The sequence below is a fragment of the Mya arenaria genome, chromosome 2, assembly GCF_026914265.1.
Source record: "Mya arenaria isolate MELC-2E11 chromosome 2, ASM2691426v1".
NCBI lineage: Eukaryota > Metazoa > Mollusca > Bivalvia > Myida > Myidae > Mya > Mya arenaria.
The window spans coordinates 49,459,581-49,747,938 of NC_069123.1; the positions used below are offsets into that span (position 1 = coordinate 49,459,581).

A 288,358-nucleotide genomic window follows, 5' to 3' on the forward strand; every position below is an offset into this window, starting at 1 on the left:
GTGATTCTAGTCTTTGAGGTATGGACCTGGAAATTGCGCGCGACACATCCTTTTAATGTAGAGATGATTTGTATAAAGTTATTTGAAAATCACTTTATTAGTAACAAAGATGTGGCCCGGACACAGAATTGCTAACCCCCCCCCCCATGGTGATTCTAGTGTTTGAGGTATGGACCTGGAAATTGCGCGCGACACATCCTTTTAATGTAATGATGCTTTGTATAAAGTTATTTGAAAATGACTTTATTAGTGACCAAGTTGTGGCCCGGACACGGATTTGCTAACGCACCCCCATGGTGATTCTAGTCTTTGAGGTATGGACCTGGAAATTGCGCGCGACACATCCTTTTAATGTAGTGATGATTTGTATAAAGTTATTTGAAAATGACTTTATTAGTGACCAAGTTATGGCCCGGACACGGAATTGCTAACGGAGGGACAGACAGACAGACGGACGGACAGACGATGGAGGCCATAACATAATACGACCCTTCGGGCGTATAAAAAGAAAGTTTTCATCCAAGTTCGATATATTTAATAACACCAGCCCCAACGACATTGCTGTGTACAGTTAAATCTATTTTTGGATGCATGCAAATACACAACATAAATCAAATTAACTGAATACACATAGAAAGTGGTTGATAATAATTAGTTCCTGGAAAAAGTGACATACATATCTATAAATAGAATGACACTTCCCCATTGATTGTTTCACTGTTTTTCATCAAATATGAATTCCCATAATCGATGCTAACATTTAACTTATTGTTCACATTTTGGTGAATTTGAAAAGAAGCTCTTCACGCATATCAAAAACCCCTACACTCGTAATGTCAAACTCGAGAACCTTGAATGACGGCGAACTGTTCATATGTTCTCGGATGTCTTTCATCTCACTGGCAGGTTCCACCGTGCAACCCAACATGCCGCATGTAATGGTGTGTGGTATGTTCTTCATCGTCTCTATCAGACTCCGCACACTGGCAGGTTCCACCGTGCAGGCCCGCATGTAGCATGTAATGGTGTGTGGTATGCTCTTCATCGCCCATATCAGACTCCGCATCGCCCCCGCTGTCATTGTCACACGCAGAAGTGTAATATCGGTGATGGAGGCTGGAGGGAGGAGGAGGTGGAGCTCACCTAGATCTGTATACTCTATCTCAAGGCTTTGTAACTGAGGGAGACTTGGTAGTGTACCACCAAGTAACTGGACATTCTTAACGTTCCATAACTTAACACGTTGTAGTTTACTCCGCCTTTGATTGTGTTTAAATAATCTAAATATGAACATTTCAACATTCGATGATGCATCATATAAGTCACATGTTGTAATATTTGTTGGATCAACCTGCACACCTGTTGTTTTGTATCCCGCTATATGCAGATATTCCAGCCTGTGACACTGGGACAGGTCATACTGCCCATAACGGCCACACAGTCCCACTGCTTTGAGGGAGTCGGAGGAGGATGTGATCACCTCCTGCAGCTCTTCCCCATTAATTTGATCATTGTATTCATCGATGTATAGTGACTGAATACGTTCCTTGTTTATCATCATCAGCTTTTTTAACACTACGACATCCTCGTCACTATCAATCCTGAAGTGTGCGAGATAGAGCGGTATGTCACCATAGTTGTTCGCCCTGGCTTCACGGTGCCCGGAGAGAATCAGGTCCTGAAGTAGTTCAACCTCTCTACTGTCGATTGGTAGTTGGTATGGTGGTATAGAACTATTGATCCATGAAGACATTTGTACACCGAGCTCGGGCTTCATTCCACATATGAAAATAAATGTCTGAGAAACATCTCCCAAGATATTTTCCTTATTATCTTGTTCGTACTTGCTTGATAGCTGACTGTAGTCGTTTTCATTTAAACATAAATGAAGAGCCGCTAAAAACTCTTGAAGTGTTTTATGAAAGAATGAAAAGTGAGATGATCTCTTGATCAATGAGTTGGATTTCTTCTCCGTGAGTAAGCCTGACTTCAATGCAAATTCAACCTGCTCCCTGCTTAACAAAGCGTTGACTGTTTTGTTGCTGAATACAACAGACGAATCTCTGCACTCCGAATACAAAGTTGTGTATGCCAACTCTGCCAGCGCAAGATAAACCATGGGATTTCGCATGAAGCATTCATGTTCCTTTAATACAGACGGCAGTTCAATTTCCGGAATGTTATGCCCGCTTTGCATATAACTAAGTCTACATGATAGCATGTTTATCATGCCAGCATAAATGTCACATTTTGAATCGGTTAACGATTTGCCCTCGAACCACAGGCACACGAGCTGGGTGATACTGATAGGTGCTGACAATAATCCTTCAAGATCCTTCTCTGACGCCATTTTCATGAAAGCTTCTGGTGTCCGTTCATCCTCAGAATCCTCATTAAGAATGTTGATGATATTTTCCACGAGTTGCCTCGTGTCTGCTGCTCCTTCTATTTCAAGATATTTGTCGATCTTTGAATCCTGCACTCTAAACTGTGACATTCGCCAGGGACGCGTTGTCGTGAGGAGTGTGGCCTTGTTGGCCGAATTTCGGAAAGGAATGACTTTTTCCTCAGTGTTGCAGGTACAGTTTACGTTTTCCGGATGGGTCCATTCGTCGAGGCCGTCAGCTATGATTAAACATGTTTCACTTTCCAGCACCGTCTGTAATAGCCGGTAACCATCATCGGCATCCTTCTCGTGGTAGATTTTACGTATAAGTTGATCCTTGATCATTTCTGCTAGATCACACGTTTTACCTGAATCTCGTAGGGTGACATGAAACAAAAATGCAAACTCTTTGAAGAATTCTGGGTCGGCAAAGCTTGTTTTAATACCGACGTTTTCCTCCGCTGGTAAATATTGGTGAGTCCAATCCAGGGCACACATTACGGAGAATGTGGATTTGCCATTGCCCGGTTCTCCAACAAGGAAAACATTTCTGAGCAACTGAATTTCTTTTTTGAAAACATCTGAAAATTTTGCAATTTTTTGACCGCTTTCTTTGTCGTCAATTTTGCCGATTTTTCGATGATCTTTCTCCACAATTTTCGGTGCCACGTAAAATTTCCCGAGTTTGGCGTTCTTTTCTCCGAGAATGGGAGATATCGGCATGTCGGCCAACGTGGTTCGGTAATGGTTTGCCAAACGTAGTCGTAATCCTGAAGTAAATGTAAAGATATATCATTAAAAACATAAAAATAAGAACATATACGTTTGCATTATCACAAAACACTTGGTGAGAAAACAGGAATCAGTTTTGTGACAAGACGCTCGGTACAAAAGATAAAAAATAAGCAATATCACAAGACCCTTGATGCAGACGATTAGTAATATCAACAGACGCTTGTAAAGAAGATTAGAAGCAGAATTATCAAAAGTCGTCTGTTGCAAAAAATAAGTAGCAGCCTTTAACAAGAGGCCCGGGACCAAAGATAAGAAGCAGCATTATCACAAGATGCTTGTTACAGAAGATAAGTAGCAGCCTTTACCAAGACATTTGGTCCAGAAGATAAGTAACAGCATTATTACAAGAAGCTTGGTACATAAAGATCAGAGGCAGAATTATTACAAGACGCTTGTTACAGAAGATAAGAAGCAGCATTATCACAAGACGCTTGGTACAGACAATAAAAAGCAGCATTGTCACAAGACGCTCAGTTCAGCAGATAAGAAGTAGCATTATCACAAGGCGCTTAGTACAGAAGATAAGTAGCAGCAATATCACAAGACGCTTGTTGCAGAATATACGTAGCAGCATTATCATAAGACGATTAGAAGCAACATTATAAGTATATATCACAAGTTTCCGGTACGGATAGAAAAGTCCGACCCGGGGGCAAGCGCGTAAACTGGTAACGAGGCTTGCCGAGTCACCGGCCACGCAACGTGCCCGAGGGTCGGATTTTCCTATTCGGACCGGAAAAACATGATTGATATATTTTCTTGCACATCTAAAATTATCAAATTGTGGTAAAGTTGATATAAAAAACGCACTTATGTACATTTTACGAACCAGCGCGTGCGACATCGTTTACTGACGTCATAAACCGCAATTATTTTAGTTTAGTTTTAACATATTTAGTTTACAACGATTGTGAAACAAGTTATTACAACATTATATTAATCACTCTCGTTGGCACGATATTACGCGAGAGTGTGGTCTTGTGTTTTGGGGGAAACCGAAGAACCCAGAGGAAACCCACTTGTCCGGCTTGGTGACCACAAACCAAACTCACATGCGCCCAAGCCGGGAATCGAACCCGGGTCGCTTAGGTGAGAAGCGAGTGCGCTAACCGGACAACCAATTATTTTAAATAAATATTGATGTCAAATAGTTACTCTGAAAAACGCGTTTTTTTATGATTATTTATTTCCAATTTTAATCAAAAGTCTTGCATACTTATATATTTGATTGCGCTTTACTGAAATGGTTAAATATACTTTTCATAAACAAATCAATAAAAGAAATAAAAAATGACACGTGGATGCGCGTGACTCATCTAACATAGGGGGTGTAAGACGGGGTTTTCCAGCACTGGTGACATAACCGGAAACACACGTCCGGTATGCAAAAATATCATAAGACGCTTGGTACAGGTGATAAGAAGCAGAAATATCACAAGACGCTTGGTAAGAAGAAAGGCAGCAATAGTGTAATGATTGTATAAGTTAAAAGTTGTATGAGTTCTTACAAGTATCTATCATGTGTTTCGGTACGGATAGAAAAATCCGACCCGAGGGCACGCGCGTAAGCCGGTAACGAGGCTTTCCGAGTTACCGGTCACGCAGCGTGCACGAGGGTCGGATTTTTCGATTCGTACCGGAAAAACATGATTGATGTTATTTCTTGCATACTTGAATTAGTGGAAAAATTGACGTAGAAAACATACTTTAGTACATTTCAGCAAAAAGCGCGTGCGACGTTGTGTACTGACTTCATAAAGCGCAGTCATTTTAAATCACTATCGACGTCAAATAGTTCCTTAAAAATCGCGCTTTTACGATTATTTCTTTTCAATTTTAATTAAAAGTATTGTATACTTATATTTATGATTCCGCTTTATTGAAATTGCATACTATACTTTTCATAAACCATACAATAAAAGAAATAAAAACACACGTCCGGATAGAGAAACCCCCCGACTCGATGGCGCCTGCGTTGCCAGGTAACGAGGCTTGCCGAATTACCGGCTGCGCAGCGTGCCCGAGAGTCGGATTTTTCGATCTGGAACCAAGGAACCGACACATATGATAGACATTTTTCTAGCATACCTTGAATTACAATATTTTGTGAAAATATACACGGAAAAGCGCATGTTTGTACATTTTACCAAAAAGGGCGTGCCATGATGTTTACTCACGGCATGACGCGCAGTAAGTTTTATTCACGGCATACGTCAAGAAGTTTCTGAGTATCACGTCTTTTAAGGGTTACTTTTTGTTTTGAAGGTATATTAAAGTTAATATTTATCGCACTCATCTATTGAAATCTCATAATTATAGTTACATAAAGTGTATAATAAAAGAAATAGAAAGTATTACGTCACAGCGCGTGACTCGTCTGGCATGGCAGGGGAGCCAGATGGAATTTACTTGCATACCAGACGTGTGTTTCCGGTCATGTGACCAGTGGTGGAAAAAACCTGTCTTACACACCCCATGTAAGAGGAGTCACGCGCAACATCGCGCCACTTCTTATTTCTTTTCTTGTATGGAATATGAAAAGTAAATTATGCCATTTCAATAAAGCGCAATTAAATATACAAGTATTCAAGCGCTTTGGTGAAATGCACAAAAGTGCGTTTTCTACGTCAATTTTTCCACAAATTGATAATTTAAGATATGCAAAAAAAATATTAATCATGTGTTTCCGGTCCGGATCGAAAATTCCGACCCTCGGGCACGCTGCGTGTCCGATAACTCGGAAAGCCTCGTTACCGGCTTACGCGCGTGCCCTCGGGTCGGATTTTTCTATCCGTACCGGAAACACATGATACTTAAATTCCAGCACGGCTGACGTCACCGGAAATGCCTATCCGGTGTGCTAGAAATGCAGAGTTTCAACACTATCTTATCTTTCTTAACGAAAGTTAGTGGGCGGAAACCATTTTTCTTTCTTAGAAACAGTGACCTACACCCTACTTCTCATAAGCAACCCCAAGCTAGCTCTTTACATAAACCACCCTACACACAGTTCCATATCCATATACGTCAATTTGATCAAAAGCATCGCTTACCTTCCTTCAATATCTCCCCTTCGTTCTCAGCACTGATCTTGAAATCGTCTGTTTGCAGCTGTCAACAAAACAGATCAAGACATCCAATAATTCAAAGGTTATTTTACAAAATAATATATTAATAATAATATAATATAAACTATAAACTTATATTATAAAGACAAAATGTTAACGGAAAACAGTTTTACTACATCAGAAAGTGTATGTACGTTGTCATAAAGGTGACATGTGTAAATAAAACTATTTTTTATCTCGTGATCACGACTTGTGTCATGGGTCTGTCGGGGGTCGTGACCCATCGGTACGCAACCTTGGTTTGGCCTCGCTTCTAATAAGGTCAAATAGGGACTCCCACCTACACTTAAGTCTGTTGGTCTGATTAGATGCAAGGTCAAATAGGGTCCCCGACCATCACTTAATTCCGGTGATCTCCTAGTAATTAGGTACATGGTCAATTAGGGATTCCCACCTATACTAAAGTCATGTGATCTAATTAGATACATGGTCAAATAGGGACCCCACCTAAACTTAAGTCCAGTGATCTAATTACCATTTACGTGCAAGGTCAAATACGGACCCCACCTACATTAAAGTCTGGTGATCTAATCAGGTGCAAGGTCAAATACGGACCCCCGTCTACACTAAAGTCCGGTGATCTAATCAGGTGCAAAGTCAATTACGGATCCCCACCTACACTAAAGTCCGGTGATCTAATCAGGTGCAAAGTCAATTACGGACCCCCACCTACACTAAAGTCCCGTGATCTAATCAGGTGCAAAGTCAATTACGGACCCCCACCTACACTAAAGTCCCGTGATCTAATTAGGTGCAAGGTCAAATACGGACCCGCACCTACACTAAAGTCAGTTAATCTAATTAGGTGCACAGTCAAATAGGGACCCCCATCTTCACTGAAGTCAAGTCCGGTGATCTAATTAGGTGCAAGGTCAAGTAGGGGCCCTCACGTACACGAAAGTCCGGTGATCTAATAAGTTGCAAGGCCATATAGGGACGCCCACTTACACTAAAGTCCGGTGATCTAATTAAGTGCAAGGTAAAATAAGGACCCGCACCTACACTAAAGTCCGGTGATCTAATTAGGTGCAATGTCAAATAGGTACGCCCACTTACACTAAAGTCCGTTGATCTAATTAAGTGCAAGGTAAAATAGGGACCCGCACCTACTTTCAGTGTTTACCTGTCGCAATGTCCTGTGAAGGAAAAAATGTTTTCACTTTGTCTGTAGGTGGATCAAATAGGGCCCTGACCTACACTAAAAGTTGTTGATCTAATTAAGTGGAAGGTCAAATAGGGACCCGCACCTTCACTAAAGTCCGGTGATATCTAATTAGGTGGATCAAATAGGGCTCCGACCTAAACTAAAGTCTGTTGATCTAATTAAGTGGAAGGTCAAATAGGGACCCCACCTTCACTAAAGTCCAGTGATCTAATTAAGTGGAAGGTCAAATAGGGACCCCCCCCCCGCCTACAGAAAAGTCCGTTGATACAATTAAGTGCAAGGTCTAATAGAGGCCCCCACCTACACTAAAGTCCGTTGATCTGATAAGGTGCAAGGTCAAGTAGGGTCTAAAGTCCGGTGACGAGGTCAAACCATACTATTCTAAATTGTTTTCAATAAACGCATACCTGATCCGCACAAAAGGTAGTCCACTCGATATAATTCCCAATCGCTCCTCTTACACAAGAGTACAGAAATATCTTTGCACGAGTTTATCGAATCTGATATAAAACAAGAGCTGTCACAGAGACAGCGCGCTCGACTATTCCGCCGCTTTTCAGTGTAAGGATTGAAAAGTTTTGGCGAAACATGCATGGATCACTGTTAGATTAGATTTCAATGCAATACATGATGTGCGGAGATATTAACATAAATGTGGTTACATGCAAAATTTTAACCAGAATTTTAAGCGTAATAATAAAGGGCCATTATTTGCAAAACACAAGTATCTAACTTGTTTATTCAATTAGGTTAGGTGGTTGTCTACCATTGTATAAAGTCTCAATGCAATACATTAAGTAGTTGCTGAGATATTATCCTATGTGTGCTAACAAGACTTTAACCAGAATTTCTAAGAAGCATAATAAAGGGGCAAAAATTATATAATATGAAAGATAGAGTTATCTTACTTGATTAAATAAGAAGGTTAAATGGTTGGGAGCCTGTGTGTAATGTTTCAATGCAATTCTGAATTCATGATGTATTTGCTGCAGCATTGACTTAAAAGTGGTTACATGCAAAACCTTTACCAGAATTTCTATGTTGAATAAAAAAGGGGCCATTAATTGAATTTAATGCAAACTAAAGTTATCTTACTTGGTTACTAGTATTTAAGTAGATTGGATGGTTGAGTACCATTTTATAAAGTCTCAATGCAATTCATCCAGTAGTTGCTGAGATATTAACCTGGTTAATGTGTGCTTACATGCAAAACCTTAACCAGTATTTCTGAGTATAATAATTAAGGGCAATTATTTGCATTAAATTCAAACTAGAGTTATCTAACTTTGTAAATTAAGTAGGTTGGATGGTTGATTACCATTGTATCAAGTCTCAATGCAATACCTCGAGCAGTTGCTGAGATATTAACCGTCTCAATGCAATACCTCAAGTAGTTGCTGAGATATTAACCTATGTGAGCTTGCACGCAAAACCTTAACCAGAATTTCTAAGTCAAATAATAAAGGCCTATTATTGGCATTAAATGCAAAGTAGAGTTATCAAACTAGGTTGATTAAGTAGGTTGGATGGTTGAGTACCATTGTATAAAGTCTCAATGCAATACCTGAAGTAGTTGCTGAGATATTAACCTATGTGTGCTTGCACGCAAAACCTTAACCAAGGGGTGACGCCGACGCTTGGGTGAGTAGTATAGCTCTCCTTATTCTTCGAATAGTGGAGCTAAAAAGGACACTTGCAATCATACCTTTTTTCAGCTGTTTCACGGCCTCGCACCTTCGAGTCGGTATGATAGTTTCGTTATGTCCTCTAGGATATAAGTTCATACCTGGTGAAGCACTTCTACGGTTTTTTGAGCTTAGGGTATGCTAGTTTAATTGTGTCCCATAACATAATAAGTCAATTCCGGGTGCACACATGCGCAGAAGTTGGCAGTCAAGTCGTCTGCGAAGTTTCACCATGCATAATAAAATTATTTTTAATACTCATACCTGAACTACACAAAAAATAGTACACACGTTATAATTTAAAAGTACTCTTCCAGCAAATTACTATGTATTTCTACACGTGTCGACGAATTTAATACAAACTAGAACTGTAAGCCATAGGCTAACGAATACCCCCCACCCCTCCATGTCTAGGTTGTTTGCCCTGGAGTTAGGCCGGACAAAGCTAATTTTGCCTACATGGGGAGATAACTCCAGTCAGGGTCATGTGACCTGTACCAAATTCACAGAGGCGAAAGTTTACAACATGGCCATTAATTTCTGAAAGTTTGATAAAGATTTGTTGAATAATAACAAAGATGAATCCCGGACAGGGCTTATTTTGCCTACTTTAACACATCAAGGGGAGATAACTCCAGTCAGGGTCATGTGACCTGTACCAAATTCACAGAGGCGAAAGTTTACAACATGGCCATTAATTTCTGAAAGTTTGATACAGATTTGTTGAATAATAACAAAGATGAATCCCGGACAGGGCTTATTTTGCCTACTTTAACACATCAAGGGGAGATAACTCCAGTCAGGGTCATGTGACCTGTACCAATTTCACAGAGGCGCAAGTTTACATCATGGCCATTAATTTCTGAAAGTTTGAAAAAGATTTGTTGAATAATAACAAAGATGAATCCCGGACAGGGCTTATTTTGCCTACTTTAACACATCAAGGGGAGATAACTCTGGTCAGGGTCATGTGACCCGTACCAATTTCACAGAGGCGCAAGTTTACATCATGGCCATTAATATCTGAAAGTTTGAAAAAGATTTGTTCAATAACGACAAAGATGAATCCCGGACAAAAAAAAAAACGGACGGACAGACGGACAGACAGACAGACAGACGGACAGACGGACAACCCGATTCCAGTATACCCCCCCCAAACTTTGTTTTGGGGGGTATAAAAAGTAAACGTTATCTTATACCCTTTCTCATACCTGTTCTGTGGCGTGTTGTGCCTTACATCGGTATGCTGGTTCAGCTGTGTCATCTATCGCATACAGTCAAACCTGTTTAATCTGTTCCACGGCATGTCGTATGGGCCGGTATGCTAGTTCAGTTTTGTCATCTATCTTGTAAAGTCATACCTGTTTAAACTATTCCACGGAGTGTGGTGCTATGGGCCGGTATGCTAGTTCAGTTGTGGTTTTTATCATGTAAAAGCATACCTATTTAATCTGTTTCATGGGATATTGTGCCTTGAGTCGGAATACTAGTTCAGTTGTGTCATCTATCATGGAAAACCATACCTTTTTATTCTGTTCCACGGCATGTCGTACCTAGGGCCGGTATGCTAGTTCAGTTGTGTCATCTATCATGGAAAGCCATACCTTTTTATTCTGTTCCACGGCATGTCGTACCTAGGGCCGGTATGCTAGTTCAGTTGTGTCATCTATCATGGAAAGCCATACCTTTTTATTTTGTTTCATGGCATGTCGTACCTAGGGCCGGTATGCTAGTTCAGTTGTGTCATCTATCATGGAAAGCCATACCTTTTTATTCTGTTCCACCGCGTGTCGTACCTAGGACCGGTATGCTAGTTCAGTTGTGTCATCTATCATGGAAAGCCATACCTTTTTATTCTGTTCCACGGCGTGTCGTACCTAGGGCCAGTATGCTAGTTCAGTTGTGTCATCTATCTTGTAAAGTCATACCTGTTTAATCTGTTTCGCGGCTTGTTGTGCCTGGGGTCGGTATGCTAGTTCAATTTTGCCATCTCTCTTGTAAAGTCATACCTGTATAATCTGTTTAGTCCGCTATCATGTAAATTTGTACCTTCTTAAGCTGTTCCACAGCGTGTTGTGCCTCCGGTCTGTTTGCAAGTTCAGTCTTATCCTCCAGCAGGGTGCGTAGCTTGAAAACAAAGTCCACTAGTTCTGTGTTCTTGACCCTCTGGTCATGGGAATGGCGTACGCGTCGACCAATGTCCCGAACCTTAAATGTAATGTTTGAAATAAGTTTTGACTAACATAGCTTGTAGTTGTGGTGAAGATGGCACAATTGAAATGCATACTATCATGCAATATGTAGTAACTATATATTCACTTTAAGACTTCTTGGTTGTTTGGATTAGAGTAACGAATGTACAAAATAATCAGAGCAACTTCAAGTGAATACTGAAACATTCTACACTTATTATGAACATTCTTAAAAGCTGAACTCTCACAGATTGACTATTTGGGCCACGGTTTTGTCTGGGAAATAGCCAATGTTTGCGTTATTTTCTGGAAACCAGTGATATAAGACAGGGCTCATCCTACCAGGCGACTTAGGCGATTAAGTCGCCCTGCCCACGGCGACTTCGCTATTTTCTAAGATCAAAGCGAAGTCAACTTCGCCAACTTTTTCAAAGCTCAAAAAGTCGATATCGCTAAGAACTAACGCTTGTCAAATCAGAGCGACTCCGCCTCCCGCCTGTCAGCTCGATTGACAAACAGCCAATCGTGTTAAACCTAGTAAAATAAAATAAATATGTTCCATTGACTTCGGCCAATGAGAACGCTTGTTTTATTCAATCGAGGCACACGTTTGCACTATTGACTTTGTGTACATGCGCTTACGTCATCGATGTAATAAAATTGTAAGGGATTAATATTTACACTTGCCGATGTTTGTAAAAGTGTCAATTAGGATTTATACTTTATAACAAAAGCGGTTTAAATGATGTGCACTGATGACAAATGAACTTAATTGGGTGTGATTACCGCGAAGTTAGCGAGAAGGGCAAGTGCGAATCACAGTTCCAGGTTTGTTTTTTATTTCAGAAATGCTTCCATTATTAGTTTTTCTTCGAACGGTTCACATCAATATTCTGTATATATGAGATATTTTGCATTCCGTTTAATAGTAATCATGCTTTCTACGTGGCTTCTGCGGGATTCCCCAGGCCTGAAACGTAAAGCTGACGATGTTGATAGTGATGGCATGATCGACAGTTCAAATAAGAAATCATTCAAAAAGTCAAATTATCAAAATAATTTCAGTTGGTACAAACAAGATGCAGATAAAATATGGCACTGCGAAGTTTGTATGGGTGCTAAGTTGGACAACGCCTACGCCCGTGGACATGACCAACCAGCAAAAACAACCAATCATCAGAGACATGGCTTGTGTAAGTATTTATTAAAACAACAGATGCATTGCTTAGTCCGCAGATAAATCAATTCAAAGTGGTATTCATTTTAAGGTGTCTGGTTTTATATATTTTAAAACATGTTGTAATACATGCCCAAAATATTTTGACAGCTGAAAATGATGAGATACTGTGAAATATTTTTGAAGAAATATTTTGTGTATTTTCAGCAATTCAGCACAAGGCCGCCTTGGAGTTCTGTGTTCCCAGGAACCCATGAAGAAAATCATACTGGCCAAACTGTCCAAGGATGACGAGCTTGCGGTCAAGCTCCTTAAGACTGCCTACCACCTCGCCAATCGGGAGCTCCTCAAGGAGGAATTTCAGTACCACCTCCAGCTTGCCGGGGCCATAGGTGCTGATCTCAGCCATCTCATGAATGGGCCCTCACCCTCTTACACATCAAACAAGAGTGTAACTGAGTTACAAGATGCCATCAGTGATATCATACTTGAGGACAAAATTAAGTGCATTAAGAACTCTGGAGTATTTTCATTGGTGCTTGATGAAAGTACTGACAATAGCAATCGAAAGAGACTGATTGTGTATGCACAGTCTATCAGTGATAACGGATTAGATTATACTTTCATTGCAAACAAGCAAATTTCATCTGGCAGTGCGAATGCAATTAACATTGTTAAATTGGTTGTTGAAGAACTCTGTTCCAAAGGCATCGACATCAAGAACATGGTTGGAATTAGCACTGATGGTGCAAGTGTGATGATGGGGGAAAAAGGGTGGTGTCGTTAAACTTCTGAGAGACTATTCACCAGTCCTTGTAGGTGTCCACTGTGCTGCCCATAGAGTTGCTCTCGCCACCAGTCAGACTGCGAAACTCATCCCAGAGATGAATGACTTCTCAAGGACGGTCACCAATGTCTTCAGGTACTTTCACAACTCTGCCCTGCGCTCGAACCGTCTCCGAGACATACGACAGTACTGAACCTCCCCCAGTTGAAGTTTGCTGAAGTCCACTCGGTTCGCTGGCTGAGTCTTGAGGCAGCTGTGAGGGCAATCTACAGGACCTACCCTGCTCTAGTCATGTGCCTAGAGGCTGATGCCACTACAGAACCTGCAGCGAAAGGCCTTCTTCATGAGGTGTCTCAGTTCAGATTCATCGCACTTACTCATCTACTAATGGATGTCCTTCCATTCCTAACCAGACTGTCATTGAAATTTCAATCAAAGTCCCTAGACTTCGGCACTTTGAACACTGAAGTCTGCTGACAAATGATCTGATCTGGTTTTTTTTCATATTTTTTTGTTCGAAAATTGATGTTTTATGGCTAAAAATGTTCGTAACGCTTTTAGAAAAAATGAGGTTTTTTTGCTGTTTTTTTAGTGAGTTATCTTATATGACTGAACTAAATGTATTGATGCTCAAATAAGCTGATTCTGGGACAAAAAAATAACTAAAAGTCAAAACTGTCAATCTGTGAGAGTGCAGCTTTAAAAAGTCATCGAAATCGCATAATATGATTATAGTATGATTAATATGTTTACCTCTGTTAACAAATTTGCCTGTGTTGCAATGTTAAATGACAGCTTGTTCTGGAAATCCTTGCAATTCATCATGACGCTGATCACACCATTAAAGTCACTGTCTTTGATGGAGGACACGGTCTTGTAGCCATCAGGAGGAAGAAAACACTTGGCTATCTCCCAGGGAATGGTGCTCCATTTGTCTGCGTTCGTGTTCTTCCATGATGGTCCCAAAAACCTGTGATGTTGAACTATTTCATCACGGACGCCTTCACAAATCCCATTTGGACAAGGAACATACTGTTTTGAAGGGCCGTTATGAAATTTGCAGTTTTTTTTTACTTGTGCATATCTTAGGAGTGGAGCACTTCAACACGTTCTCTGTGAAACATTGTACACATGTGGTCCCGCCTGGAAGACCCTTGGATGTTCTAACGTTGTTATAGATGTCCTGGTGAACGCATGTCAGCACCTCCTCCACAAAAATTTGTAAACCCTCCTTGGTGATGTTGAGGGCGAGGGCGGCCTTTACACAGTTCTGGGCCTCCTTTTCCCTCAACGAATCCCGATAAGAGGCCATTGTTTTGCCATTACACTGTATTCAATACCTGGTAAAAGAAACAAGTCACTGAGTATTAGGTACATTACAATAGTCCCCTTCAGATTCTTATACAATTTGATATTACTAGCATAAATAAGAGCTGGACTCTCACAAATTTACTGTTTTGGCAACTTATTCATTATTGTCTTTGAATGAGCCAATTTATTGCGTAAATATCTGCAAACAAGCGATATAAGACTGCTGACAAAAGATCAGATCGCAGACATTCATATTTCCGTTGAAAATTGAGGTTTGATGACTAAAAGAGTTACTAACGGTTTAAAAAAACCCGCATAAAACATCATTTTAACTAAACTATGGAAATCTGCGATCTGATTTTGTCAGCAGTCTTATATCACTGGTTTGGTCCGTGTATATACTGTTTGTTCGTTTTTTTACAATTGAAAGTAAAAAACGAAAAAGGAGTATTCAAATCCTTTTTCGTTTTTCTAATGATTGAAGAGAAAACCAAAATTGATAGGTTTTTCCTTTTCCGTTTTTTTAATTATAATCACGGAATACAAAACAAGGAAACTATTTATTTATACAGTTTTCTGGTTTTTCGTTTTACAAAGTGTAAAACGAAAAACGAAAATTGAAAAACAAGCTATCCTTAATATACCGTTTTTTCGTATTTCGTTTTTTTAAGATTGAAAGTAAAAAAAGAAAAAGGAACATTCAAATCATTTTCGTTTTTCTAATGACTGAATAGAAAACCAAAATTCATAGGCTTTTTCTTTTCCATTAATTCAATTTGACTAACGGAAATCAAGACAAGAAATTGATTCAGTAATTCCGTTTTTCGATTTTTGTTTTACATTTTAGCACAAAACGAAAAACGAGTGGCACTGCAATTTCCTGTTTCACACGAACTTGATGACGTCACCATATATGTTAATGCCTCCTAAATGACATAAGGGGGTATGAGTGACCCCTTTGATGAATCTGAAGAAAAAAATATATATTTTAGGTTATTTTAGGTAAAATGTCACTAAATTTTGTAAAGGTCAAAATTCAGCTCATTCCATCCAGATCACTATGGATATTTACAGATGCCTTTCAAGAATTCAATGTGAAGTTAACACAGATTTATTTCTGAGATAAGTATTTTTATCAAATATATTGTAATATTTTGTACCTAAACTTTTAAAAAGTTGTCAAAACGTTCCATTTGCGAGAGTGCAGATTTAAAAAAATGTTGAAATAACAGCCACATTTCTCACAACGTAAATTAAAAATATTATTGGCCTGCATAATATCCCTATTTCTCTCTATCCGCATATAACATTACATGAATAAAGTTTTAATACTTCATTTTACAGGGCAAAGATCCAGGTAAGAGATTGGTATATTCACTGCCATAGAAGCCAAAATATCATTTTTTTTTCAATTATTTTTATTCAAGATTTTGGAACAATATAAACATATACAAATATACATATACATACACAGACAGTCAATATAAAGAATTTAAATAGTTCAGTCAATATAAATTAACATGTTGACATAATCTATAACAACTAAGTAAGAAGTATATATATTTATATAGTTTATATCGAGCAAAGTTTATTCATCAATATAAAGTATGTTTTTCCTATTCTTGAATTTTTAAGTTTTTTGTAGAGAACAAAGAGAGAGGAGATAGGGGGAGCCAATAAATAATAAAGAAAAAAATACTATAAGGGAGATAATTCTATAATTTAGTTGATAGTGTACTTTCATAAGTGAGTTGTTAGATCACAAGCAGATATATTTTTAAAAGGGTACTCTAAGGGAGATAATTTTATTGTTTAGTTGGAAGTGTAATTTCATAAGTAAGGTGTTTGATCACATGCAGATATATTAACACAGTTGCAAAAATTCATTCCATTTTGCTTCAAATACATCTAGTTTGTCTTTTTGTGTTGCGATTATTTTTTCTATTAAGATGCGCCTCAACAAATAGTTTTTAAATAAAATATCATAGGTGCTATAAAAGCAGGGTTTATAATCCTTTGATGTCATTTTTGCTGTTATAATACGACCCTATTCAAGTGATGTAAATTTATTCTATTTGTTGTCATATCAACCACATTTCGTCTGGAGCTTTCGACATATCAAGTTTTTAAACACTTTTTAGTTATGTAAAAATCGCGTTTCAGTAGCATTTTCACTATTTATGTTGCCATGGTAACCACAATTTTGTCAAACAATGAATAAAATGATGTGCATGATACATGTATTCGGACGGACATCTCCTAGGCCTAAAAAAAAAATTGTTTGGTTAGGGTTACATCCTTTTCAAAAATAGGTAGGGTAGGTAGGCTTTTTATATTATTTTTTTATTAGGCTTTATATAAGAATGTCATTTTCATCATTGGAGAATGGTGTTAAAGTTATCTTCTATATAAGCAATTAAGGTTTTAAACTACATATTGAAAAGCAAAAAAAAAAAAGATTTTTTTTTTTTTTTTAGTTTTTCAAAAACGTTAGGGTCGGCGCCTATTCCGTAGGTAGGGTCGGGTAACCCGAACCAAATGTATTTTTTTTTAGGCCCTACGATGAAATCGTTACGAGGTTAAAATTATTACATAATATAAAGCATAAATTATTTAAGTAATAACCTTTGTAATGGTTCACAGTTATTAATATGGTGTTTACCAAAATGATCAATTTAATGAGATGCAGTCGCATAGCTTTTTATTTTATTTTTTTATTACACACTAACAACCCTTAAACCAGCTTAGTTTTCGTTACTATATTTTGTCTACTGGTCCAGCCCCTATAACCGCTGACTGATAATTTTCTTAAATAAATGTACTGCAGATTTTAAACATACTGTCATCCAATTGGGCAGAAATATAATTTCGAACGCCAATTTGTTTCTCAATATAAAAGTATGCAAAACGTTCTCATCTTTTTTGCTGATAAAACATCCAGCTGTCACCCTGTATATTAAATCGATACTGATCCGTGGTCTAGTGGTAACACACTTGACTGTCAACCCAGGGGTCGCAGGTTCGACTCCCATGCACGCACGTCTACAGCCTATAGTATCAGGTATCACCAGATACAGTAAATGAAATCATAAAACTATGTTTCACACACACACACATTCACTTTTTATTTTGTCACGGTAACATATCGTTACAACAGTCAGACATGTAATAACATAAATATACAGGCAATTGGGTAAACCTTCACTATATTTCAGTATGTGTGTAGATGCAATGTGCATTGTTATAATACATTACCATTCATTGTATTATTTATAGTTATCCTTCTTACCTGATATATTTCATTAAATTTATAACAGAAAAAAAATACATCAGGTTTTGTTCTATAATTATGTTTCTTTTGCATTATGTTCTGATTATCATGTGTCAAGTCCCTTCATATCGGAGGAAATAAAGAATCTCTCCCTCTACTTTTTGTCTAACTTGTTAAAACAATTAATGCGATGGTGTTAGAAACAAAAAGAAGTAGCAAGGGGTGGGTCCATGATTCGACGTTAGATGGGGTTTAACTCAGGGACGTACCCTTTGTACTTGCGCCTCTCCCCCAAGAAAATAAATGTATTTAGTTTAAAGTGTTGTTGTTGTTGTTTGGAGGGGGGGTCATGCCCCTAGGAAATAAAAAAAAATATTGTCTGAAATGGTGCATTTTGGGCGAATTTCATAACATTGCATCTCTTATATTGAAAAAAGCCCTCCCCCCTGAATCCGCTAGTCAAAGCGTATTAAATGTATGTAGGTTTCCCCTTAAATTCTGCAAAAAGTAAAAACGTTCATTATTATAAAGATCATAATGTGAATTTGAAAGCAAACCAAAGAATCTTAAAAACATCTTGGTGAGAAACAGAGGGATAATTAACCTATAATTAATAAAGCAGAAAATGGAAAAAAAAATATGTTGACTAAACAATAATGGATTACTTCATCTACTAAAATTGTCAAAATTTCAAAGGGTCGTAGCAGGGGTCGACACTAACCATTTTTCCAAGGGATCCCGAAGGGACACCAACATTTGAAATCAGGTGTCCCTTCCTGAAATTAGGAGTCCCTTCCACTTTTTACATTTTTTCATTGTTGAGCCTGTTTTAATATTAAATTCAACATCCTTTTACTTTTCAATTTGTAATGCAAGTATAAACCACCATAATTATTATACATGTTTTCAGCAGCATGTAATGACAGGTTAGTAGCACTGAATGGCAGTGAGGTATATTTTGGTCTCTAAGTTGGTAGATTGGGTTCAAAAGCGGGAGAATGTCTAAGTCCCTTTTGTTTTCAGTCAAAAACAGAGATGGATACAATGTAAACAAAAACTTGATGTTGTTACTATTTTTAGATTTTTGGAAAATACGCATAAAATACATCATGGTTCAGGGTCTTGTCAAATGTCGGTGCTTTTCATTAAGAAACTGTAGGAATATTACATCTGGCTTGTGAAAACTACAATCAATATTTAGTAGAGCTGTTGATAAATCAATCAGACTGCCCAACAGTCGTAGTGCATACTGGAAGAGCAGACGACCAAAAATTGTGTATACATGTTAATTTTCGCGCCAAAAAGTCATAAAATTTTATAAACTTATTGAATTAATGAATAAAACCCTGCAAATTTTATTTCTATTATTATTTAACAAGGCATAAAATATAAGTCTTTAACATTAACAAAGAATATTGATAAGTTGAATGCCAATTATCAAAGAATGCTGAATGTAGGATGCAGTTCTTTTGTGTCGTAAATGTTACTGTAAATACTCAAAGGTCGCATCATATTATATAAAAGGTATCATCAGAGTTGGCATCTTTTTGGGCGGTTGTGACACATAAGCAAAACAATTCCACATAAGTATTTTACCAATAATAAATCTCTGTCAGCTCTGACCTTGTTTAAAATGTAAACAACAAAACGGAAGCGTTAACCTGCATGCGCCTGTGAAATGACCTGTTTATTTATAGATTCATGACGTAACTATAGTCAAATAGTCAGCTATACTTTCGCTTTGATGAGTCCGATAATGATAATTAATAATATTGTTTTGACATGTGCTTTCAAGAAATTTAGGGAGCCCGAATTTAGGTAATAAATTAATTAAATGCTACTTATTTATTGATATTTAGCGTTTATCAGTCAGAAATTTAAGTGTCCCGACGGAATACCGGACTTCGAAGTTCAGGTGTCCCTCCTGAAAAACTGGTGTCCTCGGGATCCCGGGACCCCGTTAGTGTCGAACACTGGTCGTAGCTCTTACAAAATTTATTAAGTAAGAATAATAAAACTTGTAAAAAACACATTGATACCATGAAAAAGATTGAAGTTGATAACTTGAATGATTGTTCAAATTAATAAAATAAATCTTGTTAAAAGGGTCTGAAGAGAAGACTTTCAAAGATTTCCATTGAGACCTGAAAGTAGGATTATTTATTATTAGTTCCAGATTTAGACTTAATATTTATAATAGTGAAGAGTATCCCGCCCAGGTTGCCATTTCTTTAATGAGCCAGCAAGGGATGAACTAGTTTAAAAGCAAACATGTGATAGCTAAGTAAGATTTATGTGATTTTTATTTATATCGGGCTAGATGATTTTCAAAGTTTACAATATATACACATCGTGAAAGTATCCCAGTCCCCTGGTGGACAGTTTTTACGAATCAACAAGGGGTGAAGGAATTTGATACAGGGTCACATAAGGAACATTTCTGTGTAATTATATTGAAATTCGGCCAGCGGTTTCTAAGAAGATTTTCCAATCAATTCCTTTCGGTTGTCATGGCAACCGGAGATTTGCATGGAAGCCCTTTTATTGAAGGAAACAGGAAGAGGACGGACAACGGACGGAAGACCAATAGCTCACATTTGGCATATATGATATGTGTTAACATGTAATTAGTCCAGTATGCAATATCATCAGAAAGTATTTTGCTTATTCTAAGCCTTATATTATATAAATGCCCTTAAATTATCAAACTATTAGTTTCCCCTCTTTAATCAGTATGTATATATAAATCTATAAGTAACTGTTTATTTAGAGGTCTTGATGAAAAAAAAGACGTTCAAGCCTTGAGCAGTTAAGTATAAAAGCAGTTAACAGCTAACGGGATCATGAAAATATACGTAAAATGAAACATGAATTTCAACAATAAAACTAAATAGATATATATGGTTTTGCATTTCCTCATGTCTCTGATTACACCTATCATGTGATGCTAATCTAAAAAGAGTTGAATTTAAAAAAAAACACCTCACATTTACGGCCGCTATCCCAGTAAAGAAATACGTAACACAGCAAGTTACAATTTCAAGCGCATGTGCGTCAATCGTAACAACTCGGCGATTTCCGGCAAGCTTCGGGGTACACCTTTTGGATACTGGCCGAGATGTTCCGATTGACTTGGGCTTATCTAGCTGCAGGCACTGTAGGTCAGAGACCACTTAGGCCAGAGTTTTTTATCTTTAGATTTACGGGAGATTTTTCAAAAAGTTGGGCAAGGAGGAGGAAATAAAAATAAAAGTAAAATGCATAAAATGTCCCAAAGGAGAAATAAATAAAAATAAAACGGATTTTTCTCCGATTTTTTAAAAAAAATTTCAATCTTTTTATATCATGAAGACAAATCACACCTTACTTGTGTCATCTATTTCATAGGCTGAAAAAAGGGTGATAGATCACCATAAAGTTTCAAAAGCATAATTAAAAGATCCCTTTAATGACTGAAAATATTGACCTCAACACTGTGAGTTCAGGCGCTCATTGAAATTAATTGTATATATTTGTTCGAATGCATCTATGCATATGAGGTGCATATATTATCAACCCATGGATTTTATGAAACATGTCAGTGTAATAAAGAAGTTTAAATGGCCAATTCTAACCTTTTGCCCACAATATAAGCATATCCTTTCCATTGTGAAGTAATCAAACATTGAACACCGTTTCAGACACGGTATAATAAGGATGTCGTGATGTGATTTTTATATAGAAAATATAACCAAAAAAAAGTAGAAGCCCTGATGGAAATTCCTCTTCACTTCAAAGTTTGACAGGGCTTACTGATACACGGACAGTCAAAATCTACATTTTATGTACTTCACCAAAGAAAATTCGGGAGCATTAAGATAAATTTTACAAGTGTTATATGTTTAAAAAAAACCCAGGTCTAAGAACTGATTTTAGAATCAGTCCTGAAAAATATCCTTCTAATTCCAGCTATGCCCGTTGGCAATAAGCAACGGATAAGTTTGACTTCTTGCACTGACTGCCAGATATCTTATGTTCAGATTTTGTTCTGTTTTATCGGAAACACACACTATGTTATTATTACATCATTTTCAGTATTCTATAACGATTTAAATTCTAAATCATTATTAAACTAATTAACAACTACGAATATCACGATACCTTGTGTTTTTCTCTTCAAATATGTGATCGTGAAGCAGTGTGTTCAATGCTCCCCAGAGTCAAATTCAGACAAAAATATCCATTTTGACTATGATGAACACGATATCATTTTGCAGTTTGTGTTTGTCAGAAGCTATACATTTTTTGGGCTGTAATCCAATTCATCCTTGTTAATATACGACGTGCGCCAACGACTTTTAATAGACAATACAACCCACGAATTTCTGCCTCCTTATTTTGACCGGAAGTTTCGCAATCATTCCACGAAACGCGAACAACATACTGAATCTACAAAAAAATCACAATAAACACGCTCTCAGTTCACCACGGTTTGATTTAAATAATGAAACATAAACAACGGAACGTTTTTGTAGTAAAACATTTCTATATAGCTGCAGAAATTGTGAGAAATAAGGGGTATGACAAAAAAATACTTTCACTTTTGACAGAACGTTGTTATGGTAACGGGTACCTGTTCTGTTTACCCGCGTATTTCCGACTGGTTTACGTGGTTTGTGCAGTAAAAAGACCGATAATGAATGACAATTGGTACACCAGTTGGTTCTGAGATATGGGTTATAGAACACTAATTTTATTTTTTTCTTAACATTGGAGCAACGTTCGTCGGAAAAAATAAAAATAACACTAATGAATTTTATTATTATTTGGGTTTTGCAATATTTAGGTACGGCGCTCCCGTAAATCTAAAGATATAAAAACTCGGGCCTTAATAAATTATCAATATAGTCAATTGTCTAATTTACACACGAAATGACACGGATTTTTATTCCCCCCCCCCCCCCCAGCAGCATAGAATTTATAAAGTGTATCTTGGCATGAGGCAAATGAGTGTACCATTATAGTAATGAATTGGTGTTAAAACGTTTTGTTTTCATACAAAAAAGAAAAAAAATACATATTGTGTAAAGTGCACCTCTGTCCTAAGCGTATCCTGTTAGGTTGATGTTCCATGATAGACTGTCAAAGCTATATTAATGTCAGATGTTTTCAAACGAAAACTGAGTTAGAATCGATTTTGTGTAAATTTTAACTTAAGTCATATTTGGAGCCAAACTCGGATAAAGGAAGAAATTATGACTCTAACTCAAACATCATGAAAATAGATTATGTAAAAAGGAATTCGTCAAATGTCAATGACGTAATTTTGTTTTACCTGCAAACATGACGTCAATTACGGCTATATTCAGGAATATACCTGTTATGGAAAGAACAGACTTGAAAGGGTTACACCTACTTTTCTGTTAGTGTTGCCATGACACCAGGTAAAAATGTGTGAACACCTTTGTTCATTCTTTCCTTGGCAGAAAAACATGAAATAACAAACACCTTTTAATTATTTTTGTAAAAAGGGCAAACACGATCATTTTGAGTAATGAAAAGAAACATGTTTCTACCATAATAATATGATGATAACACTTGATTTACAATGTCATAACTTTGGATTTTCTCAGTGATTGTGTCATTTTCAATAAGAACTAAACCTAAGTCGAAAAATAAATACGGTATACGGAATCAGTAACTAGCCAACCCCCATTATTTAGGCCTAAACAAAAAAAAGGTTTGTTTCTGGTTACCCGACCGACTCAATTTATTTGCCACCGACTCAAAATATTTTATTGCAAAAAAAATCACTTGCCAAAAAAATCCGGTATCCGCAAAAAAATTGTCCGAAATTTATGCCATTTGCTAAATTTCACATCTAGATATTTTTTCAGCTCCAACCGGTGCATTAGTTCTTTTTTCCTGACAACAAAATGCCCCTTGAGTTGACCGGAATGGTGACGAAATTAACATGCCTGATTGCAGTAAATGTATACCCTTGCACTCCTTGTGCATTGGGATTCAAACAAATAAAGTGTGTAGAACAAGGACAACCTGTAAAATACCTTTTCGATGAGTTACATGGCAGAAAAGAAGATGTTGAAGTTGACTGCCAGAAAAAAAAAAAAAAAAAAACCCTACCTACCGACCCAATATTTGTTGGGCATGTAACCAGAAACAAACCATTTTTTTAGGCCTTATTTGATGTCACTTAGGGTTAATACAGAAGTGTGTCCTTTCATGATTTCAGAATTCAGCAGGTCGACTGCCCAGGTTGATTTTTAATCTATCACAAGCCATCAACTGACCACTAGCGGACCCAAGGAAAGGGGGGGGGGGCACCCGGCGCCCGCCCCAAAGTCGTACAAGTTTACTTTTTATTTCAGTACAGTCCTGAGAAAAAAACCTAATGAAATACGCCCAGAATGCACCTTTTGGAATAGTGGCATAGAAGTTGTTAAATTTTTCATGGGGGAGCACCCCCCCCCCTCACACCCACGCCAACAATTTGAACATTGAGCATGTTTTTCTTAGCTGTCACATTTCGATGAAATTGGAGTTGTTTCACTTTACTCTATTTAGACAAATCGAGATTTTCTGACTTTGTAAAAGTGCCGTAATTCATAGTTATTTATGCTAGATAGTTGGTATGAGTGACCCCTTTGATGAATCTGAAGAAAAAAATATATATTTTAGGTAAAATGGCACCAAATTTTGTAGTCAAAATTCAGCACATTCCCTCCAAATCACTGTGGTCTTTTCATGTCTTGAATGTCACAATTCAATTTAATAATCATGATAACGTAATTATAGAACGACTGTTTGTACTTAGATAAACAAATACCTCGTATCCCTTATGTCAGCATTAATTTAGGTACAGTTGTTGATTTTCAAGTTAATTCAATGTTGCCGCTTCCTTTAAAATGTCAACAGACACACTACCAGGTAAATAAAAAACGCCACCCTAATAGGCCTTATCCAAAACTAGGTAGTCTCCCTTGATGAGTTATCGTTATTGAGTTTTAATTATTTATCTGTCCAATCAGATCAATGAATTGTGACTATGTAAGGGTTACTGCAACGCGTTCAGTAAAAATGTTTGCGGCGAACATTTCCTGTTTGGTTTTTCCCGCTTAACGTGTATCATGCACTACGTTGCAACAGAGATACAAAACAAAACGTTTGCGAGCCTTACTGAACTCGGTCGGTGGAATTACCGAAATCCTGGTAAATACCGAAATCCCCTTTCATTTTCATAGGTATATATCGTTTTCTTGTATACGCCCGGATTCAATACTTTATTGTGTTCGAATGTTATATGCCGTAATTGTTGGAGGATGGAGAAGGGTGGAGAAGTCGGAGTGGGTCGTGGTGACTAAAAACCCGGGACCCCCTTTCATTTACATAAGTTCATACAAAAGAAGAGTATACGAGGAGGTAATTGTTGGAGGATGGAGAGGGGTGGAGAAGTCGGAGGAGGGGTGGGGGTTGTGGTGACTAAAACCCGGGACCCCCTTTCATCAACATAAGTTCATACAAAAGAAGAGTATACGAGGAGGTAATTGTTGGAGGTTGGAGAAGCCGGAGGAGGTGTGAGGGTGGGGGTCGTGGTGACTTAAACCCGGGACCCCCTTTCATTTACATAAGTTCATACAAAAGAAGAGTATGCGAGGAAGTTCTAACGCCGTTGCTTCAAATCTGCATTGTGTTTATGGCTTGTATGCCGTACGTAGTTGTTCGTGGTTGGAGAGGGCAGTGGGAGTCAAATGAGGTGGTGGGGGCGAAAACCCGGAACCCCCTTATATTTTCAAAAGTACATACAATAGAGTATGCGACTTGGTTTGTATGCCGGGATGATCTAATTCATTGTGTTCATCGCTTGTATGCCACACGTAGTATGTGGAGGGGGGGGGGGGGGGTAGTTAAACCCGGCACCCTTTTTATGTTCATAAGTAATGCGAGGTTTTGTACGCCAGGATTGATTAATTTATTGCGTCATCGCCTGTATGCCGTAGTTGGTTGTAGTTTGAGAGGGGAAGGAGAGTCGGTGGAGGGGGGTTGGGGTGACTTGAACGTAATCAAAATCAACAAAGTATAATAACATGCTTTGTTCATTCAATTTCTTTTATGAAAATTGTACTGTATTGAACGGCACCGCACGGTACTGCACAGCAAGACACTCAAATGTGAGATCTGATAAGACAGCAGACGGTAATAAAGATAAAGAGCAATACACAGAAGTTGTGTTCTTTACACGGGCTGGAGTTATTTTGTTTTCGTAGATATTGATATTTAATGTTTTAACTTCAAACTAGTAGTTCAATATCACATAATTTTTTTTATTGAGTTTCTTATTTTAGTATGTCGTACATTGATTGTTTAATAGCTGTCTTATTTTTTTTATTGATATTGCTCGTAATTAGTTATCAGTTTATATCGTTGAAAGCGCCTTTGAACGTGTATATAAAAATGGTGCTATATAAGTTAGTCAATAAAAATAACAATTGTGTATTGTGAACAAGTTGTGTGTCGAAAAAGGTGAATAATTGGTATCAAGCGGGAGTTGATTATACAATTGTCCTTATGTGTATCATAACGATTTGTATGTGTCTCAACAGTTTTGTGGGATCGCTTGCTATGTTTCATTGCACAATCTCGTGAAGAAAGAAATGCAAATAATACAATTTCACTTAAATACCATCACTGCACGTAAATACGAATCATCAACATCATTTTAGCATTGGTCATATTAGAAAAGTGTACTTAATGAATAAACGCATAAGATTTTATATCCTAAAGCATACCATTTAAATACATACATGCAATACTCGTCTCAATATCGATATGGACATGTCATTGTGAGATATTGGTCCATGTCTGTAATGACACCCCGCTGTGACAGATTCTTATCGTGCGGTCAGTATTTGGAAACATGCTGTCACTGATGACTATAATACGATGTGTATTGAACCCCAATGGCGTTCTGGTTCAAAACGGAATGCTCCTGTGAACCAGAAATTAAACCTTGTATTTACACAAAACCTAATGAAAGCGCTTGTTGATAGATCAAAGCTAGAACCGTGTAATGAGTGTTTGTAGCAAAATTAACACCTTAGCATGGCTTGAGCACAATTGTCAGATTGTCAAAAGTGCTGTTTTAAACTTGTAAGGTTTAAGTTTCCAGGCCCTAATTTCTCGAAACTTCTTAAGATCCATAGGCTTAAGATGCTTATTTCAATTAGACAAAATACATGCTGATAGAGATTTTTTTTACATATGAAATATTGTTTATTGTGGTAATCGTAATGATAATTCTTATTTTGATTATTAAAGCAATTAAAAAAGTATATAAAACGCAAAATATTGAAAGACAAAAATAGTGGGTTTAGCTTAATCCAGTTATAAGAGACTTAAGAAGTTTCGAGCAATTGGGGCCAGGACCCCTTTGTAATTTGAATGACGGTAGATCAATCGCATGTGCATTTTATTAGCTGGACTATTCGAGGAATAAGGAGGTCTACTACTCGCCCAGGCGCAGGCGACGGCGCCTGGTTATATTTTTAGGACAAGTTTGGATTTTCACTCATAAGTACAATACCCTTTTTCAATTGACTTAATACTTCACACAATTGTTCACGGCCATCACATAATGAGGTTAGATAACTCCACATTTTCCTTTACACAAATCATCTTGTACATATATTTTATTTATTTTGTTTTATACACTGAATGTTCAGGATTTCATATGTGTATTTAACTGCAATTATTATACATACATTTGCCACAACTCTTGCGCGTTTGTGAGTGCTACATTTCTGCCGAAGAGAGCCATTACATAGCTCACTTGGACTTAAAACATTGCATTCCTGTATGAGTACTAACCCATTTAAATTCTGGTGTGCTTTTATGTGAATAGTTCTAAAACGGGATATTGAGGTTTATAGAAAAATGTTAGTGAGCTAGATAGGTCCATAAAACAAACAACGTACAGTTCACGAGTACTGTCATAGTGGCAAGACGGTAATTAATTAATTCGAACTTATCACTTACCGGTCATTCCCGTAAATGTTTTGGCAACCAAACTGTTTTCGCAGAATAGGATGTTTATTTTAAAATAAAGTATCGATTTCTTTCGGGATTAATTGATGAATATTTTTAACACTGCGTAAACAGTCCGTCTTAAAACAATACGAAATGAAAACCAATAAGGGAGGGAGGTTATTTTCACAATACACATTTATTATTTTTATTGGTTAACTTTATATAGCACCCTTTCGATACACACGTTCAAAGGCGCTTTACAACGAAATAAACAGATAACTTATTACAGGCAATATCAATAAAAAATAAGACACATTTAAAACAATCAATATACGACATACTAAAATACATTATATGAAATTGAAAGGACTTCCCGGGATTTAGCACCCCCCCCCCCCTCCTCGTCCGACTTCCACACCCCTCTCCACCCACCAACAACTTTGGCATACAGGTCACGACCAAAATGAAGTAACAAATATCGGCGTACACACCCTCGCATACTCTTTTGTATGTAAGGTACGAGCCCTACCCTCCTTTACCTCTACACTTTGAAATGAGGTATGTGAAAGTAGTATTTGAGACTTCTTAGATGACGTAGTACCACTTTTCGATACAGGATTAATTGCTACGTTAACAGATGACTAATACCATTTTAACATGGCCGCTTTGTATTGCCTATTGAAAATATCATTATCGGATAAAGATCTCTGTTGTTGGCGGTATGCTTTAGGCTTGTAAAATAGTTTGAGTTATAAAGCAATAACTTTTTTGCGTAGTGCAAAGTAATACCAACACACTAATTAATTTAAAATGCATATATTCAAAGACAGAAATAACAAAGAATAACGCATATTGAACTAGTCGTTAAAACATTAACATATATGAAATTGAAAGGACTTCCCGGGATTTAGCTACCTCCCCCCCTCCTCGTCCGACTTACACACCTCTCTCCACCCACCAACAACTTTGGCATACAGGTCACGACCAAAATAAAGTATTAAATATCGGCGTACATACCCTCGCATACTCTTTTGTATGTAAGGTACGAGCCCTACCCTTCTTTACCTCTACACCTTGAAATGAGGTATGTGAAAGTAGTATTTGAGACTTCTTCATAGCCACCCCCAATTCCCCACTTCCCCACGCATCTCAAACCACCGACAACTACGGCACACAAACCACCTCACAGACTCTATTGTATGTAAAGTATGATCCCTACCATCCATTACTTCCACACTTTGAAATGAAGTATCGGAAAGTAGTATTTGAGACTTTTTCGTAGCCACCACCCCCTCCTCTGACTCCCCCACCACTCTCCAACCAACCTCAACCACGACATACAACCCACTTCAACACAATACAGTTTTAAACCATACTGCATACTCTTTTGTATGTATTTAGAAATATTAATGGGGTTCCCGGGTTTCAATCACTCCCTGCCCCACCCCAAACTACTCCGACTCCCCCACCCCTCTCTAACCACCAAAAAATACAGCATACAACCCACCAAAACAGAATGCAGTTTTGAAGCCCCGGCGTACGAACCTCCTCGCATACTCTTCTTTTGTATGAACTTATGTAAATGAAAGGGGGTCCCGGGTTTTAGTCACAACGACCCCCACCCCACCCCTCCTCTGACTTTTCCACTCCATCCGGGCGTATAAAAGAAAACGATATATACCTATGAAAATAAAAGGGGATTTCGGTATTTACTAGGGGTTCGGGATTTCGGTAATTCCACCGACCCTACTGAACTGGACTTACCGAAATACGATTATTTACCGAAAGACGGATAAAATTACCGAAATACGCATAAAAGTTACCGAAAGACGCCTTCTAATGCATTTATTTTTAAATAATCTTGTATTTATAATGATTATACGCATTGAAGCCAAAAATTATAAAAACAAATATTTAGAAATAATGACTTTATTGACAAAAGAATTTCCCTTTTTTAGTCAAATAGAGTTATCTCCCGTCGTCAACCGAAATACGATTTATGGATATGGTCATTCGGAACTCCTCGGCCATTTTTTCAAAAACAACCTCGGATGTATTTGGACGGTTTACATACTCAAAAAGTGGTACGTTTAAGTCCGCTGCAAGTAGATCGCGTAGTAATTTTATTTAGCATTTAAACTTTGTGACTTAACTCTTGGAATTCTTAATTATGTTTGCAATAATTCAATTCAATGGCAATCAATTTAAACTTAGATCAATAAATACAACTCTGAAACACTACATTTAATTAATGATATAATTCAAAATTTTACGAACTATTTCAACTGATGTACCTGCATACATCCGTGGTTGTTTTCGATAAAATGGCCGAGGAGCTCCGAATGGGGTATGGTTAAACTGGAGTAAACATGATAGAAAGTTACCGAAAGACGCCTGCTATTGTATTTATTTTTAATATTCATATATATTTGATGATTTTACACATTGTAGCCAAAAAATTTAAATATAATATCTAGAAATAATGAGTTTATTGACAAAAGAATTTCCTTTATTTAGCCAATAAGAGTATTCTCTTGTTCTCAACCGAAATACGATTTATGGATATGTTTAAGGTGAAGTAAAAACATGACAAATATATACAGTTAACTTAATACTAAATTTTTATTTTAGTTTTCATCATTTCTCTACATACATGACATATACATTTGATTAACATCGAACATGGAAGGCTGCATAAAACATAAGTCATAAACATAATAAAATTACATGAAATATTGAACGCTGCAAATACAAAATAAAATGATTAACTTACAATATGTATTTAAATCATTGACAAAGACATATACATATTAATGACAAAAGCTATGGTAAATGTACATTGCAATCAGCAGTGCTAATGAATTGAAAATTCACCTTGTGTTACAAACAAATGTGTCAGACATACAAACAATAAAATTGAGATTGAGTTATAAGAATATATTAATAACTACCTTTGAATGCACCATGCGTATATATGACCATGAAGAAAAGAAAGTTGTTGCTACCTAAGTTCATATGTGCATGGCAAAAATGTTGCCCGAATTGAATTATGTTTCATTATTATGTGCAATAATTATTGTTAACTATGTAGATATCTTCATCGTTCAAATCAAACAGTTAAAATTAAAATACTTTATTTTTAATGGTTGAGCATGGTGCATTAGAAATAATAGCCTGCATTTCCAGTGTCTGCAATGGATTTGGATTAGTCTGAGTCTTCTGACGTACGTGGGCGTCTGTCTGTCTGTCTGTCTGTCTGTCTGTCTTAATGCTGGTTGTGCGGACATTAACCGGGCGTTGGCGTTGTCCCGGTTTCCGGCCGTTGGTCCTTGGTAAAACCACAGAGGACAGACCGTCAGTGGATGTTACTACGGACCGATCTTTGGGGACATGCCTACGGAATTTTTGGTATTGAATGTCGCGCTGGGCCAATGACATCGACATCCAAGCAGTTTTTGATTTATGGAATTGGGAGTGGGTTTCGGCAAGGCGGAATTCACCTGTCCCTTCAATGGCAGACCTTAACTCTTTGTATTGACCTTCAACTAGCTCATTGGACAGGTGAATAAACTTTGTGAATGGTTGTGACCTCCAATCCACAGTTTGTTTTAGGACATTTTTCATGGACTCGCAATTGTTGTTTGTCCAGTTTGAGGGAATTGCCTCGTTCCTTACAGGGTCGTTAACCTTATCCTTAATACATGATTTGAGGCGTTTCCGTCAACAGACATCATCGTCCACATGACGGAAAATTGGGGTTGTGAGTTTTTAACACCACGACCAAGGACCAAGCGTGTGTATGCTTCCGGGTATTCACTGTCAAGTATTGGCGGGTAATAGGACTTGATGGGGACTTGCAATGCGGCACTCAAAGCATATATATGGGCCATCTCTGCATAATCTCCCAATGCAACGGACTGTCGGACTAACTCCGTGTAAGGGCTTGTCACAATTCTAACATCATTGAGGAATTTGCTCTTTGAATTCTTAACATCATAATATTGTTTATTTTGAATAATTTCAATGGCAGCCATCAGTCGAAGTAACACATGATTGTTCTCTGACCCAGTCAACGTTATAGATGCAGCTCTATACAGGCAGTTGCCATCGCCAACAGTTTTTATGGGCTTGTATTTGGTCAAAATAATTGGACTGATATGTGTGAGTAAGTCACAAGAACTATTATCAATGCTTGCCGTTGTGTGACTTATAAGCGCATCAAGTTGTATCGCTACATCGTAGGTATCGAGCAGCATACGCTCAGGTTTGCCCTGGTTTGTAAGACTTAATGACTTTCCGGACATGGCATGTTGGAGTCTGTAAGTGCACAATTGTACCATTTTTACTACTTAAAACGTTCTTGGTATCGATATTGAAAGTATGTCTGTTAAATGCTATTAGGTAAATTATTAACTTTGGAATAATTCCGTAACATAACCCGCAGGTAAATAATACGTAATAAATATTTAAATGTCAAAACATCTTGTTTCACCAAACCACATATACGGTTCACGAACAAACATACTATCAATACCGGTAACATAGTTCTACAATTAACATTTACATCATATGATAAAATTTTCTTTCTAATAGCATATCAAAAAGGATATATCATTGCAATCACAAAATGAATGAGTAGACACTCTATATTACTGTGTAAAATGTAATAAATAATGTTCGTAACGGATATTCCCAAATTATTTCGTGTTAAAACACTATTCATATTTCGGCCTTGATATGTTTCTATTAGGAATAAGATATGTCTACTCCTTCAATATAACAGGTACTTACCTTGCAAGTGCAGCTCCGGCATCATATGATAATCCACTATATGCACACGATTTACAAACAAATTTGAGGTTTTTGGCACTCCAAGACGTAAGGTCTTGCTCGGACAATTCAGAGCATTTAGCATGAACCGAATTAGAACAATGTATGCATTGATCACTACTTCAGTCAACAGCACATATAGCACAAGGAAACTCATCCATCATTAATGATTTCAGAGTGTAAAGTTCTATTAATTTGGACTTCTTTAATACTTACAGCAATAACTTACCTTTTTACTCGCGATTGTTATTTATGAATCTTCAAATGAGGCCGTCAATTTGTGTGAAAATCACCCGCAATGATAAATGTACACGTACTGCGGTCCTTTAATGCGTAATTATTATGGTATTTACTCAACACGTGTCACATTCGGAGCTCCTCGGCCATTTTTTCAAAAACAACCTCGGATGTATGCCGGTACATCTGTTGAAGTAGTCCGTATTTTTTTTAATAAAAGCATTAATTAAATGTAATGTTTAAGAGTTGTATTCATTGCTCTCAGTTTAAATTGATTGCCAGTGAAGTGTATTATTGCAAACATAATTACGATTCCCAAGAGTTAAGTCATAAATTTTAACTACTAAATAAGATTACTACGCGATCTATTTGCAGCGGACTTAAACGTACCACTTTTTAAGTATGTAAACCGTCCATATACATCCGAGGTTGTTTTTGAAAAAAAATAATGGCCGAGGAGTTCCGAATGCACGTGTCACAGAGCCGAAAAGGGTTTACCCAAATTAACACACTCCCAGTTATACCAAACTGTCCCCAAAAAAACGTGCCGCTACTTTGTGGGGTGTCATATACCGGGTGATAATTATGTTGTTTTAAACATCGCCTGATTTTGTGTATTTGGTGTGGTCTGGTTAATATTGTCCATAAGTAAGCTAATTTACCTGAATATGAGAACTTCGCTGTTTAAAAACTTCTTTTTCAATTTTCATAATACAATATTATAATTTGAAAGCCCTAAACTATACTGTTGATCTAAGTTGTTTAAAAGAAAATGATTTTAGCGACATTTTCGACCTATTTCAAAGGCAATGTTTCAAATATATTCCAAAATACTTTCAAATGCTGTTTATTGATCTAACATTTCCATAAGAATATAAATGCTATTATTTGAATCCAAATTCATAATCATTTCCATAATACAACAACTAATAAGTTAATTTTACCTGCGTTAAATCGTCTTTCGGTTGGCGAAGGGAGACAACTATTTCACTGACATATTGTCTTTATTCAATTGACCAATAAGTAAATATTTTCATTATCTTTTTCATTTTTATGAGTGTGTTTTAGTTATATGAATATTATGAGATCATCATTAATTGGAATAATTGTTTATTTTGGAAGCTTTTATCTGTCTTTCGGTTGGCGAGTTGGCACGCGGAATTCGATCTCGAACACTGAAATTTCAACTGCCTATTACATCATTATATTTTAATATTTTTCTCTAAAATTTGGTTTGGTTATATATTTGTATAAAATTAATATAAAAACAATAAAATAAATGCATTAGATGGCGTCTTTCGGTAACTTTCATGCGTTTTTCGGTAATTTTATCCGTCTTTCGGTAAATAATCGTATTTCGGTAAGTCCATTAACCGACTATATAATAAATACATGAGTTCACAGTCGCCAAATTTGATTCTAAGACGAAAATTGAGTTCACGTGCGAACGTTCTACGGGCGGACATGTCTATGCATACACCAGAGTACTCAGGCGTACCTATGCACACACCAGAACACCCGGACATATCTGTGCATGCTCCAAAACGCCCGGACATACCTATGCACACTCCAGAACGCCCGGACGTACCTATGCATACTCCAAAACGCCCGGACATACCTATGCACACTCCAGAACGCCCGGACATACCTATATGCACACTCGAAAACACCCGGACATACCTGTGCATACTCCAAAACGCAAGGGCGTACCTATGCACTCTCCAGAACGCCAAGGCGTATGTATACTCCAGATCGAGTGCCTTGACGTACCTATGCATACTCCAGAACGCCCGGGTGTACCTATGCATTCACCATCTAGTGCCCGGGCGTACCTATTCATACTCAAGAACGCCAGAGCTTACCTATGCACACTCCAGAACGCCCGGATGTAACTATGCATACTCCAAAACGCAAGGGCGTACCTATGCTTTCTCCAGGGTACCCGGACATACCTATGTATACTTCCGAGTGCCCGGGCGTACCTATGCATACTCCAGAAAACCCGGGCGTACCTATGCATACACAAGAAGGCCAGGGCGTACCTATGCATACAACAGAGTGCCCGGGCGTACATCTGCATATCCTGAACGCCTGTGCATACCAGTGCATACTCAAAAGCACCTATGCACACTCCAGAACACCCGAGCGTACCTATGCATACTCCAGAACAACCGGGCGTACCTATGCATACTCCAGAACAACCGTGCGTACCTATGCATACACCAGATGCCTTGGTATACCTATGCATACTCCGGAACAACCGGGCGTACCTATGCATACTCCAGAACAACCGGGCGTACCAATGCACACTCCAGAACAACCGGGCGTACCTATGCACACTCGAGAACATCCCAGCGTACCTATGCGTATTCCGGAACACCCGAGCGTACCTATGCATACTCCAGAACACCCGGGCGTACTTATGCATACCCCAGGGTTCCCGGGCGTACCTATCTATACTACATAGTGCCCGGGCGAACCTAGGCATACTCCAGAACACACGGGCGTACCTATGCATACTCCAGAACACCCGGGCGTACCTATACAAGCTCCAGAGTGCCCGGATGTACCTATGCACACGCCAGAACGCCCAGGCGTACATACTAAAGAGTGCCCGGATATACCTATGCATACACTCGAACGCCCGTTCGTATCTATGCATACTCCAGAGTACCGGGGTGTACCTATGCATTGGCCAGAACGCCCGGGCGTAATTATGAATACTCCAGAGTACCTGGGTGTACCTATGCAATGGCCAGAACAACCGGGCGTACTTATGCATAATCCAGAACGCCCGGACGTACCTATGCATACTCCAGGGTACCCGGGCGTACCTATGTATACTCCAGAGTGCCCGAGCGTACCTATCCATACTCAAAAACACCCGGGCGTACCTATACATACTTCAGAGTGTCCGGGCGTGCCTATACATACACTTCAGAGTACCCGGGCGTACCTATACATACGGTAGAGTGCCCGGGCGTACCTATAATACTTTAGAGTGCCCGGGCGTACCTATACATACTTCAGAGTGGCCGGGCTCTGGAGTATGCTTAGGTACGCCTGGGCGATCTGGAGTATGGATATGTACGCCCGGGTACTCCAAATCGATCAGATCTTCCAAAACGATATGGTTATAAGTCAGGAGAATTTAACACCATGATTCTGACTAGAACAGTCCCAAGACCTTAGCCTCATTGATCATATTTAGAATACAACCTACATGTTAAGCCAGTGAAATTGCAGATAGACAATCGTTAAGTACTAAACTTAATCATTAAGAATTTCACCTTTCGAGCGTGTTTAAAGGTCCGACACTCCCTGTGTCAGACTTTGCGTTGTCAATGTATCAGCCAATGAGGCCGTATTCTAATTCAGTTAGATGACCTGAAGTAATAACTTAATGAATACGAATGGGTGGATTGAGCGTACCTTATGTCATCTAACTATTACAGAGCCTTGTGCTTAATTACAACTGCTTTGTTACTTTCGGAAGATCACGTTGTATAAAAGCAAGGCTGTGATTTTGCAATTCCATAAAGCGCGTTACCACACTGTCAACATAGTTTAAATAACCTAAACACTTTACAAAACCTGGCCTAGTTTTCGTCAGAAAAATATAAGGGTTATTTAAAATTTTCTAAACAGTAGTACCAATTAAGTTTTGTTTTCGAGTTTTGCATTGTCATTGAAAGAACAAAAAAGAAACTATAAACTTACTTTAATATGCAGTTTTTCGCTTATTCCAGCAGTCCACACATTTAAGCACCGTTTGTCTAACTGCCAGCCAGCTATGGTAGCCTCCGCAGATCAGAGACACCCGGGCATGTTAAATAGTAAGCGGTAGATTGCATGGCTCGTTGAACAACCTCGTTTCCAAAGACGATCTTGTGTGCAAACAGGCGACGTTTGTCCTTGACACAGACGAAGATCACGTTCTGTTATAATGTTTGTAACAATGCAGACACAAATTCTTAAATAAACAGTAACACAGCTAAATCACAAATGCGTTGATATCAACAGTTTTGATAATGTAATCGATATTCTGTGTCCGCTTACATCTCAATCAAAAGTTAAGTTTTTTGGTAGGCTACGGTGGCATAGAGGTGACATCCGTAGCACTCAATTTACTAACTTGTGGCCACAATTTACTATGTTGTGGTCACAATATAAACAAAGTGTTGCGGATGTCATCTCTGTGTCACCATAGAAATGTACTATATGCGATTTCTACGTCACTTTGTACAAAAAATAGATATAATTTAAGGTAAGCAAGAAAAAAACGTTTCTGAGTCGGCTGGAAAAATCCGAGCCTCGAATACACTGCGTGGCCGGTACGCGTTTACGGTCAAAATTTTCCATTTAAAGTGGAAATCAAGTTTAGGTAAGTAAGTAAGTGGCTCATGGGAATTTGAGGCAAGGCAGGAATATAACTTTAAAACATATAAATATATCATGATAATAGTCAGATCGCGTGCAAGCTTAAAAAGGTGTGCAAAATATGATATAAACCAAACAAGGCTTGATTTTATCTTCATTTTGCCATTTTGTTAAGCTGATAGCTGTTAAATTTAGACAAACAAAACTCGGTATTTTGTTTTACTATAACATATCCTTATCTATAAAACAGGATTGTCTGAAAGATTGCTCAATTGAATATGTTTTTCGTTGGTTTGCATTTAAACATCCCATTGTGTCGTCTATTCACATAATGATTTAGCAAAGCAACCACATTATCTATAATTAACATTCCATGAAAGCCTTCACAAAGAGGTATAGTCTTATTGTTTAAGTGCATATTAAGGTCTTCCTGAAGTCTCACATGAACATTTAAAGAATCGAAAATATCAGAAAATGCAATGCATATCTAACTTGAATCTAAACCACTTTTTAACTTATTCAGTAAAGCACATGTGTTAAAACAAAATCTGAACTTTTTAATTATTCTAACATCCATTTTTGTCGAGCGGTGCGGTGACCGAGACAGAGTTGTCAAAATAGCGCGGTTCCGTGTATATGCGTGTGCCATGCGTCAGTTCGGTAAGCGAGACATAGTTGTCACAATGCCAGTGCCATGTATATGTGTGTGCGGTGAGCGAGACAAAGTTTCATAATGGCGGTTCCGTGTATATGCGTGTGCCATACGTCATTGCGGTAAGCGATTCATAGTTGTCACAATGGCGGTTCTGTGTATATGCGTGTGCCGTGCATTTGTGTGATAAGCGAGACATAGTTGTCACAATGTCGGTTCCATGTATATGCGTGTGCCGTGTGTCAGTGCGGTGAGAAAGACATAGTTGTCACAATGTCGGTTTCGTGTATATGCGTGTGCCGTGCGGCAGTGGGGTGAGCGAGACATAGTTTACACAATGTCGGTTCCGGGTATATGTGTGTTCCGCGCGTCAGTGCGGTAAGCGAGACATGATTGCCACAATGTCGGTTCCGTGTAAATGTGTATTCCGCGCGTCAGTGCGGTTAGCGAGCATGGCTGACACAATGCCGGTTTCATGTTTATGCGTGTGCCGTGCGTCCTGCCGGTTCCGTGTATATGCGTGTGCCGTGCATCAGTGCAGTGAGAGAGACATAGTTGTCACAATGGCGGTTCCATGTATATGCGTGTGCCGTGTGTCAGTGCGGTAAGAGAGACATAGTTGTCACAATGTCGGTTTCGTGTATATGCGTGTGCCGTGTGGCAGTGGGGTGAGCGAGACATAGTTGTCACAATGCCGGTTCCGTGTATATGCGTGTGCCATGCGTCAGTGCGGTGAGCGAGACATAGATGTAACAATGTCGGTACCGGGTAAATGTGTGTTCCGTGCATCAGTGCGGTCCACGAGACATAGTTGTCACAATGTCGGTTCCATGTATATGTGTGTTCCGTGCATCAGTGCAGAAAACGAGAAGTAGTTGTCACAATGGCGGTTCCGTATATATGTGTGTGCCGTGAGCGAGACATAGTTGTCACAATGGCGGCTCCGAGTATATGCGTGTGCGGTGAGCGAGACATAATTGTCAATATAGCGGTTCCGTGTTTATGTGTGTGCTGTGAGCGAGACATAATTGTCACAATGGCGGTTCCATGTATATGTGTCAGCCGTGCGCCAGTGCGGTAAGCGAGACATAGTTGTCAAAATGGCGGTTTCGTGTATAAGCGTGTGCGGTAAGATAGACAATAGTTGTCATTATGGCGGTTCCATGTATATGTGTGCGGTTATCGAGACATTGTTGTCACAATGGCGGTTCCGTGTATATGTGTGTGCGGTAAGCGAGACATAGTTGTCACATTGGCGGTTCCGTGTATATGTGTGTGTGGTAAGCGAGACATAGTTGTCACAATGGCGGTTCCATGTATATGTGTGAGCGGTAAGCGAGACATAGTTGTCACAATGGCGGTTCCGTGTATATGTGTGAGCGGTAAGCGAGACATAGTTGTCACATTGGCGGTTCCATATATATGTGTGTGTGCGGTAAGCGAGACATAGTTGTCATAATGACGGCTCCGTGTATATGTGTGTGCTGTAAGCGAGACATAGTTGTAACAATGGCAGTTCCATGTATATGTGTGTACGGTAAGCGAGACATATTTGTCACAATGGCGGTTCCATGTGTATGTGTGTGCGGTAAGCGAGACATAGTTGTCACATTGGCGGTTCCATATATATGTGTGTGCGGTAAGCGAGACATAGTTGTCACATTGGCGCTTCCATTTATAAGTGTATGCTGTTAGCGAGACATAGTTGTCATAATGGCGGCTCCGTATATATGTGTGCCGTGAGCGAGACATAGTTGTCACATTGGCGGCTCCGAGTATATGCGTGTGCGGTGAGCGAGACATAAATGTCAATAAAGCGGTTCCGTGTTTATGTGTGTGCAGTGAGCGAGACATAGTTGTCACAATGGCGGTTACATGTAAATGCGTGTGCCGTGCGTCAGTGCGGCGAGAGAGACATAGTTGTCACAATGCCGGTTCCGTGTATATGGGTGTACCGTGCGTCAGTGCGGTGAGCGATAGGTAGTTGTCACAATGCCGGTTCCGTGTATATGGGTGTACCGTGCGTCAGTGCGGTGAGCGAGACATATATGTTACAATGCCGGTTCCGTGTATATGTGTGTACCGTGCGTCAGTGCGGTGAGCGAGACATAGTTGTTACAATGGCTGTTCCGTGTATACGCGTGTGCCATGCGTCAGTGCGGTAGGGAGACATAGTTGTCACAATGCCGGTTCCGTGTATATGAGTATACCGTGCGTCAGTGTTGTGGGAGAGACATAGTTGTCACAATGCCGGTTCCGTGTATATGCGTGTAGCGTGCGTCAGTGCGAGACATAGTTGTCACAATGAAACATAACTTGAACAATTTTAGAGGGGTGCGCGTGCCCACGTGAAAAGCCTCTAGTTCACGACCAGGTTATTAACCAAATGCGATAGCTGGATCTATGACTGACGTATCTTCGCGTATATATGCACTTAAGACCAAAGTCTGCACATGATTTTCAAGTCCAAAATACTAAAATCATTAAAATTGAAGTAGTAGGGGTGTACGCTTCTTAATACCATACAAATGTACTTTAAAATTGTCACGATTTGATCAATATTTTAACTGTTCGAAATAAACTTTAAAAGAGTAAACGATACAAGTCAGATAAAAATAAGTTTGATGCTGGATAATTTTATTTACATGCTGATTCAATTTATGTACAGTTTGGTGACTAGAGGTACCTTTTTCGAATATCGCTTTATGATGCAGCTGAATAGATTCAAGACATTCATGTGTTAACATTACTGTGTAAACGTTCCGAGACAAACATTAAAGAAGTTGTCAAAACGTTCAATCTGTGAGAGTGCAGCTTTATCAACTCTCTTGTGTATATACCTATGACCTGAAACATAGTTACTGTGCATTATGACTTGTATACTTAGAGCACATGCAGCATCTTAAAATACATGACTTTGTGTATTGAGATGCAAACGTACAAACTATTTTATAATTTGTCATCAGTGTTGTTATTGCCAACTAAGATCGTAAATCATTTGTGATAACTTGTTTGTTCGATGACTTATTTATTTCTTTATATAATATTGAAATGTAGTCAGGGTCAGTTTTCAACGTTGAAAAATGACACATGGGTCCGTTTTTACGGAGTCAAAATCAATGTTACATTGGAATCCAAGTCAACAAAATATGACAATGACAAAGATTTAACAAAGAGCATGCGCTTGTTAACACCCTATCGCTAACAGATATTATAACGTTTCTTTCCTGTTTTTCAAGTAACAGAACAATAACTATTCACATCTAAATATGGGTGGAATGTTTTACTGCATAGCCGTATACCGCCGGCTTTGCCAAAGGTAAAAAATAGTTTTAGGTACAATTTCATCGAGGTGCGCACATACACACTTTCGAGAAAACCGTGTTCAAAAAGAAAGGTTTTCGAGGGAAATAACTTCTATCTCATTCTTCTCGTGATAATTTATTCTTACAAGCAATGACGATACATTAAAATCTCCTAGTTGAGGGCAAACTGCCCTGGTTTTCTTGTTTACAAGTTTCCAGAAATATGGCATGTACAATAATATCATATTGTATTGTCGCATTTAGAGAAGCGTGAAAAATCCCCGGCCTAATGTACAATTTCCCTGGTTTTCTTAAAAAAAAATCCCCTGGGGAGGTCTTCAAAATACGTTTTAAAAACTAAAAATAGTACAACGAAAGATCGTTTAACAAAAACAAGTGTTCATCACAATTATACCTATATAGTATCGTGAAACGTAACGTCAAAAAGTCATGACAACTCGAAAAAACATATACCAGCTATTAACTATAAAATAGCTGTTGTTATCGAGAATAATCAACCCGTTTTCATCACCTTTATGTTTACATTAGCAATACACATTTAATCATTCAACAGATCCGCTTGAGGGCGCCTTACAGTATTACGTAATCAAAAGATTCCCGCGCCCGCCATTTCGTTAAAGCATTTCATTGGTTAAAACTTAAAAAGAGATTCAGCGCATGCGCTAAATCGAGCGCGCAACCCCACCGATTCACTTTCGTTCAGGCAGTCGAACCGAAAGGTCAGTTTTTAAGAGCTAGGTTTGCTATTTAAGAAAAAATCCCTCCCACCCACCCAATTGCCGTGCCTTTTGCTTCTTAGCTCTTGATTAGTTTAAAGTTATGTTCATAAATAGCGGCATGTGTGCATTTGTCTGCGCCCGTTTTGCATATCTGTTTTCAGCAGAGCTACAACATCCATGGTCGTATAAAGCCACCACGACGAATTTGAAAAGTCGCTGACCACTACGCAAACACAGGTGCATATTCTTCACGCGTGGGACCAAAACTCTCATCGGATGGACAACTCGTGAATTTACCAGCGGCGTGGCTCCTATTAAAATCGTGATATTTTGTGTTTGTCATGTATATAATGCTTTATGAGTTGTGATTAGCGTTCGGCAGCACTTAAATTATGATATTTATTAAGCTATTGGAATTATATAAATACAGACAGTATACTTAAAGTTAAAATGCTAATTTGTGAGTTCCGGCCATAGTACACCTTGACGGAATTCACGTTCAAATACTTAAGTTTATTTCATAATCAAACTCGTAAAGCCCAGTGGGGGCTATTCAAAACTGCTGCTTTGCCCTTTGGGGCGGTCGCCAGTAATACGCCAAGTTGGCAGGTGACCAGATTGCTTCGTTCGCTGTTCATGCTTGTGAATTCGTGCTTGTGTAAATAACATGGAGCCTCGCCATTAAATCCAAACTTTAAATGTAAATAAAACAAAATAAAATTTTGACAAGTTATTTGCTCTGTTGTTTTATATAGCAAAAACGTATGGTTATGATTGAAATTAGAGTAAGAGAAGCTAAGCGCTTCAATCGTTCTTGTAAGTTGAGGATTTATCGATAACACATGGATGATATATATTTTTATTGTATTTTCTGAAGACTTTGAAATTGCATGACTTATGTTAATCAGCAGAAATGTGTGCGTAGTTCAGGTTATTTTAATCAATGTATACAGAACTTTCACTAGTCTACATAGTACATCTTTTGAGTAAAAAATTCTGTCCAAAAATGAAGAAGACATGTACATGTAACATAAATATGCATTGACAAAATCTCAAATATCATATGCTACCCATTCAGCCATTTATATGCTACATATAGAAAATAGTCCCTAGAACCGAATGAAAATTGTCGAATTATATAAACATGGATAGCCTCATATAGAAAATAGTCCCTAGAACCGAATGAAAATTGTCGAATTATATGAACATGGATAGCCTCATATAGAAAATAGTCCCTAGAACCGAATGAAAATTGTCGAATTATATAAACATGGATAGCCTCATATAGAAAATAGTCCCTAGAACCGAATGAAAATTGTCGAATTATATAAACATGGATAGCCACATATAGAAATTAGTCCCTAGAACCGAATGAAAATTATCCAAATTATATAAACATGGATAGCCTCATATAGAAATTAGTCCCTATAGTCCAGAATGAAAATTATCCAAATTATATAAACATGGATAGCCACATATAGAAATTAGTCCCTATAGTCCCGAATGAAAATTATCCAAATTATATAAACATGGATAGCCTCATATAGAAATTAGTCCCTATAGTCCAGAATGAAAATTATCCAAATTATATAAACATGGATAGCCACATATAGAAAATAATCCCTAGAACCGAATGAAAATTGTCAATTTTATGAATATGGATAGCCGCATAGAAATTAGCCCCTCGTCCAGAATGAATGGTTTAAGCCATAAAACATTAATTTTTGAACGGAAATATGAAAATCTATGATCAACTATTTTGTCAAATCTTATATCATTGGTTTGTAAATATTTACGCAAAAAGTTGCTCTTTCCAAGACCAAAAATAAAAAAGTTGTAAAAATGGTATATCTGTGAGAGTGCAGCTTTAAGAGACAACTTAGTAATGGAAATTGTTCATAAATGTTTGTAATGAATCCCGAAACAATGACCAGTCGAAACGGGAGGGCTGCTAATTTAATAGGATATTCATCGGAAATCTTTTTCCGACCAGCTCGTTCAATGGTCAGGGGCGTCTCCAGGAATTGACGTTAGAGGGGGCGTAACTTAGGGGCGTTTGCATGTGGGTTTGGGGTTACTAAATCAAGAAAATTTTAACAATTTCTAGTTGGAAATGATGCATGTATGGGCGTATTTTATTATTTTCTTCTCCTCTTATATTGACATAAAAAGTAAACTTGGACGATTTTAGAGGGGGTGCGCGCCGGCTACGCCCCCTCTCATCCCGCTAGTGAATGGTGACTTAATATTTGATATATTATGGTTAAAAAGAACTTCCAGTTGAATCAAATAGAAACTGTAAATGCTAAATACAAATTTTGTGATTGTTAAATTTGTCTGTAAAGGCTTGAAACAGTAAGCTCATGATTAAAGAACATTGTTCATTGGGTTACTTGTTTTAATTGTGACCCATGGATATAAATGATTTCAAATTGGGGGTCAAATTTCGGCATAGTGATAAACATTAATTAGAGAAAAAAATACTTCCTAAAGTATCATATTGGCATCAAAAACAATAGGGGTCATCTACTTGTCAATATCAACAAACTACCAAGTTTGAGGACACTATACTTAACCATTCATCAGTTATTGATTGGACATGTTTTTGTCACAGGCAAAGGGCCATAACTCTACTATACATAAATATATAGATTTTGACGCGTTTGACATGCATCATTCCCATTGCTGTATATTACCTTATGGAAAGTGATACCCACCAGTATTAAGATATGGCTCATGGTGGAAATTTTCCTTAAAGAAATAGCCATTATCAAGTTCCAAATGGCCATAAATCTGCTATACATTAGTGGAATGTAAAAGCTCTTAACACATAATTTACCTTATCAAATATACATTCATTCAAAGTTTCAACAAATTTTTACTATCAAGTACTAAGATATGGCTCGGGACAAAAAAACAAGTGTTATAGACGAACGAACAGGGGGGAGGAGGGACGGACAGACAACACTGAAAGAATATCCATCTGCCTTTGGTGGGGATAGAATAACTGATAGAAACTTACATTGTATTGTTAAAATAAATTCCAACTTTCCAATTGTATTTGTACTGTTCACTCTTGTATTAAGTTCTAATACTGTTTCATGTTACATTGTATCATACTATGTTTATAAACATTTAGTAAAACTGAGGGTTATGGAAGATACTGGTGTCTCTGTTCATACTTTATGCTATTCTATGCCTGTCCATGTCAGTGGAAAACCTACGATGATTTTAGAAAAGAATAAACACCGGAATTGATCTAGAAATATTTACTGAACATCCAAAACGAACATTCACAAACTTTGACACAATGTTATAATTAAGCACTCATGTTACCAAATCTCTTAAAATAATTATATTGAATGATGTTTGTGTACATATGACAAGGTTTTTGTATTATTATGGCCTAAGGCTCAAATATTCTAGATTTGGGTGCAACAATATCTCATCAATGCAATAAACCTCCATTTAATGAATTGTTGACTGATTTATGTTTTGTCTCTTTGAAACTCAATCTCAATTTTATGGAAATTCACTATAACTGTAGCAACAATGCAGCATGCAGTTGACAGAATTGTGGAAAACTGTACACAAATTTTAAAGCTACATTAGCTTTTGATGAATACAACAAGTATGACATAATGTTGTGGTTACTGAGCAAATATCCAAAATTTCCTGTCAGTTTTATACTTGCACGTGTATTTACATACAAAGTGACACACTAATCCTGGAAGGACCTAAGTTGTATTATCATTATATGATTATATAGATTCTGAGACAAAAAAAGGAAAAAGGTCAAAACTGTCAATTTGTGAGAGTGCAGCTTTAATGGTCACATTAATACCCATGGCTATATATAACAGTGTGTGCACAGTGGTCAGTCAAACAAATAGGTGGCTGTTGTGCTATTTATTTCACACCTGTTAATCAAGTCATCAGACTAAATTCATATGAATAATAAAGTTACTTTTTTGCATATTATTGCTTGCTAGGTACAGATCAAACTGAGTCCAGATTTTTATTAACTAATGTGAATAAGTATGTATAAAAAGTTCTTCCACAGTATGTATCTTTTAAATATTTATAATTCATTATTGTCTTAAAAATGATTACTTGTTTGCCTCACCAGATTTTTAAGAATCCTTTCCCCCCTCTAACAAATATTGGACTGATCCATATCATAAATATGTCAAATACATCTTCACTTCATGCAAACATATGTTTAAAGTTCAAAGACAGTATCTTAAAAACTTAAGTCTAAGTAGTTTGGTTTGCGTCACAAACTTTTTGCACTTTTGCGCAGATCACCTGCAAAACCGACCGACTTGATGACTGTTTATGGTATCATATCGTGGTGAAACTCCAATCACTTCAGTTTATCGTCATTGCTGCTTTTTTCCTCTGTTATTCTAACAAAGGTTTTTTGTGTTCATAAAAAAGTTTTGTTCTTGTTTTTCAATACTGCTCTATTCTGCTGAATCCCTGCAGGGAGTGAGTCTTGTCCATATCCAGGAAATCATCCATGCGTTCTTTACCTTAAAACACAAAAATGATTTAAAACAAGAAAGGCATCACTTATGTCATAATTTCTTGCAATGATTTACCATAACTGTTCTATCCTATTAAAGAGGCTGTACTCCGTATGATGAAATAGCGAAATAAAAAAATGAAAATTGTCAAAAACTGACATAAACTTGGTATCGGTGTGTACAATGCATTGAAACTTGATAACTTAAGTACCACATTGTTTACAATTAATTTGTTTTTACAGTTTTTTTATTATTTTCCCATTCCCTACGCGTGATTGGCTAGTCGATGTTATACAAGATACAAGAATCTTTATTTAAAGTCGGGTATGTGTTAACAAGAAACATTAGCTCAATGAGCTATTTTCCAAAATGAATAACAAATACAAATACAAATAGGAAAATAGGATTAGAGCATCGTGAACAGTGATAACACCAACAAGTTTTCCTGGCTGTGCAGCCAGTCCACACGCGCACGGTTCCACTAGTTGATATACCACTGTAAAATGGTTAGTTGTTTCAACAGTATAGCTTAAGGGGTAATCATATACATTGAAGAAGCAAAATTGTAAGTAGCAAAATACACAAGGGAATAGCAGCTTTGTACATTGACCTGTAGTTTGTAAAACAAAACAAAAAACAACTTATACTTAATCTAACATGATAGGAAAAATACTTTGCAAGTATTGCTTCAAGGAGGTATGATATGTATCATGCATACATGCCATATCCCCCGGAGGGGGGAAAAATCCCCAGGAATTTCTACCCATCCCCCGGTCTCCCGGAGGGAGATGAAAATCCCCCGGAATTAATAAAAAGTGTGTTTAAAATTACGCAAATTTATCACAGGGTTTAATTATATATGCCTGTTTACAGTTATAATGCCCTCCTGTCCTGAAGCTTAATTGGATTATCAACTGATGGTGTGTTTTAACAACACCTATTGGGTGACACTTAATAAATCAGCAGGGCACATTTCATGCATTGTTTTGATTGAAACTGACAGAATTCATGAATCATGCTATTTTGATATTACACCTATCACTGTAAGAGAATGTTAATTGAAAAAATTGAAAAAGTAAAGTCTTAACACCTAAACAAAATACTTGCCGAAAGAAAAACACAAGTAGTTTTATGTGTTCGACAGATGTTATATAAATTTGAACAACCACAATTAGATATTAGCCCATGTAATTTAATTAAAAAGTTGTTATTTTAGTCAAAGAAGTCCGCTGAAATCTTTTCTGGTATTTGAATCCCATAATCTTGTCCAGTGGGTGTAAGCCATCGCACTGAAAACAAAACTCCTTTTCCGTTAAGACAAAGGATAAAAGATATTCAGTGCAACAATTTATAGTTCTCAATTTCTTCTATTTTTTAAAGCAAAAAGGTATTAATTACACATTGAACATTTACAAGAGGGACCTGTCCAGGTGCGGATCAGCCTTCTTAATTCCAGGTAGTTTTGGGAGACCCTTATTTCCTTTGGGAGGCTGTTCCATACCTGACTGGCCTCAAAGCGGAAAGAGTTTTTTCCATATTTAGTTGTTCTTACTGATGGAACGCCTACACAGTTTTCGTATCTCAGATTAAAATTACATTTCTTAAAAGTAACAAGGTTTTGAACATATTCTGGTGAGATACCATACAGACATTTGTAAGTTTCAATAGCAATGTATCTTACCCTACTCAAATGTAATGTTGGCAATTGAACTCGATAAAAAAGATTTTCGTAAGTTGAGGTTTAATCATTAAAATCAATTTTTAAAGCTCTTTGTTGAATCTTTTCCATTTTTTCTGTTTTGGTTTTGCTACAAAAATGCCAAAGGACAGGACAATAGTTGAAATTGGATCTGATAAAAGATTTAAAGACAATAAGCTTAGTATTGGTTGTCAAAAATTTGCTAAGTCTTTGAAGAATATTCAATTACTTAGCAACTTTTTTGCACATTTTAGAAATCTGGGCATCAAAATTTAATAAACTATCTACCTCAACACCTAAAAGTTTCACTAGCTCTTCACAAACAATGGTGTGATTAAGTACATTGAATTGTTTTATTTCTTTAACTGACCTTGAGCCAACTGAAATTGCCTGAAATTTGTCAGGGTTAGCCTGCATTTGATTGGAAGTAAACCAGTCTATCAAAATGTTACTTTCTTCTTTACCACGTGATATTACGAAGTTAGGTATATAGCTTAAATATTCCAACCGTTTAGGGTAAGCCTTCGTAGCACAGTGGATACAACACTGGACTGCAATTTTGGCGACCGGTTCGAACTCAGTCTCCAACTCGATTTTTTTTAACATTTTTTTTTTGCAATTATGATATCAAAGAGTAAAACATTTCATTAAATAATTTTCCTGAGATTTGTTACAGAAAAAATAATTTTGGTGCCAATCTGGTGTACAGTCCCTTTAAGATTATATGTGAAAGGCTCATGATCAAGAATCCTTTTATCTACTTACAGGATGATCATACTTCTTTTTCCAAAATCCCAATGATATTTCATCGATATAAAACAAAGTTTAAAAACAATAGTGAAAAAGGCATATCGGGAATAGTGATTGTTACGAATAGTATAGCTGTCATTGCAGAATTGCAAGTCATGTGACATTCATGGGAAAATAAGTGATATAGTGTCCCAAAGAGAATGAAAAAAAAACTTTTGGGGAAAACTGCATGATTTTATGGGGAAAACTGCCTGATTTTTAAGATACACAAAAAGAGGGGGAGGCACTTAATAACAACCCAAGCTAAAGAAGCAAAACATCCCTGTTTTCACATCTTTGGGTTGCTAATTGTTGTAAAATCTAACTTTAAAAGTGAACATCCGGAATCTTAAGACAATTAATGGAACCAATGAGCGAATATAGGTCAGTAAATAATTTAGGTTTGCATTCAGAGTTGAAGAATAAAAGATTAAAGAACCATCTTACTGCTATATTTTTTTTACCTGTCACAGAACAGTCAGTTAAATTTGGGTCCTCCACCATGTCGAAGCAGCAACACTTGGTTGGCATTCTGTAAAATAGTGATTGTCCCAATATTACAATAAACCATTAAACGAAAAAATGTCTCCTTAAACAGAAAATGTAATGTATTATAAAATATAGAAATTGACTTAAATGTATAACAAGTTTACTTAAGACAAAAGTTCTGCACAGGTTTTGTTTTTTAAACATTATATTAATGCAATATATAATTTCAATTGTTATTTATTTTTTTTTAAATTTTTTTTTATATTATTTATTTATAGATTTACATGAAATAAAGAACATATTACAGTGTTTGGGTTATACTTGTTCCTTATCCCTGATTTGGTCCCTTCACACCATTTGAAATGTGATTTTGAGAGGTTTATGATAGAAAAAACTTGGAATTTTCACTAAAAAATCATGCATTTCCAAATTAGAATCATGAAAAAAATGCAAAAGTTATGAAAAATGACCTATTTTAGCTGAAATTTTAGGCATACAATCATTACCTTAAAATTGAGATAAAATAAAAATAAATATACCTAATAAAACACTGTTTACTATCACACCTGTACCCCCAACTTCTTACATACTTAATCTGCTCTTACCCAAGTAAAGAATGAAAGGTCCACATGGCCTCTTATAAACTATGAGAATCCAATTTACCTATCTGATTTTAAATCACCCAAAAGGATTTCTACACATAATGGTTCCTTAATTTGTAGCTAGTCTCCAAAGGTGTCGCAGTTGTGATTTCATTGAAAGACTGGAGTTTTGCTCAAATCAAGTATGAACTTAAAGCTAGTTCATAGATATCCTGAAGCCCAGATTTATTGCTTACCTGAAGTTCGTAGGGCTACAATTGAAAGCTTTATGTAGACTGCAGGGATTGTCCAAAGGAGCCTTTTGTCTGTGAGGGGAATGGTGGCTAAGGTGACTGGTGGTACCACTCTGCATTTCTTATCCACACACAACACAGTGTATCTGAAAATGACAGAGAATGGCCATGCACTTATGTAAGCTATGCTGGAAATACGCCTCTCTACACAGACAGTTTTAAGTGTACCAAATGACATTTCAACACAGAAATTGTGAGGCCTCCAATACAGCAGTACTGACAACAATGCCGAAACATGTATATCTGTCATGGAGCTGTGCTGGTTCTGTGGCATCAAAACCACTGCAACTAGGCAATTCACTAGAAATATCTTTTCAGGAAAAAGAAACAAACTATTACTGGGCAGCCTTTGTCACCCAAATGAACAGCTAGAGCATCTAGTTACTTGATAGTAGCCTCATAAAGATCTAAAATTAACAAAAAGTGTATCAGAAAGTTGTCAAATACTGAATAAAGTGTAAGCCGACGGAGACACAATTTAAAGCCCAACAGTCATTGAGTTATGGTCTCACACTAATTCACTTTAACAAACTCACACTTAATCAATCAATCAATCAATCAATCAATCAGTCAATTAATCAATCAATCAATCAATGCACAACCCCCTGGAAAGCTATGACACCCTTTGGAAGAGATGAATCTAGCGGTCCGGTAGACGGTTGCTGACTGAACTTTAATGTCCCAAACAGCAAATGCAATTAGAAAAACATGTTTTCAATCCAATATAGAGTTTCCCATTAAAACAAAGCCTTAAGTATTGAGTACAACTTAACATTCAGCCTGTTGGCTGGGGTAACATATCTAAATCCCCAAATGGATGATCAGTGACCAGGGATGATAACAGAGCCAAGTTGCCAATCCTGAAAATATCTGCGTGGGGTTCAGCTTTCTGTATTTCAGGAATTCTAATACCCTTTTTTGCCTTAGAATAGTGTTCAAGGAGTACACCTTTCGGTTTGGTAGATATAATTATGTTCCACACCAGACATCCACAATCAGAACAATTATCAGGAATCTTAGCAGTGAAGTTTAACACCTTTGTCTTTGAACAAAGTTAAATTTACTCCTTTTTTACCTGAAGTCACAGGCATTAGACATGTACCTGACATTTTGGTTCAGTTGTCCACTTCCCATAAAACTCAACTGGCTATGATCAAATGCCTGTGTATGAACAGTCTACACTGTGGGATGTTTGATTTATAATAATGAACAACATATCAATTATCATGCTTGCAAATGTTTATTGTAAAAGTGGTATTTATTCAATTTTTATGTATAATTAGACTATTTATTCCATTTTCTGCACATTTGACGAGAATATAATGTTACTAATTATTATATTTTTTATTCCAAGTAATATCCAAACGGGACTTAAATGCTTTGGCAGCGTAGCCGTTGTGGACATGGTGGACATTGACGTATTCTGGTCTCCAAGCCAGATTTTTTCCCCTCATGGTGTTACATGAGTCCAGAAGCACACAAACTAGATTGTCTCATGGCAGTTCAAGTCTCTCAAACAGGCTTTCAAATTCTATGAAAATTGATTTAGAATCAGTTCTTGTGATTTTTAAGGAGGCCAAATGTCTCAACACTATTTCTTTCTCTATAGCAGAAAAATAGCTGCAACAGTTTTCTCATTGTTTGTGTTTGTTGACTTGTCTTAGTTGAAACAAAACTGATATCCATTAACTCCTCCACATGTTCATCATTGAAATGGCTAGCCACTCCGTAAGTCATCTTGTATGATGCTGTACACCTTTGAAGTTTTAATTCGCTGAGAGCTTTTGTATCTTTGGCAAGTGTCTTAAGTAAGACACACAACTGTGGTGCCAGGGAGCATGTTCAGCCATAAATCTGAGTAGCATGGCCCATGGATTGAATTGTCAGTCATTGACAGGAACAACTGGATGCACTGGCTGAGGTGTCTTTCATCCCTGACTTTTGTAACCATCAACATACCTGGATGGGGAAATACAAATTACAACTATAGAATTTAAATCTCACTTAAACTGGGTCCTCAAGAAGTTTTGTTGAACTGTCTCAAATAGAAAATAAAATGACTGCCTCAACGTAATATATATTATTACTAAAAAAATTTTATTCATGTTTTTTTTTTTTTAAATTTGAACCAAACCAATTTTCATTTGAACCTCTCATTATGGTCAACAGCCACTTCTTATTGAGAACAATGCTTCAAACATTATGAGAATAATAATGAAACGGTTTACAGCGTAAACTTCAATCGGCCAAATAACCCTGAATCGCTCACCTGTCATATATTGCACATTCTTCCATTATATACAAATATTGAATACCTAAGCCTATAAACAAGGGGCGTGGCCAATTTTGACCCCAGGGCTAAAGTTTGAACAATCTTAATAGTGGTCCGATAAACGATGCTTCATACCAAATATCTAAGGCCTTCGCCTTTTGGTTTCGTCGGAGAAGATTTTTTAAGTTTTCATCATATACATATATTAGGAAACCCATGACCGCCCGGGTGGGGCCATTTTTTGACCCCAGGGCCAAAGATTGAACAATATTGGTACAAGTCAACTAGATGATATATCATGCCAAATATCTAAGCTCTTGTCACTACTTGATTTTACGTGTGTATCTATATATGTATATTTGTTATTAATTTTTGTATGTGGCCCATATTGAAAATTGGTATGTGTACTAAATATGTTATCCAGTTTAAATTAAGACGTTACTTGTCTTTGTGAGTTCGGAGAAGATTTTTTAAGTTTTCACTACAACACATATAGAGAAAACCCATCAGCCACGGGGTGTGGCCAATTTTGACCCCAGGGCCATAATTTGAACAAACTTTGTAGAGGTCCACTAGACGATGAATCATGCCAAATATCTAAGCTCTAAGCAACTCAAGTTCAGAGGAGATGATTTTTGAAGTTTTCACTATAAACATATAGAGAAAACCCATGACCCCCCAAGGGGGCGGGGCCAATTTTGACCCCAAGGCCATAATTTGATCATCTTTGTAGAGGTCCACTTGACGATGAATCATGCCAAATATCTAAGCTCTAGTCCAAGCAAGTTCAGAGGAGAAGATTTTTTAAGTTTTAACTATAAACATATAGAGAATACCCTAACCCCCCGGGGCGGACCAATTTTGACCCCAAGGCCATAATTTGAACAATCTTTGTAGAGGTCCACTAGACGATGAATCATGCCAAATATCTAAGCTCTAAGCAACGTAAGTTCAGAGGAGATTTTTGATTTTTTTTACTATAAACATATAGAGAAAACCCATGACCCCCCAGGGGCGGGGCCAATTTTGACCCCAGGGCCATAATTTGAACAAATTTTGTAGAGGTCCACTAAACGATGAATCATGCCAAATATCTAAGCTCTAGTCCAAGTAAGTTAAGAGGAGAAGATTTTTGAAGTTTTAACTCAAAACATATCAAGTATACCCATGACCCCCCGGGGCTATGCCAATTTTGACCCCAAGGCCATAATTTGTTAATCTTTGTAGAGGTCCACTAGACGATGAATCATGCCAAATATCTAAGCTCTAGTCCAAGTAAGTTCAGAGGAGAAGATTTTTTAAGTTTTCACTATAAACATATAGAGAAAACCCATGACCCACCGGGGCGGGGCCAATTTTGACCCAAGGGCCATAATTTGAACAAACTTTGTAGAGGTCCATTAGACGATGAATCATGCCAAATATCTAAGCTCTAGACCAAGTAAGTTCAGAGGAGAAGATTTTTGAAGTTTTAACTCTAAACATATGGAGAATACCCATGACCCCCGGGGCGGGGCCAATTTTGACCCCAGGGCCATAATTTGAACAAACTTTGTAGAGGTCCACTAGACGATGAATCATGCCAAATATCTAAGCTCTAGGCCAAGTAAGTTCAGAGGAGAAGATTTTTGAAGTTTTCACTATAAACATATAGAGAAAACCCATGACCCCCGGGGCGGGGCCAATTTTGACCCCAAGGCCATAATTTGAACAATCTTTGTAAAGGTCCACTAGACGATGAATCATGCCAAATATCTAAGCTCTAGGCCAAGTAAGTTCAGAGGAGAAGATTTTTGAAGTTTTCACTATAAACATATAGAGAAAACCCATGACCCCCGGGGCGGGGCCAATTTTGACACCAAGGCCATAATTTGAACAATTTTTGTAAAGGTCCACTAGACGATGAATCATGCCAAATATCTAAGCTCTAGTCCAAGTAAGTTCAGAGGAGAAGATTTTTGAAGTTTTAACTCTAAACATATGGAGAATACCCATGATCCCCGGGGCGGGGCCAATTTTGACCCCAGGGCCATAATTTGAACAAACTTTGTAGAGGTCCACTAGACGATGAATCATGCCAAATATCTAAGCTCTAGGCCAAGTAAGTTCAGAGGAGAAGATTTTTGAAGTTTTCACTATAAACATATAGAGAAAACCCATGACCCCCGGGGCGGGGCCAACTTTGACCCCAAGGCCATAATTTGAACAATCTTTGTAAAGGTCCACTAGACGATGAATCATGCCAAATATCTAAGCTCTAGGCCAAGTAAGTTCAGAGGAGAAGATTTTTGAAGTTTTCACTATAAACATATAGAGAAAACCCATGACCCCCGGGGCGGGGCCAATTTTGACCCCAAGGCCATAATTTGAACAATCTTTGTAAAGGTCCACTAGACGATGAATCATGCCAAATATCTAAGCTCTATTCCAAGTAAGTTCAGAGGAGAAGATTTTTGAAGTTTTAACTCTAAACATATAGAGAATACACATGACCCCCCGGTGCGGGGCCAATTTTGACCCCAGGGCCATAATTTGAACAAACTTTGTAGAGGTCCACTAGACGATGAATCATGCCAAATATCTAAGCTCTAGTCCAAGTAAGTTCAGAGGAGAAGATTTTTGAAGTTTTAACTCTAAACATATAGAGAATACCCATGACCCCCCGGGGCGGGGCCAATGTTGACACCAGGGCCATAATTTGAACAAACTTTGTAGAGGTCCACTAGACGATGAATCATGCCAAATATCTAAGGTCTAGGCCATGCAAGTTCAGAGGAGAAGATTTTTGAAGTTTTCACTATAAACATATAGAGAAAACCCATGACCCCCCGGGGCGGGGCCAATATTGACCCAAGGGCCATAATTTGATAAAACTTTGTAGAGGTCCATTAGACGATGAACCATGCCAAAAATCTAAGCTCTAGGCCAAGTAAGTTCAGAGGAGAAGATTTTTGAAGTTTTCACTATAAACATATAGAGAAAACCCATGACCCCCGGAGCGGGGCCAATTTTGACCCCAAGGCCATAATTTGAACAATCTTTGTAAAGGTCCACTAGACGATGAATCATGCCAAATATCTAAGCTCTAGTCCAAGCAAGTTCAGAGGAGAAGATTTTTTAAGTTTTAACTCTAAACATATAGAGAATACCCATGACCCCCCGGGGCGGGGCCAATTTTGACCCCAGGGCCATAATTTGAACAAACTTTGTAGAGGTCCACTAGACGATGAATCATGCCAAATATCTAAGCTCTAGTCCAAGTAAATTCAGAGGAGAAGATTTTTGAAGTTTTAACTCTAAACATATAGAGAATACCCATGACCCCCCGGGGCGGGGCCAATTTTGACCCCAGGGCCATAATTTGAACAAACTTTGTAGAGGTCCACTAGACGATGAATCATGCCAAATATCTAAGGTCTAGGCCATGTAAGTTCAGAGGAAAAGATTTTTTAAGTTTTCACTATAAACATATAGAGAAAACCCATGACCCCCCGGGGCGGGGCCAATTTTGACCCAAGGGCCATAATTTGATCAAATTTTCTAGAGGTCCACTAGACGATGAATCATGCCAAAAATCTAAGCTCTAGGCCAAGTAAGTTCAAAGGAGAAGATTTTTGAAGTTTTCACTATAAACATATAGAGAAAACCCATGACCCCCGGGGCGGGGCCAATTTTGACCCCAAGGCCATTATTTGAACAATCTTTGTAAAGATCTACTAGACGATGAATCATGCCAAAAATCTAAGCTCTAGGCCAAGTAAGTTCAGAGGAGAAGATTTTTTAAGTTTTAACTATAAACATATAGAGAATACCCTAAACCCCCGGGGCGGGGCCAATTTTGACCCCAAGGCCATAATTTGAACAATCTTTGTAGAGGTCCACTAGACGATGAATCATGCCAAATATCTAAGCTCTAAGCAATGTAATTTCAGAGGAGATTTTTGATTTTTTTTACTATAAACATATAGAGAAAACCCATGACCCCCCAGGGGCGGGGCCAATTTTGACCCCAGGGCCATAATTTGAACAAACTTTGTAGAGGTCCACTAGACGATGAATCATGCCAAATATCTAAGCTCTAGTCCAAGTAAATTCAGAGGAGAAGATTTTTGAAGTTTTAACTCTAAACATATAGAGAATACCCATGACCCCCCGGGGCGGGGCCAATTTTGACCCCAGGGCCATAATTTGAATAAACTTTGTAGAGGTCTACTAGACGATGAATCATGCCAAATATCTAAGGTCTAGGCCATGTAAGTTCAGAGGAAAAGATTTTTTAAGTTTTCACTATAAACATATAGAGAAAACCCATGACCCCCCGGGGCGGGGCCAATTTTGACCCAAGGGCCATAATTTGATCAAACTTTCTAGAGGTCCACTAGACGATCAATCATGCCAAAAATCTAAGCTCTAGGCCAAGTAAGTTCAAAGGAGAAGATTTTTGAAGTTTTCACTATAAACATATAGAGAAAACCCATGACCCCCCGGGGCGGGGCCAATTTTGACCCCAAGGCCATAATTTGAACAATCTTTGTAAAGATCTACTAGACGATGAATCATGCCAAAAATCTAAGCTCTAGGCCAAGTAAGTTCAGAGGAGAAGATTTTTTAAGTTTTAACTATAAACATATAGAGAATACCCTAACCCCCCGGGGCGGGGCCAATTTTGACCCCAATGCCATAATTTGAACAATCTTTGTAGAGGTCCACTAGACGATGAATCATGCCAAATATCTAAGCTCTAAGCAATGTAATTTCAGAGGAGATTTTTGATTTTTTTTACTATAAACATATAGAGAAAACCCATGACCCCCCAGGGGCGGGGCCAATTTTGACCCCAGGGCCATAATTTGAACAAACTTTGTAGAGGTCCACTAGACGATGAATCATGCCAAAAATCTAAGCTCTAGGCCAAGTAAGTTCAAAGGAGAAGATTTTTGAAGTTTTCACTATAAACATATAGAGAAAACCCATGACCCCCGGGGCGGGGCCAATTTTGACCCCAAGGCCATAATTTGAACAATCTTTGTAAAGATCTACTAGACGATGAATCATGCCAAAAATCTAAGCTCTAGGCCAAGTAAGTTCAGAGGAGAAGATTTTTTAAGTTTTAACTATAAACATATAGAGAATACCCTAACCCCCCGGGGCGGGGCCAATTTTGACCCCAAGGCCATAATTTGAACAATCTTTGTAGAGGTCCACTAGACGATGAATCATGCCAAATATCTAAGCTCTAAGCAATGTAATTTCAGAGGAGATTTTTGATTTTTTTTACTATAAACATATAGAGAAAACCCATGACCCCCCAGGGGCGGGGCCAATTTTGACCCCAAGGCCATAATTTGAACAAACTTTGTAGAGGTCCACTAGACGATGAATCATGCCAAATATCTAAGCTCTAGTCCAAGTAAATTCAGGGGAGAAGATTTTTGAAGTTTTAACTCTAAACATATAGAGAATACCCATGACCCCCCGGGGCGGGGCCAATTTTGACCCCAGGGCCATAATTTGAACAAACTTTGTAGAGGTCCACTAGACGATGAATCATGCCAAATATCTAAGGTCTAGGCCATGTAAGTTCAGAGGAAAAGATTTTTTAAGTTTTCACTATAAACATATAGAGAATACCCATGACCCCCCGGGGCGGGGCCAATTTTGACCCAAGGGCCATAAGTTGATCAAACTTTCTAGAGGTCCACTAGACGATGAATCATGCCAAAAATCTAAGCTCTAGGCCAAGTAAGTTCAAAGGAGAAGATTTTTGAAGTTTTCACTATAAACATATAGAGAAAACCCATGACCCCCGGGGCGGGGCCAATTTTGACCCCAAGGCCATAATTTGAACAATCTTTGTAAAGATCTACTAGACCATGAATCATGCCAAAAATCTGAGCTCTAGGCCAAGTAAGTTCAGAGGAGAAGATTTTTTAAGTTTTCACTATAAACATATAGAGAAAACCCATGACCCCCCAGGGCGGGGCCAATTTTGACCCAAGGGCCATAATTTGAACAAACTTTGTAGAGGTCCATTAGACGATGAATCATGCCAAATATCTAAGCTCTAGGCCAAGTAAGTTCAGAGGAGAAGATTTTTTAAGGTTTTCTCTATAAACATATAGAGAAAACCCATGACCCCCCGGGGCAGGGCCAATTTTGAACCAAGGGCCATAATTTGAACAAACTTTGTAGAGGTCCACTAGACGATGAATCATGCCAAATATCTCAGCTCTAGGCCAAGTAAGTTCAGAGGAGAAGATTTTTTAAGTTTTCACACTAAACATATAGAGAAAACCCATGACCCCGGGGCGGGGCCAATTTTTACCCCAAGGCCATAATTTAAACAATTTTTGTAAAGGTCCACTAGACGATGAATCATGCCAAATATCTAAGCTCTAGTCCAAGTAAGTTCAAAGGAAAAGATTTTTAAAGTTTTAACTCTAAACATATAGATAATACCCATGACCCCCCGGGGCGGGGCCAATTTTGACCCCAGGGCCATAATTTGAACAGGGCCATAATTTGAACAAACTTTGTAGAGGTCCACTAGACGATGAATCATGCCAAATATCTAAGCTCTAGGCCATGTAAGTTCAGAGGGGAAGATTTTTTAAGTTTTCACTATAAACATATAGAGAAAACCCATGACCCCCCGGGGCGGGGCCAATTTTGACCCAAGTGCCATAATTTGAACAAACTTTGTAGAGGTCCACTAGACGATGAATCATGCCAAAAATCTAAGCTCTAGGCCAAGTAAGTTCAGAGGAGAAGATTTTTGAAGTTTTCACTATAAACATATAGAGAAAACCCATGACCCCCAGGGCGGGGCCAATTTTGACCCAAGGGCCATAATTTGATCAAACTTTCTAGAGGTCCACTAGACGATGAATCATGCCAAATATCTAAGCTCTAGTCCAAGTAAGTTCAGAGGAGAAGATTTTTAAATTTTAACTCTAAACATATAGAGAATACCCATGACCCCCCGGGGCGGGGCCAATTTTGACCCCAGGGCCATAATTTGAACAAACTTTGTAGAGGTCCACTAGACGATGAATCATGCCAAAAATCTAAGCTCTAGGCCAAGTAAGTTCAGAGACGAAGATTTTTTAAGGTTTTCACTATAAACATATAGAGAAAACCCATGACCCCCCGGGGCGGGGCCAATTTTGACCCCAGGGTCATAATTTGAACAAACTTTGTAGAGGTCCACTAGACGATGAATCATGCCAAATATCTAAGCTCTAGGCCAAGTAAGTTCAGAGGAGAAGATTTTTGAAATTTTCACTATAAACATATAGAGAAAACCCATAACCCCCCGGGGCAGTGCCAATTTTGACCCCAGGGCCATAATTTGAACAATCTTGGTAGAGGACCATTTGGTGATCCTACCTACCATATATCAACGGCCTAAGCCTTGTGGTTTGGGAGAAAAAGATTTTTAAAGTTTTTCCTTTTGTTTGCCATGGCAACCAGAGTTCTGCATGGAATTGAATTCTTTGAACAACTTTGATAGAAGACCACCCAAGGAACATCCCTATGAAGTTTTATTAATATTGGCCAAGCGGTTAAGGAGGAGATGTCTTTTAAGTAAATTGTTGACGGCAACGCACGACGCACGCCGCCCGACAGACGTAGGACAAAAGGCGATCATAAAAATCGATTACTATGACACAATCCGAATCGGGATGTCCGAAATAATGCTATAGCGCATAATTCATTCTCAGTTTGATCACTTTCTATCAACTTAAAAAGAAACGTTTCGGGAATTTCTCTTCAAAATAAATGGCAAATATGCCCTTAAATCGACGAATCGATGTTTTTAGAGGTTGGTGGTGTCGTTTTTTTCCATTTTCCAATACCCGTTTATTCGTCTTCGTCGTCTGTCATATCAGGATACGACCATCCGGATACTGTCTTCTAGTCCCATCTGTAATTTCCGTAATCATCGGATGCTATCTTAACCAATCATATAGCTCGATTGCCAAGACGTAAATAGGTTCGTTAATTTCCGGCTTTACACTCTCAGAAAACTCACTTTTCGTACCCATATTGTTCGAACTGAGCTCGAATCGCTCCCTGTACCCCCCCCCCCCCCCGAAAAACTCAACGGATTTACATTAATCTCAAAATCGATCCGTGAGGCCTTAAATTAATCCGGAATTTTATCATCCCTGTCAGTGAAACCAAATTGCATTGCGTATCTGAGGGGGGGTCCCAAGGATATCATAACGCAACTTACCATAGCCGCCTAGCGTTTTTGTTCACAAAGCCGTCCCACACAGTTAATTCTTAATTTGCATGTTGTGTACTGAAAAGTTTCAGCTTTCCATGACACTCTTCAATAAATCTATCCATGAATTAAAACAAATTAACAAATAACTACCAGGTATTAAATGGGAATAATGTAATTTTTACCTAGATTATTGATAAATGCAACTTATATTGCAGTCAAACTAGCTAAAATATCAGAAAAATGTGTCCTGTTCCCTAAAGTCAGGTTTTGAAGTTGCAGACAACAGTCCAAAGACCAAGAATTTAAGCATTTAGCCAGGGGCAGGCAAATCTTTGAAAAAAATGAAATGTCATTTTTTTTTTAGATTTAAATAAAATTCAAATTACACAAACCTTGATAAAATCCTTTTGGAAACTAGATGCCTATATAGATACCCTCAGGAACTTTTGTGTGAAATTTCATTACACTCAGTACACTGCATATAAACTGAGTTATTTCAAAACCTGGTTGGTTCAAATCCAACTGAAGCAATCTCTAATCAATATTAACCTTAGTTCAACTAACAAATTAAATATTTGAATGTAGGAAGATTTGTTTTTAAAAAATCAGCAATGATGTTTTTCCTTTAATTGTCTCAGTTTCAATACAACAACAAATGAAAAATTTAATAAACAAGTTCATAAGCACTGTTCTATCTGAGAAGTTCCATGGATGTGAATCGCTTACTGTGGCAATGGTTTCCTAATCACCATTGAAGTTATATCCACTGCTCGATCTAAGGCATTATTAATACTACTTCAATATAAGCAATTTGCTCTGCCTTTTTTTTTATAGATTATAAGTATCTATCATGTGTTTCCGGTACGGATAGAAAAAACCGACCTGAGGGCACGTGCGTAAGCCGGTAACGAGGCTTGCCGAGTAACCGGTCACGCAGCGTGGCCGAGGGTCAAATTTTTTGATCCGGACCGGAAAAACATGATTGATATATTTTTTGGCATACCTAAAATTATGAATTTGTGGAAAAATTGACCTAAAAAATGCACTTTTGTACATTTCACCAAAAAGCATGTGCGACGTTGTGTACTGACGTCATAAAGAGCAGTAATTTTAAATCACCATTGAAGTCAAATGGATCCTTTAAAAATCGTGCTTTTAGGATTATTATTTTCATTTTTAATTAAAAGTATTGTATACTTATATTTTTGATTGCGCTTTTTATTGAAATTGCATAATATACTTTTCATAAACCATACAATAAAAGAAATAAGAAGTGGGGCGTTGTTGCGCGTGACTCATCTTACATGATGGGGGTTGTAAGACGATTTTTTCCAGAACAGGTCACATGACCGGAAACACATGTCCGGTATGCAAGAAAATTGTCTATTCCAAAGGTAATCATTTTTTTACATTAAACTCATGACGATATTTGTCTGTCAGATTATCCACTATTATGCCATTGCATCTTCTTTGCTGAACGAACGATAAATGAATACTCACTATTTAGCAGTATTTTTTTGGTCACGAATAGCAACTTTTTTACCTGTCTGCCCTATTTTGGCAAATAGAGAATTTTTAGAAAATTTGTTCTTACATGTAAATACAGTTCGAATTCATCAAAACAAAAGTAACATTTTGGGTTTATTCAGGGAAGACAATAAAATAGCAATTTTGATTTATAAGTATGTAGGTTGGTTTCAATACTCATTACAATTTACTTTACCTAGTTGTTAAGTTATCAATTTTTAAAAAAAAAAATTACTTTAATGGACTATAATATACTGTAGAGGGGCCTTGTCGTAAAGTTAAGAAAAAAAGGTCCTATGAATAGGGGGACTTTGACTTTCAGTCCAGACAATCCCAGGTAAAATCCCCGCTCTGCACAGACAAACTGCTGGGAAAAGCCCCGCCAAATGCCCCCGCACCCTAGGGACAACCTAGATTAGGCCCATTCCCCGCTTTTTTAGGCACAAAAACAATACCTACGCATTCACTCAGTACAGCCAGCCCACTTGGAAGGTAAAAACAGGGCCCATTTCCCCTGCTATCCCTGGTATACCCCAGGTCTTGACAATTGACTGATGCATAACTGTTGAAGAATGATGGGTGGGAAATATTTCATTGTTTCATTAATTATAAAATATGAGAATTTATCACACATGCAAAAAGCCACCGAATGGGTGATAGTATTTCTTCTGTTCTGCAATTCATTCAGAACGCGGAACAAAACATCAATTTGGTGTGGCCGAAGTCAATAATTTAATTGAGTTGCACCAAATGTCTTAACCGTACACAAGGACATTTCATATCACACACTTATACTGGAAATTACCTTTAATTTAAATGAAGGACTAAGAAATGTATACAAAACAAAGACTCACGGCGCACACAGCAAAAGACGCTCACTATGCTATTTTCTGCTTCTACAAGTGTGAAATATTTTGGATTTGCTTGCATTTTAATGATGGAATCCTTGGCCAAAATTCCAACTCGACGGAATTTTGTAGAACGATGCAACGCTGTGTGCGCCGTGAGTCGTTGTTTTGTAAACATTTCTTAGTAATTAGTAATATCTAAGAACTCATACATGTGTTAAAATGTTAATTTTGTTCATTTCATCCATTAAACGAATTGTTTGTAAAATTTATTTTAGTTCTTAAAATAAATATCGGTATTTCAAGAAAGGCTGTTGTTAACGTGAATTTTAAATATGCTGCTGTAAATTCTTCTTATAACAGGCTTATTTTATTTAATAAGTAGTTTTGACTACTCTCTCAACTGTGACGATAATGCATTCAACATTGAACTATTATTCCAAATGATATTTCTTTCATGAAATGAATGTATGTCCATCCATTTGATCGAGTTTAAGATGTTAAATTTATGTTCTAGGTAGGCCGTCATGGTGATACGTCCAAATTATCCATTGTCCCTCTGTAAGAGACGGAGTTAACCCTCATATGTTTCACCAAATGTTGACAAAAGATGGATAAATTTAATTGATGCAGTGATAAATACATTTAAATTGAAGACAAGATATACTCCAGCCAACTCCGTTCCATGTACATCCCCGGTAAAAGAAAGTCAACAGTCAAGAAATGATTGAACTACGTGTTAATGTACAATTAATCATTAAACTATTGAATAGAAGAAATAAATGATTACATATTTTGCTGGTTGGATCAATTTTATTTGTATGTGACGTCATTATAAACTACCTATTTCTTTTTCATGATATAAGCCAAACCCTTTGAGTGAAATGATTCAAAACGTCGCGCTCATAATGTTAAAATTCAACCCTTTTAAGTTATGAATGTAGTGGATGCAATAACAATTTATTTGATATATGTTTGAATTTTACATAAGTAAAGTCATGTTGTTGTTGACATCAATATAATCTTATACCATTGTTGTTTGGCATGGCCTTCGTACAACTTTGAATACATTATACATCGGAAATGTGTACACAAATGACAAATCTATCAAAGTTTTTTAAAACACTGTAATAGTTTTTTTTCAAAAAGGAAACATATTTAGGGCAGTCTATTTTATCAGAATCTGAAAGTGGGTTACAAAATGACCTGTTGTTGTTAAAAGATTACTGATATAGACAGAACGTTTTTCACATAAGTATTAGTGTAAATGCAAATAAAACAAAGGTTATAATTTTTAAAAAAAGGCTGAAACATTAGGCAAAATTTAATTTTGTTTGTATCAAGGGCTTGAGTTTGAAATTGTGAATAAATTTACTTATCTAGGAATAGTAATAAGCAATGGTGGGTCATTTAGCACAACGTTTGACAATTGGTCAGGACAGGCTATGAAGACTTTTTACAAGCTTAATTCAGACCTAATAAAATTTCCTGGTATAGCAACATGCTATTATTCATCTTTGTTTGATAAATCAATATATCTTGTTTTAAACTATGGTTGGGAAGTTTTGGGTCTACAATATAGCATTAAGTTAGAAAGAGATTATTCCAAGTTCTGTAAAAAAATACTGGGTGTTAGAACCCAAACTCAGAACAATTGTGTGTATGGAGAACTTGGTAGAATACCATTACTAATTATAGGAATTGTAAATGTGATTAATTATTTTTTTAAAGATTTTACAATGTGATGATATTAAATATGTTAAAGCTGTTTAAAGAAAATCGTATACAGATTTAGAAAGATTGCCAAATTGTTAGTCATGGGCAAAAGTTTTTATAGATATATTACAATCACTAGGATTTTATGATGTATGTTTATTTCAAAGTGTTTGTGTTTTTAATATAAATTTATATTTATATGTGAACTGTAACAGAGAGCAAAAGATTTTATGTACATAATTGGTTTGCTGAATTTAATAATTTATCTAGAGCCAAAACGTTTGTATTATTCGCAGACTGTAAGTTGCAGCCATTTTTGTGTGTTGTTAATATATAGTTAAATTTAGGAAAGCAGTGACGAGACCTAGACTCCCGTCAAATTGAGGAAATTTTGAGAAATTGAGGCCGGTAGATGACACAAACCTACTCCTATATCTGAATATGTAAAGGAAAAATCAAGTTTGCCATAAAATAGTAGATGAATTTCATTTCTTGTTTAAATGTACTTTATTTAGTTATTTAAGAAGACAATACATACATAATACTATTTAAATAGACTAAATTTGTTGAATTTTTACAAATACAAATAAGACTATTCAAAGGAAATTAGCATTTGTTTATCCACAAGGCTTTTAAATTGAGAGTCCCTGTTATATTTATTATGATGTTAACAACTCATTTAAGTAACATTTGTAACCACTGTCACCTCCCTATGGTTATATGATATTCTATGTGTACTGTCTATGTTCAATTTGTGTTTCGACAGTACCTTGTCAGTATAAATAAGTGTACGTTTATTAATATATATTGTGGCCTACGATCGTTTGATGGAAGTGCATTTAATTCTATATATTATGAATACATTGATGTACATATGTATGTTCATGAGCCTATGGTCTGGCTATATGCATTTGAATAAACTATGAAACTGTCTTTTGATTCCACATCTAATGTCTGGTTGGTGATATATTATTCTATGGCGTCAAAGCCCCCCCCCCCCCCCCGATGAAAAGTAGATAAAATATTTAGCCATGCTGGACATCCTTATGGTGCTCATGGCTAAAGATAAAAAATACCCGTAATGAACTACTCTTCTATTGTCATCACAAAAGTGCCTCCCTTGTTGAAGACCGTCGTCTGTAGCACAATAGAAACATTGTCATATGGTATTATTTGAAATGTGAAAACTTTGTAAACCTTGTTTTCGCATAACACACTAGGCTCGGGTTGGGATGAACCTTTCTTACACGAAAGGCCATGCAAGATACAAATTATCATCTTACGAGGGAAAGTCATATTCATGGTAGTCAATTTCTTTGTCAGTGCTTTTTATTATTACCTGATTTCTTCTTGATAAATATATTTTGACCATTTTCGAAGCAAGGGATTTAACTTGAGTGTGGGCAGTTTTATGATTAACCTTAGGAATGGCGATTTTGTTATTAAATGTAATCATTTCTTGGCTTTTGAATTTCTCTCACTTTGGAATGTACATGGGACGGATTTGGCTGAAGTGTATTTTGCCTTCCATTTTATTGTATTTATTACTTCATCCATTTATCTTTGTAAACTTTTGGTGAAACTACAGAGGGACAATGGGTATTTGGAAGTGTCCCTTTGATGGCCTTCAGGCAACATAAATTAAACATTTTCAAATCGATCAAATTGATGTAAATTCATACCATGAGTAAGAGTTTTGGGTTGTATACATTCTCGTCATATTAAGAGAGCAATACAAAGTATAAAATGGAATAAAATAAGCATGTATTGATACGTTTGTTAAGCATACCGAATAAACATAGTCGGCTTTATTTAGATGAGAAGAATTTCACGTTAACAGCAGCACATATAACATTCACGTTTACAACAGCATTTCTTGAAAATTGGATATTTATTGGAAAAAAATATAAAAACATTTAACGAATAGTTCGTTTTATGAAAGTAATTGGCAAAACTAACTTTTTAACGCATGTCTGATTTATTAACTATTACTTATAACTAAGACATATGTACAAAACAAAGAATCACGGCGCACACAGCGTTGCATCGTTCTACAAAATTCTGTCGAGTTGAAATTTTGGCCAAGGATTGCATAGATACAAGCAAATCTAAAGTATTTCACACGTGTAGAAGCAGAAAATATCATAGTATTTTATAGGCTAAGAAATATTTTCCTATCTTTTCTCTAAAAAAGGTTATTTATGAATTACGGTCACTTTCTTGCTTGTTAACATCAGTTTTGAACCGTTGTGACACATGTGAGAACCCCGTTGAAGTCATGTGATTCCTCACCCTGAGTAACAATCATTACACATTGTAAATTATTTTTATTGCTGAATGTACTTTATCACATTATTTATGTTAAGCAATATCACTCAATTTTAAAGATAGGATGGCCAGACGCCTCTTTTGTACCTTGAATACTGAACAGGTTTCAGTAACAATCATTACACATTGTAGATTATTCTTAATTGCTGAACGTACTTTATCACATTATTGATGTTAGGCAATTTTTGCTCAGTCTTAAAGATACATGTATTTGTAGGATGGCCAGACACTACTATTTTATCATAAGCACTGGATAGGCATAAGTTTAATTATTTTGCTAGATTCAAAACTCCAAATTTAACAATTTGTGGAAATTGTGAATAAAATACCTCGGGGAAATTTGAAAAACAATCTCCTGTGATCTGAATAAACAAAGGGAAGTAACTCTCAAAACATTAAGAAACTTGTAAGACAAGAGGAACACCTCTGCCTCACAAATTATATGTCAGGCCCTTGTTATTCCCAAACCCTTGTGTGTGCCTAATTTCAGGACAACCTGTTCCCTCTACAAAACAGGAAGAGCTAGTACTGGTTTACATCAAGTGAAAGGGCACATACATTTTTAACAAGTCACAATGGCTAATGGTTAAATATGTAAGGCACTAGTACCTTTCATGGGTAGCATAGGCAGCCATTGTAATAACTCATTTTGATCCACATTCCCAACAACCCAAAAACCTTACATTTCTACTAGGCTTGAACAATTGCACCAAGGCCTCCTGAATGAATTCAGATTTTGAACACTGAATGTGTGAAAAGTTTTAAAACATTTCATCTTAAAATGTCAATTATTTTGAGCCACATACATTTTACAACAGACCATCCGAATAACCAACAGCATGATTCCATTATATCTCCTTCAAACTCATAATGACATTACAAGGACAAGCAGTAGCTGAACTGTAACAGTAAATATATATATCATATAGACATGGCCATTCACCTCCAAAAAGGTGTATAAATATTGGGAATGATTTAAATATCAAACATGAGTGCAGCGGAGCGGACACCAATGCTGACCTGTTGCTGTTTATTAGTGAAAATGTGGCATAGCTCTACAAATATTAAACAAGAGTGCAGCGGAGCGGACACCAATGATGACCTGTTGCTGTTTATTAGTGAAAATGTGGCATAGCTCTACAAATAACAAAGTCAGAGTTATGTACCTTGCAATACAAGCTATCTTTTGCAGCATGTGTACCAAGTTTCATTTGAATATCAAATATACAAAATTGACTATACAGAAAATTACACCGAATCTATAAGAGTACCAAACTTTTTATCTTCGAAAGAAGATGAAAATAATAAAAAAATATAATAGGACAAACTAATAAGCTATAGAATACCTTGGGCAGGTTGAACACAGTGTCTCTAATGACCACTTGGAAATGTGGTGGGTTAATGCTGGTCTGGTATAGAAGTAAGTTTTCCTTCTCCAGGTCTGAAATAATGGGCACCATGGCATTTTAACAACATATTTCATTTCAAGATAGAAAAAAAAGTATTTTTATAAAAAATTTCTTAATTACCGGTACTAACAAAACTATTTTATTATAGAAAATGAGCAAGTTGAGCAATCAAGCATTTGACTTGATGAGACACACTTAATATATAACTGACATTGGTAAACATTGGCTACCACAAAGGATGGGTATTGATGGGAAAAAAGCACTGTGATATATCGCAATATTTCCGTAGTGTACTGTTTGAATAACAAAACGAAGAACTTGTGAGGAATTTATAAAATTGAATGCTAATTTACAGCATTATTACTCTCTTGAAATGATGAAAAGAAAATGTTTGTCCTATAATAATAATAATAATAATAATAATAATAATAATAATAATATCTTTATTTAGAGAAGGTATATACACATTATGACATAATTACATGTTCGACCATAACAACATCATATTTACAATGTAACTATATTGGCATTTTTGTGCTTTTCTAACTTTGAAAACATAAAATAATAAAAAAAAAATCAGATACTACTACTATATTAATGATTTAACAAGTGGAAAATGATGAGTTGTTCGACATTTCAAAACACATTGATGAACCTGGTTGTCAAGTGTTATAAAAAGTATCTAAGGCTACATATCCTTACTAGGTTTATCTTGAGTCTTGAGGAAGTGGCCATTGGGGTACCTTAGGCCCGGGGAAGCCTAGAATCCAGGTATGTGCAGAACATGTGCATCACAAACTGGAAAAAAATTGTATAAAAGTTAGGTTTTAACTTAAAAGATATTAGTGTTGCAGCCTGTCCTCATGGAGACCAACTTGGGTACCCTTCTGCCTTCAGAATTGAATGCTATAGATAATAAAGTAATTGCTTTATTCTGTTAAAAAGCTTATTTTATGCTAATAAATATATCCACACTTGGTATCTATGGTAGTTGGAGCTTCTGAAACTGTTTACGTAAACACAATTCTAACTGTTTTTGTCAAATTCATAATATTAAGGTTCAACACAGTCCAATACAATATTCCCTTTCCACCCTAAGCACCCTGTCCCTTCATACAGCACACTGCCCTTTTTAAAACCTGGCAAAAAAACGAGCTTTCATCCGAGTTAAAGTTTACACCCAAGTGAAGGTTCTCATCCGAGCAAAACTTCTCACCAAAGTGAAGGTTCAGACCCAAGTGAATGTTCTCATCTGAGTGAAAGCTCTCACTGAGTGATAGTTTTTATCCGAGCGAAAATTCTCACCAAAGTGAAGGTTCTCATCCGAGTGAATGTTCTCACCCAAGGAAAGGTTCTCATCTGAGTGAAAGTTCTGTCCAAAGTGAAGATTTTTCAACCGAGGGAACCAGACCAAGTAAATGTTCTAACCTGAATGGAGTTGAAGTTCTCACCTGAGTATCTGTGGGCAAATGTTCGCTCCATGGTTTCCCATACTGGCCCCCACCACCACCTCGATTCCACAAGAACTCGCTGACACACCCATCACTTCCCAACTCTGAAAATGTACAATGGTATTTATCCTATATGATGTGTTTTATGAATTTATTTTCGCATTATAGCCCACTGAGCTAAACAGAAGAATAGATGGCTACACTTTATCCTATTGATAGATAAGGTATCATCATATTGAGTTTAGGTATATGTATCACGATGGCCAACAGTACATTAGATGTCTAGCTTTAATCCTCTTGATAGATAGGGGACCATCATATTGAGGTTAGGTATATGTATCACGATGGCCAAGAGTAGAAAAGATGCCTACCCTTAATCCTCTTGACCAGGTACTCCTGATTGGACATACAATCTAGATAGGGGACCATCATATTAAGGTTAGAGTGGTCTTCTCCAAATCTTGTACTGAATTGTACCCTTGGGAATCTTCATACAACTTAATATAAAAGCAGCTGTGTGGCACGAAGATATATAGTGCAGGTTAACGCCAAAACTTGTTCCTTTTGCTCTTTTTTCACTTGAACAAGGGGCATAACTTAATAAGTATTGAAACAAGAGTGATGTTCTTTGCTATTTATGTGCATATTGTTTGCCAGTGATCCAGCTATGCCTAAATAGGAGGGATGAGAGCCATGCTGCCCTTTAATGGCCCCTACCTCCTTTTTACTTCACCCAACTGTAGACTTTTGTTTGACAGAGCTGCCTTTGATGAATATTATGATGGCAAATTGCTAATATGTGCATATTGTTTCTGGCAACATGTGTATCAAGTTTCATTTGAGAATCTTGAAAGTTAAAAGTTTTGACACTAAAACACTGACAATAACTAGGCTGACAGCGATACCAAGGTTATTTCAGAGTACCTAATAAAATCCACATCTCCACAATGTTGTTCACAGGGATTAAATGAATACAATCTGTTTCTTTTTCTACTTTTAGTCTGGGATGATTCAGTGATTTTCTAGTCTGCAATTTGGAAAATAGCCAATAAAGAAAGTTTTTTTTATTTCTTAAATACATGCAAACATGGAGGTCAGGAGAAATGAGTTCTACCTTGTAACAGAATGGTCCAAGCCTGCGATTAAGAAGCAACATATATTTATGCCTCTCATAATATGTATTATGTTTATATTTGTACCTTTGGCTAGTGGCCTTAAACTGAGATCAAGTGAGTGTCAATATAAAGAAGAATCATTGCTCTTGTGATACAGACCTTTCTGAGGCGCTCAATCCAGAGGAACAGGTCATCTGTCACTCCCAGAGTCCTCCAGACCTGAAACATGCAACTAGTACATTTCAAGTAGTTGAAACATATCTATATGCAAGGACATAGGGAGGACAAAGTTGTATAAGCGGATAAAAGGGACAGTCCCATCATAAAATTGACCACACAAGAAATCAAAACCACAACATAAATATTTGGCCTATCATACGGAACTTCTGCTTTAAGAAACAAAGTTGTTAACCTTCAAATCTTTACTAAACGGAAAGTTTCATTGACACACTAGTGATCCGCAGTAATCTATACAATTTAAAGATAATTATATCAGCTGGGTTTTTTATATTCGATGCAGAAAATGTAACTTCCTCAATTAATTTTTGCTATACGGCCAATTTCAGCCAGTTTTGGTTCATATTTAATAAATTACCCGTTAGTCCAGTTTACCTGTCTGTGGTATATATGTTAAAACTAAATCTGTTTGTGAATACATGGTACTTCTGTTTGTCCAGAATTGTCTTGGAAACAACTCATAAACTAAAGATAAGTTGGAAGTTCAATCTTAAACAAGAGCTGTCAGAAAGACATCACACTGGACAACTCTGCCGCTTTTAAGTTTAAGGATTGCAAAGTTTTAGTGAAACAGGCGTGGATTACTGTTATATCTACTTAACATGAAAAACCTTAACCAGCATGCCTGAGTCAAATAATAAAAGGGCAGTATATGCATAATATTTCAATGCAATAAATCAAGTAGTTACTGATTCATTGACTTATTTGTGCATACATGCAACCAAAGAGACAATTCAATAATTAAATTTCCTATGTCATGATAATGAGATATTACTGTTTTATACTGTGAATACAATGTTTCTTTTTATTTGATGGACGTTCACATTACGTCTTCAAGTGATTATCTAAAAGCACAGATGTAATGCATTCCAGAGTCATTTGGAATCAAACCATTTATAAATATTACACAAATTTGCCTCTTTTATAGAATATTTAACAGTTAAAGGGAAGTAATCCAATTAAATATTTATGTATCATAAAATTATGATTTTACTCTCAGATGCATTTCCATGACTCAAGTATTAATGCATTTATGATGTATTCTATGTATTTTGGGTTGGTGGCCTTTTATAATAAACTAAACAATTAGCTTGAGATGGACTTGACAGCTCTTTGTTCACAAAAGTTTATAATCCTTCATAAAAGATAGTCCCCACTAAAACCCTGTCTCGAAATTGTATATTACCTCTTCTCCCAAATAATCGCTATCATTCGTCCACGACTTATGGCTCTGTTGGGATTGACTGGCGAGCTGGAACTGGTTATTACGGAACACGTGGCTCAGGTCCAGGCTTGGACGGCCGTAACTCCAGAATGATGAACTGTTCAGCGACATGTCCTGGCAACCTGTGATAAAGCGACCATCTTATCAACCAATGCATCGTTTTTTGATTTTCAGAATCAATTGTTTTTATGGATTTTTAAAGGATTATTTTCTTAAAACAAGGTATATTTAAAGTTGCAAGTTTAAATCTCAATGCAGTGGTTTTAATAATAATTCAGTTATTGACAGCCAAATGGCAATTTTCATTAAAATCAAATAATGCTAACCCTAAATGATATGCAGAATAAATGCATCGCTGCATCGTACATAATACAGGCTTTCAAGTGACCAAAAACTACAAAGCTTTTTTTAAAAGAAAGTAATGACTACTGAACATTTCCATCAGTGTTATGTTGATAAACATTTACATTTTTTTCAAGATTCTAAAGATCTTTGTGTTGAACTTGCACAAATCTTAAAGTAACTGGCTAGCTAGGGGAAGTTGGTGGCATGCCAATATTTTGAAATTGAGTGCTTCATTTCCCGCATTTTAGGCCATTCTAAGAGCATTTTAATAAAACACTTGTATTCTATTATTCAACCAAAAAAGTGGAAAGAGTAGGGCTTTTCCAAGACGAAGAAGGTAAAAGTGAGCCCACTTTAAAGCCTGAATTAATAAGGAAACAGCTAAGCAACAATATAAAGTAAGGCTTCATGACCCGCGGACTTACCGAGAGCTGCCTTGTAGTCTTTCTCATCTTGCTCCTTTAGGTACACTGACAGGGACTGTAAGTCTGTCATCTTGTCAGATGGCGCTGAAAATTTGATGCGGTTGATTAAACAAATAATAATACAAAGAAAATTGACAACGCTAAGAACACCACAAGTCCCCGACAATGCAAAGACCATTGCAAGACCATGACAATGCCAAGAGCATTGCAAGTCCATGACTACGCTTAGAACACCTAGAGTCCATGACAACGCCAAGAACACCACAAGTTCATGACAACGCCAAAAACACAACAAGTCCATGACAACGCCAAGAACATCACAAGTCCATGACAACGCCAAAAACATCACAAGTTCAAGACAACGCCAAGAGCATCACAAGTCCATGACAACGCCAAGAGCATCACAAGTCCATGACAACGCCAAGAGCATCACAAGTCCATGACAACGCCAAGAACACAACAAGTCCATGACAACGCCAAGAACATCACAAGTCCATGACAACGCCAAGAACAGCACAAGTCCATGACAACGCCAAAAACATCACAAGTTCAAGACAACGCCAAAAACATCACAAGTTCAAGGCAACCCCAAGAGCATCACAAGTCCATGACAACGCCAAGAACATCACAAGTCCATGACAACGCCAAGAACACAACAAGTCCATGACAACGCCAAGAACATCACAAGTCCATGACAACGCCAAGAACAGCACAAGTCCATGACAACGCCAAGAACATCACAAGTCCATGACAATGCCAAGAGCACCACAAGTCCATGACAATGCCAAGAGCACCACAAGTCCATGACAATGCCAAGAACACCACAAGTTCAAGACAATGCCAAGAGCATCACAAGTCCATGACAATGCCAAGAGCATCACAAGTTCAAGACAACGCCAAGAGCACCACAAGTCCAAGACAATGCCAAGAGCACCACAAGTCCAAGACAAAGCCAAGAGCACCACAAGTCAATGACAATGCCAAGAGCACCACAAGTCCAAGACAATGCCAAGAGCACCACAAGTCCATGACAATTCCAAGAGCACCACAAGTCCATGACAATGCCAAGAACACCACAAGTCCATGACAATGCCAAGAACACCACAAGTCCATGACAATGCCAAGAGCATCACAAGTTCAAGACAACGCCAAGAGCATCACAAGTCCATGACAATGCCAAGAGCATCACAAGTCCATGACAATGCCAAGAACATCACAAGTCCATGACAATGCCAAGAGCATCACAAGTTCAAGACAACGCCAAGAGCATCACAAGTCCATGACAATGCCAAGAACACCACAAGTTCAAGACAATGCCCAGAGCACCACAAGTCCATGACAACGCCAAGAGCATCACAAGTCCATGACAATGCCAAGAACATCACAAGTCAATGACAATGCCAAGAGCATCACAAGTTCAAGACAACGCCAAGAGCATCACAAGTCCATGACAATGCCAAGAACACCACAAGTTCAAGACAATGCCAAGAACACCACAAGTTCATGACAAAGCCAAGTGCATAACTATCCCTCTTTTTCATTTTAACTGTCACCATCTCTTTGATTTATCAATTCAATTCTTATTTTTGTCAGATAATTGATGATCAACGTCAGAAATAGTCCACAATAACAAAGGTTACCACTCTTAGCATAGGTGACCGCCTCACACCAAAAACGGCACTGTTTAAAAAAAGAAAGAAAGATTTCTAAGACACTACATGTATGAACATTGTAAAAAGCCTGCATGTACCTCAACCCTCACTGTACAACAACCATCATTCATGAGTCAATTACTTGGAAGAAAGGTACGCAGCACATGAGCTAGCTGAGGGGTGTATGTTTATCCTATGATGGCACTGGTCTATCCATCCCCAATAAGGGTTTCAGTCATGAAAGGTTTTGGGGCATAGTACACAAACAGAATGTAACTCTGGTAATTTAACATTTGCTAGTGTATAGAACTGTTACACAGGACCCTTATTTGACAGCTAAGAGGACAACTAGTATTTTAAGTTGCGAGGAGGGTGATTGAACAAGCTTGAGTGCATAAAATTACAAGTGACCATACCTGGACGGACTATAAGCAGTATGAGAGCTAGATGGAGTACTACTGGAGAATACCAGGCTATTCTTGCCATGGAGCAGAGCTGCGAATGGGCGACAGGCTGGAATGGTACATGCTCTTTAGTAATATATAGAAATAATTTCGCACGCACCTCAAAGTTTTATTTTAAATGGTTACGATATCTCAGTAAGTTACTGTAACAAATAGAAGAGACACATTAAGTGTTGTTTATCTACTGTGATATTTCATAAACAAAAATATGGGTGTACGAATAATTGCCCTGTTTAGACATGCTGCAGTAATTAATGCTATACGAAAGCATCCCCAACACCCTAAATGGAACTGGGTGAAAAACATGAGATTAAGAAACTAACCACAACATTTTGAAAACACCATAAAGACTTTACGCAACCTTGAACATTAACCATACCATTGTCCTTGACCCCAAGGAGTCGCTTCTGTATCTGAGTGACTTCCAATTTGTTGTTGAAGACATAGTACGAGAGGCATTTGAACACATCGGAGACAATACTGAATACTAGCATGACAATTAACGACACCTCTGAAATAAACATGGCAGGGCTTAAACCATCAGAAGAATATGGTGGATGTGCCAGTGTTTTATTTGATTCATCTTTAAAACGCTGTTCAGAAATTTATTATAGTTCAGTGCACCTTTTCATTTGAAAAGGATTTTTTTATTGACTGCTACCTTTTTCATCAGAAGGTTTTGTCTGAATGATCTGTATAAATTTTAATCTTTTAGATGCCCGAAAACAGCTTTCTTGCAAAGCAATACTAAATTAAATTACTCATAAAATATGTTATCATCTATCTCTATTATGATTTACACACAAACATCATTTAATACGCACTTGTAAAACATTGAAAACAAAAATACATGCTATTTGTAATAAGCAAATAAAATACCCTCAGCTTCTATACTCAAGTCTAATATGATGACTGTTTTATGGATTTTTAGGTACTAGTGAAAGTTTTTTCGATTTTTTTTTACCATGCCAATGCTAGTCGAAAAGCCACAGAAAATATCCTGTACCCAGTGGTTGGAATAAGCACAATCCCGCAAACCCTTCACTGGTTAACTTTACTGGGTTTGCTCAAACTCTAGATTTTAAACAGCAATACTTATAATCTAAGAATTCAAGCTCGTTCATACAAAAGACTCATTACAATGACTTCTGTACCTATATACCAGATGACTGTCCTGCCAATCTGCAGTACTGCACTCAGAAAGAAAATGTTCCTGAAGAAGAAAGGCACATACATATGCAAATATGGTTAGAAACTTATATATGATAAACAAAATGCAGTCAATGTAAAGTTATATAAATTTCAATGATTTCATAAACAAGATCACAGTACGTTTTTGCATATATATCATATATAACATTTTAAAGAAACCAGAGTGCCATGGATCGAAAAACAAAGCTTTGCTGTTGTTGTTTAAGTAGTTTAAGTCAACAGCATTACTCAATTATCATTAAAGCTCGAATTATATGCCTTCATGTATATAGTTGTATTCGTATGTCTGTTGCAACATGTGTTCCAAGTTTCATCTGCGTATCTTACATGGTTTTCGGGTTATGGCTAAGTTCAAAGATTTTGCACTTTAACAATGCTCACATTGAAGTGAACAGAGAGGCATTTTAAAAGAAAAAAATAAATACTGTACATCGAAGATTAATTTTTCATGAAACATCCATTCATTAATAAGAAACAGTTAACAAAGAAGACCAGTATACAAAGTTTGCAGCCCGCCAGCCAGCTTGTTGAAAATACTGCACCACAAACTAGTGTAAGGATACAGGCTTGTTTATCCCTACTACTCTCAACTAATTGTACGTTGCCAAATTTTTCTACGATTTTTTATATGGCAAATCCTTCACGACAACCTGTTTTGTTAGGGAATATAAGAACCAACATGTCAAAATAAAGCAGAAACACTGCTACTCCACAAGCCATGACGTTCCTCTGAGCATGTTGCACATCTTTCTGTGTGAGTCGCTTCTTCCATGACTTATCCACACTAGGGCTGCTAGTCTGGCCTTGCGCCAAGGGGGAGGGACTGCCAGGTTGTCCTATCTGCAAAGAGCGAAATTAAAGTAACCACTTTTGTAATGTTTATTGTTATTTAAACGTCAAGCTACTGGTTGAGAAGCGGTTTCCGGTTTAGATCTTCATAAAGAAAGTACTGCAATTCAACTATTTATTGTCACTAGGCAATCAAAAGTTGAAGTTCTTATCGAGACACATAAGTAATTTTTATCATTAATTAATGTTTAAAATTATTTTTTTCATTTTGTACACACACTTGCACGTGGGGGATCATCACGCGCAGCGCATTGCGCATGCGTGTGAACCTAAATCATGCAAACAGATGGACCAAACCCTCCCAATCCTGAGAACATCGCCCCGGCAGTCAACCTCCATCGCCAGAAACTAGTAACGACCAACAGAACCAAAAGATAACTATGTAGCCGTCCGACGTGAGATGAGGGATCGGCTGGGTGATCCAATTGTGGAGTGGTTCATGCTATATTTTGAAGCTGCGGCATGACAAGCAGTCCGGGAAGTATTTCCCAACACCGATGTGAAGGGCTGTGCACATAGCTTCCACTGGTCTCAGCGGGTATACCAGAAGGTGACACGTCTGGGCTTGGCACCAGCCTATACTCAGAAGGGAGGAGTATACCACTTTGTCAGGAAGCTGCTCCCTACCTACACGCCGAGCATGTGAGGCCTGCCTTCCTCACATGAAGGGATCAGGCTCTGGAGTGAGAGAGTAAGCATATACTTGATCTGGTAGACTACATCGGATGAACATGGGTAGAAGGCACGCAATGGCGCCTCATTGGTCTGTCGGTAGCCATGGAGACAGTATGTACAAGCAAATTCGTTGAACGAAGAGCGAACAAATATATATAGTCATTTAACTCACTTTTACTCACATTTAATTCACTTAGGCCAAATAAAAAATAGGTGCGTTTCAGGTAACGCTGCCATAAAAAATAGGGTAGGTAGGTCGGAATATTTTTTTATTTATATATTTTTTGATATATCGATTTCAGTAACTGTTGACTCAGACTGTACCAAAAATAAAAGTAATCAATTTTCAGGTTTATCAGCAGTTTTTTAACATGTTCCATGCTTCAAAGGAAACAATCTTTATTTGTCTGGTTAAATACTTTGACAATGATGGTTGGATTTCAACTAAGTTATGGTACACCACTCTTTTATTATTAAAGACTTTCCAGGAACGGTTTTCTTTATGCACCCTTTTGCTTTCAATCACCCGCTCACCTACCTGTTACATAATTACATGGAGAGTGGGACAGCAAATTTACCATATAGCCATCAGCCAAGAAAACCTCAATGCTGTCAAGAGGACCTGGGGTTCAGGTTTGAAGAACAAGTAACATGCAGGTTTTATTGCCAAAATTGCACACTTAAGTCTGACATATCAATCCAAAATTCAGTATCTGACACATTTGTATCTGACAAGAAAATAAAGTTCAAGAATTGAAATATACCTGTCACACAAGCACAAACTACCCGTAATTCACCTTAGAGTTTGGACACTCTAAAAATTTGGACACCCATTATTAATTTCAAAAATTATTTTGCGTAGTGACTACCTAATTTTCGGACACCCAAAGGACATCGATTATGACTTTTACAGTTACTATCATACATGCCATATTTCTGAGAGGCTTCCCAGTGGATTTTGGTCTGAATTCCAGGGGATTTTGATATAACACCAGGGGATTTTTACGCGACGAAAATTTGCGCAATATCTGCATTTATAATATAAGAATAAATACAGAAATACACTCAAATACAATAATTTTTGGACTTTCGTGGAATTTCACACTCATAATATTATTGATGCTTTCCATTGTCAACCTTAAGCAATTTTTTTTTTTTTTTTTTTTTTTAATTCCAGGGGATATGAATCCCCCGGCGGGGGACAAGGGGATGGGTAGAAATTCCGGGGGATTTTTCCCCCCACCGGGGGATATGGCATGTATGTAATAAGTCTCACAGACAAAGATGATTGATCTTTATCCTTAGAATGTATTTGCCTGGCTAGATTACCTAACCGTATACATCACTGTAACAAGTTAATTAGTTACAACCCATCCTAAACGAATTATTGCCTGTTGAAAAGGAAGTGTGATATATATAACAGAGGATTAAAGAAAAAACAAGGGCAATCAAGGGATTAAGAAAACACAGGCATGACATGTTTGTAAAACAATCCGCCAATAAACTTTAAAACTTGTACCACACTTTTAATATAGACTTTATGAAGCAACAATCGTACAGTAATACTCATTAAAACATCAATAGAACAATAAAAAAACACATTCAATGATACAGGTAACTATTTAATGTGATGAATTAAAGTTCATGTGCAATACTTAAGTTACAATCGAAAACACTACCCAGACACATTAATCCTGCATAACAATATCCATGCTCTCCACGAAATCCTCGTGGGTATAACTGTGAGTTATGTGACATCACACAGTGTGACTGTTTGATCTGAAGCCGATAGAAGGTGTTTATTCATTTCAATGCATGTATAAAATGGTGTTGAATGGGGTTTTAATTAACTTGATGAAGGAGTTGCACTTAAAGGTGTTATAACCATCGATAACTACGGATAAATAAATAAGTTGTATAAGTAAAATGCAGACACGAAAAAAAAAGGCAGGTTTAACATACATGGAGATAAAATGTGAAATTGGTTATTTTCAATGAATTCGGACAGCGAAAAAAATTAAAAAAATTAAGGTGTCCGAACTCTTAGGTGAATACGGTAAATACAATCAGAAATCCAACTGTTATATTGTCAACTTTTCGTATACATTTCGTAATAAAAGCTTTTCGTACCCAAATCACATTTTTTTTCAGGGAAAAATAGGTTAGGGTCGGCGGGAAAAAATAGGGTCGGAAGTGTTACCTGAAACGGACCTATTTTTTATTTGGCGTAAGGTTAATATAAATTACAACGACCTGAGACATCTTCGAATAAGCCGGGTCTTCTACTGATAACTGTCCATATCGCTAATTGGATATAGCCTGGACCGTTGAGGTTGGGACCTTATACTTATAGCTTGAACCTGCTGGGAGCGATTTTTGAGAAAAGCTGCCACTTCTGAGGTCGGGACTCTATAGCTTGTTACTGCCTGGACTGATGATTGTGGAAAGCCGCCACTTCTGAGGTCGGGACTCTATAGCTTGTTACTGCCGGGACCGATGATTGAGAAAAGCCGCCACTTTTGAGGTCGGGACTCTATAGCTTGTTACTGCCGGGACTGATGATTGAGAAAAGCTGGACCACTATGGCCGGGACCTTAGCTGATAACTGCCGGATCATTTATTGACTTCATTGTAGAGATTGAGACAAGACACAACTCGCTTATACAGCTTCTTAATTGTATTTGCATATTATAATATAAACAATGTCTCACTCTTGCGCTAGTCTAAAATATTAGACGTGTTATACGGGATTCTTCCAATCCCTAACGTCTAAACGGGAATGGCCGAAATGTTCCGAGCGATTTAAAACTGTGCCCTGAAGCCTTGCAGGTGCCCTTCATGGAACTAATATAAAATAACATTATCTGGTAATATTTCTTGTTTTTTTGATATTTTATAGACGCTATATGCTTTAACCCGGAATCCTGATCGGAACAACTACCCACTTTTGATAGTGAAGGATTTGCCATATCAAAAATTAAAAAAAAATCCGTCAACGTACAATTATTTGGACTAACTCTTGCGCACACAGGGGTTTCTCTCGAAAAAAAATATTCTTATATATATTATATAGACAAGGGGTTGAACTCAAATTTTGCAATCCTCCAAAAAATGAAGTTAACAATGACTTACAGTTAAATTAATGTTTTTGTTATAAATAAAATGACTTTAAAAGACCGAAATCAATACACACGTTCGCAAAAATCCAATATCTGAAATTACCTCAGTAAATATCACGATGCGTGTAATGTTGTACAATTACATGTATCCAGTTCGATGACGTATCATAAAGTTGAACACCAACCACTTTGTTCGTTGTAAATGAATGATTTACACCACTATAATTGGCGAAAAACAAATATCGAGTTTATTTTTGTCTTTCCTCGGCCATTTTGATTTCCAACACTCCAGTTGTATCCAGCGATTTCATTGGCTGATGACTGGCTGTTTACGGCGGTGGTTTTTACAATAGCCAATAAATTAATTCGTAACAAAGTTTAACGCACGCGCAGAAAATGTCGAGTTTGACAGATTAACTATGCTGAGGGAATTTTCGGTGTTTTGTGCTCTTCTTCGGAATGCATCGGTAAAAATTGCGCATTTAATATGATTATTTTTTGTTATTTTAATAAATTATAGCGTTTAATATTCGTCATTTTGTAGAAAAAGGTAGCCTGTGTGTTTCATCTATCGGTGTACTAAGACTTCCTTTGCTTATTGTAAAATCGAAGTTTATATAAATGTATAATTTTTAATACGTATATGTTGAGGATTTAATTACCTTTAAAATTTTGTGGCCATAAAAGTATTTCTATAGTATATGTCCGACACCTGACCTATTTGTTGACATAGGGGTCGGCCATTTTATTTTGTGACGTATGTACAATCAACCGGTGTATTCGGCATGTTTCGGATTACATCGATAGACGGTATACACCGATAGATGAAACATTGAGTATACATTTACCTACGTTGTTTCCATTTGCGAACCTGTGTCAGGATTGCAAAATTTGAGTTCAACCCCTTGTCTAATAATATATATAAGAATTTGTTTTTCGAGAGAAACCCCTGTGCTTGCGCACAGTGGTCAGAAATTGGCTCATGGTGAGCATTATTTGATAAGCATACAAAGAGCTGAATTTTCGATCTTCTGTACCCTGTGCGTAGGAGTGCAAAGGGGTCACTCCTACCAACTTTCTAGCATAAAATAACTTAGTCTAAAATAAAAGACGCGTTATACGCGATTCTTCCAATCCCTAACGTCTAAACGGGAATGTGCAAAAAAAAACCGGGGGTGTTTTAAAAATATTGAAATTGTTTTAAGTGAAGTATTTTATGGTTGAAATTGATCATAAAGAGTTATATTAATATTTTACCATGTAAGTGAAATGTTATTTTGCACTAAACAAGCATTTAATGCATTAAAAGAAGTTGTTTACCTTTCCAATAAAATGGAAGTTGACTGACACTGACAACAATTATGCGAAGGGGAACAACTCAATAAAATCGTAATTACTCGGCCTCCTCCGACAAAGCTTCGAGATAGACCTCGTTATACAATCGTAACAACTCGGCCATGGCCGATATGTTCCGAGCTATTTAAAACTGTGCCCTGAAGCCTTGCAGGTGCCCTTCATGTATATATCGTTATGTTTTGACAGAATGAAATGAAGAAAAGCCGTCAAACTCATAATTATAAGTTGGATATTTATTTTTTGTGTACGGAACTAATATAAAATAACAAATATCTTGTAATATTTCTTGTTTTTATGATATTTTATAGACGCTATATGCTTTAACCTGGACTTGAAGGATTTGCCATATCAAAAATCTAAAACAAATTTGTCAACGTACAATTATTTGGACTAAAAATAACTATGAATACAATGTAAATGCAATTTAACAATGTCAGAAAATCTCGAAATGCCTAAATAAATTTTATCCATTGACTAATATCAGATCTATAGCACTAATAACTGTTTAAATGAAGAATAGTATCAAAACTGTGATCAATTACAGGTTAATTTAAAGTTAAAACATTAGCCTTAAAATTTTGTTTACAATAATCTTTATACTATTATAGTAAATGAGTAATCACCGTGGGAAACATTTTAACGGTCACGTGACTTCCATTGATCAAGTTTGTGTGTGTAAGTAGTATATATATCGTAATCTCATAATAGTGCACACTTCCAGTCATAATAATACTACTAGTGGTGCGTGAATAATCAAAGTGAATTTAACGGCAGACTTACCTTTCGATAGGTCGTCTGTTTATCCCTATTCCATTGACTGAATTCGTCACGTGACACTTTCTCCACGGAACCTGGTCAAATAGCCCCCAAGTCAAATAGCCCCCACACTTTTGGTCAAATAGCCCGCACTTGGAAAAAAATGGTCAAAACGCCCCCAATTTGGTCAAAACGCCCCCCATTTTGGTCAAATAGCCCCCACTTCTTTTTTTATTTGAAATTATATTTGAAGGTAAGTTGTAATATTTTTAAGATATTTGAATGTAAGTTGTAATATTTTTAAGATATGTGTATATATATCCGTCTGGTCTCAGGACAACGCTTGCAGCGTAACCAGAAGGCAGCGTACGTACAGGTCCATGCAGGGACGTGTGTTCGCTGCGTGGGACCTGTACAGATCTGGCGATCTGACAGACACCGGCCTGCTAAAAAACATTTCCTCTATATACGTCCGGCTGAATGGGCATACATGAAACTCACACAAATATTTCATATGTAGCTTGTTTTGCTAGAAAAAGTTTTCGCATTGACTGAGCACCGTTTAATTTTCGGAAAATTTACTTTCAGTTTCTAAATAAATGTTCAGAGTTATTTTTAACTATTATATCATGATTATTCAGCGTGTTAATCCGTGTACATTGTATCTCTATTTGTAAACCCCGTTTCGACATGTTTCCGTGAAATTACAAAATTCCGTATGTATGAAATATAATTTATTTTCGGCGTAGTGGTTCCCGGCAATCGTGTTAATTTAAATATGATGATTAATATACCGAGCTGACTTTCTTTCCGCTCTGTTTAACATTGCCAATAACAAGAACTCTACTTTCGTTTTTGCATAAATGTTGTGCCTGAGTTTGACTTGTAGTACAATTCGTTACATTTTATAACCGTACTGTATCTTTAATTTAAAGATGAATTAAAAGAGTAAGATCTAGCTGTTCCATGGGTAGACGAACCAGATATGAGGGTTTTTTTTGGGAGGCAAGAGAAGAAAAAAATTATGACATTTATAAGATCCGAATATTGATTTGTTTTACATGATGTTTGGCTTTTTTTGTAATTTATTATAGTGCTGTAGGACAAATCTAACCAAAAAGATCTAAACCTGTTATAATGGGGAATTACAAAACTTATTTAAAAAAGAGGCTTAAAATCAAGGTTTAGGCTGATGTAACTGAATACTGTTTGTAACATTGCGACAGGTAAAAATTTAGTGTGACAGGTAAGCTTTCAGTGTTGACCTGTCGCAATATCCTGTGAAGAAGAAAAAGTTGTCTGCCATAATAAATGCATTGTGATGAAACATTCACAAAGGAAACACTAGAAGATGAATAATATGTAATAATAAATGAATAATATATATTGGTTATTTGGCATCATCTGTATTGCCCTATTAAGTAAAACTTGGAGCTGCTTTTATTATTGCCTGCCATTGACCTATGTACAATGTTGCAGGAGCTGATGTTGAGAATCCGTCAGCTTGAGACTCATGTGAAGGTGCTTCAGAGAGCCAGCAAAGAAGAGGACCCTGTAGCTCCACCTATGCCGCGCATGGCTATGAAGAGGAAAAAGAAGTTTCGTCCCATTGACTTCAACAAGTACGTATATCATCTTTAATCATAATGACGTTGTATACATAAACACTTCCAGTTTGCTTATAGAAAAGTTTGGGTTATTTAGCCATATAACCATGTCATGTATGATTTTTATTTGTAAGAAAAGTTAAGTTATTTATTGTTACGATTTCTTTCACAGGTACACCATGTAGCCCTGACGATCATGTACCTCGGCCATGACTACACAGGATATGATGACACAGAGGAAGTGGAACACAGTAAGTGAACTGTTCCAGGCCCTTATAAAGTGCAAGCTTATTGAGTCCAAGTATGCACATCTTTCAGTTACCCAGACAAAAGTTTGACTTTCTGAAGTTTGATAATGTATCAATATTTTAGTGCTTGTTTTTGAGAGTACTCAATAACAATTGCCTTCAGCTTATACTCAAATGAAATTACCTTATAGTCTAACTAAGAATGTCAAAACAAAAAATTAACAGATTTAGGATATAAACTTTCTGTTCAATCCAAGGGAGAAAACCACATATAAATAAAAACAACTGATACAAAATTTGTTTTTCTTCAGAAAGAATTTGACCAAACGCAACAATATATTAAGTTATTGACAGAGGTTAACAGAGTTTCAAAAGTGGCAATCAAAATACATTTCTTGTACATTCCAGGTTGTCTCTCTTGATGTACGCGGCAACTTGCTGTCGGGGGTCGGGGTGAAGGTGAGAGAAGGGATGTCAGCGCATGAAAGACCTGGTAAGGAACTATATATACTGTACAGTACAGTCTGTTTTCCATACATACATACATCAACACAATGCCTCTAGAATTTTAGCCAGGTTATATAAAGGGCAGGGAATTGCAGAAAATAAATAGGGTGCTTAGGGTGTTAAGAACACATTGTATCGGGCTATAAAGAACTTAATTATTATTTGATGTTTACTACTTCTGGTAAAAACATGAATGCAAAATCTTCTGCTGTGTTTTGTTTGTAACGAAGTATATATTCAAAACCATTAATGTTTTAGCTGAATACCAAATTATTGATACAGTTGTTGCACACTATTTTGCCTTTTTAGCCGGATTTTTCATCGAAGAATTACGGGTTATAGAATGGCGAAAACCGGGCAGGCGGGTGTTAACAATTTTGCGTTTAAGTTTTCATTTTATGTAATAAAATCAAGAGTTTTTATCCAATGGTAATCAAACTTCATACAATGGTAGATCATAATGAGAGGAAGTGCAGTGTACAATAACCATAATCTATTTTTGCTTATTTTTGAGTTATTGCCCCTTATTCCTTTTTTGTCCGGAGTATAACTTGAAAAGTACTGGATGGAATTCATTGGAACTTCATACAATGGTAAAACACAGTGAGAGGAAGTGCAGTGTACAATAACCATAACTCTACTCTTGCTTATTACTGAGTTATTGGCCCTTGTTACTTTTTATCCCCCGCCTATGAAATAGGGAGGGGGATATTGAAATGGCATTGTCCGTCCGTCTTTCCTTCCGTCCGTCCGTTCGTCCGTCCGTCCGTCTGTCACCTGCGTTTTCTCAGTAACTAGACGGTAGAATTTCATGAAACTTAAAATAAATATGAACCACTATACTGGAATGATGCCCGTCCAAAAAAAAATTTGATTGGTCAATTGTCCTTGGAGTTATTGCCCTTGATTTTTTGAAAAATGCACATTCACAGCCATTTCTCAGTCACTAGCTGGCAGAATTTCATGAAACTTAAAATAAATATGAATTACTATACTGGGATGATGCCTGTTCATTTTTTATGGATTGGTCAATTGTACTTGGAGTTATTGCCCTTGATTTTTTGAAAAACTCATTTACAGCCATTTCTCAGTAACTAGTAGGTAGAAATTCTTGAAACTTGAAATAAATATGAACCAACATACTGCGATGATGCCTGTTTATTTATATTTTGGATTGAGTAATTTCTATATGAGTTATTTGCCCTTGATTTATTAAAATATCCATGTTTGCAACTGGGCAAAACATGTGCCGTTGTGAAGTCAACTGAATGAATATGGTATCAAATCATTTACATTTATTATAACACTGTCTGATATATAATTATCCATGCATTTTAGCGCCACTTTAAGAAGAGTACAGATATCTATTGTATTTGTGTCACTGTTGGTTTAAGTAGCAAAACCTAGTATTCACATTTTTCCTGTGTTATTTAAGTAGTAATAAATGACATCCCCTTAGTTTTGTAATATCGATTTTTAACCCATTCACTGCATACCTATGCTGTTGAAAATAGTACAGTATAAGATAAGACGCCACCTTTAAAAGCGGCGTCTTATCTTATACTGTACTATTTTGCAATGATTGATGTTTCCGAGTAAGCAGTTTCGGAAAAGACAGTTTTATTTAATCATCCCTCTGATTTATTTCGTTAAATTTTTTTATCATAAAGTAGTCCCGGTCGATATTTTATAATTTGGCTCGGAAAGGGATAAACTAATGTGCTTATCTTATTCTTTCTGAGATTTTTTTTTAACCTTCAAGCACAAACAAGCCATCAAGCACAAACAAGCCATCGTTGGCGGGGGATATCTTTTCACTGAAAATGCTTGTTTTATCCGGAGTATAACTTGAAAGGTATACAAGAACCATAACTCTATTTCAGCTGATAACAGAGTTACTGCCCTTTGTTACTTTTTTCTTGTCCGCAGCATAACTTAAAAACTATGGGATGGGATTTAATAAAACATCATACAGTGATAGATCATAATGAGAGGGAGTGCAGTGTACAGGAACCGCAATTCTATTTCAGCTTATTACATAGTTAGTGCCCTTTGTTACTTTTTCTTGTCCGGAGCATAACTTGAAAACTATTATATGGAATTTAATAAAACTTCATACAGTGATAGATCATAATAAGAGGGAGTGCAGTGTACAGGAACCGCAATTCTATTTCAGCTAATTACAGAGTTACTGCCCTTTGTTTTTGTTTTTTTGTCCTGAGCATAACTTGAAAACTATTGGATGGAATTTAATAAAACTTCATACAGTGATAGATCATAATGAGAGGAAGTGTAATGTACAGGAACCGCAATTCTTTTTCAGCCAATTACAGAGTTATTGCCCTTTGTTACCTTTTTCTTGTCCGGAGCATAATTTGAAAACTATTGGATGGAATTTAATAAAACTTCATACAGTGATAGATCATAATGAGAGGGAGTCCAGTGTACAGGAATTGCAATTCTATTTCAGCTAATTACAGAGTTACTGCCTTAGGAGAAAGAATTCCAAGGCCATAAAAATTCATTAATTTTGTCAAATCTTTATGAAACTTGCTCAGAATATTTGTCTGCTTGTTGTCTTAAACATTTGTGAATATGGGTCACCTCAGATCAAAAACTAGGTCACTAGGTCAAATCTTAGGAAATATTATCCTGATGTCATAATATTTTTTTTTAAAAATCATGAACCTTTTCATGAAACTTTTACATTTTTTTCTCCAGGATATCTTTGTCACATTTAAGTATAATAGATTTTCAAGAAACTTTTACATTTTTTTCTCCAGGATATCATAGTCACATTAAAGTATAATAGAATTTAAGCATAAATTACAGTTTTTTGCTGCAGGATATTGATTTTTTTTTCAGTTTTCATGACATTTGGTTACTTTACATACATACTCAGTATAAATATGGATCTTTTTGGTTAAAAATACTAGGTCACTAGCTCAAATCCTCGGTTTGCAAAATTGCATCGTCAAATAAAAATCCGGCTTTAATGCGGCGTTGCCGCATTGGCGTCTTGTTTAAGAGAATACGCCACATTTTATAATAGATTTTACAATCGATTATCGACAATACTTGATCATCATTTTATCCTGATCAACAACACTTATGGCTTTAAGTTATGAGTTGGATGAAATCCATGCTCCGTTGGTGGAAACTGTATTGTATTTCTTTATAAACTGTTTGCCAAAACCGTAGAAGTGTGGACTTGTTGCAGACTCTTGAATGTAAGACCTTTGACCTCCAATCTCTGGCTCATCACTGAAAATACTACCTGTATTCTGGTAGGTAAATATGAGGTCATATCATCTGCTTTACTCTGGCGCACTTTAAAAGCAGGGTTGCCCTTACGTGGGTTTCATTCTGCCTGTGCGCTAAGCCCCACTACCTTACAAGACTGATACCCTTACTTGGGTCAAAGACGATGGGGGCGTAAATAAACATCATACATTCCAATCTATAGAAGTTTTGCTATGTATACCAAGTTACACGAAAGTATTGTCACATAGCATTGGTGTCTTTGATGATGTGAAAAACTCTAACATTTTCCCTAAATCTGAAATTGTAACATATATTTAGATAACACATTCAAAACTGGCAAGGTCTGAGCAGTTGACATGTTTGAAGTACATTGATGAATGGGGAAAGAGGATTCCTACGGTATACCGTCAACCAATGGTATCATTTCAGGTTCAGCTGCAGGAGAAGAACGTACAAGTATTTCTTCCCTAAAGTAGACCTAAATATACTGGTAAGAAATAAACCTGGGGCAGTATTCATAAAACATCTCAAGTCATTTCTTAATTTGAGTCAATTTTCTAAAACGTTCATAGTCAAATTAAAAGAATTCAGTGTTCTTTTACATAAAAGTATGTAACTTGAATTAAAGCAATGAAAATAAAATATGTCAGATTGTATTAAGTTAATATATCATGATAAGTTTGATACTTCATTGAAGAAAATGAGGAGTAAGGAATTGACTTCAGATGCTTTATTAAGATCAGCCCTGGACATTATATATAGAATATATGCATATACCGTATAGTTTGTTGTGTCCTGACTGTATTTTTGTCATATTTTAAAATGACTTTGCACATGTGTTCGGAAGGTAAAGACGATGTGTTGAGTGTAAGACCCACATCCCTACCTCAAAGATAAAGCATGTCCGGTTAGCCATTGGTTAGTACACTCCCTTCTGACCTAGGCAATCTGGGTTGGTTTAACAGCATGTGAGTTTGATTTGTGGTTACCATGGTTACCAACCAAGTGGGTTTTCTCCAAGTACTCTCTTTTACCCCTCAACAAGACCACATACTCGCACAACCTTGTGCCAACAAAAGTGATTAATTTTATGTTGTAATAACTTGTAAGCTCTTGTTTAAGGCAAAAATGCTTAAAAGATTTTTTGGGTAGCAAACTCCAAAGGAAACTAAGAAGATGCACTTCTACTCCCAAATAAGATGTACCATACTTAATTTTAATTTACCAAAAAGGAAGAATATACATGTATAAAACAGCATATTTCTTATGAAGGATAGCATGTTTAATTTGAAAGAAAGGTGCAGAAAACACTGTATTTCTACCTTATGAAATGATAGTTGATCACTGTCAATCTGTAGGACTCACCAGTCATTTAATATTTGTGCGTTTTCATCTTTTAAATACACAGTTACAATCTTGTTACCAGTAATATATTTTCCACAAATGCATTATATAGTAAGCAGTTAAAGGTTTATTACTCAAAATTTGTTTGTTATATATGTTTATGTATTGATTTTAAATACGAATATGTTTATGTATTGAATTCAAATACGAGTGTGACTTTAAAAAATGTTTGATTTTCATGTAAATTTCCTGATTTTATGATTTTTTTGAATTCAACACAGCTCATGGAAGAAGCCGGCAAAAAATTGATTGGCGAATATGACTTCCGCAACTTCTGCAAGTTCAATGTTAAAGATGGCATTACAAACTATGTTCGAAAAATCATGGAGGTTGAAGTCAAGACTCTAGATGAGACCGATGACGGATTCACAATGTGCGAACTCACCATCGTCGGGAGGGCGTTCCTGTGGCATCAGATTCGCAGCATCTTTTCTGTGCTGTTCCTTGTTGGCAAAGGGAAAGAATCGGTTGAAGTATGTATTTGGTTTTTGTCTAGTTATCTCCCTTACATTGTGTTTAGTTAATAGAAAACGTCTTAAAATTTGCTAATTGATGCAAGCACACAAAGTAAGGTCAATTCAAGTAATTATGTCACCCCCTTTCATGGGGAGACATATTGTTTTGGCCCTGTCCGTCGGTCAGTCCGTCAGTCAGTCTTCGTTTCTGCTCAATAATGATGGAACGCTTAGACCAAGGAATTTGGTATGCTAGTAGTTGGTCATGACTAGTATTGATTTTTGGTTCACTAGGTCAAATGTCAAGGTCACCATGACCTTGAGGTGAAGAATTGGTTTCCGCTCAAATACTTAAGACCCTTTGGGTCCAGGAACTTCATACTTGGAATGCTAGTTGTTCATGACTAGAAGATGACCCCTATTGATTTTGAGATCAAAAGGTCAAAGGTCAAGGTTACCTTCAGGTAAAAAACAATATGTTGGCAATGACCTTAAGTTAAAAATGGTTTCTGCTCAATAACTTTAAAACGCTTTTCCCCAGAAACTTAATACTTGCTATACTAGTTAGTCATGACTAGTATGTGACTTCTATTGATTTTGAGATTAGTAGGTCAAAGGTCAAGGTTGCCATGACCTTGAGGTGAAGTAACATTTACCGCTTAGTAACAGAAGAACACTTGCACCCAAGAACTTAATACTTGGTATACAAGTTGGTCATGTAGATGATCCCTAATGATTTTGTAATCAGTAGGTCAAAGGTCAAGGTCACGATAACCTTGAGCAGAAAAATGGTTTCCGATCAAAAATTGAGCGCCCAGAAATTTAATACAATGCAAACTTTGTTTACATTTTCCAAGATTAATCAACAACACTTTTTTCTCTTCACTATTCAATACAGGTGAATAAACCAAACTTCACTGTTAGTTTGTCTCCAGTCCAAAATTACTAATTTCACGTCCATCATTTATTTTTTCTCAGCTATGACCACACAATAGGGGAGACAAGGACAAAAGAGCAATCTCTAGTTTTAATAATTGCAATTCAATACAAGTAATTCTCCTCATAGTTTATACTTTTTTAAATGAAGGAAACAAGGTAGAAATAATTACAAATCAATGGATGCAACAAGTTTGCCATATAGCATTTACCATCGAAAAGTTTAAGTGTATTAAACCGTTTTTGCTTTAAATAATGGAATTCTCACAAAATGTTTTATACTTGTTGCAATTGAGACACTAATTTTGACTTCAAAATAATTTCGAAAAAGTAATTTCGGATTTTTGATGTAAATTTTTATCAAACAAAGAAAAAACTAAAATCGAAACCGAAAAATAAATTGGAAATATTGGTATTTTTTATAAATGATGTTTAGATTAATGGTGATTAAATGTTATCAGATTTATACAATAGCAATCCATGTACTTATTTTCCAGGTTGTTGATGAACTTCTGAACATTGAGAAAAATCCGCGCCTTTGTGCTTGTATGACGCTGACTTTGGAGGAGAATTTGAGTGGATTTACGAAGCTGGTAAGTTATTATAACACAGATCTTATTTCACCTAATTAGTAACTTATACGGTTTATAGAATGTTTTGCAGGATACAGGATTCTCATTTTGACATTTTTTGCATGCCCACATTTAAATGAAAAAAGGTTAAGGTATTGTCATGGTCTGGGTGTTGTTGTTGGCATTCTCAGAGTATGATATCTGTTGACTTGGCAAAAACCAAATATACTGTTCAAGAAATCATTCAAAGGAAACTTGGTACACATGTTGCCAGAGTCAAAACGCTTGTGAGTTACACTTTAACAAGGCCCATAACTCTGGCTTGAGGAGTACAATCGTTTTTTGACATACTTTAATTGCAGTTTTGTTCTTGTACAATAACCTCGTAATTCTTAACTGTGATTATGTTATGTGTATGTTTGGTTATTTAGTGTTATTGCTTTTGGCGATATTTATTACCGATAACAACTAAACACTTTTGGATGTATAAATGATCTCAAAGGAGAAAATTGGCGGTAATTAACCAAACGCAAATAACGAGGGGAATAAACAGCGGGCTGTTTGAATCAATGATTGATTATGACGAAATATAATTGTCACCGATTTCAGACCAAACCAATCAATGTTTAATTATAATGGATCATCAGAACATCACTACTTATGAGTCAAGCATTCTTAGTACTATATGAAAAATAAAAAGTCTGTGAGTCCCAAAGCAGAGGTAAAAGTCCAATAAAGGATTTTAGTCAAAATGCATAAAATCTTATATCTGTATATAAAAGTCGAGAATGGAGACAAATGATTTTTAGCTCTACTGGCATAAGGCCAGAAGAGCTTATGCGATGGTAATGTGTACGTAGTATGTCAGTCCGTCCGTACGTGCGTCTGTAAACAATTTCTTGTTAATGCGATACAATCTTCAGTTTTGATTGTATCTGGATGAAAATTGTGCAGTATTTAGATAATAATAAGAGCTCGGTTCCTTTCGAAAACCAGCCATATCCGCTCATGTATGCCTATATTATGGGCCTTGAAAGTTTTAAAGAAATGCTACTTTTAGTTAAACTATTTTTAGCCAGGTCTGCATGAGTGATTTCTATTTTTAGCAAAGTTTAAATGTTCTGTACTGGTTCACAGGTTTGGTATACTTGAATTTAGAATGTTTGAAAATCTTTTTGTCGGAACCAGCTTTGCAAACACTTGCGTTTTTTATTAAGGCATCACAAGGCTCAAAATATGCCCCTGGGGCCAAAGCTGGTCCCACCCCTTTTGACCTTTTTTTATTCTTAAAGCTTCAGCAATGATATTCAGACCATGTCTACAGTTTTGCAAATTAGCATCAATGTTGTCCTCTGATGCCCTTGACTTTGACCTTTTGACCAACTTTTTTTAATTTTAGAACTACAGAAATTTTTACCATGAGTACAGTTTAGAAAGCATTTTTTTTTGTCAGATGACCTTTACTTGGCACATATTAAAATAGTTCATGCAACTAATCTGCTTACAATACTTTCTGGGCTCAGATGTTGAACGTGCAACGTTTTCAGGTAACCCAAACACAAAACGTGAACTATATGTCTGTTGCCTTTTACCCATACATAGATGCTCTGAATTAAAAAGACCACAAAAGCAATGCCAGTAGAGAGCATAGGCCCTTATGGGCCTCTTGTTTTTATTTCCTCAACTTTACATTCATTTTAAATATTGGCTTATTTTCAATATACTCAAGTTTTTATCAAAATAACAAAATATGACTAAGATATTTTCAATTTACGACCTAAATTGACTTAGATTTTTATTGGACGGGTTCCAGGACTGCGAAAACCAAGTTAATGGAAACATCTTGTGGCATATTTATTTTTATATTTCAAGTTGTTTAAGTTAAGTTGCAGTCGATAATTGGATGCAAACAAATCAAGCAAGCATTTGCAATGGTCAATTTAAAGAAATGAGATAGCACAATAGCCCTGTTGTTGGTTCTTGAAAACAGATTGTTCAGATTGTTGTGAAAGTAAACAATGTGACTGTTGTTAACTTGTAGACATAAACAGTTGATGATATCCTCATATGTATTTGAATAAGACAGATACTGTTAAAACAGCATTTGTAACAAATACTGCAGATCACAAGTGAATTCATTAATCTTCTAGAGAAGTTAAGACTTAAAAGTTAACACTTCTGTAATTATTACTTGCTTACTTTAACAAATTTCTAAACAATTGACCCAGTATTTTCAAAACAGTTTTAAGACTTTCCCCATTCATGTTTCAGAATGCCATGAAGACAACCTCACCTCCCTCCAGCAGCTTTGGGCTGAGCATTCCATCAAGTAAACAAGGAGTTTGAGTTGCCTTATTAGAATTTGTTTTTCAATGGCGTTTGTGCTGGTTCTAAAGCATGTAATGTGGTGTTTAAATGATTGACAGCGGTCAATTGATTTATTTTTAACTTTATTTATTTTAATCTTTATGTTTTACAACAGTGAAGAAAGTAATGTTAAATTAAGCTTAGTCACACAGTCACACTCATGTCATGTTGCGCGAGAGTGTGGTCTTATGTTGTGGGGGAAATAGGAGAACTCAGAGAAAATTTACTTATCCATCTTGCTGACAACCCTGGGTGATCAAACTTTTATTGATAACATCTCTTCTTATTTTTTTCACAGAGCGACAATGGTGAAGAGCATGCTGAATGACCTCGAGAAAGCTAAAGTGGAAACAGGTACGGAGGCGTTCTGGTTAGGCCTAAAAAAAATTGTTTGGTTAGGGTTACATCCTTTTCAAAAATAGGTAGGGTAGGTAGGCTTTTTTATTTTTATTTTTTATTAGGCTTTATATTAGAATGTCATTTTAATCGTTGGAAAATGGTGTTAAAGTTATCTTCTGTATAAGCATTTAAGGTTTTCAACTATAAAGTGAAAAGCAGGAAGGGAGGAAGGGTCGGGTAACCCGAACCAAATGTATTTTTTTTAGGCCTTATATTTATTTTCACACAACTTTTTGAATAGCTTAAAGCTCATGTGAGTTACTGATGTTAATCACTTTCAAGTCAATTGCCTATGCAGAAACTACTACTGTGGCCTTTCTATGAGGCCAAGAGAATGTTCCCCTAGTTTTTAAACCTGAGACCTGTTCAAGTTCACAGCTGGGATACGGGCGGACACTTTCACATTTTTTTAAGTTTGTCTGTCGTTCAGCCACAATTGTAGCGGTATTTGAGTGCATTAATGTTAATGTTGTCATCACAGTTTGTCAGCAATTGCAAAACCCTATGATTTAGAAATCATTCAGAATATTGACATTACACTTGGTTAGTATTTGACAAATGCTGTTCCAAAAGTGCGCATTATTTTTGATAAACCAATATATTGCTTCATACAACAGAAATGGTATGAATCAATATGTATCCATATGTTAGGGCACTCATTTCAATATCTTTTGCAGAATATGACATAATGGCTTCCCATTTGAATGCATTGGAATAGTGCCTTAATAGATCTAATAAAGATAGGTCAAATAATCATTTTATGCATACATGTACGACCATAGTTACACATGGTCACAGTAAAGCTTTTTATCAACTATGGTGAGTGGTGACCATTCCAGCCAGGGTTTTGAAGTTCCGGATTTATGTCATGTTTTCAGACTGTGACATTGCGCCCTGGTGTGATCTGAGTCCCCCTTTAGTGATGCAGTCTGAATGGCTCGTAGAAGACAGGAATCCTAAGGCGCTGATGGAGAGACAGGGAGGCTGTAAGTAGTCCGTACAACAGGGTTGATCAAGTTTAGGAGTAAACCTGAAATCGGGATAGAGAGCTTTAAATTTCAGACTATTGTGCAGTTGCAAAGTATTGTGTTTATGCTTGACACTTTGCACTGAAGATGGTACAGAGTACCTTGAAGATGGTAAGGATGGTGCTGGAAACAACTTAAATAGGGGTCGAAGTCCCTTTATCTCTGCTTTGGGGCGGAATCCTCGTACCTCGTAAATAAACGTTCACCACTGATTTCATCCCTGGCTTAGAACTTCATGCTGTATGCTTCTGAAGAACTTGTCTTCAGTTCCAGTAAATCAAATCTTGGGCGGTACAATAGTACATTTTGCAATCGTATAATACACCAGTACATGATCAGTTGTGTTGGGAAATGGTAAAAAAATAAACGTTTACGACTAATTTCATCCTTGGCTTAGAACTTCATGCTTTATGCTTCTGAAGAACTTGTATTCAGTTACAGTTAATCATATCTTGGCCGGTACAATAGTACTTTTGCAATTGTATAATACACCAGTATGTGTTCCGTCTGCAAAATAATTAGTGTTGGTATTCAGTTCTAGTTTGAATATCGATAAAAGTAACTGATTATCGATAGTACAATAGGTTCTTGACAAGACCTTAATTGTAGTATTATTATTGTGCCCTTAACCATCCGTATGGTAAATGTATGTGTGAAGTTGCCTAGTGTTCTTGTGGCTTTCGGCCATATTAATAACAAAAACAACTGAACACTTTCGAATGTATAACTGAAATCAAAGGAGAAAATTGGGAGACATTTTCCAAACGCAAAAAATGAGAGGAAAGAAAAAGCAACTCGCTGCTTGCTGAATATATGATCGATTCTGACCAAATACAATTCATTGTCACCAATTTCAAGCTCAACCAATCAATTTATGATTATAATTTTTGATTATAATTGATCATCGGAACATCGCTGAAAATAATCAGTAGTTGGAGACTGCAATAAGTATATAGAGGTCACTTTGGCTGTCTGTTAACCTTCTCTGTCTGTACGTTAATATAATTTTAAGACTTAAACTACTTCCGAATCTACAGTTTTTCATGGAACGACTTCACAATTGGTAGAAACCACACCCATGATGAAAAGTAGTTCCTGGCAAAGTTTTATTGACTTTGATAAAGTTCCATTAATCATCATATATCACAAACTATCGATTGTAAAACGATTGATGTTTATAAATCACAAACTTGAAGAATATTCATTTGCCCAGACTTGTATTTGTATTCAGATGACCTACCATTGCAGGAGTCCTAATGACTTAAAGGCGCACAATATAGGCTGATGCCAAAAGTATTTATTGTTAGTTTTAAAGCATTTTCATGTCTAACTCATTTGACTCAAATGATAAAAAAGCATATAACAGATAAAAACTACTAACCTTAAAAATTGGGTTTGTGGAAATAATACCGATGTGGCCACAATTTCCAGAGTTAAAAAATGCAAAAATATTGCTATTTCTTTATCTCTCTACATAAATGATATGCTATTGTTTTTGGTTTTGATCATTAAATCAAATTCATGAGATAAACATGATTTTTTTTATTTTTGAATCAGCCTGTATTGTGCGCCTTTAAGCCTTTCAAGAGCCCATATTATTATAACAAACACATTTGATAAAATGTATACATGGTAACTTACAGAAGCTTCTCTATTTGTTTGTTTGTTTGTGAATGATGTAGAGATGTGTTTTGTGTTGACATGTGTATAATCAGGTGCATCAAATGATGCCAATTTTTTATTACAGTGACCCTTGACGAGATGATAGCATCACACGAGTCGAGAAAACAGCGATGAAGAGAAAATGCTGAAATTGAAGCGCAGGACGAGAGCAGTGAAGAGGAGATGACGTCACGGAAACGTCAACGGCTTGAAATTGATAAGCCTAGCCACATAGATGATAAGCCATTTGGAACATTAGATAAACCCAAGTCCGGAGAGAATAAGGATCCTCACATAATTTATGGAAAAAACAATAAAGAAGATGATGACACTGTAAGGGACATTGATGGAGAAATTGCTGATATGAAGGCTGATAAAGATATTTGCGGTTCTAAAACCTCTCTTAAAGATAATGGGGAGGAAAACTTGGAGACATCAGAGAATGGTATGAAAGGAGGAGAGAAAGTGTGAAGAAGTACACAAGAAGAGATTGGAGGAAGCTCAGTTATAAGTCAAACTGGGGAATGAGTCATTTCCTTTGATAATTGTCATGAGAAATTCTCAGTCCAATGATAAATTTGAAAAATAAGACGTTAATCAGGATTTTGTTGTAGAATACATTGAAATTTATTTGCAAGGATTAATGCTATTGAGAATTTTGAAACATGGATATAATTAAATCGTGTTGAAATACAAACTGATTGAGAAAAGTTATTTCATTTTTAAATTTACAGTACATCAGGTAACGATACTGACCAATTTGACAGAGAACATCTCACGACAAACACAGAGGTTAATAATGACACATGTTACTCGATGACTTATACTGCAATAAGACATGGACTCAAGTTGCTCAAGGTAAAGGAAAGGCAAAGTGTTAGAGAAGAACCTGGATGAAGACTTTTACCAGTTGTATGGTAGAATGGTGATATTTGGTGATCATTACTCCAATGTCAAGGCAAGTTGTTGGAATTAGAGAGGAGAGCGTAGTGGAGAAGGTCAAGGTTGATGGTGTTAATGACACTGAGGTCAATGTATAGAGAAAGGGGCATTGAAAAGGTCATGGCCTTAGATGAAAAACAAGGTCAATGTTGTTCATCACTCTAAGGTCAAGGTATGTTATTCCAGTCAGAGTGGAGAGAAGGTCATGGCTTCAAAGAAAAAAACAACAAGATCAAGGGTTTTCATTATGCTTAAGGTCAAGGCCAGAATTTCATGTTAGAGAGGAGAGAATAGTTGAAAAGGTCAAGGCTGTGGAAAAAAGAAACCAAACAAACAAGGATTTTATCAGTGGAGTTGTATATAATGGGTGCTATATGTTTGAGGTTCACTACCCCATGTGTGTACGGTCAAGGCCAGTAGTTTGCATTTAACCATGTGAGCCACTGCAGTTGGACCAAAATCATATGAATTGAACTGATATTCATCATTAATCTGTCACATTGAATTGAGTTAAGCATGTTTACCTTGTTTTCTTGTACTCTAGATATATGGAGTTATTGAGCATATGTCAGGCTTTTTTGTGTTAGTGGTAATTTTGACCACAATTTTGGTTAAGTGCTTTCTGTGTGTATTGGTTTCTGTTGATTGCCTTATTTTAGAGAGGCACTTTTTTCAGATTTGTTAGTTCTGGTCAATCCTACAAGGCCATTATTTAAATTTTCGAAAGCACTGATAAATTGATTAATTCGCTAGGTTTTATATTTGTGGTCTGCTGTTGCATGAAAACTAAACCCTCCCAAAATGCAACATCATTGAGGGTTGCTTGCAGAAAAAGAAATAAATCCGTTTGGTCTGCTGGAACTTACAACAGCCTTGCTGGATGTCTTCAATATGTTTTGTTTTTATCATGATCGTGAACTTTATAAAAAAAATGGACCATTGTTTACATTGCATACTTCCATTGTTGTTAAAAAATCATTAGAATATATGAATATTTATATTTATACTCCTGCAGACAAAGTTTGAAGTCTGCATAGGGTTGGTCTGTTGGGCGGATAGTCAGTTGGCTAAATGCTGTATAGCGATATTCTCAGAGACAGTTTAAGAGATAATACTCTGATACTATGTACACATTCCCACCTTGATGGGTAATATTGCCTGAAGTATTTTTATTGACCTGTGGCCACCACGTCTTACACGTACAGTAACATGCACTAGAGTAGGATTTTTACACTTTTGGCTACTTGAATATTGAGGTTTGTGGAGCGAACATCTCCCCGAGTTTTAGAGGTATTTCTCTGGCCCAAATTTCTGGAAACTTCATAAGTCCCTTTAAACAGGATTAAGCTAAGCTGACTATTTGTTGTTTTTCAATAATTTGCGAAATATTTTCTTGTTAAAAGTTTTTTTTATACTTTAGACAGGAATTATCTTTATGATAGCATGGACCAGTAATAGGTACGTGATGATAATATTAATGTTCAAAACATAAACTTATGTGCCACCCCTGTCAAAGATATAGACCTATACCATGTTTGAGAGTTACATTAACTCCCATATTGGAATGGTAACAGTAGGCGGGGCTAAACAGTTCAGTATCTAATATATGGATCAATAACAATGATATTCACTTATATAGTATCTTATTTATTGAATGTTGCCTTGACAACATGGTACCCACTTACCTCGTAGTTTGAGTATTATTTTAATAGTAATACACAGGTGTGGATGCCAGAACTATAACTTAATACAGTTTTACATAACATAGGAACCTTTTACACGTGTATACAGGCTGAACATAACTGGCATGTAAAACAAAAGTGTGAAGTTCATTTATCTCTGTTTAATTACAGAGTGATGTTGTTATTTAGATATCGTTATATAGTGTGTTGTGAGAGTCATGTATGATGTCTGTTTTATCTGAGTCCTTACTCCGATCCTTTCTATGAAAATGTGTTCTATCTTGGTATATAGAGAATTTTACTATCAAGATATTTTTGAAATAGTCATTTTTCCAAGTGCTATTCTGTATATCTTGTTGAGAGAATTTTATCTCAAGATATTTCTTTCAAAATAGTATTTTTTTCAAGAGTACCTGCACTTCAGTTTAAGCTTTATTAAGGAGTCTAATACCGTTGATGCACGTTCTTTTGTCATAAAATAATTGATAAAGTATGTAAATGGAAGAAAACAAGTAAAATAAATTACATTCTTAAGCTTTCACTGTGTAGAAAAATGGACGAATGCAAATCAAGTTTTGTTTGAATTACTTATCAACGGTTTAGTTTTTAATTTTTAAATGTTTTTTTTTTAGTTCATAATATGACAGATGAAAAGTATGCAGTAACGCTCCCAGGAACAGGGTTAAGATTATTACCTGCATAACATAGATCGTATTAACATACATGGAATAAATTGTTTCTGTTTCAGTTTTTTACTACATACTTGACAAAGTATTTAGATTTTACCCACTTTTTATCACTGTTTTTCGCTCGTGTATTTATCTATCCTAGTATATTATGTACAGTAAACACGGTAAAGGAGTGAAGCTGTACATTATACTACAAGTAGTATAAAACTAGGTGGAGCAATCTTAGTAAAATAAAGATTTGGCTCCTTTTGCTGGGGAGCAATCTTAGCTTTTTGCTATCGTATATGGTCTATGGGAAATAACTCGTACAATGGAGTACATAGGTGTATACAAGAGTGATGTACCTGTGAACTATGGGTTCTCGGTTTAGTGTGTCATATGAAGATGGGGGAGGGGCGTACTTTTGTCGAGAGCCGTTACGGGTGATATGATATGGTTTAGTCATTGTTTTTTTATAAATGAAACGGTTGTTTATGTTTTGGCTTCATTGATGCCGAGTTTGATCTACCGTCAGTACTACGCGGTGTCAGTATAAACACAATATTTGGTGTATGGGAAATAACTTTTACATACGAGTACATGTGTCTTGTTTTCAGAGCATTATTTTTCACTTTACTTACCCATAAGAAGAGAAACATTATATAAGCTTTCAGTTTTTTAATTTTGTTTTTAATGAAATGCTTAGCTATACCTATTAATATGTGTGCATTATTGTGTTTTGTATATGTGCTTACATATGTTTTAAAAGGTTTGTATTTACTTAATAAATACAGCTCAAACTAAACTTGTTTTGGTTATACAAGTGCGTGTTAGACATGACATACTTTTAAAAGTATATTCGACCTACTATTAAAATAATTTAAATATTATGTGATATTTCACACGTTTTCGGAAATGACTTGTATTATAAAATTAATCTTTGAAATAGCGATACTGACATTCATAATAATTGTGGGTCATGTATCATTACTAATCTGAGTTCCAAATCAGAAATATATGTAAATTATATTACTGTTTATGAAAAGCGTTATTTTATCATTAAATAAAATTGTATAAGTTAAACATTATATGGTATAATTTAAACATTACATTACCATGAGAATTAAACATCTTCGTTAGATATGAAAGTATTACATTTTAACATACCATCATTTTGAAAAGTCACTATGATAACCCGTTTTTAATTGAAAAATAAAATTGTGTTATGGTTACTGGATGTTTCCCATTTATGATTTTTAACCTATATATTTTCATCAGTCTACATTTAACCTTTGTTAAGTGAGGATGGCTAACCAACATTTTAGCATTGTGTTAGCACAACTTTTAAAGTGCCAGGTGGAAAACAGCGTGCTTTGCCACAAGGTGTGTTTTTTGTTTTTTTACGATTTATCAACTTATTTATTATATTAGAATTAAAATATCGTTCATGTTATTTTTTCATTTTTTTATTTATTTTTTTAGGAAAGACAATTACTCAGTAAGCTAGTTCTAGTATACTTAATATGACGATATTAAATTTGTGGGAATTTTGACATGTTTATCTTTTTTTTACCCGATCTGGTATTTGGTGGTTTGCCTCTTTAAGTTGTAAGCTTTTTATTGTAACTTTTTCAGAATGCTGCCTTAGAAAGATAGATTGGTTCTTTAAAAGAACAAAATGCTGTTTTACAACAGCAAGGAACAATAATTGAACAAGTAAGTTGAATTTGCTGTTATTGAACCGACTTTGTGATTATAATTTGCTTTACTGAATTATTTAACAATTTCAAGTTATTTTTATTTTACTTCATGTGTGACATTTGAAAACCCAATTTGTTATGTCAAGACAGAATTAAGCCACAATGCATTCAAATACACACACATTGATCAATTTAAATTTACAAGTAGGAAATTGTTTCACAAACCACAACCAGATTCTTAATGTTTATTGCTCTTGTTTTTCAGTTAGAAACCAAGAGATCTCAATTATTGGGGATCCAACAATATATGGAAACTCAAAGGGAAAAGGAGAGGTGGGTTTTTTAAATATTTTTATTAAGGATGATGCCTTTAGGAAATATAACATCTTTTTAAATACAACAACTTAAATCAAACTTAAAAACAGTCAACAAACATTAACATGACAATAAACTTTTGTTTTAAAAAATACCCTTTTATACCAAATAATACTGTTATTGATAGAACATTGACAAAAATGGATGTGATTGATTTTAGAATTAATGAAAAAATATTAACATTGGTAAAGGATGTAAAATGAACACGACAATGCTATGAGGTAAAATGTTGACATGCAAAAAATATATGATGGGATATATGGGGTAGAATATATACGACATACAAAATATATGAGGTAGTATATGAGATTATATTAAAAACAGAATAGATATGAAACCGCATAAAATAAGGTTATCAAAAGTAAAAATACCTATGATAATTATTTTTACATCCACAAATATAAAATACATGAAATGTGATTCTATTGCACTATCCAGAAGAACAAAACCCGAAATGTCTATCCGGTATGTAACATCATGTTATATTGAAAATAGAAGTTCAAAATTAGTTTTCAGTTAAAAAAAAATAAAAAATAAAAAATGGATCATACATGAATACAAGATTAAATCAAGAGCAAGTTGGAACTAACACTGTAACTATGCATATGTATAACAACAGAAATAACACTAATGAAAAAAAACTATCAATAGGAACAAAATAATACAACAAATAATTTTAGTTTTTAAACCTAAATAAACGATCACGGAAGGTAACTGACTAGAGAAGCAGTCAATAGTTACATTGGCGTTTGATTTGAATTGACAATTTTCTGAGTGATATCCCTTTTCGAGCAGAGAAAATCTGTGACACCGCGTAAGACAACTAACTTGAATTGAGCTTATTATCGGTTTATTTTTGATAAATAAACATGTTGCGTGTATTAATGTAATATTGTACTTAAGTTTTACGAAATAACTTTTTACATTTAATAAATGTATCAGAAAATTTACTGTCTGTTTCTGTGATTTTCAATTAATCTTAATATGCAAATCACTTTGCAGTTTTAGCTCTTGTCCTTTTACTTATAGGTTCTTGTTCTTTTTCAGAGTCTTCTTCCACCCTATCAATGCGTATGTACCTCAAATACAACAGGAGACAGGAGGGATTGACGAGGATTTAGGAGGTAGGGAGGTGTGACGAGGAGGCTATAATGAGTTTCTAGTAGTGTTTTCCAAGCATTTGAGAAACGTGAGGGTTGCATTGTACGCATTCCTTTAACAAATATACTTGTGTCGAATTAAAGTCAGTGTACGGCGAAATACCGTTGACAGATCTGCAATTATAATGGAACCAAACGAGAACGAAATTCGTCTATATTCGTGCCTCAAATGTAGGTACTTTTTCTTTTCCTGGAGGAATCTGTTGCACCATTTACGAGTATGGCATACCTGCGCGTATTATTCCTACACATGTATATGCTGCGAGCAAACGTTTCAGAATCGGAAAACATTTTTGTTGCATTTGAAGAAAAGACTTGGTACAAACCCGCGCGGTTAATGATGCTACTATAAAATCAAGTGTCATGAAGTTTTCAACCTCAGTGAGTGTTTGGATGACAAGTAGTCAAGTCGTACATTATTGGTAAAAAATGGATCTATTGGATACACGAAAATATAAGATGAGGAGTAAATTAAAAAGCAGTGCCTCTCGAAACAGACATGAGCCTCTCTCCAAAATGTATATACGGATGGTTCTCCCGGCTGAACAGACGACAGCTATCGCCAAAAGCATACTTGACCGTCAGTCGAAACCTAAAGGGACTTGGATTGACTTGGAATTACAAAGAATGAAAGAAGCCAGCAACAAACGAAAGGGCAAAGTGCTCAGTGCGGGTGTTATCGGTAATAATGGCAACAAGAAACCTAGAAAGGTGGCACCATCTAGACAGAAAACGCCGAGACAAACTTCAGAAAAGTCCGAAAACATCGTTACCATCGGGCAGGTATAAAGCTGAATGTTTCACTCACTCTCCTCCTCATTAGCGCTTAAGGATTTTGTTGCGATGCACCAGTGTGATCTTTGTTTGAAAAGTTTCGGAAGACGCGATAATATGTTGCGACATAAAAGGTCTGTGCATTCAAACGAAGATTCGGATGAAGACGCTATGTCTGACGTTACTGATCAAGAGGATATTTTTGGATCTGTTGATGAAAACGAGTCTGATAACAGCGACGACGACATGTCTGTAACCTCGGAGAACTCTTCGGGTATTGATCCTTGGCAAGAGGTTGTCCATGAGGCTTTTCAAGAGTGTCAATCGCAGTACGAGGAGGAAGTGCGTGAACTTATGCAGGATGATACCGACCTTAGTGAAAGCGAAGCCAAGAAGGATGTCTTTGAGAATATGCGAGGTACTTACAGAAAGGCCCTGATGAATAGTTTTGGGGCAAAGTTGATGTGGTTTGACTCTATCAAGCGAGATACCATCTATAAAACCATAAAGAAAACAGTTAATCAACTTAAAGACACAGAGGACTACGACGAACAGGAAGCCGTAAAGTACGCCATCCTTAAGCGGAGATTTCTGTTCGATAAGGTCTTGGACAGTTACGACGTTCCTCAGTTGGATGCAGAGCAAGAGGAAGAAACAAAACAGTGAAAATCATTTAAAGATACTTTAATTCGTTCGGACTAGAGTGCTTTTGGAATTTATTTGTTTTCAATCCTTACACAATGCAGAATACAGACGCCATTTAATTCCATAACACAATTGTATCTGATAGTTTTGCAACACGTACTTGTTTTTAAGTAAAATAAATGTCTGTAATGATGTAAAATAAAATGTCTTATAATACGAAACGGAGTTGTTGTTGTGTGTTTTAGTTGAAGTTTTATTTATGTTTTTAGCGTTTTCCATATAGAAACAAGACAAATGTTGATGCTGGGTATCAACGACGCCGCCAGATCAGTTAAAAATAATAATGATTGCATTAAAATATTATGTTGATATTGTATTCAGTCATATAGATTGTAAAAAGGTGTGCTTAAAATTAAACATCTCAACTGTCCAAATAATGAACTCATTTCATTGTACTGAGCATTAGGTTTAAAACTACAATTACTACCAAATTTAATCAAGTAAGTTTTGTATCTGGTTACAAATCATACATATTACATAAGTAATATTCTCGATGACATTTTTTTACCCAGCTTGTATGTCTACAGGACTGGTTATGTTCTATTTTTATATCTCTATGTTATATGCGTTTACTAACACATTCATTGTGTATGTCATCTGCAACAGTGCAAATCCTTCTTCGCCTTTGATATCTGCAACACTATATCTATAATATGCGTTTAAGTCTGCGCCCGTAACCAGACTGCTGTAAATGTGCCTTTTCGACAGGTGTTTCGAGTTCTTTTTCAATCCTAGTTTGACTATTGTTATCAATTTTAAAATAAAGCGAACTGTGCTGATTATATCCTTGTACAACATTGCTTGCCATTTCTTGGTGAAAAATATAGAGAGCCAATAGCGAGAAATGTCTATAATACTTCCGACCATCGTGAATTAAAACTCTGCTAGCAATCAAGCGATCTCCGTCTGATTGTTTCAATCGAACACATCCATGCTATTTGATAAACTCAACGCTCACATATTTTTTGTTGTATTTTATACCTGTTCTTATAATACTGGTACTGCATATTTTCTTAGTTCTTACTTGAAGATAAAAAATATCAATTTACCTTCTGTTTTGGTTTTCTGATTTTCCTAAAGCTATAGAATGGACACGTCTAATGAAAAGGGTAAACCAATCAGGTCTCGCTTACAGATCACAATCACATAACCCTACATGGGGAGGGGGGCTACCTAAATGAAAAGAATGAAGAAGTCTAAAAAAGAGGTCAACCAATCAGGTCTCGCTTACAGTTAACATGATCCTACATGTTCCCATATGAAATTTTCGTCGGCCCGGAACTACGTTGACTAATTACATGTAAAATGAATCCAATGAATAATTAAGAAAATCGAATGTATGCAATTTAAGTTAAATATGTTGTGCTGCTCTAACGAGGTCATCCTAACAGACATATTGATATAAATATATAGTGCTTAAAGATAGATCTAGGGTTCTTCAATACATGTTTCGTGGAATGCATACGTGTGACAATACGAAACATCAAGTCTGTTACACGCTTCACGTTTTATATAGTTCAATATAGCGTATTATAGTCAGGTGTGGCTATACAGAAAAGATGCGCTCTGTTGAACCCTTCTATATCTTTATAAGTCCGCCATCTTTATTTATTACCTTCCAACGGGAAACGAGGCTCTCCCCGAACACTTAAACAAGATCCTGACTCCTGACTCCTTCCTCCATCACTCAGAGGGCCTCCTGACCCCCTCCACAAACTTCCTTAGTCACTCCATGGGCCTCCTGATACCCTCCTCAAACCTCCGGAGTCACTCCGAGGGCCTCCTAATACCCTCCTCAAACCCCCGGAGTCACTCCGAGGACCGTCTTACCCTTCCTTGAGCCTCGTTTCCCGTTGGAAGGTAATAAATAAAGATGGCGGACTTATAAAGATATAGAAGGGTTCAACAGAGCGCATCTTTTCTGTATAGCCACACCTGACTATAATACGCTATATTGAACTATATAAAACGTGAAGCGTGTAACAGACTTGATGTTTCGTATTGTCACACGTATGCATTCCACGAAACATGTATTGAAGAACCCTAGATCTATCTTTAAGCACTATATATTTATATCAATATGTCTGTTAGGATGACCTCGTTAGAGCAGCACAACATATTTAACTTAAATTGCATACATTCGATTTTCTTAATTATTCATTGGATTCATTTTACATGTAATTAGTCAACGTAGTTCCGGGCCGACGAAAATTTCATATGGGAACATGTAGGATCATGTTAACTGTAAGCGAGACCTGATTGGTTGACCTCTTTTTTAGACTTCTTCATTCTTTTCATTTAGGTAGCCCCCCTCCCCATGTAGGGTTATGTGATTGTGATCTGTAAGCGAGACCTGATTGGTTTACCCTTTTCATTAGACGTGTCCATTCTATAGCTTTAGGAAAATCAGAAAACCAAAACAGAAGGTAAATTGATATTTTTTATCTTCAAGTAAGAACTAAGAAAATATGCAGTACCAGTATTATAAGAACAGGTATAAAATACAACAAAAAATATGTGAGCGTTGAGTTTATCAAATAGCATGGATGTGTTCGATTGAAACAATCAGACGGAGATCGCTTGATTGCTAGCAGAGTTTTAATTCACGATGGTCGGAAGTATTATAGACATTTCTCGCTATTGGCTCTCTATATTTTTCACCAAGAAATGGCAAGCAATGTTGTACAAGGATATAATCAGCACAGTTCGCTTTATTTTAAAATTGATAACAATAGTCAAACTAGGATTGAAAAAGAACTCGAAACACCTGTCGAAAAGGCACATTTACAGCAGTCTGGTTACGGGCGCAGACTTAAACGCATATTATAGATATAGTGTTGCAGATATCAAAGGCGAAGAAGGATTTGCACTGTTGCAGATGACATACACAATGAATGTGTTAGTAAACGCATATAACATAGAGATATAAAAATAGAACATAACCAGTCCTGTAGACATACAAGCTGGGTAATAAAATGTCATCGAGAATATTACTTATGTAATATGTATGAATTGTAACCAGATACAAAACTTACTTGATTAAATTTGGTAGTAATTGTAGTTTTAAACCTTAATGCTCAGTACAATGAAATGAGTTCATTATTTGGACAGTTGAGATGTTTAATTTTAAGCACACCTTTTTACAATCTATATGACTGAATACAATATCAACATAATATTTTAATGCAATCATTATTATTTTTAACTGATCTGGCGGCGTCGTTGATACCCAGCATCAACATTTGTCTTGTTTCTATATGGAAAACGCTAAAAACATAAATAAAACTTCAACTAAAACACACAACAACAACTCCGTTTCGTATTATAAGACATTTTATTTTACATCATTACAGACATTTATTTTACTTAAAAACAAGTACGTGTTGCAAAACTATCAGATACAATTCACCGGGGAGTATCACGTGATCTCTATAGTACATTGTCCGCACAACATGGCTGAAAAAACCGTCGATTCGACCACGAAATAAGGGGTATGCTCATTGTTACTGATATTTCAGGATATGCAGAATAGGCGCAGAGTACCCGCCTAATGATATAATATACTTACGTGCCTTTCGTTCGTCCGAGGGCTTCTTGGTTTAGGCCTGAAACTCGATACAAATTTTATTTTTGTATGTACATCGTCTGAACAAGTACTTTATTCGGGTATTTCAGCGCTAAATGCAAATTTAAGTCGAGATCTTCTACAAAAAAATGATTTAATTAGTAAATGTATCATTCGTGCCAAGTTTCCATTGTTTTCTCGGTGTTTTAAGAAAGTTATTGATTCCTTTCTTACCGAGTACACAGTCTGAACAAAATATTCATGAGTACATCGTCTGAACGTTTTTTTTCAACGCATCTATTGCTGTCACGAAGTCATTAGGACTTATTCTGAATACAAAATACTACGAAAAAGTACTAGAATATCTCAGAATATCTCTTCGATGTGATAATGTCGTTACACAACTGATTCTTAATTTATTCAACGCCGTTTTTCTCATCTATACTTTCTTCTTTGTAGTTTGGGGCAACACAACAAGCGTTTCGTTCCTGCTCTTGCATGGTTACCAAGGGATACACAGATAAGAAGGTAATATAAAAAATTATAACAAGTGTACTTGTGAAGTATATCTGGTCTACTTTACACGTTATACGAATATAGTTTGAACCAATCTGTTTCAATCGGAATCGTACTATCTTAATGAAAATGAGTCAGTCTTTGGTTAACAATAGTCTTATAACAGTTTTTGTAGTTTTGTGTTGTTGATTGAATATTCCTGTAGTTGTATAATATTACCCTAAAATATATAGTTTAATTGTCGACACTTGAACAGGAATAAACTCACCATTTGCGATTCATATTCTTATTTAGCATTTAGTTTGTGTTCATGTTCTTGTATAGTAAAGTCTTTAAGAATTTAAAACCAACTGATATGTAGATGCAATTACATAAGTGGTCATTCAAAACGGTCTTTACTGAACTATTTTCTTGTCTAAATTGATCAACGAGTTTAACAAAATTTGTATTGCATGAACACGGATGAAATACTTAGTATTATTTTTATAAAATACATATCTGGCTGATGATTTACAGCGCTAAATACATGACACGTCCTTTAATATAGCGCTGATAGTTAAAACGTTTTTCAATGTTACGCCAAATGATATTATTCCAAACACAGTTATTACACTAGATATAAATTCAAAATATATACTATCGTACTTAGTTATTTATATCACATAGATGTCGCCGTCTTGAAATTACGTCGTTATATATATTTTTATATACGATCTATTACCGTTTAACTAGTGTAATAAATATGCAAGTTAGTATAAACGTATTTGACGTAACAAAATAAATAAATAGCAATGACAATATGCGCTATATATAGGGACGTGTTATGTATTTAGCGTTTATTAGAATATCGAATTAGTGTTCTTTAAATACGAGAAGGCTCGTTTATACCAAATTTAGAAGAAAAACACTCGTTTTATACATTCCGTATTAAATGACCACTCATGTCAGATCGTCTATTTAAACTCAATATACAAATAATGGTATATTATTTTAGAATGCGCCGAAAGAAGCCGTCGTTGTCGCTTCATCGACAGAAGAAAACACGGGCGGAGAGAAACTCATTTGAAAGATGCTCGAAAACAACGGTGGCACAGCTGAAAACAACAAAACGGAAAACATTTTTTTCCCCAGCCAAATGTCCTATTATCGTGAGTTTACAAGAAATGACCCCAATACTGTCTCCGATGAAATCTCCATTTCGTTCTCCGCTTTACAAAGCATCGCCGCCCAAAAAACGTGCAAAGAAAAGCACGTCAGCAAGAATACTCTTTGAACAAACTGACTGCAGCATTTCCCCAGAACACCAGAAGAATAACATAAGCTTTCCTGAACTTGATATATTAGAACTCGATTATGACACTGCAATTGATAAAACTGTGCATTTTCTTGAAACCATTGTGGAATCAAGCCCTGCAAGCATCAATGAAGAGGTTAAAAGTTTGCCAAACAGAAAACGTCAGACTCAAGAGGGCTCTATCGAATCTGAGAAATTAGAAATATGTGATACTGCGTTCAAATGTAGGACTGTGAGTATTAAAAACAGTGATAAATCAAATCTTGAACACAATACGGATATTGCTGAAGGTGTCCCACGTATAACAGTGACAACTAATAAAGAAACAGCATTAGACAAGTCAACGAGTACTTCGACTGAAAGTGGAACCACTAGTATAAATAAATCTTCCAAATTGCAGTACGCAGATACAAGCCTCTCAGAAGTAACTGGTAAAATTCAAAAGCTTACTCCAGAAGTAGTCAAATTGTTAGCTTCAGAGGACAGACTGGACCTTGTTTTGCTTCAGTTTTTAGAACAAGTGAACGACAAACGCTTTCCATTGGACAATATGGCATTTCGGCTTTGGACGGAAGTCGTTAAATGGTTTGAGTGTAGAACCTCGACTGAAATGCGATATTCAGAAGATACAAAACAGTTCTGGAGACTAGGCTACAAATTGTTCGGAGCACGATTTACCAATGAATATAAACAATGCATTTTTGATACTGTTATATTAACCATGTGCCGTCCACAAGACAACACTCATGTATTCATAGATACTGTATAAATAACATCTATTGACCAGATTAAATCATCTTTGCCTATTGAAATACTGAGTAAGAAAATAATTGTGCAAACCTGTGCCTCTGAACTTTCGACTTGCTGTAGAAAAGCTTTCCACAGCATCTATACGGCGCCTTTCCGTCATGGCTTTTCTCGTGCTGATAAAGCCCAGATCTGCCTTTATACGACTTTCCGCAGTGACGGCACATCAACTCCTTTCCAGATTCCTGAAATTATACGTTTTCTACGTATACTTTATATATCATTAGACGTTTATGATCAATTTTTTTACAAACATTTACAGGACTTTATCTTTATATCATACAGCATTTCAACGTTTGCACAAACAACATTAACAATCAGTTTGACAGTTTGCAGATTAACTGTATTGTCATATATGATCATTAAATCTGACGCTCTTTACAATTTTCGTGAATTATGCTTACATCAAGAAAATAATTCCGTAAGCGAAAACAACTATAATATTTTTAAAAGACGTTTAATGGTAATTATCATGTAGAAATACGTACCATTCTGATAGATGTATATCGGATTCTGAAATAAATTAAATAATGCAATTAAGAATCAGATGTGAAAAGACATTACCACATCGAAGAGATATTCTGAGATATTCTAGTACTTTTTCGTAGTATTTTGTATTCAGAATAAGTCCTAATGACTTCGTGACAGCAATAGATGCGTTGAAAAAAAACGTTCAGACGATGTACTCATGAATATTTTGTTCAGACTGTGTACTCGGTAAGAAAGGAATCAATAACTTTCTTAAAACACCGAGAAAACAATGGAAACTTGGCACGAATGATACATTTACTAATTAAATCATTTTTTTGTAGAAGATCTCGACTTAAATTTGCATTTAGCGCTGAAATACCCGAATAAAGTACTTGTTCAGACGATGTACATACAAAAATAAAATTTGTATCGAGTTTCAGGCCTAAACCAAGAAGCCCTCGGACGAACGAAAGGCACGTAAGTATATTATATCATTAGGCGGGTACTCTGCGCCTATTCTGCATATCCTGAAATATCAGTAACAATGAGCATACCCCTTATTTCGTGGTCGAATCGACGGTTTTTTCAGCCATGTTGTGCGGACAATGTACTATAGAGATCACGTGATACTCCCCGGTGCAATTGTGTTATGGAATTAAATGGCGTCTGTATTCTGCATTGTGTAAGGATTGAAAACAAATAAATTCCAAAAGCACTCTAGTCCGAACGAATTAAAGTATCTTTAAATGATTTTCACTGTTTTGTTTCTTCCTCTTGCTCTGCATCTAACTGAGGAACGTCGTAACTGTCCAAGACCTTATCGAACAGAAATCTCCGCTTAAGGATGGCGTACTTTACGGCTTCCTGTTCGTCGTAGTCCTCTGTGTCTTTAAGTTGATTAACTGTTTTCTTTATGGTTTTATAGATGGTATCTCGCTTGATAGAGTCAAACCACATCAACTTTGCCCCAAAACTATTCATCAGGGCCTTTCTGTAAGTACCTCGCATATTCTCAAAGACATCCTTCTTGGCTTCGCTTCACTAAGGTCGGTATCATCCTGCATAAGTTCACGCACTTCCTCCTCGTACTGCGATTGACACTCTTGAAAAGCCTCATGGACAACCTCTTGCCAAGGATCAATACCCGAAGAGTTCTCCGAGGTTACAGACATGTCGTCGTCGCTGTTATCAGACTCGTTTTCATCAACAGATCCAAAAATATCCTCTTGATCAGTAACGTCAGACATAGCGTCTTCATCCGAATCTTCGTTTGAATGCACAGACCTTTTATGTCGCAACATATTATCGCGTCTTCCGAAACTTTTCAAACAAAGATCACACTGGTGCATCGCAACAAAATCCTTAAGCGCTAATGAGGAGGAGAGTGAGTGAAACATTCAGCTTTATACCTGCCCGATGGTAACGATGTTTTCGGACTTTTCTGAAGTTTGTCTCGGCGTTTTCTGTCTAGATGGTGCCACCTTTCTAGGTTTCTTGTTGCCATTATTACCGATAACACCCGCACTGAGCACTTTGCCCTTTCGTTTGTTGCTGGCTTCTTTCATTCTTTGTAATTCCAAGTCAATCCAAGTCCCTTTAGGTTTCGACTGATGGTCAAGTATGCTTTTGGCGATAGCTGTCGTCTGTTCAGCCGGGAGAACCATCCGTATATACATTTTGGAGAGAGGCTCATGTCTGTTTCGAGAGGCACTGCTTTTTAATTTACTCCTCATCTTATATTTTCGTGTATCCAATAGATCCATTTTTTACCAATAATGTACGACTTGACTACTTGTCATCCAAACACTCACTGAGGTTGAAAACTTCATGACACTTGATTTTATAGTAGCATCATTAACCGCGCGGGTTTGTACCAAGTCTTTTCTTCAAATGCAACAAAAATGTTTTCCGATTCTGAAACGTTTGCTCGCAGCATATACATGTGTAGGAATAATACGCGCAGGTATGCCATACTCGTAAATGGTGCAACAGATTCCTCCAGGAAAAGAAAAAGTACCTACATTTGAGGCACGAATATAGACGAATTTCGTTCTCGTTTGGTTCCATTATAAATGCAGATCTGTCAACGGTATTTCGCCGTACACTGACTTTAATTCGACACAAGTATATTTGTTAAAGGAATGCGTACAATGCAACCCTCACGTTTCTCAAATGCTTGGAAAACACTACTAGAAACTCATTATAGCCTCCTCGTCACACCTCCCTACCTCCTAAATCCTCGTCAATCCCTCCTGTCTCCTGTTATATTTGAGGTACATACGCATTGATAGGGTGGAAGAAGACTCTGAAAAAGAACAAGAACCTATAAGTAAAAGGACAAGAGCTAAAACTGCAAAGTGATTTGCATATTAAGATTAATTGAAAATCACAGAAACAGACAGTAAATTTTCTGATACATTTATTAAATGTAAAAAGTTATTTCGTAAAACTTAAGTACAATATTACATTAATACACGCAACATGTTTATTTATCAAAAATAAACCGATAATAAGCTCAATTCAAGTTAGTTGTCTTACGCGGTGTCACAGATTTTCTCTGCTCGAAAAGGGATATCACTCAGAAAATTGTCAATTCAAATCAAACGCCAATGTAACTATTGACTGCTTCTCTAGTCAGTTACCTTCCGTGATCGTTTATTTAGGTTTAAAAACTAAAATTATTTGTTGTATTATTTTGTTCCTATTGATAGTTTTTTTTCATTAGTGTTATTTCTGTTGTTATACATATGCATAGTTACAGTGTTAGTTCCAACTTGCTCTTGATTTAATCTTGTATTCATGTATGATCCATTTTTATTTTTTTATTTTTTTTAACTGAAAACTAATTTTGAACTTCTATTTTCAATATAACATGATGTTACATACCGGATAGACATTTCGGGTTTTGTTCTTCTGGATAGTGCAATAGAATCACATTTCATGTATTTTATATTTGTGGATGTAAAAATAATTATCATAGGTATTTTTACTTTTGATAACCTTATTTTATGCGGTTTCATATCTATTCTGTTTTTAATATAATCTCATATACTACCTCATATATTTTTTATGTCGTATATATTCTACCCCATATATCCCATCATATATTTTTTGCATGTCAACATTTTACCTCATAGCATTGTCGTGTTCATTTTACATCCTTTACCAATGTTAATATTTTTTCATTAATTCTAAAATCAATCACATCCATTTTTGTCAATGTTCTATCAATAACAGTATTATTTGGTATAAAAGGGTATTTTTTAAAACAAAAGTTTATTGTCATGTTAATGTTTGTTGACTGTTTTTAAGTTTGATTTAAGTTGTTGTATTTAAAAAGATGTTATATTTCCTAAAGGTATCATCCTTAATAAAAATATTTAAAAAACCCACCTCTCCTTTTCGCTTTGAGTTTCCATATATTGTTGGATCCCCAATAATTGAGATCTCTTGGTTTCTAACTGAAAAACAAGAGCAATAAACATTAAGAATCTGGTTGTGGTTTGTGAAACAATTTCCTACTTGTAAATTTAAATTGATCAATGTGTGTGTATTTGAATGCATTGTGGCTTAATTCTGTCTTGACATAACAAATTGGGTTTTCAAATGTCACACATGAAGTAAAATAAAAATAACTTGAAATTGTTAAATAATTCAGTAAAGCAAATTATAATCACAAAGTCGGTTCAATAACAGCAAATTCAACTTACTTGTTCAATTATTGTTCCTTGCTGTTGTAAAACAGCATTTTGTTCTTTTAAAGAACCAATCTATCTTTCTAAGGCAGCATTCTGAAAAAGTTACAATAAAAAGCTTACAACTTAAAGAGGCAAACCACCAAATACCAGATCGGGTAAAAAAAAGATAAACATGTCAAAATTCCCACAAATTTAATATCGTCATATTAAGTATACTAGAACTAGCTTACTGAGTAATTGTCTTTCCTAAAAAAATAAATAAAAAAATGAAAAAATAACGTAAACGATATTTTAATTCTAATATAATAAATAAGTTGATAAATCGTAAAAAAACACAAAAAACACACCTTGTGGCAAAGCACGCTGTTTTCCACCTGGCACTTTAAAAGTTGTGCTAACACAATGCTAAAATGTTGGTTAGCCATCCTCACTTAACAAAGGTTAAATGTAGACTGATGAAAATATATAGGTTAAAAATCATAAATGGGAGACATCCAGTAACCATAACACAATTTTATTTTTCAATTAAAAAAGGGTTATCATAGTGACTTTTCAAAATGATGGTATGTTAAAATGTAATACTTTCATATCTAACGAAGATGTTTAATTCTCATGGTAATGTAATGTTTAAATTATACCATATAATGTTTAACTTATACAATTTTATTTAATGATAAAATAACGCTTTTCATAAACAGTAATATAATTTACATATATTTCTGATTTGGAACTCAGATTAGTAATGATACATGACCCACAATTATTATGAATGTCAGTATCGCTATTTCAAAGATTAATTTTATAATACAAGTCATTTCCGAAAACGTGTGAAATATCACATAATATTTAAATTATTTTAATAGTAGGTCGAATATACTTTTAAAAGTATGTCATGTCTAACACGCACTTGTTTAACCAAAACAAGTTTAGTTTGAGCTGTATTTATTAAGTAAATACAAACCTTTTAAAACATATGTAAGCACATATACAAAACACAATAATGCACACATATTAATAGGTATAGCTTAGCATTTCATTAAAAACAAAATTAAAAAACTGAAAGCTTATATAATGTTTCTCTTCTTATGGGTAAGTAAAGTGAAAAATAATGCTCTGAAAACAAGACACATGTACTCGTATGTAAAAGTTATTTCCCATACACCAAATATTGTGTTTATACTGACACCGCGTAGTACTGACGGTAGATCAAACTCGGCATCAATGAAGCCAAAACATAAACAACCGTTTCATTTATAAAAAAACAATGACTAAACCATATCATATCACCCGTAATGGCTCTCGACAAAAGTACGCCCCTCCCCCATCTTCATATGACACACTAAACCGAGAACCCATAGTTCACAGGTACATCACTCTTGTATACACCTATGTACTCTATTGTACGAGTTATTTCCCATAGACCATATACGATAGCAAAAAGCTAAGATTGCTCCCCAGCAAAAGGAGCCAAATCTTTATTTTACTAAGATTGCTCCACCTAGTTTTATACTACTACTACTACATTTTAATGTATGAGTGTATTATCGTCTTGCTTGGTCAAAGGGTACATCTGAATGTAGATATTTTGTGTTGTGGACGTGTTGCTAATGTTGAATGTTGCCATGGAGGTCTTCGTCATTTCAAATATACATTTTCAGATCGCATAGTATTTAACATGTTATGTGTACATTAATTAAGGTACTCATCATGACATGGTCTCGCAGTATTCAAGTTCAGGTAAGCCATCCATAAGATAAAAAGGAATGATATAAATTAGGCTAGGTATGTAGGAATAACTCTTTTTTTTCTCTTTTTCATTTTTGAGAACCAGGTTTTTGTACCTAACTTACCTATATCAGGGTATTCACTATTGTAGAAAATTTTAGAAAAAAAATATCCAAATTTTAAGATGTTGACTCAGAAAATGCACATTTAAAGGATTTAAAAACCCCCCAAACATTATCGTCAAATAAATGTAGATTTGTGAGGAAGATATAGGGTTGGTTGCATTTGTGGAAACAAACATTATTAAAATAAATTAAGCCTCGAAAGGAAGCAAAGACTTGTTTATAAATTAACATCGAGATAACTTTTTAAATTATTTTGATGAACCATTATATTATTTTTGATGGATTGCGTTTTGGAATATCACCATAATAATGCTAAATGATATAGTAAAATAAAAGGAGATATTACTAGAAAAATTAAAATGAGACAACAAAGAAATTTTATTAATTAGTTTCTTAAATAACATTATGTCTACACAAATGTTTATACAAAAAGTTTTCGATGAAAACATAAAATTTCTTAAACTTAACTTGTTGTAAGTTTAAACTACATGTAGCCTTTTGTTGCATTTATGTTGGATGGATATCCCTAATGAACTTTGTATGTAACTTCTTGCGGTTTACTGAATCTATATGATACGTTTTGAAACAGATTATAAGGTAACATGTGCCAAACATCACAGATATACTTGTATACATTATACTATGGATTCAAGAAATCATTAAATTCAAACATTGCGGAATGTTGTTACAATTTATAAAATTCAGCAATGTTCACTTTTCCAAAAAGTTCAACCTTATGGACAAAGGTTGACCGGCTTAGTGTTTGAGATTATATTTTGTCTATTTGCCAAGCCGCTGGTTAAACCTACTGATTCACATGATTTAAATCAATAATAATCAAAATAAATGTATGGCAGAATTGAGGAATAATATCATCCCATTGGACAAAATATAATTTCAAACACTAATTGTTTATTGTTACTTACACATCAGTTATAAATAGATATTATATGCTGTGCGATGTCAAACTTACGATTTTTACTCAATGTGCTTTTTCAGAGAGGTGCTTTTATATGATGTTTTAGATATTTGTAGAAGTATTTTATGGATTAAAATTAACTCACAGAATAGTTGTTTGAGATTTTTCAGAAATTACCATATTCAATTATTGGTATTTATAGTCTAGTCATAAAGTTAACTGTCTGTATTGTTTGATTGTTGGATATGGTGTTATGTACATATTTACATGTTTTAATATTTTAAAAAAAATTGTAAAACAGAAAAGCAAAGTTATTTAGTAGAAATGTTACAGTTTCAATAAGATGTTTAAAGTCTGGTGAAGTGTGTTTTTTTCAGAGTTTTTAAAAATAATCTTAGCTCTGTTAACTGTATTGATAGATATTTTTCGCATTTAAAAACATTCTGATCCGTTTCCTTGGAAATGTCTTGTGTTTGTCAGTAACTGATTTGATATTGAATAAAACATCAAAATATTTGTAGAGTTGTGTTTAAAACTACATGCATTTGTGGATAAGTGAAGTTCACATGCTACTTATCCAACGATACATAACATCAATCCTTATTATGAAGAAGAAGAATCTATAATTCTGGAAAATGTACATTGTATATCACTGGTTGGTGATTAAGAAACAGAATGTATAATTCTGGAACATGGGTTGGTGATTAAAAAACAGAATGTATAATTCTGGAGTATGTACATTGTATATCACTGGTTGGTAATTAAGAAACAGAATGTATAATTCTGGAGTATATACATTGTATATCACCGGTTGGTGATTAAGAAACAAAATGTATAATTCTGGAACATGTTCATTGTTTATCACTGGTTGGTGATTAAGAAACAGACTCTATAATTCTGGAACATGTTCATTGTACATCACTGGTTGGTGATTAAGAAACAGACTCTATAATTCTGGAACATGTTCATTGTATATCACTGGTTGGTTATTAAGAAACAGACTCTATAATTCTGGAACATGTTCATTGTATATCACTGGTTGGTGATTAAGAAACAAAACCTATAATTCTGAAACATGTCCATTGTATATCACTGGTTGGTGATTAAGAAACAGACTCTATAATTCTGGAACATGTTCATTGTATATCACTGGTTGGTGATTAAGAAACAGACTCTTTAACTCTAGAACATGTTCATTGTATATCACTGGTTGATGATTAAGAGACAGAATCTATAATTCTGGAACATGTCCATTGTATATCACTGGTTGGTGATAAAGAAATTGAATCTATAATTCTGGAACATGTTCATTGTTTATCACCGGTTGGTGATTAAGAAACAGAATCTATAATTCTGGAACATGTTCATTGTTTATCACTGGTTGGTGATTAAGAAACAGAATCTATAATTCTGGAACATGTTCATTGTACATCACTGGTTGGTGATTAAGAAACAGAATCTATAATTCTGGAACATGTTCATTGTATAACACTGGTTGGTGATTAAGAAACAGAATCTATAATTCTAAATCATGTTCATTGTATATCACTGGTTGGTGATTAAGAAACATCATCTATAATTCTGGAACATGTTCATTGTATATCACTGGTTGGTGATTAAGAAACAGAATCTATAATTCTGTAACATGTTCATTGTATATCACTGGTTGATGATTAAGAAAAAGACTCTATAATTCTGGAACATGTACATTGTATATCATTGGTTGAAGATTAAGAAACATTCTCTATTACTCTAGAACATGTTCAATGTATATCACTGGTTGTTGATTAAGAAACAGACTCTATATAAATCTGGATCATGTTCTATGTATATCACTTATTGATGATCAAGAAACAGACTCTATATAAATCTGGAACATGTTCATTGTATATCACTGGATGAAGATTAAGAAACAGACCCTATATAAATCTGGAACATGTTCATTGTATATCACTGGTTGATGATTAAGAAACAAACTCTATATAAATCTGGAACATGTTCATTGTATATCAATGGTTGACGATTATGAAACAGACTCTATATAAATCTGGAACATGTTCATTGTATATTACTGGTTGAAGATTAAGAAACAGATTCTATAATTTTAATAATAATTACCGACACCTTTCTGGAAGTTATTTGAAATTCCACCGTTTTGCAGTCCGGACATACACATGTACCCAATTATAAGTGAATAACATTGTCGTACACAGAAAACATTAACACACGACGCGTCGATGACGATGTGTTACACTGACGCCACAGGTGTGTAGGTCATGGACAAAGATCAAGGCCCTGGAAAACAGACTGCACAATCTACGCAAACCTGTACCCATCTTGCCACGAATCCGTGACACGTCCAACGCAAAACGATTACAGTTTATATATTCCATGTATGCACATATCAATATTTTGACATATAATGCAAATGCTTGAAAGAAAACCAGCCATGTTTATTTCCCGGGTTGCGATCACACCGGTGTGTCAAAATTATGCTTGCCAAAAAACCAACTTCTGTTTAAAATTCTCTATTTGCAACCACTCCCTCCTCCAGCCATTCCACAAAAGGTGCATTTTATCTAACCAGGTACATTGATAAAGGTATTAAACTTTGTGTGATGTTTTCAAAAACATAATTTATTATAAAATACTTCCTCCCTAGTATAACGGGTCTGTACACCTTATTTGGTCTAGCTACGCCCACGGGCGCATCTGATCCAAATCATCCTTGATAACCCTGTCTTGAATGGGGTTAACAGTAGACAGTAGGAAAAGCATGTGAAATATGAGGTGAAAAGCAATTTAGGAAGTCATCTTAGTATATATATTATTCAATTATTATTTTTATTAATTTTGATTAATTAATTCTGTTTACCCATTTGTTTGCAAAATGATATATAATATAAACTATTTATTGTATTACATTGGAAATTATGTTCATGCATCGGTTTGATGTTTCAGTGTACCGGAAATTGCCCTTCATGCCACCGGAAGCAATGCCCCTCCATGCAACCGGCAGAAATGATCCATCAGTGAGCGGTCATGGTATGAATTTCACAAAGCTTTGAATTTTAGAAAAGAAAATAAGAAAATAATAATTAATGGAACTATCATTATTTGAAATAGCTCTTTTGCTTGAATAGTATTAATGCAAAGAACAAATACAATTTAATTACGATTTAAGCCTATGGTGTGAGTATAAAAATGTTTATTATACAGATAATGAAAAAGTTATGGTGCTGGTGGTGATGACACTGGTTTTGTTTACAAAAGATGATGAGGTTACGATAGGCCGCTCACCGGACCCCCTGTTTTCGTACGAGGTCACCATAGTCCCTGACGTCTCCTCCCCCACTCATTGACGCACTTCAACGTCCCTCTCTGCTGTCGTCGACAGATATGTTTAATTTTGCTCATCTCTGAATATCATAATTTGATATTTGATCTTTTGCACTACAAGGATCAACTATTTTCGAAAAAAATGGAATAGTTTTTACTAAATACGTCACTAAATATTTTCCATTTGCTTCATATTTATCTCCTTTGATGAATTGAAAAAGAACGAAGCAAACTAAGCAAACTTGAATTAAATGAATTTAATAGTATTTATTTAATTAAAAGAAATTCACTTATCACACAAAAATGAAGTGTGTTTAATATTATGTTTCAATACTCTATAGATATTATTAAATCAATAAAGTGTAAGAGAGTCAAAACATATTAAAATAATCTAAATTTAAGAAATACACGAAAATCAAATTGACAGTTTCTGTTGGTTTTAGAAATTTTACAGTGAAAGTGTAAAAAGTGCCAGCATTTTCCCCAAGATTTCTTTTACCAAACCCGGGTAGCAGTAACTGTTTATTTCATTTTCTTATATATTATTGCATACTATTTCACATTGGTGCAGACATATTTATGATAACGGTAGGTCACTTCGTTTGTATGGGATTGATGATACTATCTGGAAGCGCATTAGTCAAGGACTTGGGAGTAGGACAGTCTGATGAAATATGAAAGTACATGCATAGTTTACATGTTTTAGCGTCCTCGGTACCGGATGTGTTTCCGTCCATGCAACCGGAAGTGACTGAAGTGATGCTACGCCAGTAAGCAGCTATGGTATGAATTTAACAACACATTGCTGGATTCAATAGCTTGAATATCATTGATGCAACAAAGATGTAAGATATTATGATACTCGAAGTTCATAATTAATATTTTAATTACGATGGAAAGGTGATAAAGATGATGATAACGGTGGTACTTCTTGCTGCTACTGCTACTGCTGCTGCTGCTGCTTCTACTACTAATATTGTTGTTATTACATAGGATAATTATGGTGGTATATTAGGTAATCCAAATGTTAGCAGTGACATTATATTAAACATTAATGAAAGCCGTCCTTTTATTTGGCAGAAAACGCCCCCACAGACCCGTCTTCCCAACAGAGTTATTATGGAGTTTGCCATCAAGGAGTAATATCTCTCTTATGGCATGATGGGCGACACCTCACCGATGACGCAATTAGTGATACCTAACCGATGACGCAATGGGTAATACCTAACCGATGAAGCTTTGGGCGGAACATCACCGATGACGCAATGGGTGATACCTCATCGATGACGCTATTGGCGGCACCTCACCGATGACGCAAATGGCGTCACCTCACCGATGACGCAAATGGCTACACGTCATCGATGACGCAAATGGCGACACCTCACTGATGACGCAACAGGCGACGCCTCACCGATGACGCTATGGGTGACATTTCACCGATGACGCAAATGGCGACACTTCATCGACAAGGAAACCTCACCGACTAGGCTATGGGAGACAACTCACCGATGACGCTATGGGTGATTCCTCAACGATGACGCTATGGGCGATACCTCACCGATGACGCAACAGGCGACGCCTCACCGATGACGCTATGGGTGACATTTCACCGATGACGCAAATGGCGACACTTCATCGACAAGGAAACCTCACCGACTAGGCTATGGGCGACAACTCACCGATGACGCTATGGGTGTTTCCTCAACGATGACGCTATGGGCGATACCTCACCGATGACGCAATAGGCGACACCTCACCGATGACGCTATGGAAGATACCTCAACGATGACGGGGTGGGTGATACCTCATCGATGACGCTATGGGCGACACCTCACCGATGACGCACTGGGCGACACCTCGCCGATGACGCAACGGGCGACACCTCACCGATGACGCATGGGCGACACCTCACCGATGACGCAATTGGCAACACATCACCGATGACGCAATGGGCGATACCTCACCGATGACGCTATGGGCGATACCTCACCGATGACTCAATGGGCGACACTTCATCGATGACGCTATGAACGACACCTCATCGATGACGCTATGGGCGATATCTCACCGATGACGCAATGGACGACACTTCATCGATGAGGCTATGGGCGATACCTTACCGATGACGCAATGGGCGACATCTCATCGATGACGCTATGGGCGACGCCTCACCAATGACGACACCTCACCGATGACGCAATGGACGACACCTCACCGATAACGAAATTGGTGATACCTCACCGAAGAACAAATGGCGAGCCCTCACCGATTACGACACCTCACCGATGCGGCTATGGGCGACACCACAACGATTTAGTTGTGGGTGATACCTCACCGATGACGCAATGGGTGATACCTCACCAATGACGCTATGTGTTGCACATCACCGATGACGCAATAGGCGACACCTCACCGATGACGCATGGGCGACACCTCACCGATGAAGCAATTGGCAACACATCACCGATGACGCAATGGGCGATACCTCACCGATGACGCTATGGGCGATACCTCACCGATGACTCAATGGGCGACACTTCATCGATGACGCTATGAACGACGCCTCATCGATGACGCTATGGGCGATATCTCACTGATGATGCAATGGACGACACTTCATCGATGAGGCTATGGGTGATACCTCACCGATGACGCAATGGGCGACATCTCATCGATGACGCTATGGGCGACACCTCACCGATGACGCAATGGGCGACGCCTCACCAATGACGACACCTCACCGATGACGCAATGGACGACACCTCACCGATAACGAAATTGGTGATACCTCACCGATCACGACACCTCACCGATGCGGCTATGGGCGACACCATAACGATTTAGTTGTGGGTGATACCTCACCGATGACGCAATGGGTGATACCTCACCAATGACGCTATGTGTTGCACATCACCGATGACGCAATAGGCGACACCTCACCGATGACGCAATGGGCGACACCTCACCGATGACGCTATGGGCGACGCCTCACCGATGAAGACACCTAGACGATGACGCTATGTGCGACGCCTCGTCGATGAGGACGCCTCACCGAAGACGCTATGGGCGACGCCTCACTGATGGCGACACCTCGACGATGACGCTATGGGCGACGCCTCACTGATGACGACACCTCACCGATGACGCTATGGGCGACGCCTCACCGATGACGACCCCTCGACGATGACGCTATGGGCGACGCGTCACCGATGACGACCACTCGACGATGACGCTATGGGCGAAGCCTCACCGATGACGTCACCTAACCGAAGATGCAATGGGCGACGCCTCACTGATAACGACACCTCAATGATGAAGCAATGGGCGACCCATCACCGATAACGATACTTCGACGATGACGCGATGGGCGACGCCTCACTGATGACGTAATTGGCGAAGCTATACTGATAACGACACCTCGACGTCGACGATGACGCTATGGGCGATGACGCTATGGGCGACCCATCACCGATGATGACACTTCGACGTTAACAACACCTCGACGATGACGCGATGGGCGACGCCTCACTGATAACGACATCTCGACGATGACGCAATGGGCGACGCCTCACTGATAGCGGCACCTCGACGATGACGTGATGGGCGACGCCTCACTGATAACGACACCTCGACGATGACGCGATGGGCGACGCCTCACTGATAACGCAATTGGCGAAGCTTAACTGATAACGACACCTCGACGATGACGACACCTCGACGAAGACGCTATGGGCGATGACGCTATGGGCGACCCAGCACCGATGACGACACTTCGGCGATAACGACTCCTCGACGATGACGACACCTCGACGAAGACGCTATGGGCGATGACGCTATGGGCGACCCATCACCGATGACGACACTTCGGCGATAACGACACCTCAACGATGACGCGAATGGCGACGCCTCACTGATGACACTATTGGCGTAGCTTCACTGATAACGACTCCTCGGCGATGACGAGACCTCGACGATGACGCTATGGGCGATGATGCTATGGGCGACCCATCACCGATGATGACACTTCGACGATGACGACACCTCGACGATGACGCTTTGGACGACGCCCCAACGATGACGACACATCGACGATGACGCTATGGGCGACGCCTCACCGATGACGATACCTCACCGATGACGCTTTGGGCGACGCCTCACCGATGACGTTACCTCGACAATGACGCTTAGGACGACGCCTGACTGAGGACGACACCTCGACGATGACGCTATGGGCGACGCATCACCGATGACGTCACCTCGACAATGACGCTTTGGGCGACGCCTCACTGAGGACGACACCTCGACGATGACGCTATGGTCGACGCCTCACCGATGACGACACCTCGACGATGACGCTATAGGCGACGCCTCACCGATGACGACACCTCGACGATGACGCTATGGGCGTCGCCTCACCGATGACGACACCTCGACGATGACGCTATGAGAGACGCCCAACCGATGACGACACCTCGACGATGACGCTATGGGGGACACCTCACCGATGACGACACCTCGACGATGACGCTATGGGCGACGCCCCACCGATCACGACACCTCGACGATGACGCTATGAGGGACACCTCACCGATGACGACACCTCGACGATGACGCTATGGGCGACGCCCCACCGATGACGACACCTCGACGATGATGCTATAGGCGACGCCTCACCGATGACGACACATCGACGATGACGCTATGGGCGACGCCTCGCCGATGACGACACATCGACGATGACGCTATGGGCGACGCCCCAACGATGCCGACACCTCGACGATGACGCTATGGGCGACGCCCCACCGATGACGACACCTCGACGATGACGCTATGGGCGACACCTCACCGATGACGATACCTCGACGATGACGCTATTGGCGACGCCTCACCGATGACGACACCTCGACGATGACGCTATGGGCGACACCTCACCGATGACGACACCTCGACGATGACGCTATGGGCGACGCCTCACCGATGACGTCACCTAACCGAAGACGCAATGGGCGACGCCTCACTGATAACGACACCTCGACAATGACGCAATGGGCGACGCCTCACTGATAGCGGCACCTCGACGATGACGTGATGGGCTTTCCATCACCGATGACGACACTTCGACGATGACGCTATGGGCGACGCCTCACTGATAACGCAATTGGCGAAGCTTTACTGAGAACGACACCTCGACGATGACGACACCTCGACGAAGACGCTATGGGCGATGACGCTATGGGCGACCCATCACCGATGACGACACTTCGGCGATAACGACACCTCGACGATGACGCGATGGGCGACGCCTCACTGATGAAACTATTGGCGTAGCTTCACTGATAACGACTCATCACCGATGACGACACTTCGACGATGACGACACCTCGACGATGACGCTTTGGACGACGCCCCAACGATGACGACACATCGACGATGACGCTATGGGCGACGCCTCACCGATGACGATACCTCACCGATGACGCTTTGGGCGACGCCTCACCGATGACGTTACCTCGACGATGACGCTTAGGACGACGCATGACTGCGGACGACACCTCGACGATGACGCTATTGGTGAAGCCTCACCGATGACGTCACCTCGACAATGACGCTTTGGGCGACGCCACACTGAGGACGAAACCTCGACGATGACGCTATGGGCGACGCCTCACCGATGACGACACCTCGACGATGACGCTATGGGCGACGCCCCACCGATCACGACACCTCGACGATGACGCTATGGGGGACACCTCACCGATGACGACACCTCGACGATGACGCTATGGGCGACGCCCCACCGATGACGACACCTCGACGATGATGCTATAGGCGACGCCTCACCGATGACGACACATCGACGATGACGCTATGGGCGACGCCTCGCCGATGACGACACATCGACGATGACGCTATGGGCGACGCCCCAACGATGCCGACACCTCGACGATGACGCTATGGGCGACGCCCCACCGATGACGACACCTCGACGATGACGCTATGGGCGACACCTCACCGATGACGATACCTCGACGATGACGCCATTGGCGACGCCTCACCGATGACGACACCTCGACGATGACGCTATGGGCGACACCTCACCGATGACGACACCTCGACGATGACGCTATGGGCGACGCCTCACCGATGACGTCACCTAACCGAAGAAGCAATTGGCGACGCCTCACTGATAACGACACCTCGACAATGACGCAATGGGCGACGCCTCACTGATAGCGGCACCTCGACGATGACGTGATGGGCTTTCCATCACCGATGACGACACCTCGACGATGACGCTATGGGCAACGCCTCACTGATAACGCAATTGGCGAAGCTTTACTGAGAACGACACCTCGACGATGACGACACCTCGACGAAGACGCTATGGGCGATGACGCTATGGGCGACCCATCTCCGATGACGACACTTCGGCGATAACGACACCTCGACGATGACGCGATGGGCGACGCCTCACTGATGAAACTATTGGCGTAGCTTCACTGATAACGACCCATCACCGATGACGACACTTCGACGATGACGACACCTCGACGATGACGCTTTGGACGACGCCCCAACGATGACGACACATCGACGATGACGCTATGGGCGACGCCTCACCGATGACGATACCTCACCGATGACGCTTTGGGCGACGCCTCACCGATGACGTTACCTCGACAATGACGCTTAGGACGACACATGACTGAGGACGACACCTCGACGATGACGCTATTGGTGAAGCCTCACCGATGACGTCACCTCGACAATGACGCTTTGGGCGACGCCACACTGAGGACGAAACCTCGACGATGACGCTATGGGCGACGCCTCACCGATGACGACACCTCGACGATGACGCTATGGGTGACGCCCCACCGATGACGACACCTCGACGATGACGCTATGGGGGCACCTCACCGATGACGACACCTCGACGATGACGCTATGGGCGACGCCCCACCGATGACGACACCTCGACGATGACGCTATAGGCGACGCCTCACTGATGACGACACCTCGACGATGACGCTATGGGCGACGCCTCGCCGATGACGACACATCGACGATGACGCTATGGGCGACGCCCCAACGATGCCGACACCTCGACGATGACGCTATGGGCGACGCCCCACCGATGCCGACACCTCGACGATGACGCTATGGGCGACACCTCACCGATGACGATACCTCGACGATGACGCTATTGGCGACGCCTCACCGATGACGACACCTCGACGATGACCCTATGGGCGACACCTCACCGATGACGCTATGGGCGACGCCTCACTGATGACGATACCTCGACGATGACGCTATGGGCGACGCCTCACTGATGACGATACCTCGACGATGGCGCTATGGGCGACGCCTCACCGATGACGATACCTCGACGATGACGCTATGGGTGACGCCCACCCGATGACGATACCTCACCGATAACACAATCTTGTTACCAGTAATTAATAATTTCAATATATGCATTATCTAAGAAGTCGTTAAAGGTGTATCACTCAAGAATTATGCTTTTTATACACGTGTATGTATTGATATTAAATACGAGTGTCACTTTAAATTTGTTTTCAACAAAAAAATCGGAGAATTGCTATAAGTATACATTTATAGTGAACATGTTGATGTTTCTTATTTATAAAACGGTCAAATTTAAAGAATAAAATGATATGCCTAAACTGTTTTATATTAAATAATAATAATTGACAAGGAACAGTGTATAAGGTTCTTGAAGAATGTTGGCTGTGTCTGCAATTTGTGTGGTTTGACGCCAGGTCAATCGTAACAACTCGGCCATCTCCGGCAAGCTACAAGATAGACCTCGTAAATAGTAGTAAGGTGATAGATGTGCCCGCCTTCTGGTAGTAAAATGGTCTGGTAATAGATGTGTCCGACAGTCACCAAAATATATATTCATATAAATGCTATCAGATGCATTTCGGAGGCTGCTAGAATCTACTACCGTAAAGTGTGTATTTGTAGACAAAAACATTTTTACTGACTTTTGCTTAAATAAGAAATACTTTGCCTTGCATGATTATTTTGATATAACGTACTTCTTATGCCAACATCATGAGTGTGTTGTATAATTTTTACGTATCTTACTTCAAGATCAAGTCAACATTTATTATCCAGCCTTAAATTTGACTTCTTAGTCATATACTATTAGCTTATCATCATCATCATCATCATCATCATCATCATCATCATCCTCCCACCACCACCATCACCATCACCACCAACAACAATACCATCATCATCATCATCATCATCATCATCATCATCATCATCCCACCACCACCTTCATCACCACCAACAACAACAATACCATCATCATCATCATCGTCGTCGCTGTAGTCGCCGTCGTCACCACCACCAGTATCATCATCATCAACACAACCACCACCAGCACCACCATCGCCGTCGTCATCATCATCATCACTATCATATCATCATCATTATCATCAGCCACAACCACCACCACCATAATCACCATCATCACTGACGTCTACATCGTTGTCGTCGTCATTATCATCATCACCGACATCGTCGCCGTGGTTGTAGTCTTCATTGTCACCACTACCACCATCATCCTCCTCCTCCTCCTCATCATCATCATACTCATCATTCTAACACATTTTCATCCTCATCATATTAAATACAAATCAAACAATTTCAACGTTTAATCATATCTTCCTCAATAATACTCCAATTGTGTGACATGTTTAATAATAGGCCATTGTATATTCTATTATTTAGGTAACTAAATTTAGTGTTTATTGTTTGGGTATTTCTTTTGAAGCATTTGTTGATAATGCACCAGTCAATTATAACCACGCCTCTCCTCCAGGTCCGGAAAATAGCGGGAACTTGGGACTTTCGTTCCTGCCAAGCCCGGGTGAAATCCCCGTCCTGCGGGGAAGAATTGCTGGTAAGATCCCCGTTTAATGCCCTCGCACCCCAGGGACCCTAGGTAAGGCCAATTCCTCGCTATATTTGGCGCGAAGACAAAACCACCGCACTCACACGGCACTGCAGGGCCACCTGGAAGGTAAAAACACGGCCAATTTCCCCGCCTTTACCCGGTATACCCCCGGACCTGAGGGCCGTGGTTACAATTGACTGGTGCATAAATGATATCATAGTTTTGTAGATAGCATTATAATAATGTGAAATTTATGTAATAGATCATCAAAATTAAAAAAGTCAACGTGTTATTGATATATTTCTATAATACAGAATATAAAAAACAGCCGAGCTAGAATGCCATTGTGAATAAAGAAATAAGTTAAATATTCCACATCAATAAATAATCTCTAAGCGAAGTAAGTACTTAACATTTATCAAATCATATCACATTAAACTAGGAAATTAGTTGATTTATTAAGGGATTCTTTTTTAAAAAAGTCGATCAAGTTAAACCGACTATCGCACGTGTTGATTACGGACTGTTGTGTTATAATTAAAAAAGAAAATTTCTATCCAAGTTCGATATATTTAATAACACCTGCCTCAACGACATTGCTGTGTAAAGTTAAATCTATTTTAGGATGCATGTAAATACACAACATAGATCAAATTAACTGAATACACATAGAAAGTAGTTGATAATAATTAGTTCCTGGAAAAGTTACATATATATATATATATATATATATATATATATACATAGAATGGCACTTCCCCATTGATTGTTTCACTGTTTTTCATCGAACATGAATTCCCATAATCGATGCTAACATTTAACTTATAGTTCACATTTTGGTGAATTTGAAATTAAGCCCTCTACTCGTATATTTAAATTTGAGAACCTCGAAAGACGGCGAACTGTTCATATGTTCTCGGATGTCTTTCATCTCCCTGGCAGGTTTCACCTTGCACCACTCCATGTAGCATGTAATGGTGTGTGGTATGTTCTGCATCGTCTCTATCAGACTCCGCACCGCCTCCGCTGTCATTTTCACCCAGTAAAGTGTAATATCGGTGATGGAGGCTGGAGGGAGGAGGTGGAGCTCACCTATATCTGTACTATGTATGACAAGGCTTTGTAACTGAGGGAGACTTGGTAGTGTATCCACAAGTAACTGGACATTCTTAACTATAGTTAACACAACATGTTGTAGTTTACTCCACCTTTGATCGTCTTTAAATAATCTAAATATGTACATTTCAACATTCGATGATACACCAGATAAGTAACATGTTGTAATATGTGTTGGATCAACCTGCACACGTGTTGTATTGTTTCCCTCTATACGCAGATATTCTAGCCTGTGACACTGGGACAGGTCATACTGCCCATCACGGTACAACAGTGTCACTGCTTTGAGGAAGTCGGAGGAGGATGTGATCACCTCCTGCACCTCTTCCCCGTTAATTTGATCATTGCATTCATAGATGTCTAGTGACTGAATACGTTCCTTGTTTATCATCATCAGCTTTTTTAACTCTACGGCATCCTGGTAACCATCAATACGAAAGTGTGAGATATAGAGCGACATGTCACCATAGTTGTTCGTAATCATGAAGTGTGCGAGATAGAGCGGTATGTCACCATAGTTGTTCGCCTTGGCTTCACGGTGCCCGGAGAGAATCAGGCGCTGAAGTAGAGAAGCCTCTCTACTGTCGATTGATGGTTGGTATGGTTGTATAGAACTATTGATCCATGAAGGCATGTCTGGTATAGAACTATTGACCCATGAAGACATTTGCACACCGAGCTCGGGCTTCATTCCACATATGAAAATAAATGTCTGAGAAACATCTCCCAAGATATTTTCCTTATTATCTTGTTCGTACTTGTTTGATAGCTGACTGAAGTCGTTTTCATTTAAACATAAATGAAGAGCCGCTAAAAACTCTTGAAGTGTTTTATGAAAGAATGAAAAGTGAGATGATCTCTTGATCAATGAGTTGGATTTCTTCTCCGTGAGTAAGCCAGACTTCAATGCAAATTCAACCTGCTCCCTGCTTAACAAAGCGTTGACTGTTTTGTCGCTGAAAACAACAGATGAATCTCTGCACTCTGAATACAAAGTTGTGTATGCTAACTTTGCCAGCGCAAGGTAAACCATGGGATTTCGCATGAAGCATTCGTGTTCCTTTAATACAGATGGCAGTTCAATTTTCGGAATTTTATTCCCGCTTTGCATATCACTAAGTCGACATGATAGCATGTTTATCACGCCAGCATAAATGTCACATTTTGAATCGGTTAACGATTTGCCCTCGAACCACAGGCACACGAGTTGGGTGATACTGATAGGTGCTGACAATAATCCTTTAAGACCCTTCGCTGACACCATTTTCATGAAAGCCTTTGGTGTCCGTTCATCCTTATTTCCCTCATTAAGAATGTTGATGATATTTTCCACGAGTTGCCTTGTGTCTGCTGCTCCTTCTATTTCAAGATATTTGTCGATCTTTGAATCCTGCACTCTAAACTGTGACATTCGCCAGGGACGCGTTGTCGTGAGGAGTGTGGCCTTGTTGGCCAAACTTCGGAAAGGGGTGACTTTTTCCTCAGTTTTGCAGGTACAGTTTACGTTTTCCGGATGGGTCCATTCGTCGAGGCCGTCAGCTATGATTAAACATGTTTCACTTTCCAGCACCGTCTGCGATAGCCGGTAGCCATCATCGGCATCCTTCTCGTTGTAGATTTTACGTATAAGTTGATCCTTGATCATTTCTGCTAGATCACACGTTTTACCTGAATCTCGTAGGGTGACATGAAACAAAAATGCAAACTCTTTGAAGAAATCTGGGTCAGCAAAGCTTGTTTTAATACCGACGTTTTCCTCCGCTGGTAAATACTGGTGAGTCCAATCCAGGGCACACATTATGGAGAATGTGGATTTGCCATTGCCCGGTTCTCCAACAAGGAAAACATTTCTGAGCAATTGATCTTCTTTTAAGAAAACATCTGAAAATTTTGCAATATTTTGACCGCTTTCTTTGTTGTCAATTTTGCCGATTTTTCGATGATCTTTCTCCACAATTTTCGGTGCCACGTAGAATTTCCTGAGTTTGGCGTTCTTTTCTCCGAGAATGGGAGATATCGGCATGTCGGCCAAGGTGGTTCGGTAATGGTTTGCCAAACGTAGTCGTAATCCTGAAGTAAATGTAAAGATATATCATTAAAAACATAAAAATAAGAACATATACGTTTGCATTATCACAAAACACTTGGTGAGAAAACAGGAATCAGATTTGTGACAAGACGCTCGGTACAAAAGATAAAAATAAGCAATATCACAAGACCCTTGATGCAGACGATAAGTAATATCAACAGACGCTTGTTAAGAAGATTAGAAACAGAATTATCAAAAGACGTCTGTTGCAAAAAATAAGTAGCAGCCTTTAACAAGAGGCCCGGGACCAAAGATAAGAAGCAGCATTAACACAAGATGCTTGTTACAGAAGATAAGTAGCAGCCTTTACCAAGACATTTAGTCCAGAAGATAAGTAACAGCATTATTACAAGACGCTTGGTACATAAAGATAAAGATGAAGAGGCAGAATTATTACAAGACGCTTGTTACAGAAGATAAGAAGCAGCATTATCACAAGACGCTTGTTGCAGATGATAAGAAGTAGCATTATCACAAGACGCTTGTTACAGACAATAAAAAGCAGCATTGTCACAAGACTCTCAGTTCCGCAGATAAAAAGTAGCATTATCACAAGACACATTATAAGCATTATAAGTATATATCAAAAGTTTCCGGTACGGATAGAAAAGTCCGACCCAGGGGCATGCTTAAACTGGTAACGAGGCTTGCAGAGTCACAGGCCACGCAACGTGCCCGAGGGTCGGATTTTCCTATTCGGGCCGGAAAAACATAATTGATATTTTTTCTTGCACATCTAAAATTATCAAATTGTGGTAAAATTGATATAGAAATTGCACTTATGTACATTTTACGAACCAGCGCGTGCAACATCGTTTACTGACGTCATAAACCGCAATTATTTTAGTTTAGTTTAAACATATTTATTTTACAACGACTGTGAAACAATTTATTACAACATTATATTAATCACTCTGTATGGCACGATATTACGCGAGAGTGTTGTCTTGTATTGTGGGGGAAACCGGAGAACCCGGAGGAAACCCACTTGTCCGGCTTGGTGACCACAAACCAAACTCACATGCGCCCAAGCCGGGAATCGAACCCGGGTCGCCTAGGTGAGAAGCGAGTGTGCTAACCACTGCGCTAACCGGACAATCATATATTTTAAATATCTATTGATGTCAAATAGTTACTCTGAAAATCACGGTTTTTATGATTATTTATTTTCAATCTAAATCAAAAGTCTTGCATACTTATATATTTGATTGCGCTTTACTGAAATGGTTAAATATACTTTTCATAAACCAAACAATAAAAGAAATAAAAAGTGACACGTGGATGCGCGTGACTCATCTAACATTGGGGGTGTAAGACGGGGTTTTCCAGCACTGGTGACATAACCGGAAACACACGTCCAGTATGCAAAAATATCATAAGACGCTTGGTACAGGTGATAAGAAGCAGAAATATCACAAGACGCTTGGTAAGAAGAAAGGCAGCAATAGTGTAATGATTGTATAAGATAAAAGTTGTATGAGTTCTTATTTAAGTATCTATCATGTGTTTCCGGTAAGGATAGAAAACTCCGACCCGAGGGCACGCGCGTAAGCCGGTAACGAGGCTTTCCGAGTTACCGGTCACGCAGCGTGCACGAGGGTCGGATTTTTCGATCCGGACCGGAAAAACATGATTGTTTTTTTCTTGCATACCTAAAATTATGAATTAGTGGGAAAATTGACGTAGAAAACGTACTTTTGTACATTTCAGCAAAAAGGGCGTGCGACGTTGTATACTGACGTCATAAAGCGCAGTCATTTTAAATCACTATCGACGTCAAATAGTTTCTTTAAAAATCGTGCTTTTACAATTATTTCTTTTCAATTCTAATTAAAAGTATTGTATACTTGTATTTTTTATTCCGCTTTATTGAAATAGCATAATATTATTTTCATAAACCATGCAACAAAAGTGGGCGGAAACCATATTTCTTTCTTAGAAAAGTGACCTACACCCTACTTCTTATAAGCAACCCAAAGCTAATTCTTTACATAAACCACCCTACATACAGTTTCATCCATATCCATATACGTCAATTTGATCAAAAGCGTCTCTTACCTTCCTTCGATATCTCCCCTTCGTTTTCACCACTGATCTTGAAATCGTCTGTTTGCAGCTGTCAACAAAACAGATCAAGATATTAAGCATCCCATAATTCAAAGGCTATTTTACAAAATAATATAAACTATAAACTTATATTATAAAGACAAAATTTGAACGGAAAACAGTTTTACTACATTAGAAAGTGTATGTACGTTGTCATAAAGGTGACATTTGTAAATAAAACTATTTTTTATCTCGTGATCACGACTAAATTACTCGTTCCCACGACTTGCATGTTTTTGCCACGACTTAATAATTTCGAAGCCATCACTTCGTAGGTTTAAGACGTGGGAGGGTTCAGACCAGTTGACGATTTGTGTCATGGGTCTGTCATGGGTCGTGACCCATTGGTACGCTACCTTGGATTGGCCCCGCTTCTAATAAGGTCAAATAGGGACTCCCACCTACACTTAAGTCCGTTGATCTGATTAGATGCAAGGTCAAATAGGGTCCCCGACCATCACTTAATTCCGGTGATCTACTAGTAATTAGGTACATGGTCAATAAGGGACTCCCACCAATACTAAAGTCCGGTGATCTAATTAGGTACATGGTCAATTAGGGATTCCCACCTATACTAAAGTCAGCTGATCTAATTAGGTACATGGTCAATTAGGGACTCCCACCTATACTAAAGTCAGGTGATTCTAATTAGGTACATGGTCAATTACGGACTCCCACCTATACTAAAGTCAGGTGATTCTAATTAGGTACATGGTCAATTACGGACTCCCACCTATACTAAAGTCAGGTGATCTAACTAGGTACATGGTCAATAAGGGATTCCCACCTATATTAAAGTCAGGTGATTCTAATTAGGTACATGGTCAATTACGGACTCCCACCTATACTAAAGTCAGGTGATTTTAATTAGGTACATGGTCAATTACGGACTCCCACCTATACTAAAGTCAGGTGATCTACCTAGGTACATGGTCAATTAGGGATTCCCACCTATACTAAAGTCAGGTGATTCTAATTAGGTACATGGTCAATTAGGGACTCCCACCTATACTAAAGTCAGGTGATTCTAATTAGGTACATGGTCAAAATATCAGTGGGTGAAACGTAAAGCCAACACGAGAGCAATTGAGATGCGAAAGAGTGGATGTGTTACAACGCTGAATGACATCTTAGGCGTCACACTTTTTCCAGTGTTCAACAAAGGGTATTTCATGAAAATGTTAACATCAATAATACAGAAAGTAATTTACATTCGAGTAAATTTGTTTGATCCACCTGTACCTGTACTGTATTGTGTCCGAATATACTCAGATAGAATTTGAAATGAAGCCATCCACTCGTATTGTTAACGTAGAGAACCTCGAATGACGGCGAACTGTCCATATGTTCTCGGATGTCTTTCATCTCACTGGCAGGTTCCACCGTGCAGTACTTCAACTTGCATGTAATGGTGTGTGGTATGTTCTTCATCGTCTCTATCAGACTCCGCACCGCCCCCGCTGTCATTGTCACCCACACAAGTGAAATATCGGTGATGGAGGCTGGAGGGAGGAGGTGGAGCTCACCTAGATCTGTTTGCCATATGTCAAGGCGTTGTAACGGAGGGAGACTTGGTAGTGTATCCACAAGTAACTGGACATTCATAACGCTAACTAAATCAACACGTTGTAGTTTACTCCACCTTTGATCGTGTTTAAATAATCTAAATATGTACATTTCAACATTCGATGATACATTATCTAAGACACATGTTGTAATATGTGTTGGATCAACCTGCACACGTGTTGTATTGTCTCCCCCTATATACAGATATTCCAGCCTGTGACACTGGGACAGGTCATACTGCCCATCACGGAACAACAGTGTCACTGCTTTGAGGGAGTCGGAGGAGGATGTGATCACCTCCTGCACCTCTTCCCCGTTAATTTGATCATTGCATTCATAGATGTCTAGTGACTGAATACGTTCCTTGTTTATCATCATCAGCTTTTTTAACACTACGACATCCTTGTTTCTATGAATCCAGAAGTGTGTGAGATAGAGCGGTATGTCACCATAGTTGTTCGCCTTGGCTTCACGGTTCCCGGAGAGAATCAGGCGCTGAAGTAGTTTAGCCTCTCTACTGTCGATTGATGGTTGGAAGGGTGGTATAGAACAATTGATACATGAAGACATTTGTACACCGAGCTCGGGCTTCATTCCACATATGAAAATAAATGTCTGAGAAACATCTCCCAAGATATTTTCCTTATTATCGTGTTCGTACTTGTTTAATAGCTGACTGAAGTCGTTTTCATTCAAACATAAATGAAGAGCCGCTAAAAACTCTTGAAGTGTTTTATGAAAGAATGAAAAGTGAGATGATTTCTTGATCAATGAGTTGGATTTCTTCTCCGTGAGTAAGCCTGACTTCAATGCAAATTCAACCTGCTTCCTGCTTAAAAAAGCGTTGACTGTTTTGTTGCTGAAAACAACAGACAAATCTCTGCACTCTGAAAACAAAGTTGTGTATGCTAACTTTGCCAACGCAAGGTAAACCATGGGATTTTGCGTGAAGCATTCATGTTCCTTTAATACAGATGGCAGTTCAATTTCCGGAATGTTATGCCCGCTTTGCATATATATTAGTCTACATGATAGCATGTTTATCACGCCAGCATAAATGTCACACTTTGAATCGGTTAACGATTTGCCCTCGAACCACAGGCACACGAGCTGGGTGATACTGATAGGTGCTGTCAATAATCCTTTCAATAATCCTTTAAGATTCTTCTCTGACACCATTTCCATGAAATCCTTTGGTGTCCGTTCATCCTTATTTCCCTCATTAAGAATGTTGATGATATTTTCCACGAGTTGCCATGTGTCTGCTGCTCCTTCTATTTCAAGATATTTGTCGATCTTTGAATCCTGCACTCTAAACTGTGACATTCGCCAGGGACGCGTTGTCGTGAGGAGTGTGGCCTTGTTGGCCGAATTTCGGAAAGGGGTGACTTTTTCCTCAGTTTTGCAGGTACAGTTTACGTTTTCCGGATGGGTCCATTCGTCGAGGCCTTCAGCTATGATTAAACATGTTTCACTTTCCAGCACCGTCTGCAATAGCCGGAAGCCATCATCGGCATCCATCTCGTGGTAGATTTTACGTACAAGTTGATCCTTGATCATTTCTGCTAGATCACACGTTTTACCTGAATCTCGTAGGGTGACATGAAACAAAAATGCAAACTTTTTGAAGAAATCTGGGTCAGCAAAGCTCGTTTTAATACCGACGTTTTCCTCCACTGGTAAATACTGGTGAGTCCAATCCAGGGCACACATTATGGAGAATGTGGATTTGCCATTGCCCGGTTCTCCAACAAGGAAAACATTTCTGAGCAATTGATCTTCTTTTAAGAAAACATCTGAAAATTTTGCAATATTTTGACCGCTTTCTTTGTCGTCAATTTTGCCGATTTTTCGATGATCTTTCTCCACAATTTTCGGTGCCACGTAGAGTTTGTTGAGTTTGGCGTTCTTTTCTCCGAGAATGGGAGATATCGGCATGTCGGCCAAGGTGGTTCGGTAATGGTTTGCCAAACGTAGTCGTAATCCTGAGGTAAATGTAAAGATATATCATTAAAAACATAAAAATAAGAACATATACGTTTGCATTATCACAAAACACTTGGTGAGAAAACAGGAATCAGTTTTGTGACAAGACGCTTGGTACAAAAGATAAAAATATAAAAATCAGCAATATCACAAGACCCTTGATGCAGACGATTAGTAATATCAACAGACGCTTGTTTAAGATGATAAGAAGTAGCATTATCACAAAACGCTTGTTACAAACAATAAAAAGCAGCATTGTCACAAGACGCTCAGTACAGAAGATAACGAGCAGCATTGTCACAAGACGCTTGTTGCAGAAGATAAGAAGTAGCATTATCACAAGACGCTTGTTACATACAATAAAAAGCAGCATTGTCACAAGACGCTCAGTTCAGCAGATAAGAAGTATCATTAGGCAAAAAAAATAATTGTTTGTTTTGGGTAACCTTCCCAAAATTTCTTGGTAGGGATTTTTAAATTTTTAAATTTTTTTTTTTCAAAATCTGTCGTAAGTTCAGAGTGTTTTCTTGCACATGGCAGTCTTTCCTATATTACTGTCATTGCCTGACTTTGTTTTATCATATTAACAATAATTCTGATTAAAATCTGCATTTATCCACCCTTCGTAACTCTCTATTCGCTAACGACATTTTTTTTGCTCAGAAACGGAAACAAGAGCTGTCACAGTATGTGACGAATGCCCCCGAATGTGACATTGACCTACGAACAAGGTCAGTACATGAAAAGTTGATCTTGCCTTTACGTGTCAAATACATATGGCAAGTTATTTTAAATTGCCTCTGAACATAAAAAATACCACCCATACTTAACAACCTACACTGTTATGTCCTTATATTCAGAATTCCCTTGTGAATAAACACTTAATGTATCTTTCACCTTAGAGGTAGGGACATGGGTCTTGCACACGACACGTCGTCTTCGTATGTGGAACACATGTAGCAAGTTATTTTAAAATCTGTCCATACAAGGGAAAGTTACAGCCCGGACACGACAACCTATACCCTATGTCCTTGTATGCAGCACTCCATTGTGAAAAAACACTAAGTGTGACCTTGACCTTTGAGATAGGGACACGGGTCTTGCACGCGACACGTCGTCTTAGTATGTGAAACACATGTGGCAAGTTATTTTAAAATCTGTCCATACAAGGGAAAGTTACAGCCCGGATACGACAATCTATACTCTATGTCCTAATATGCAGCACTCCATTGTAAATAAACACTAAGTGTGACCTTGACCTATGAGGTAGGGACACGGGTTTTGCACGCGACACGTCGTCTTGGTATGTGGAACACATGTAGCAAGTTATTTTAAAATCTGTCCATACAAGAGAAAGTTACAGCACGGACACGACAACCTATACTCTATGTCCTTATATGCAGCACTCCATTGTGAATAAACACTAAGTGTGACCTTGACCTTTGAGGTAGGGACACGGGTCTTGCACGCGACACATTGTCTTGGTATGTGGAACACATGTGGCAAGTTATTTTAAAATCTGTCCATACAAGAGAAAGTTACAGCCCGGACACGACAACCTATACCCTATGTCCTTATATGCAGCACTCCATTGTGAATAAACACTAAGTGTGACCTTGACCTAAAACTAGTTAGGGTCGGCGCATTTTTATAGGTAGGGTCGGGTTACCCGAAACGGACAAAAAAAATTTAAGGTCTTATTACAAGACGCTTAGTACAGAAGATAAGTAGCAGCAATATTACAAGACGCTTGTTGCAGAATATACGTAGCAGCATTATCATAAGACGATTAAAAGCAGCATTATAAGTATATATCACAAGTTTCTGGTACTGATAGAAAAGTCCGACCCGGGGGCACGCGCGTAAGCTGGTAACAATGCTTGCCGAGTCACCAGCCACGCAACGTGCCCGAGGGTCGGATTTTCCTATCCGGACCGGAAAAACCTGATTGATATTTTTTCTTGCATATCTAAAATTATCAAATTGTGGAAAAATTGACATAAAAAACGCACTTATGTACAACCAGAGCTTGCGACATCGTTAACTGACGTCATAAACGTCAATTATTTTAAATCACTATTGATGTCAAATAGTTACTCTGAAAATCGCGTTTTTATATGATTATTTATTTTCAATTTTAATCAAAAGTCTTGCACACTTATATATTTGATTGCGCTTTACTGAAATGGTTAAATATACTTTTCATAAACCAAACAATAAAAGAAATAACAAGAGGCACATCAGTGCCTGTGCTCCACTGGCCAAAAGATTCAAGCAAAGACCACCTAACGAACATTTTCGTCAAGTTTCATAGAAATACAATCATCAATTTTTGAGGAGAAGTTATTTATCATCGGTTTCGACGACAAGTCGTATAAAGTTTTTTTTTATTTTTTTAGCTCTGGCAGCCATGGTGTGCAGTGGACTGGAACCATTTAACAAATTTTGGTTAATGACCACCCAAGGAACATTTCTGTCAAGTTTCATCAAAATCTGATCATCGGTTAACATTTAATCTGAATAGATTATGAAGCAAATATCTAACCTGAACAAGAACTGACGAGATAGAATCGACTTGGTGTTTCACTTACACTTTTCGGCCATTTAAGTTACTAAAAATAGCTGTTTCATAAACTTTCAGAATGTCACTTAAACGAAAATTAATGTTCAGTCTATATATACTTTCCTATGTATAAATGTAAGGTTTTTAAATTGATCTTTTTGTGAGAACTTTATGCTTATATGTTTACTCATAAATTATTATTGTTTAAAAATTATTTAAAGATGCTATACGTGAAAAATTAAGACATTATTTTTTTTTCTATTAAAGGGAGGTAATTCAGTAGTAAAATGTAATCAAAGATATTAAAGCATGGCATTTCTTTTCTAACCATGTTGATATTATTACAGTCTATTCAAGCAAGATGCCTTTTGTTTTTACATAGTACCCATAGGTTCTGAAAAACAAGGAGCACTATTCCCAACAGAAGGATGTCACTCCCTATCACTGCATGAGCATCATAATAAAGAAATGTTTACTCAAACTGCAAGCTGCTCAATTGAAATAGGTATTTACCTCAAGCATACAGTTTTATAATGTGGCAAAATAGTCGGACTACTAGATTGTCATTCGGACTAGTAAAATATGCCATTATGCTAGTCCAACTGGCTAGTAGGTTAAAAAGTTTTTCGTGAAGACTGCGGACGAGAAGTCCTTAAAGGTTTTTCTATTTTTAACTCTCGCAGCCATGTTGTGCAGCGGACCGGAACCATTTGGGCAATTTTGGTTAAAGGGCATCCCGATGAACATTTATGTAAAGTTTCATCAAAATCTGATAATCGGTTTCTGAGAAGATGTAGTTTAACGTTTTTTTTCTATTCTTAGCTCTGGTGCCCATGTTGTGCAGCAGACCAGAACTGTTTGGGCTAATTTGGTTAAGGACTACCCAAGTAACATTTCTGTCAAGTTTCATTGCAATACGATCATCGGTTTCTGAGGAGAAGTCGTTTAAAGGTTTTTCTATTTTTACCTCTGGGGGCCATCTTGTGCAGTGGACCGAAACCATTGAAGCAAATTTGATAAAGGACCATCCAAGGAACATTTCTGTTAAGTTTCATCAAAATCTGATCATCGGTTTCTGAGAAGATGTTCTTTAAAGGTTTTTCTATTTTTTTGCCCTGGCAGCCATGTTGTGCAGCGGACCGGAACCATTTGAGCAATTTTGGTTAAGGACCACCCAAGGAACAATTCTGTCAAGTTTCATCAAAATCTGCCTATCCGTTTCAGAGGAGATGTCGTTTAAAGATTTTGCTATTTTTAGCTGTGGCGGCCATATTGTGCAATGGACCAGAACCATTTGAGCAATTTTAATAAAGGACCACCCAAGGAACATTACTGTCAAGTTTCATCAAAATCTGCCGAACCGTTTCAGAGGAGATGTCGTTTAAAGATTTTGCTATTTTTAGCTCTGGCGGCCATATTGTGCAATGGACCGGAACCATTTGAGCAATTTTGGTAAAGGACCACCAAAGGAACATTCATGTAAAGTTTTGTCAAAATCCGCTTATCAGTTTCAGAGGAGATGTCGTTTAAAGTAAAAGTTTACGCACGCACGCACGCACTCACTCACGACGGACAATCTGTGACGACATAAGCTCCATGGCCTTCGGCCAGTGGAGCTAAAAAGTGACACGTGGATGCGCGTGACTCATCTAACATAGGGGGTGTAAGACGGGTTTTTCCAGCACTGGTGACATAACCGGAAACACACGTCCGGTAGGCAAAAATATCATAAGACGGGTGATAATAAGCAGAAATATCACAAGACGCTTGGTAAGAAGAAAGGCAGCAATAGTGTAATGGTTGTATAAGTTAAAAGTTGTATGAGTTCTTATAAGTATCTATCATGTGATTCCGGTACGGATAGAAAAATCCGACCCGAGGGCACGCGCATAAGCCGGTAACGAGGCTTTCCGAGTTACCGGTCACGCAGCCTGCACAAGGGTCGGATTTTTCGATCCGGACCAGAAAAACAGTTTCATCCATATCCATATACGTCAATTTGATCAAAAGCGTCTCTTACCTTCCTTCAATATCTCCCCTTCGTTTTCACCACTGATATTGAAATCGTCTGTTTGCAGCTGTCAACAAAACAGATGAAGACATTAAGCATCCCATAATTCAAAGGCTATTTTACAAAATAATATAAACTATAAACTTATATTATAAAGACAAAATTTGAACGGAAAACAGTTTTACTACATTAGAAAGTGTATGTACGTTGTCATAGAGGTGACATTTGTAAATAAAACTATTTTTTATCTCGTGATCACGACTAAATTACTCGTTCCCACGACTTCCATGTTTTTGCCACAACTTAATTTCGAAGCCATCACTTCACTTCGTATGTTTAAGACGTGGGAGGGTTCAGACCAGTTGACGATTTGTGTCATGGGTCTGTCATGGGTCGTGACCCATTGGTACGTTACCTTGGATTGGCCCCCCTTCTAATAAGGTCAAATAGGGACACCCACCTACACTTAAGTCCGTTGATCTGATTAGATGCAAGGTCAAATAGGGAATTCCGGTGATCTACTAGTAATTAGGTACATGGTCAATAAGGGATTCCCACCAATACTAAAGTCCGGTGATCTAATTAGGTACATGGTCAATTAGGGATTCCCACCTATACTAAAACCGGTGATCTAATTAGGTACATGGTCAATTAGGGACTCCCACCTATACTAAAGTCCGGTGATCTAATTAGGTACATGGTCAATTAGGGACTCCCACCAATACTAAAGTCCGGTGATCTAATTAGGTACATGGTCAATTAGGGATTCCCACCTATACTAAAACCGGTGATCTAATTAGGTACATGGTCAATTAGGGACTCCCACCTATACTAAAGTCCGGTGATCTAATTAGGTACATGGTCAATTAGGGACTCCCACCAATACTAAAGTCTGGTGATCTAATTAGGTACATGGTCAATTAGGGATTCCCACCTATACTAAAATCCAGGTGATCTAATTAGGTGCATGGTCAATTAGGGACTCCCACCTATACTAAAGTCAGGTGATTCTAATTAGGTACATGGTCAATTAGGGATTTCCACCTATACTAAAGTCAGGTGATCTAATTAGGTACATGGTCAATTAGGGATTCCCACCTATACTAAAGTCAGGTGATCTAACTAGGTACATGGTCAATTAGGGATTCCCACCTATACTAAAGTCAGGTGATCTAACTAGGTACATGGTCAATTAGGGACCCTCACCTATACTTAAGTCAGGTGATCTAACTAGGTACATGGTCAATTAGGGACCCCCACCTATACTAAAATCCAGGTGATCTAACTAGGTACATGGTCAATTAGGGACCCCCACCTATACTAAAGTAAGGTGATCTAACTAGGTACATGGTCAATTAGGGATTCCCACCTATACTAAAGTCAGGTGATCTAACTAGGTACATGGTCAATTAGGGACCCCCACCTATACTAAAGTCAGGTGATCTAACTAGGTACATGGTCAATTAGGGACCCCCACCTATACTAAAATCCAGGTGATCTAACTAGGTACATGGTCAATTAGGGACCCCCACCTATACTAAAGTAAGGTGATCTAACTAGGTACATGGTCAATTAGGGATTCCCACCTATACTAAAGTCAGGTGATCTAACTAGGTACATGGTCAATTAGGGACCCCCACCTATACTAAAGTCAGGTGATCTAACTAGGTACATGGTCAATTAGGGACCCCCACCTATACTAAAGTCAGGTGATCTAACTAGGTACATGGTCAATTAGGGACCCCCACCTATACTAAAGTCAGGTGATCTAACTAGGTACATGGTCAATTAGGGACTCCCACCTATACTAAAGTCAGGTGATCTAACTAGGTACATGGTCAATTAGGGACCCCCACCTATACTAAAGTCAGGTGATCTAACTAGGTTCATGGTCAATTAGGGATTCCCACCTATACTAAAGTCAGGTGATCTAACTAGGTACATGGTCAATTAGGGATTCCCACCTATACTAAAGTCAGGTGATTTAACTAGGTACATGGTCAATTAGGGATTCCCACCTATACTAAAGTCAGGAGATCTAACTAGGTACATGGTCAATTAGGAACTCCACCTATACTAAAGTAAGGTGATCTAACTAGGTTCATGGTCAATTAGTGATTCCCACCTATACTAAAGTCAGGTGATTCTAATTAGGTACATGGTCAATTAGGGATTCCCACCTATACTATAGTCAGGTGATTCTAATTAGGTACATGGTCAATTAGGGATTCCCACCTATACTAAAGTCAGGTGATCTAACTAGGTACATGGTCAATTAGGAACTCCCACCTTTACTAAAGTCAGGTGATTCTTATTAGGTACATGGTCAATTAGGGACTCCCACCTCTACTAAAGTCAGGTGATCTAACTAGGTACATGGTCAAATAGGGACTCCCACCTACACTAAAGTCTGGTGATCTAATTAGGTGCAAGGTCAAATATGGACATCACTTATTTTAAAGTCCGGTGATCTAATTAGGTGCAAGGTCAAATAGGTACCCCCGAATACACTAAACGGCTTAGCCAAGATAAAGTGGACATTTAACTTTTCCAATGTTATATGCTTGTTTTGGCTTTCATTTACATAAGATCTTTGACACTTTAGTGTATTTTGATAGTACTCGATAAGACCTTTCCAGCAATACATAGTTTTATATATGTTTACTCAATGGTTTTCCAAATATACCGTTTGAAAGGTCCAGAAATGGCCATATTTTGGATGTTATGCTGTTGCACCAAAAATAACCATTTTTTAAACATACAGCTCATAAAGGCAATCATGGATACATTGCTAAAATAATGTTTTCCAATTAAGGACACCATTCTTATTTACACTACTTTTTACGGAATGAAAATTGTACAATAATTGATGAAGATATGTGGAAAATTGTAAATGTGTACACTTGTTATACATTTTCCTTTTTTCACCCTTACTTACTCTACAATGAAAAAGTACTACTAAACTTTGTTTATTGAATGATAGAACACGTATTATGAATACATAGAATATTATAACACATGAAAATCACAAACATTTTTACTAAAGGTCTTCAACTCGTTTCTCATGACTTTGCGAAAATGACGTTTTTTTGTATAGTCCGTAGCCCCACTTTTCAACATGTCCTACAACTGTGACATGATTATGTATGACAATGACAATCTGTTTTATACTCCCAGGCAATGGCAGCAAGCTATCACAAAAATATTTAGCAGCTAGCAAACTGAATGAAGAATCAACAGTCAAAACTATTTTGTCCGTAGCCCTGTATAGTCCGTTGCCCCCTCAAAATTATTTTTAAATTGAAAGGTCAGATCATAATTACAGCTAGCTTTTAATAAAACAGAATCATGAATGTAAAATGAAAGCAAACATAGTTAAAGGGAGAATAGAAATAAGAACTTGTCTTAAATATATGTACATAATGAAGGTTTGAATCGTCAATACAGAGCAGATTACAATCAGTTGTGTAAGATTCATTCAGTGCAATATTATGGTGTTACAATGTAATTTCAATGTTGTTTAATAGCCTCATATTGATATTATACACATTTTTTGGTGTTCAGTTATAATCTGTTCGACATAACAGGGGTTTCAATAAGACCCAAAATCAGGACTTTTTTAAAATTCCATGTCTGTGTTTCAGGAATTTTTAAGAATTTTCATAGAATTGTAGGTAAAGTAGCGCGTTTGGTGCACAATTCAAAATGTTTATATTTATGTTTATTGTTTATATATTATATTCAACCATAACAAGAGTCTAGCCTAAGGACGCAGGGGGATGGGAGTGGGAGGGGTCCACTCCTGTCACAAGGGTGATTGTCAGGTTTTCTCGTAGAATGTTTTATTTTCAGACTTGTACAAAATGTTGTTGCTTTTTCACAAAATTTAGAAGGGTGTGTTTAAATATCAAACTTAAAATTTGTCTTTTTGTCTTTGGTAATATGACTGTACTTGTCTGGAGTCTTCTTTAGTGCAATGTCTCATTTTTCTCCTAAATTTCATGTAAAAACAAAACAAAAAAAACAGACAGTTAGGCATTTGAAACAATTAAACTGGCATCAATATACAAAAAAAAATAATAAAAAAGTGTAGGGGACGAAGTTGGTATGATCGGGATTGGGTACGAATGTTACATTCAGTCTGGCTGTTATTTAATTGTCTTTTGTAAAGTTATGCTTAATATGTTGATGTATTAGAATAAAATGACACTAAAAATCTCTAAATCTCTGTCCTTGCTTAAAGAAACACTTACACAGCAATAGAACATTGATAAAATAACTCCGAAAATTGTTCCGACAAAATGGCGGTTTCTGCGAATTTTGACATGATCGTAGACGTGATAGGTAAACGGGACATAAAGCATCAAAATATTTTTTGGGGTTACAAAGGTATGTTCATCAAGAATATTTTACAAATACACTTTCAACACATTTACTGATAAATTGATGTAATTGATTGTGTTAGCGGCAGCTTTCCTATGTCTACAAATTGGCAGTGACCGTCTGCTTCAAATCAACAATAATAAAAAAGCGAGTCTCGTCTGCACAATACAATTATTAATTATTTTGAAAGGTTTAATAGTGTTTGACAACATTTTTCACCATCTCTTCACATTTTCTATAGCATTTTGCGAACTTTCATCTTTGAATGAACGAGTTCTCATTGTATATTCTGATTGGCTGACATTCAATAGCTCCGTCTCCTGGCAATGTTTCACTAATTGGCTCTTCCTTATTATCGGATTAGAAGATGGCCGTTTATGAATACACAGGTCGTCTGCTCATTACACCCAATAAGCTGTCATAAATTATGACACGTACAAGGTATGTGGGAAGATGAAAGGGCAGTACGGCATATTTTAAGCAGTCAATGGTGCATAGCATATGAAAACGTCCGGTCTCATTAAAAGGGGCGTACAAGGCTATTTTAAGGAATTTTCAAAACGCCCGGGGTCAAATTCTGGGACTTTTTTGGCGATTTTCCGGACGTATAATACGTCTACGTCCGCTTATTGAAACCCCTGACATAAGTATAAACACATAAATGATAGTTAAAGGGGCTACGGACTATACTGCTTTTATGTCATAATTATCTACTTGATGTCAGTATTTAAAAGACTTTTTTGTATTCGTTCTTGTTCTGTTCCATGTTTTGTACTTCATACTGTGCATGTGGACTTTCAACATCAGTTAGGTTGATTGTATGTATATGTACTAACATAATATCAATCAACAGTCGATGTTTATTCGTGAACTACAAATGCACTTGGTTGTTTTATGTATAAAGTACTTATGGGTTAAAATGTCTGTGTGTGTGTGATATCTAGCTTGTTAGTGTTTTGTAGTAAGGCAAATTTAAGGTGAAATTATTTGTGTATTTTTTTAATGCATAATTCTTCATTTTGCTAAAATTGCTATTTGTTTAATATTGCAGTTGTTTTTATGTATCAAAAGACATCTTGAAACTATTTCAAAAGTATTCTGCAATTTCAGTTTTAATCGCTTTTGTTTGGTTAAAGAAATTAGGTTCTTTTGGATTGTGATAATATGGATTGAGTCTGGACTATTGTTGTTTTTGCAATTGTTTAATCTCGTTTTGGCTTACTGTTTATTCAGTCATTTTAGCACATTTCTTTGTACGGTGCAGTGAGCCACCTGACACCTAGACATCAAAGTTTTTAGAGTAATTAACAAGTCTTACACTCTTTTCTTATTTGCATAATTATATTATAAGTTTTAATTGGCCATAGGGCCCTTTCCTTATTTGTTAAAGGTCTTTTAATTGGTTGAATTTAATATGTTCCCTCCTACCATTTTATCATTGGGTGAGGACATTTTTGTAAATAGGTACTTATAGAGAATTTTAGAAGAAAAGAAAAAGGACTTTTCTGGATTTTTGACTTTCAATTAGGAAACACCTGAATTCTTCTAAGTGGCATAACCGTAGCCACAGTGGCATAACCAGAGACTTCTAAATAGTCCAGCCACATATGAAGATTTCATATATCACTGTACATGAAACAAACCTTTACACTGAATTTACAATTGGATTAATGTTACTTGTTATTTGTTATCTCTGAGTTGAAAGGAACTTTATACACAAAATAAACGAACAGAAAACTTGAACAAGTCTCTGTGTTGAAACTACAGCAGCCAAACAGAATCACTCTAAAGCTGACCAACGGTGTCTGTTAGCAGGGACTAAGAGCGAGGAGGCACAGGGGCTCTACCGAGTTAATTCCCCAATTATTCGGAGTACTCCCTGTGACCGCGTTAGCGGGCTTGCGCCCAAGTCTTAGCGAAAGACTGCGCATCAGTATTGCAACCCCCCCCCCAGGAACCCGACGCCAGTTCAGCTCTGTGACAGTTTTACCGGGAAGTTTAGCATGAAATCAAAAGGGGTATGTAGGCAGAGGCTCAATTACAACTTCCCAATTTATCGCGCAACATTTTTTTTAAAAAGTGATAAATTTATGAGCATTAAACAATGCAAATTTAATCACTTAGTGTGTTGTTAGCTTTTTATTGCTGTTAACATGTGTATAATTTGCATAATTATAAGAAACCAATAATACGTATTGATACGTCATGCATTATTTCATGCTAAAAGTTGTGTTATTCTGTGCTTGAATATAAATTTAAAAAAGCACTATAGTCACTTAAGTGCTTTTTTAAATTTATTTTCAAGCACAGAATAACACAATTTTTAGCATAAAATAGTAGTGTGTTCTATTTTACAAAACAATTTGCAATAAGACTTGATCATTAATTAGTATAAAATGTGAACAATGACAATATTCCATTTGAGCCATTCTAAATGAATTTGTGATTAAAATGAATTTGGTAGAAATTCCCACATGTAAACACATTTAAACCAAAATAAAATTCATGCGAAACGCTAGAGATGCGGTTACACCGACATTCCGAAAAAGAAAGTAACTGTGATAAATTGCAACTTTGCCGTTTCGTTATAATATGTACCCATATTTCATAAAGTATTTCGTAATTGTTTGGTGAAAGAGATAATATTAATTATCTTTGCATTAATTAAGGTTTATATTTAGTTCAACATATAGATCAAGCACCATTTTGGCATTTATTTTTTGAAACTTTTGCGGGGTAAAAAAGCCTTCATGAATCTTCCTCATTTGAATGAATTAACACTGGCTTTCTTTATATGGAGAATGCATCTCTTATAGTTAAAAAAAGAAAAGGAAATGAAATACCAGTTTAAATAGTTTGAAATTTGCACATAAATGGCACAAAGATACAAAGCAGATAATGACAGATGATAGCCCAATCAAATCTAAGTAAGATTGGTATTCAATATACAACTTAGTTTAATGTCAATATTTATGTATAAATAAGAAATAAGTATATACCGGGTATTGGCATGAAAATATTATTAACACAAATTAAATCAAACATTGGTTAATCTTTGATGCTTATATGTGTTTCAGTTTCGTCAATTTATGAGATAATTTTCTGAGAAATGCTCATTTGTGAAACAGTTCTGTGCATTTCCCTGAAAGCACTGTTTCAACAGGTAAATATACTTTATGAGTACTCTCTTAAAAGTATGAGTTGAGTTCATTTGTTTCGAGTAATTGACAAACCAGGATGGAAATTGAAAAATGTCATTTATTCACATTAAATGACGTATATCGTTACAAACGAACAATATGACCGAAACAAAGTTGTAGGTAAATAAAACGCCCTCCAATGAAACATATCAAATAATACAGAATGCATTATGTAAGACAAATGGTTAGATAACAGTATAGCAAATGTAAGATAACATTATAGCAAAAAATAAAAAGATAATAGAAAAAGAATATCAACACAAACAGGCATGGCGTTTAAGCGAAAATGGAAAGGACCTTATTAGGTATATTAAGTAAAACGCACTGGCCTATAGATTGGGTGAGGTAGGGTGGGATAAAAAAGCTTATGAAAATTCTGCGTAATTCAGGTTGGCATAAGTTATCTGTGAAATTATTGCGTTGTGTTATCCGCAAGATGAGATGGTTAAATAATACTATCAAAATTGTAAACTCGGTACTAATAATTTACTACGTAATGCGTTATTTCCCCTGAAAGTATCATAAATAAATTTATTTCTAAGGCAATAAATTAAATTTTATGAGTACTCTCTTAAAAGTATGAGTTGAGTTCATTTGTTTCGAGTAATTGACAAACCAGGATGGAAATTGAAAAATTGTCATTTATTCACATTAAATGACGTATATCGTTACAAACGAACAATATACATGACCGAAACAAAGTTGGTGGTAAATAAACCGCCATTAAAACCCCCATACACTTGAACATTTAATGTTTCAATTTACTTCAACTGTTAACCTTTTGATATTAAGTAAAACATGCGGAACCTAGCCTGTATAGTCCGTAGCCCCTTCGTAACAAGTATAAATGCAAGATAAAAAAAAACCTTCTGTTACTGTTTCTTTACATCTACTTTTGTTTCTGCAAGTTTGACTGTTAATAGCATTTTTTTAAGTTGGAGACGTAGTGCTAAAAGCACTTAAAATAGTTTTCATGTCAAGAAATGACTGTTATTTTGCTGGTTGTTTCCATGTTTTGGAATAAAGTGTCATAAATTACATATTTCGTTGAGGTAAATGTTCAAGGGATGATAGGGCCTGGGGACGATCAGTTGGTTAAAGATAATACTTTTGCTGTATAATGCAAACATATAATTATGTTTCTAGAATGATTACTGTGTTTGTATAGTCCGTAGCCCCTCTGTAGCCTAAATTTTTGATTCAAGCTTTTAAAAAAAAAAGAAGTGTAAGTCATTCAAGACTTTGTATGCTAACAAAAGACACCTATATGTTTGATCTAAAAGGAAATTTGATTATATTGAGCTGTTATCTAAATGATTCTGCTAAATATAAGTGTGACTTCTTTTCTGCTTTTGATGGTTCTTGCAATCCTAAACATATAAATATTTTCATTTGATTCAGAATCAAATTTTTGGCTCAAATGTTTAATGTTTACACATTACCAGTACTTTATGAGCAATAAAGAAGGTAGGAAGGTTGCATCTACTTTCCAAACAAAACATGTAATGCTTCAATATGTATAGTCCGTAGGCCTACACGTCTACTTGTATATATATATATATCAGTCTGTAACTTTTTTATCAGGTCTGCTACAAAAGAACAGTTTTAGAACATAATGCTTGAGGCATTAATCTTGCAAACTCATATTGAATGTTAACGATTCGAACCACTTTATAAATTGACCTTTGTGCAGCACAAGTGTCCACTTTATCTTGGCTAAGCCGTAAAGTCTGGTGATCGAATTAGGTGCACGGTCAAAACGGGGGCCCCACCTACACTAAAGTCCGGTGATCAAATTAAGTGCAAGGTCAAATAGGGACCCAACCTATACTAAAGTCCGGTGAACTAATTAAGTGCAAGGTCAAATAGGGAACCCACCTACACTAAAGTCCGGTGATCTAACTAGGTACATGGTCAATTAGGGATTCCCACCTATACTAAAGTCCGGTGATCTAATAAGGTGCAAGATCAAATAGGGACCTCACTTATACTAAAGTCCGGTGATCTAATTAGGTGCACGGTCAAAACGGGGGCCCCACCTACACTAAAGTCCGGTGATCAAATTAAGTGCAAAGTCAAATAGGGACCCCACCTACACTAAAGTCCGGTGAACTAATTAAGTGCAAAGTCAAATAGGGACCCCACCTACACTAAAATTGGGTGAACTAATTAGGTGCACGGTCAAAAAGGGGCCCCACCTACACTTAAGTCCGGTGATCTAATTAGGTACATGGTCAAATAGGGGCCACATCTACACTAAAGTCAGGTGATCTTATAAGAAGCAGTTGTCAAATAGGTACCCCCACATACACTAAAGTCTGGTGATCTAATTAGGTGCACGGTCAAAAAGGGGCCCCGACATACACTAACATCCAGTGATCTAATTAGGTACAATGTCACATAGGTACCCCCACCTACACTAAAGTCCGGTGATGTAATTAGGTGCACGGTCAAAATGGGGCCCCATATACACTAAAGTCCGGTGATCTAATTAGGTGCACGGTCAAAAAGGGGCCCCACCTACACTATAGTCCGGTGATCTAATTAGGTACATGGTCAAATAGGGACCCCACCTACACTAAAGTCCGGTGATCTAATTAAGTGCAGTTCTCAAATAGGGACCACCACCGACACTCAAGTCCGGTGATCTAATTAGGTGAAAGGTCAAATAGGGACCCCACCAATACTAAAGTCAAGTAATCAATTTAGATGCAATGTCAAATAGGGACCCCATCTACACTAAAGTCCGGTGATCTAATTAGATACAAGATGAAATAGGGGCCCCCACCTACACTGAAGTCCGGTGATCTAATTAGGTACATGGTCAAATAGGGACCCCACCTACACTAAAGTCCGGGATTCTAATCAGGTGCAAGGTCAAATAGGTGCCCCACCTACACTTAAGTCCGGTGAACTAATTAGGTGGAAGGTCAAATAGGGGCCCCACCTACACTGAAGTCCGGTGATCTAATTAAATGCATGGTCAAATAGGGACCCGACCTACACTAAAGTCTGTTGATCTATTTAGATGGAAGGTCAAATAGGGACCCCAACCAACACTAAAGTCCGGTGATCTAATTAGGTGCAAGGTTAACAAGAGCTGTCTATAGACAGCACGCTCGACTATTCCGCCGCTTTTCAATGTAATGATTGAAACGTTTAGGCGAAACATGAAGGATCACTGGTAGATAAGATTTCAATGCAATACATGGTGTGCTGAGATATCAACATAAATGTGGTTCCATGCAAAATTTTAAAAAGAATTTCTAAGTCTAATAATAAAGGGCCATTATTTACAAAGCAAGACCTTAACCAGAATTTCTAAGTCGCATAATAAAGGGGCAAAAATTATATATTATAAAAGATAGAGTTATCTTACTTGATTAAATAAGAAGGTACAATAGATGGGAGCCTGTGTGTAAAGTTTCAATGCAATACATGATGTATTCGCTGAGGTATTGACTTAAAAGTGGTTACATGCAAAACCTTAACCAGAATTTCTATGTCAAATAAAAAAGGGCCAGTATTTTAATTTAATGCAGACTGGAGTTATCTTACTTGGTTTTTTAAGTAGATTGGATGGTTGAGTACCATTGTATAAAGTCTCAATGCAATCCATCAAGTAATTGCTGAGATATTAAACTATGTGTGCTTACATGCAAAACCTTAACCAGAATTTCTAAGCCAAATAATAAAGGCCCATAATTTGCATTATATTCAAAAAATTGTTACTGGGAATACATATCTAATGTTTCAATGCAATACATGATATATTTGCTGAGATATTGACTTAAATGTGGTTACATGCAAAACCTTAACCAGTATTTCTAAGTTGATTAATAAAGGGCAATTATTTTGCATTAAATGCAAACTAGAGTTATATAACTTGGTTAATTATGTAGGTTAGATGGTTGAGTACCATTGTATCAAGTATCAATGCAATACCTCAAGTAGTTGCTGAGATATTAACCTATGTGTGCTTACACGCAAAACCTTAACCAGAATTTCTAAGTCGAATAATAAAGGCCTATTATTTGCATTATATTAAAATAAATAGTTATATAACTTCATTAATTTAGTATGTAAGATAGTTGGGAATACATATATCCAAAGTTTCAATGCAATAACTGATGTATTTACTGAGATAATGACTTAAAGGTATTTACATGCAAAACCTTAACCAAGGTGTGACGCAACGCCGACGCCACCGCCGACGCCAGGGTAAGTAGTATAGCTCTTCTAATAGTCGAGCTTAAAACGGGCCCCAAAGAACACTTTAGTCCGGTAATCTAATTATGTGCAACATCAAATAGGGACGCCAACTTACATTAAAGTATGTTGATCTTATTAAGTGCAAGGTAAAATAAGGACCCTCATCTGCACTAAAGTCTGCTAATCTCATTAGGCGCAAGGTCAAATAGGGACCCCTACCTACTCTTAAGTCTGGTGATCTAATTAGGTGGATCAAATCGGGCCCCGACCTACACTAAAGTAATAGGCCCCCGACCTACATTCAAGTCTGTTGAACTAATTAAGTGGAAGGTCAAATAGGGACCCCACCTTAACTAAAGTCTGGTGATCTAATTAAGTACACGGTCAAATAAAGACCCAACCTACACTAAAATCCAGTGGTCTGATTAAGAAGAAGGTCAAGAAGGGACCCCCCCCCTCGCCTACAGTAAAGTCCGTTGATATAATTAAGTGCAAGGTTGAATAGGGGCCCCCACCTACACTTAAGTCCGTTGATCTAATTAGGTGCAAGGTCAAATAGGGAACCCCACCTACATGTACACTAAAGTCCATTGATCTAATTAGGTGGATGGTCAAATAGGGGCCCCCACCTATACTAAAGTCCGGTGATCTGATTAGTTGCGAGGTCAAACCATACCTTTCTAAATTGTATTCAATAAACTCATACCTGAACCACATAAAAGGTATTCCACACGATATAATTCGCAGACAAATATCTTTGAACGAGTTTATCGAATCTGATACAAAAAAGTACACATGCAATCATATCTTTAATCAGCTTATCCTCAGGTCGGTATACTAGTTTCGTTATGTCCTCTAGGATATAAGGTCATACCCGTTGAAGCACTTCTTCGGTTTTTTGAGCTTAGGGTATGCTAGTTCAATTGTGTCCCCTAACATGATAAGTCATACTCTGGTGCGCACATGCGCAGAAGTTGTCAGTCAAGTTCAAAAGTCGTTTGCGAGGTTTCACCGCACATAATAAAATTATTTTATTTTTTTTCAATATATTCATGCCTGAACTACACAATAAATAGTGCACACATTATAATTCAAAAGTGCCCTTCCAACAAGTTAATATGTATTTCTACACGGGTCGAACGAATTTGATACAAAAAGTAAACTTTTACTCATACTATTTCTCGTTCCTGTTCTGTGGCGTGTTATGCCTTACATCGGTATGCTGGTTCAGCTGTGTTCTCTATCATAAAGTCATACCTGTTTAATCTGTTCCACAGAATGTGGTGCTATGTGCCGGTATTTTAGTTCAGTTGTGTCATCTATCATGTAAAGTCTTACCTGTTTAATCTGTTCCACGGCATGTAATACCTAGGGTGGGTATGCTAGTTCAGCTGTGTCATCTATCTTGTAAAATCATACCTGTTTAATCTGTTTCATGGCTTGTTCAGTGTGTGTATACCACGTGATAAATTGCGTCATAAATGCTTCGTCGGAAGGCAATATAATTTTTTTTCGATTGAAGACTTAAAACAATGATAACTTTTCTTTTTCTTTACCATTTTAAATGACACATAGCGCAGTCTATGCAGCTTACGGAGCCCCGCCTTCGGTCTTTTACCAAATTTTGATTGAGAGTTTAGTTTCTTATAACACTTCGACAAACCTTTTCACGATACGGCCGTCTGACGGAGCACTGTCAAAACATTGTTTGGGAAACAGGTTTGTCGAAGTGTTTGATGAAACTAATCACCTTATCAAACTCCGGTTATAAAACAAAGGTGGGGCTCTTTAAGCTGCATAGACTGACCTTTGTTTTATTTAAAATGGTGAAGTAAGCGAAAAGTTATCTTTGATTTAAGTCTTTATTTTAAGCAAAATATTGCCTTCCGACGTAGCATAAATGACGTAATTTATCACGTGATATACACACACTGTTGTTGTACCTTGGGTCGGTATGCTAGTTCAATTGTGGCCTCTATCATGGAAAGCAATACCTGTTTAATCTGTTTCGTGGCTTGTTGTGCCTTCGGCCAGTATGCTAGTTCAATTTTGTCATCTCTCTTGTAATGTCATACCAGTAACCTGTATAATCTGTTTAGTCCGCTATCATGTAAACTCGTACCTTCTTAAGCTGTTCCACGGCATGCTGTGCCTCGGGACGATTTGCTAGTTCAATCTTATCCTCGAGCAGGGTGCGAAGCTTGAACAGGAAGTCCACTAATTCTGTGTCCTTGACCCTCTGGTCATTGGATAGGCATACGCGTCGACCAATGTCCCGAACCTTAAATGTAATGTTTGAAATAAGTTTTGACTAACATAGCTTGTAGTTGTGGTGAAGATGGCCCAAATTGAAATGCATACTATCATGCAATATGTAGTAACTAAACTATATATATGCACTTTAAGACTTCTTGGTTGTTTGGATTAGAGTAACAAATGTACAAAATAATCAGAGCAACTTCAAGTGAATACTGAAACATTCTACATTTATTATGAACATTCTTAAAAGCTGAACTCTCACAGATTGACCGTTTAGGCCACGTTTTTATGTTTTGTCTGGGAATGAGCCAATGTTTGCGTTAATGTCTGGAAACCAGTGATATAATGATAATACAGTGAGATGTTGTATGAAAAAAAGCGTTAGTAAAAAATTAGTTTCTCGGCAGTTCTTAATAAGTTGTCTTATATGACTAAATTAAATGTATTGATGTGCGAAATCAGCTGAATTTGAGATAAAAATATAATAAACGTCAAAACTGTCAATCTGTGAGAGTGCAGCTTTAAAAAGTCAACGGAATCGTATAATATGATCATAGTGTGATTAATATGTTTACCTCTGTTAATAAATTTTGCTGTGTCGCAACGTTAAACGACAGTTTGGTTTTGAAATCCTCGCAATTTATCATGACGCTGATCACTCCGTGAAAGTCACTGTCTTTGATGGAGGACACGGTCTTGTAGCCATCAGGAGGCAGGAAACACTTGCCTATCTCCCAGGGAATGGTGCTCCATTTGTCGGCATTCGTATTCTTCCATGATGGTCCCGAAAACCTGTGATGTTTGACTATTTCATCACGGACGCCTTCACAAATCCCATTTGGACAAGGAGCGTACAGTTTTTGAGGATGAAATCTACAGTTTCTAGTACTGGTGCATATCCCACGAGTTGGGCACTTCAACACGTTTTGTGTGAAACAATGTGCACATGCTGCCCCGGATGGAAGACCCTTGGATGTTCTAACAGTGCTATAGATGTCCTGGTGAACGCATGTCAGAACGTCCTCCAGAAAATCTTGTAATCCGTCCTTGGTGATTTTGAGGGCGAGGGCGGCCTTTATCCAGTTCTGGGCGTCCTTCTCCTTTAAAAATTCTCGATAAGAGGCCATTGTTTTGCCATTAGATCTTATTCAATACCTGGTAAAAGAAACAAGTCACTGAGTATTACTTACATTACAAAAGTCCCCTTCGGATTCTTAAACAAATTGAAATTACTAGCATTAAAATAAGAGCTGCACAGTAAATAAGTTACTGTTTGCCAACTTATTTATTATTGTCTTGGAATGAGCCATGTTTTTGCATAAATATCTGCAAACTAGTGGTATTAGACTGCTGACAAAAGATCAGATCGCAGATTTTCATATTTCCATCGAAAATTTATCTATTATGGCTAAAAGAGTTACTAACGGTTTAAGAACAACACATTTTTTTAAACTAAACTATGAAAATCTGCGATCTGATTTTTGTCAGCAGTCGTATATCACTGGTTTCCATTGGATTTTATTGGCCTGCATAATATCCCTATTGCCCTCTATCCGCATATTATATTACATGGACCAAGTTTTAATACTTCATCATACAGGGCAAAGATCCAGTTAAGGGATTGGTGTATTCACTGCTATAGCAGCCAAATGTATCATAGGTGCTATACACAGCAGCTTTTATGATTTTTGGATAACATTTTTGCTGTTATTATAGGACCCTTTTAAAGTGTAGTAAACTGATTCTTTATGTTGCTATGGCAACCAATAAAATAAAATGATGTGCATGATATCGGACAGACATCCCCTACGGTGGAATCGGTAGGGGGTTAAAATTATTACATATTATACAGCATAAAAGTATTTAAGTAATAACCATTGTAACGGTTCACGGATATTATATTTTTTACCAAAATAATCAATTTAATGCGATGCAGTCGCATAACTCTTTATTTTGGTAATACATACTGACATAACCCTTAAAGCTGCACTCTCACAGATTTACCAATTTTACATTTTTTTTGTCTTGGAAATAGCATTTTTTGCGTGAATATCTGCAAACCAATGATACAAGATTGCTGACAAAAAATTGGATCGTAGATTTTTATATTTCCGCTAAAAAAACTTATGTTTTATGGTTTAAACCATTACTTATGGTTTAAGAAAAATGCATAAAAAATCATTTTTTGAACTTAAATACAAAAATCTAAGATCTAATTTTTTGTCAGCATTCTGTGAGAGTGCAGCTTTAAATCAGCTTAGTATTCGAGATAATATTTTGTCTACTGGTTCAGCCCCTAAAACAGCTGACTGCTAATTTACTTAAGTGAATGTACTGCAGATTTTAAAAACACTGTCATCCCATTGGGCAAAAATATAATTTCGACCTCCGATCGCAGGTTTGATTAGTATATACAAATTTAATTTAGCTCGATTGTGACGAAAGTTAAGCTTATAGAATCGCTCCATGGTCCGTTTCCTGGGCAGAAACCAGTACTGTGTCCATTTTGAGAGGCCATGAGAAAGTACCCCTGGTGGGGATTGAACCCCTTGGGTGAGAGGTGGGGCACCTAAACCACTAGACCATTCTCACCCTGATGGGGATCAAACCCAAAACCTTTTGGGTGAGAGGCAGACACCTATACCACTAGACAACTCTCACCCCTCTCATGATAAATCCAATCTATGGACTCCATAGCATCATCACTCTGGTGAACGAGAATGATTGAATTGATGCTGATCCGTGGTCTAGTGGTACCGCACTTGACTATCAATCTATGGGTAGGAGGTTCGACTCCCATGCAGGCCTACAGCCTATAATATATAGTAGTATCAGGTATCAGCAAATAAGGTAAATGAAATTATAAAACTATGCTTCATTCACTTTTTTTTCAGTACATGTGTAGATGCATTGTTACAGTACAGTATTATTCATTGTATTTATAGTTATCCTTCTTAACCCCGATTTATATGTTTGTTGTATAACATTTACGTAAAGTTTTATTCTATAAGACTGTATGTTTCTTTGTATATGTTCTGATTATCAAGTGTCATGTTTCTTCATATCGGAGGAAATAAAGAATCCCTCTTTACTTATCTACATGACATGTTAGAATAATTAATGCGATTGTGGTAAAATAAGGTACAGTACAGCCTTTTAGCTCACCGAGTCACTGTTAATATCTGAATAATCCAGGGCTTTCTCTGGCTAATTTGGGAAAAAGACCCTGGACATTTTGGGAAATTTTGCGTCGTGAAAATGCCGAAATTGGGAAATTTTACAGTTAATAGAAAAAGCTGTGTAGTCTCTAGAATTAGAAAAAGATTTAATATTAGTTTATTTTCCTTTTAAAGGACCCAAAATGGCTGAAATATCAATCCTTGGGTTGTAAATATCTATTGCAATAAATCATGACAGATAATATTTCATACTGATCTCTGAATGTGATGAAAATCAATAATTTCCGAGATATATTATCAGAAAAACTTTACATGACATGAATTATTAGGATGTTGCAAATGAACCAATACAGATAAAAAGACTTTAAAAAAATATATATATTTATTTTTATTGGTATTTTTTTCTGAAGATTGGAAAAAATACCTTATATTTTGCTTTGGGAATAGGTCTGATAGTCGGACCCGTGGGTACTATACAAAAAGCCCTGTAATCATACACCAAATTGATGATTATGTGTTACTTAGTAATACTATGATTCACAGCCTATAAATAAGTATGCGCTGGGATACCAAGATGATTTTTCACAAAGCTTATCAAGTTATGCACCAGTCAATTGTAACCACGCCCCCCCCCCAAGTCCAGGAAATAGCGAGGACTTTGACTTTCCGTCCAGCCAACCCCGGCTAAATTCCCCGCTCTGCAAGGACGAACAGATGGTAAATTCTCCGCCAAATGCCCCCGCACATCAGGGACCCTAGGAAAGGCCAATTCCCCGCTATATTTAAAGCGATGACAAAACCACCGCATTCACCTGGCACTGAAAGGACAAAAACACGGCACATTTCCCTGGTATACCCCCGGACCTGGGGGGCTGTGGTTACAATTGACTGGTCAGTGTTTGACACTAATAGAGAAGGAGGACTCCTTAATTCCAAAATCAAGGAGTCCGGCATAAAATTAAGGAGTCCAGGATAATTACAACATTTATTCAAATTTATTGACTCAATGCTCCAGCTAAGCCCTAAATAACAGATTGGGACACCAGCTGGCCTTTTCAAGTACCCAGCTGCCATTTTACTACACCCTGCTGTGCCCTTTTGTTTGCCAGTCAATGTCCAGGAATGAGTTATAAATGTACATACTTTTGACACTAACTTAAAGTTAACAGCTGAGGTAACAAACTGTAAGTATTGAAAGAAGTAACATCACATAAAAAGTTCAAATATCAGCCAAGACAATTCTTTTAACCATGCTTGCTGAATTTCCTTTCTCTATAAATTACAAACTCTTTATCTTTTTTTCTTTTTCAGTTCTTTTAATTTTTGCTGCCGGTGGCGAAATCCATTTTACCGTTGACATAAACATTGTTTACATCTAAAATCAACGAGGAATATTTTTTGTAAACACCGTTTGACGGGTTTTATCGATTTAGTTACCATATTACAAACATTAAAAGATACATGAATACCGGTCTATGACGTCACTTACTACTTTAAAGAGCGTCAAAATGATAACGATTTGACGAGTCGCAAAATAATTATATACGAGCTTTCGGATACTTGTAACCTACGGATACGATTTGTGTACAATTGGATTTTGAAATGAAGGAGTCCGACGGACTGCCTAGACGGAAACTCCGGTAGTCCGAGCAAAATTTTAGGAGTCTCGGACTACCGGACTACCGTTAGTGTCGAACGCTGCTGGTGCATTAATAATAGAAAGGCTGGTTTCCTACTATAAAAACAATAAAATATAAATAGAACCAAAATGCAATACTTTTGTCATAGAGAATGACAATTCATATATGTATAACTACATGTATGATAAACAAGTCTAATTTCATCTATTCATGACATTTGTGCAAGTTCCGTTATGGATGAATGAGTACAGTAGAATCTATGCGATATAATCAGAACGTATTTTGTTAATTCTAAGCCTTTTTCCATTTAATAACTTATCTATTATTTTCCCCCTCTTTAACCAGTATGTATGTTCATATGTAATTGTTTATTTGGAGGTTTTAATGGGATAATGACTTTCAAGGTTTGAGCAGTATACATACACGTAAAACGAAAGCAGTTACATGAGTTAGAAGCGTAATAAACAGGTCTAACAGGATCATGAAATTATACGTGAAATGAAACATGATTTTCAAATATTAAACTCAATTAATATGGTTTTGCATTTCCTAAATGTCTCTGATTACACACATAATGTGATGCTGATCTGAAAAGTTGTTGATTTGTGTTAAAAAAATCAAAACTCACATTTACGGCCGCCATTAAAGCAAATACGTGACGAACATTCAACAAAGCGCATGCGCGATAACATTTGGGCGTCAACCGTAACAACTCGGCCTTCTCCGGCAAGATTCAAGATAGCGGACAACTTCAATTGCAACAACTGGACCCAATCGTAACAACTCGGCCATCTCCGGCAAGCTTCGAGATAGACCTCGTAAATTGCAGTAAGGATATACGAAAGTGCGATGCGGCCGCCGGCGATTAAAACCTTTTCCATCCGCGTAAAGAAGGCCCATTGTAACAACAAAGAAATGGATTGTGTTAAGGTATTAGCCATGTAATAAAACTCTGGAAACATCGGGTAACATCGACATATATCGCCACTCGCCGTAACAGATCGCGACGAACATCAGGCGTATTCGGCCTGTACCGGATGTTGCTATTTTTAGAAACAGAAGGTATTTCCCCGCTATTCATAGGTCATTAATGGAATTTCTACATTGCAGTATTTGGAAACTCTGTGATGCATTTCTCATGAATACACGTTTAAAATAAATAAACACTTAATGTGCACGCTGGCAGTTGATTACGATACATCTAACAACTTGAGTCATTACAGTAAAACATTGATTATAAGTGATTTATACGAGTAAGAGAAGATTTTCTGTCGAAAAAACGAACTGTCAACAGCATGGAACTGGGATATTCAGATATTCGTATCAAAGGGCTATGAATGTAAGTATCCTTGAGCAGTTTTGTACGTTGATGTTTGTTTTTTAATTTATCTTTGGAATTCTTAAATCATTTTTGTTAGCTAAATGTTTAGACAGCGTGTTCATATTTTTACACGTACTGACTACTCATGTACATGTTACATATTTATATATATGTACTTATGTATATGTTACATATTTTTATATGTATTTACGTACATTATTTATTTATATGATATGAGTATGTAATCTTTAATTTGATTGTTATATTTTAGAAAAATATTAGACTTAAAATTGTGTTAAAAAAGAAGTGTTTTGGTAAGTGACCTATTTCTAACATACCATAATACATGTACATAGGCGTTATTTGTTTACAAAATGCATATTTTCAAAAATTAAATTTCAAAATTAACTTGTGAGAAAAAGTAGTACATGGTTTGGGGCTTGAAGCCACAACTGCTTGGACACTAGCGACATTCATTTGCTTGGTGTAGGTCTCGTTAAAACCCCAGACTGTTGTAAATGATTATCAACCGTACGCACAACAACTACATATTTGTACCTACCAACCCTTACTCTTGGCTAAAACGGATATTAGTGCAGAATGTATAATACTTGTGCATTTGTATTTTATGGTGGTAGTTTATGTTGGTTGATAATCAGAAGTCTAATTTCTTTCAGGCAGGAAAATGGCTGAATATTACTAAGTCACCAACACTGGGTTATGAAGAATTCCAGCCTGCATTAAATATTATGTTGGATCCTTGAGACAGATTTGACAGCCATGTCTATCCACAAGGCAGTGGCATCTGATAGAGATGATGTGAGTATTTCATATAAAACATATATGACTTGGTTTTTGTTTTTATAAACCCACTGTATTCAATAATCAAGTGGTGGTGGTTGTGGTGGTGGTAGTGATGATGATGATGATGGTGGTGGTGATGATGATGATGATGATGATGAATTTTATTGATAAATTTAATAATTTTCTTTATATATATATGTATGTATCAGCTTGTTTTTGTGTGTTTTAGTTATCTATACTAATTAGTTAGAAAGGCTTTAAAGTACATCTTTTTTCCTTTACAGCACTAAGCATTCTGGATGGGTAAAGTACCTGAAGGGGCATGAAAACCAAATCAGCATTGACTCAACATTGAGTAGTTATCATCTGTGCTCTCACTACAAGTACAAACGCATGGGAACAGACCAAACTTCAAATGTTTAAGAGTGAAGAATTATTGTGAAAAAATCTAAATGTTAGAATACCAATGACCAAATAAGACAGATAGACATCAAATTACCCACAGAGATTGTTTACATGTTATAATATTAAAAAGACATTAGTTGAGAATTTTCACTCTGACATTTTTGGAGGGGCATTAACGCCCACTTAGTGTTCTTGTTTCTTTACATATTTTAGTTTAAAAGTACACTCATTGTTTTAAACTCTGTATTCTGAGTTAGTATTATAATTAAATTCATTTAATTGAAAAAGTACATTTTATGAATAAGTCCATTTAAGCTTTATAAATTTTTACAAGAAAAAGATTGATTTTTAAGAGTTTTATTAGCTATAAAAATGTATGGTTACATGACATTATGTATATTTTCTTCAAAACTGGACGGTAAACTATCATAAATTGTCTTCTAAATTGTTCAATAGACATCATAGACAATATTTAAAATGATTTCAGCAACTTGCCTTATTTTTAACTATTTTTTATGAATTTTGTAAAACTGCTATATTTTTTCAAACATCGAAATACTGCTCTGTTCCGAAGACTCACAAGATCAATCAAAATGATTTTTTTCCATGTGTATCAATAATTTGTTCGTTTGAACTTTAGTTTTCTGTTAACTGAAGTATTATTTTACCAGAAACTGTTGTGTATATTTCATTATCTCTGATAATGCGAAAAAAAATCAAATATAGACAAAATATTTACTTGTCGCTCTTTATAGCCCTTCGAGTTTGGGGGTTGGTGTAATGAAACATAAATAACTTTTTTAATTCACGGTAAAAAATCTTCAAAATTTGGATAAAAGTCCCATAGTGTAACTTGATTATAACTATGTTGTCGGTTAAAGCTTTTATAAAAGTGTGTATTACGCGGCTAATACCTTAAATTAAATGTGCTGGTTAAAGAGAATATATTAATTGTAACATCAAAGAATGTTCGCATTTAAATATTTCTAGATGTTTTTCTTATACCTGAAGCACACTGTTTCCACTAAACAAATCGTTAGCACACAGAAAATGTACTTGACAGTAATAAATGAACAGAGTTCATGACATGCATGAAACAATTCTTTACATAACAGGTACATTTTATCATGCACCTAATGTCGGCATTATCTCAATCAGCTTAGGATTTCCCTAATGAGGTTTAATTAAGGCATAGTTTGCTTATTTTTCAACTTTCTTTGCCTTTAAAAAAACTTTACTATTTTGTAAAAAGTATTGCTTGCATTTTGCTGAACTTTGTGGGGTGTGGTGGTTGGTGGAATTACCGAAGATCCGGAAACACCATAAATTGTCAGGCCTTGTGTAATCCTTCTATAAGTGACCCCCCCCCCCAAAAAAAAAAAAAAAAAACAAAAAAAAAAAAAAAAAAAAAAAAACAACAACTGTGTATAGGAAACAACCTCTGTGTATTGATCTTAATCTAATTGCCTAAGAAATGGACCCTAAATGGCCCTGAGCGAATAAACGAATACACAGGACCATTTAGTGTCCATTTTTAGCTTGACTATTCGAAAAATAGGTGGGCTATACTACTCGCCCCAGCGTCGGCGTCAGCGTCCAGTTAAAGTTTAAGGGCAAGTTGGGATTTTCACTTATAAGTCCAATACCTTTCATTAAATTGAGTTAATACTTCACACAATAGTTTAGCACCATCACATGATGAGGTTCGATAACTCCATATTATTCTTTACACAGATTATGGCCCCTGATTGACTATGAAACTTAGGTTAAAGTTTTAGGGCAGGTTGGGATATTTATAAATAACTTCTATCTCCTTTGTTCAATTGACTTAATACTTCACACAGTTGTTCAGGACCATCACACAATGAGGTTACATAACTCCATATTATCCTTAATACAAGTTATGGCCCCTGATTGACTTAGGTTAAAGTTTTAGGGCAGGTTAAAGTTTTAGGGCAAGTTGGGATTTTCACTTAAAACTTCAATGCCATTCATTCAATTGACTTAATACTTCACACAGTTTTTCAGAGCCATCACATAATTAGGTTAGATAACTCCATATGATATTTTGTACAAATTATGGCCCCTGATTGACCATGGAACTTAGATTAAAGTTTTAGGGCAGTATAGGATATTTATTAATAACTTCTATACCCTTCATTCAATTGACCTAATATTTCACACAATTGTTCAGGACCATCACCCAATGAGGTTACATAACCCCATATCCTTTATTCAAGTTATGGCCTCTGATTGACTTAGGTTAAAGTTTTAGGCAAGTAAAAGTTAAGGACAAGTTGGGATTTTAATAAAAAAAACTTACTATGCTTTTCATTCAATGCACTTAATAAAATTCAAAATTATATATGACCATCTTACAATAAGAAACATAACTCCATTTTAACTCTAAATACAAATTATGTCCCTTAAATACTATTTTTTTAATTTCTATTGACAGGCACTTTTTTACATTCTTAACAAGTTTTTTTTACCAAGGGAAAACAAGGAGGGCTATATCATATGGCCCTTGAATTTTTATTATTATTTTTTTTTCAATTTTTATTTTAATTCATTTTGAAAGGCATATTTGTATATTCTTTACCACATTTTCATAATGGAAAATCAAGTTATTTGAATGACTTGCGTCATTTTTCGGGTGGTGGGAGGGCAGCATCAAAGTCATCTGATGTATTGAATAATTTTAGTTAGGTTTGACATAAATAGACCAAACGTGGTAATATTATGTATTGTTATTGTATTCACTTTTAAGTCAAAGCGGCGAAGTCGAGCGCGCTGTCTTACGACAGCTCTTGTTATAATAAAACTTCCAAAACGGCGCAGCAGGATACATCGATCAGATATCAGATAAGAGGGATCAATGCAAGTTGATTTAAAGATCAATAAACAGAGGTTGTGTACTGTATACAGTTTGGGGGTGGGTGGGGGTGGAGGTCTTTTAAGAAGGCTTAAATTAGGACTTTTAGTATATACAATAGAGTATGCGAGATGATTTGTACGCCGGGGTTAAAAATTTCAATGTGCTCGTGGGTTGTGTGTCGTGGTTGTTGGGCGAAAGCTAGAGAGCTATATTAGTAAACAGGCATCCAATCGGGTTGGGTATAAACACGGATGCGAAACAGTGGCTCCAGCTATATAAAAGAGCCAATGACACTTCCGAGCTAGAGCAAAAGAACGGACATCATCATAAAACATAAGTATGACTCGTTATTTGATCGAATATCACACTTATGGGGGCTTTTTTTGAGAAATCGGGGAATGCAGTGTCATATAAATATGTTTGATCTTCACACGTTTTTCGGATATTTTGTCAACGTATTGTTTATAGAGTTATAAGTCCGATTCTCCCATCAAACACATGCATGTTTACAAACGAAAGTAGAAACATTTTCAGCTGAATTTCACTCAAGAAGCTTACAATTTAGATAAAACCAGTATTATCGAGTGCTTTTATTTTGTCGGGAATAATAATGACCGCCTGTTTACCGGAATAAGCATGTTACTCTTTTTCTGGGTTGAGCTGGAGCCAAAAGCCACGGAGCTTGAGCCAAAGCGTGGAGACTGAGCCAATACGCTGTATAATGATGCACTCAACTCGGAATATTTTGAATAGTTCAAGTTCTGTATTTATAACTAATATTAAGATATTGTTGTATTTTCTAAATACCCTGCTAGTGTTGAGATCGTAAAATCACACTACCAACCCATCACATACAGCACAAGCACCGGGATTGTAGGCTTTAGAACGTTCAGAAATCCATGTGTCAATGCACCTTATTCTGCCATTTTTTCTAGATTCAAGATCTACTGTATTGGTATAAGTTCTAATTCCATTCTAGAAAAAACGAAACTTTAAAAAAATGATCGAGGTAATGCCTTATTTGGTTATTTAGAGGTGGTTATAAAATTCTAAGAGTCAAAACCAGGACAATTTATGTTCATCCACTGGTGAAGATGCATGTATTATTGTTTATAAAGAATGTTCGAGACAGAAAGGAATTCCGCATGCAAACCAATGCGTTATTATCAAAATCGAATGTTTTCACTTCAACTTTCAGTTTCATTAACATTTATATTTTTGCAAGAAGTAAATAAAAACATTCAACGTACCTATAACATGTAGTTCTACATTATATTCCTTGGAATACATAGTAAAGAAATCATAATGATATAGAACTAATGACATGTCTCCCAGCAGGCCTCATTAGAAATAAGGTTGCAATTTAGCGAACAAGGGGTGTCACCGATGTTATCTATATATCATACGGTTACAAGGCGAAACTGCCAAGTGTCTAACAGTCAGAGTCAAAAGTACAAAAGAACAATATGTTGATCAACAACAATGACCCATAATGTTAACCTCAGTCATAGTCACCAGAATGAAGGTGTATGGTCAGTTGGCTAACAACAGTGACCCATAATGTTAACATCAGTCATAGTCACCAGAATGAAGGTGTATGGTCAGTTGACTAACAACAGTGATCCATAATGTTAACCTCAGTCATAGTCACCAGAATAAAGGTGTATGGTCAGTTGACTAACAACAGTGGTCCATAATGTTAACCTCAGTCATAGTCACCAGAATGAAGGTGTATGGTCAGTTGACTAACAACAGTGATCCATAATGTTAACCTCAGTCATAGTCACCAGAATAAAGGTGTATGGTCAGTTGACTAACAACAGTGATCCATAATGTTAACCTCAGTCATAGTCACCAGAATAAAGGTGTATGGTCAGTTGACTAACACCAGTGATCCATAATGTTAACCTCAGTCATAGTCACCAGAATAAAGGTGTATGGTCAGTTGACTCACAACAGTGACCCATAATGTTAACCTCAGTCATAGTCACCAGAATGAAGGTGTATGGTCATTTGACTAACAACAGTGACCCATAATGTTAACATCAGTCATAGTCACCAGAATGAAGGTGTATGGTCAGTTGGCTAACAATAGTGATCCATAATGTTAACCTCAGTCATAGTCACCAGAATGAAGGTGTATGGTCAGTTGGCTAACAATAGTGATCCATAATGTTAACATCAGTCATAGTCACCAGAATGAAGGTGTATGGTCAGTTGACTAACTACAGTGGTCCATACTGTTAACCTCAGTCATAGTCACCAGAATGAAGGTGTATGGTCAGTTGACTAACAACAGTGGTTAATAATGTTAACCTCAGTCATAGTCACCAGAATGAAGGTGTATGGTCAGTTTGCTAACACCAGTGATCCATAATGTTAACATCAGTCATAGTCACCAGAATAAAGGTATATGGTCAGTTGGCTAATTACAGTGACCCATAATGTTAACCTCAGTCATAGTCACCAGAATGAAGGTGTATGGTCAGTTGGCTAACAATAGTGATCCATAATGTTAACCTCAGTCATAGTCATCAGAATAAAGGTGTATGGTCAGTTGACTAACAACAGTGACCCATAATGTTAACCTCAGTCATAGTCACCAGAATGAAGGTGTATGGTCAGTTGACTAACAACAGTGACCCATAATGTTAACCTCAGTCATAGTCACCAGAATGAAGGTGTATGGTCAGTTGACTAACAACAGTGACCCATAATGTTAACATCAGTCATAGTCACCAGAATGAAGGTGTATGGTCAGTTGGCTAACAATAGTGATCCATAATGTTAACATCAGTCATAGTCACCAGAATGAAGGTGTATGGTCAGTTGACTAACAACAGTGGTCCATAATGTTAACCTCAGTCATAGTCACCAGAATGAAGGTGTATGGTCAGTTTGCTAACACCAGTGATCCATAATGTTAACATCAGTCATAGTCACCAGAATAAAGGTGTATGGTCAGTTGGCTAACTACAGTGGTCCATAATGTTAACCTCAGTCATAGTCACCAGAATGAAGGTGTATGGTCAGTTGACTAACAACAGTGGTTAATAATGTTAACCTCAGTCATAGTCACCAGAATGAAGGTGTATGGTCAGTTTGCTAACACCAGTGATCCATAATGTTAACATCAGTCATAGTCACCAGAATAAAGGTATATGGTCAGTTGGCTAATTACAGTGACCCATAATGTTAACCTCAGTCATAGTCACCAGAATAAAGGTGTATGGTCAGTTGGCTAACACCAGTGACCCATAATGTTAACCTCAGTCATAGTCACCAGAATAAAGGTATATGGTCAGTTGGCTAACACCAGTGGTCCATAATGTCAACCTCAGTCATAGTCACCAGAATAAAGGTGTATGGTCAGTTGGCTAACACCAGTGACCCATAATGTTAACCTCAGTCATAGTCACCAGAATGAAGGTGTATGGTCAGTTGGCTAACACCAGTGACCCATAATGTTAACCTCAGTCATAGTCACCAGAATAAAGGTATATGGTCAGTTGGCTAACAACAGTGGTCCATAATGTTAACCTCAGTCATAGTCACCAGAATAAAGGTGTATGGTCAGTTGACTAACACCAGTGACCCATAATGTTAACCTCAGTCATAGTCACCAGAATGAATGTTTATGGTCAGTTGGCTAACTACAGTGACCCATAATGTTAACCTCAGTAATAGTCACCAGAATGAAGGTGTATGGTCAGTTGACTAACAACAGTGCTCCAGAACATACACCGTAGTGATAGTCACCAGAATGAAGGTGTATGGTCAGTTGACTAACAACAGTGCTCCAGAACATACACCGTAGTGATAGTCACCAGAATGAAGGTGTATGGTCAGTCGACTAACAACAGTGCTCCAGAACATACACCGTAGTGATAGTCACCAGAATGAAGGTGTATGGTCAGTTGGCTAACAACAGTGCTCCAGAACATACACCGTTGTGATAGTCACCAGAATGAAGGTGTATGGTCAGTCGACTAACAACAGTGGTCCATATTGTTAACCTCAGTCATAGTCACCAGAATGAAGGTGTATGGTCAGTTGACTAATAACAGTGGTCATACCATTTTGGGCCATATTTTTATTTGAAATTGATGTTACGCACATGCGTAAGTGCGTAACGCTGGCTACGCCCCTGATCTTGTATTAAGTTATAATGCTGTTTCATACTACATGTGATATGTTTACTCCGAAATATATTTAGAGAATTTTACGCAATGTACTCGTGTGAAATGTGTATATATGGCCCAAGGCTCCATGCAATATCGGTATGTGCTAGAATCTCATCATGCACAATGCCATCATTTAGTGTATTGTTGAAATGTTTTTATGCATTGTCTCTTTGAAACTCAATCTCAGTTTTTATGATAAAATCATTATAACTGTAGCAACAATGCGAGCATGCAGTTGACAAAATGGTGGGGAAAATGACCAGATCCCATAAGACGTAGTGTGACCTTGACCAGTAACTATCAGTCAGCCAGATCAATTCCGAATTTGCTTTTATATTTAAAGCCTTCTTCTCGTTGAGTTTAGCCTGTATTATATATTATTTTACACAAATATTCCAACTAATATATGCCAGAAATGACTGAAAAAAATGTATTCGTTTGCTTACAAGATCGATTTTGAGCATCGTATATCACTTTGAAATGATGCCAGATTATTTTTCCAGAACTTTTTGGACCGTAAAGTGTTATTTTATGGAGGAATTCATATAAATATAAGAACGACACTTAATGTGCTCTAACTATTTATTGCGACATGTATTGTACGATATCTTAACTAGAACTGATAAGCATGTGGCTGTGCCTAGGTATTTAACTCACTAGGGCAGATAGCCCTTAGATGATAAAGTTATCATGTAACATAAAGGAAGTCATTTCAGGCGGCAATGACCATTGAAATACGAGACAGAAATATATTATGAATTCCGAAGCACCTTTAATCTGGGGAACTCTGAGAAGCAATGACAAATATATATTGTTTGATGTCGACAATTTCTTAGATCAATCACAATTTTGATATGTACAATTGCATGTGCATTTGAATACAATAATATACGTATTCAACTATTATATCAGCACTATACATATTCAGGCCGCTTTCCCATAAGTCCGCAAACATGCATCGGCAAAAGCAAGTTTAATTTTACAGAAATTTGCAAAATTAATTTCTCGAACTAGTGCGGAAACAACCTGTTGTCAGAAATAATATAGATTGGCCAATGTAGCGAGAAACACAAGGCAATCCATTGCAAATCCTATCACCCCTCACCTGGCATACCAAACACTTCGTGTAACCCACCCCTCACCATCACCTTGCATACCAAACACTTCGTGTAACCCACCCCTCACCTCGTATACCAAACACCTCGTGTAACCCTCCCCTCACCTCGTATACCAAACACTTCGTGTAACCCTCCCCTCACCTCGTATACCAAACACTTCGTGTAACCTCCCCTCACCTCGTATACCGAACATTTCGTGTAACCCACCCCTCACCTTGCATACCAAACACCTCGTGTAACCCACCCCTCACCTCGCATACCAAACATTTCGTGTAACCCACCCCTCACCTTGCATACCAAACACTTCGTGTAACCCACCCCTCACCTCGTATACCGAACACTTCGTGTAACCCACCCCTCACCTCGCATACCAAACACTTCGTGTAACCCTCCCCTCACCTCGTATACCGAACATTTCGTGTAACCCACCCCTCACCTCGTATACCGAACATTTCGTGTAACCCACCCCTCACCTCGTATACCAAACACTTCGTGTAACCCTCCCCTCACCTCGTATACCGAACATTTCGTGTAACCCACCCCTCACCTCGTATACCAAACACTTCGTATAACCCACCCCTCACCTCGTATACCAAACACTTCGTGTAACCCACCCCTCACCTCGTATACCAAACACTTCGTATAACCCACCCCTCACCTCGTATACCAAACACTTCGTGTAACCCACCCCTCACCTCGTATACCGAACATTTCGTGTAACCCACCCCTCACCTCGTATACCAAACACTTCGTGTAACCCTCCCCTCACCTCGTATACCGAACATTTCGTGTAACCCACCCCTCACCTTGCATACCGAACACTTCGTGTAACCCACCCCTCACCTTGCATACCAAACACTTCGTGTAACCCAGCCCTCACCTTGCATACCAAACACCTCGTGTAACCCCCTCCCCGCATTCCATACCAAATCAACGTGGAACCCCCTCCCTGCCGTGCATACCAACATCTATGTGTAACCCCCTCCCTGCCGTGCATACCAAACTCTATGTGTAACCCCCTCCCTGCCGTGCATACCAAACTCTATGTGTACCCCCTCCCTGCCGTGCATACCAAACACTTCGTGTACCCCCTCCCTGTTGTGCATACCAAACACTTCGTGTACCCCCTCCCTGTCTTGCATACCAAACTTTATGTGTAACCCCCTCCCTGCCGTGCATACCAAACACTTCGTGTACCCCCTCCCTGCCATGCATACCAAACTATATGTGTACCAACTTCCGTGCCTTGCATTCCAAACACTTCGTTTACCCCCCTCCCTGCCGTGCATACCAAACACTTTGTGTAACCCCCTCCCTGTCGTGCATACCAAACTATATGAGTACCCCATCCCTGCCGTGCATACCAAACACTTTGTGTACCCCATCCCTGCCGTGCATACCAAACACTTTGTGTAACCCCCTCCCTGCCGTGCATACCAAACACTTTGTGTACCCCATCCTTGCCGTGCATACCAAACACTTTGTGTAACCCCCTCCCTGCCGTGCATACCAAACACTTTGTGTACCCCATCCTTGCCGTGCATACCAAACACTTTGTGTAACCCCCTCCCTGCCGTGCATACCAAACTCTATGTGTACCCCATCCCTGCCGTGCATACCAAACACTTTGTGTAACCCCCTCCCTGCCGTGCATACCAAACACTTTGTGTAACTCCCTCCCTGCCGTGCATACTAAACACTTTGTGTAACCCCCTCCCTGCCGTGCATACCAAACACTTTGTGTACCCCATCCCTGCCGTGCATACCAAACACTTTGTGTAACCCCCTCCCTGCCGTGCATACCAAACACTTTGTGTAACCCCCTCCCGGCCGTTCATACCAAACTATATGTTAACCCACTCTCTGCCATGCAAACCAAACACTATGTATAAACCCCTTCATGCCGTGCATACCAAACACTACGTGTAACCCCCTCCTTGCCGTGCATACCAAACACTACGTGTAAACTCTCCCTGCCGTGCATACCAAACACTTTGTGTAACCCGCTCCCTGCCGTGCATAACAAACTATATGTGTACCCCCTCCCTGCCGTGCATACCAAACACTTTGTGTAACCCCTCCCTGCCGTGCGTACCAAACTCTATTTGTAACCCATCCATGCCGTGCATACCAAGCTCTATGTGTACCCCCCTCCCTGCCGTGCATAACAAACTCTATGTGTAAACCCCTCCCTGTCGTGCATACCAAACTCTATGTGTAACCCCCTCCTTGCCGTGCATACCAAACTCTATGTGTACCCCACTCCCTGCCATGCATACCAAACACTTCGTGTAACCCTCTCTCTTCCTTGCTTACCAGACATTTTGGGTTACCCCCTCCCTTCCTTGCATACTAGACATTTTATGTAACACCCTCCCTACTTGCATACCAGACATTTCGTGTAATTCCGTCCCTTCCTTGCATACCAGACAGTTCGTGTAACCCCTCCCTTCCTTGCATACCAGACCCGACATGTAACCCACGCCCTCCATCACATACCAGACATTTCGTGTAACCCCCTCCCTTCCTTGCATACCAGACATTTTGTGTACCCCCTTCCCTTCCTTGCATTCCAGACATTTTGTGTACCCCCCTCCCTTCCTTGCATACCAGACATTTTGTGTAACCCCCTCCCTTCTTTGCATATCAGACATTTTGTGTTACCCCCTCCCTTCCTTGCATACTAGACATTTTATGTAACACCCTCCCTACTTGCATACCAGACATTTTGTGTAACCCCGTCCCTTCCTTGCATACCAGACATTTCGTGTAACCCCCTCCCTTCCTTGCATACCAGACACGACGTGTAACCCACGCCCTCCATCGCATACCAGACATTTCGTGTAACCCCCTCCCTTCCTTGCATACCAGACATTTTGTGTACCCTCCTCCCTTCCTTGCATTCCAGACATTTTGTGTAACCCCTTCCCTTCCTTGCATACCATACATTTCGTGTAACCCCTCCCTTCTTTGCATACCAGACATTTTGTGTACCCCCCCTCCCTTCCTTGCATTCCAGACATTTTATGTAACCCCCTCCCTTCTTTGCATACCAGACATTTTGTGTATCCCCCTCCCGCATTCCAGACATTGCGTGTAACCCCCGCCCCCCATTGCATACCAGACATTTCGTATAACCCACTCCCTGCCTTGCATACCAAACAGTACGTGTATCCAACTCCCTGCCTTGCATACCAAACACTACGTGTAACCCCCTATCTTCCATGCATTCCAGACATTTTGTGTAACCCCCTCTCTTCCTTGCATACAAGACATTAAAAAGCTTTTCTGGTGACCGGCATCACGTCTCTTTCCGTGTGTAAACATGTATCCGTCAGACCGCAGGTACGTTTTTACACACCGAACTCGACGCGAAACAGGTCACCAGAAAAACGTCCTATCATAATAACCACTATGTAGTGTGTCCCATGACGTGATAAGCAGCCCATGAAATGTTGTTGTTTTTTATTATTATTTTCAGGGTCAAGACTGATTTTACTCAATACGTAATCGCGCGCTAATCGCGCGCGCGTGTGTGTGTAAAAACGTAATCGCGCGTGTGTGTGCGGGCGCGTGTGTGTTTGGGTGTTGTAACAAAAATGTAGAGTAGGATATATAGATGAAAACAAAGGGGAAACCAGTAGTTTTACAAACAAATGGCCAACTTAAAAATGCTGCAACGACCGGCCCATGACATTCCTGGCAAAATGCCGAATTAATGTATACATGCCAACTGAGATAAACTGCTGAATAAGACTGTTGTTTGTGTATTTAACTTATCATCCTTAAACAAGCCGGATAAAGCCACTTTCAGAATGAATGAGTGCGGAAGAGATATAAATTCCCGGTTTGCCATTGTATAATGTATATATTGTGCAAACCATCTTGATGTCCTAACTTTAAAACAACTGCAGTTATGTCAGTTAATTTGTGTGTGTTTTTTCAAACTGTATTAAGAAAAAACACCCTTTTTATGTCTATTTTCGAGACTGCATCTTAATCTGCATGGTAGGGTGTATCTTTATTTAATTTCGCTCGACTGTGACGTAAGTTGACACCTTGTTGAATCACACTCGAGCCTAGATCTGTTTCTGAGTAGAAATCAGTACCGAAGCCCGTGTTGTGAGGTCATGATATAGTTCCCATAGTCACGTGAACTAGACAATAGAATGTAGTCATATGATTGATCTTGAAACTTCATGCAGCTTATACTTCCTTCTTCCTTCTCGTATTTGCCCTCTTCATAATGATTGAACTACATGTTTTAGTGCCCTCTTCAAAATGACTGAACTACATGTTTTAGTGCTTTTTAACCTTGAATTATGTGGCCACGTAGATATTAATTATTTTTTATAAAGGCTATTTCTTTCTGTACATATATCATATGTTGTTTTTTTGCCAGTAAAGTCAAATGAGTTAAGTATAATAATGCATTAAGATTAATAAATAAACATCATTCTTTATTGTGCGCCATAAGTTCATGTAGTTCTCGGAGCCTACATGAAACCTTATCATATCACCATATATCGCTTGTCGGAATTTCTCGAATTCGAGTCGTCTGCAGAATTTTCGACTGGCTTAAATTTTCAGAAACCGTAAGTTCGAAATATTGATGTTAGTTCAAACCGTACATATATAAATACAACACAATAATCAATATATAACAACAGTAACAAGTCAGAGTCATATATTTGCGATAGCAACTAGGTGTACGTATTCGTTTTATCTCAGGCCACAAACTATCTCGTTCCAAAGGCTTAGTTTTCTCCCACCTCAGATAAGTAGATATAAATATTTGGCCATGCTGGGAATTATTTTTTCCCACCTCAGATTATAAAGTAAATAAAAAAAATGGCAATGCTGGAAATTCGTAGCTTGCCCAAGGGCAAAAATAAAAAAAGAACCCATATGGAACTCCTTTTTTTAAATCACACAATAACCTCCCTGGTTGAGGTACGTCGTCTGTAGCCTAATGGAAACCTTGTCTTGTGGCAATATTTAAAATCCAAATTAATTATTTATCGCTTCAAATGGCACCATTAATAATTTTTAACGCTCCATTCAAGACATAATGCTGCACACTCTTCTCATATCTATTTAAAGAACGGTTTAGCTATTTACATAATCTGAATCACTGCACGCATGTCCATGACAACCACGAATTTTGACATATCTATACGCACATTATTCTCACTACGCACAAACAAGTTCTAGCAGAAAACATTCATTTTTACGTTATTTCGTTTAACTGAGGCGGGAGAAAAAGCATCTTTAATAACGGCTCCTGTAAGATTGTTTCATCCCAACTCTAGCGCAGGGTGTTCTGCGGAAACTCAGTAAACCTCGTTTCCGCAAAACACCCTACGCTCAGGTTGGTCTTACACTCTCGGTCATGGAAGATCCTTAAAATCTTCAGGCAAATGCTTATTTATGTCGTAACCACGAGTAAGATATAATTTAGTCGTGGGAATGAGATAAGTACACGTGGTCACGAGATAAAGGAACCCACACCTCTATGCCACCGTACATACCGGCCACATGCGAATATTTTTCATACTATAAAACACAACATTCACAATACAAATGTGGACATCTAGTCCTGGAAGAACTTTAAGTAGATTAGTGGTTTACATTATGTTTTTTTCACTTCTTATTAAGATCCACTAGCAAACGGATAAGAGACAGACAATGACTCTCTAGACCTTTTGGTATCGATACTTGCAAATACAACACACTCGCTATGTAATGACAAATACTTACAAAGCAACACTTTTCGGTATTGTAATGTCACTGAGGTCAAAAGTGGTCCCACCCCACGGGTCTGAAGTTTTTCTAAATGCCTATATAGTAAAATCTTTGAAAACATTCTTTTCTTAAACCGCAAAACACAGGAGCTTATTTCGATAATTGATTGTAGTCGTCCCTTCGAAAATCTTCAATTCATAGCCACGTCATAGATGGCATTAAATAATATATTCCTTTCTGCTGTGTTTTCATCTTAAATCACGATTGAAATTCATTGCGCACTTAAATTTTGCAAAATAATAAAAAATGACACAATAATTCCACTTCACGACTAAGATCTTGAATAAAACAGACCCGTGCACCATTTTATACAACATAATTATATTTACACTGACAGAAAACATACCATAAGTATCGATGCATACATTAATCTATTCTCTATCATATATAAACTAGAGTTTGTAAGACGCTGACTGAATGAGTCATGTTTGCAATTTTCAATGAGGAAGTGTCTATGGAAAACATTTTGGCAATATAAGAACAATGATTTCCCAATGAAAATAACAATTCTCATTCACCGTCAACTAAAACGACATATAAATATATGAATAATATAACGTTTAAAAAGAGAATTTAAAAAGTTATTGACTGTGTTTTTATTTTGGCTTGTCGCCGGTCGTATGAGTTCGCATAGTTAGAAATATTCACTGCCTATGACAACGATTAATAAACTCGTTGTGCTGTAAATAAGTATAGTGGAATATACGGGCATATTGTGGCTAATAGATTTTGTATTTGCTAAAAAATAAAGTTATTAATTACGAAATTAATTGACTGATTTCATTTATGGTAAAATAAAAAAGTTCAAAGCTTTAAGCCACATGATTTAAAATATACAACAAGAAATATAAGTGCCAAACACGAAATAAGTTGACTAAATTTAAATTATACTGATATCAAAAGAAAAGTCAATGCTTAATTCACTAAAAGAAGTATACATGATGAAAATCTATCCCGAAATAATAACTAGGCGGAGTTGACCTGACAACACTGATTGTTTTTAGTGATAACGCAAGGTATTAGTCGTGATAAAAATAATCGTTTCCGTGGGATGGAGTTACTACGACTGACAAATATGTGAAAAATATTCTACGAACTAATCAATAATAGGATGATTCCGTCATAGTTCGGATATTTCCATAAATGAAAAATAACAATGCGAATTCAATAAATTCAATAAAACCAATTTAGCCGCGTCTTTGATGCTTAGCTTCTACATTGTACATTTGTCTTGTCATTATCGTAGAATAGTTATCAGAAAATATCACTAAGAATAACACGAAATAAAACACGAAATGAAAAACACATTTTTTGTTTAAATAGTAATAGACTCATAAATACTTACAGCTTTCTAATGACCTCCTGTTCGTCCTTATCGAGAGTTTCATGTAATGATTCAGATATCCGTTACTACACTTAACGCATGAATACAGGATACTAATAATTCTCCGCGTAACAAATAACAGTGATATTTAAAAGTATATAAAGGAAATAAATACAAATAGAAAAACAACATACTTTGCTGATTTACACTGGCACCAAATATCTTTATTGACTTTATATTTAACATGTTCATGAAATCTAGTATTGAGAACAAATTGTTTACATGGGACTACTTTTCTGATTAATTGGGATGATTCAGCAGTCTCATCAACCGGCATTGTCGCTAGGCCAAATGAAGAAAATTATGCTTGTTCGTGATGTTTGGTCAATTTAATGGACATTGGTTAACACTTAAAGCTACGAGGTTTGTAGAGCTCAAACCCGGATATGGTGGCCGGCGCCCCGTAAATTCCATATCACCAATTAACCCCGTAACGTATTAATCACATCGACAACCTCTTTATATTGATCAAAACGCCAACGTCTCGGTTTGCGATATAAACGTTATAAATTGTTCGGTATAATGATTAAAGGAATTAATCACCAATGCTATATACATTAAAAATTCCTGATGCTAGTCAGTTTTTACAGTCGACCAACATACAAAACTCAACCATTTGTTTCCATCATCATGAATACCCTTTATTGGCATTCAGAACAAAACGTATCCGGCATACTTCGTGCAATTATAGAAAACCTCCGGCCATAAAGAATAACTCAAGGCGACAATAATACCATTATTGAATGGACAGACATTCTGATAAGGCCACAACATGAAATCATGTGTGCAATTAACTCGTGATGAAAGGCTTATGAAACAGTTCCAGAAGTAGTTGACCACAAGTACGAGAGTTTTATGATAGATTAGCATGTATGGACCCACCCGTACGAAATAAAGGGGCGGATTGAGAGGGCTGAATTGAGGCGGAGTTGGCACGGAATCAGTAAATTCTGCCTGATGTATGGACGGAATTATTATTCTGCCCAAAAACTATACATCTTTGTGGAAGATTCAGGGCTTAACATTATTTAAAATTTCCAGGTGTGAACAAATAACGGGCGCATTTTAATACTTAAACATATATGTGACTCGGAATTTCGTACTTCTGTTTTTATTATGCAACCTTTTGGGCGGATTATTCTACTTAAACATTTCAGTGAAGCGAAAATTTGTACTTAGCCTTAAATTTTGAACCAAACAATTCAAAATAATTAAAAGTCATGCGAAATTATTGAATGTAAATATCTTCTATGTTATTATCTGAACACCAAATACTCCGTATGCTATAAAAGATGCATCAGAAAAATATAAAAATATTAAGGGAAGTTAAAAGCATAAAACATGATCCCATGAGATATATTTACACTCAGTTTCTATGAACTTTGAAATCCACTTGAAATGTCACTTGACAGTTATTGTTATATTATTACATCAATTACTTATAAGTGATGGAACTTAACTTTGCCCAGATGACTATTAATGATTAACTTCCACTCGATTTGAGACCATCATGTACAATTTAGCCACCAATACCATTACTTAAGTGAATACTACAGAAACAAGCTCAGTAGCAAAAAGTTTAAACTTAATTTTCTGTCAAAAAAAGCAAATGGATCTATGGCAAAGCGGGCAGTACACATACAGACAGACTGTTCACGACTTTAAATTCTGCTAAGCGAAGACCTCACATTTTCGCCTGAAGATCCAATTAAATACATAATTGACAAAATGAAATTTCGAAAACGAACCTTATAAGACGAACCTACGGCGGCATTTTAAGCTGTACAACACTAACAGGTTAACTAGTTATTGTTTGCGAATTCCACTTAATAAGTAACATACTAGCTGGTTAACGTAATAAGATTCGTGTCACCACTTAGCTATAAATACATTCCAGATTCAGGCGCTAACAGGTTAACTAGTTATGGTTTGCGAATTCCACTTAAGAAGTAACATAAAAACTGGTTAACGTAATAAGATTCGTGTGACCACTTACTTAGTGAAATTCGCAAATCATAAGTAGATAACCAGTTGTATAAATGTATTTATAGATAAGTTTGTGTTTGAACTTATAACTAAACTGCCTATTGAATAAGCTGACATTGGCGACATACAAATTATACGTGTTTGCTTTTAGTGCATGAATTGAAACAGGTTAAAAATAATTTTTCCATGACATAGAAACATATATGAATTAAATAAAGTAAAAACAAAATTCTGGAAAATAACGGGTTTAAGAAAGAAAATACATTTTATAGTCAACACTCGTCCGACGACAGTCACGAACCTTACAAAATGTCACCATCTATGCAGGGGGTCCTACGTATATTGTGATTTCCGAATTGTAAGTGAGGGAAATGTGTGATGCGGAATAAAATGGCGGTGTTCGAAGAGATTTTGGTGTTTTGGGAGTATATTTTCACCTGGTAAGTAAGTTTTAACATTTTTCTCGCAATATAGATACGCCTACCCGGAAGCCACACGTGTAAGCTTCTATTTATTTTTTAACATATGTTTCTAGAGGCATTAACAAAAATATTTGAATGTATAAGCTGAGCGATTGCTTGTTTATAAAGTGAAAATAGAAACATGCCTGACTTGAAACTGTTAGTTTTAGTCAATGTGCACCATTCCTGTACCTATTATAGCTATTTTTCATTGATTTTATGTTTTTTTCTTTCTGAAGGTAAGTGCACTAACATGGGCAAAATACAGCCGATTTTGCTATGTTTAAACACCTTTTATGTTGGGCGAGGAAGATTTATGCATTTTTTGTGTGATGCAGAATTAGAATAAGCTTGTGTTGATAAAAGTGTAATTAAGACACAAGCTGTAAGACAGGTTAAAATTTAGAACAAAAGGCAATTTGTTATCCAACTTAGAATGTACCGCGTATTTGTTTTTGCAAAAAAACCTACCAGGTACACTTGTACACCATTAAAAGCTTTTGTAGATGTCTTTAACAAATGTTAAATTGCATGTGATTTTCGTTTTTTTTTTTATGAAAATATGTTTTATTTTATTTATTGATAATGATGTGATGTTTGCAAAGAGATATATATGCAAGACAGATTTGTTATGTTTACCTTTTTATTGCATTTATGATTAGGACACATCCATCCACATGACCTAAGTACCAAATAACAGATGGGTCAACTTCAGGCTCAGAATTGGTGACTTGAAGACATTTTTAAGCTTCTAAGCTTTAAGTTTTCAAGTTTATTAAATATAACTTATGTCACAATTCATGACAAAAAGAGTTTTGATGTAATACATATTACACAATTAGAAAACATATGTTTAAGACTCTTGTAATGGTTGAATATAAACATTTTGAATTGTGCATCAAACGCGCGACTTTACCTATAAATTCTATGAAAATTCCTAAAAATTCCTGAAATCAGACATGAAATTTTAAAAACAATCTGATTTGGGGTCTTATTGAAAACCGTTGAAACCTATTAGACGTTAGGGATTAGAAGAATCCCGTATAACGTATGTATTATTTTAGACTAAGAAATCGTTAGTCATTATAGCTTCTGTTTTGATGTCTAGCCAGGATAAACATCATTCAAAAAAAGAGGCCTGGACGGCATTTTAGAATTACTAAGAGATACGTGTGCGATACTCAAGCTCTTTTCAAATAAGATAGTTACCTTGGTTATTGAGCGATTTTCCAAAGTTTTATCCAGAATTGACAACTTCAAATTTCCAAATTCTACGCTTTTATGCCAAGTGCAAGGCAAGAATGTTACCAGTTCCTATTTTAAGAGGCTGTTGAAACTTTCTTTATCAGAAAAAAAAACGTTTCTTTATCGGGCAATTATTACCTTATGGATCAATAGATAGAACAATATCATTACCATTTTATGCAAGAAGTTACAAACTGTGAGTTTCATTACACCCATAATAAATGCATTTTAATGAAACATTAAAAAAAGTCAACACTGGAAGTCGTTATGAATAATATATCGATTATTTGATTTCATCAGTATTGCCCTATTAAGTAAAACTTAGAAATGCTTTATTATTGCATGCAATTGACCTATGTACAATGTTGCAGGAGCTGATGTTGAGAATCCGTCAGCTTGAGACTCATGTGAAGGTGCTTCAGAGAGCCAGCAAAGAAGAGCTCCACCTGCATGGCAATGCAGAGGAAAAAGAAGTTTCGTCCAAAATGTCTTCAACAAGTATATCATCTTTATCATAATTACTTTGTATACATATAATAAACACTTCCAGTTTGTTTACAGAATAGTTTGTGTTGTTTAGTTCTAATAAGTATGATATGTTTGTTTTCTATTTGTAAGATAAGTTTTGTTATTTATTGTTACGATATCTTTCACAGGTAAACCATCCAGCCCTGAAGATCATGTACCTCGGCCATGACTACACATATATGCTGGCACAAGAGGAAGCGGGACACACCATTCAACGTTAACTGTTCGAGGCCCTTATTGAGTCCAGTATGCACATGTTCCAGCTGCTCAGAAAAAAGTTAGATCTTCATTATATTGAGTATGTATCATTACTTTAATCATTCAGATGTTATAAAAGATGTTACTTTTGAAACATGGCTTCGTTGAATTTGCATATTTGATGCTTGTTTAGAAATAAAATGATTTTTTACCTTAAAATTTATTGATATACGCTCATTTTTAAGATGGCCTCGCTTTCTATTACAACTGTGATGAAAGTTTATAACTTATTGGCTTCTAAATAATACTTGAGTTTGTAATGAAAGCAATTTCTGTACTTGGAGGCTTAGCATAACTTGTTTTAATCACAAATAATACGGTCTTTATATAAACACTGTAAGACTACTAAGAGTTTAAATTTTCAGAGAGTCAGCGTGTAACAGTCGGTGTGGTCAATAGACAAGGTGTTAGTGCATTTTGACAGGTAACTCATTCAGTTAGACCAATTTGTAACTTATTCCATATGACCAATTTGTCACTAAGATGGAATAAACTTTAACAAAGTGAACATTTCCAGACTTGGATTAGTGCTTGTTTGTGAGAGTAATTCAGCTTATATTCAAATGAAATTACCTAATATTCCAATGTAAGAATGTCACAACAAAAAATTAAGATTTAGGATATAAACTTGCTGTTCAATCCAAGGGTGAAAACCACATAATATATAATAAGCTTTGTACTTTTTCAAGCCAAGGGAGAAAACCACATGTAATAAGCTTTATACTTTTTAAAACATCTATTTAAAGTATATTTTTCACGATTATATTTTTTGCACTCTGCTATATTAAAGATTAAATTAAAACAACGGATACAAAATTTATTTTTCTTCAGAAAGAATTTGACCAAATGCAACAATACATTAAGTTATTGACAGAGGTTAACAGAGTTTCACAAGTGGGAATTAAAATACATTTCTTGTATATTCCAGGTTGTCTCTCTTGATGAACGCAGCAACTTGCTGTCGGGGGTCGGGGTGAAGGTGAGAGAAGGAATGACAGCGCATGAAAGACCTGGTAAGGAACTATGTATACTGTACAGTACAGTCTGTTTTCCATACATACATACATGAACACAATGCCTCTAGGATTTTAGCCAGGTTATATAAAGGGCAGGGAATTGCAGAAAATAAATAGGGTGCTAAGGGTGTAAAAAAACAAACATTGTATCGGGCTATAAAGAACTTAATTATTATCAATTTAAACATAGGGTTTGTAACGTTTTTCTATTGGTTAGATCCTATTAATTGAACTATATCAGGCGACAAGACCACGGAGATACGGTACTGCATCGTGCTGAACAGGAACCTGCCACGGGACATCAGGGTGCTGGCCTGGGCGCCTATAGACCCAGACTTCAGTGCGAGGTAAGGGGGGTGGAGTTGAAATTGATACAAAATCAGAATTGATCATGGGAAATACTCGTTCAAACCCTTCCGCTCAATTTTCCATATGTAATTGAAATTAAAACTTAATAAAAGAGGATTAAACTTCATGGTACAAAACAATAACATGTTTACTGGTAATGGTAAAACATCTTCTGCTGTGTTTTGTTTGTAAAGAAGTATATATTCAAGACCAGTAATATTTAAGCTTAATACCAAATTATTAATACAGTGTTTGTACACTATTTTGCCTTTTTTAAGACATTGCCACATTTGATGATAGGTTCAGAGATTTTGCAATCAATTATAGACAATACTTGATCATCATTTTATCCCTAGCAGTAACACTAATGGCTTTTAACAGGCGACAAGACTACTATTCGGCTACAAGTTGAGTGCTGTTAATCGACACAAGAAGAAAGGCGGTGGCATTGCAATGGCATGTAGAACAAGTATCAAAATGTCAAAACTTTCTAGCGGTTCAACTAAATGTTTTGAATATGAAATATAGCGACTGATTCTTAAGAATATTACACTACATGTTATTGGTGTATACAGGCCTCCATCAGCTTCAACTTACGGCCAGTTCGTTGTAGACTTTTTTGATTTTATGGAACAAACCATGCCAAAATATTCAAACTTGTTAATAACGGGAGATTTCAATTTACATTTAAATGATGACAGCAATGCGGTAACTGATTTCAAAAACTCTCTTTTTGCTATGGGACTAGAGCAACACGTCGACTTCAGTACCCATACTGGTGGAAACTGCTTAAACCTGCTCATTACGGAAACAGTGAATGGTGTTGAGGTTCATTCATGTAAACCGGGTCCATATATCTCTGATCATTGTGTAGTAAAGACAGTTCTTAGAATCAAAAAAGAAAGCATAACAAGCAAAACTGTATCCAGTAGGAACTTTCGGGAAATTAACCCATCAACTTTCTCAAATGACCTCGGCAAAATTGATATAGTCGAAACTGGTATAAATGATTTTGTTGACAAATTTGAACAAGAGATCACACAAGTATTAAACTGCCATGCACCACTTATTGAAAAAACTAAAATATGTAGAAAACCTAAACCATGGTTTAATGAACATATACAGTCTCTCAAACAGCAGACCAGAAAGTTAGAGAGACTATGGCGCAAATACCGCGAAACTCAACAGTTTGAAGCATTTAAAACATCAAGAAACAAATATAATTGTGAAATTAACAATGAGAAGACCAGAGTTTTGACCGAAAGGGTAATTAATGCAAAAGGTGACTCAAAGAAACTATACTCCTTGGTGTCTGAGTTGACAGGAACTAAGTCCGACAATCCTATGCCACCAAGTGAATCTGACACTATTCTTGCTGAAAATTTCGCTGACTTTTTCATAAACAAAATTGATAAAATACGCAATTCGCTGAAAAACTATGCTAGTTTCCAACCACAATGTAAGGATGTTCCGCATATTGAACATTTTGAAGAGTTAAACCAAAATGAAATAAATAAGCTTATATGCGAACTCAACACAACATCATCTGAATTAGATGTTCTGCCAACACACATCTTAAAGCAATACCTTAGTAACCTATTACCAACTATTACAACATTAGTAAATTTATCTCTTAAACACGGTGTATTTCCGGTCAAATATAAACAGGCTATCGTGAGACCTCTTCTTAAGAAAACTGGACTTGATCTAGAACTTGCTAACTACAGACCAGTAAGTAATCTATCATTTCTATCAAAACTTGTAGAAAAGGCAGTTCTGCTAAGACTCAACGCACACGCAGACAAACACAACCTTTTACCAAAACATCAGTCAGCACACAGGCGACATCATTCTTGTGAATCGGCACTTCTGCGACTTGTCAATGATATTCTTGGTGGAATGGAAAGACAAGAAGTCACCGTCTTGATTGCTATTGATCTTAGTGCTGCCTTTGATACTGTTGATCACACCATTTTGGTAGACGTACTTCATAATCAGTATGGAATGTGTGGTACTGCGTTGAATTGGCTAGAGTCGTATCTAAGACCACGGAATTGTAGAGTTAGTGTTAATACGTCTCTATCATCACCCCGTCCATTAGAATGTAGCGTTCCCCAAGGAAGCTGTTTGGGTCCCTGGCTATATCTAACCTATGCCGGTACTCTGTTTGATGTCATTCCTCCGTCGATTTCGGTGTACGGGTTCGCTGATGATCATATCGCCCACAAATGCTTTAGTCCAGCGTCTCCAATACATGAACAGCAAAATATTCACGAACTAGAAACATGTGCAGTTACGATCAACAAGTGGATGAACGCAAACAAACTAAAAATGAACACTTCCAAAACAGAATTCATTATGTTTGGCAGTAAGGCTCAACTAAATAAATGTGTCACTACAAATATAGATATTGCTGGTGATGCTGTACACCGAGAAAGCTGCATTAGATACTTAGGTGCCTATCTTGACGAAACCTTATCCTTTAAGGAACACGTGAAGCGTAAATGCCGCACTGCAATGTTGAACTTTTTCAGGGTGAAGTGTATACGAAAATATTTAACCAGAGCTGCAACCGAAATCCTTTTACTTTCACTTGTTATCTCTCATTTGGACTACTGTAACCTTATATTGTATGGTATTTCTGAGATAGAGTTAACCAAAATGCAGCGCATCCAAAATATGTGCGCAAAATTAGTTCTTAACCGAGGCAATTATGACGGGGCCAAGCAAGCTCTCTTTGATCTGCACTGGCTGCCAATAAAGGCTAGAATCAACTTCAAGATATTGACAGTTATGTTCAACTGTGGCACTGGTAGGGCTCCTGCTTATTTGACTGAGTTATTGTCTGAGAGTGTAAGTCGTAGACAAGGATTAAGATCAGCTAGTGACCCTGGTATCAAGTATGATGTACCATTTAACAAGAGAACAAGGTTTAACGATAGAAGTTTTTGCACAATCGGACCAAAACTATGGAATAGTCTGCCATTGTATATCAAGCAGTCAGTGTCTATTGATGTGTTCAAGAAAAACCTCAAAACTCACTATTTTACACAGTTTTATGACTTGTTTTAAAACCGACTCCGATAAGAAATGTCTGATATTATATTTGATTTTTTAGAGTCTTAGAGTTTGTTTATTTTTCATTTTTTATCGGTTGCTTTGACCAATTATGTTTTTACTTCATGTACATATATTACTACTTTAGTCAATTACAATCTAATGAATGTTGCAAGTTTTAATATATTATTGTTTAACTGCTTTATATTGTCTTATATCAAAATATGTTCAACTATTATGTTGGATTTATAGAGTATGCATGTATTGTACAACGCCATTGAATATTATGTATAAAAATAGGCGTTTAATCAAATAAACACGTTTAACGTTTAACTAATGGCTTTAAATTATAAGTTGGATGAAATCCATGCTCCGTAGGTGGAAACTCTACCGTAGTGCTTTAAAAACTCAATAGCAAGACCATATAAGTGCGGATCTGTGGCAGACTCTTGACTGTCAACTACTGCCTCATAAATGAAAATGCTACCGGTTTTTCGGTAGGGAAAATACTGATTTGGTAAAGGCCAATGGTGTTGTAAATAAACATTGTACAGTCCACCCAGTATGAATGCTGCTATATATGGTATACCTAGTCACATGAAGGTGTTGTCACATAGCATTGGTGTTTCTAATGAGGTGGAAAACTCTTATTGTCCATAAATCTGAAATTGTAACATATATTTTGATAATACATTGAAAACAATCAAGGTCTGAGCAGTTGACATTTTGTAGTACATTAAAGAACGGGGAAAGAGGATTCCTATGGTATACCGTCAACCAATGGTATCATTTCAGGTTCAGCAGCAGGAGAAGAACGTACAAGTATTTCTTCCCCAAAGGAGACCTTAATATACTGGTAAGTAATACTCCTGGGACAGTATTTATGAAATATCAGGTCATTTCTTAATTTGAGTCAATTTTCTAAAACATTCATAGTCAAAATAAAAGAAAATTAACTGTTCTTTAACATAAAAGTATGTATCTTCAATTAAAGCAATGAAATGAAATATGTCAGTTTGATATTGTATCAAGTTATTATATCATGATAAGTTTGATACTTCATTTAAGAAAATGAGTAGTAAGGAGTTAACTTAAGATGCTTTATGGTGATCAGCCCAGGACATTATATATAGTATATATGCATACCGTATAGTTTGTCATATCCTGGCTGTATTTTTGTCATATTTTAAAATGACTTTGCACATGTGTTCGGAAGATAAAGACAATGTGTTGATTGTAAGACCCGCATCCCTACCTCAAAGATAAAGTATGCCCGATGAGCCATTGGATAGAACACTCCCATCTCACCTAGGCAACCTGGGTTGGTTTCACAGCCTGGGCGCATGTGAATCATCAAGACCACATACTCACACAACCTTGTGCCAACAAGAGTGATTAATTTTATGTTGTAATAACTTGTAAGCTCTTGTTTATGGCAAAAATGCTTCAAAGATTTTTTGGGTAGCAAACTCCAAAGGAAACTAAGAAGATACACTTCTACTCCCAAATAAGATGTACCATACTTAATTCAATTGTTTTAATTTACCAAAAAGGAAGAATATAAGAAAGGTGCAGAAAACACTACCTTATGAAATGATAGTTGATCACTGTAAATCTTTTAGGACTCACCATTCATTTAATATTTGTGCGTTTTCATCTTTTAAATACACAGTAACAATCTTGTTATCAGTAATATCAGTACTATATTTTCCATAAATGCATTATATAGTAAGCAGGTAAAGGTTTATTACTCAAAATTTGTTTGTTATATATGTTTATGTATTGATTTTAAATACGAGTGTGACTTTAAAATGTTTTGTTTGAAAACTGTTTTATTTTCATGAAATATTGATTTGGTCTAAAGACTTAAAATTTCCTGATTTTATGATTATTTTTTTTAAATTCACAGCTCATGGAAGAAGCCGGCAAAAATTGATTGGCGAATATGACTTCCGCAACTTCTGCAAGTTCAATGTTAAAGATGGCATAACAAACTATGTTCGTTAAATCATGGAGGTTGAAGTCAAGACTCTAGATGAGACTGACAATGAATTCACAATGTGCGAACTCACGATTGTCGGGAGAGCGTTCCTGTGGCATCAGATTCATCTTCTCTGTGCTGTTCCTTGTGGGCAAAGGGAGGGAATCAGTTGAAGTATGCATTTGGTTTTTGTCTATTTATCCCCCTTGCATTGTGTTTAGTTAATAGAAAACTTCTTTAAATTTGCTGATTGATACAAGCAGACAAAGTAAGGTCAATACAAGTAATTTTAATAATTGCAATTCAATATCAGTAATTCTACTCATTATAATGTTCACACCTTATCCTTATTTAAATCCAGGGGAAAAAAAATAAATTACAAACCAATAGGTGCAACAAATTTGCCATGTAGCATTTATCATCGCAAAGTTAAAGTGTATTAAACAGTTTTTGCTTTAAATAATGGAAGTCTCACAAAATGTTTTATATTTGTTGCAATCGGGATTTGAAATAGGTATAATTTCGAAGGAGCGATTTCGGATTGTTGAGGAAAATTGCGATTACACAAAGTAAACTAAAATCGGAACCGAAAATTATATCTGAAGAATCAATAATTTTGTATAAACAGTGTTCGAATTAATGATGTTTAAATGTAATGAGATTTTTACAATAGCAATCCATGTACTAGTTTTCTAGGTGGTAGATGAACTTTTGAGCATTGAGAAAAATCCGCGTAAGCCACAATATAACATGTCATCTGATGCGCCCTTGTGCTTGTATGACGCGGACTTTGGAGGAGAATTTGAGTGGATTTATGAAGCTGGTAAGTTCATATAACACAGATCTTATTTCACCTTATAAGTAACTTATACAGTTAAATGAATGTTTTGCAGGATACAGGATTCCCATTTTGACATTTTTTGCATGCCCGCTTTTTGACGAAAAAAGGTTAAGGTATTATCATGGTCTTAGTGTCGTTGTTGGCATTGTCAGACTATGATAACCAAAAATACTGTTCAAGATATCATTCAAAGGAAACTTGGTACACATGTTGCCAGAGTCAAAGCACATATAAGTTACACTTTAACATGGCCCATAACTCTGGCTTGAATAGTTGTTTAGTTATTCCCCTTGTTTCACTAAAGGACATCAACAAATGAGCAGCTGTTGCTTCAAGATGTGTAAGTACTGTTGGGAATCCGTTCAAGTTTAACTCATGATGATCTGTTCCACTCAAGTAACCGAGTGTCGATAGTACAAACCTTAATTGCAGTTTAGTTCCTGTACAATAATTTCGGAATCCTAACTATGATTATGTTATGTGTATGTTTGGTTATTTAGTGTTGTTGCTTTCTGCAGTATTTATTACTGATAACAACTTAACACTTTCGGATCATAAATGAACTCAAAGGAGAAAATTGGCCAAACACAAATAACCAGGGTAAGGAAACAGCTGGTTAAATCAATGACCGATTATGACTTAATACAATTTCAGGCCAAACCAATCATTTTTTTATTATAATTGATCATTATTTTAGAAAATCACTATTTATGAGCCAAGCAAAATGCTTAAAATCTTATATCTGAATATTAATTAAAGACAAAAATTGAAACACATTGATTGTTTTTTTTTTCTTCAACTTATCATTTATGTTTAATACTGGCTAAAGGTGAATAGACCACTTTGTAGCAAAATAACGAAATATGAAAGGAATTTTCACTTTATGACTAAAATTGACTTAGTTCTTTATTGGACAGGTCCAAGAACTGCCAAAACCAAGTTAATGAGAACTATGAGTGGCATATTTTCTTCATATTTCGAATTGTTTATGTAAAGTTGAGGTAGATAAAAGGATGCAAATAATTCAAGCAAGCATTTGCAATGGTCACTTAAAAGAAATGAGAACCTGTTGTTGGTTCTAGAAAGCAATGGGACGATTGTATAGAACTTTGTTTAAGTTAACAACGTGACTAACGATATTGTTGTAAACTTCTAAACATGAAAAGTTGATAATGTCCTCATATGTATTTAAATAAGACAGGTACTGCTAAAACAGCTCAACATTTGTTACAAATTCTGCAGATCATAAGCAAATCCATTAATCTTCCAGAGAAGTTAAGACTTAAAAGCTGACACTTCTGACATTAATACTTGTTTACATCAACAATCTGCCCAGTATTTTTAAAACTTTTTTAAGACTTTCCCCATTCATGTTTCAGAATGCCATGAAGACAATCTCACCTCTCTACAGCAGCTCTGGGCTGAGCATTCCATTAAGTAAGCAAAGAGTTTGACTTTCCTTATTAGAGTAATCTAATTTAACTGATCTATTAGAGGGAGGGTTTGTGCTGGTTCTAATGCATATAAAGTGATGCTTAAATGAATGACAGCGCTCAAGTGTTTTATTAACCAGGTTTTCACATAGTGAAACCTGGTTATTACAATGATGAACGTCGTTGTTCGGGGGGGGGGCAGCCGGCCGGGCGGTGTCAAACTCACCTATGAAACTAAATAATTTCAGTTAGGGTTGACACATCTTGACCAAAATTGGTCTATAGGAAGAGTTTATGAATACCTTTCATGGGATTGCGTTTTGGGTCCCTAGGGTCAAGGTCACTGTTATTAAAAATAGAAGAATGGTTAAAACTGAATAACTTTAGTCAGGGTTCACATATCTTGTTTTTATTTTTATTTGTTTTGATCTTTAATTTTACACAACACTGAAGAAAGTAATATTTAATTATGCTAAGTCTCACAGTCACACTCGCTGTCATGTTGCACAAGAGTGTGGTCTTGTGTTGTGGGGAAAACGGAGAACTTGGAAGAAAACCATGTTTTCCAGCTTGGTTACAACCCCTAGCTGATCAAACTTTTCCCATGGTTTGTAAACCTGAGACCTGTTGGGTTACGGGCAGATACCTAAACCACTAGACCACTCACACCCTTAAAAAGGGCCCCTAGATTTGGAGAGACATTTTATGCAATCTTTAGCTTGTTTGTTGTTCAATAGAAATTGTATTGCCATTCACTAATGTTGTCCTTACTGTAGGTCTACAATACCCTATAATTCAGAAACCATTCAGAATATTTACATTAAACTTGGTTGGTATTGGACAAAGCCTGTTCTAGGGATGCACAACATTATTGATACCTAGTTCTGCAATTTATGGATTATCGAAACAGAAAGTAAAATAATAATGATATGAACAGAGAAACCTAATTAATTACCATACATTACCTATTTTTATTTCAACGATATATTGAGATATGCTTATGAAATATTGTTCTAGATCTCGATGCTTTGCCAATAATACCCGTCCCCAGCAAGTGCCAATACTCATATATATAGCCCTGGATTAAATCAAGAAAAACAGACAAGTCTTGGCATATTTATGTATTCCTCCTGTTTATGAACCCTATTATAAATATTCAGATATTTGACACTTATCTATGTAGTTAAAGTTGTAGTTTTACTTCTGACAAAAAAACAAAATTCAAAAAATGAGTTTTAAATTATGAAAGCCTTTTTGATGAGTAAGTTTTCAAACATTCTCAGGTTTGTTATAAACAAAAAGTCTCATCAAGATGGCATGATTCACTTTACATGTATTGTAAGTTACAGTTGATGTATCGGACTCTCAAATATTTGTGAGACAATATTCGGGTGATAAATGAACTAGTAAATGTGCTTCTTATTCTTTTATCTACTGTAAATTGGATTTAAACTAATCTTTCTGTCATTTTTTCAGACTGTGACATTGCGCCCTGGTGTGATCTGAGTCCCCCTTTACTGATGCAGTCTGAATGGCTCGTAGAAGACAGGAATCCTAAAGTGCTGATGGAGAGACAGGGAGGCTGTAAGTAGTCCGTACAACAGGGTTGATCAAGTTCAGGAGTAATCTGAATATATGATCAATTATGACCTAATACAATTTTCAGGCTCAACCAATCAATTTTTGATTATAATTTTTGATTATAATTGATCACCGGAACATCGCTGAAAATAATCAGTAGTTTGAGACTACAATAAGTATATAGAGGTCACTTTGGCAGTCTGTCAACCTTCTCTGTCTGTAGGTTAATATCATTTTAAGACTTAAACTTCTTCCTAATCTACAGTTTTTCATGGAACAACTTCACAATTGGTAGAAACCACACCCATGATGAAAAGTAGTTCCTGACAAAGTGTTATTGACTTTGATTAAGTCAGCTTTATAGTGTAATTGCACTTGCAATCATCATATATCACATACTACCAATTGTAAAACGATTGATGTTTATTAATCACAAACTTGAAGAATATTCATTTGCCCAGACTTGTATTTGTATGCAGATGACCTACCATGGCAGGAGTCCAAATGACTTAAAGGCGCACAATATAGGTTGATGCCAAATTTGAAAAGTATTTATTTTTAGTATTAAAGCATTTTCATGTCTAACTCATTTGACTCAAATGATAAAAAAAGCATATAACAGATAAAAAATACTAACCTTAAAATTTGGGTTTGTGGAAATAATAGCGATGTGGCCACAATTTCCAGAGTTAAAAAAATGCAAAAATATTGCTACATTGTATTTCTTTATCTCTACGTAAATGATATGCTATTGTTTTTGGTTTTGATCATTAAATCAAATGAGATAAATATGATTTTTTATTGATTTTTTATTTTTGAATCAGCCTGTATTGTGCGCCTTTAAGCCTTTCTAGGGCCCATATTATTAAAACAAACACATTTGATAAAATGTATACATGGTAACTTACAGAAGCTTCTCTATTTGCTTGTTTGTGAATGATGTAGAGATGTGTTTTGTGTTGACATGCGTATAATTGGTGCATGAAATGATGCCATTTTTTTATTACAGTGACCCTTGACGAGATGATAGCATCACACGAGTCTAGAAAACAGCGATGGAGAGAAAATGCTGAAATTGAAGCGCAGGACGATAGCAGTGAAGAGGAAATGACGTCACAGAAACGTCAACGGCTTGAAATTGATAAGCCTAGCCACATAGATGATAAGCCATTTGGAACATTAGATAAACCCAAGTCTGGAGAGAATAAGGATCCTCACATAATTTATGGAGAAAACAATAAAGAAGATGATGACACTGTAAGGGACATTGATGGAGAAACTACAAGTATGAAGGCTGATAAAGATATTTGCGATTCTAAAACCTCTCTTAAAGATAATGGGGAGGAAAACTTGGAGACATCAGAGAATGGTATGAAAGGAGGAGAGAAAGTGGGAAGAAGTACACAAGAAGAGATTGGGGAAAGCTCAGTTATAAGTCAAACTGGGGAATGAGTCATTTCCTTTGATAATTGTCATGAGAAATTCTCAGTCCAATGATTAATTTGAAAAATAAGACGTTAATCAGGATTTTGTTGTAGAATACATTGAAATTTATTTGCAAGGATTATTACTATTGAGAATTTTGAAACATGGATATAATGGAATCACGTTGAAATACAAACTAATTGAGAAAAGTTATTTCATTTTTAAATTTATTGTACATCAGGTTACGATACTGATCAATTTGACAGAGAATATCTCACGACAAACACAGAGGTTAATAATGACACATATTACTTGATGACTTATACTGCAATAAGACATGGACTCAAGCTGCTCAAGGTAAAGGAAAGGCAAAGTGTTAGAGAAGAACCTGGATGAAGACTTTTACCAGTTGTATGGTAGAAGGGTGATATTTGGTGATCATTACTCCAATGTCAAGGCAAGTTGTTAGAATTAGAGAGGAGAGCGTAGTGGAGAAGGTCAAGGTTAATGGTGTTTATGACACTGAGGTCAATGTATAGAGAAAGGGACATTGAAAAGGTCATGGCCTTAGATGAAAAACAAGGTCAATGTTGTTCATCCCTCTAAGGTCAAGGTCTGTTATTCAAGTCAGAGTGGAGAGAAGGTCATGGCTTCAGAGAAGAAAAAAACAAGATCAATGGTTTTCATTACGCTTAAGGTCAAGGCCAGAATTTCATGTTAGAGAGGAGAGAATAGTTGAAAAGGTCAAGGCTGTGGAAAAAAGAAACCAAACAAACAAGGTTTTTATCAGTGTAGTTGTATATTATGGGTGCTATATGTTTGAGGTTCATTACCCTATGTGTGTACGGTCAAGGCTAGTAGTTTGCATTTAACCATGTGAGCCACTGTAGTTGGACCAAAATCAAATGAATTGAACTGATATTCATCATTAATCTGTCACATAGAATTGAGTTAAGCATGTTTACCTTGTTTTCTTGTACTCTAGATATATAGAGTTATTGAGCGTATGTCAGGCTTTTTTGTGTTTGTGGTAATTTTGACCACAATTTTGGTTAAGTGCTTTCTGTGTGTATTGGTTGCTGTTGATTGCCTTATTTTAGAGAAGCACTTTTTTTCAGATTTGTTAGTTCTGGTCAATTTTACAAGGCCATTATTTAATTTATTCGAAAAGCACTGATAAATTGTTTTATATTCGTGGTCTGCTGTTGCATGAAAACTAAATCCTCCCAAAATGCAACATCATTGAGGGTTGCTTGCAGAAAAAGAAATAAATGCGTTTGGTCTGCTGGAACTTACAAAAGCCGTGCTGGAGGTCTTCAATATGTTTTTTTATCATGATCATGAACTTTGTAATTTATTTTTTTGAAATATATGTAAAATTTGTGTTTTACACATCGTCTTCTGTTTATTGGTTTGTTAACTAAATTTATATTTTATGGTATGTTGCCATGGTAATGGGACCATTGTTTACATTGTATACTTCCATTGTTGTTGAAAAATCATTAGAATATATGAATATTTATATTTATACTCCTGCAAACAAAGTTTGAAGTCTGCATAGGTTTGGTCTGTTGGGCGGATAGTCAGTTGGCAAAATGCTGTAGAGCGATATTCTCCAACAATTTAAGAGATAATACTCTGAAACTATGTACTCATTCCCACCTTGATGGGTAATATTGCCTGAAGTATTTATATTGAACTGTGGCCACCACGTCTTACATGTACGGTAACATGCCCTAGAGTAGGATTTTTACACTTTTGGCTACTTGAATATTGAGGTTTGTGGAGCGAACAACTCCCACAGTTTTAGAGGGTTTTCTCTGGCTCAAATTTCTGGAAACTTCATAAGTCCCTTTAAACAGAATTAAGCTAAGCTGACTATTTGTTGTTTTTCAATAATTTGCGAAATATTTTCTTGTTAAAAGTTTTTTATACTTTAGACAGGAATTATCTTTATGATAGCACGGACCCGTAATAGGTACGTGATGATAATATTAATGTTCAAAACATAAACTTATGTGCCACCCCTGTCAAAGATATAGACCTATACCATGTTTGAGAGTTACATTAACTCCCATATTGGAATGGTAACAGTAGGCGGGGCTAAACAGTTCATTATCTAATACATGTACATGGATCAATAACAATGATATTCACTTATGTAGTATCTTAGTTATTGAATGTTGCCTTGACAACATGGTACCCACTTACCTCTTATTTTGAGTACTATTGAAATTATTTCAATAGTAATACACAATTGTGGATGCCAGAACTATAACTTAATATAGTTTTACATGACATAGGAACCTTTTACACATGTATACAGGCTGAACATTACTTTCTCATTAAACAAAAGTGCGAAGATCATTTATCTCTGTTTAATTACAGAGTGATGTTGTTATTTAGGTATCGTTATTTAGTGTGTTGTGAGAGTCATGTATGATGTCTGATCTGAGACCTTACTCCGATCCTTTCTATGAAATGGGGTTCTATCTTGGTATATAGAGAATTTTACTATCAAGATATTTTTGAAATAGTCATTTTTCCAAGAGCTATTCTGTATTTCTTGTTGAGAGAATTTATCTCTCAAGATATTACTTTCAAAATAGTAAGAGCTACCTGCACTTCAGTTTAAGCGTTATTAAGGAGTCTAATACTGTTGATGCACGTTCTTTTGTCATAAAGTAATTGATAAAGTATGTCAATGGAAGAAAACAAGTAAAATAAATTACATTCTTAAGCTTTCACTGTGTAGAAAAATGGACGAATGCAAATCAAAAAGTTCTGTTTGAATTACTTACCAATGGTTTAGTTTTTAATTTTTAAATGTTTTTTTTTTAGTTTGTAATATGACAGATGACATAGATTGTATTAACATACATGGAATAAATTGTTTCAGTTTCAGTTCTTCACTACATACTTGACAAAGTATTTAGATTTTACCCACTTTTTATCACTGTTTTTCGCTTGTGTATTTGTCTATCTTAGTATATTATGTACAGTAAAAACGGTAAAGGAGTGAAGCTGTAGATTATACTACATTTTAATGTATGAGTGTATTATCGTCTTGCTTGGTCAAAGGGTACATCTGAATGTAGATATTTTGTGTTGTGGACGTGTTGCTAATGTTGAATGTTGCCATGGAGGTCTTCGTCATTCCAAATATACATTTTCAGATCACGTTGTATTAACATGTTATGTATACATTAATTAAGGTACTCAGCATGACACGGTCTCGCAGTATTCAAGTTCAGGTAAGCCATCCATCTGATAAAAAGAAATGATATAAATTAGGCTCGGTATGTATGAATTACTATTATTAGGTACTCTTTTTTTCTCTTTTTCATTTTTGAGAACCAGGTTTTTTTACCTAACTGACCTATATCAGGGTATTCACTATTGCAGAAATTTTTAGAAAAACATTATCCAAATTTTAAGATGTTGACTCAGAAAATGCACATTATAAGGAATTTACGAAAAAAAAACATCATCGTCAAATAAATGTAGATTTGGGAGGAAGATATAGGGATGGTTGCGTTTGTGGAAACAAACATTATTATAGAATAAATTAAGCCTCAAAAGGAAGACTTGTTTATAAATTAACATCGAGATAACTTCTTTTTAATTTTATATTGATGAACCATTATATTATTTTTGATGGATTGCATTTTTGAATATCACCATAATAATGCTAAATGATATAATATAATAAAAGGAGATATTATTTGAAAACATTAAAATGAGACAACAAAGCAATTTTATTAATTCGTTTCTGAAATAACATAATGTCTACACCAATGTTTATACAAAAAGTTTTCGATAAAAACATAAAATTTCTTAAACTTAACTTTTTGTAAGTTTAAACTACATGTAGCCTTTTGTTGCATTTATGTTGGATGGATTACCTTAATGAACTTTGTATGTAACTACTTGCGGTTTACTAAATCTATATTATACGTTTTGAAACAGATTATAAGGTAACATGTGCCAATCATCACAGATATCCTTGTATGCATCATACTGTTGCTTCTAGAAATCATTAAATTCAAACATTGCGGAATGTTGTTACAATTTATAAAATTCAGCAATCTACACTTTTCCAAAAAAGTTCAACCTTATGTCATGGACAAAGATTGACCGGCGTAGTGTTTGAGATTATATTTTGTCTATTTGCCCAGCCACTGTTTAACCTGCTGATTCACATGATTTAAATCAACAATAATCAAAATAAATGTATGGCAGATTTGAGGAATAATATCATCCCGCTGGACAAAATATAATTTCAAACACTAATTGTTTGTTGTTACTTAAACATCAGTTATAAATAGATATTATATGCTGTGCGATGTGAAACTTACGATATTTACTCAATGTGCTTTTTCAGAGAGGTGCTTTTATATGATGTTTTAGATATTTGTAGAAGTATTTTATGGATTAAAATTAACTCACAGAATTGTTGTTTGAGATTTTTCAGAAATTACCATATTCAATTATTGGTATTTATAGTCTAGTCATATAGTTTACTGTCTGTATTGTTTGATTGTTGGATATGGTGTTATGTACATATTTACATGTTTGAATATTTTAAAAAGATTGTCAAACAGAAAAGCAAAGTTATTTAGTAGAAATGTTACAATTTCAATAAGATGTTTAAAATATATAAGTCTGGTGAAGTGTGTTTTTTACAGAGTTTTAAAATTTATCCTAGCACTGTTAACTGTATTGATTGATGTTTTTAGCATTTAAAACATTCTGGTCCGTTTCCTTGGATACGTCTTGTGTTTGTCAGTAACTAATTGATATTGAATAAAACATCAAAATATTTGTAGAGTTGTGTTTAAAATTGCATGTATTTGTGGATAAGTGAAGTTCACATGTTACTTATCCAACGATACATCACATCAATCCTTATTATGAAGAAGAAGGATCTATATTTCGGGAACATGAACATTGTATATTACTGGTTGATGATTAAGAAACAGAATCTATAATTCTGTAACATGTACATTGTATATCACTGGTTGGTGATTAAGAAGCAGATTCTATAACTCTAGAACATGTACAGTGTATATCACTGGTTGGTGATTAAGAAACAGATTCTATAACTCTAGAACATGTACAGTGATCACTGGTTGATGATTAAGAAGCAGATTCTATAACTCTAGAATATGTACAGTGTATATCACTGGTTGGTGATTAAGAAGCAGATTCTATAACTCTAGAACATGTACAGTGTATATCACTGGTTGGTGATTAAGAAGCAGATTCTATAACTCTAGAACATGTACAGTGTATATCACTGGTTGGTGATTAAGAAACAGATTCTATAACTCTAGAACATGTACAGTGTATATCACTGGTTGGTGATTAAGAAGCAGATTCTATAACTCTAGAACATGTACATTGTATATCACTGGTTGGTGATTAAGAAGCAGATTCTATAACTCTAGAACATGTACAGTGTATATCACTGGTTGGTGGTTAAGAAGCAGATTCTATAACTCTAGAACATGTACAGTGTATATCACTGGTTGGTGGTTAAGAAGCAGATTCTATAACTCTAGAACATGTACAGTGTATATCACTGGTTGGTGATTAAGAAGCAGATTATATAACTCTAGAACATGTACAGTGTATATCATTGGTTGGTGATTAAGAAACAGATTCTATAACTCTAGAACATGTACAGTGTATATCACTAGTTGATGATTAAGAAGCAGATTCTATAACTCTAGAACATGTACAGTGTATATCACTGGTTGATGATTAAGAAACAGATTCTAGAACATGTACAGTGTTTATCACTGGTTGATGATTAAGAAACAGATTCTATAACTCTAGAACATGTACAGTGTATATCACTAGTTGATGACTAAGAAGCAGATTCTATAACTCTAGAACATGTACAGTGTATATCACTGGTTGATGATTAAGAAGCAGATTCTATAACTCTAGAACATGTACAGTGTTTATCACTGGTTGATGATTAAGAAACAGATTCTATAACTCTAGAACATGTACAGTGTATAACACCGGTTGATGATTAAGAAACAGATTCTATAACTCTAGAACATGTACAGTGTGTATCACTAGTTGATCACTGAAAACAGAATGTATAATTCTGGAACATGCACATTGAAAGGGGTACATTGGAGTCACCCAGTGGTCGGTCGGTCGGTCGGTGGGTCGGTCCGATGCAAACTTATGGATGGAATTCAATTAAACTTCATATAATGATAGAACATACTGAAAGGAAGTGCAGTGTGCAAGAACCATAGCTCTATTTTAGAGCTCTATTATATTACAGAGTTATTACCCTTAGTTACTTTTTCTTGCGTTTTAACTGTTGCAATTGAGTAATTTTACTAAGATTTATGAACGAACACCAATAGGCAATTGGCGGGTGCTCATTTGAACAGATATCTGTCAATTCAAGCCCAAAATAGCTCAATTTCCAATAGCGTTACTAAAACTTTTCGGCTAGTTAGTTTAAATTTCACCATTTGCAGTCCGGGCATGCCAAAATATAAATAATTAACATTGACTTACAATCGAAACATTAAAGGGACTAGACACCGAATGGTCCGTAAATCGGCAATTACAGTATTTCCTCAAAACATGTCTAGAATTATCATTACAAACTACTATGAAGCTTATGATACATAATTTAACGTGATAGAAAGCGTGGGTATATGTACATGTTTTGCCAGATGGGTTTATGACCTTCTTGGAAATAAATGTTCTGTTCTGTTCTATGTATCTGTTCGTTGCTGTCTCTACTATAAGTTTACCCGTTTAAAATTGCGCATGATGGTTTCCCAGTTTATAGTGCGTTAATTGAGCATGTGAAAGTCACGTGATTAGTACAGATACATATATCGACGCTAATAGATTTACTCCGTAATGTTATTAATCTGTAGGTACAAATACTTGGTTAACTGTTAGGACCTTATGTCATCTTAATAATTTAATATTGACAAAGATTATGGATTAGCTGAATTTTAATATGAATAGATCACAACACCAATCTGGTCTTAATGTGTTTGTACCTACATGCAAATTAGCGGAAAACCCTTTCTCACTGAATTCCAGATAACACCTATTTAAAAATTACTGGGATTTGCCACAGGCATCTGGATCATTGTTTGTCACTTAAATGTTGTTTAAAACCATTTTGGGTACATACAAAGAGATAAACAACACATCTGAAGATATTTAGTGTCTTTGATATACAAAAAAGAAAGTGTTTTTTTGTATATCAAAGACACTTAATATCTTCAGATGTGTTGTTTATCACATTGTATTAAGCAACATTTAAGTGACAAACAATGATCCAGATGCCTGTGGGATATGCGTGGTAGACAAACTCAGTAAATTTTGATTTGGAAAAATACGCAATAATGTATAATGTTAAATAATGCGTCTTTATCGATGTGATACACCAGATAGTAATATTGCGTTGTACACAACGATATCAATTTTAGTTTTTTGACAATTTTCTTTTTATCTTGCAATGGTATCATCTGGTGTCTAGTCCCTTTAACACACGACGCTTCTGTGTCGATGTGTTACACAGAAGCCACAAGTATGAAGGTCATGGACAAAAATGAAGGCCGCTGACAACATACCTATTGCACAATCTATGCAAACCTGTACATATCTCTACCTCGAATCCGTGACACGTTCAAAGCAAATCGTACATGAATCTCTCGTATGCATTAATCAATGGTTTCCCCACCTCGCACGTCCAGCAGATTTAGGAAAAATACAAAATTTGTTGCGAAATGCTTAAAAAAAAAACCCGAGCCAAGTTAATTTCTTGGGTTGCGATCTCACTGGGTTTGTCAAAATTCTGCATGTATGGGTTCTACTGTTTAATATTCCCTATATGCAATCCTTCTCTCTCTCTCAAACCTACACCTCGGCACATGCTTTTTATCTAACCAGATTAGTTGATAATGAATTAGTTTGTAGTACCGTCTGTGTGTTGTAAAAAAAAATCGGTTATTTTTAAACACTTCTCCCGTAGAAGAACGGGCCTACAAATCGTATTTGGTCTAGCTACGCCCCTGGCCACATCTGATCTAATATCTGCCTACGTTTCAATGGTCCACATTGCATTATGCAGCTTTAAAAATTATTCCAATGAAAGATGTCTCAATGCATTTAACAAAAATATAATTGTAGGGTGTTTCAAATACATTACATATAAACGTCAACTACGCCCCGTCAGGACAGCTCTAACTCTTAATTCAAGTTTCAAAACAATACAAAGACGTGTTTAAATCCCATTGACACGTCACCTTATAGGATTGAGCGATATTTTCTTCTTCTTCTTCTTCTTCTTCTTCTTCTTCTTATTCTTCTTCTTCTTCTTCTTCTTCTTCTTCTTCTTCTTCTTCTTCTTCTTCTTCTTCTTCTTCTTCTTCTTCTTCTTCTTCTTCTTCTTCTTCTTCTTCTTCTTCTTCTTCTTCTTCTTCTTCTTCTTCTTCTTCTTATCGGCCTGAGAAACAAGCAATACACTTTCTGTTGTCTAAGTCGGATAGATCACCAGTAGCCGTTTGGTATGGAATTATCAACTCGCTACCCTCGCTGATAAATTCCATATCATATTCGTGACCGATGCTAAACATAGGTATCATTGCGCTGTACGACCAGCCATGTACGTTAATTGGTATCATTGCACTGTACGACCAGCCATGTACGTTAATTGGTATCATTGCACTGTACGACCAGCCATGTACGTTAATTGGTATCATTGCACTGCACGACCAGCCATGTACGTTAATTGGTAGCATTGCACTGTACGACCAGCCATGTACGTTAATTGGTATCATTGCACTGTACGACCAGCCATGTGCGTTAATTGGTATCATTGCACTGTACGACCAGCCATGTACGTTAATAGGTATCATTGCACTGTACGACCAGCCATGTACGTTAATAGGTATCATTGCACTGTACGACCAGCCATGTACGGTAATTGGTATCATTGCACTGTACGACCAGCCATGTACGTTAATAGGTATTATTGCACTGTACGACCAGCCATGTACGTTAATAGGTATCATTGCACTGTACGACCAGCCATGTACGTTAATAGGTATCATTGCACTGTACGACCAGCCATGTACGTTAATTGGTCAGCCCTGCATGTATATTGTTCAGGCGGGAAGCGTGACATGGATCTTTCAAAGTGGCGGCCATCGAACAAACTTACCTTATGCATGTATGTTTTGTGTGTTTTACATTCATTAGCCCGGCTGATATTAAAATGAAATGTTTTGTGGGATTATGCCGAAAGGTTTCTATTGATTTTGCATTTTTCTTGCAATTGCTGTAAGTAAATAAACCGTTCACATCGTCAGATCAATCTAAAAGGACATGCGGAGTAGTTATAAGTACCAAGTCATTTAGCTGCCATGGTACGAAATAAACAAAAACAAGAGAATAAACGGAAGGAAAATATCATTTATTGAAATAGCACTCTTGCTTTAATATAATTGAAAAAAAAAACACGAGAAATTAAAAAAAAATATGATTAAAACTTAATGATAAAATTATAATGATGATTAGAAATAGATGCTGAATATGGTTCTTGTGGTGATGATGCAGTTGTTGTTATTTTAAAGGATATTCCCAGGATCACAGCTATCGTATGAGGCCATGGTATAGTCGCTGCTATCTCTTCCCCGACTACCTGACGTACTCCCACGCACCTGTATTTCTTCGCACCAACTGCCGTCGACAAAACAACAACCAAACATAAGTTCCATTTCGCTTACGTCTGTGCAAAAGAACGTATTTTAAGCAAAAATATATATTTTGTATTTTTAGTTTTAACGGATGTTGATGGTTAATCATCTAAACAATCCGAATTTAAGAAAAACACGAATATCGGCATTTTCTGTTGGTTTTAGAAATTTTACAGTGAGAGTGTAAAAGGTGTCAGCATTTTCACCAAGATTTCTTTAACCAAACCCGGGTAGCAGGAAATGAATATCTCATTTTCGTGTATACTATTATAAAATTATATAATATTGCACATTTGTACAGACATTTTATGATAACGGTAGGTTGCTTCGTCTGTATTGGGATTAATGATAATATCTAGAATGGGAATAGTAAATGTCTTGACAAGTGGATAGTCTGATGAAATATGTAAGTACACGCATAGTTTACATGTTTCAGCGTCTATGGTACCAGAAGTGTCCCTCCATGCAACCGGAAGTGACTGAAGCGATGCTGCGCCATTGAGCAGCTATGGTATGAATTTAACAACACATAGTTGGATTCAATAGCTGGAATATCATTGATGCAACAAAGATGTAAGATACAATTATATTCGAAGATCATGATTAATATTATAATTACGATTGAATACGTGATAAAGATGACGATAACGGTGGTACCTTTGCTGCTGCTGCTGCTGCTACTTATATTGTTGTTATTACATAGGATAATGATGGTGGTATATTAGGTTATCCAAATGTTAGCAGGGACATAATATTAAACATTAATAAAAGCCTTTTTTATTTGGCAGAAAACATCCCCACAGACCCGTCTTCCCAACAGAGCAATTATGGAGTTTGCCAGCAAGGGAGTGATATCTCTTTTATGGCACGATGGGCGTATCGTGGCGACGCCTCACCGATGACGACACCACACCGATGACTACACCTCACCGATGACGACACCTCACCGATAACGCAATGGGAGATACCTCACCGATGACGCAATGGGCGACTTCTCACCGATGACGACACTTCACCGATGACGCTATGGGCGACACCTCACCGATGACGCTATGGGTGATACCTCACCGATGACTCAATGGGTGATACCTAACCGATGACGCAATGGGTTATACCTAACCGATGAAGCTTTGGAAGGCACCTCACCGATGACGCAATGGGTGATACCTCATCGATGACGCAATGGACGACAACTCACCGATTACGCAATGGGCGACTTCTTACCGAGGAAGACACTTCATCGATGACGCTATGGGTGATACATCACCGTTGACGCTATGGATGACACCTCACCGTTGACGCTATGGGCGACACCTCACCGTTGACACTATGGGCGACACCTCACCGAAGCAGCAATGGGCGACTTCTCACCGAGGGAGACACCTCACCGATGACGCTATGGATGATACATCACCGTTGACGCTATGGGTGACACCTCACCGTTGACGCTATGGGCGACACCTAACCGAAGACGCAATGCGCGATACCTCATCGATGACGATACCTCAAAGATGAGGCTATGGGAGACACCTCGCCGATGACGCTATGGGCGACATATCAGCGATGACGCTATTGATGATACCTCAGCGATGACGCTATGTGTGATACCTCACCGATGACACTATGGGTGATACCTCACCGATGACGCAATGGGCGACACCTCATTGATGACGCATTTGGCGACACCTCGGCAAAACGCTATGGGGGATACATCACCGTTGACCCTATGGGCGACATCTCACCGATGACGTAATCGGCGACATCCCATTGATGACGCTTTGGGTGACACCTCACCGATGACGCTATGGGCGACACCTCACCGATGACGCTATGGGCGACGCCTCACTGATGACGACACCTCACCGATGACGCTTTTGGCGACACCTCACCGATGACGCTATGGGCGACACCTCACTGATGACGACACCTCACCGATGCCGCTTTTGGCGACACCTCACCGATGACGCTATGGGCGACGCCTCACTGATGACGACACCTCGACGATGACGCTATGGGCGACACCTCACTGATGACGACACCTCGACGATGACGACACCTCGACGATGACGCTATGGACGACGCCTCTGATGACGACACCTCGACGATGACGCTATGGGCGACACCTCACTGATGACGATACCTCGACGATGACGCTATGGGCGACGCTTCACTGATGACGACACCTCGACGATGACGCTATGGGCGACGCCTCACTGATGACGATACCTCGACGATGACGCTATGGGCGACACCTCACTGATGACGACACCTCGACGATGACGCTATGGGCGACACCTCACTGATGACGACACCTCGACGATGACGCTATGGGCGACGCCTCACCGATGACGACACCTCGACGATGACGCTATGGGCGACGCCTCACCGATGACGACACATCGACGATGACGCTATGGGCGACGCCTCACCGATGACGACACCTCGACGATGACGCTATGGGCGACGCCCCACCGATGACGATACCTCACCGATGACGCAATCTTGTTACCAGTAATTAATATTATCCATATATACATTATCTAAGAAGTCGTTAAAGGTGTATCACTCAAGAATTATGCTTTTTATACACGTTTTTGTATTGATATTAAATACGAGTGTCACTTTAAATTTGTTTTCAATAAAAAAAATTGGTGAATTGCTATAAGTATACATTTATTGTGAACATGTTGATGTTTCTTATTTATAAAACGGTCAAATTTAAAGAATAAATGATATGACTCAACTATTTTATATTAAATAATAATAATTGACATGGAACAGTGTATAAGGTTCTTGAAGAACGTTGGCTGTGTCTGCAATTTGTGTGGTTTGACGCCAGGTCAATCGTAACAACTTGGCCATCTCAGGCAAGCTACGAGATATACCTCGTAAATAGTAGTAAGGTGATAGATGTGCCCGCCTTCTGGTAGTGAAATGGTCTGGTAGTAGATGTGTCCGACAGTCACCAAAATATATATTCATATAAATGCTATCAGATGCATTTCGGAGCCTGCTAAAAACTACTACCGTAAAGTGTGTATTTGTAGACAAAAACATTTTTACTGACTTTTGCTTAAATTAGAAATACTTTGCCTTGCATGATTATTTTGATATAACATACTTCTTATGCCAACATCATGAGTGTGTTGTATAATTTTTACGTATCTTACTTCAAGATCAAGTCAACATTTATTATCCAGCCTTAAATTTGACTCCTTAGTCATATACTATTAGCTTAACATCATCTTCATCATCATCATCATCATCATCATCATCATCATCTTCATCATCATCATCATCATCATCATCATCATCATCATCATCATCATCATCATCATCCTACCACCACCATCACCATCACCAACAAAAATACCATCATCATCATCGTCGTCGTCGTTGTAGTCGCCGTCGTCACCACCACCAGTATCATCATCATTATAATCATTATCATCATCAACACAACCACCACCAGCACCACCATCGCCGCCGCCGTCGTCATCATCATCATCACTATCACATCATCATCATCATCAGCGTCACAACCACCACCACCATAATCACCATCATCGCTGACGTCTACATCGTTGTCGTCGTCATTATCATCATCATCATCATCATCGACATTGTCGCCGTGGCGAAGTAAGTACTTTACATTTATCAAATGATATCACATTTAACTAGGAAATTTGTTAATTTATTAAGGGATTCTTTTTTTAAAAAGTCGATCAAGTTAAACCGACTATTGCACGTGTTGATTACTGACTGTGTTATAATTAAAAAAGAAAGTTTTCATCCAAGTTCGATATATTTAATAACACCAGCCCCAACGACATTGCTGTGTACAGTTAAATCTATTTTAGGATGCAAGTAAATACACAACATAAATCAAATTAACCGAATACACATAGACAGTGGTTGATGAAAATTAGTTCCGGGAAAAGTAACATATATTTCTATAAATAGAATGACACTTCCCCATTGAATGACGGCGAACTGTCCATATGTTCTCGGATGTCTTTCATCTTATTGGCAGGTTCCACCGTGCAGTACTGCATGTCGCATGTAATGGTGTGAGGTATGTTCTTCATCGTCTCTATCAGACGCCGCACCGCCTCCGCTGTCATTGCCACATCATGAAGTGTAATCTCGGTGATGGAGGCTGGAGGGCGGAGGTGGAGCTCACCTAGATTTGTACCCCCTATGTACAGGTGTTGTAACTGAGGGAGACTTGGTAGTGTATCCACAAGTAACTGGACATTCTCAACGAACCATAACACAACACGTTGTAGTTTACTCCTCCTTTGATCGTCTTTAAATAATCTAAATATGTACATTTCAACATTCGATGATACACTAACTAAGTTACATGTTGTAATATTTGTTGGATCAACCTGCACACGTGTTGTGTTGTTTCCCACTATACGCAGATATTCCAGCCTGTGACACTGGGACAGGTCATACTGCCCATCACGGCACCTCAGTGTCACTGCTTTGAGGGAGTCGGAGGAGGATGTGATCACCTCCTGCAGCTCTTCCCCATTAATTTGATCATTGCATTCATCGATATATAGTGACTGAATACGTTCCTTGTTTATCATCATCAGCTTTTTTAACACTACGACATCCTGGTCACTATGAATCCAGAAGTGTGCGAGATAGAGCTGTATGTCACCATAGTTGTTCGCCCTGGCTTCACGGTGTCCGGAGAGAATCAGGTCCTGAAGTAGTTCAACCTCTTCGCTGTAGATTGATGGTCGGTATGGTGGTCTAGAACTATTGATCCATGAAGACATTTGCACACCGAGCTCGGGCTTCATTCCACATATGAAAATAAATGTCTGAGAAACATCTCCCAAGATATTTTCCTCATTATCTTGTTCGTACTTGTCTGATAGCTGACTGTAGTCGTTTTCATTTAAACATAAATGAAGAGCCGCTAAAAACTCTTGAAGTGTTTTATGAAAGAATGAAAAGTGAGATGATCTCTTGATCAATGAGTTGGATTTCTTCTCCGTGAGTAAGCCTGACTTCAATGCAAATTCAACCTGCTCCCTGCTTAACAAAGCGTTGACTGTTTTGTTGCTGAAAACAACAGACGAATCTCTGCACTCTGAATACAAAGTTGTGTATGCTAACTTTGCCAGCGTAAGGTAAACCATGGGATTTTGCACGAAGCATTCGTGTTCCTTTAATACAGATGGCAGTTCAATTTCCGGAATGTTATTCCCGCTTTGCATACAACTTAGTCTACATGATAGCATGTTTATCATGCCAGCATAAATGTCACACTTTGAATCGGTTAACGATTTGCCCACGAACCACAGGCACACGAGCTGGGTGATACTGATAGGTGCTGACAATAATTCTTCAAGATCCTTCTCTGACACCATTTCCATGAAAGCCCATGTTGTTCGTTCATCCTCATTTCCCCCATTAAGAATGTTGATGATATTTTCCACGAGTTGCTCCGGGTCTGCAGCTCCTTCTATTTCAAGATATTTGTCGATCTTTGAATCCTGCACTCTAAACTGTGACATTCGCCAGGGACGCGTTGTCGTGAGGAGTGTGGCCTTGTTGGCCGAATTTCGGAAAGGGGTGACTTTTTCCTCAGTTTTGCAGGTACATTTTACGTTTTCCGAATGGGTCCATTCGTCGAGGCCGTCAGCTATGATTAAACATGTTTCACTTTCCAGCACCGTCTGTAAAAGCCGGTAACCATAATCGGCATCCTTCTCGTGGTAGATTTTACGTATAAGTTGATCCTTGATCATTTCTGCTAGATCACACGTTTTACCTGAATCTCGTAGGATGACATGAAACAAAAATGCAAACTCTTTGAAGAATTCTGGGTCGGCAAAGCTTGTTTTAATACCGACGTTTTCATCCGCTGGTAAATATTGGTGAGTCCAATCCAGGGCACACATTACGGAGAATGTGGATTTGCCATTGCCCGGTTCTCCAACAAGGAAAACATTTCTGAGCAACTGATCTTCTTTTAAGAAAACATCTGAAAATTTTGCAATTTTTTGACCGCTTTCTTTGTTGTCAATTTTGCCGATTTTTCGATGATCTTTCTCCACAATTTTCGGTGCCACGTAAAATTTCCTGAGTTTGGCGTTCTTTTCTCCGAGAATGGGAGATATCGGCATGTCGGCCAAAGTGGTTCGGTAATGGTTTGCCAAACGTAGTCGTAATCCTGAAGTAAATGTAACGATATATCATTAAAAACATAAAAATAAGAACATATACGTTTGCATTATCACAAAACACTTGGTGAGAAAACAGGAATCAGTTTTGTGACAAGACGCTCGGTACAAAAGATAAAAATAAGCAATATCACAAGACCCTTGATGCAGACGATAAGTTATATCAACAGACGCTTGTTTAATATGATTAGAAACAGAATTATCAAAAGACGTCTGTTGCAAAAAATAAGTAGCAGCCTTTAACAAGAGGCCCGGGACAAAAGATAAGAAGCAGCATTATCACAAGACGCTTGTTGCAGAAGATAAGTAGCAGCCTTTACCAAGACATTTGGTTCAGAAGATAAGTAACAGCATTATTACAAGACGCTTGGTATAGAAGATAAGAAGCAGCATTATCACAAGACGCTTGTAGCAGATGATAAGAAGTAGCATTATCACAAAACGCTTGTTACAGACAATAAAAAGCAGCATTGTCACAAGACGCTCAGTACAGAAGATAAGGAGCAGCATTGTCACAAAACGCTTGTTGCAGAAGATAAGAAGTAGCATTATCACAAGACGCTTGTTACATACAATAAAAAGCAGCATTGTCACAAGACGCTCAATTCAGCAGATGAAAAGTATCATTAGGCCAAAAAAAATTATTTGTTTCGGGTAACCTTCCCAAAATTTCTAGGTAGGGATTTTATTTTATTTTTTGATTTTTTTTTCAAAATCTGTCGTAAGTTCAGAGTGTTTTCTTGCCCATGGCAGTCTTTCCTACATTACTGTCATTGCCTGACCTTGTTTTATCATATTAACAATAATTCTGATTAAAATCTGCATTTATCCGCCCTTCGTAACTCTCTATTCGCTTACGAATATTTTTTTTGCTCAGAAACGGAAAAAAATAGTTAGGGTCGGCGCATTTTTATAGGTAGGGTCGAGTTAGCCGAAACGGACATAATATTTTTAGACCTTATCACACGACGCTTAGTACAGAAGATAAGTAGCAGCAATATTACAAGACGCTTGTTGCAGAATATACGTAGCAGCATTATCATAAGACGATTAGAAGCAGCATTATAAGTATATATCACGAGTTTCCGGTACGGATAGAAAAGTCCGACACGGGGGCACGTGCGTAAGCTGGTAACGAGGCTTGCCGAGTCACCGGCCACGCAACGTGCCCGAGGGTCTGATTTTCCTATCCGGACCGGAAAAACCTGATTGATATTTTTTCTTGCATATCTAAAATTATCAAATTGTGGAAAAATTGACATAGAACACGCACTTATGTACAACCAGCGCTTGCGACATCGTTTACTGACGTCATAAACCGCAATTATTTTAAATCACTATTGATGTTAAATAGTTACTCTGAAAATCGCGTTTTTTATGATTATTTATTTTCAATTTTAATCAAAAGTCTTGCATACTTCTATATTTGATTGCGCTTTACTGAAATGGTTAAATATACTTTTCATAAACCAAACAATAAAATAAATAAAAAGTGACACGTGGATGCGCGTGACTCATCTGACATAGGGGATATAAGACGGGGTTTTCCAGCACTGGTGACATAACCGGAAACACACGTCCGGTATGCAAAAATATCATAAGACGCTTGGTACAGGTGATAAGAAGCAGAAATATCACAAGACGCTTGGTAAGACGAAAGGCAGCAATAGTGTAATGATTGTATAAGTTAAAAGTTGTATGAGTTCTTATAAGTATCTATCATGTGTTTCCGGTACGGATAGAAAAATCCGACCCGAGGGCACGCGCGTAAGCCGGTAACGAGGCTTTCCGAGTTACCGGTCACGCAGCGTGCACGAGGGTCGGATTTTTCGATCCGGACCGGAAAAAACATGATTGATGTTTGTTTTTTTTGCATACCTAATATTATGAATTTGTGGGAAAATTGATGTAGAAAACGTACTGTTGTACATTTCACCAAAAAGCGCGTGCGAAGTTGTGTACTGACGTCATAAAGCGCAGTAATTTTAAATCACTATCGACGTCAAATAATTCCTTTAAAAATCGCGTTTTTACGATTATTTACTAATTTTTAATTTTAATTAATTGCATACTATACTTTTCGTTAACCATACAATTAATGAAATAAAAAATGGCGCGTTGTTGCGCGTGACTCATCTTACATGGGGGGTGTAAGATGAGTTTTTCCAGCACCGGTCACATGACCGGAAACACACGTCCAATATGCAAGAGTAATAATTTCTAGCACACCGGATAGGCATTTCCGGTGATGTCAGCCGTGCTGGAAAATCCCATCAGGCATCCCCCCATGCCAGATGAGTCACGCGCTGTGACGTAATACTTTAAATTTCTTTTATAATACACTTTATGTTATCATAATTATTAGATTTAAATAGATGAGTTCCATTAACATTAACTTTACAAAAATGAACTTTAAAAAAACAAAAAAAATAACCCTATAAAGACATAATTTCGAGGAACTTATTGACGTCTGCAGTGAATACAAATTACTGCGCGTCATGACGTCAGTAAACATCATCGCACGCGCTTTTTGGTGATATGTACAAAAATGCGTTTTTTATGTACTTTCTTCACAAAAAATGTAATTTACTGTATGCTAGAAAAAATATCTATCATGTGTGTCCGTTACCTGGCAACGCAGGTGCCCTCGGGTCGGATTTTTCTATCCGGAACGGGAACACATGACAGATATTATTAATCTGTCATGTGTTCCGTTCAGGATAGAAAAAAACCCGACCCTATGGCGCTTGCCGAATTACCGGCTGCGCAGCGTGCCCGAGGGTCGGATTTTTCGATCTGAAACCAAGGAACCGACACATGATAGATATTTTTCTAGCATACCTTGAATAACAATATTTTGTGAAAAAATACATGGAAAAGCGCATGTTTGTACATTTTACCAAAAAGGGCGTGCGATGATGTTCACTCACGTCATGACGCGCAGTAAGTTTTATTCACGACATACGTCAAGAAGTTTCTGAGTATCACGTCTTTTATGGGTTACTTTTTGTTTTGAAGATATATTTGAGTAAAGTTTATGTTTATCGCACTCATCTATTGAAATCTCATAATTATAGTTACATAAAGTGTATAATAAAAGAAATAGAAAGTATACCGTCACAGCGCGTGACTCATCTGGCATCACGGTAGGGGTGCCAGATGGAATTTTCTTGCATACCGGACGTGTTTCCGGTCATGTGACCAGTGCTGGAAAACCCCATCTTACACACCCCATGTAAAATGAGTCACGCGCAACAACGCGCCACTTCTTATTTATTTTCTTGTATGGAATATGAAAAGTAAATTATGCCATTTCAATAAAGCACAATCAAATATATTTATATATATTAGCATTCAAAACTTTTGATTAAAATTGACAAAAAATAATAGAAAAAACGCGATAATAAGAGGAACTATTTGACGTCAATAGTGATTTAAAATTACTGCGCTTTATGACGTCAGTAAACAACTTGCACGAGCTTTTTGGTGAAATGCACTAAAGTGCGTTTTCTACATCAATTTTCCCACAAATTGATAATTTAAGATATGCAAAAAAATATTAAGCATGTGTTTCCGGTCCGGATCGAAAATTCCGACACTCGGACACGCTGCGTGACTGGTAACTCGGAAAGCCTCGTTACCGGCTTACGCGCGTGCTTTCGGGTCGGATTTTCTATCCGTACCGGAAACACATGATATATTTTTATATTCCAGCACGTCTGACGTCACCGGAAATGCCTATCCGGTGTGCTAGAGTTTCAACACTATCTTATCTTTCTTAACGAAAGTTAGTGGGCGGAAACCATTTTTCTTTCTTAGAAACAGTGCCCAACACCCTACTTCTCATAAGCAACCCCAAGCTAGCTCTTTACATAAGCCACCCTACACACAGTTTCATCCATATCCATATACGTCAATTTGATCAAAAACGTCTCTTACTTTCCTTCAATATCTCCCCTTCGTTCTCAGCACTGATCTTGAAATCGTCTGTTTGCAGCTGTCAACAAAACAGATCAAGACATTATGCATCCAATAATTCAAAGGCTATTTTACAAAATAATATAAACTATAAACTTATATTATAAAGACAAAAGTTGAACAGAAAACAGTTTTACTACATCAGAAAGTGTATGTACGTTGTCATAAAGGTGACATGTGTAAATAAAACTATTTTTTTTATCTCGGGATCTCAACTAAATTACTCGTCCCCACGACTTCCATGTTGTTGCCACGACTTAATAATTTCGAGGCCACCACTTCGTACGTTTAAGACGTTGGAGGGTTCAGACCAGTTGACGATTTGTGTCATGGGTCTGTAATGCATCGTGACCCATCGGTACGCAACCTTGGTTTGGCCTCGCTTCTAATAAGGTCAAATAGGGACTCCCACCTACACTTAAGTCCGTTGGTCTGATTAGATGCAAGGTCAAATAGGGTCCCGACCATCACTTAATTCCGGTGATCTACTAATAATTAGGTACATGGTCAATTAGGGATTCCCACCTATACTAAAGTCATGTGATCTAATTAGATACATGGTCAAATAGGGACCCCACCTAAACTTAAGTCCGGTGATCTAATCAGGTGCAAAGTCAATTACGGACCCCCACCTCCTTTAAAGTCCGGTGATCTAATCAGGTGCAAGGTCAAATACGAACCCGCACCTACACTAAAGTCAGTTGATCTAATTAGGTGCACAGTCAAATAGGGACCCCCATCTTCACTGAAGTCCCGGACGGTCTGTCACGTTTGCATATCCCGTTCCCCCCGCGCTGTCTCATGTTTATCCCGTTTTCTCCACGGTTGTCTGAAACGGGGCTGCCGTGGCCACCGGGAACATAGTGTAAACGTAGAATTACTGAACTTTTGATGACTACACTATTATATGTATGACTATTATTTATTATTGACGCATTGTTCAGATTGGGGAACATTTATTGAAATGGTATGAGCGTGCTTAATTAGATGATCAGAATCGTTGTGGAATCATATTCAAACTTCCAAAAATTATTCCGATCGAGTGATACTTTATAGTGTTTAAGTTTGGGCTAGTGAAATTGGTTTCGGGCTGGTAAAATTTCCTATCTGGTAGCCCGAATGGGCTAGTAGATTCAAATCCGAATTTCGTACACTGTAAAGTCCGGTGATCTAATTAGGCGCACGGTCAAATAGGGGCCCTCACGTACACGAAAGTCCGGTGATCTAATTAGGTGAAAGGTCAAGTAGGGGCCCTCACGTACACGAAAGTCCGGTGATCTAATTAGGTGAAAGGTCAAGTAGGGGCCCTCACGTACACGAAAGTCCGGTGATCTAATTAGGCGCACGGTCAAATAGGGGCCCTCACGTACACGAAAGTCCGGTGATCTAATTAGGTGAAAGGTCAAGTAGGGGCCCTCACGTACACGAAAGTCCGGTGATCTAATTAGGTGCAAGGTCAAGTAGGGGCCCTCACGTACACGAAAGTCCGGTGATCTAATAAGGCGCACGGTCAAATAGGGGCCCTCACGTACACGAAAGTCCGGTGATCTAATTAGGTGCAATGTCAAGTAGGGGCCCTCACGTACACGAAAGTCCGGTGATCTAATTAGACACACGGTCAAATAGGGGCCCTCACGTACACGAAAGTCCGGTGATCTAATAAGGTGCAAGGCCATATAGGGACGCCCACTTACACTAAAGTCCGGTGATCTAATTAAGTGCAAGGTAAAATAACGACCCGCACCTACACTAAAGTCCGGTGATCTAATTAGGTGCAATGTCAAATAGGTACGCCCACTTACACTCAAGTCCGTTGATCTAATTAAGTGCAAGGTAAAATAGGGACCCGCACCTACTTTCAGTGTTGACCTGTCGCAATGTCCTGTGAAGGAAAAAATGTTTTCGCTTTGTCTGTAGGTGGATCAAATACAGCCCTGACCTACACTAAAGTTTGTTTATCTAATTAAGTGGAGAGTCAAATAGGGACCCCACCTTCACTAAAGTCCGGTGATATCTAATAAGGTGGATCAAATAGGGCCCTGACCTACACTAAAGTCTGTTTATCTAATTAAGTGGAAGGTCAAATAGGGACCCCACCTTCACTAAAGTCCGGTGATATCTAATTAGGAGGATCAAATAGGGCCCCGACCTACACTAAAGTCTGTTTATCTAATTAAGTGGAAGGTCAAATAGGGACCCCACCTTCACTAAATTCCGGTGATATCTAATTAGGTGGATCAAATAGGGCCCCGACCTACACTAAAGTCTGTTTATCTAATTAAGTGGAGGGTCAAATAGGGACCCCACCTTCACATAAGTCCGGTGATATCTAAATAGATGGATCAAATAGGGCCCTGACCAACACTAAAGTATGTTTATCAAATTAAGTGGAAGGTCAAATAGGGACCCCACCTTCACTAAAGTCCGGTGATATCTAATTAGGTGGATCAAATAGGACCCTGACCTACACTAAAGTCTGTTTATCTAATTAAGTGGAAGGTCAAATAGGGACCCCACCTTCACTAAAGTCCGGTGATATCTAATTATGTGGATCAAATAGGGCACCGACCTACACTGAAGTCTGTTTATCTAATTAAGTGGAAGGTCAAATAGGGACCCGCACCTTCACTAAAGTCCGGTGATATCTAATAAGGTGGATCAAATAGGGCCCTGACCTACACTAAAGTCTGTTTATCTAATTAAGTGGAAGGTCAAATAGGGACCCCACCTTCACTAAAGTCCGGTGATATCTAATTAGGTGGATCAAATAGGGCCCCGACCTACACTAAAGTCTGTTTATCTAATGAAGTGGAAGGTCAAATAGGGACCCCACCTTCACTAAAGTCCGGTGATATCTTATTAGGTGGATGAAAGGGCCCTGACCTACACTAAAGTCTGTTGATCTAATTAAGTAGAAGGTCAAATAGGGACCCCACCTTCACTGAAGTCCAGTGATCTAATTAAGTGGAAGGTCAAATAGGGACCCCCACCTACAGTAAAGTCCGTTAATATTATTAAGTGCATGGTCGAATAGGGGCCCCACCTACACTTTAGTCCGTTGATCTGATTAGGTGCACAGTCAAATAAGGAACACCACCTACACTACACCCCCGCCTACAGTAAAGTCCGTTGATATAATTAAGTGCAAGGTCGAATAGGGGCCCCAACCTACACTAAAGTCCGTTGATCTGATTAGGTGCAAGGTCAAGTAGGGTCTTAAGTTCGGTGACGAGGTCAAACCATACTATTATAAATTGTATTCAATAAACGCATACCTGATCCTCACAAAAGGTAGTCCACTCGATATAATTCGCAATCGCTCCTCTTACACAAGAGTACAGAAATATCTTTGCACGAGTTTATCGAATCTGATATAAAACAACAGCTGTCAAAGAGACAGCGCGCTCGACTATCCCGCCGCTTTTCAGTGTAAGGATTGAAAAGTTTTGGTGAAACATGCATGGATCAGTGTTAGATTAGATTTCAATGCAATACATGATGTGCGGAGATATTAAAATAAATGTGGTTACATGCAAAATTTTAACCATAATTTTTAAGTGTAATAATAAAGGGCCATTATTGCAAAACACAGTTATCTAACTTGATTTTTCAATTAGGTTGGGCGGTTGAATACCATGGTATAAAGTCTCAATGCAATACATCAAGTAATTGCTGAGATATTATCCTTTGTGTGCTAACAAGACCGTAACCAGAAATTCTAAGACGCATAATAAAGGGGCAAAAATTATATAATATGAAAGATAGAGTTATCTGACTTGATTAAATAAGAAGGTTAAATGGTTGGGAGCCTGTGTGTAAAGTTTCAATGCAATACATGATTTATTTGCTGAAGCATTGACTTGAAAGTGCTTACATGCAAAACCTTAACCAGTATTTCTGAGTCGAATAATTAAGCGCAATTATTTGCATTAAATTGAAACTAGAGTTATCTTACTTGGTTAATTAAGTAGGTTGGATGGTTGAGTACCATTGTATCAAGTCTCAATGCAATACCTCAAGTAGTTGCTGAGATATTAACCTATGTGTGCTTGCACGCAAAACCTTAACCAGAATTTCTAAGTCAAATAAAAAGGCCTATTATTGGCATTAAATGCAAACTAGAGTTATCTAACTTGATTAATTCAGTAGGTTGGATGGTTGAGTACCATTGTATCAAGTCTCAATGCAATACCTCAAGTAGTTGCTGAGATATTAACCTATGTGTGCTTGCACGCAAAACCTTAACCAGAATTTCTAAGTCAAATAATAAAGGCCTATTATTGGCATTAAATGCAAACTAGAGTTATCTAACTTGATTAATTCAGTAGGTTGGATGGTTGAGTACCATTGTATCAAATCTCAATGCAATACCTCAAGTAGTTGCTGAGATATCAACCTATGTGTGCTTGCACGCAAAACCTTAACCAGAATTTCTAAGTCAAATAATAAAGGCCTATTATTGGCATTAAATGCAAAGTAGAGTTACTAAACTTGGTTAATTAAGTAGGTTGGATGGTTGAGTACCATTGTATAAAGTCTCAATGCAATACCTGAAGTAGTTGCTGAGATATTAACCTATGTGTGCTTGCACGCAAAACCTTAACCAAGGGGTGACGCAGACGCTTAGGTGAGTAGTATAGCTCTCCTTATTCTTCGAATAGTCGAGCTAAAAAGGACACGTGCAATCATACCTTTTTTCAGCTGTTTCACGGCCTCGCACTCTCGAGTCGATATGATAGTTTTGTTATGTCCTCTAGGTTCATACCTGTTGAAGCAATTCTACGGTTTTTTGTGCTTAGCGTATGCTAGTTTAATTGTGTCACATAACATTATAAGTCAATTTCGGGTGCACACATGCGCAGAAGTTGGCAGTCAAGTCGTCTGCGAAGTTTCACCATGCATAATAAAATTATTTTTAATAATCATTCCTGAACTACACAAAAAATAGTACACACATTATAATTTAAAAGTACTCTTCCAGCAAGTTACTATGTATTTCTACACGTGTCGACCGAATTTAATACAAAAAAGTAAACGTTAACTCATGCCCTTTCTCATACCTGTTCTGTGGCGTGTTGTGCCTTACATCGGTATGCTAGTTCAGCTGTGTCATCTATCGCATACAGTCAAACCTGTTTAATCTGTTCCACGGCATGTCGTACCTAGGGCCGGTATGCTAGTTCAGTTTTGTCATCTATCTTGTAAAGTCATACCTGTTTAAACTATTCCACGGAGTGTGGTGCTATGGGCCGGTATGCTAGTTCAGTTGTGGTTTTTATCATGTAAAAGCATACCTATTTAATCTGTTTCATGGGATATTGTGCCTTGAGTATGAATACTAGTTCAGTTGTGTCATCTATCATGGAAAGCCATACCTTTTTGTTCTGTTCCACGGCGTTTCGTACCTAGGGCCTATATCATGGATAGCCATACCTGCTTAATCTGTTTCGCGGCTAGTTGTGCCTTTGGCCAGTATGCTAGTTCAATTTTGCCATCTCTCTTGTAAAGTCATACCTGTATAATCTGTTTAGTCCGCTATCATGTAAATTTGTACCTTCTTAAGCTGTTCCACAGCGTGTTGTGCCTCGGGTCTGTTTATTAATTCAGTCTTATCCTCGAGCAGGGTGCGTAGCTTGAACAGGAAGTCCACTAGTTCTGTGTCCTTGACCCTCTGGTCATGGGAATGGCGTACGCGTCGACCAATGTCCCGAACCTTAAATGTAATGTTTGAAATAAGTTTTGACTAACATAGCTTGTAGTTGTGGTGAAGATGGCACAATTGAAATGCATACTATCATGCAATATGTAGTAACTATATATTCACTTTAAGACTTCTTGGTTGTTTGGATTAGAGTAACGAATGTACAAAATAATCAGAGCAACTTCAAGTGAATACTGAAACATTCTAAACGTATTATGAATTCTTTAAAGCTGAACTCTCACAGATTGACCGTTTAGGCCACGTTTTTATGTTTTGTCTGGGAATTAGCCAATGTTTGCGTTAATGTCTGGAAACCAGTGATATAAGACTGCTGACAAATGATCTGATCTGTTTCTTTCATATTTTTTTGTTCGAAAATTGATGTTTTATGCTAAAAATGTTTGTAACGCTTTTAGAAAAAACGAGGTTTTTTGCTGTTTTTTAGTGAGTTATCTTATATGACTGAACTAAATGTATTGATGCCCAAATAAGCTGATTCTGGGACAAAAAAAATAAATAAAAGTCAAAACTGTCAATCTGTGAGAGTGCAGCTTTAAAAAGTCATCGAAATCGCATAAAATGATTATAGTATGATTCATATGTTTACCTCTGTTAACAAATTTAACTGTGTTGCAACGTTAAACGACAGCTTGTTCTGGAAATCCTTGCAATTCATCATGACGCTGATCACGCCGTTGAAGTCACTGTCTTTGATGGAGGACACGGTCTTGTAGCCATCAGGAGGCAGGAAACACTTGGCTATCTCCCAGGGAATGGTGCTCCATTTGTCTGCATTCGTGTTCTTCCATGATGGTCCCAAAAACCTGTGATGTTGAACTATTTCATCACGGACGCCTTCACAAATCCCATTTGGACAAGGAACATACTGTTTTGAAGGACCGTTATGAAATTTGCAGTTATATTTACTTGTGCATATCTTAGGAGTGGAGCACTTCAACACGTTCTCGGTGAAACATTGTACACATGCTGCCCCGCCTGGAAGACCCTTGGATGTTCTTACGGTGCTGTAGATGTCCTGATGTACGCATGTCAGCACGTCATCCACAAGACCTTGTAAACCCTCCTTGGTGATGTTGAGGGCGAGGGCGGCCTTGACCCAGTTCTGGGCCTCCTTTTCCCTCAACACATCCCGATAAGAGGCCATTGTTTTGCCATTAGATTGTATTCAACACCTGGTAAAAGAAACAAGTCACTGAGTATTACTTACACTATAAAAGTCCCCTTCGGATTCTTATACAATTTGAAATAACTAGCATAAATTAAAGCTGCACTCTCACAGATTTACTGTTTTGGCAACTTATTTATTATTGTCTTGGAATGAGCCAATTATTTTGCGTAAATAAATGTATCTGCTGACTGCTGACAAAAGATCAGATCGCAGATTTTCATATTTCCGTCGAACATTGATGTTTCATTGCTAAATGACTTACTATTGATTTAAGAAAAATGCATAAAACATCATTTTTGGAACTAAACTATGCAAATCTGCGATCTGATTTTTGTCAGCAGTCGTATATCACTGGAGTCCATTCATTTTCATATAAATTGGCTTGTTTCAAGACAAAAAAATATTTTTAAAAAGTTGTCAAAACGTTCAATCAGTGAGAGTGCAGCTTTAAAAAATGTTAAAATAGCAGCCACATATTTCACGACGTAAATTAAAAATATTATTGACCGGCATAATATCCCTATTGCCCTCTATCTGCATATAACATTACATGAACCAATTTTTAACACTTCATTTTACATGGCAAAGATCCAGTTAAGATATTGGTGTATTCACTGCTATATTGCAGCCAAATGTATCATAGGTGCTATACACAGCAGCTTTTATAATTTTTGGATGACATTTTTGCTGTTATAATAGGACCATTTTCAAGTGTAGTAAATTGATTCTTTATGTTGCCATACCATTGTTGTCTGGCGTTTTTGAAGTTTCTAAACACTTTTTAAGTTATGTAAAGATTGAGTTTAAGTAGCATTTCCACTATTTATGTTGCCATGGCAACCACATTTTTGTCTGGCGCTTTTGACAAAGTTTCTAAACACTTTTTAAGTTATGTTAAGATTGAGTTAAAGTAGCATTTCCACTATTTATGTTGCCATGGTTACCACAATTTTGTCGAATAATGAATAAAATGATGTGCATGATATTCGGACGGACATCCACTACGGTAAAATCGGTAGGGGGTTAAAATTATTACATAATATACAGCATAAAATAATTATTTAAACATAGCTCATTATTTTGGTAATTACATACTGACATTACCCTTCAATCAGCTTAGTATTCAAGATAATTTTTTGTCTACTTGTCCAGCCCCTATTTAAATTCACCGATTTAAAAGATTAAAGTCAATAATTGGGCAAAAATATAATTTCGAACGCTTATTCGTTTCTCAATATAAAAGTATGCAAAACGTGCTGATCTTTTTTTGCTGATAAAACATCCAGCTGTCACCCTGTATTTTAAATCGATGCTGATCCGTGGCTTAGTGGTAACACACTTGACTTTCAACCCAGGGGTTGCAGGTTCGACTCCCATGCAAATTTTGTATTTTTCACTACATGTATAAATGCATTGCTATTATATAGTATTATTCATTGTATTATCTATAGTAATCCTTCTTTTCTACAATATATGTGTTTGTTGTATAAAGTTTTGTTCTATATGTTTCTTTGTATTATGTTCTGATTATCATGTGTCAAATCTCTTCATATCGGAGGAAATAAAAAATATCTCTCTCTCTACTTTTTGACATGACATATTAAAATAAATAATGCGATGGTGTTAGAATAAAGGACGTAGCCAGGGATGGTCAATGATTCGGCGTTAGAGGGGGCGTAACTTAGGGGCATACCCTTTTTACTTGCGCCCCTCCCTCAGAAACGAAATGTATTTGGTTTAAAGTGTTGCCGGGTTAAAGATCATGGATTACTTTAATTAATCTACAAATAGTCAATATGTTCAAAGGGTCATAACTCTTATATAACTTGTAAAAAACACATTGATACCGAAGTTGATAACTTAAATGATTGTTAAAATTAATAAAATAAATGTTGATAAAAGCGTTTCATCTTTCATTGAGACCAGTGGGAGTAGGATTTTAAGTATATATCATGTGTTTCCGGTACGGATAGAAAAATCCAACCCGAGGGCACGTGCATTAGCTGGTAACGAGGCTTTCCGAGTTATCGGCCACGCAGCGTGCCCGAGGGTCGGATTTTCGATCCGGACCGGAAAAACATGATTGATATTTTTTCTTGCATATCTAAAATTATCAATTTGTGGAAAAAATGACGTAGAAAACGCACTTTTGTACATTTCACCAAAAAGCGCCTGCGATGTTGTGTACTGAAGTCATAAAGAGAAGTAATTTTAAATCACTATTGACGTCAAATAGTTCCTCTAAAATTCGCGTTTTTGCAATTATTTTTTTCCAATTGGCAACCGAAATAACATGGATTTTTATTGCATGTTTAATGTTTATGAATACAAAAGCAATGAAATTCTGAAATATAAACCAAATCTTGACAAGACTTACTCTTTCACAGCAAAATGTATGCAAAAAAAGTTTAAAAAAAGTATATTTGTCATTATATTAGCTATTTTGGCCTGATTTAGTTTTTTTCCCAAAGTCAGCTTTTTCCCCCAATATGCAAGGCACAGCCGGTAAAAATAATTCCAAAAAATCACTGAAGTTATTCAATAATAAGATGAAAACAATTTTTGATTTATAATGTCTTAACTTCAAACTTCTCTGAGTTTTGCTCATTTTCATTAAGGACTAAGCCTTAGTCGAAAAATAAATATGGAATAAGGAATCAGTAACTAGCTAACACCCATTTTATTTGATGTCAATAAGGGTGAATACTTTGGACCCAATAGTGTGTCCTTTGATGATTTCAGAATTCAGCAGGTCCACTGCCCAGGTTGATCTTTAATCTGACCCCAGCCATCAAGCTGACCACAAGCGGATCCAGGGCCTGAGTGGGGGGAGGGGGGCTTGAATCCTTGATGTTTTAAAGGTTGATCTTAAAACTGACACCAGCCATCAAGCTGACAACAAGCGGATCCAGGGGGATGGAGGGGGTGGGGCTTGAATCCTTGATGTTTTCAAGGTTAATCTATTATCTGACACCAGCAATCAAGCTGACCACTAGCGGATCCAAGAGGAGGGGGGTCAACCGGCGCCCGCCCCCTAAAATCGTCCAAGTTTACTTTTTATTTCAGTATAGGAGAAAAAAAAGTAATGAAACACGCAACAAATGCACCTTTTTGAACACTTTTAACAAAATCAATTATTTAGATTCCAACGAAGGGGCGCAAGTCAAAACGTTACGCTCCTTAGTTACTTCCCCTCTAACGTCAAATCCTGGAGCAGCCCTTGTTGACCTTGGGCCCTTGGCTTTATAATCTATTTTCACACAACGGCTCGGCTACGCCGTGTATTAACCTCTTTAATACATGTTGTTTTTTTAATTTATAAGTTTTAAGTATTCTTTGTACGTTACCTGCAATCCATAGGCGCCTGACTCATTGCTTGTGTCTAAAATGTTGTTTGTCGATTTGTGATATTGTAATTGAATTTTATCATCTATAAACAGAAGCACGAAATCACTGAACTATTTCTGTGCATAGCGCTGTTAACACGGGGACACATTGAAGATTGGAATTTGCTGTATAGTTTCCGACTACAGATAAAGAGACGAGAATGGGACATTGACTTAGGCTTGTTTGTCTAACGCAATATAGTAATACCAACATATGGCATACCATTTTATAGGGAATTAGCTCATCTTTTCATGGCACATTTTAGTCATGGGATATGTCTATGCTTAATAATAAATTTGAAAAAGAAACAGACTCAATCGTGAAATCCGGTAAGTTTGAGATACATACCTCATTTATTTTTTTGTGCATTATATAATAATATAGGCATTAAATATCTTCAGGTGTGTTGTTTATCTCATTATACTAACCCAAAATGATATTCAACAAACAATGAGTCAGACGCCTATGCTGCAATCTAGTTGTGCATTCTTATTTGCTCATGGCTTGACTTCGATAAGTAAACTCACAGTTAAATTAAATTAAGCTTTTGCGAGTTAACGAAAAAGGCAAACAACATTTTGTTGTCATTTCATGTTCCCATCAATTTCAATTGTTTAACTTGAAAGTTCCACAACACGATATATCCGAAGTTTTCTGTACGAAACACTGACATCTGTCTTTTCATGTCTTGAATGTTACAATTCAATTTAATAAACATGAAAACGTAGTAATAGAATGACTGTTTGTACATAGATAAACAAATACCTCGTATTCCTGATGTCAACATGTAGGTAATGCCATTTTCAAGTAAATTCAATTTTGCCACTTCCCTTGTTTCGTTTTTAAACATTCGGAGCACTTCGGTCTTTTTTATCGAAACCATCTCGGATGTTTGCTGATACTTCAGTAGAGAGTAATTCGATATTTTTCGAATTATATCATTTATTAAATGTAGTGTTTAAGCTTGTATTTATTATTCTTTGTTTTAATTGATTGCCAGTGAAGTGTATTCTCTAGAGTTTAGTCATTAAGTTTAACTGCTAAATTAAATTACGAAACGATCTACTTGCAGCGGACTAAACATATGGATTTCTGAGTTGGTAAACCGTCCAGGTTGTTTACGAAAAATAGCCGAGGAGTTCCGGATGTCAACACGAAATAAAAATACGCCGCCCTAATACCCCACACTGGTTATCAAACTCTGTCTAGCATATGTTCCTAAACTGCTTTTGCTTTTGCCTCCCTTAAGGGTTTTATTTATTTATCTGTCCAATCAGATCAATGAATTGGGATTATGTAGTTAACACATGATTTTACAGACGCCAAAATTTGATTTTAAGACAAAAATTAAATTCTACGGACGTACTTATGCATACTTAAGTTTGCCCGGGGGTTACTATGCACACTCAAGAACGCACGGGCGTACCTATGCACACTCCAGTACGCCCGAGCGTACCTATGCACACTCCAGAACGCCCGTAAGAGCCCATGCACACACCGGATCGCCCCTTGCGTCCCTATGAATACGCGAGAACGCCCGGGCGTACCAATGCATACACCAGAGTATCTATGCAAATTTCAAAACATCCGATAGTACGCATGCATAATCCAGAGTGCCCGGGCGTACCTATGCATACTCCAGAGTGCCCGGGCGTACCTATATGCTTATTCCAGATCGGCTGGAATTAACTATGCATAAATCAGAGTGCCCGGGCGTACCTATGTATAATCGAGAGTAGCCGGGCGTACCTATGCATACTCCAGAGTGCCCGGGCGTACCTATGCTTATTCCAGAACGGCTGGACTTAACTATGCATACATCAGAGTGCCCGGGCGTACCTATGTATAATCGAGAGTAGCCGGGCGTACCTTTGCATATTCCAGAGTAGCCGGGCGTATCTATGCATACTTCAAAGTACCCGGGCGTACCTATGCATACACAAGAGTACCCGGGAGTACCCTAGGCATATTCGAAAACGCCCGGGCTTGTATATCCATACTTCAGAGAGCACAGGCGTACCCATGCATATTCCAGAACGCCCAGGTGTACATATGCACACCACAGAGTGCCCGGGCGTACCAATGCATACTCCAGAGCGCCCGGGTATACCCATATATATAACAGAACGCCCGGACGTACCAATGAATGCTCAAAACGCCCGAGCGTACCTATGCATACTACAGTACGCTCGGACGTACCTATGCATACTCCGAAGTGCCCGGGCGTACCTAGGCATACTCAAGAGTGCAAGGATATACCTTTGCATAATCCAGAGTGCCCGAATGTACCTTTGCATACCCCAGTACGCCCGGGCGTACCTTTGCATACTCCAGTACGCCCGGAAATACCAATGCATTCTCCAGAGTGCCCGGGCGTACCGATGGATACTCAAGAACGCCAGAACGTATCAATGCAAACTCCAGAGTGCCCGGGCGTACTTTTGCATACATCAGTTCGCCCCGAGATTCCTTTGCATACTCCATAGTGCCCCGGCGTACCTATTCCTAGACTCCAGATTGCCCGGGCATACCTTTGCACACTTCAGAGTTCCCGTGCGTACATATCCATACACAAAAGCGCCCGGGCGTACCTATGCACACTCAAGAGTGCCCGGGCGAACTATGAATACTCCACAGTACCCGTGTGTACATATGCATACACCAGAACGCCCGGGCGTATCTATGCAAACTTTAAAGTGTTCGGGCGTACCATGGCATACGCCAGAGTGCCCGGACGTATCTATTCATACTTCAGAGAGCCCGGGTGAACCTTTGCATAATACAGAGTACGCAGGCGTATCTTTGCATACACCAGTACGTCGGACGTACATATGCATACTCCAGAGTGCCCGAGTGTACCTTGCATACTCCAGAGTGCCAGGGCATACCTTTACATACTCCAGAGTGCCCATGATGTACCTGTTCATATTCCAATACGCTAGGGCGTACTTTTGCATACTACAGAATACGCGGGCGTATCTATGCGTACTCCAGTACGCCCGGGCGTAACTCTGCATGCACCAGAACGCCCGGGCGTAACCGCGTATATTGCAAAACGCCCGGGCGTACCTATTCATTCTTCAGAATCCAAGTGCGAAATTATGCATACAACATAACTACCAGTCAAACCTATGCACACTCAAGAACGCCCGGGCTAACATATGCATATATACCAGAACCCCGGTCGTACCAATGCATACTCCAGAGTGCCCGACCGTGACTATGGATACTCTAGAATACCCGGACCTATCTTTGCATACTACAGAGTACGCAGACGTATCTTTGCATACTCTAGTACGGCCGGTCGTACCTATGCATACTCCAGAGTATCTGGGCGTATCTATGCATAATTCTGGGCGTATCTATGAATAATCCTGAACGCCGGACGAACATTTGCATACTCCAAAGTGCCCGGGTGTACCTTTGCATATCCCAGAATAAAAGGGCGTACATGTATATATTCCGGAGTGCCCGGACGTACATTGGCATACCCCAGAGTGCCCGGACGTACCTATGCATACTCCAGAGTGTTTTTGGCGTACCTTTGCATTCTCCAGAGTTCCCAGGCATACCTTTGCATACTCCACAGTTTCGGGGCGTACCTATGCATAATCCAGTACGCCCGTACATACCTATGCATACTACAGAGCGCCCGGGCGTATTCCAGATCGTCATGTTGAACCTAAGCACACTCCAGAGTGTCCGGGCGTACCTTTGCATTGCATACTCCAGAGTGCCCTTCGTACCCTTGCATACTCCAGAATGCCTGAACGTACCTTTGCATTCTCCATGATGCCCGGGCGTATCTTTGCATTCTCATGAATTCAAGGGCGTATCTTTGCATTCTCCAGAATGTCCTGGCGTACCTTTGCGAACTCCAGAAAGCCCGGGCGTATCTTTGCATTCTCTGGAGTGCCCGGGTTTACCTTTGCACACTCCAGAGTGACCGGGCGTACATATACATTCTACAGAGTTCGCGGGCGTACCTTTGCATACGCCAGTACTAGCGGGCGTACCTATGCATACTACAGAATGCCCGGGCATACCTATTTATAATCCAGAGTACCCGGACGTACCTTTGCATACCCCATAGTGCCCTGGCGTACCTATGCATACCCCATAGTGCCCTGGCGTACCTATGCATACCCCATAGTGCCCTGGCGTAACTATGCATCCCCCATAGTGCCCGGGCGTACCTATGCATACTCCAGACTACCCGGGTGTACCTCAAGAATACTCAAGAACAAACGGGTGTGTCTAAACATACTCAGTTACTCAGAGTACACGGGCGTACCTTTGCATACTCCAGTACGTCCGGGCATACTCTAGAGTGCCTGGACGTACCTATGCATACTCCAGCGAGCCAGGCGTTCATATACATATTACAGAGTGACCGGGCGTACCTTTGCATACTCCAGAACGCCTGAGAATATCTATGCATTCTCCAGAACGCAAGGGCGTACCTATACATAATCCAGAGTGACTGGGCGAACCTATGCATACTACAGAGTACGCGGGCGTACCTGTGCATTAAACAGAGTGACCGGGCGTACCTATGCATAATCCATAGTGACTGCGCGAGCCTATGCATACTCTATAGTGCCCGGGCGTACCAATGGATACTCCAGAATGCCCGGGCAAACCTATGCATACTCCAGAGTTCCTGGACGTACCTATGCTGTTCCCGGGCGTACACATGCATACTCCAGAGTTCCCGGGGGTACCTATACATATTCCAGAGAACCCGGGCGTAATATGGATATTCCAGTACGCATGGGCATAACTGTTCTTACTACAGAACGCCCGGGTGGACTAATGCATACTACAGAACGCCAGGGGGAATCTTTGCATTTTCCAGAGTGACTGGGCGTACCTATGCATATTCCATAGTGCACGGGCGTGCCTTTGCATATTCCATAACTACAGTTACCACGGGCAAAGATAAAACATGAACCCGTATAGAACTCCTTTTTATTGCCATCACACAATAACCTCCCTTTTTGAAGACCGTCGTCTGTAGCCTCATTGAAACATTATTATGGGGCAATATTAAAAATCCTCATTAATGATTTTTCACTTCAAATGGCTCCATTAATAGTCCCGCTCCACTGGTGCCGGATTTTCAAACTCAATCGTTTTTGTTATTTTAAATAAAAAAAATCTTATAATTCAGAACTTAAAATTTTAATTCCGAAAATGTGAAAAAATATTGATTTTTTTTTTATATATATATATATATATATAAATATGCACTTTACACTGTATAATATACTAACCGTCGTCTGTAGTAACATGGAAAACTGGTCTTGTGGCAATATTTCGAATCCTTATTATTTATTTCTCGCTTCAAATGGCACCATTCAAGAAATAATGCTGCACTCTACTCAGAACTATTTGAAGAACGATTTGACGTTAACATAATCTGAGTCACTGCACGCATATCCATGACAACCATGAATTATCACATTTCTATACGCATTTATTTTCACTACCCACAATATAGTTCAAACGAAAATATACATTGTTACTTGATTTTGTTTAATTTAGGTGGGAGAAAATGCATCTATGCAAGATAGGTTCACCAAACACCTCGCGCAGTGTGTTCTGTGGACACCCGGTAAACCTCGTTTCCGCAAAACACCCTACGCTCGGGTCCTGATGAACTTCACTTACACTCTTGGCCATGGAAGATACTTATAATCTTATACTCTCGGCCATGGAAGATACGTATAATAATCATATCCTCAAAGGTATAAAGTATATTGTTTGCGTAAATGTAAAAATAAAGTAACAAATTGAGGAGAATATAAACATTAGCAAACAAACAAAAATATAACTTACCAACATTAGCATCGGCTGCCCAAATGAATAATGAATATGAGAAATATAGCGTGTGTGCAAACATAATCAGAACAGTCTTTATCTCGTGAAATACATCCAGTTCAAACTTGTCAAATCCAGATAAAAATACTCGTGATTTTTGTTTGCGCAGAGACAAGAATAGATAAAGAGTCTGGATTTTTGTGGGTGTCATCCATTTCCATGGTCACAAGTATGGCATAGGTACAAGGACACTAATTGGATGTTAAAATGGTGAAATAAAATCATATTCCGATAATTCTAAATAATCGATCAATCGAGAGAAGCAAATCTAAGTTACAATGTAGCTGAGTATTGTGCTTCTCATATTAGTTCGTTGTACACTTTACTTTTAGATTTTATAAATCACTGCTGCATTTCTATATTTCAATATTCTAAACACATGTAATTTAAAATGAGTGTATTAGAACTTATCAATCGAGTGACCAACAACTGCGCTAAAATGCAATGTATTTTATTAAAACTGCATCTATATACATAAAAAAGAGTTGATAATTTGTTTTCTCCTTCAATACCTTGATGTTTGTTGGCACGTACAGTTAAAATGACCTGATTGTTAAGACAACAAACTCGTCCGTAAGATAGGCTTGAAAGTCACCTTCAGATTCAAATATCAGTTTTCATGGTCATATCATAAAGAGCAAACACTTTAAACACTTGTTACGTGCAAATTCCCATGTTTGTCAATGTGTTTATACGCTGCAAATGTACTACAATATAGTGACATCTAAAGAACAGACACGGTGTATATAGATTAGGCATTTGGATAAGGTAAAAAAAATAACTCGTAACAAATACGGTTTTATTCTCGGAGTCTACGAAAGTCTAACGCGAAAAGGCATACGAGGGATGATCCAAACAGCATTGTTATAATATAAAAATGGTTAAATAACATAAATCAAAATACATTTACAAGACTCGGATAGTATCTGCTATAAACACTGAATATGTACGGTGCAAAAGTTACAGGGGTCTGGACAGGGTCTCTCACGCAGAAACGGCGCACGTCGGGTGCGTTCGAACGACGTTAACGTCAAACCAGTGTTTGTCAAAATACTTGCCGTCATATTGAATACTACGTTAGTGGGAATAAATCCATTCGTGTCGGAATCAAATCATTTACCACCCAGAGTCATTATGTTAATTTGTGATGTTTGCCGTGCAGGAGAATGTCAGCAAATCAAATCGAATTCCTTTGAATTAGGGAATGCTTGTCGGAAGATGACAACCTCAAAAGGTGTTAAATTTAGAAAATATGGTGAGTGGGAAATTGTCTCGAATTCGAGGACCCCGATCTCTTAACGTGTCGTCACTGCAGTATGGGACGTTGTGTTGTTCATTTGCAATATACCATTTTCGAGAAGAATCCCCGGTAAATCATCAGCTGAATGTCTAAAAACATGATAAACATTTATTTTCTGCATCTCTTTGACATCTGGACCTTCATTTAAGGTGGGGATCCGCTTAGTTTTCATACGGCCGACTGTGACTTAGTTTTGGGGAAGTCTCGTCTGTTGCTATTATTCTATTCAATGTTTTGGGGAAGTCTCGTCTGTTGCTATTATTCTATTCAATGTTTTGGGGAAGTCTCGTCTGTTGCTATTATTCTATTAAATGCTTTGGGAAGTCTCGTCTGTTGCTATTATTCTATTCAATGTATCGTCCTACCGCTTGAACCACAGAAGGAAAGCCCTGGAATCACGCATACGGCGTTCTTTTTCATGATCTTTAACAGACGTGGGACACTGCGTGCATGAACCTTCAAGCAATATTTGTTTAAAGTAAAACTGATTTTTTAAAATGATTGTAATAAAAAACCATGAATTAATACAATAAAGTTTTTACAAATCCTTAACCGTGACAGGTTAGTTTATTAAATAACTTTCGGGTTTTTTCCTGACCTTATCGAATTAGATCTACGTTTCTTTGACATATAAATACTGTATCATTTAGATATTGAGTTACTTAAGAATGAATATTTTGATATCTAATTATTAGTGCACACACCTTTGAAATTTGTTGGTCCCTAGGTATTCTATCAATTGTTCGATAGCCGATATTGAACACTTCGGATAGCGTCCTGACCTTTAACCGTCGGTCCTTCGCTAATAAGTAAGCGACTGACGTCACCAACAACGTCGCACCGTTATTTTTTCATCCTCTACCCTAATCATCTTCAAGGCTCTTTCTGGCGTCATAAAAACGCCGATGCCATTCAGAAACCATAGTGTAACTGGCATTGTTCTTAACGCTAGTCTGTATCATGGTGTATGATTGTGTAGGTGTCTTCCTTAGTTTATTACAAAACCTGATAACTGCCCGAGCGTATATGCGATCTTATGAGGCCATTTTGTAGGTTGTGAACGTTGCTGCTAGTGTGGAATGTTACTTGTTTTTCACACGCTTTTCGATAAGATATGGAGTTTTATCAGTGAGATAACAACAGTGAAAATATAAACGTGATATTTTCACTGCAAAATAAGGAGTTAAAATATCTACTTAAATAACTAATCCATTGTAGATACTCACCCATGATCAAGAACTTAACACGAAACTATGAACCAGTAATGCACCAGTCAATTGTAACCACGCCCCCCCCCCCAGGTCCGGGGATATACCGGGGATAACCGGGGAAATGGGTCGTGTATTTACCTTCCAGTTTGCCCCGCAGTGCCGGGTGACTGCGGTGGTTTTGTCTTCACGCCAAAATATAGCGGGAAATTGGCGTTAACTAGGGTCCCTTGGGTGCGGGGGTATTTGGCGGGGGGTTTACCAGCAGATCGTCCCCGCAGGGCAGAGATTTTGCCCGGGCTTGGCTGGACCGAAAGTCAAAGTCCCCGCTTTTCCTCGGACCGGGGGAGGGGCGTGGTTACAAATGACTGGTGTATAAATGTTGCCAAAAATAATAAGAATATTAAAAATGAATGCGAAAGGTTAAATAAAATATAAAGTTGGATATAAACAAGTTACCGTTTATTAGAAAAATGGTCAACCTGTTTTTCAAACATTTTCGTGAGGTGCTTCCCGTGTGTAGCGCCGTAGAAAACACTCTATTGAGATTTTGGCGCGACATAACGACAAATGCATTTATACTTACATAACGTAACTGCCTGTGCATTGTTACTGTATATATCACTTCAATAAAGGAAACGAAGCTACATGATGTGTTTTACCGCGATCATCTCAAACATTTTGGTGCCGGATGAACGACCGGCCGCTTACGTCCGTGTCGTCATCTTGAGCTGCCCCGGAACCGCTCGATAATTCACATTTATTGCACAGACGAAGATTGACCTGTTTACCGTTTGCCTACACAGAGGTTAACAACACAGTTTTTGATTATCACCGGGATGACGTCACAACGCTCGATAATTCACATTTTTTGTACGGACGAAGATTGACCTGTTTACCGTCTGCCTACACAGAGGTTAACAACACAGTCTTTGATTATCACCGGGATGACGTTACAAGTCGCTCGAAAATTCACATTTATTGCACGGACGAAGATTGACCTGTTTACCGTTTGCCTACACAGAGGTTAACAACACAGTCTTTGATTATCACCGGGATGACGCCACAAGTCGATAATTCACATTTATTGCTCTGACGAAGATTGACCTGTTTACCGTTTGCCTACACAGAGGTTAACAACACAGTCTTTAATTATCACCGGGATGACGTCACAACGCTCGATAATTCACATTTATTGCTTGGACGAAGATTGACCTGTTTACCGTTTGTCTACACAGAGGTTTGAAACACAGGCTTTGATTATCACCGGGATGAAGTAACAAGTCGATAATTCACATTTATTGCACGGACGAAGATTGACCTGTTTACCGTTTGCCTACACAGAGGTTAACAACACAGTCTTTGATTATTACCGGGATGACGTCACAAGTCGATCGAAAAGACACGCTTTGCTACTTGACAGGCGAAGATAGAAACACGAATACTTAAAATCGTAAAGGGAATATCAGACGAATAGTGGTATCCAGCAGCAGACGATCCTTAGAGTGGACATTGTGATTGTCCCAGATGATTTCAAACATAGGTTCCAGTGGGACATTGCAGTTGTAGACTAACACTTGGTAATGACGGATTCACGAGTTCCACACAAATACGCACACATTCGGCAGTTACATGAAACAATAGGAAATGCATTGCGGGTTAAAACGGTATATATATCGTTACACTTAACAACTCTATATTGCTTTGTTTAGGTCCGTCCGGTATATTATGGTATTATCCCTCGTACAAAATAAGACAAAAAATAAAAAAATAAAAAATACCAATAAAATACAACAAAGACAAAGGCTTAAGTCAACAGCTTAGGAAAACCATAACAGTTCACATTTTATTATGTACAGAAAGGCCTCCAGCCCGTTGTACAACACGAACACATCAACATACACATTTTTTTCCTATCAATCTATTAACAATACCTCAGTTTGATTTATAATAACATTTACATAAAAAATGTGTGTTTTTTCTTCTATCAAACATAAGATAGCAGACATTTTGGAATTCACGTAAGCTACTGTATCATCAATATGTATAAAATGGTGTTTCTTTTCTTTAGTTATGACATTTAAAACGTTTCTTCACATTAAGTATCAAAATAAACAAAACACTACACACGTAGTAGGTCCTCTCTGAAAATTCTTTAATGTCGATCAGTTTGAATAAATAATTTAAGCCGCTGGACCTTGACTTACTCACACAAAAGAGTTAACTGATATATATGTATATATATATTATATCCGTACCGGAAACACTTGATAAATACTTATGACAAAATAAAACCACGAGTATCAAACAATTGAAAATATTCAAACATCTATCAAAGATCAAAGTAAAATTGGCATCCACCAGGGGCCAAATGATTCCCCTTTTTTAATATTTTTAAATGATTTACACCCATATTTTTCTCCACATGGAATAAATGACATTGTAGATATTCAGGATCCTGCTCATAATGACATTATGCAAATCTTTTAAATTCTATTTATTACTTTGGAAGCTGATGATACAATACTTGTGTCAGAAACAGAAATTTATTACAAAATGCCCTTAACATATATTCCAACTACTGTGATGTATGGAAATTAACAGTCAAATAAAGAAATCAAATATTCATGTAGTTGTTATTGGTAACGGTCGACAAACTTTATGTAATTTCAATTTCGAAAATTACACTCAAGAGGTGGTAACTGTCAGTGCTTCAGTCTGCTCATTTAATATTCTTGTTTTCAAGTTTAAATCTGTGATCCTGAATTTGAAATATATATTTAAGTTAATGTAGAACAAGAAATCACAAGATGCCTTTTGAAATTCAAAACATTAGTAATATAATACCCAAAAGAAGTTGACTTCCCTTCCGATTTTACTTGGATCTTGCCTAATTTGAACTATTCCATCATGTTACAAATGCAACAAATATCAGCAGGGAATATACGAGTTTTTCCATCAATACTCTGTAGGATGCAGAGTTAGACTAATATTTTGAATAGGATTTGCAAGTCAATGAGGATAAAACAAAAGTTGTTCTATTTAGTAAATCAAAAGTTAAAAATAATGTAGAATTTTTCTATAACAATAAAATACTACAGTGTGTTGAAGAATTCTCTTATCTGGGAATACTTTTTAATTATAATGGTAGTTTTTGTAAAGCTAAGAAAAGATTAGTTGAACAAGCAAGAAGAGCTATGTTCTCACTTATTCAAAAGTCCCGAAAACTCAATCTTCCCATTTCAGTTCAGTTACATTTGTTTGATTCTATGATTGCTCCAATTGTGTTATACTCTTGCGAAGTATGGGGTTTTGAAAATATCAAAATAATTGAACAGTTTAAGCTGAAATATTGCAAATTAATACTCAATCTCAAAGCTTCCACCCCTAACTGCATGGTGTATGGTGAACTTGGTGTAAAACCCATAGCTTTACAAATTAAATCGAGAGTTTTATGTTATTGGAGCAAGTGAACGAAACATATCTAAGTTGTTATATAATACGATTCTAAAACTACATAATAGTAATGTTATTGTTTCTCCATGGTTATCTTTCGTTAGCAATACCTTAAACGAACTTGGTTTGTCTTAAATATTTTTAGAAGTCAAACAGTCATTAGCCCTGTTAATTTTAAGTCAATTGTTATAAGTAGGCTGCACGACCAATTCTTGCAAAACTGGACTAGTACTGTTGATAGCTCTTCCAAACATCTTGTGTATCGAATGTTTAAGAGTAATCATTGTTTTAAAGATTATATTGACTTGCTACCTAGTTACCTTTGTAAAATACTTTGTAAATTTAGAACCACAAACCATTCTTTGCCAATTAAAAAAGGCAGGCATTTGAACATTGAGAGAAACCAAAGATTATGTCAGTTATGTACTGAGAATGTTATTGGTGATGAATTTCACTACTTACTTGAATGTAACCATTTTTCAATTAAAAAAGGTAAAGTAAAGTAAAAGTTCCTTATTACATTCGTCACCCATCTTAAATTAGATGAACTTATGAACTGTAACAATAGACCTTAATTAATTAAGTTGGCATTGTTCTGTAAAATCATCTTACTGAAATTCAGATGACTCACTCTCCATACTCCGATTAACTAAAGATTTGTTGATAATTACAATACCATTCCATTGTGCCTTATAACTCCATATTTTCACTGATGTTGTTTAGTAAAGTTTCTTTTTTTGTGTGTTTGACATGTTTGTTCACTGTTTTATTTGATGGTAATTAATATGTGTTTCATTGTTTTGTTATATCACACGCATATTATATGCCTTGATGAATAAAACTTGAACTTGAACTTGACAAAGTCTGAAGTACATGCTAAAATGAAACAAAATAAGATAAAAACATATTTGTTTTGTACAACTACATTAACAAGTTGTATCTGATAAATTTAAGTGCAATATATTGTGTCGAACATTAAAATGCTTTGTTGAACATTTGTCATATAAGACACAAAGGTAGTTGTTTTCAGTTTTCACTTTCCATTTTACTTGTAGCGTTCATTTAAACTTTTCAATCATGAATGATGTTAATGGGAAATGCAACAATTCAGCCCTCATATTCAGTGAGTTCACCTTTAAAAGCGGTATTGTACTTAAAGGAAATTATTCAAGGAAACATCGTCATTAAATGATCGCTTAGAAATAAACCAATAATGTGCACCGTGATTGAAGCGGCAGTGTATTTATTTTATTATTGTATTTTTATTTATTACAGTACGTGCAACTCTCTTTAAAACGACCAGGACAAATTTAACTGGGATTTATTATTTTATTTCCCCGATATTGACAAAGAATGTAAACTTGGATGATTTTAGAGGATACGAAATATCTTGAATGATTTTTAGGTAATACTTAAGTTACTTTATACGATAAAGGGGGCATTATTCAATAATTATCTAAGAAATAGTTATCAGACAACCTTTCTTGACATGTACGTATTGTATTTGGTAACATCTCTACCAAGTTGCAGTTCAATATCCTGAATTTTTGTTTTGAGTTATGGCCAAGGTTGAAATTTCTGCACTACGACACCGCCACCATGTGCCGACAACGACACCATATCTACCACACTACCTCCACTCTTGTATTCGAAAAAAACGAGCTAAGAAATATATTATCAAATTTGCAAATTTATGTTTGAAGAGTATATTATATAAAATATTTGCTTGTTGTTAATGCATTTTTTAAGTGATAGTTAGAAGACATGAATAAAAATCTTAATGGTTAAGACGGGGCGGGGTGAGCGTAGCGGATTTTGTATCGGAATTTGTTGCTATGGGCGGACCTTTGATAAAGCTAAGTACTTTATGATTGCCTATCTGCAATTACATTGGCTGTAAATTGGCGGTAAATTGTATTTTAGAAAAGCATATTGTACGTCCCACGTTTATACATAACAGATGGTTTTAATAATAATGCATTAAATATTCAAACGCGCAAGGCGTTTATGAATGGAAACTTAAATAACATTATAATTGTCAATCTAGACTTGTTCGTTTTGATTTCAAATATTCAATTCAAAGGCCATCATGGGCATATTATTTGATACAAAGCGGACAAACGAATATCATGCGTTTTCTGAAAGCCATGCTCATGGAAATAAAGACTTGAACGTCTTTAAAGCTGCACTCTCACAGATTTTACAACTTTTTATTTTTTTGTCTTGGAAAGAGTATTTTTTTGTATAAATGATTGCAAACCAATGATATAAGATTGCTGACAAAAAATCAGATCGTAGATCACATATTTCAGTTCGAAAAGAGTGTTTTATGGCTTAACCCATTTTAAGAAAAATGCATAAATAATATTGTTTTAACTCAAATATAAAAATCTGCGATCCAATGTTTTTGGCCGCAGTCTTATATAACTGGTTTCCATGGATTTTCGCAAAAATCGGCTCGTTCCAAGACTAAAAATAAAAAAAATGTCAAAACGTTCAATCTGTGAGAATGAAGCTTTAAATAACACTGTGATTGTAAAGCTTGGCCTGTCCGTTGGATTTCAAATATTCAATTCACGTTATTTGATACAATAATCGTACAAACGAGTTCCACACGTTTTCTGAAAGACATGCTTATTGAAATAAAAACTTGAACATCTTTAAACAATGGAATGTTTCTTCACCGTAGCAACAATATCAAGTGGAAATATGGGGCAAACTTGACATACAGGGCCGATTGTTCACAACTTTGTTAAAGTTAACAACGTTGTTAACGTCGTGTTTGTCAACTTTCAAATCGATACTACATTTGATTGTAAGTTTTGAGTGATATCACTAAATTTACAGAAAATTATTTTGTTTTTGGTTATAAGGACAGTTATATTCAAAACAATGGTTTTCGGCGGCCATCTTGGACGCCATCTTGGATAGCAATGTTGTACCACTGTGTTCACAACTGCAATATGCATTTTCATAAACTACAGACTTAGGCCATCACATTGATATATAGAAACCTTTGTTTACAGACCAAGACCGGTTAGTTCAAGAAATAAGCCAGATATTCGTATCCATTTGCAGCACTATTTATGGCCCGATTGTTGAGATCTTTGTTTATGTTAACAACGTGATTATTGTCGTCGTTGACAACTTTCAAATTGTTACTGCTCTGAAATTGTAATGTATACACTTATGATCTACCGTGTTTCTAACAAGATTTAAGATGAATCCTTCAGTAGTACACGTTTTACTTGATTATATTAACACATCATCAAATATTTCATATTTCAAAGTTAACAACAGTGAAGTTAATTATGTTGTTAACTTTAACTTTGTTATTAACAATCGGCCATATAAGTTTTATGAATACACTTGTTAAAAACTTATCTCCTGTATTTCTATCATCATTTGAGACAACTGTTTCAGCTGTGTGTAAATAAATTTAAAAATGTGAGCACATCGTCTAATATTTAAGGTTTAAAAGTAGATAAAGTTGTCGTTAATTACGTTGGTAACTGGAACAAAGGTCTGAACAATCGGCCCAATATCGAAACTAGAACATGCTATCTCAGTATGGACCAAAATAAAATAAGCTTTCTAAAGAGATTGATTCATCAAATTTATTCTTAACTGCATACAGATAAATGACATGACATGTTCATTTTCTAACCTGATCTGCCTGAAATTATACACTGCAATTTGACCCGATTTGCATGCAGAAATGACAAAGAGATAGCGTTGACAATGGGATAACGTGCATCTGCATTCTCTATCATTTGTTGACTTTGTGGTTAAGATATTCTTCCCAAATTGAAAACAGAACACAACGCTCTGGCTCGCATTAACTCTATTCTAGTAGTGATGTTTTTTCCGTTTTTACCCTATTGTTTTATTGCCAATGTTTCCTGTTTCCCTATTTACCCTATTGTTTGCACACATCTGTTTTCTTGCCAGTGTCTCCTGTTCCCCATGTTTACCCTATTGTTTGAACACCTCTGTTTTTATTGCCAATGTTTTTCTGTTTCCCTTTTTCCCCATTGTTTGTACACCACTATTTTATTGCACTTGTTTCCTGTTTCCCTATTTACCCTATTTTTGCACACCACTGTTTTATTGCCAATGTTTCCTGTTTCCCTTTTTACCATATTATTTGCACACCACTGTTTAATTGCCAGTATTTCCTGTTTCCCTTTTTACCCTATTGTTTGTACAGCACTGTTTTATTGCCCGTATATCCTGTTTCCCTATTTACCCTATTGTTTGCACACCACTGTTTTATTGCCAATGTTTCCTGTTTCCCTTTTTACCATATTGTTTGCACACCACTGTTTAATTGCCAGTATTTTCTGTTTCCCTTTTTACCCTATTGTTTGTACAGCACTGTTTTATTGCCCGTATTTCCTGTTTCCCTATTTACCCTTTTGCTTGCATGCAATTGTTTTATTGCCAATGTTTCCCGTTCACCCTATTTACCATATTGTTTGGACACCACTGTTCTATTGCCAGTTGACATTATTTTCTGAATTACTTTTTCTCCGTGTCGGATACAATTTTTAAATCAGAAAGACGTATAATTGTATGCTTTTATCTGGACAAAATGTTTATGTGACAATGGTAATTAAACACAACTGTACCTCTTAAACGAAAATACAGATAAACTTAGCCTTTGGTTGTTGTTGTTGTTTTTTGTGGGGGGGGGGCAGTTGATCGGAAACAAACATTAATTTTCGGGGGGCTTAGTTTGTTGTTAGACTGACTCAGCTCAACACTTTTGAATCATTTTTTCCGATATTGTTCATGACAGACAGTCCGTATAGACGGTCATGATTTATTGTTAAAGATAACATAGTTTTCAAGGCCCAAAATAAACTGTTTACCTTGTCAGGTACATGAATATAATCGCCCTAGATATGAGGCAAGTATCATCTACCAAGCATGTGAACTCTCCTTTTTTCAAAACTCGGTCTGCAAACATTTAGCAGTGCCGAAATGCAAGAATGAGGTCGTTTTTTTTATTTTGCAGCCATCAAATCTGTATCCAATACATAAATTAAAGGTGCAAGATCTTGTTCAAGATTAATTGGAAATTGCACTAGCAGATCCATAGGGGTTGCATTCGCCCCCTCCTCAAAAAAAAAGAAAAAAGAAAAGATGATTAAAATTGTCCAAGATTTTTTTTTATTTCAATATAGACAGCATGAGTAATACAAAACGCACAAAATGCATCATTTTGTAATAGAAATTAATACAATTGTCTTGGGGGAGAACTCCAACCGCTACCTACCCTTTATAATATTTTTTCAGTTCTTAATGAAAGGCGCAAGTCAAAAGGTAACGCCCTTAAGTTACGCCCCCTCTACCGTCAAAACCTGGCCCGTCGCTGAATTGTGTCAAACTTTCATTTTAATAAAAATTGACATTTGAGTAGCAAACTCGGCCTGATTTTTACCACTGTTTTGATTAACTATGCGGCTATGTTTGATGTCTAACGATTGGTCCAAATAGCCTTAGTTGAATGTCATTGACATAGGCGGATCCATAAATAGATGTTAGAGTGGGGTGTTACTTTGGGGCGCAACCATTGACCTGCTCCTCTCTATCAGAACCGAAAATTATATGGTTTAAAATGTTTGGATGGGGGTTTTGGGTACTCCCTCGACGAATATTTAGCTATTCAAGTCGGAATTGGTGCATTTTGAGCATATTGTATTACCTTTTGCTCAGATATTTACATAAAAAGCAAACAAGGACGGTTTCCGTTGTTCGTGTCATATCAGGAAATTTCACATTTAAACATTAGCATTTTCACTTCTCAATGAATCCAAGCTTTATCAAGAAGGAGTGTAAATGACATTTAGATGTCGGTGAAATACAATTACAGACCGATATGATTTCTCACTTGAACGATGTCGTGCCAGTATTCTACCCTTAAATCATCTTTATTGGTAACACTTTTTATCAGACTTAGAGACATTTATTTCGGCTATGTTTGAATAACTTAAATTGTGAACTTTCATGTGCTCGGGGTAAAATTCAAGATCATTTCGGTACTTCCTAAACAAAATACGATTTTTGCACAATAGGCAATATCTTCTATCCTCTCTGACCCAATATAGATCTCAGGCAAAGTAAATTGTTTAGTTATCCATATGTTTCTGTTTCTAGTTTAAATAGTTTAAGCGATATGATTGGTTTGTTTCAGTAATAGGCTAACTATTGACCAATCAATTAACATTTTGCCAAACTTTCACCAAACCAAATGTTTTACCATTTTTTAACAAATGGCTGCTGTAGCTGATTGAATAAAACTTGGATAAGTTACTCACAGGTTTTCTTCAGCCAGTTTACACGTTTCAGTGATTTGATTGGATGATAGAAATTATTGGATAAAAATTTACCAACCAATTAACATTTTGCCAAACTTTCACCAAACCAAACATTTTACCATTTTTTTCAATAAATGTCTTCTGTAGCTGATTGATTAAAACTTGGATAAGTTTTCCTCAGGTTATATTTAGCCAGTTAGCACATTTAAATGATTTGATTGGATGATAAGTATTAGCCAAGGCCTAAAAAATAAAGTGTGTGGTTGTATGCCCCACAAGAAAAGTTTTTTTGTTGTCCATTTTCAAATGCATTTCAGTTATATTAGGACATTGCTGGGGCTATACATTCGGTAACTATGATTTTGGATAAACAAACCCTTCTATTGATAGACCGGCGCTCTCCCTACTGAGCTAGCCGAGTTTTGCTGTCATTCGGTACACACCTTCCGAAAGCAAAACATATTGATAATTAAATTCGACAACACTTCTCTGCCATTCTCCAAGAAGGTAAGTTAGGAATATATAAATTAGGAATTATAAACTGTACAAATGACAACAGACCAAGGTTTCAGTCCCAGTTTAAAATAAAGATGTGCGTGAAGTTAGCACCGTAGCACCGTATCACCATATCACCGCGGTGATGCGGTGCTAGCACCGTATCTCCATATATTGTCAGATCAGTATATTAGTAGTATTAAGAGTCTTTTATTCCTGGATATGACACCTATAACACTGTGGGGGCAAGACCTAACCATAGGTAAAAGTTGCATGTGAATAACCTATGATTTTAGGCCGGCAATGCTGTATTTGAATATAGGCACATAATGGCTATTTGCCACATAGTTAACTTAGTAAAAAACCACGCCGAAACGTTGGTTTATAATTGAAAGTAAAGTATACGTGTTATTTTTTGTGTTACTCAATTAACCACATAGTCAGTAACTCATATATAGGGGAAACCTTAAAATCAGCGATGGGACCATAGCGATCAATGTCACCGTGTAGCCAAAACATGGCCATAGGTGATAGAATATGTTAACTTCCTAGGATTTCAGGCTGAATAGGCGGAATAAGGAGATGACATAGGTTCCAAATGACTATTTATCGCATAAAATGGTATAACTATGGTGCGAAAGGTGTATCTTAGACCTAGTCCTAGGTGATAGTACATATGAATTACCTAGGATTTTAGGTAGGCTATGAGTGATAGGGTCATGGAAAAGGCTCCCAATGGCTATTTCCCTCATATTCATTACATGTTATTGTGCAAACACCTTAAAACGAGCAAGGGGACCAAAGCGACCTATGTCAGCTTGTTACTTAGATCTTTTTCTAGGTGATAGAACATAAGAATTACCTAGAATTTTAGGTAGGCTATGAGTGATAGGGGCATGGAAAAGACTCCCAATGCCTATTTTCCTCATATTCATTACATGTTATTGTGCAAAAAACCTTAGAACGAGCAAGAGGACCAAACCGACCTATGCCAGTTCGTTGCTTAGACCTATTCCTAGGTGATAGTAAATATGAATTATATAGGATTTTAGACAGATTGTGCGAGAAAGTGACACGGAAAAGGCTCCAAATGCCTATTTTTACCTCATAATCATTAAATGTTATTACATGGTATGGTGCAGAAACCATTAAATAATTAAGAGGAAGGGGATCATAGCGACCTATGTCAACTCGTTGCTTAGACCTAGTCCTAGGTGATAGTACATATAAATTTCCTAGGATTTTAGGCATGCTATGCGATATAGGGACATGGAAAAGACTCCCAATGCCTATTTGCCTCTTATTATTACATGTTATGATGCATTAACCTTAAAACGAGCAACGGGACCATAGCGAACTATGTCAGTGTGTGACTTAGATCTAGTCCTAGGTGATAGTACATATAAATTACCTAGGATTATAGGCAGGCTAAATGAGATAGTAACATGGAAAAGGCTCCCAATCCCTATATCTCTCATATTCATTACATGTTATGGTGCAGAAACCTTAAAATGAGCAGCGACCTATGTTAGCGTATAGCATAGACCTAATCCTAGGTGATAGAATATATGAATTACCTAGGAATTAAGAAAGGCTTTGCGAGAAAGGGACATGGAAAAGGCTCCAAATGCCTGTTTTTACCTCATATTCAATAAATGTTATGGTGCAGAAACATTAAATCGAGTAAGGGGACCATAGCGACCTATGCAAGCGTGTAGCTTAGACCTAATCCTAGGTGATAGAACATATCAATTACCTAGGATTTTAGGCAGGCTATGCGATATAGGGACATGGAAAAGGCTCCCAATGCCAATTTGCCTCATATTATTACATGTTATGGTGCATTAACCTTAAAACGAGCATGTGGACCATAGCGAACTATGTCAGCGTGTGGCTTAGACCTAGTCCTAGGTGAAAGTACATTTGAATTAGTTAGGATTTTAGGCAGGCTATACGAGATAGGGACATGGAAAAGGATCCCAATGCCTATTTGTCTCATATTCATTACATGTTATGGTGCGGAAACCTTAAAACGAGCATGGGGACCATATCGACCTTTGTCATCATGCAGCCGAGACCTAGTCCTAGATGATAGTACATATGAATAACCTAGGATTTTAGGTATGCTATGCGAGATAGGGTCATGGAAAAGGCTCCCAATGCATATTTGATTCATATTCTTTTCATGTTTTGGTGCGGTAACCTTAAAACGAGCAAGGGGACCAAAGCGACTTATGTCACAATGTAGCAGAGACCTAGTCCTAGATAATAGTATACATGAATAACGTAAGATTTTAGGCAGGCTATGCGAGATAGGGACATTGAAAATGCCCGCAATGCCAATTTGCCTCATATTCATTACATGTTATGGTACAAAAACCTTTATACGAGCAAGGGGACCAAATTGCCCTATGTCAGTGTGTAGCTTAGACCTAGTCCTAGGTGATAGTACATATGAATAACCAAGGATTTTAGGCTGGCTATACGAGACAGGGACATGGAAAATGCTCCACATGCCTATTTGAGTCATATTCATTACACGTTATGGTTCAGAATCCTTACAACGAGCAAGGGGACCACAGCGACCTATGTCACCGTGTAGCTTAGACCTAGTCCTAGGAGATAGTACATATGAATTATCTAGGATTTTAGGCAGATTGTGCGTGATAGGGACATGGGAAAGACTCAAAATGTCTATTTTTACCTCATATTCATCAAATGTTATGTTGCAAAAACCTTAAACAAGCAAGGGGACCAAAGCGACCTTTGTCAGCTCGTTGCTTAGACCTAGTCCTAGGTGATAGTAAATATGAATTATCTAGGATTTTAGGCAGGCTATGCGATATAGGGACATGGAAAAGGCCCCTTATACCTATTTGCCTCATATTCATTACATGTTATGGTTCAAAAACCTTAAACCAACAAGGGGACCATAGCGGCCTATGTCAGCGTGTAGCTTAGACCTAGTCCTAGGTGATAGTATGTATAAATTACCTAGGATTTTAGGCAGATTGTGCGAGATAGGGACATGGAAAAGACTCCGAATGCCTATATTTACCTCTTATTCATTAAATGTTATGGTGCAGAAACCTTAAAACGAGCACGGGGACCATAGCGACCTATGTCAGCTCGTTGCTTGAACCTAGTCCTAGATCATAGTACATACAAATTACCTAGGATATTAGGCAGTCTATGCGAGATAGGAACATGAAAAATGTTCCAAAAGCCAATTTGCCTCACATTTATTACATGTTCTGGCGCATAAAACTTAAAATAATTATGCGGACCATAGCGACCTATGTCAGCTCGTTGCTTGAACCTAGTCCTAGATGATAGTACATATGAATTACCTAGGATTTTAGGCAGGCTATGCGAGACATGAAAAAGGCTCCCAATGCCTATTGCCCTACATTCATTACATGGTATGGTTCAGAATCCTTACAACGAGCAAGGGGACCACAGCGACCTATGTCACCGTGTAGCTTAGACCTAGTCCTAGGAGAAAGTACATATGAATTATCTAGGATTTTAGGCAGATTGTGCGTGATAGGGACATGGGAAAGACTCAAAATGTCTATTTTTACCTCATATTCATCAAATGTTATGTTGCAAAAACCTTAAACAAGCAAGGGGACCAAAGCGACCTTTGTCAGCTCGTTGCTTAGACCTAGTCCTAGGTGATAGTAAATATGAATTATCTAGGATTTTAGGCAGGCTATGCGATATAGGGACATGGAAAAGGCCCCTGATAACTATTTGCCTCATATTCATTACATGTTATGGTTCAAAAACCTTAAACCAACAAGGGGACCATAGCGGCCTATGTCAGCGTGTAGCTTAGACATATTCCTAGGTGATAGTATGTATAAATTACCTAGGATTTTAGGCAGATTGTGCGAGATAGGGACATGGAAAAGACTCCGAATGCCTATATTTACCTCTTATTCATTAAATGTTATGGTGCAGAAACCTTAAAACGAGCACGGGGACCATAGCGACCTATGTCAGCTCGTTGCTTGAACCTAGTCCTAGATCATAGTACATACAAATTACCTAGGATATTAGGCAGTCTATGCGAGATAGGAACATGAAAAATGTTCCAAAAGCCAATTTGCCTCACATTTATTACATGTTCTGGCGCATAAAACTTAAAATAATTATGCGGACCATAGCGACCTATGTCAGCTCGTTGCTTGATCCTAGTCCTAGATGATAGTACATATGAATTACCTAGGATTTTAGGCAGGCTATGCAAGACATGAAAAAGGCTCCCAATGCCTATTGCCCTACATTCATTACATGTTATGGTGCAGAAAATTTAAAACGAGAAACGGGACCATAGAAACGTATTTCATCGTTTAGCCGAGACCTAGTCTTAGGTGATTGAACATATGAAATTCCTAGGATTTAAGGCAGGCTTTGCAGTAGAGGAACATGGAATAGACCCCCAATATATATTTGCCGCATAGCCATAAACTTGTTATGGCACGAAAACATTAAAACGAGCAAGGGGACCACAGCGACATGTGTCACCATGTAGCCGAGACCAAGTCCTAGGTGATAGTACATATGAATAACATAGGATTTTAGGCACGCTATGCGAGATACGTATATGAAAGAGGCTCTCAATGCCTATTTGCCTCGTATTAATTACATGTTATGGTGCAGAAACCTTAAAACGAGAAACGGGACCAAAGCGACCTATGCCACCATATAGCAGAGACCTAGTCCTAGGCGATAGTACATATTAATAACGTATGATTTTAGGCAGGCTATGCGAGATAGGGACATTGAAAAGGCTCCCAGTGTATATTTGCCTCATAGTCATTACATGTTATGGTGCAGAAACGTTCGAACGTGCAAGCGGACCATAGCGCCCTTTGTCAGCGTGTAGCTTACACCTAGTCCTAGGTGATAGTACATATGAATTACCAAGGATTTTAGGTAGGCTATGAGTGATAGGGACATGATAAAGGCTACCAATGCATATTTGCCTCATATTCATTACATGCTATGGTGCAAAAACCTTAAAACGGGCAAGGGGTCTAAATCGACCTATGTCAGCTCGTTGCTCAGACCTAGTGCTAGATGATAGTACATATGAATTATCTAGGATTGTAGGCAGGCTATGCGATATAGGGACATGGAAAATGGCCTCTTATGCCTATTTGCCTTATTTTCATTACATGTTATGGTGAAGAAAACTTAAAACGAGCAAGGGGACCATAGAGACCTATGAGAGTTTGTTGCTTAGACCTGGTCCTAGATGATAGTACATATGGATTACCTAGGATTTTAGGCAGATTGTACGAGAAAGTGACATGGAAAAGGCTTCAAATGACTATTTTTACCTCATATTTATTAAATGTTATGGTGTAGAAACCATAAAAAACAAGGGGACCATAGCGACCTATGTCAGCTCGTTGCTTGAACCTAGTCCTAGATGATAGTACATATGAATTACCCCGGATTTTAGGCAGGCTGTGCGAGATAGGGACATGAAAAATGCTGCCAATGCCAATTTGCCTCACATTTATTGCATGTTATTGCGCAAAAACCTTAAAACAATTAAGGGGACCAAAGTGACCTATGTCAAGATGTAGCTTAGACCTAGTCCTATGTGATAGTACATATGAATCACCTAGGATTTTAGGCAGGCTATGCGAGATATGGACATGGAAAAGGCTCGCGATGCCTATTTTTACCTCATATTCACTAAATGTTACGGTGCAGAAACCTTTAAACGAGCAAGGAGACCATACCGACCTATGTCAGCTTGTTTCTTAGACCTAGTCCTAGGTGATAGTACATATGAATAACCTAAGATTTTTGGCAGGCTACGCGAGATAGGGACATGGAAAAGGCTCCCAATGCATGTTTGATTCATATTATATACATGTTTTGGTGCGGAAACCTGATAACGAGCAAGGTGACCAAAGCGACCTATGTCACCATGTAGCAGAGACCTAGTACTAGATGATAGTACATATGAATTATCTAGGATTTTAGGCAGGCTATGCGAGATAGGGACATGGATAATGCTCTCAAGGTCCATTGTCCTAATATTCATTACATGTTATTGTGCAAAAACCTTCAAACGAGCAAGGGGACCATACCGCCCTATGTCAGCGTGTAGCTTAGACCAAGACCTAGGTGATAGTACATATTAATTACCTAGGATTTTAGGTAGACTATGAGTGATAGGAACATGATAAAGGCTCCCAATGCATATTTGCCTCATATTCATTGCATGCTATGGTGCAAAAACCTTAAAACGGGCAAGGGGTCTAAAGCGACCTATGTCAGCTCGTTGCTCAGACCTAGTGCTAGATGATAGTACATATGAATTATCTAGGATTGTAGGCAGGCTATGCGATATAGGGACATGGAAAATGGCCTCTTATGCCTATTTGCCTTATTTTCATTACATGTTATGGTGAAGAAAACTTAAAACGAGCAAGGGGACCATAGAGACCTATGAGAGTTTGTTGCTTAGACCTGGTCCTAGATGATAGTACATATGGATTACCTAGGATTTTAGGCAGATTGTACGAGAAAGTGACATGGAAAAGGCTTCAAATGACTATTTTTACCTCATATTTATTAAATGTTATGGTGTAGAAACCATAAAAAACAAGGGGACCATAGCGACCTATGTCAGCTCGTTGCTTGAACCTAGTCCTAGATGATAGTACATATGAATTACCCAGGATTTTAGGCAGGCTGTGCGAGATAGGGACATGAAAAATGCTTCCAATGCCAATTTGCCTCACATTTATTGCATGTTATTGCGCAAAAACCTTAAAACAATTAAGGGGACCAAAGTGACCTATGTCAAGATGTAGCTTAGACCTAGTCCTATGTGATAGTACATATGAATCACCTAGGATTTTAGGCAGGCTATGCGAGATATGGACATGGAAAAGGCTCGCGATGCCTATTTTTACATCATATTCACTAAATGTTACGGTGCAGAAACCTTTAAACGAGCAAGGAGACCATACCGACCTATGTCAGCTTGTTTCTTAGACCTAGTCCTAGGTGATAGTACATATGAATAACCTAAGATTTTTGGCAGGCTACGCGAGATAGGGACATGGAAAAGGCTCCCAATGCATGTTTGATTCATATTATATACATGTTTTGGTGCGGAAACCTGATAACGAGCAAGGTGACCAAAGCGACCTATGTCACCATGTAGGACAGACCTAGTACTAGATGATAGTACATATGAATTATCTAGGATTTTAGGCAGGCTATGCGAGATAGGGACATGGATAATGCTCTCAAGGTCCATTGTCCTAATATTCATTACATGTTATTGTGCAAAAACCTTCAAACGAGCAAGGGGACCATACCGCCCTATGTCAGCGTGTAGCTTAGACCAAGACCTAGGTGATAGTACATATTAATTACCTAGGATTTTAGGTAGACTATGGGTGATAGGGACAACATGGAAAAGGCTCCCAATGCCTATTTTCCTCATATTCATTACATGTTATGGTGCAAAAACCTTAAGACGAGCAAAGGAACCATAGCGACCTATGGCAGGTCGTTGCTTAAACCTAATCCTAGGTGATAGTACATATGAATTACATAGGATTTAAGGCAGATTGTGCCAGAAAGTGATATGGAAAAGGCCCCAAATGCCTATTTTTAACTCATATTCATTAAATGTTACGGTGCAGAAACCTTAAAACGAGCAAGAGGACAATAGTGACCTATGTCAGCTCGTGGATTAAACCTAGTCCTATGTGATAGTATATATGTATTACCAGGATTTTAGGCAGGCTATGCGAGATAGGTACATGGAAAAGGCTCCAAATCCCTATTTGCCTCATATTATTACATGTTATGATGCTTTAACCTTAAAACAAGCAAGAGGGCCATAGCGAACTATGTCAGCGTGTAGCCGAGACCTAGTCCTAGGTGATAGTACATATAAGTTACCTAGGATTTAAGGCAGGCTATGCGATATAGGGACAAGGAAAAGGGTCCCAATCCCTATTTGCCTCATATTCATTACATGTTATGGTGCAGAAACCTTAAAACCTGCAAGGGGGCCACAGCAACATATATCAGAGTGTAGTATAGACCTTATCCTAGGTGAAAGTGCATATGAACTACCTAGGATTTTAGGCAGGGTATGCGAGATAAGGACATGATAAAGGCTCCCAATGCCTTTTTTACCTCATATTCATTAAATGTTATGGTGCAAAAACCTTCAAACGAGCAAGGAGACCATACCGACATATGTCAGCGCGTATCATAAACCTAGTCCTAGGTGATAGTACATATGAATATTTAAGATTTTAGGCAGACTATGCGAGGGACATGGAAAATGCTCACAATGCCTATTTGTCTCATATTCATTGCATGTTATGGTGCGGAAACCTTAAAAGAGCATGGGGATCATATAGCCCTTTGTCATCATGTAGCGAAGACCTAGTCCTAGGTGATAGTACATATGAATAACCTAGGACTTTAGGTATGCTATGCGAGATAGGGACATGGAAAAGGCTCCCAATGTATATTTGATTCATATTCTATACATGTTTTGGTGCAGAAACCTTAAAACAAGCAAGGGGACAATAGCGACCTATGTCACCATGTAGCAGAGACCGAGTCCTAGATGATAGTACATATGAATAACGTAAGATTTTCGGCAGGCTATGCGTGATAGGGACATGGTCAATGCTCTCAATCCCAAATTCATTAAATGTTATTGTGCAAAAACCTCAAAACGAGCTAGGGGACCAAAGCGACCTTTGTCAGCTTGTTGATTAGACCTAGTCCTAGGTGATAGTACATATGAATTACCTATAATTTTAAGCAGGCTATGTGATATAGGGACATGGAAAATGGCCCCTTAAGCCTATTTGCCTCATATTCATTAAATGTTATGGTGAAAAAACCTTAAAACGAGCAAGTGGACCATAGCGCCCTATGACAGTTCGTTGCGTAGACCTAGTCCTAGGTGATAGTATATGTTAATTACCTAGGATTTAAGGCAGGCTATGCAAGATAGGGACATGGAAAAGGCTCCCATTTTCAATTTGCCTAATGTTCATTAAATGTTATGGTGCAGAAACTTTAAAACTAGCAAGGGGACCATAGCGACCTATGTCAGCTTGTATCTTAGACCTAGTCCAAGGTGATAGTATTTATGAATTATCTAGGATTTTAGGCAGATTGTGCGAGATAGAGACATGGAAAAGGCTCCCAATGCCTATATTTACCTCATATTCATTAAAGGTTATGGTGCTGAAACTTTAAAACGAGCCAGGGGACCACAGCGACTGATGTCAGCTCGTTGCTTAGACCTAATCCTATATGTTAATACATATGAATTACCCAGGATTTTAGGCTGGCTATGCGAGATTGGAACATGGAAAATGCTCATAATGCCTATGTTACCTCATACTCATTAAAGGTTATGGTGCAGAAACCTTGAAACAGACAAGGAGACCATACCGACCTGTCAGCGTGTATCTTAGATCTATGTCACCTTATAGACGAGATCTTGTCCTATGTGATACTTGTTATGAATAACCTCGTATTGTAGGCATGCTATGCGAGATAGAGACATGGAAAATGCTCCCAATGCCTATTTGCCACATATTCATTACAAGTTATGGTGCGGAAACATTACAACGGGCAAGTGGACCATAACGACCTATGTCAGCGTGTAGCTAAGACCTAGTCCTAGGCAGGCTATGCAGGAAATGGACATGGAAAGGCTACCAATGTCTATTTCCCTCATAATCTGGCATTGCGCGGAAACCTTAAAACGAGTAAGGGGACATAGTGACTTACGTTACTAAGTACACTTGACCTTTCCCAGATGATGGTTTATGTAAATATATAGGCAGGTTATGCTGGATAGGGAAATGAAAATGACTCCCAATTCCTATTTACCCAATATACAACTAAAACGGTGCAAACCCTTAACACGAGCAAGCGCACGAAGGGACCTATGGCACTTTGTAGCCCAGAACTCGCTTTAAGTGATAACATCGCTGAATTACCAAGAATTTTAGGCAGGCTTCGAGGGAAAGGGGCATGAAATAAGCTCCAAATGCCTTCATTGCATTAATAACAAACAGCGAAAACATGAACACGAACACATATACCATAGCGACCCAAATCGCGACCTGGCCATACACGGTGAGTGAACATATGAATATCATAGGAATTTATGCAGGCTATGCGGGATATGGACATGAAATATGCTCCAAATGGATATTTAGTTATTTATATTCTGGCATTGTTATGGTGCGGAAACCTTACAACACTCAAAGAGATCATAGCGACCTTAGTCACTGTGTAGCCGAGACTTTACCCCAGATGATTCCATATGTGAATTAGTTAGGATTTAAGGCAGATTTTGCGGGAAAGGGGCATTCAAAAGAATCCCAAGTACTATTTAGCCAATATACAACTTTTATGGTGCGATAACATTACAATGAGTAGTAACCTATGACACTTTGTAGCCAATATTTGGCTTGAAGTGATGGTATATGGATCAACCTAGGCAAGTTATGCTAGACTAGATAGGGACATGAAAAATACTTCCAATGCCTACCTGGCATTACTAACATGTTATGGTGCGGAAACGAGAAAGGAGACCATAGCGACCTATGTCACCGTTCAGCCGAGACCTGGCCATACTCGGTGTTGAAACATGAAAATATCCTATGCTATGCGGGATAGGGACATTAAATATGCCCATTATGCATATTAGTAACTTGCAGCGTTATTTTTTGTTATTGTGTGGAAACATTAAAACGTGCACTGCGACAATATGGACATATGTCACTATTCAGCCGAGACCTTGCACCAAATGATGGCATATATTTGAATAACCTAGGATTTTAGGCAAGTTATGCAGGATAGGACATGGTAAGACTCCCAATACCTAATATCCAATATACAACTGTTATGGTGCGATAACCTTAAAACAAGCAAGCGAACCATTGCCACTGTATAGCCGAGATGTGAATCACTTAGGATTGTAGGGTGATAATGCGGGATAGGGACATGAAATAAGCTCCCAACACCTACCTGACCCACATACTTACCGTTTATGTTGCGGAATCCTTACAACGAACAAGGGTACCATATCGACCAATATCACAGTGTAACTGAGACCTGGCCCTTGGTGAAGCCTTATGTGAATAACTTCGGATTTTCGAAAGACTATTCGAGATAGGGACATACATTTTTTTCTTAATGCGTGTTTAATGTGTGTATATAAAAGTGCCTGTCATAGGCAATTAAATAAATGAATAGGTCCAGCTTTTATTTGTATTTTGAGTTACTACGGTGTTAACACCTAATTGTGTGATGGCCGTAAACGACAGTGCACTTTAGTATTTACTTAAGGAATGAATTGCAGGGTTCGGACTCCACACACTTTGACCAGCCCGATTGCGTTCATACCCCGATAATGATATCAACCCCGCAATTAATTCCTTATATTTACACCAATAGTTCATTATTTCATTTAAGAATCGTTAAAAAATACTTCATTTCATTTAAGAAATCCTTTCAGTAATGCTTCCTTACACATTCTGTATGTGAATCACTTAGGATTGTAGGGTGATAATGCGGGATAGGGACATGAAATAAGCTTCCAACACCTACCTGACCCACATACTTACCGTTTATGTTGCGGAATCCAACGACCAAGGGTACCATATCGACCAATATTACAGTGTAACTGAGACCTGGGCCTTGTTGAGGCCTTATGTAAATAACTTTTTCGAAAGGCTATTCGAGATAGGGACATACATTTGGTTCTTAATGCGTGTTTAATGTGTGTATATAAATGTGCCTGTCATAGGCAATTAAATAAATAAATAGGTCCAGCTTTTATTTGTATTTAGGGTTATTACGATGTCTACACCTTATTGTGTGATGGCCGTAAACAACAGTGCACTTTAATACGATTTGATATTTCCTAGGGATCACAACTTAGTCTTGATCCGTCTTCCCCTTGAAGCATATTATATGCGGCATAAATAAATAAGGAGATTGGAGGGTTCTTACGCTATAATATCGCTATGTCTAAATTCAGTCTTGAACTGTGCACTTTGGTGTAATATTTGTTTATTTATATGGACATAAAACGTTAATTTTATGGCGTCACATTGGGAATGTGACGTCTTCCATGTTAGCCGAAAATATGTTAACACCTAAACAAATGCGCGGCTAAAATAATTCTAAAACTGTGCATTTTGTAATACATACACAGGACAGAGGCTTGGAACTATCCCGGAATACGGTGAAGATGTTTGCCGTTACATAATGTCGTATCCCGGAGAGCAATGCTGATTTGTGATAAATGCATATTTATATACTTGATGTATGCTTATTAATGACAGGCTTTGATAAATTACCGCTTCAAATGGCCACATTCAGGAAAGGATACTAAGACATTCATAAGTTTACAAAATGTTACCATATTTTTAAATATAATTCATTCAAGAAATATATTGTATATATGTAGCATACGTTTATAGACCTAAACATAAAGATAATGCTACTTATCTTTATCTAAAAGTAAACATATTGGATACTCAACAACACTGCTAAACGAAAAGCCCTCTTTTCCCCTGTAAGTAATCACTGTTTTCTCTCCTGCACCTCTTATACCATCCAAAATGCTACCCCTGTGTACCCTCCGTTAATACGGATGTTCGGTAGCAGTCAATCGTTTAGTCATCATTCGATTGTTCATCGTAAGATGCGAATCGGGGATCCCAAATTTCTATCTATAAGGCATTGAAGGTAAATTTCGGCAATATCTGTCTCTAAAAATATAAAGCTATTGTTTTTGTTAAACAGGTACTATGTTACGACTGTTTCTTATATAGGGCCAATTTAAATTCGAAACTGTGCTAGAAACACCCTACCTTTCAAATCTGAAGCTAAGCTTTAAAGCTGTACTCTCACAGATTGAACGTTTTGACACCCTTTTTGTCTTGGAACGAGAGTTTTTTTGCGTAAATATCTGCAAACTAATGGTAAAAGACTGCTGACTAAAGATCAGATCGCAGCTTTACATACTTCCGCCCCAAAATTGATGTTTTATTCATTTTTCTTAGTAACGGTTTAAGCCATAAAACATTAAATTTGGAATGGAAATATGAAGATCTGCGATCTAATTTTTTGTCAGCAGTCTTTAATCACTGGTAAGCAGATATTTAGGCAATATTTTCCAATTCCAAGACAAAAAAAAATTGGAAAAACGGTAAATCTGTGAGAGGGCAGCTTTAAACCTGATGTCTGCAACCCGGTGTTAATCAATCTCCAACGCAGTGTTCTCAATAATTTACATTTCATTTACCAAAATAACGTTTTTTTCTATTGACACGGGATTTTCATGTTGTGTGCTCAAACATCTTAGCGATGTATATTCATGTGTTCGTTCATTATGCTCAGACCAGAGTTCCCCAGATCAATGGCCTATGTGAGGTTGAAGAGATTCCAAATTCCTACCACTCTGGCAATATTCATGTTAATTGAACATAAACTCGTGAATGCCTCGAACATGAGCCATCACAGCATATTAAGGTATAAGGCAATGCTCACATGTTAATGTGCTCAAACCAGACTTTTCCGAATACAATGGTATATTTGAGGTTGAAGAGATTCCAATTGCCGACCACTCTAACATAGTGGCCATAGCCATGATAATTTTAAGCAAACGTGTCAATGCCTAGAACATGAGCCATGAAAGAGTATTATTATTATTATATATTGTTCACATTATAGGCCCTGAACCTAGTTATCATTACACTTTCTGTTAAGGACCTCTTAGTCGAATAATCGGGTCAGTTCGTCCCAAAAATGGCTTTTGCAGCAGCAAAGTTCAATTTTCGAGCTCTATTTTCGGCTATTCAGTGCAACAGCTCCAGCGAAATAAAATTGATCATAAAGTAAGCCTCGTGGCCTAGTTCATCCCTACACTTATCGTTATGTCCCCGAGGTAAAATTTTTGGGTCAGTTTGTCCCTATCCCGCATAGCCTGCCTAAAATCCTAGGGTATTCACATGTGCCATCACCTAGGGCCAGGTCTCGGCTACACAGTGACATAGGCCCCTATGGTCCCCTTGCTCGTTTCTGCGAGAACGAGCCTTACATGTATGGTAGGGGTCAGTAGGGCTTATATTGCCCATATACGCACAGTGTTGGGCTAAGGACGGGGCCAGACTAAAATCCTCGTAGTATTAACAGTTTCCCCGAATGTATCACACCGCCAGGTAACCCTTGGATACAGTGCCATTGGTCCCCTTGCTCGTTTTTAAGGCATCCGCACCATAACAGTGTCTGAATATGGGCCAAATTGGCATGGGGGATCGAGTTCATGTCGCTATCCCGCATAGCCTGCCTAAAATCCTAGGGTATTCACATGTGCCATCACCTAGGGCCAGGTCTCGGCTACACAGTGACATAGGCCCCTATGGTCCCCTTGCTCGTTTCTGCGAGAACGAGCCTTACATGTATGGTAGGGGTCAGTAGGGCTTATATTGCCCATATACGCACAGTGTTGGGCTAAGGACTGGGCCAGACTAAAATCCTCGTAGTATTAACAGTTTCCCCGAATGTATCACACCGCCAGGGAACCCTTGGATACAGTGCCATTGGTCCCCTTGCTCGTTTTTAAGGCATCCGCACCATAACAGTGTCTGAATATGGGCCAAATTGGCATGGGGGATCGAGTTCATGTCCCTATCCCGCATAGCCTGCCTAAAATCCTAGGGTATTCACATGTGCCATCACCTAGGGCCAGGTCTCGGCTACACAGTGACATAGGCCCCTATGGTCCCCTTGCTCGTTTCTGCGAGAACGAGCCTTACATGTATGGTAGGGGTCAGTAGGGCTTATATTGCCCATATACGCACAGTGTTGGGCTAAGGACTGGGCCAGACTAAAATCCTCGTAGTATTAACAGTTTCCCCGAATGTATCACACCGCCAGGGAACCCTTGGATACAGTGCCATTGGTCCCCTTGCTCGTTTTTAAGGCATCCGCACCATAACAGTGTCTGAATATGGGCCAAATTGGCATGGGGGATCGAGTTCATGTCGCTATCCCGCATAGCCTGCCTAAAATCCTAGGGTATTCACATGTGCCATCACCTAGGGCCAGGTCTCGGCTACACAGTGACATAGGCCCCTATGGTCCCCTTGCTCGTTTCTGCGAGAACGAGCCTTACATGTATGGTAGGGGTCAGTAGGGCTTATATTGCCCATATACGCACAGTGTTGGGCTAAGGACTGGGCCAGACTAAAATCCTCGTAGTATTAACAGTTTCCCCGAATGTATCACACCGCCAGGTAACCCTTGGATACAGTGCCATTGGTCCCCTTGCTCGTTTTTAAGGCATCCGCACCATAACAGTGTCTGAATATGGGCCAAATTGGCATGGGGGATCGAGTTCATGTCGCTATCCCGCATAGCCTGCCTAAAATCCTAGGGTATTCACATGTGCCATCACCTAGGGCCAGGTCTCGGCTACACAGTGACATAGGCCCCTATGGTCCCCTTGCTCGTTTCTGCGAGAACGAGCCTTACATGTATGGTAGGGGTCAGTAGGGCTTATATTGCCCATATACGCACAGTGTTGGGCTAAGGACTGGGCCAGACTAAAATCCTCGTAGTATTAACAGTTTCCCCGAATGTATCACACCGCCAGGGAACCCTTGGATACAGTGCCATTGGTCCCCTTGCTCGTTTTTAAGGCATCCGCACCATAACAGTGTCTGAATATGGGCCAAATTGGCATGGGGGATCGAGTTCATGTCGCTATCCCGCATAGCCTGCCTAAAATCCTAGGGTATTCACATGTGCCATCACCTAGGGCCAGGTCTCGGCTACACAGTGACATAGGCCCCTATGGTCCCCTTGCTCGTTTCTGCGAGAACGAGCCTTACATGTATGGTAGGGGTCAGTAGGGCTTATATTGCCCATATACGCACAGTGTTGGGCTAAGGACTGGGCCAGACTAAAATCCTCGTAGTATTAACAGTTTCCCCGAATGTATCACACCGCCAGGGAACCCTTGGATACAGTGCCATTGGTCCCCTTGCTCGTTTTTAAGGCATCCGCACCATAACAGTGTCTGAATATGGGCCAAATTGGCATGGGGGATCGAGTTCATGTCGCTATCCCGCATAGCCTGCCTAAAATCCTAGGGTATTCACATGTGCCATCACCTAGGGCCAGGTCTCGGCTACACAGTGACATAGGCCCCTATGGTCCCCTTGCTCGTTTCTGCGAGAACGAGCCTTACATGTATGGTAGGGGTCAGTAGGGCTTATATTGCCCATATACGCACAGTGTTGGGCTAAGGACGGGGCCAGACTAAAATCCTCGTAGTATTAACAGTTTCCCCGAATGTACCACACCGCCAGGTAACCCTTGGATACAGTGCCATTGGTCCCCTTGCTCGTTTTTAAGGCATCAGCACCATAACAGTGTCTGAATATGGGTCAAATTGGCATGGGGGATCGAGTTCATGTCGCTATCCCGCATAGCCTGCCTAAAATCCTAGGGTATTCTCATGTGCCATCACCTAGGGCCAGGTCTCGGCTACACAGTGACATAGGCCCCTATGGTCCCCTTGCTCGTTTCTGCGAGAACGAGCCTTACATGTATGGTAGGGGTCAGTAGGGCTTATATTGCCCATATACGCACAGTGTTGGGCTAAGGACTGGGCCAGACTAAAATCCTCGTAGTATTAACAGTTTCCCCGAATGTATCACACCGCCAGGGAACCCTTGGATACAGTGCCATTGGTCCCCTTGCTCGTTTTTAAGGCATCCGCACCATAACAGTGTCTGAATATGGGCCAAATTGGCATGGGGGATCGAGTTCATGTCGCTATCCCGCATAGCCTGCCTAAAATCCTAGGGTATTCACATGTGCCATCACCTAGGGCCAGGTCCCGGCTACACAGTGACATAGGCCCCTATGGTCCCCTTGCTCGTTTCTGCGAGAACGAGCCTTACATGTATGGTAGGGGTCAGTAGGGCTTATATTGCCCATATACGCACAGTGTTGGGCTAAGGACTGGGCCAGACTAAAATCCTCGTAGTATTAACAGTTTCCCCGAATGTATCACACCGCCAGGTAACCCTTGGATACAGTGCCATTGGTCCCCTTGCTCGTTTTTAAGGCATCCGCACCATAACAGTGTCTGAATATGGGCCAAATTGGCATGGGGGATCGAGTTCATGTCGCTATCCCGCATAGCCTGCCTAAAATCCTAGGGTATTCACATGTGCCATCACCTAGGGCCAGGTCTCGGCTACACAGTGACATAGGCCCCTATGGTCCCCTTGCTCGTTTCTGCGAGAACGAGCCTTACATGTATGGTAGGGGTCAGTAGGGCTTATATTGCCCATATACGCACAGTGTTGGGCTAAGGACTGGGCCAGACTAAAATCCTCGTAGTATTAACAGTTTCCCCGAATGTATCACACCGCCAGGGAACCCTTGGATACAGTGCCATTGGTCCCCTTGCTCGTTTTTAAGGCATCCGCACCATAACAGTGTCTGAATATGGGCCAAATTGGCATGGGGGATCGAGTTCATGTCGCTATCCCGCATAGCCTGCCTAAAATCCTAGGGTATTCACATGTGCCATCACCTAGGGCCAGGTCTCGGCTACACAGTGACATAGGCCCCTATGGTCCCCTTGCTCGTTTCTGCGAAAACGAGCCTTACATGTATGGTAGGGGTCAGTAGGGCTTATATTGCCCATATACGCACAGTGTTGGGCTAAGGACGGGGCCAGACTAAAATCCTCGTAGTATTAACAGTTTCCCCGAATGTATCACACCGCCAGGTAACCCTTGGATACAGTGCCATTGGTCCCCTTGCTCGTTTTTAAGGCATCCGCACCATAACAGTGTCTGAATATGGGCCAAATTGGCATGGGGGATCGAGTTCATGTCGCTATCCCGCATAGCCTGCCTAAAATCCTAGGGTATTCACATGTGCCATCACCTAGGGCCAGGTCTCGGCTACACAGTGACATAGGCCCCTATGGTCCCCTTGCTCGTTTCTGCGAGAACGAGCCTTACATGTATGGTAGGGGTCAGTAGGGCTTATATTGCCCATATACGCACAGTGTTGGGCTAAGGACTGGGCCAGACTAAAATCCTCGTAGTATTAACAGTTTCCCCGAATGTATCACACCGCCAGGGAACCCTTGGATACAGTGCCATTGGTCCCCTTGCTCGTTTTTAAGGCATCCGCACCATAACAGTGTCTGAATATGGGCCAAATTGGCATGGGGGATCGAGTTCATGTCGCTATCCCGCATAGCCTGCCTAAAATCCTAGGGTATTCACATGTGCCATCACCTAGGGCCAGGTCTCGGCTACACAGTGACATAGGCCCCTATGGTCCCCTTGCTCGTTTCTGCGAGAACGAGCCTTACATGTATGGTAGGGGTCAGTAGGGCTTATATTGCCCATATACGCACAGTGTTGGGCTAAGGACGGGGCCAGACTAAAATCCTCGTAGTATTAACAGTTTCCCCGAATGTATCACACCGCCAGGTAACCCTTGGATACAGTGCCATTGGTCCCCTTGCTCGTTTTTAAGGCATCCGCACCATAACAGTGTCTGAATATGGGCCAAATTGGCATGGGGGATCGAGTTCATGTCCCTATCCCGCATAGCCTGCCTAAAATCCTAGGGTATTCACATGTGCCATCACCTAGGGCCAGGTCTCGGCTACACAGTGACATAGGCCCCTATGGTCCCCTTGCTCGTTTCTGCGAGAACGAGCCTTACATGTATTATAGGGGTCAGTAGGGCTTATATTGCCCATATACGCACAGTGTTGGGCTAAGGACTGGGCCAGACTAAAATCCTCGTAGTATTAACAGTTTCCCCGAATGTATCACACCGCCAGGGAACCCTTGGATACAATGCCATTGGTCCCCTTGCTCGTTTTTAAGGCATCCGCACCATAACAGTGTCTGAATATGGGCCAAATTGGCATAGGGGATCGAGTTCATGTCGCTATCCCGCATAGCCTGCCTAAAATCCTAGGGTATTCACATGTGCCATCACCTAGGGCCAGGTCTCGGCTACACAGTGACATAGGCCCCTATGGTCCCCTTCATCGTTTCTGCGAGAACGAGCCTTACATGTATGGTAGGGGTCAGTAGGGCTTATATTGCCCATATACGCACAGTGTTGGGCTAAGGACGGGGCCAGACTAAAATCCTCGTAGTATTAACAGTTTCCCCGAATGTATCACACCGCCAGGTAACCCTTGGATACAGTGCCATTGGTCCCCTTGCTCGTTTTTAAGGCATCCGCACCATAACAGTGTCTGAATATGGGCCAAATTGGCATGGGAGATCGAGTTCATGTCGCTATCCCGCATAGCCTGCCTAAAATCCTAGGGTATTCACATGTGCCATCACCTAGGGCCAGGTCTCGGCTACACAGTGACATAGGCCCCTATGGTCCCCTTGCTCGATTCTGCGAGAACGAGCCTTACATGTATGGTAGGGGTCAGTAGGGCTTATATTGCCCATATACGCACAGTGTTGGGCTAAGGACTGGGCCAGACTAAAATCCTCGTAGTATTAACAGTTTCCCCGAATGTATCACACCGCCAGGGAACCCTTGGATACAGTGCCATTGGTCCCCTTGTTCGTTTTTAAGGCATCCGCACCATAACAGTGTCTGAATATGGGCCAAATTGGCATGGGGGATCGAGTTCATGTCGCTATCCCGCATAGCCTGCCTAAAATCCTAGGGTATTCACATGTGCCATCACCTAGGGCCAGGTCTCGGCTACACAGTGACATAGGCCCCTATGGTCCCCTTGCTCGTTTCTGCGAGAACGAGCCTTACATGTATGGTAGGGGTCAGTAGGGCTTATATTGCCCATATACGCACAGTGTTGGGCTAAGGACGGGGCCAGACTAAAATCCTCGTAGTATTAACAGTTTCCCCGAATGTATCACACCGCCAGGTAACCCTTGGATACAGTGCCATTGGTCCCCTTGCTCGTTTTTAAGGCATCCGCACCATAACAGTGTCTGAATATGGGCCAAATTGGCATGGGGGATCGAGTTCATGTCGCTATTCCGCATAGCCTGCCTAAAATCCTAGGGTATTCACATGTGCCATCACCTAGGGCCAGGTCTCGGCTACACAGTGACATAGGCCCCTATGGTCCCCTTGCTCGATTCTGCGAGAACGAGCCTTACATGTATGGTAGGGGTCAGTAGGGCTTATATTGCCCATATACGCACAGTGTTGGGCTAAGGACTGGGCCAGACTAAAATCCTCGTAGTATTAACAGTTTCCCCGAATGTATCACACCGCCAGGGAACCCTTGGATACAGTGCCATTGGTCCCCCTGCTCGTTTTTAAGGCATCCGCACCATAACAGTGTCTGAATATGGGCCAAATTGGCATGGGGGATCGAGTTCATGTCGCTATCCCGCATAGCCTGCCTAAAATCCTAGGGTATTCACATGTGCCATCACCTAGGGCCAGGTCTCGGCTACACAGTGACATAGGCCCCTATGGTCCCCTTGCTCGTTTCTGCGAGAACGAGCCTTACATGTATGGTAGGGGTCAGTAGGGCTTATATTGCCCATATACGCACAGTGTTGGGCTAAGGACGGGGCCAGACTAAAATCCTCGTAGTATTAACAGTTTCCCCGAATGTATCACACCGCCAGGTAACCCTTGGATACAGTGCCATTGGTCCCCTTGCTCGTTTTTAAGGCATCCGCACCATAACAGTGTCTGAATATGGGCCAAATTGGCATGGGGGATCGAGTTCATGTCCCTATCCCGCATAGCCTGCCTAAAATCCTAGGGTATTCACATGTGTCATCACCTAGGGCCAGGTCTCGGCTACACAGTGACATAGGCCCCTATGGTCCCCTTGCTCGTTTCTGCGAGAACGAGCCTTACATGTTTCTTCGAGAATATTGCATGTCCTCTTATTGTATAGATTTCGATGGTGATACGGTGCTAACACCGCATCACCGCGGTGATATGGGGATACGGTGCTACGGTGCTAACTTCACGCACATAAAATAAAGTCACATTTTGTCGTACAGCTCGAGTTCTTCATTCAAACGGGTCGATGGCCCCTTGTCGGATGTCGACATGTCAATCTCGGATATAGACCCCGGCTCGCACAAAAACATTACCTCTACATGTTCGAATCTCATCTTGGGTGTTATGAGCTTAAACTCCCGGCGTTCTGAAGTGTTATGGCGACAAAACGCCGTTTTTACGATGTTTATGAAAGCGAAATTTGTCGCCATGTTTTTGTTGTGTAGCGATTCGCACAAGTTTTAGTTTTTGCTGTAGCGATTCGCAAAACACAATTTATTTTGCGACGCGCCGAGCATTATGCCCGTACAGTTCCGTACCGGGCACAAAATGGCGATTTTTTTCCGCAAGTCCCACCAAAAAACAGTAGGGTCGGCGGTATTTTCCAGGTAGGGTCGGGTGACCCGAACCACGCAATTTATTATTTGAGGCCTTGGCAAATGGCCTGGATTACCACCGAATGAATAATGCAATAATAAAGTAGGTGGCGAATTTCACTATTGTTTGGATGTAGCCTTAAAAATACTGAACGTAATCAGTTCCACAAACCATACTTCTGTAGACAACCCGAAACATATACTTTAGAAAAACAGAAGATTTTAAGCAAAAAGCTAACGCAGACAAATTTGAATTGATTTGTAACTCCTATTTTTGAAAGATAAGGCCGTTCGATTGTTGGAAATACTGAGTTAGCTGTAGTGTTACTGATATGTTAATTGCAGAAAATTTGTATGTTTGTATTATTTTCTTTATTTTATTGTTCTTGACAGTATAAACTAAATGGATAGCTTATATGTATTGAGATTAACTTAAAGGCATATGTGGATGTGTATGAGGAAAGGCGTTAGGGTCAATATGACTGCTCATTTAAGAATTAAAAAATACAGTTCTCAATTTCAAAAGAGGCATTTTGTAAGATATAAGTTAACATACAATCATTTATATATGTAGTAGTAACTTAAAATCCAAGTCAAACACATGGCACTCCGATGACCATGTTGTGTAAAACATTCTAAATTTTAAATCCGACTGCCGCCATGTCATTTATATTGTATATAATGTAAATACATCATTGTCCATATATTATGGTATGAGAGATTAAAGACTGTTTGATTTCACTTTTTATTATATTCGCGATTTTGGTCCGTATGAAAAGGGATGCAACGCATTTATGATTACATGGAGAATTATCTCACCGGTCACGGCCCCTACCTTGTGCAAACGTTACAATTACAGTTAGGGGCTAGTTATATGTAGCCGACCTAAATTAAAATACAAAGAGAATAAACAAAAAAACTTCATTAAGTTCATAAGCAAACAGACAAATAGTGCAATTAGTATATCAATGTTTAATGATACGTTTTGGACGTAGTAAATAGTGAGCTTTCGCATTATTGTATGTATTTAGTCTGTCTACATGTGTGTGAGACCCGTCTGTTCTCGACGACATTGCAAATTGGGCTTCCGTGAAAGACAATTTACACTGTCACGATTCTTTTGTCGGTGTTTCCTAATTATTTATCGTATCAGTTACAGGTGTACTACCTAGAACAGTTTTCGACATCATCGTTTATTCTTTCGTCATCATTCTACACATTCAAGTCAGTTATGACGACGGATGGGAGAGAAATGCATTATGAATTCACGGTTTGCAAGGGTCGTTGATACTTATTCTATAAACTTACATACTAAATATTGAAATTTCATTAAAAAATATTACCGTTAACGATTTTAACATATAAGAAATATACGCCAATCTTGATTGGACATTCAAAAAATAAAACAATCTCAAAATGTTTTATGTAATTGTTTCCATAAATGAAGTGGTTAAAAGTGAGGAGAATGCTACAGACAAAAGAGCACATTGATATGAGTCTTATAAGAGTGATCATTGACATCTGAGGTGAACTTGATATTAAATTAAATGCGAGATATATCTGTTCACTTCATTATAATTCCCTGCATGACTTCGAGACATCTTCCACTGGTTGATACCAATATTTACTCTTGCCTACCATTTCCCTCAAGACTTGTCGGAAAGAAGTGAAACTCACGGAACCCTGAAACTCAATCTTTACGAGGATTTACTCCATTTTCTGTAGCTCCTTATCATGTAGATCATATTTAATAGTGAACATAAACATTTATTTTCCTGGAGAGAATTTTGTCAATCTAAATGATTTGGGAAAGTGGTCTCTTCTTTATATATCGATCTGACGTCTGCGCATGCGTGACGTTACTGTGATTGACAGTTAAGGGTACCGTTGTCAAGAGGCAGTTGAAGCTTACATAATGAACCCCCATTGGAAAAAGATTGTACTAGTATTTACATCTATTCAGTGCATATATTATGTGACAATATTCAAACACAAATCTCATAAACGTTTTTTCTTTAAAATGTGCTTTATAATATACAACCAATTTAGCAAATTCGGTACTTAAATGAGCAATCTTTTGATGATCATTATGAATAAAAATCTTAACGAGGTCATCCCTGTAATATTATATACTATGTAAACATACCTAATTCTACAAACGTTTACATCACCATTTTTTAACGATAAGTATTATAAACCTTCATATTCAGGTGGTTTTTCCATTTGTGTACAATCAATACATTTGTATTTGCTTTTATAAAATATTCACAAAGCCGTGACTATTTACCATCGCCCGACACTCCTTTAATGAAACTAACGCCTTGGTGGTTACACTTTCGCGCAAAAATATCACATGACTAAACAAAGAAGGAGCTAGTGGGTCGACTTAGTGCAAACACCAAATAAGTTAGACAATTGTCTAATAGAATGTGTTACGCTTTGATATCATAATTGTAAAAAAGTACCAACATGTAAAAACAAAAATTGTGTCGGAAACTGGGTTCGAACCCGCGTCGCCAAAATTGAAGTCCAGTGTCTTACGTACTGAGCTATTAATGTTACTCTAATCGGGGACATAACTAAGCTATAAACCTACCTCGGTAATATCACGTGATAACACCGACTAGCCAATCACGCATATGGAATTAATTCTACCTGGTAGACATACCCAGTAACTTTTTTAATGGAAAAAAAAACGAATTAACTGCTGAACTTTAATAAATTGTAAACTATGTGGTACTTCAGTAAGTAAGTTTCAATGAATTGTACACATCTATGCCAAGTTTCTGTCATTTTTCGACAATTTTCTCCCTTTTTTTCGCTATTTTATCATCTGTGATACAGCCCCTTTAACGCATGGTGTAAATAGTCCGTTACTAACATCTTCAATTAACAAGGTGCATAACTAGCAGGTTAATTTCTTATACAATGTCATGTGTATTGTCTCAAGTAATATGTGGACTAAGTATCATGCGATACCCTAGAACAGATTTTGAGTTATAATACAAAGTTTAGAAAAATGACGAGGCCTATGATGATACTTTTCCTAAAAACAAAATAAACACTAATCATTTAAATGTTGTTATTCCTTATCATGTAATAACTTACTTTTGCAACACGTCGGAGCTTAAAATGTCCATCTTATGATGATATTGCAGATATTCCGTCCTCAACCACTTGTGTTTTTGGTAACGGCGATCTGAGACGAAGGTATAAATATCCATATTGTGATATTGTAGAAAATATGCATAAAAATGCTGTAAACAACTGTGTTTCATCGGTATTGAAGAAAATCAAAACAGACCAGCTCGCCTGAAAAAGTCCAGTTCTTAGCTAGAAATTCGCATGTCTGTCTTTGTATGCATCAGCTCGCATATAAACCGCTGGCTTAAAGAGCAGCCTCGCCCATCGCGTGACAGTTCCACGACATTCCCAGTGACAGAACCGGTGAAACTGCAACACAGCTTTCTACGCTAGGGATAAGATTTCTGGAATACGAGGACTTCGACATAGTCAGTATGTTTAGAAACTTTAAAAATTTAGAACGGTAGCTACTCTAATGTCCGAGAGAGAAAAACGTACTGGCTGCGATTTACAGATTTCAGATTGGAAGATCATTAGGTGTAAAATTGGAATTGTTATATTTCTTGAAAAACTGATGATTGAAAATAGATTATTCATTTTTAAATACTTTGAATTTGTTAAATGCAGAATATGGACTGAGCATAACACTTTCTACCAGTGACATAAAACATTTAAGGAAATCGTTGAACTTAAGGAAAATGTACACTTTAAGATGCTTCAGTCCTATGGCCCAAGGGTTGTTTCTATTTTGGAAATTGAAAGCGTACACTTTAAGATGCTTCAGTCCTATGGCCCAAGGGTTGTATCTATTTTGGAAATTAAAAGCGCACACTTTAAGATGCTTCAGTTCTATGGCCCAAGGGTTGTATCTATTTTGGAAATTAAAAGCATACACTTTAAGATGCTTCAGTCCTATGGCCCAAGGGTTGTTTCTATTTTGGAAATTGAAAGCGTACACTTTAAGATGCTTCAGTCCTATGGCCCAAGGGTTGTTTCCATTTTGGAAATTAAAAGCGTACACTTTAAGATGCTTCAGTCCTATGGCCCAAGGGTTGTATTTATTTCGGAAATTAAAAGCGTACACTTTAAGATGCTTCAGTCCTATGGCCCAAGGGTTGTTTCCATTTTGGAAATTGAAAGCGTACACTTTAAGATGCTTCAGTCCTATGGCCCAAGGGTTGTATCTATTTTGGAAATTAAAAGCGCACACTTTAAGATGCTTCAGTCCTATGGCCCAAGGGTTGTTTCTATTTTGGAAATTGAAAGCGTACACTTTAAGATGCTTCAGTCCTATGGCCCAAGGGTTGTTTCCATTTTGGAAATTAAAAGCGTACACTTTAAGATGCTTCAGTCCTATGGCCCAAGGGTTGTATTTATTTCGGAAATTAAAAGCGTACACTTTAAGATGCTTCAGTCCTATGGCCCAAGGGTTGTTTCCATTTTGGAAATTAAAAGCGTACACTTTAAGATGCTTCAGTCCTATGGCCCAAGGGTTGTATCTATTTTGGAAATTAAAAGCGCACACTTTAAGATGCTTCAGTCCTATGGCCCAAGGGTTGTTTCTATTTTGGAAATTGAAAGCGTACACTTTAAGCTCATGATTCTAAATAACATAAGATTGACATACGATTAGAAACAAACAGAATTAAAACATAGGTACAAACAATGATTCCATTAGACTAAAGGATCGATGATGCTGATGAAACTATTGATGTTGGTGTTGATGTTAATGATGATATTTGCATCAAACAAAATATTTGAAATTAGTTCGTTCATTGGCTTGCTTTGTACAGGGATAGTATCAAGGAGCTGATGTTATGATGTTAGAGGGAGCGTTATTCAGTGGCGTAACCTTTTGACTTGCACTCCTCTATCAGAACCAAAATTTGTTCGTTTTAAGGTGTTGACAGGGAGGTTTTGGGGTAATCTCCCATGAACAATAAAACATTTCAAAGTCCGAATTGGTGCATTTTTGGCGTAATTTGTTCTGTTCCGTTGACGATTTTAGGGCGGTGTAGCACCTTAAATCCGCTAGTGCTTGCGATACACCACTTGTTCGGTTACGGTATAAACTACTTTTTGTATACCCCGCATCCAAGATAGGAACCTTATGATTGTTACAACACATCGTGCATCTACTCAATTGACCACCCTTTTTACTTTAAGGCAAGTACGCCCTGGCGCGGGCGCTGCCCAAGATTGTCACACAGAACCCGGAGCCCGTCATGCGACACGTGTCGGAGCTGGTAGCGGTCATGGAGTCATGTGGCGTAACCGAACGCGTCAGTCTTCTGCAGGTGTTCGCAATGATCGCAAAATCTAAACACAAGGTCAGAGGGAGTGAGAGGTGGGAGAGAGGGTTGGGCAAGACGGGGATCGGTAAACGGACTGAGAGATCAAAGCGCATACGTGCAATTTTGGTATCGCCTGCAAAGCAGAGCAAAAACAAAGGAATTACTTTGTCTGGGATCGTTGTAGTCCGTGACGGCGTCACACCTTTGATCCCTTTGATTAAAATCGTTTTGAACTACAGTATAATGTGTATACTTTTGTAACTTCATATGTTCATTGGTCATTGATATAAGTTGACCCGTACTGATTTATGGGTTTATAGGTCAAATGTCGACGTCATGGTAACAAATTATCGGTGCGTCCGAAATTTGTTGTTTTTCTACAATATATGGGATTTTGACGTTGCAAATTCAGTTTTTCGAGGAGCGTGTTGGTTACATTTGGAACCAAATCGAAACCCCTGGTTCAATAGAGATATTAGAGAGGTTGCGGTAAATACAGATTTTAGGTTGGAGACAGGATTAATGCTTGGGCTGGGAGGGGCTAAAGTGCCTGTAGATAATGCTGCTGAGATATTCATAATACATATATGTTTATAAAGGGGCACACTAAAGTGCCATCCACTACTCAATGTGGTTTTTTTTAAGATGTTTTTTTTTTAAATACTTGTTAATGCTGTTTTCGTCTTGAACATGAACCTTCTCTTTATCTAAGTGATATATATTAACTTATAAAAGTAAACCATTTCTAATTCAAATTGTATTTTGAAACATAACTGATGGTATTGAGATACCTTTAGTTGCTCCATCGTTCAAAGAGACCATTATTTACAGCATACATCCCATCCATTCATTTCTAGGTGCTGGAGGGCCACGTTGCACCGTTCTGTAACTACATGACCGTGAGCACACACGTGTCCCTCATTCTCGCCATGTTTGTTGACATGGCGACTGCAAACCCCGTTGTGATCATCGACCATGTGACATTGCTGAAACTGCTCACTGAATAGCAGTCAGTCTTCATACATCAAATTGTGCAATCGTTGGAGCTGTAGGCGCTGTCTCATTGGTAGGTAATACCATGGTAACCAAGTCAAAAAATAAACGAGTGGTGTAGAAGATGTCAATATTATCTCACTAGAAGGTGAAGTAGTAATCATGACAGCCGGAATGATACACCCGGGGTTAAGAACGTATTGTCCCAGTCTCATTGGTAGATTAAGTAGTTACCATGGCAACCAGTTAAAAAAAGAAGTGCTAAGGATGTTGGCACAGTCTCAATGGTAAGTTAAGTAGTTATCATAGCAACTGGTTAAATACAAGCAGTGCTTAAGGTATCTGTGAACTGTCTCATTGGAATGTTTAGTAGTTACCATGGCAACCAGTTAAATACAGTCGGTTAACTGTCTCATTAGAAGGTTTAGTAGTTACCATGGCAACCAGTTAAATACAAGCAGTGCTAAAGCAGTCGGTTTCACTGTCTCATTAGACGGTTCAGTAATTACCATGGCAACCAGTTAAATACAAGCAGTGCTAAAGCAGTCGGTTCACTGTCTCATTGGAAAGTTTAGTAGTTACTATGGCAACCAGTTTAATACGAGCAGTTCTAAAGCAGTCGGTTCACTGTCTCATTGGAAGGTTTAGTAGTTTACATGGTATCATATCAAATACAAGCAGTGCTTTATGTGTCAGCACTATCTTAATGGTAACAATGGCTAATGGTAAGATACAAAAAACAGTGTTTATGTTGTTGGCACTGTCTCAATTCAATGGTTGGCCTGGGCTTAATGGTTACCATGGCAATTGGTTGAATACATACAGTGCTTAAGGTGTCGACAATGTCTCAGTTGTAGGTTTAGTAGTTATCGTGGCAACATACGAGCAGTGCTTACTGAATCGGTACTGTCTCAATGGTATGTTTTGGTTACCAAGACACCAGGTTAAACTGAAGCAGTGCTTAGGGTGCAGGTGCACTGTCTCAATGCTGGGTTTACTATGGCAACTGGACTCATAAAAACATGTTTAAAGTGTTGACACTGTCTTGATGATAAGTTGAGTAGTTTCTATGGCATACGGTTTGATATTCATTTGTTTACTAATATATTGTGAAGTTATGCAGAAATGCACACCCGGCAGAATCCTCACTGGGCTCACAGGTTTAGTAGTTGATTTTTCAGCATTAGCAGTTGCAATTGTACATGCATATTGTGGGAGCTAATGGTTGGCTCAATAATAGCTGAACATAAGTCGACATTTGTATGTCATGTATGTAGATATTCATTAAGTGTTACACGTACAATAGTTGATCATGCTGTAATCAGATATGACAGTCATATTGGTAGACTGTTAATTACCATATTTTTTTTAAATTTAAAATTGTTAAAAGGAGTGGAAACAACTTGTTTTCACGTTCACTTTGACTTTAAACAAAGCTATTCTGTTGGTCATTACAGGTTTCTTACCAATAAATATTGTAACCCTCGTCATATAGTTAATTATTATTTTTTTCAGCCACACGTCCTGATGACAATGGGTTATCTGGTCAGCCTGTTGTCTGAGTTGTCTGATCAGGCCTCTCTTGTGGTCATCCTGCAGGTAACACACAACTAAATACTGCTTGGCTTTGTTTCATTATATTATATAACTTTTTCATCTTGTATTCTTTAGAAAAATAAAAAAGAATATTCATTTATCTTTATGACTTTCAATACATGGGAAAGCATGGGGGCTTCATTATGACATCATTTACTGCTTACGTCATATTTAAATATAAGACCATTTGTAATTACAACCATTCTTTTGTGTATATGAGATGATGATGTACGGACTGGGAATGTGGTTACAGAATTAGGTATGCATTATTAATGATATACCGACAAACCGTCATGTATTTTCAGGAGATAAAGGGCTTGATACACCACAGTCTACTGGCTGACCACATGCAGGAGATCAGTCGCCTGTCCCAGAGTGGATCTAGCAGTGTGCGAATACTTGTCCATCAACTGAAGGATGACTGTAAAAAGTAGTACGTGTATCGAATTTAATTAATTCAGCTTGAAACTTAAGTCAAAAGCTTTCCAGAACTGGGGCTATGATTACAAATAGTCTAAAGTGTAAGTCCAGACATGTGTACCAGATATATTAAGTCAGCCTGAAACTTTAGTCGAAAGCTTTACAGGCAGTGATTATGAACGGTCTGAAGTGCAAGTCTAGTGTATAGTTGTAAAATTTGAATAGAAGTCACCAAATTTCATCATCTAAACTCAATTTAAAAGAATATAACAATTAATTTGCAGTTTTGCCGCTTGAGTGAGTACTTTATCAACCTATATTGTGCCCCTTTATCAACCTATATTGTGCCCCTTTATCAACCTATATTGTGCCCCTTTATCAACCTATATTGTGCCCCTTTATCAACCTGTATTGTGCCCTTTATCAACCTATATTGTGCCCCTTTATCAACATATATTGTGCCCCTTTATCAACCGATATAGTGCGTTTTTATCAATCCGTATTGTGTCCCTTTATCAACCTATATTGTGCCCCTTTATCAACCTATATTGTGTCCCTTTATCAACCTATAATGTGCCCCTTTATCAACATATAATGTGTCCCTTTATCAACCTATATTGTGTCCCTTTATCAACCTATATTGTGCCCCTTTATCAACCTATATTGTGCCCCTTTATCAACCTATATTGTGCCCCTTTATCAACCTATATTGTACCCCTTTATCAACCTATATTGTGCCCCTTTATCAACCTATATTGTGTCCCTTTATCAACATATATTGTGCCCCTTTATCAACATATATTGTGCCCCTTTATCAACCTATAGTGTGCCCCTTTATCAACCTATAGTGTGTCCCTTTATCAGCATATATTGTGCCCCTTAATCAACCTATAGTGTGTCCCTTTATCAACCTATGGTGTGTCCCTTTATCAGCCTATAGTGTGTCCCTTTATCTACCTATAGTGTGTTCCTTTATCAACCTTTAGTGTGCCCCTTTATCAACCTATGGTGTGTCCCTTTATCAACCTATGGTGTGTTCCTTTATCAACCTATGGTGTGTCCCTTTATCAACCTATGGTGTGTTCCTTTATCAACCTATAGTGTGTCCCTTTATCAACCTATGGTGTGTCCCTTTATCAGCCTATAGTGTGTCCCTTTATCTACCTATAGTGTGTTCCTTTATCAGCCTATAGTGTGTCCCTTTATCAACCTATATTGTGCCCCTTTATCAACCTATATTGTGCCCCTAATCAACATATATTGTGCCCCTTTATCAACCTATAGTGTGTCCCTTTATCAACCTATGGTGTGTCCCTTTATCAACCTTTAGTGTGCCCCTTTATCAACATATATTGTACCCCTTTATCAACCTATAGTGTGCCCCTTTATCAACCTATAGTGTGTCCCTTAATCAACATATATTGTGCCCCTTTATCAACCTATATTGTGTCCCTTAATCAACATATATTGTGCCCCTTTATCAACCTATAGTGTGCCCCATTATCAACCTATAGTGTGCCCCTTTATCAACCTATATTGTGCCCCTTTATCAACCTTTAGTGTGCCCCTTTATCAACATATATTGTGTCCCTTTATCAACCTATAGTGTGCCCCTTTATCAACCTATAGTGTGTCCCTTAATCAACATATATTGTGCCCCTTTATCAACCTATAGTGTGTCCCTTTATCAACCTATGGTGTGTCCCTTTATCAACCTTTAGTGTGCCCCTTTATCAACAGATATTGTGCCCCTTTATCAACCTATATTGTGCCCCTTTATCAACCTATAGTGTGTCCCTTAATCAACATATATTGTGCCCCTTTATCAACCTATAGTGTGTCCCTTTATCAACCTATGGTGTGTCCCTTTATCAACCTTTAGTGTGCCCCTTTATCAACCTATATGTGCCCCTTTATCAACCTATAGTGTGTCCCTTTATCAACCTATAGTGTGCCCCTTTATCAACCTATATTGTGCCCCTTTATCAACCTATAGTGTGTCCCTTTATCAACCTATAGTGTGTCCCTTTATCAACATATATTGTGCCCCTTTATCAACATATATTGTGCCCCTTTATCAACCTATATTGTGTCCCTTAATCAACATATATTGTGCCCCTTTATCAACCTATAGTGTGCCCCTTTATCAACCTTTAGTGTGCCCCTTTTTCAACCTATATTGTGCCCCTTTATCAACCTATAGTGTGTCCCTTTATCAACATATATTGTGCCCCTTTATCAACCTATATTGTGTCCCTTTATCAACCTATAGTGTGCCCCTTTATCAACCTTTAGTGTACCCCTTTATCAACCTATAGTGTGTCCCTTAATCAATCTATATTATGTCCCTTAATCAACATATATTTATATTTATATTGTATGCCCTCAATCAATATTATATAGGGTGCCCCTTAATCATTTTATAGTTTGCTACTTAATTGTGACGTTTTATCAACCTTTAGTGTCTCCCTTTATAAACATATATTTCGCCCCTTTACCAACCTATAATGTGCCCCTAAATTTATCAACCAATAGTGTGTCTCTTTATCAACCAATAGTGTGTCTCTTTATCAACCAATAGTGTGCCCCTTTATCAACCTTAAGTGTGCCTCTATTCTGTCCTATAGAGTGCCCCTTAATCAACATATAATACGCCCCTTTATCAACTTATAGTATGCCCTTTATCAAGCTATAGTATTTCCCTTTATCAACATATAATGTGCCCCTTTATCAACCTAAAGTGTGCCCCTTTGTGAACCCATGATATGCACCTTTATCAACATTATAGTGTACCCCATTATCAACATATAGTGTGCCCCTTTATCAACCTACAGTATGCCCATTTATCAACCTAAAATATGCCCCTTTATCAACCTATAGGGGGCCCTTTTATTTATCTATGGTATGCCCTTTTATCAAACTGAAGGGTGCCATTTATTAATTTATAAGGTGCCCCTTTATCAGCCTTTAGTATTTGCCTTTATCAACCTATAGTGTGCCTCTTTACCAACCTAAAGTGTGCCCCTTTATAAACCTATAGTACGCCCCTTTATCAACCTATGGTGTGCCTCTTTATCAACCTATTGTGTGTCCCTTCACCAACCTATTGTGTGCCCTTTATTAACTTATAGGGTGCCACTTTATCAGCCTATAGTGTGTCCCTTTACCAACATATTGTGTGCCCTTTATTAACTTATAGTGTGCCCTTTTATCAACCTTTAGTGTGCCCCTTTACCAACCTATTGTGTGCCCTTTATTAACTTATAGGGTGCCACTTTATCAGCATATAGTGTGTCCCTTTATCAACCTGAAAATAACTTACTTATTGTGTGCCCTTTAATAACTTATAGGGTGCCCCTTTATCAGCCAATGTGGTGTACCTTCATCAACATATAGTGTGCTCCTTAATTGTCAGCCTCACGTATCCCTACTCTAGCTCGGGTCATAAGGAGATGCGGTCTGTATCCAGCCAGACAGAAGGAACTGTGACCATTATCACTGTTGGCAACCCAGCCTACTCCAGTAATGCCGTTGGTGTGAGACAGCAACAGCAGCAGTAGCAGCACCAACAACAAGTCCCACACAGCAACAGATCCAGTCAGCTTAGTCTCACACCATCATCTAGGTTGGTATCTTCGTTATAGTATGCGAAAGGCGGACATATGCCTTTGAAAATACCTTATTAACAAAAACTAGATTTAAGTACAGTCGAACCCCGTTGGCTCGAACTCGCTTAGCTCGAATTTGTCGTTGGTTGAACTGGATGAAAAGGACTGAAATCTATATATTAAAGGTAAGAATTCCCACTTGGCTCGAATTTTCCGAGGATCGATCTATTTTCGACTCTCCCTGAGTGTTCGAGCCAAAGGGGTTCGACTGTATATTGTAGTTATCGAAATGTTTTTTCAAGAACTTATTTATATAATTCCATGTTTTCTGGTTAATATGTTTTAGAAACATGACCACTGAGTCCTTTTTTGGTAGATCATGGGGCCAGACACCAGTAAACAGTTTTGTTTTTTATTTGTTTTATAAATATCATTATGGATGTTAGCGTTAACACTAAACCAGTCCGGAGTCACTTAGCTAGTCCTTAGTCAGTATCAGCCCTCTGTCTTCACTTACATTTTGAGTCTAAGTTTCAGACTCAGGCTCAGGAAATTGAATTCTTAAATGTTTCAAAATATCAATAATATTACAAATGTTAACAAAATATGTGCGCCTGATTGTAGAAAAGATTAATAGTGACAGAAATAAATAATATAATTAAGATGATTTTGTGTCTTTTCTGAGTATGAGTACAGACGTGAACTTGAGACTGTTAGATTAACATCCATGGCCTTTGAAATGTGTATTGTCTTAGTTTGAGTCTAGACTTGGTCTTGAGACTGTTTGATTAACATTGGCCCTGGACAGGTGTCTTTTCTGAGTATGCTAGACTTGGTCTTGAGACTGTTTGATTAACATGGGCCCTGGATATGTGTCTTTTCTGAGTATGCGTCTAGACTTGGTCTTGAGACTGTTTGATTAACATTGGCCCTGCACAGGTGTCTTTTCTGAGTATGAGTCTAGACTTGGACTTGAGACTTTTTGATTAACATGGGCCTTTGAAATGTGTATTTAGTACTTTAAATATTTTTAAGATATTAAATCTGGGAATGCATACAAAGATTAATTATTTTCAGTGTACAATCCGAAGCTGAACAAGAATATAGCTGTAAAAAGGCAGTATCCTGTCAGACCTGCTTTTGCCCTGACCGTACACAAGGCGCAGGGGATGCCTTTGGACAGGTAGGATATATTTAAATGGAATTTGTGTTAAGAAATAACTTTTTGATGAGTAAGTTTTCAAACATTCTCAGGTTTATTATAAACAAAAAGTCTCATCAAGATGGCATGATTCACTTTACATGTATTGTAAGTTACAGTTGATGTATTGGACTCTTAAATATTTGTGAGAAATTGTTACAAGAGTTGCAGATAGACTTCGGGTGATAAATGAACTAGTAAATGTGCTTCTTATTCTTTTATCTACTGTAAATTGGATTTGAACTCATCTTTCTGTCATGTTTTCAGACTGTGACATTGCGCCCTGGTGTGATCTGAGTCCCCCTTTACTGATGCAGTCTGAATGGCTCGTAGAAGACAGGAATCCTAAGGTGCTGATGGAGAGACAGGGAGGCTGTAAGTAGTCCGTACAACAGGGTTGATCAAGTTCAGGAGTAATCTGAATATATGATCAATTATGACCTAATACAATTTTCAGGCTCAACCAATCAATTTTTGATTATAATTTTTGATTATAATGGATCATCGGAATATTGCTGAAAATAATCAGTAGTTTGAGACTACAATAAGTATACAGAGGTCACTTTGGCAGTCTGTCAACCTTCTCTGTCTGTAGGTTAATATCATCCTAATCTACAGTTTTTCATGGAACGACTTCACAATTGGTAGAAACCACACCCATGATGAAAAATAGTGCCTGACAAAGTTTTTTTGACTTTGATTAAGTCAGCTTTATAGTGTAATTTCCCTTGGAATCATCATATATCACCTATTACTTATTGTGAAATGATTGATGTTTATTAATCACAAACTTGAAGAATATTCATTCGCCCAGACTTGTATTTGTATTCAGATGACCTACCATTGCAGGAGTCCAAATGACTTAAAGGCGCACAATATAGGCTGATGCCAAAAGTATTTATTTTTAATTTAAAGCATTTTTATGTCTAACTCTTTTGACTGAAATGATAAAAAAGGCATATAACAGATAAAAATACTAACCTTAAAAATTGGGTTTGTGGAAATAATAGCGATGTGGCCACAATTTCCAGAGTTAAAAAAATGCAAAAATATTGCTATTTCTTTAAATCTACGTAAATGATATGCTATTGTTTTTGGTTTTGATCATTAAATCAAATGAGATAAACATGATTTATTTTTATTTTTTTATTTTTGAATCAGCCTGTATTGTGCGCCTTTAAGCCTTTCAAGAGCCCATATTATTAAAACAAACACATTCGATAAAATGTATACATGGTAACTTACAGAAGCTTCTCTATTTGTTTGTTTGTGAATGATGTAGAGATGTGTTTTGTGTTGACATGTGTATAATCAGGTGCATGAAATGATGCCAATTTTTTTATTACAGTGACCCTTGACGAGATGATAGCATCACACGAGTCGAGAAAACAGCGATGGAGAGAAAATGCTGAAATTGAAGCGCAGGACGAGAGCAGTGAAGAGGAGATGACATCACGGAAACGTCAACGGCTTGAAATTGATAAGCCTAGCCACATAGATGATAAGCCATTTGGAACATTAGATAAACCCAAGTCCAGAGAGAATAAGGATCCTCACATAATTTATGGAGAAAACAATAAAGAAGATGATGACACTGTAAGGGACATTGATGGAGAAACTACTGATATGAAGGCTGATAAAGATATTTGCGATTCTAAAACCTCTCTTAAAGATAATGGGGAGGAAAACTTGGAGACATCAGAGAATGGTATGAAAGGAGAAGAGAAAGTGAGAAGAAGTACACAAAAAGAGATTGGGGAAAGCTCAGTTATAAGTCAAACTGGGGAATGAGTCATTTCCTTTGATAATTGTCATGAGAAATTCTCAGTCCAATGATTAATTTGAAAAATAAGACGTTAATCAGGATTTTGTTGTAGAATACATTGAAATTTATTTGCAAGGATTAATGCTATTGAGAATTTTGAAACATGGATATAATGGAATCATGTTGAAATACAAACTGATTGAGAAAAGTTATTTCATTTTTAAATTTACTGTACATCAGGTAACAATACTGACCAATTTGACGGATAATATCTCACGACAAACACAAAGGTTAATAATGACACATATTACTCGATGACTTATACTGCAATAAGACATGGACTCAAGTTGCTCAAGGTAAAGGAAAGGCAAAGTGTTAGAGAAGAATCTGGATGAAGACTTTTACCAGTTGTATGGTACAAGAGTGATATTTGGTGATCATTACTCCAATGTCAAGGCAAGTTATTGGAATTAGAGAGGAGAGCGTAGTGGAGAAGGTCAAGGTTAATGGTGTTTATGACACTGAGGTCAATGTATAGAGAAAGGGACATTGAAAAGGTCATGGCCTTAGATGAAAAAGGTCAATGTTGTTCATCACTCTAAGGTGAAGGTCTGTTTTTCAAGTCAGAGTGGAGAGAAGGTCATGGCTTCAGAGAAAAAAACAAACAAGATCAATGGTTTTCATTTCGCTTAAGGTCAAGGCCAGAATTTCATGTTAGAGAGGAGAGAATAGTTGAAAAGGTCAAGGCTGTGGAAAAAAGAAACCAAACAAACAAGGTTTTTATCAGTGGAGTTGTATATAATGGGTGCTATATGTTTGAGGTTCATTACCCTATGTGTGTACGGTCAAGGCCAGTAGTTTGCATTTAACCATGTGAGCCACTGCAGTTGGACCAAAATCAAATGAATTGAACTGATATTCATCATTAATCAGTCACATTGAATTGAGTTAAGCATGTTTACCTTGTTTTCTTGTACTCTAGATATATGGAGTTATTGAGCATATGTCAGGCTTTTTTGTGCTTGTGGTAATTTTGACCACTATTTTGGTTAAGTGCTTTCTGTGTGTATTGGTTGCTGTTGATTGCCTTATTTTAGAGAAGCACTTTTTTCAGATTTGTTAGTTCTGGTCAATTCTACAACTACAAGGCCATTATTTAAATTTTCGAAAGCACTGATAAATTGATTAATTCGCTAGGTTTTATATTTGTGGTCTGCTGTTGCATGAAAACTAAACCCTCCCAAAATGCAACATCATTGAGGGTTGCTTGTAGAAAAAGAAATAAATCTGTTTGGTCTGCTGGAACTTACAACAGCCTTGCTGGAGGTCTTCAATATGTTTTTTTATCATGATCGTGAACTTTATATAAAAAAAAAATTGAAATATGTAAAATGTGTGTTTTACACATTGTCTTCTGTTTTATTGGTTTGTTAACTAAATTTATATTTTATGTTATGTTGCCATGGTAATGGGACCATTGTTTACATTGTATACTTCCATTGTTGTTGAAAAATCATTAGAATATATGAATATTTATATTTATACTCTTGCAAACAAAGTTTGAAGTCTGCATAGGGTTGGTCTGTTGGGCGGATAGTCAGTTGGCAAAATGCTGTAGAGCGATATTCTCCAACAGTTTAAGAGATAATACTCTGATACTATGTACTCATTCCCACCTTGATGGGTAATATTGCCTGAAGTATTTTTATTGACCTGTGGCCACCACGTCTTACACATACAGTAACATGCCCTAGAGTAGGATTTTTACACTTTTGGCTACTTGAATATTGAGGTTTGTGGAGCGAACAACTTCCACAGTTTTAGAGGTATTTCTCTGGCCCAAATTTCTGGAAACTTCATAAGTCCCTTTAAACAGGATTAAGCTAAGCTGACTATTTGTTGTTTTTCAATAATTTGCGAAATATTTTCTTGTTAAAAGTTTTTTATACTTTAGACAGGAATTATCTTTATGATAGCACGGACAAGTAATAGGTACGTGATGATAATATTAATGTTCAAAACATAAACTTATGTGCCACCCCTGTCAAAGATATAGACCTATACCATGTTTGAGAGTTACATTAACTCCCATATTGGAATGGTAACAGTAGGCGGGGCTAAACAGTTCAGTATCTAATACATGTACATGGATCAATAACAATGATATTCACTTATGTAGTATCTTAGTTATTGAATGTTGCCTTGACAACATGGTACCCACTTACCTCTTATTTTGAGTACTATTGAAATTATTTCAATAGTAATACACAATTGTGGATGCCAGAACTATAACTTAATATAGTTTTACATGACATAGGAACCTTTTACACATGTATACAGGCTGAACATTACTTTCTCATTAAACAAAAGTGCGAAGTTCATTTATCTCTGTTTAATTACAGAGTGATGTTGTTATTTAGGTATCGTTATTTAGTGTGTTGTGAGAGTCATGTATGATGTCTGATCTGAGACCTTACTCCGATCCTTTCTATGAAATGGGGTTCTATCTTGGTATATAGAGAATTTTACTATCAAGATATTTTTGAAATAGTCATTTTTCCAAGAGCTATTCTGTATATCTTGTTGAGAGAATTTATCTCTCAAGATATTACTTTCAAAATAGTAAGAGCTACCTGCACTTCAGTTTAAGCTTCATTAAGGAGTCTAATACCGTTGATGCACGTTCTTTTGTCATAAAGTAATTGATAAAGTATGTCAATGGAAGAAAAAAAAAGTAAAATAAATTACATTCTTAAGCTTTCACTGTGTAGAAAAATTGACGAATGCAAATCAAAAAGTTCTGTTTGAATTACTTACCAACGGTTTAAAAACTAAACTGTTGGTAAGTAATTCAAACAGAACTTTTTGATTTGCATTTTTAAATGTTTTTTTTAGTTCGTAATATGACAGATGACATAGATTGTATTAATATACATGGACTAAATTGTGTCAGTTTCAGTTTTTCACTACATACTTGACAAAGTATTTAGATTTTACCCACTTTTTATCACTGTTTTTCGCTTGTGTATTTGTCTATCTTAGTATATTATGTACAGTAAAAACGGTAAAGGAGTGAAGCTGTACATTATATTACATTTTATGTATGAGTGTATTATCGTCTTGCTTGGTCAAAGGGTACATCTGAATGTAGATATTTTGTGTTGTGGACGTGTTGCTAATGTTGAATGTTGCCATGGAGGTCTTCGTCATTCCAAATATACATTTTCAGATCACGTCGTATTAACATGTTATGTATACATTAATAAAGGTACTCAGCATGACACGCTCTCGCAGTATTCAAGTTCAGGTAAGCCATCCATCTGATAAAAAGAAATGATATAAATTAGGCTCGGTATGTAGGAATTACTATTATTAGGTACTCTTTTTTCCTCTTTTTCATTTTTGAGAACCAGGGTTTTGTACCTAATTGACCTATATCAGGGTATTCACTATTGTAGAAAATTTTAGAAAAACATTATCCAAATTTTAAGATGTTGACTCAGAAAATGCACATTATAAGGAATTTACGAAAAAAAAACATCATCGTCAAATAAATGTAGACTTGGGAGGAAGATATAGGGATGGTTGCGTTTGTGGAAACAAACATCATTAGAATAAATTAAGCCTCAAAAGGAAGACTTGTTTATAAATTAACATAGAGATAACTTCTTTTTAATTTTATATTGATGAACCATTATATTATTTTTGATGGATTGCATTTTTGAATATCACCATAATAATGCTAAATGATAAAGTATAATAAAAGGAGATATCATAAGAAAACATTAAAATGAGACAACAAAGCAATTTTATTAATTAGTTTCTGAAATATTATAATGTTTACACAAATGTTTATACAAAAAGTTTTCGCTGAAAACATAAAATTTCTTTAACTTAACATTTTGTAAGTTTAAACTACATGTAACCTTTTGTTGCATTTATGTTGGATGGATTACCTTAATGAACTTTGTATGTAACTACTTGCGGTTTACTAAATCTATATTATACGTTTTGAAACAGATTATAAGGTAACATGTGCCAAACATCACAGATATCCTTGTATGCATCATACTATTGCTTCTAGAAATCATTAAATTCAAACATTGCGGAATGTTGTTACAATTTATAAAATTCAGCAATTTACACTTTTCCAAAAAGTTCAACCTTATGTTATGGACAAAGGTTGACCGGCTTAGTGTTTGAGATTATATTTTGTCTATTTGCCCAGCCACTGTTTAAACCTACTGATTCACATGATTTAAATCAACAATAATCAAAATAAATGTATGGCAGATTTGAGGAATAATAGCATCCCATTGGACAAAATATAATTTCAAACACTAATTGTTTGTTGTTACTTAAACATCAGTTATAAATAGATATTATATGCTGTGCGATGTCAAACTTACGATATTTACTCAATGTGCTTTTTCAGAGAGGTGCTTTTATATGATGTTTTAGATATTTGTAGAAGTATTTTATGGATTAAAATTTACTCACAGAATTGTTGTTTGAGATTTTTCAGAAATTACCATATTCAATTATTGGTATTTATAGTCTAGTCATATAGTTTACTGTCTGTATTGTTTGATTGTTGGATATGGTGTTATGTACATATTTACATGTTTGAATATTTTAAAAAGATTGTCAAACAGAAAAGCAAAGTTATTTAGTAGAAATGTTACAGTTTCAATAACATGTTTAAAATATATAAGTCTGGTGAAGTGTGTTTTTTACAGAGTTTTAAAATTTATCCTAGCTCTGTTTAGTGTATTGATTGATATTTTTAGCATTTAAAACATTCTGGTCCGTTTCCTTGGATACGTCTTGTGTTTGTCAGTAACTAATTTGGTACTGAATAAAACATCAAAATATTTGTAGAGTTGTGTTTAAAACTGCATGTATTTGTGGATAAGTGAAGTTCACATGTTACTTATCCAACGATACATCACATCAATCCTTATTATGAAGAAGAAGGATCTATATTTTGGGAACATGTACATTGTATATCACTGGTTGATGATTAAGAAGCAGATTCTATAACTCTAGAACATGTACAGTGTATATCACTGGTTGATGATTAAGAAGCAGATTCTATAACTCTAGAACATGTACATTGTATATC

General features: G+C 37.6%; 6 protein-coding genes, 3 long non-coding RNA genes and 1 pseudogene across 11 annotated transcripts; 6 read left to right on the forward strand and 4 right to left on the reverse strand.

Annotated features, from left to right (window-relative positions):
• Positions 1-772: 772 nt before the first annotated feature.
• On the reverse strand, positions 773-50,524 carry LOC128215464 (uncharacterized). The gene is made up of 7 exons (XM_052922151.1): positions 50,409-50,524; positions 49,546-49,613; positions 46,527-46,599; positions 14,069-14,414; positions 11,209-11,367; positions 6,235-6,292; positions 773-3,156 (listed from the first exon to the last, which is right to left on the reverse strand). The coding sequence occupies exons 1-7, from the start codon at positions 50,522-50,524 to the stop codon at positions 773-775; spliced, it is 3,204 nt and encodes a 1,067-aa protein (XP_052778111.1).
• On the reverse strand, positions 46,879-81,782 carry LOC128215475 (uncharacterized; annotated as a pseudogene).
• A 4,162-nt stretch (positions 81,783-85,944) lies between these two features.
• LOC128211231 (uncharacterized) lies at positions 85,945-91,120 on the forward strand. The gene is made up of 3 exons (XR_008257245.1): positions 85,945-86,027; positions 89,735-89,795; positions 90,931-91,120. It is a non-coding gene; the product is annotated as an uncharacterized LOC128211231 (long non-coding RNA).
• A 1,516-nt stretch (positions 91,121-92,636) lies between these two features.
• Positions 92,637-96,416, forward strand: LOC128211225 (uncharacterized). Its single transcript, XR_008257241.1, has 4 exons — positions 92,637-92,693; positions 94,944-95,001; positions 95,338-95,393; positions 96,317-96,416. It is a non-coding gene; the product is annotated as an uncharacterized LOC128211225 (long non-coding RNA).
• A 13,684-nt stretch (positions 96,417-110,100) lies between these two features.
• LOC128215486 (uncharacterized) lies at positions 110,101-112,278 on the forward strand. The gene is made up of 2 exons (XM_052922172.1): positions 110,101-110,227; positions 111,210-112,278. Exon 2 carries the CDS (start codon positions 111,211-111,213, stop codon positions 112,276-112,278), a length of 1,068 nt encoding a protein of 355 aa, XP_052778132.1. The 5' UTR covers positions 110,101-110,227; position 111,210.
• Positions 112,279-131,310: 19,032 nt separating this feature from the next.
• LOC128211192 (uncharacterized) lies at positions 131,311-181,763 on the reverse strand. 3 transcript variants are annotated; one of them, XM_052915675.1, is made up of 7 exons: positions 181,702-181,763; positions 159,598-160,177; positions 158,886-159,044; positions 144,978-145,035; positions 138,085-140,393; positions 136,795-136,852; positions 131,311-134,717 (listed from the first exon to the last, which is right to left on the reverse strand). In XM_052915675.1, the coding sequence occupies exons 2-7, from the start codon at positions 160,147-160,149 to the stop codon at positions 132,361-132,363; spliced, it is 5,493 nt and encodes a 1,830-aa protein (XP_052771635.1). In that variant the 5' UTR covers positions 160,150-160,177; positions 181,702-181,763; the 3' UTR covers positions 131,311-132,360. The 3 variants fall into 3 exon arrangements, with proteins under 3 accessions (XP_052771635.1, XP_052771645.1, XP_052771626.1); XM_052915685.1 differs by lacking the exon at positions 181,702-181,763 and adding an exon at positions 180,312-180,560; XM_052915666.1 differs by lacking the exon at positions 181,702-181,763 and adding an exon at positions 164,470-164,526.
• LOC128211227 (uncharacterized) lies at positions 164,722-167,103 on the forward strand. The gene is made up of 3 exons (XR_008257242.1): positions 164,722-165,180; positions 165,840-165,981; positions 166,251-167,103. It is a non-coding gene; the product is annotated as an uncharacterized LOC128211227 (long non-coding RNA).
• A 4,031-nt stretch (positions 181,764-185,794) lies between the features above and the next one.
• On the forward strand, positions 185,795-192,575 carry LOC128215496 (tRNA pseudouridine(38/39) synthase-like). The gene is made up of 6 exons (XM_052922182.1): positions 185,795-185,930; positions 186,089-186,114; positions 187,147-187,231; positions 187,476-187,581; positions 191,435-191,495; positions 192,549-192,575. Exons 1-6 carry the CDS (start codon positions 185,795-185,797, stop codon positions 192,573-192,575), a joined length of 441 nt encoding a protein of 146 aa, XP_052778142.1.
• Positions 186,095-200,127, forward strand: LOC128211215 (uncharacterized). Its single transcript, XM_052915749.1, has 9 exons — positions 186,095-186,258; positions 186,584-186,642; positions 187,147-187,231; positions 187,476-187,581; positions 191,435-191,495; positions 192,549-192,794; positions 193,317-193,443; positions 196,371-196,478; positions 197,485-200,127. Exons 6-9 carry the CDS (start codon positions 192,675-192,677, stop codon positions 197,925-197,927), a joined length of 798 nt encoding a protein of 265 aa, XP_052771709.1. The 5' UTR covers positions 186,095-186,258; positions 186,584-186,642; positions 187,147-187,231; positions 187,476-187,581; positions 191,435-191,495; positions 192,549-192,674; the 3' UTR covers positions 197,928-200,127.
• An 11,481-nt stretch (positions 200,128-211,608) lies between these two features.
• Positions 211,609-224,727, reverse strand: LOC128215507 (uncharacterized). The gene is made up of 4 exons (XM_052922193.1): positions 224,148-224,727; positions 223,394-223,552; positions 217,801-217,858; positions 211,609-213,851 (listed from the first exon to the last, which is right to left on the reverse strand). The coding sequence occupies exons 1-4, from the start codon at positions 224,703-224,705 to the stop codon at positions 211,609-211,611; spliced, it is 3,018 nt and encodes a 1,005-aa protein (XP_052778153.1). The 5' UTR covers positions 224,706-224,727.
• Between the last annotated feature and the right edge of the window lie 63,631 nt (positions 224,728-288,358).

Coding starts and splice junctions, on each gene's coding strand:
- LOC128215464 (XM_052922151.1), bottom strand. CDS start 50,524: ATGCAGAGTGGTACCACCAGTCACCTTAGCCACCATTCCCCTCACAGA. Junction 49,614..50,408: donor TGTAGCCCTACGAACTTCAG/GTAAGCAATAAA, acceptor ACTATTTTACAG/AATGCCAACCAAGTGTTGCT. Junction 3,157..6,234: donor AGGGGAGATATTGAAGGAAG/GTAAGCGATGCT, acceptor CATTTACTTCAG/GATTACGACTACGTTTGGCA.
- LOC128215486 (XM_052922172.1), top strand. CDS start 111,211: ATGCGCCGAAAGAAGCCGTCGTTGTCGCTTCATCGACAGAAGAAAACA.
- LOC128211192 (XM_052915675.1), bottom strand. CDS start 160,149: ATGGCCTCTTATCGAGAATTTTTAAAGGAGAAGGACGCCCAGAACTGG. Junction 140,394..144,977: donor AGGGGAGATATTGAAGGAAG/GTAAGAGACGCT, acceptor CATTTACCTCAG/GATTACGACTACGTTTGGCA. Junction 134,718..136,794: donor AGGGGAGATATCGAAGGAAG/GTAAGAGACGCT, acceptor CATTTACTTCAG/GATTACGACTACGTTTGGCA.
- LOC128215496 (XM_052922182.1), top strand. CDS start 185,795: ATGTTGCAGGAGCTGATGTTGAGAATCCGTCAGCTTGAGACTCATGTG. Junction 186,115..187,146: donor CATCCAGCCCTGAAGATCAT/GTACCTCGGCCA, acceptor TGTATATTCCAG/GTTGTCTCTCTTGATGAACG. Junction 187,232..187,475: donor GACAGCGCATGAAAGACCTG/GTAAGGAACTAT, acceptor GAACTATATCAG/GCGACAAGACCACGGAGATA.
- LOC128211215 (XM_052915749.1), top strand. CDS start 192,675: ATGAGACTGACAATGAATTCACAATGTGCGAACTCACGATTGTCGGGA. Junction 192,795..193,316: donor AAGGGAGGGAATCAGTTGAA/GTATGCATTTGG, acceptor CTAGTTTTCTAG/GTGGTAGATGAACTTTTGAG. Junction 196,479..197,484: donor GATGGAGAGACAGGGAGGCT/GTAAGTAGTCCG, acceptor TTTTTATTACAG/TGACCCTTGACGAGATGATA.
- LOC128215507 (XM_052922193.1), bottom strand. CDS start 224,705: ATGGCCTCTTATCGGGATGTGTTGAGGGAAAAGGAGGCCCAGAACTGG. Junction 223,553..224,147: donor AGTTAAATTTGTTAACAGAG/GTAAACATATGA, acceptor ATTACATTTAAG/GTTCGGGACATTGGTCGACG. Junction 213,852..217,800: donor AGGGGAGATATTGAAGGAAA/GTAAGAGACGTT, acceptor CATTTACTTCAG/GATTACGACTACGTTTGGCA.